At 40.4% G+C, this 288,358-nt stretch overlaps 8 protein-coding genes across 14 annotated transcripts; 5 read left to right on the top strand and 3 right to left on the bottom strand.

Moving 5' to 3' along the window:
• The first annotated feature begins 8,639 nt into the window (after nucleotides 1-8,639).
• On the top strand, nucleotides 8,640-41,635 carry LOC124113526 (ribitol-5-phosphate transferase FKTN-like). Its single transcript, XM_048402093.1, has 8 exons — nucleotides 8,640-8,901; nucleotides 14,800-14,874; nucleotides 21,608-21,784; nucleotides 24,720-25,000; nucleotides 26,727-26,977; nucleotides 29,511-29,644; nucleotides 33,378-33,502; nucleotides 41,194-41,635. The coding sequence occupies exons 1-8, from the start codon at nucleotides 8,791-8,793 to the stop codon at nucleotides 41,408-41,410; spliced, it is 1,371 nt and encodes a 456-aa protein (XP_048258050.1). The 5' UTR covers nucleotides 8,640-8,790; the 3' UTR covers nucleotides 41,411-41,635.
• A 6,039-nt stretch (nucleotides 41,636-47,674) lies between these two features.
• LOC124113548 (ribitol-5-phosphate transferase FKTN-like) lies at nucleotides 47,675-70,556 on the top strand. The gene is made up of 8 exons (XM_046473941.2): nucleotides 47,675-47,938; nucleotides 54,174-54,248; nucleotides 59,333-59,509; nucleotides 62,985-63,265; nucleotides 65,627-65,877; nucleotides 67,590-67,723; nucleotides 68,701-68,825; nucleotides 69,672-70,556. The coding sequence occupies exons 1-8, from the start codon at nucleotides 47,828-47,830 to the stop codon at nucleotides 69,886-69,888; spliced, it is 1,371 nt and encodes a 456-aa protein (XP_046329897.2). The 5' UTR covers nucleotides 47,675-47,827; the 3' UTR covers nucleotides 69,889-70,556.
• Nucleotides 70,557-71,680: 1,124 nt separating this feature from the next.
• On the bottom strand, nucleotides 71,681-84,851 carry LOC124113527 (fibroblast growth factor receptor 2-like). The gene is made up of 4 exons (XM_048401865.1): nucleotides 84,815-84,851; nucleotides 84,319-84,407; nucleotides 82,015-82,229; nucleotides 71,681-71,903 (listed from the first exon to the last, which is right to left on the bottom strand). Exons 1-4 carry the CDS (start codon nucleotides 84,849-84,851, stop codon nucleotides 71,681-71,683), a joined length of 564 nt encoding a protein of 187 aa, XP_048257822.1.
• A 3,630-nt stretch (nucleotides 84,852-88,481) lies between these two features.
• LOC124113549 (ribitol-5-phosphate transferase FKTN-like) lies at nucleotides 88,482-117,973 on the top strand. Of its 4 annotated transcripts, none has more exons than XM_048402092.1 (7): nucleotides 88,482-88,712; nucleotides 102,472-102,648; nucleotides 107,097-107,377; nucleotides 109,723-109,973; nucleotides 112,052-112,193; nucleotides 113,194-113,318; nucleotides 117,488-117,973. In XM_048402092.1, exons 1-6 carry the CDS (start codon nucleotides 88,602-88,604, stop codon nucleotides 113,282-113,284), a joined length of 1,053 nt encoding a protein of 350 aa, XP_048258049.1. In that variant the 5' UTR covers nucleotides 88,482-88,601; the 3' UTR covers nucleotides 113,285-113,318; nucleotides 117,488-117,973. The 4 variants fall into 4 exon arrangements, with proteins under 4 accessions (XP_048258049.1, XP_048258047.1, XP_048258046.1 ...); XM_048402090.1 differs by having other exon boundaries at nucleotides 112,052-112,185; nucleotides 117,488-117,972; XM_048402089.1 differs by lacking the exon at nucleotides 117,488-117,973 and adding an exon at nucleotides 114,162-114,706 and having other exon boundaries at nucleotides 112,052-112,185.
• Nucleotides 117,974-124,984: 7,011 nt separating this feature from the next.
• LOC125383531 (fibroblast growth factor receptor 4-like) lies at nucleotides 124,985-145,620 on the bottom strand. Its single transcript, XM_048401864.1, has 3 exons — nucleotides 145,608-145,620; nucleotides 144,883-145,076; nucleotides 124,985-125,167 (listed from the first exon to the last, which is right to left on the bottom strand). Exons 1-3 carry the CDS (start codon nucleotides 145,618-145,620, stop codon nucleotides 124,985-124,987), a joined length of 390 nt encoding a protein of 129 aa, XP_048257821.1.
• Nucleotides 145,621-148,657: 3,037 nt separating this feature from the next.
• On the top strand, nucleotides 148,658-178,058 carry LOC124113550 (ribitol-5-phosphate transferase FKTN-like). Of its 2 annotated transcripts, XM_048402087.1 has the most exons (8): nucleotides 148,658-148,912; nucleotides 159,709-159,783; nucleotides 164,647-164,823; nucleotides 169,270-169,550; nucleotides 171,900-172,150; nucleotides 174,227-174,360; nucleotides 176,520-176,644; nucleotides 177,488-178,058. In XM_048402087.1, exons 1-8 carry the CDS (start codon nucleotides 148,802-148,804, stop codon nucleotides 177,702-177,704), a joined length of 1,371 nt encoding a protein of 456 aa, XP_048258044.1. In that variant the 5' UTR covers nucleotides 148,658-148,801; the 3' UTR covers nucleotides 177,705-178,058. The 2 variants fall into 2 exon arrangements, with proteins under 2 accessions (XP_048258044.1, XP_048258045.1); XM_048402088.1 differs by lacking the exon at nucleotides 159,709-159,783.
• Nucleotides 178,059-182,097: 4,039 nt separating this feature from the next.
• On the bottom strand, nucleotides 182,098-230,642 carry LOC124113551 (fibroblast growth factor receptor 3-like). The gene is made up of 21 exons (XM_046473948.2): nucleotides 230,541-230,642; nucleotides 230,190-230,406; nucleotides 228,579-228,772; nucleotides 210,619-210,770; nucleotides 207,442-207,585; nucleotides 206,396-206,507; nucleotides 205,282-205,432; nucleotides 203,975-204,114; nucleotides 201,156-201,259; nucleotides 200,153-200,372; nucleotides 199,011-199,161; nucleotides 197,928-198,061; nucleotides 195,992-196,111; nucleotides 193,628-193,755; nucleotides 192,153-192,218; nucleotides 191,550-191,727; nucleotides 188,732-188,842; nucleotides 187,745-187,977; nucleotides 186,318-186,552; nucleotides 184,833-184,929; nucleotides 182,098-183,709 (listed from the first exon to the last, which is right to left on the bottom strand). The coding sequence occupies exons 3-21, from the start codon at nucleotides 228,604-228,606 to the stop codon at nucleotides 183,532-183,534; spliced, it is 2,682 nt and encodes an 893-aa protein (XP_046329904.2). The 5' UTR covers nucleotides 228,607-228,772; nucleotides 230,190-230,406; nucleotides 230,541-230,642; the 3' UTR covers nucleotides 182,098-183,531.
• A 12,551-nt stretch (nucleotides 230,643-243,193) lies between these two features.
• Nucleotides 243,194-283,672, top strand: LOC124113552 (fibroblast growth factor receptor 3-like). 3 transcript variants are annotated; one of them, XM_048402086.1, is made up of 20 exons: nucleotides 243,199-243,415; nucleotides 253,906-254,063; nucleotides 255,233-255,446; nucleotides 256,101-256,257; nucleotides 256,588-256,736; nucleotides 258,100-258,209; nucleotides 259,502-259,691; nucleotides 260,773-260,914; nucleotides 261,842-261,996; nucleotides 262,740-262,868; nucleotides 266,287-266,448; nucleotides 268,854-269,002; nucleotides 269,708-269,788; nucleotides 272,606-272,774; nucleotides 274,004-274,114; nucleotides 275,240-275,418; nucleotides 279,115-279,237; nucleotides 279,861-279,972; nucleotides 281,261-281,357; nucleotides 282,701-283,672. In XM_048402086.1, exons 1-20 carry the CDS (start codon nucleotides 243,373-243,375, stop codon nucleotides 282,876-282,878), a joined length of 2,808 nt encoding a protein of 935 aa, XP_048258043.1. In that variant the 5' UTR covers nucleotides 243,199-243,372; the 3' UTR covers nucleotides 282,879-283,672. The 3 variants fall into 3 exon arrangements, with proteins under 3 accessions (XP_048258041.1, XP_048258042.1, XP_048258043.1); XM_048402084.1 differs by lacking the exons at nucleotides 279,115-279,237; nucleotides 279,861-279,972; nucleotides 281,261-281,357; nucleotides 282,701-283,672 and adding an exon at nucleotides 278,229-279,108 and having other exon boundaries at nucleotides 243,194-243,415; XM_048402085.1 differs by lacking the exons at nucleotides 266,287-266,448; nucleotides 279,115-279,237; nucleotides 279,861-279,972; nucleotides 281,261-281,357; nucleotides 282,701-283,672 and adding an exon at nucleotides 278,229-279,108 and having other exon boundaries at nucleotides 243,194-243,415.
• Nucleotides 283,673-288,358: the final 4,686 nt, after the last annotated feature.

The following is a 288,358-nucleotide window of genomic DNA, read 5'->3' as shown; positions in this document are numbered from 1 at the left end:
AAGTACATCAAGATGAGACATCATATACATTCATATATATCTGTTGAGCACGAAACCTTGAAGTGTAGCCAGGACATTTCCTCGAAACTATGTAGCTTCAATATCTTAATAAATTATATCACTGAACATTGGTCAAGGTGTATTCAGTAAACAAAGATCTGAAGGGCTGTATTTCCTTCATCGAACACACCATGCGTTCATCACAGTTTGTGACGGATTACGGATACGAACGAACTAGCACTTGTTTGGCAGGTAGGTTTTGTTAAGATTTGTTATCTTGTTCTCTCTCTACCCTCTACTTCCTTTATCACAATTTAAATTCTAAATAGACTTTCGGGCCTAACGCAGGAAGATTGTAAAATATTGTGAGAGAGGAAAGAAAATGTACATTGTGTAAAAAATTGATATGTGATGAAATGCACTTTTTATTAGAATGTCCAAAACTCTCAGAAATTAGAAACAAGTTTTTGCCTCAATACTACTGTATGTATCCTTCTGCCGTAAAATTCTCTCATTTGATGTCCATTACTTATAAGCCAATTCTATTAAAACTGGCGAGTTATATAAGATCATGTATGGAAACGTTCCACTGACATGTTTTCTCCTATTGTATCTAATTCCTGTATCCAATTACATCTCTGTATCACTGCCGTGATTTACGAGAATAAACATCATTCATTCATTCATTCATTCATTCATTCATTCATTCATTCATTCATTCATTCATAAAGGCAAACATGCATTACCTACCCCCCGGGGCTGCCCCTCCCAACCCAGTCCTATCCTCAGGTCAACCGTTACAAATACTACCGCCCGGTTCTGCTTCTTTTCTACCCCCGGGGCAGCACCGTTATTACCCCCTCCAAGCCAATATCAGCCCTACCCTGGACCTCCGTATAACATCCCTCCACAATATTGGCGCGGGTACCCCCAATCAGCTGGATCGCCCTCACATGGACAAAATACCCCGACAAACCCCAACCCAATACCACCACTGAAGGGGAACATGGTACTCCCAATCAACTGGCAGCTGCTCAACTCCCCAGCCAATCAGGTCCAAGCACGGCCTACAGTCGCGTACCACCCCACAGGTCCCAACCTCCCCCCTCGTCCTCCTGGGTAGACGGAGCAGCTTCAGCGGTCCGCCCTTCTTCTCCCTAATCCCCAGCAGACCCTCGAGGTTCATGGTCCTTCTGGACTTCCTGTGGAGACTCCGAGCAGCGAAGGAGATGGATTGTAAGACCGTCGCAGAGCGTCTCAACCTGCCCCGGTACCACCCAATAAGCTGTGATGACAAGTGCCTTCTTTCCACCTTCTGTAGAAAACATCGGCCCGATTGGGTTCTGCTGCCCTCTCTAGGTCAGTGTTTGTAAAGATGACCCACGTGGGGGTTCCAGGTTAGAATAGGGCCCCAGCAATACTGGCTGGTCGAAAGAGGCGACCAAATCAATCGGTTGGTCAGGCTCGGTGACTGGGTTGAAAGCGTGTCATCGTACCCTGACGGTGTGGATCTCTGTTCAAAATATTAATCACAGGATTGTCTGCTCTGGATTCTTTGTAATACTAACAAGTATATAGCTGAGTACGGCTTTAAACAACAAACCAACTATAAAGTCGTAACGACGAGACATACAAGTTGTTTTTGTCCTTTGTCGCCCAAAGACGCGGCCGACACTCACTGAGCAGATTAAGAGTTGCGGCAATAACTGCAATTATCATGAGCATCGCCATAGGCAATTGGGATGCGAGACCGCCTCTGTGGTCTAGTGGTAGAGCGTCCGCCGGGGATCCCCGGCCGCGTCATACCACAAGACGTTAAAAGATTGTACTTGTTGTTACCCTGTCTGTTGACATTAAGGGGCTAAAACAAGGACTTGTCGGCTCGGAGTCAGTATTCTGTGTCTGAGTGAGGTATTCATGTTTAACTGCAGCATGGTATCACAGTAAGCTAGCACTATAAGTCGGTATCAGTCCGGACTAGTACAAGCAGCCACACACACGTGCATATATGTCGCTATATTAGTGCAATGATCTTGAACGCGACGTTAAACCCCATTTCACTTCACCTCACCTTGGGATACCATAGGAGTGAGTGAGTGAGTGAGTATGGCAATATCACGGCGGGGGACACCAGAAATGGGCTTCACACATTGTACCCATGTCGGGAATCGAACCCGGGTCTTCGGCGTGACGAGAGAACGCTTTAACCACTAGGCTACCCGACCGCCCCGATACCTGTAGGAACCAAGTCAGCGAGTTTGGCCACCGTCAGTCGCCTCTTACAACAAGCAGGGACTGTTGGAGACCTTAAGCTGACATGCCGTGATATAGTGAGTGAGTGAGTTGGGTTTAACGCCGCTTTTGACAGTCATATCACGGCGTGTCAGCTTAATGTGGAAGGAAAGCCCGAAGTGATGCAGGTATCAGACGTTTACCACTTCGGTGAAACCCACGAGCACGGGTATGGTGCTGACAAACTTAGAAACATAATCGGGGCGAACCCGGATTCGAACCCACAATCATAGGTTTCTGGCATGCCCAAGGGACGCAACTCTGCACAGCGAAGACGACTGGGCCACCCGTGCCCCCTGCCGCGATATAACTGTAATACTGTTAAAAGCGGCGTTAAACACAACTTACTCACTCCTTGGTGTGGGGTTCGCCCAGTAATAGTGACATCCATAACCGATCCAGCGACAAATCTGTCATGGTTGACGTTTGCTTGCCGTTCATTTCGACGTCACCAGACACGACCAGGGCGACTCCTATCAAGTTTGAACTCGATTCCGTCGAGCCTGGTTTCAGATCAATCGATCTTGCAGTCTTGTCGTTGACCTAAGACGCCCTGAATAGGGTCAATCATCAACATGGTGGGTCTATATTGACGGTGGTCTGTAAGTAATCGAGTCTGGACCAGAAAATCCAGTGATTGACATCATTAGCATCGATCCACGCAATTAGGATACGATGACATTCATCAACCAAGTCAGCGAGCCTGACCAACCGATCCCGTTAGTCGCCTCTTACGACAAGTATGGTCGCCTTTTGAAGTAAATCACAACTGTACGATATTTCTTGACCCCCTACTTTTTTTAAGAGTATAGTATTTTCGCGGGGACGGAGAGTAGTGCGCGAGGTATTACGCTTCACTCAATTATATCTCTGCCGCATCACATTTCCCTTTAATTGGTGCCAATAGTTGATAGCATGATGAAGTTCCATGCAGGCACATTGTGGCCAACTGATCATCAGTTTAGTCAGCTTCCAGTCGGGACTGGTAATTCCCTGGCGTTGAAATTGTATACTTACTTGAACTGGGTCGATGTTTTTGCCATAAAATCAGAAACATTAATCTATGTTTGGACGAAAGGTCGAGACTGGTTATTTGCTGGCGTTGAAGGTATATAATTGACAAAAACACTTGGGACGTACACGTATTTGTTCGCAATCCCCGCCGACGAAAAGGGGCAAAATTCGTTTCAGACTGTGCGCTTGGCATAAAGCTGAAGCACATTTTTTTTTAATCTTTTTTTTTTAAATTGCTATTTTCACAAACAAGGAAATGGATGAAAAAAGCAAAAATCGATTATCGTTGAAACAATTTCATTCAAGTATGATATAAACAAGAATAAAAAGCATGAGCATTGTGCGTACTATTGTCCATTGTAAAAAGAAATATACATTTCAAGTAAATAAAACGTACATACAGGTATATATCATAAGAACAATATCTCGAACCAGTACCGAAAAATTAATGAATTCATTAAATGGAATAATGTCACTTACTGAATAAAATGAAGAAATAATTAAAAGCTTTAGCGCCATAAACAGTACCGTATGACACTCGGTAATGACAGAAAAGGTATAGGCAATCGACGTGACGATTGTGAGAATATGCAGGGAATATCCACCTGTGCATAAAAAGGACTTGTCCGACAATGCCGAGGTCGGATTCTATTGAGTCATCATTATTAAGACACAGGTAAATATTTTTAATTTTTTTTTTATTTTATTTGTGTGTACATTTTATCATCATCCTTAAGGATGTGTAGATAATGTCAATCCTATATAAGAAATAAACGACGATTGAGAGTCCGAGGTCCGAAGTCCGAGATCTTGCACACACAGTTGCAGCTAAACAGCACGTTTCTAGCAGCGACGTCACGATGCACAATCTGGAACGACATGGTCACAGACATCAAATCACTGTCAAACTACGGTATGAGGGAGGGTTATTTTACGCCTAAGTCAGCAATAAAGAAGAAGAAGGAGAAGAGGAAGAAGAAGGAGAAGAGGAAGAAGAAGAAGAACGAGTAGGAGGAGTTATTTTGCGCCGCAGTCAGCAAGAAAGAAGAAGAAGAAGGAGAAGAAGAAGAAGGAGAAGAAGAAGAAAAAGGAGAAGAAGAAGGAGTAGGAGGAAGAGGAGAAGAGGAAATCTCACGGCGGTCCGGGCCACCATAACTAGTGATTGATATAATGAGCAACGATCTACACCGTTGCGGAGACGATAACACACAGTCAACCATGTTAATGAGAGTGACAAGCCAATCTAATTTAGAGGCCTATTTCCACTAGCAACAGTGAGTTTGGGGCCCACTCTCGCCCTGGAGAGGTAGTCATTAAAAATAAGTCTACGTTTTTCAACTTAGATTTTGAAAATTTACCAAAGTCATATTCATAAAGAGACTTAAGGTTGCGCCTAAACATTTTCTACTGGGCAAGGATAGACTTAACTGCAAGATGTTTAACTGCAAGAATTAAGACAAATCCAAGAGTCTTTATGACTACGGTCCCTGGTCGCCATGGGATGATCCCGAGATATCACTGCAATCACGTTACGATCACTTGGGATTATGTATATTCTGGGATTATATATATTCTCTGCACATTTCATATAACATATTTCCTGATTAGACATATTATTCCCTGATTACACATATTCCCTAGTTATACAAATTTCCTGATTATACATATTCCCTAGTTAGACATATTTCCTGATCATACATATTTCCTAGTAAGACATATTTCCTGATCATACATATTTCCTAGTAAGACATATTTCCTGATCATACATATTCCCTAGTAAGACATATTCAATGATTAGGCACATTCCTTGGTTAGACATATTCCCTAGTCATATATGTTCCCTGGTTATAAATATTCCCTAGTTATGCATATTCACTAGTTATACATATTCCCTGATAGTACATATTCCCTAGTTAGACACATTTCTTAGTAAGAAATATTCCCTGATTATACATATTCCCTAGTAATACATATTGTCTGATAATATATATTCCCTGATTATGCATACTCCCTAGTTATACATATTTCCTAGTTATACATATTCCCTAGTTGTACATATTTCCTGATTGTACATAATTCCTGATTAGATTTCTTCGCTGATCATACATAAACACTTATTATACATATTCCTTAGTTACACATACTCCCTGATCATACATATTCACTCGTTACCCATGCTCCCTGATTATACATATTCACTAGTTGTGCATATTCCCTGATTGTACATATTCCCTAGTTAGACATATTCCCTAGTCATACATATTCCCTAAAATACATATTCCTTGAGTATACATATTCTCTAGTTTTATATATTCTCTAGTTTTACATATTCCCTAGTTATACATATTCCCTGATTAGACATATTCCCTGATTATACTTTTCCCTAGTTATACATATTCCCTGTTTATACATATTCCCTGATTATACTTTTCCCTAGTTATACATATTCCCTGATTATAATATTCCCTAGTTATACACATTCCCTGATTATACATATTCCCTAGTTATACATATTCCCTAGTTATACATATTCCCTAGTTAGACATATTCTCTAAAATACATATTCCTTGAGTATACATATTCTCTAGTTTTTACATATTCCCTAGTTATACATATTCCCTGATTAGACATATTCCCTAGATATACATATTCCCTGATTACACATATTCCCTGATTATACTTTTCCATAGTTATACATATTCCCTGTTTATACATATTCTCTAGTTAAAGATATTCCCTAGTTATACATATCCCCTAAGTTATACATAATCCCTGATTACACATATTCCCTGATTATACTTTTCCCTAGTTATACATATTCCCTGATTATAATATTCCCTAGTTATACACTTCCCCTGATTATACATATTCCCTAGTTATACATATTCCCTAGTTATACATATTCCTTGATGAGATTTATTCCCCTGTTATACATATTCCCTGGTTAGACAATTATTCGGTAAGGTAACACTATAACAAACCTACACAGTTAGCGTCCAGGTGCTGCATTCCTCGAGCTGTCTGCAAAGGAAAGGACAGTAGATCCTTGGCGGTCAGCTCCCCGTCTTCTTCACCTTTGACCATTTCCTCTACCGCTAGGGGGCTCCCCTGCACACTGAGGGGACTCTACAAGGTCTTGTCGTAGGCAGGGTGGTGTCTGCGCAGGTAGTTGCGCAGATCTCCGCCGGGAATATACTCCAAGATCAGAAGGAGAGGCTCGTAACGCCAGAGAATTGTCAAGTTGATATTGACTCGTTATACTAGCATAAACATCACCTCCACAAACAAAACAATGGCGATGATTGATGCTCATGATGTCAATCACTGGATTGTCTGGTCCAGACTCGATTATTTGCAGATCTCCGTCATATAGCTGAATATTGCTGAACGCAGCGTTAAACAACAAACAAACAAGCGTTGAAAAAAAATATTAATTTATCAACAGAATCCAATGGGCGATAAAGGTAAGCATGTCCTGATCTACCTGTAGCACCTGCATGAACACGTAGGTCTTTGTCTCTTGCCTATGGCCGCAAAACAGTTCCCCTGCCATGTCGCGGCCTTCAAACGATCGAGTCTTGACCAGACAATATTGCAACATGACGGCGCGCTTCTACTGTGACTGATTTAACGAGGTAGTTGTTACCAGACCTTTTTTAGCCCTGATGATGATGATGATGATGTTATTACAAAAGATGTTACTGTAGAGCTACTTGACCATACATGCAAGCGCTTTTGTTGCCTGTACCCCCTGGGCGCTCCGATCTCACATAAACTATTGCACAGTACAGGCAAGTACGGAAGCTTTTGGCAGCGTCAGAAATTGTTATAAGTCATGTAGTCCTTGCCAAAATGCCCAATAGTTGAGGTATCAGGGTTTGGTCATTTGTTATCATTATGAGGACCAGTGGACTAAAACTATAAGTTTCTAGCCCTGTTTTTAGGGCCATTTGTTTTCTTCTTCTTTTCTTGAAATTTCAAGTTTATTTAGTTTCACGTTTATTTCAAGATAATAAGTTGAAATTTCAAGATACATACTAAGTTGAAATTTCAAGATTGTCAATTGAAATTTCAAGTTGCTTCGTTGAAATTTTAAGATGCTACGTTGAAATTTCAAGATACTAACTTGAATTTTCAAGATACATACTAAGTTGAAATTTCAAGATACTCAATTGAAATTTCAAGTTGCTACGTTGAAATTTTAAGATGCTACGTTGAAATTTCAAGATACTAACTTGAATTTTCAAGATACATACTTAGTTTAAATTTCAATATAATCACTTAGTATCTTGAAATTTCAACTTGGTATCTTGAAATTTCAAGATCGAATCGAAACAAATAAAGAGCAAATGGCCCTAAAAGGCTTCCGTAGGCAAAAATAAAATCGAAATTAAATATATCTCGGTATCATCTCTTGATATTGTCAAGATATTTATTTTTATTTTGAGATTAGGTTTGTCTGCATTGAGGGCTATGTGATATCAGTCAACTGAAATTAATTTCTATTAGTCAAGTGAACGGCCTGTGTTGACATCAAATGTGGATGCTGTTTCTGGCAGACCAGGAAGCTGTATGCTCTAAGCTGCTATCTAGACTTAACTTAAATATATATGTTTCGCTACGTAATGAAAAAGAACACAGACTCTGGCTGCTTGCACTTGAACGTCCTGAACAGTTCCCAAACCTGTCTCATATTGTACCACTGGGATGCCTAAATATAGAATCTAGGGAATGTCGGTTTAGAATTGTAGCTAATGATATTATCAAGCATGTCTTTTTGTATTGTACATTGAATATGAATGACAGAAATTAACTATTTGAAATCATTTGTGATGTAATAGATGTCTCAACATTTGCAAGACTATGTAGTGAGGACGATGATATAATCCTGTCTGTACTACTTGGCGGTATGCCTGAGTGTGTTAGCTCTTTATCTCAAAGTCTATGGGGTGAACTTATGGTTATCGTGTCAAGATAGGAAATGGCTGTATCTGTTACAAAACAGTTATAAGAATACTTGATTGTCCTGCATTTTGTAGTTATCATTTCTCATAATATTGTTAAATTGTACTACTGTACAGCTCTGTAATTATACATAATATCATATATGATATGTATCTTCAATATCTGGAGGAAATAAAGAATAAAGAATATCTATCTAACAGAATGTAATATATAGAGCGACAGCAGTCGCCTCTGGATAGACAACAATTTGTTTCAACTAATAGATCGTACTATCTGCAACAGCTGTACCCCGTATCATTGATTTAATTTCCGTATAGGGTAAGGGTTAGAGATACGCGAGACTGATTATTCTCTGCAGCTGACGTTGTAAGTTTACACGACTGATGATTTCTTCATCCAGTTTGTGTTGCTTTCCTCATACACGAAGAACCGAACAGCTTTATTGGAGTCATATACCCATTCAACATTACATTATAAGAAGAACTTTTTGTCTTAAGGGTGCGTTTTGGAAATTTTAGAATGCGTTGGTTTAGCGGATGCTACCAGAATCGTAAATCATGCATCAGCATTACTGTGCTGTTCCTTGGCTGTGTCTGTTTTTACTTCACGTCTAGAAAGCATCACATACAGGTAAGACATACCATGGGCTCATTGTCGACCTTGTAATGTTTTTTTTATTATTATTAAAAACATGTATTTGTTCCTAATCTCAAGAGCACTGGGAGAGTGAACACTTACTTTCAATACCTGTTTCACAAAATAAACCCTAATAACTCATGTCTTTTGCTACGTACGGATATTTAGTTTTTTAATGTGAAGTTTACTCTTTATCCGGCTTTTGCATTGGGCGAGAGGTGGGTCACGTGAAATCGAAATTGAAGTTAATACATATATTGACGACACAATTTGGCGTTCATACGTTTTTCACGAGACAGCGGTAAATGACTTAAACACTGACACACTACTTACACATTCATGGGGAACCCCTAGGAATTCCATTCCACGAACAGATTCAGAAACGTTGTTTCTGATCATTTCGACCCTATAATATTGAATTCAGAGTATTCTTAAATCAGTTCACGATTTCATTGTCAAAAGCAAAAGATTCGAGTAGCTTCATTTTATGTATGTAGTAATGGAAAACTGCATTATCTTATTTCACAGACACCACTGGTATTGGCTTCATATATTTCATTTGTGCATTTAGTATGTTTATGTTTAGCACTATCTTACATATAATCCTATATGTAACCAGCTGTTGTAAAGTTATTACCTGGAGAGATATTTACATAAGCAAGTTTTGCTTGTTTACCGAACCAGATTTCTTTTGAAATAAAAATATGTTTAAACCAACTCAGGGTGAGAGCCATTGTATTTATGTCGTCGCAAGTTCCGACTTCCATAGCTGGACCATCTCTCTATAAAGGTTCTTATTCCAATGATCTCACACAAAGTGAAAATCAATTCTTAAAGCTATTTGACAGATCATTATACTCCCCTTTCAAAGATGGATCCATTGATCAACGATGACTGATAAAGTTTACCGCCATAGGTCCACAAACAACGTCGGGGATCTCTCCCGTCATGAGTCGGCCATTTTAACGTCTTGTGCTTCATGTACACATACGCGATCAATCGAAATAAACAATCAAGATCAAAGTGTGGTTTATTTCCCGATAAAATTGTTCTATCAGGACATTATCTTTGGCGAAAATTGATGACGTCGTAAATTGGATGACGTTAGTTTTGAGTGGGAAATGTCTTATGAGTTGTTCTCCATAGACGCACGTAAACGAGGAAGATATACGAGAATCGGTATTTGGAGAAATGGTACAGAAAATCGACGCGAGGATTGTGAAAATATGCGGAAAATACCGACCTTTACCCTCCTGTTGATTTTATTCAGGGAGTCATCTTTTTTTAAAATTAGGGTAAATATTTTTTTTTTTTATAGCTTGTGCATTTTATCAACGTCCTTAGAGAGGCTTACATTATGTTGACATCTCATATAAGAAATAAACGACTCGTGGTCGTGTTTATCGTACAATAAAACACTGCAGGGACAATAAACTAATCAGGGCTGGGTTGGGGGTCTTCCCAGTTAGCTCAAAACTGAAATTCGGGAGAATTGAGGGGATTAGGGCTATTGGATTATAGTCAGTTCCTGACGGATGAACGCTAGTCAGTTTTTAAGTTTAGAAGCTGAAGACAGCATTTGACAGTTGCATTTTGAGTGAACACCTGTCACCGAGAAAAGTTTTGATTACAAATCGAGTATTGTGTTGTTATTAGTGCACCTGACACTTGAATTTTGAGTGAACACCCGTCACCGAGAAAAGTTTTGATTACCAATCGAATATTGTGTTGTTATTAGAGCACATGACACTTGAATTTTGAGTGAACACTCATCACCTAGTTGTGTTGTGGTTAGTATCAACTTACTTAAAGTGACTAGGTATATCAACATGAAGTTAAAGTAAACACATGAAAATTCGCGGATGATGGAGCTCTCTGGATCCGCACTAAAAGCATTAAAATGGCACAACATTTACTCCAAAAATCTCTTAATAAAATACAACAATGGGCTGACAAATGGGGGTCCTCCCTTAACTCAGAAAAAACAACAGGAATAGTATTCAAACATAAAAACATGAAACCCGCCTCCCCAATCCTCCAGCTCAACAACCAAACAATCAAATTTCAAAAACAAACCAAATTATTAGGACTTATTTTCGATGAACATCTCACCTGGGATGCTCACATCCAAAACCTAACAACTAAATGCAGTAAAGACCTAAACACCCTAAGATGCCTTACTGGCTCTAACTGGGGAGCCTCCAAAGATACCCTCCTCTCACTCTACATATCACTAATTAGATCAAAATTAGACTACGGCTGTGCCATATACAACACCCTAAACAACTCTCTATCTAAAAAACTTGACACAATACAATATCAGGCTCTCAAGCTAATTACACTCACCAAACATGGCACCTCCTACACCTCACTTCAGGAAGGAACAGGAGAAATGCCACTAAGTCAACGCAGGGAACAGCTCAGCATAAATTTCTAGGCCGCGTCCCAATCAAACCCTCTCATCCAAAACTTAATAAACCAAAATATCAGCCCCAAAAACAAAGCTCTAGCTCGTAAACACCCCTTACTTACCCCCATATCCCAAAGAATAACAAACTACCTAAATGAACACCAAATTAAAAATCTTAAACAAAACTGCAAACAATCAAATATATTCACCCCTAAACTCAAAATACCCAAAATAGACACAACACTAGCTAGCCAAATAAATAAACAAACCGATGCAAACATAGCTAAAACCACCACACTAGCATACATACACGAAAGTTGGCCAAATTGGTGTCACATTTACACGGACGGATCTTCAGATCCGAACTCCAAACACACAGGTTTCGGAGTCCATACCACACAACCAACTAAAACCACACAATCCTTCCGACTCCCAAACAACCAATCAATATTCACGGCAGAACTAATGGGCATGGCCTCAGCCCTCCATAATCAAGAATCCAAAAACCACCAAAAAAATCCTAATACTTACCGACTCCCTAAGTGGACTGCAAGCCATCCAAAACAAAAATACCCAAAACCGACCTAAATTAATAAATCTAATACTTAAAAGCTCCAACGACCTAACTAAGACAGGCAAACAAATAACCTTCTTGTGGATACCCGCCCACGTAGGAATATACGGTAATGAAAACGCCGATAAGGCAGCCAAACTATCCCTCAAAATCCCAGAAATAAGCTTAAACTTACCCATCTCAAAATCAGAAATTAAAAGCGTAAACAAGCAAAAAATCACCAAAAAATGGCATAACCTATATCTAAACTCAAATAGCCAAATCAAAAAAGTACTCAGCAAACCACTAACCAAACCAAAAATTCTCCATCCATCCAAAAAATTGACAGAGTAATCACTAAACTCCAAACAGGACACACCAACCTAAATAACCACCTAAAAAAAATAAAAAAACACACTACAGATAACTGCCCACACTGCAAACAACTAGAAACCCCAGAACACGCACTCATTCACTGCACACATTACCTAACACATCGAACTGTATTACAAACCACCCTCAATCTAAACAAGGCTCTCACTCTAGAAGCTATACTAAACCCACAAAATAAACTAGAAAACTTCAAGGCCTTAGGCATATTCTTAATAAAAACGGAACTAATAAAACGCATCTAAAAACACTATAATCTACCAAATCAAAATCACATAAACAAACAAACATCCACCATACTCAGCTCCCTTAGTTCTACTCCCCAACCCCCTCGGCATCTATTCCAAATCTCAAAATTCCCAAATTCTATATAAGCAACCCCCAAAGCCCTCTCTTGGGAATCACACACCACTTTCGCCCCTTTCGGAAACACATTAAATGGCCTGGTCGGGCCCGTGTGCGAAATACGCATCAGTCGGAAAGCGCACGTTAAATCTCCAAAGTAAGTAAGTAAGTAAGTGTAGGTCCGAACCATTATGGCAAACGCTCGAGTGAAAGTCCAGTATATTCCTAACACTAAGGGTGGTAGGATATTGGCTCATGCTGACTATCAATACAAAAGAAATCAGCCACAAAGACACGACATATTGGAGATGTGTACATCATACCACTGGATGTCCAGCCACGCTGGACCCGAAGAATGACGTTGCAGATATACTAGATAAGTTTAAAAACCTCTACAACCGTTATGCAGACCGGTCAAAAGTAGACATTAAGGCCTTCATAAGCAACATGAAGAAGCGTGCCAGAGAAGAAGTGATTCCAGTTATATACTGTACAAGAATATACCAAGTGTTATCTAGAAGCTGCTTCCCACGGAGTTCCTGACCTTTAATGTGTCATTTGTTTTTATGTGTCTTTATACATTTTGTAACAGACATTTATCATTTTTTCATACAAACTATGTCTTCTGTCAGGAGATGGAACAGACTATATTACAACCCCCCATTTTTCAGCCAATTAACACCTGCGTGACAGCTGAATGCATTTGAGCTGAAAAATGATATTTTGAGCTAGCTGGGAACTAACCCATGGTTTATTCTCCCTCAAGTGTTATATTATATGATAAATAACTCCCATTCGTTGTCTGTTTCTTAGGTGATGTGAGATGAAATTGAGTTTATTGCACTTTATATATAGCAACGTGCATGCACCATTTGCGTGTGTGGCTGCTTGTACTCGTCCGAAATGATGCCGATTTATAGTGCTAGCATACTGAGATACAATGCCGTAGTTTAACATGAATACTCTGACACAGTATACTGACTCCGACCTGACCGGTCCCTGTTTTAGCCCCTTAGTGCCGAGCGCCAGACAGGGTAACAACAAGCACCATCTTTCAATGTCTGTTGGTATGACGCGGCCGGGGATCGAACCCCGGATCTTCCGTTCTTCAAAGTTAGATTTTCCAAATGAACATACGATCTAAATCGTTCGTATATGTTATTTATGCATGGAACTGCAATTGTAAGACAATACATGGTTCGTTATTTACAAGTGTGTTTGTACAACTTGTTATTGTGTCAACAGACACATGAAATATTCACCATTTTGTTTCTGTTTTCATTTATTGGTGGTAACGAAAATAATATAATCAATAATAGAGCAACAGATTTTGATAACAACACCTTGAGACCGCTTTTGCCCATTGGTAGCATCGGCAGACAAACTATAATATCTGCTTATGATTGAAAATTAATGATGATTGGTTATAGACGTGGCACCACTGGTCATTGTCAGAATCATTAATGCAGTAAACAAGGAGTGTACCATGAGAGTTAAAATGAGATGTGTCAATATTTGTTTGTATAACACGGATTCATTTATACTTGATGTATAGACCCGTGAAGATCCGGGTAGAATAGGTCTTCAGCAACCAATGCTTGTCATACACGGTGACTATGCTTGTCGTAAGAGGAAACTAACGGGATCAGGCGGTCAGGCTTGCTGACTTGGTTGATGCATGTCATCGTGTCCAAATCAATCAGTGCTTATGGTATCATTATTATTTTTATGTTTTTTAGTTTAGCATCATAGACCGCTTGAACGCTTCTTTTTTCTCATTCTGTGAGTCACAATATTGGTATGAGTGTGCCATCCATACAAGCAAGCACTTGAGAGAATCTACCAACATCTGTATACGAGTCTTTGGTGTATGGAATGGAAATGATCAACTGCACTCGCCTTTGACCACTGCACGGCAAAAGCTCAATATCATACAATTTCAGAAGCTGCCACTCCGAGCTTTTTACATAAAGCTTTGTTACAATAACAATGAAATAATAATATATGTATCATATCCCACTGACCTCTAGTCTTGGCTGAAGCTGACCTGATTTGGTCCTCGCTTGGAGACTTAAAAAAATGTCTCAAGCTTTATCTCCATGTTGTAGTTACACATTCCACAATAACCCCTTCCAATGATATGAAGATACACTGAACACTGACAAATTTCCAACTGAAAATGTTTTCTTTTCAGCAATTTGAGTTCAAATCCCGGACGAGTCCCCGGTTGCCATTTCGTGCTGATTCCCAAGGTGACACGCAGAAATTGGTACGTATAGAACTACATTGTCTAATCAGTAAAAAAACACACAAGATCAATGAACAATACACAAATTATACTGAATAGACATGATTAGCCTTACAATCACAAAAGGCAACACAATGGCTCAAATATGTGGCAACAGCGATAAATACATTAGCACTCAAGGATTTCCAGTATTTGTCACAGTTTTGTGAATTGCGTTAACATAAAAACTAAATAATAACAATACATTCATATTATACTGACGTCTGAGATCAATAGGATAAATTACAAAGACAATTTACAGCCAGGATCTTCTCACTTAATGAAACTTGGCAAAGCTGATCATCAAGGTTGAAATTAAAGTGTCAAATATTCTTAAAGTGAAACACAACACTAGTCTCTGAGTAAATGGCATCACAAGTCAGTATCTCGTGTGTCTGCCATGAATGACTGCCGTGTAACTTCGATACATGGAATGGATGAGGCGGTTGATGAAGGCCTAAAGGCACTTGAGCCACCACTCTGAGGAACGCCTGACGCAGTTCAGCTGCAGGTGTCGGCCTTGGTCGGACATCATTCAGCCGTCTTTGAATCTCGTCCCACATGTGCTCAATTGGTTTTAATGGGGACTGAGGGCATGCCAATGCATGGTTCCGTTACTATCTGCTGGAGGGAGACTCTTGCTACTCTCGCAGTGTGCGCACGGGCGTTATCATGCTGGTACGGCGTGTCGTCTCAAGACTTGATCAATGTATAGAGCTGCTGTGACACCATTGCCTCTCCCTGGAGCGATGTTCTGAAAGACCACAGGGTCGACCCTCTGCTCGTCAATCGTCGGCGCACTAATGTGGCGCTGGTATGTCCCCATGGTCTGTCGAACAGTTTCCACAGCAGTAACAAAGAGATCTTGAAGATGCTGTCGCACAATCTGACGATAATGACGTCGGTTAGTGACCCTAGGTCTACCACTACGTGGTCTGTCATCTGTAGTGTTGGTGGTCTGGTACCGTTGCTGGGCAAATGCATGTGCATTTCAATTTGCACGGAACTCACGTGTGTCGGGTTACCATGGCTGTTGCCGTGATGCATTTGGGCGATCGGTTGTATTGTCATCTACTTTGTTTTTTATCATCAAATTTCATTTCTCCAGACAAGGTAATGTTAACCTTTAGAGGCTTTGACATAACCCAGATATTTAAATGACAACTTTTCATGCAATGTTACATGGGGTGACGTTTCTTTTGCGGTTCAGTATATGATATTCAGCTCAATTTAATAGTGCTTTGCTGCTTTTTAAAAATACTCACTTGGTTAGGTTAGCCTTACACTAAGCTAGGTAACGTTGCTCACTGAAAGTGTTTGATATAAAGGGCTTATATAATTATATATGCCTTGTTTAGCAAACGCTATTGACGAATGGGTACATCACCCAAACACAAATATTAAATTAAGTTCATTATTACAAACTTTTACTCATACATCGAAGGGGATCACATATTCTCACGATATTACGACAGTGTGCTGTGTAGAAATTATTCAAATGTGTCAAGAGTCTCAAAGAAACAAGCACTTAGGTTGATGCATGTTATCGTATCCCAATTGCGTAGACCGATGCTCATGGACGTCAATGATTTCGTGCTGAAAACCCCACCATCATGATAAGAGACACCATTTGGCGGAGCCTCAGACGAGTGCTTGTGTTACCCAGCGCCACCAGAAGGATTAAGACATCAGGCAAACAGTTTCTCAAAATATTGGAATGAAGACATCGTTTTCGTAACTGTGTTGATAAAGGCAGCTTCACAAAGAATTAAAAAAATGGTACAATTTGCGAGTACTGGCCAGTCAATACGATTGAGTAATTTCAGCAATAGTCATGTCCCTGGGCAGTATATAGTTTTTATCTCACATTAGATTCATTAAATGTAAGTGCGAGACTGTGTGAGCAGCAACACCCTTATAACGTTGACACTGGTAACCAGCTTTCAAGATGGCGTAAGACCCGCAGATTGTGCAGGGTCTGAAAACAGGGCGCGCCACGGGCCGGTAATATAAGTTCAAAACTAAGCCAAATAATGGGGGAGCACAGCCACAAACTACGTGATCCCCCTGGTAATCAGACCAGTACTCCGAAAAAAACTGATGAACAGAGACAACTGGAACTATAAAAGAGGACAAGCATGACCCAGACACTAGCTCTGACAATATTACACTGAAAACAAGGGTCCTGGACATACAGAAAAACAGAAAATTGATGTCCCACGAGTACAACGAATAATGCCATAACTGAAATCAGAACACAGGTCCGCCTCGAACAGGCGTCAACTCTAGATCTACTGAAGAAAAACTTGCAGCAATAGAAAATCGATTAACCAGACAAGAAAATGAGGTTCTGGAGAATCAGCTCGGATTTAATCTACTCTTCCATTGTCTTAACCAAAAAACGAGGCAGAGACCGATTATTAAAATTTAATAATTTCGCCCTTTTTGAAGTTACAACAACCTTTGTTTGGGTAAACATGATATAGTGGAAGCAGAGTTATTCTCCTTGTTCCAGATTGGGAATGGATAATGTATAAAATAATGCCAATTTCAATGACTTATTCTGAAGAGAAAATAAAAGCTAGACATTGGAAGGGAAGAGAAGTGACTAAACAACTGTCAGTTCTTGACACCGAACTGGTGTGAGTAAAGATGAAACACTACAGCAGCAATATTTATATGTGAAAGCCTAAAATGAATCGAAAGATATATTTATAAAAAGGCAAAAGGTTCTTTTATTAGAACCAGAAGTAATTGATTTGAGGAAGGTGAAAAGAGTAAAAATAATATATAAAAGATGACACAAATTAAAACTCAAAAGTTGATGAAATTGAAGGCTCCACGAACTTCATATATTCTATAAAAATCAATATTCACAACAGAAACTGAATTTGAAACTGACTGAGGTGCAAAAGGAAATCTCACAGAAAATGATTTAAGACATTCATTGTGTAACATTAAAAGTAACAAGACCACAGGATGTCACGGCGCGTCTGTAGCGCTTTCTCAATATTTTGTGGAAATCTCTAAAAGCCATTCTTGAATTATGTCAACCATTTCTTTCAAACATGTAAGTTAACAATATCTCAAAAAGAGGAATTATTGCACTTTTAGATAAACACGGAAAAGACACTTCAATGATTGAAAGCAAGCGACCAATTACATTGTTACATGTATATTATACAATAATTGCAAAGCTGTTACAAATAGACTAAAGTATCTCTTGCCAGTTCATCCTCTCAAATTGGGTTTATTAAAGGCAGATATATCAGGGAGGCTATTAGATGTTTGTCAGATCTGTTGGAAATGCATGATGATTCAGATGAAGGTTTTATTGTGTCTTCAGATTTTCCAAAGGCTTTTTCATTTCAGGGAAAAATGTTTTGAAAAGTTCAATTTTGGACCAAAGATGTGTAATTTGGTTTTCTATTTGTTATAATTCCCCAGGAAGTTGTGTTATTAATAAAGGTAGATCTACACAATGGATTATTTCATTTGTAGGAGTTAGGCAAGGCTGTCCCTTAAGCCGATATATTTTTATTACATGATTAGAAGCCTTCAATATAAAATTATCGAACAGTAATGATATACGAGGAATTTGTATAGGTAATAAAGAAATAAAAGGATCTATTTTGCTGACGATACCAACTTAACTCTTTGATATATCAAATCAGTGGAAAAAGCTTTTGAATATTATAATCAAACTCAAAAGGTAACTGGTTTCAAAATCAATCCCCCGAAAAGTAGTACCATGCTAATTCAGAATCTCCCACAAGGAACATGTATTAGTGGAAGTAGTATTTAAAGGAGTTAAGTGTCTCAGTATTTAACTGTTTCGAAATAATAATATCTTGGCTGCAGAAAATGTAAGACCACAAATTTAGAAATCTAACAATATATCCAGGACTTTACTTTCTAAAGGAAAAGGCTGCTCTTGATTAATATATCGAAGTAGTAGGATGCAAGTACTATACTCAATAAGACAGGAAATTAATGCTGATTCACTTAAGTCTATTTGGAATTATAAACGAGAAAAGGTTAAAGTAACTACTTTAATAAACTCAAGTGATAATGGAGAAGCATCAGTATTTAGATTTGATAATATGTGTAAATCCCTTTGTCTTGCATGGATTCCAAGATCTTTTTCCACAAAAGGTTGTTTGAAAATTATTCTTGATTTGCCTTTCAATCGAGAAGGGGGATTAAACTTCAGGTATTGGTTCCATCATTTCATGAATATTTGTTGAATTCATGGAAGAATACTGTTGACAAAGATTATAAATTAAGCCAAATTTTATGGAATGATAATTTGGTTATTGTGAATGGAAAAACTTTTTATAATGAAAGCTGGGTTAAAACAGGTGTTATTTTCGTCAGAAATATATATTATGATGGTGGTAATGTAATGAGTAAACACGAACTGCAAGTTCTACAATAAGATCTATCCAAAGGGCAGTTGGTTGTAATATGTTATATCCATAGACCAAGAAGACCTGACTTAGATCTTGATAGCTGACAGAAATTGAGGGGAAATGATACAAAGAAATTAGGTCTAGAATGTGTTATCAGGCTTTGAATAACAGTAAAGTTACTTTGCCATATACATTTCACAACACTCCTAATTTTACGGCTATGTTTGCTGATATGTGTAAGTTACCTGTGCAAAACAAGATGAAAGAATTGGCGTTCACGAATTTTGATAATATTGTACTTTGCAGAAAATGGTTATTCCAAATTAGTTTCGCAGATAGCCCCATCTGTGGAGTCTGTTTGGATGGTCTTTAGAGACTTTTATGTACATGTATGGATCATCAGATAATGTGTATGACTTTTTTAACTTAAATGTGAAATGGTTCATTTCCAAATCATATGATAAGATCAACTAAGAATGTTAGATTGAGATAGTTCTTGTTAACATTGAAATTGAAAGTCTTATGAAGGATATTATTTAGTATGCTCTCGTGTGAAAAATACATTCAAAATTAGAAGTCCTTGACCACGTGCACATGGATGGTTTGTTGTAAAAGTGAGGTTAGTATCCATGAAAATTGTACAGAAATAGAAAGTATCCATGTACTTGCTTGTAAACGTCTGCTAGGTGTTAAAACGTCTACTCCAAATCATGTTGTGCGAGGAGAGTGTGGAAGATACCCACTGTACATTTCTGCGTATAAACGCTGTATAAAATATTGGTATAAACTCATGTCCTTCCCAATTTACGATATCCTAAGAAAAGTTATGATATGTTATTTCAGCTAGCCAAAAATGGTAAAACTAATTGGGCTACAAAAGTCAAAACTCTTTTATACAGCCTTGGATTTGGATATATATGGGAGAACCAACATGTTATTTGCCCCGAATCCTTTATTTCCGAATGTGAAGATCGGTTAAAATTTGCTTACGAACAGGATTGGCATTGGTCTTTAGCAAATAGTTCTAAAGTGTTCCATTATACACTTTTCAAAAATTCATTTAGTCTAGAATTGTATTTGTCTGTTATCACTATCAACAAATTTCGTGTTGCACTAGCCCAGTTTCACTGTAGCTCCCACAATCTCCACATTGAGACTGGTAGATACGTTAATAATCCACGAGAGCAGAGATTGTGCAATAGTTGCAACCAAAGATATGTCGAGAATGAATATCATTTTTTATTAATTTGTAACGCTTATCATGAACTTCGTCTTCAGTATTTACCACAGAAGTATTTTGTACATCCTACTCTTGCTAAATTCAATATGCTTATGTCGGTAAGCAATGAAACTGTTATTAGAAATGTTGCAACTTTTATATACCATGCTATGAATGTTAGACTCCAAACACTAAGCCTATAAATGTTAATGATGCACCAAATATTGTACCATGGGCTGCTGGCCTACACATGTGCATGAATAAAGAATTGAATTGAATGGAAAAAACTTTTTATAATGAAAGCTGGGTTAAAGTGGGTGTTATTTTCGTCAGGAATATATATTATGATGGTGGTAATGTAATGAGTAAACACGAACTGCAAGTTCTACAATAAGATCTATCCAAAGGGCAGTTGGTTGTAATATGTTATATCCATAGACCAAGAAGACCTGACTTAGATCTTGATAGCTGACGGAAATTGAGGGGAAATGATACAAAGAAATTAGGTCTAGAATGTTTTATCAGGTTTTGAATAACAGTAAAGTTACTTTGCCATATACATTTCACAACACTCCTAATTTTACGGCTATGTTTGCTGATATGTGTAAGTTACCTGTGCAAAACAAGATGAAAGAATTGGCGTTCATGAATTTTGATAATATTGTACTTTGCAGAAAATGGTTATTCCAAATTAGTTGTGCAGATAGCCCCATCTGTGGAGTCTGTTTGGATGGTCTTTAGAAACTTTAGTTTTAGTTCTTGTTAAGATTGAAATTGAAAGTCTTATGAAGGATATTATTTAGTATGCTCTTATGTGAAAAATACATTCAAAATCAGAAGTCCTTGACCACGTGCACATGGATGGTTTGTTGTAAAAGTGAGGTTAGTATCCATGGTAATAAAAGCAAACAAAAACAAACAAAAGAAAAAAAGCCTTCAAGATGGCCATATTACACTATTAAAGCAAAGAAGAAAGTCAATGATTCTATTGCTTTAGTTTGCAACAAGTTGACATACAGAGACAAAGTTTGTAACGTCGTTTTTTCTTACTCTATGATTGAGTTTCATCAATTTATTAAAACAGGAACTACTCAACACATTCGCCAGGAAGTGCTTACATCATGGTATTCCTATATTTGTCATCGAACCATCCGTACTGCATCACCTGTTGTCTGCCAATGAGTCGGAACCTCCCTGTATCCTGTGCTCGGCCGGAGATGTCATCTCACTGGGGGTGTTCGGAGCAGACTGGGACAAAGGGGTATGTTAAAACCATAACACACTGCAAAATTAACTCAGGGCAAAGACACTTTTCTCCATCAATATTACCTGCCCATGTAAATTGTCAAATTGGACACCAGAGCCTTCGTAGCTCATCAAAATGGTTCAAGCCAAGAGGGTAATTGGCTATCATGTCGTCTGGTATATCTACGTTGAAGTATCTTGCCGAATTTACTATTCCCCCTGTCATAAATTACGGGCATACCTTCTCATACTCAGGTGATCTTTCAATACCAATCTTGATCACATAATAATGTATTCATGATAAATTGAGTGAGGGAGTAAAACGTTAACGTCACATCAATATTTCAGTCATATCGTGATGAGAACTATATATATATATATATATGTATCGTCGTTGGGCAAGGCAATAACAATCACAGTTTCGATTTAAAAGTAGTTGAGAGCATTTAAAAAAGAAGTTATTGTTCAACACAAAATAAAAAAAGGGTTATAGATCGCCAGCAACCAAAGTCAGGCCACCATACTAGGGACCGTGGGGACTTACGAAACTTCCGCGTCCTGCTCGGTTCCGCAGCAGGATTTATGCCGTTCCTTCAGCTGCTGGTGATGTATCAATTCCATCAATGTAAAATGACAAATATACTACTTTAATAAGTATGGCATGCATAAAAATACTTTGAATGACGTGAAACTTATATACCCACTTAGGGGGACACTAACCATCTAAGTTACTATTTAGCAGCTCCAATTAATATAATAACACATTTTGTACATCAACATTTATGAATCAATTCTATTTCTCTTAAAAAGCACACTATAAATGAGAAATAACATTACTAGAAAGGTTCGTGGCCGTTTTATAGTGAAATATGTATCCCTTGTGATGGAACAAAAATCAGTAGAGTCAAGCAGGACATGCTTGACAGTGAATGAGGGCTATATCTTGAAGATCAATATGTGCAAATGAAATGGCTTTTTTATTCTGATTCCGAGTAGTGGGATAAGAGATGATTTCTTGTAAATATCTTCATGAAGAGGATTAAAAACGCAGTCAAAAGCTGAATATGCCTGTTTTGAATATAATTTAGTGTTGTATTGTAAGGGTGATTTCAGACGGCGTTGGTCAATGGGTAGTTCCTCCGCTTCCTATGAATGGGAGAAGTTCTGAAGGCTCCAAGGCAAAGCCTGAGGCCTTGATGATGAAGAGTATCTAAATTACATTTACATGCTTCACTTTAGACGATTGAGCCGTAATCAAGTTCTGAACGAATCAGTGACCTGTACAAGCGTAAGAGGGTTAGGTCTTTGAAAGGCATTTAGAATTTATACACATAAGGAAGAGAATATATGGATGGCAACTTCTGTATTACGAGGAACATAATATAGAAGTTGATATCCATATATTCTCTTCCTAATGTAAGAGGGTTGTCTGATCCCCTACCCACTCTGAATTAGAAACTTCTTTCAACAAATCACCTTTAGGCATTGGCTTTGAGGTATTTAATATTAGGAGGTTAAATGGCTGTCAAAGTCCCAATAACTTGGCCTCCTTTACAACTGTGATAGGGGTGCAATTCAAAAATAGTTCAGGGTCCTTATGCGACTTACATTTTCTGCAGAAAAGCATACAATAAGTTTTTAAATTTCGAAAATCTGTTCTCAAGAAACCACTTGTGAATTTTTAGACAGATTTGCAACTGCCTCTCTATTGTAAGCATATTTTTACCCCGACAAGAAATATTAAGATCATCCACGAACAGCGATCCATATACTGAATCAGTTAAAGCCTTTAAAAGACAATATATTTAAATTCGAAAAAATCTGACAGACAGAATTGTGGGACGCCCTGATACTGATAATAATGGCCAGACAAGGTTGAACCCTCTCGGACTTGTAAGTGTCTATCTGTAAAACTGTGATTTAAAATGACCTCAATAATATAAAATCCTTTAAAGTGCCATGCTTCGAGGTAGTATACCATACTTTCGCAAGATCAAAGGAAACTTATATTGATACTACTTGTTTATTTACTACAGCATGTTTACAAAGGATTCTAATCGTACGAAATGATCAGTTTTGTACTTCTATTTTTAGCTCATGTAATGAACATACTTCACGGCAATCTTCACCGTTTGAATCAAAATTATTATTTTTATTTTCCTGCTGTTTCTGTTATCTCTCAAACTCAGGGACGTAAGTTTATTTGCAATGTCAGATTTATCAGTTGTTAATTTGTCACCTTCTTTAATATGTTGCACAGATGATTTTTTAACCTTTGCCTTAAATTTTTCAACCTTGTTTCACACCTTGTACGTAGTTGTGCGTTAATTAATTTGGAGACATAGTTACTGCAAGAATGCCGCTTATTGTGGTTACATGCACGTCATGCTTTTGCACCAGTAATAATCTTAACTACATCTAAGATCTTGCTTGTTTGGATTCATTATTAAACCATGGTTTACGAATATAAGGATTTGCAGAGGACTTAGGAATTTGAGGTCAGTAATTTCATTCAGTTCAGCCGAAAACAACTGTATGAGATTTTTCAAATTGTCAGGTTTTACTTTTTCAGTACATGCTATTTCGTACACGGACGGATATACAATGAGCACAAAGTAAATACAGCGTGCAAGGCGGATAGCAACAGCTTGAAGATTAGTTTTTAAATAAATAGCACTAGGAATGATGTCCTAACTTATAAAATAGTGGAGCCTCCAGTCTCTTATCACCCGGAATTCACATCATTGGAAACTGATAACAGCGTTTCAATATTTCTGAAAGTCAGGATTCTTTAGCATTGTGGTTGCTCATGTTACAGGTACAGCTTCAACACTATATAAACTGTGGTCAAGGTTGTATCACTGCGAACATTCTGTTTTATGAAGCAATTACATGTGTGTATCGATTATCAAGCTACACATTTTAGGCTGAAGATATATTTTTCGTCACAGGAATCTCTCCTTCTAGAATTCAATGACCTTGATATTGTACTGAATGAAGTGACCGCTCCTGATCCCCGCCTGTTGTCCTTGGAGCGGATCACTGTCCCCAGTGTCCCTACACATTACCTCATCCGCCAGTCGGGAAGCCTTCCTCTGCATCTGGTGGTATTCTACGAACGGGACGACAACTACTGGTGGCACAGTTCGCTTGAACCCTCGACTACCTCGAAAAGTCAGACCTTTCAAGGATTCAACACTACGTTTGGAAACAGCGCAGGAGCATATGACAGGTACAAGACGTGTCTTTTACCACCTGGGCACATTGCATCAGTCAACTCATGTGTTGTATTTATAGTATGACTCGTGCTACAAACAAATTTCAAAATCAAGTATTACATTTTGAGTGAGTGTGTGAGTTGTGTTTAACGCCGCTTTGAACCGTGTCATTTTGCTGTATTTTGCTGCGGGAATATTGCTCGACATAAGGGGGAAGACGTTGCACATAATGGCTGTTCGATTGATTTGTAAACAACACATGTTCTAACATTTATCTTTATAATATTTGGCATTTGCGATTTATTTGTCGTTGAATATTTCATAAAAATAATGCCCTGAAACATTTAATATTTATTGTCCTCCAATGGAGAGGCAGAATCAAAGCGCAAAACTGGCATTTAGAAGAGATACACATAAGGAAGAGAATATATAGATCAACTTCTTTATTATGAGGAACACAACGTTTCGGAGTATATGCTTACGCCTTTATCAGATAGGACAGGAACTATGTCCCCTTATGCTTCTTGCTGTATATACTCTGTGTTTGCTTCATATTAAAATTGTTTTGTTATAGAAAACCGAATCATGTAACTATACTGAACAACAAAATTTCCTCTGACATTGAATAAGATTTAACGCAAAGTTCTGTTTTTCACCAAATCTGAAACAAGTTCGGTTTGCTACAGATAAAAGACTCCTGTAAGTGTTCAAATGGTTTAATTTGCCGTACTGACTTCAGAAAATGCGTGATTTCATAAAAAAAACATGAACATGCCAAAATGTCAATTTACAAATCAATAGCGTGTGTGTCCACCTCTGTTTGCGATGCAAGCAATACATCTTCGTCTCATGGAATGGACCAGGCGTCGCACAAAGTCCTGTGTGATATCTGTCCATATCTGCTTGAGCATGTGTCGAAGTTCCTGGAGTATCTGTGGAACACGTGGTTGACGTCGAAGGCGCTGATCCATCTCATCCCAAATGTGCTCGATTGGTGAGAGATCAGGGGAGCGAGCCTGCCAGGGGATGACGTTCATGGTGTCTTGTTGAAGGGATTCCTGAACAAGTCGAGCAATATGAGGCCGGGCGTTGTCATGTTGAAATGTAATGCCTGGGCCATGACGACCCAAAAACGATAGAACAACAGAGCCGATGATCTCGTCGCGGTAGCGCTGTCCATTGAGATTTCCCTCTACCACTATCAAACGGGTCCTCTGTCTTGCTGTAATCCCACCCCATACCATAACGCTGCCGCCCCCGAAATGGTGTTTCTGTGGACGTTAAATTGTCTTGCAACATCACGTTGACTCGATCCTGCTTCAAGCATACCAATGGCTCGCAGACGCTCATTTTCGGACAGGCGTGGCATTTCGTAATGTTGAATAATTGCGTAATTTTGTTGTTTTTCTGAGTGGTTGTTGTCAGCACGCTGCTAAACAGTGCATAAACAATCCCGCTAACGCACATGTTTTTATACCCATTCTTGGGTAGTGAAATGAGTGGGGCTTGCATAAAAGTCAACTTTTGCATGAAATGCATGCTTTTCTGTAGCAGTTGCGTCTTTGTGACTTGATTCCATACATGTACTACAATATTGAAAACCAAACTTTACTTGTTTGAAAAATACACATCACAGGAACTTTTGTTGTTGAGTATATTTTAGGAGAGGGCTATCTAAGTTGTGAAAACTTGTCCCCAATCCTTTTCCTTGTGATTAAAATATATTTAAATCATAACTAGATTCGATGTCCGACTGACGACGGTGGACGGCATGTGGCTCTACCTCCCGCACCCAGTAGGGGAGTTCCTGGCCCAGATGCCGAGGTCCAAGTTCATTGAGTGTGACTATCAAGGGGCGCAGACATATCTCAGTAAAAACCCTCCAGAAAGAAGTCTACTAACATTACATGGGCCAGAGGTCCTGTACCAAGCGAAGAAGGCTCTGGATCACCTTGGCATTCCTTTCTGGCTCAGTGCTGGCACGTGTCTTGGTGAGAGCACCTGTCTGGCATCATGTTATGTGTGTGTGTGTGTGTGTGTGTGTGTGTGTGTGTGTGTGTGTGTGTGTGTGTGTGTGTGTGTGTGTGTGTGTGTGTGTGTGTGTGTGTGTGTGTGTGTGTGTGTGTGTGTGTGTGTGTGTGTGTGCAAACAAACAAATCAACCACTGGGGTCTGGTCACTTTCACCAAAATATACAGCTATACAGACGAAAGTCTAATAACAAAGCTTCTGGATGCTTACATAGGAACTCGATAAAAGTATCAATATCTTGTGTGACATTCTCCGGTGGTCAGACAGGCCTGGGCCCTGTTCCAAAAAGCGATCGGAGCTCCCATACTTTTACATAGACTTACGGTAGTCTTAGCGCTAAGATAACTTTGTGGAATGGGGCCCTTGGCACGAAGCTTTATGGATAATGTAAGCCGCCCGATGGCGTCATTGGAAATGCGATCGCACACCGCCATTAACGCACGTTCCAACTGTGGACCTTGTCTTATCTGTGTCCCAAGATGATCCCAAATATATTCTATCGGTGAGAGGTCTCATGACAGCCAGCGTCACTAGGGTACATTATTTATGTTAAGAAAGCCCTGGATTATTCGAGCAGTGTGGGTCTGACATTGTAATTTTGAAACATTGTCGCCTGTGGTTATCTTCTGACATAGGGAGTTAGTAAGTGAGTGAGTTGGGTTTAACGCCTCTTTTAACAGCATTCCAGTGTGGGAGGAAACCAGAAGTGATGCAGGTCTCAGACGTTTACCACCTCGGTGAAACCCACGAGCACGGGTATGGTGCTGACAAACCTAGAAACATAATCGAGCGAACCGGGATTCGAACCCAAAATCATAGGTTTCTGGCGTGCCCAAGGGGTGAATCGCGGTGCCTTAGACGACGTGGCCACCCGTGCCCCCCTGACACATGGAAAAGCTATTCTGTGGTAGGGTCTGCGAATTCCTGAGCACTGCAAGTTATCGCCTTGATATTTGTGTCTTATAGTGCGGCGTCTCAATCCCGTCAACGCCAATGACGTCACCGTCAGGAAGCGGTTGAGCAGTCATCGCACGCCACACTGTACGGTCACACGCGGTCTACGGCAATGTGGCCTGCCCCACGTTTTCGGATCCACCTGGTTGCACTTTATACCTTTAAATCATCTCATCTCGCGCTAGACCCTTGAAGATCCGGGTTAGAACAGGTCTTCAGCAACCCATGCTTACCGTAAAAGGTGACTATGCTTGTCGTAAGAGGCGGCTAATGTGATCGGGTGGTCGGGCTCGTTGATTTGGTTGATGCATGTCATCGATCCCAATTGCGCGGATCGTTGCTCATGATATCAATCCCTTGATTGTCTGGTCCAGACTCGACTATTTACAGACCGCTGTCATATAGCTGGAATATTGCCGAGTGCGGCGTTAAAAAACAAACTAACAACCAACCATCTCGCACTATCATAAAAAAAACTTTTAACAGTCAAAAGATGTTTGTACAAATGTTTTCAGCCTGCTTTACCCAAGGTTTTAACCCTATTCACAATCTAACATTACGTGGATCGATGATATGATATCAGTGTTCGAAATACCTGCCTGCCCGACCGTCCGAGACGGGTTGATTTCAACTCGGGCTGCCAGATTTTCAAATCCCCCTGCCCGACGGTCGGGTTATATTTCATATGTGAAAATATTCTAAATATTTCCCGATGATAAGCATTAATTCACATGTAAAGATGAATGATAAAATGTAACCCAAAAGAAACCCCCTTAGCTTATCCTGAGAAACATATGATTATAGTGGGCAGGCAGGTTTTGGTCAGGGCTGGCAAGTATTTCAGCTGGCCAGTCCTGTGGTCTGGCTGAAATTTTTGGGAGTTTCATACCCTGATGATATCAATCACTGGATTGTCTGGTCCTGATTGATTATTTACAGACCGCCGTCGTGTAGCTGGAATATTGCTGAACGTAATCATCCACCATGTATAAATGAGGAAGAGCCATACCCAGAAAGCCCAACCTTCATGTGAATGATTATGCTTGTAGGTAATTTCAATGCATCATTTATACAATCATTACCTTCCACAATGGATATCGTGCGAATGCAGTAAAAATGTGTTACTTTAGTTCTTAGAAACAGATGGACCAAATAAATGTTCCAGGATTTTTTCTGGTCCAGACTCGATTATTTACAGACCGCTGTCATATAGCTGGAATAGTGCTGAGTGCGGCGTTAAACAACAAACAGTAACAACAACAATATAACTATGTATACTGTCCTTTTATCGGCTCTTTGTTTCTTATATATAATCAAGATGTGACCAGGCTCCTCTTATACGAAACATACAAATAATGAGTTTTAAACTTAATTACACAGCTTTATGGTTTTCCTTTCAAAAAAGCTACTCAGTTGAAACAGCACCAATCTAATATAACAAATTGTATCTTACTGGACTTCTGTTATGCATAAGAGATTGACAGTGAACCGGACGTGAACATTGTGCCAAACTATATTCTCGAAACAATGTGTTTATCAGGTTGGTATCGACAGTGTGGTTTCATTCCCTATGCCGGTGATATAGACATAGAGATTCCCATTCAGCGCTACAGTACAGGCATCCTGCCGGCGTTTTTGAAAGTCGGGTTTCAACTCCTGCATGTCAAGGGGAAGGTGAGCCTGTTTGTTCTTTTTTTAAACTCTTCTTTATGGGTTTTAAATGTTCTTTACTGTATTTCATGGTATTAGGGGTTCAACTCGTTCTTTGCCTTATTTTACGCCATTCGGATTTTAACTCTTTTTCACGGTGTTTTATGGTATTCGGGGTTCAACTCTTCCTTACGGTGCCTTTGCATGTGTTTGTGGCGGGTGCCACCGGTGGGGCAGGATACGCTGACCATTTCGGGAATACCTGGTATCATTACTATTTGATAGTGATTCATAAACACATGCTCGTGATATAGTCGGGATTGTATAATCGATTATACAATTCTATTGTATATGGAAAGGGTTTTGTCGCTGTTTTACGGTGTACGCGTTTCAACTCTTTCTTTACGCTACCTTATGGTGTTCGATTGTTAACTCTTCTTTACAATATTTGAGTTTTTTAGTCTTCTTTACGGTATTTTACGGTATTCTTTATGCTATTTTATTGGTTTTCCATTTCTGACTCTTCTTTATGGTATTTTAAGGTATTCAACTTAGAGCACTTCTTTAAAGTATTTGGGGTTTAACTCTTCTTTATGAAAGTATTCAAAATTTAGATCGTCTCTACGGTAGGTGGGATTATAACTCTAACGCATGTATATGTATACGGGGTTCAACTCCTTTATTGTATCTGGGTTTCAACTGTTCTTTGCGGTATTTTATTGTATTCAGGTTTCCACTCTTCATTGCGGTATTTTGTGGTATTTCGGTTTCAACTCTTGTTTACGGTATTTTATGGTATTCTGATTTCAACTCATCTTTGCGGTATTTAATGGTTTTCGGGTTTCAAATCTTGTTTGCGGTATTTTGTGGTATTCGGGTCTCAACTCTTCTTTAAAGTATTTTATGGTATTTGGGTCTCAACTCCTCTTTACGGTATTTTATGGTATTCGGGTCTCAACTCTTCTTTAAGGTATTTTATGGTATGTGGATTTCAACTCATCTTTGCGGTATTTTATGGTTTTCGGATTTCAACTCTTCTTTGCGGTATTTTATGGTTGTCGGGTTTCAACTCTTCTTTAATATATTTTATGGTATTCGGGTTTTAACTCTTCTCTGTGGTATTTTGTGGTATACGGATTTCAACTCTTCTTTGCGGTAGTAGTTTATCGTATTCGGGTTTCATCTCTTTCTTTTTGGTATTTATGGTATTCTGGTTTCAACTCTTTCTTTGCGGTATTTTATGGTATTCTGGTTTCAACTCTTTCTTTGCAGTAGTTTATCGTATTCGGGTTTCATCTCTTTCTTTTTGGTATTTACAGTATTTTGGTCTCAACTCTTCTTTATGGCATTTAATGGTATTCGGGTCTCAACTCTTCTTTAAGGTATTTTATGGTATGTGGATTTCACCTCATCTTTGCGGTATTTTATAGTTTTCGGGTTTCAACCCTTCTTTGGGGTATTTTATGGAATGTGGATTTCAACCCATCTTTGCGGTATTTTATGGTTTTCAGGTTTCAACTCTTCTTTAAGGTATTTTATGGTATGTGGATTTCAACTGATCTTTGCAGTAGTTTATCGTATTCGGGTTTCATCTCTTTCTTTTTGGTATTTTATGGTATGTGGATTTCAACTGATCTTTGCGGTATTTTATGGTTTTCGGGTTTCAACTCTTCTTTGCGGTATTTTATGGTATTTGGGTTTTAACTCTTTCTTTGTGGTATTTTATGGTATTCTGGTTCAACTCCTTCTTTGCAGTATTTTATGGTATTCGGGTTTCAACTCATCTTTGCGGTATTTTATGGTTTTCGGGTTTCAACTCTTCTTTGCGGTATTTTGTGGTATTCGGGTCTCAACTCTTCTTTAAGGTATTTTATGGTATTTGGGTCTCAACTCCTCTTTACGGTATTTTATGGTATTCGGGTCTCAACTCTTCTTTAAGGTATTTTATGGTATGTGGATTTCAACTCATCTTTGCGGTATTTTATGGTTTTTGGATTTCAACTCTTCTTTGCGGTATTTTATGGTTGTCAGGTTTCAACTCTTCTTTAAGATATTTTATGGTATTCGGGTTTTAACTCTTCTCTGTGGTATTTTGTGGTATACGGATTTCAACTCTTCTTTGCGGTAGTAGATTATCGTATTTGGGTTTCATCTCTTTCTTTTTGGTATTTATGGTATTCTGGTTTCAACTCTTTCTTTGCGGTATTTTATGGTATTCTGGTTTCAACTCTTCTTTACGGCATTTAATGGTATTCTGGTCTCAACTCTTCTTTAAGGTATTTTATGGTATGTGGATTTCACCTCATCTTTGCGGTATTTTATGGTTTTCGGGTTTCAACTCTTCTTTAAGGTATTTTATGGTATGTGGATTTCAACTGATCTTTGCGGTATTTTATGGTTTTCGGGTTTCAACTCTTCTTTGCGGTATTTTGTGGTATTCGGGTCTCAACTCTTCTTTAAGGTATTTTATGGTATTTGGGTCTCAACTCCTCTTTACGGTATTTTATGGTATTCGGGTCTCAACTCTTCTTTAAGGTATTTTATGGTATGTGGATTTCAACTCATCTTTGCGGTATTTGATGGTTTCGGGTTTCAACTCTTCTTTACGGCATTTAATGGTATTCGGGTCTCAACTCTTCTTTAAGGCATTTCATGGTATGTGGATTTCACCTCATCTTTGCAGTAGTTTATTGTATTCGGGTTTCATCTCTTTCTTTTTGGTATTTACGGTATTTTGGCCTCAACTCTTCTTTACGGCATTTAATGGTATTCGGGTCTCAACTCTTCTTTAAGGTATTTTATGGTATGTGGATTTCACCTCATCTTTGCGGTATTTTATGGTTTTCGGGTTTCAACTCTTTTTTAAGGTATTTTATGGTATGTGGATTTCAACTGATCTTTGCGGTATTTTATGGTTTTCGGGTTTCAACTCTTTCTTTTTGGTATTTACGGTATTTTGGTCTCAACTCTTCTTTAAGGCATTTTATTGTATTCGGATTTCAACTCTTCTTTGCGGTATTGTATTATCTTTATGTTTCAACTCTTCTTTAAGGTATTTTATGGTATTTGGGTTTCAACTCTTCTTTGCGGTATTTTGTGGTATTCGGGTTTCAACTCTTGTTTTCAGTATTTTATGGTATTTGGCTCTCAACTCTATCTTTGCGGTATTTTTTGGTATTCCGGTCTCTTCTGTAAGGTGCTTTATGGCATTCAGCTTTTATCTCTTCTTTGCGGTATTTGGGTTTGAATTCTTCTTTAGGTCTTGCAAAATAATATTATGATGGTAGCCAGATGACTAGAATGCGTTTTTTTTATAGTAAATATTCACCGTTGTATTTGCGTGTCTGTTATTTATACATGTGTTCAATGTAAACGCAGTACGTATCGCCAGAAAAGTTCACTACACAATACACGGGATAGGAGCATCCAAACACCGCCTACCTAGAAATAAACATAAAAAACATGTTGACACTACAAAATCTCTGAACTGTGAATGAACCTACTCTGTCTTAGCCAGCTGCCTTCCAAAGTCTGGCTGTCCTACATTAAATGTGTATAGAAGAAGAAGTCTTTTATTTGTACCAAGGCCACTGGCCCATATACAATACATACGTTTGAATATAGTGTGGTGCATGAAAAAAATGTAAAGTCAGGTACAGATTTACGTAATATAAGTGAAATATTATTCAATTAGTAAGGAGTATTAACATTTGAAATATCCGTGCAAGTAATAGATTCTTTTCTCACTCCATTTTAGATGTCTGATAGTTTCGAAATGGCTTTTAAAACTCATGGCATCAAGATCGATGTGTGCTTCGTGTATGAGGAGAAGACCTATCTATGGCAAGGAGGAACCGACGCCAACGATGGCAAGAAGTATAAGTGAGTGTTAATAATACGAATCTCTTACCCCATCCTACATAATCCCATTTGTGCTTTTTCAAAACGTGTTTCCTTCGCAGTAGGATTATCTTCTAGACTAACTATTTAAGAACTGACTTCAGTATGTTTTGGTTGTGTATTGTACTGTGTTAACCCGCGTGTGCACATCTGGGTTTGTGTTCATACACGAACGCAAAATGATAATATTAATATAATATGCAGTACAAGCCCCACCCACTCTATTATCATCCACTCATGAAACGTTAGTCTTCTAGTTGGCGTGGCCTATTTTTCAGGTTTATGAATACATAAAGCACAAACAATGCTTGGTAAACCAATCAAATGCCATGGAATCACTTCCAATTATATGTATGTGTACATGATGCTTTGCTCTGTGGTTCACTGGCCTTCATTTGTAGCTTCTTAAAGATTACAGGGGCGGTCGGGTAGCCTAGTGGTTAAAGCGTTCGCTTGTCATGCCGAAGACCTATGTTCGATTCCCGACATGGGTACAATGTGTGAAGCCCATTTCTCGTGTCCCCCGCCGTGATATTGCTGGAACATTGCTAAAAGCGTCGAAAACCATACTCACTCACTCTGAAAGATGACAGTTTGCAGGCAACACTTCGAGGGGTTAGTGCCAGAACACATTATCTTGTAAAATATTAAAATTGACTTTATGACTTTCAAAACATTGTATGACCATATATAATCCTACGCCAAAATATCTATGTACTACATTGTATATTTTAAAAGATATTCAACAAGACATAAACAACTTATCACCTAACTCTGTTCTCGTGTTGCGCCAGGATGTTCTATACTAAAATACTACATGCTGGTATACACAACATTAAAGTTTTCACTCAATTCTATTAAGCCAGAAAAACGTATCGAGAATTAACACATTCTAGCACTCTGATATAGGCTTAAGACTCCTTTAATTGGAGAGCCGTAACAACTGATAAGCATTTGAGATGTGCTGGCTTTTTGTGTTTACGATTAGAGATAAGCGCTCCCCCGCACCAGATGATGTTAACTGGTGCTAGCCTTCTATGGCCCAGGATGTTTATATCTGATTCCCGGGCTAAATTCCAGTCAGCTTATACTAATGGTCATTACTTGGTCCTGGCGTCGAAGATAAACCCCACTACACAAACGTCTTACAACGGAAATATCATAGTCCAAATTATTTTCATCAACATAAATACGTTTAAGGTAAGTAAAACTGTAAATTGAATTAAATTATCTGTTATTTTACTAATTTTTTAAAATTGATCTCTTATATTGTTATAAAGTTACGACGCAACAACACGTCTGATGATTTATATAACGGATTTTTATGTTTAAGTCATTATCAAATCAGTGTTCGTTAACTTTTAGTGTGTTCTTGGTTGTTTTCAGATAATCGCAGGGATTTTTTGTTAATTTTGCTATAAAATAGTATGTAAATGACATGGGTGAGACTTGTGGTTTTAACATAAACATCTTTCATAAACACAAGTAAAGTTTACATAAGAGTAAATATATGATACATGAAGTTAGATTGTAAATTGAGAAATAATGTCACATACACAAATATTTCAAGACCAGTGCTATGTATTGTTTTCTTTTGTTTTTTGTTTTCTTTCTATAGGCATTGGAAAATGAGTGAGTTTGATTCTGACTTCGAAGATCAAGACATTTTGGAAGCTTGCAATATTATCGAGAACAATCAGATATTACACCTTATTGTGCCACAACCACCCACCAACATGGAACCGAATCCGCTACCAACCACTGACAACCCAGTTCCATTGACGGCAACCAACATGGAACCGAATCCGCTACCAACCACTGACAACCAAATTCCATTGACGGCAACCAACATGGAACCGAATCCGCTACCAACCACTGACAACCCAGTTCCATTGACGGCAACCAACATGGAACTGAATCCGCTACCAACCACTGACAACCAAATTCCATTGACGGCAACCAACATGGATGCTACTCAGCTACCAACCACTGACAACCCAGTTCCATTGACGGCAACCAACATGGAACCGAATCCGCTACCAACCACTGACAACCCAGATCCATTGACGGCAACGAGCATGGATGCTAATCAGCTACCAACCACTGACAACCCAGTTCCATTGACGGCAACCAACATGGAACCGAATCCGCTACCAACCAGTGACAACGCAGAACCATTGACGGCAACCAACATGGATGCTAATCAGCTACCAACCACTGACAACGCAGATCCATTGCCGGCAACCAACATGGAACCGAATCCGCTACCAACCACTGACAACCCAGATCCATTGACGGCAACGAGCATGGATGCTAATCAGCTACCAACAACTGACAACGCAGATCCATTGCCGGCAACCAACATGGAACCGAATCCGCTACCAACCACTGACAACGCAGATCCATTGACGGCAACGAGCATGGATGCTAATCAGCTACCAACCACTGACAACGCAGATCCATTGACGGCAACCAACATGGAACCGAATCCGCTACCAACCACTGACAACCCAGATCCATTGACGGCAACGAGCATGGATGCTAATCAGCTACCAACAACTGACAACACAGATCCATTGACGGCAACGAGCATGGAACCAAATCCGCAACCAACCACTGACAACCCAGATCCATTGGCGGCAACCAACATGGAAGCTAATCAGTTACCAACCACTGACAACCCAGATCCATTGGCGGCAACCAGCATGGAAGCGAATCAATTACCAACCACTGACAACCCAGATCCATTGGCGGCAACCAGCATGGAAGCTAATCAATTACCAACCACTGACAACGCAGATCCATTGACGGCAACCAACATGGAAACTGATCAGCTACCAACCACTGACGGCGCAGATCCATTGACGGCAACCAACATGGATGCTAATCAGGTACAAACTACTGACAACACAGATCCTTTGTCGGCAACGCATATGAAAGCCCCTCAAGACTACATAGAGCCACGTCCCAGTAATACCAGTGAGGGAGGAAATGAAAATGAATTTGACAGCTCTGATGACGAACCTTTAATTTATTTGGGGAAATATAGACATACACATGTTGAAAGTAGCATCGAAACATCATCAGAAGAGTACCTTCCGAATGAAGAAGATTTATGCTCGTCTGACACCACTGAATCGGAAACAGAATTGACAATACCAAATCAGAAGAATATTGTTCATAGCAAATTTCATGAAAGGTCAAGTGGGGAATTGGAGGAAACTGTTGTTCTGAAGACATTACATGAAAGTCATACCAACTACATGTATGAATCTAAAATGAAAAAGTTTCACACGGAGAGATTAGAACAACTTCTGCATTGTAATGGATACAAGTTACTGAAGGTACCGGCTGATGGAAATTGCTTTTTTAAGGCTTCTGCACTTCAACTTAATGTGAGTGAATGTGAACTGAGGAAACAACTGTGTGATCATCTTGATGATAATATCATCACTTATTCCGATTTCTATGCTGAAGTGGAGGAAAACAACCTGGAAACATGGCAAAGTTATTCACTGGAAGTGGAACATCTTCGCAGGAATGGATATTTCACCAATAAGGTTGCTGATTTCCTGCCATTAGCACTTGCTAACTGGTCAGGTCGTGGTGTCCGTATTTTCTCCAGCAAGGCATCAACTCCTGTAATTGATGTCCAACCTACAATTCGTCAACAATGCACTGAGAGAAGAATAATCCTCGCATTTACATCCATAAAAGGTATTGAAGATCATTATGATGCATGCACACCACTGGCTAACCATTTGTCAAACACAATGATAGAAAATAACATCACAAAATCTTCTCAGTACTCAAGTACTCAACATGAAACAACAGAAGCATGTGCTTCTGGAGCTACCTGTCCTGGAACGTCCACATCAGCTGCAAGTTGTCTCCAGTCCATCAGCATCTCTGATGTTTCTTGTACTGCTGTAAATGAACGCAACCATGTAATGCCAGAAGACCCTGTGATCAGTTCAAATACTTCAAGTCCAGTTCCAGTATCTTCACAGCATGGTGCCGACACAGTGTCATCAGGTAATACAGCATCAACCCCAAACAAACAGAACCCATCTCGATCTGCAACTCCAAGAAAGTCGTCAGCCTTCCATACACCTCCTAGAAAGGTGCTGTTTAGAAAGAGACGTGCGACGCCCGAGACATGGTTAAAAAATCAAAGGAAACACCTGAGATTAGGTGGAATGGAATATGTGAACCAGCAAGGGAAGACCATGAAAGGAAAATCGGTTAAAGCAGTCGACTGCTCAAAATGTAGATATAAGTGCACCCAGAAGATCCCCGAAGAAGCTCGACACAGTATATTTAAAGCATTTAGAAGCTTGTCATCATATGAAAGGCAAAAGGATTTTGTTTGTTCCAACACTGATGAAAAGAAAACCCGTACATACCTGGATGACAGTGAAAGAAAGGTGGAAAAGAAACGCCAAGTCTATCGGGCATTTAATCTACAGTGGGAAGGAACAAGACATCTTGTTTGCAAGAAGTTTTTCATGAAGACTCTTGACATTGGGGAGTCATACATCAGCCATGCCTTACAGCACAAGAGCCAGGGAACCTTTGGGAGCACAGAACGTCGCGGTAGACATAAGCCACACAATAAAACTGCCAGTGATCGCTTGACAAAAGTAAGGGAACACATTGAGTCATTTCCTAAGATGGATGCCCACTACACAAGAAAAGATACAAACAGGCAATTTTTAGGACCAGAATTGAATATTAAAAAGATGTATGAACTTTATAAGGAAAGGTGTGCTGCAGACAACAAAGAACCAGTGTCCTCATCACTCTACAGAAACGTCTTCAATAAAGAATATAATTTTTCTTTCCATGTACCAAAGAAGGACCAGTGTTCGCTTTGTCAGCAATATTACAGAGAAAGAGACACTGGTTGCCTGACAGAACAATTAACAAAGGATTTCAATGAACACCAAGCCAGAAAAATCAGAGCTCGAGAGGCAAAGATTAAGGACAAAGCACTTGCCTTGACAGAATCCTCTGTCTTTGTTGGAACATTTGACCTTGAGGCAGTATTGTACACGCCATGTTCGCTAGTTAGCGAAATTTTCTATATGAGAAAACTGAATTGTTATAATTTCACAGTGCATGATGCTGTTCACAAGAGCGGTACATGTTTTCTGTGGTCAGAGGTTGATGCCCAGAGAGGTTCATGCGAAATTGCATCATGTTTACAAATACAGTTGAAAGCAATGCCTCCTAACATCAACCATGTTATCCTGTATTCAGATACATGCACAGGGCAGAATAGGAACCAATATGTTGCTGCTTCCCTACTTCATGCTGTCACTACCACTGACCACATTGATGTCATTGACCATAAATTCTTGGAGCCAGGACACACCCAAATGGAGTGCGATGCAATTCACTCCAGTATTGAATTCGCCAAAAAGAAGACAAGTATTTTTGTTCCCAGCCAGTGGGATACTGTTATCAGAATGGCAAGAAGGAAGGACCCCTATCTCGTTATTCCAATCAAACACACGGATGTAATGGACTTCAAGAAATTGGCACATCAAAGACTGAAAAATACTAAAGTGGACACGGATGGTGGTAGAGTTAACTGGCTAAATGTTCGCTGGCTGCGGTTTATGAAGACTAGCCCTGACAGCATTTACTTCAAAACTGAACACAATGATGAGCAGTTCAGAGAAATCAAGGTTACAGCAGGCAGTAGACGAGGTAGACCTCTGAACACAACCAACTCCCTTACTTGTAGATACACTGGGAAGCAAGAAATATCACATGCGAAGAAGAAAGACTTGTTATCTCTTTGTAGATCTGGTATTATTCCAAGCGAATATCATGAGTACTACAAAGCTCTCCCAACTGGTAACAGACCTGATTGTCTACCGGTACCAGATGCTATGGAGGAAGACTATGACACAGACATTGCATAATATGATGTGTGACTGTGGTGCTGTGTTCATTATCGCACTAATATAGCTATGTGTGCGTACGCGCGTACGCGCGTGCGTAAGTGCGTGTGATTGCACTAGTCCGGACTAATGCCAATATTATTGTGCCAGCCCGCTGAGATACTATGCCGCAGTTAAACATGAATACCCGACTCAGATTTGTGGAAGTCTGACAGTGCTGAAATGCTGATCCTGGCTATATTATATCTGACAAGTTCCTGCATTACTTCCTTATTTATTTCCTTTTTAGTGAGCCACAACAATCGCGTGAATGTTCAAGCTAAGAATTCCATTTACTGTTAGGAACGTAAAATGATTGTAACCACATTAAAATGTCTTATGACAGCTAGGTTGGATATCCGAATACAATCTGAGATAACTGATCTTAAGAACTGCAGTATTTGTATGTTCATAAATTGACTTTGAATGAAGCTCAGCTGGAAAAAGTATTATATTTTTTGTGAATACTGCGAGTTATGTCACCATTTTGAAAATTGAACGTTGGGTACAGATCTGTCTATCTATTTATCTATCACTTTTTACATATTATATACTGGTTTATAGATAATAAGCTAAATATGTACCCACTGTTTTATAAAAGAATATATATTTACATAAACAAAGGTTTTAAAAGGATCTTCTATTCATCTATAATTTATAGAATAACGTTTCTCCGTTAACTTTGTGTGACACATTTCCACTCATTAGCATTACAGCCTAACATTAACTTAATTTTGCAGACTAATTAGCTTTTTAGTTTTGAAACAAACAATGCAATGTAAATGTAAATGTACAGCATTTAATAAAATGAACAATGTTTGGTAAAGGCAACACTGACATTACTTTAGTTCTTTTAGGCAATGCCAGATAATCGTTAAAGCTGGTAAGTGATTATAACCACGTGTTTGTAGCAAGCGATGCTTTAGAGTGTCAGCTTACACCAGGATAATGGTATCAGCCTGTGTGTCACGCAGACTCTGTGGTTGAGCCGTTACCAGCTGTCGGGAGATAAGCTGTTATTGCTATTAATTGGCTTGCTCATTGAGAAAGTTTCTGAAGCATAAACGTATGTCCTGTGTTTGGGGTAATTTGACGCAAGCAGGAATGTTATCATTTATCAGGGCCACAATGTATCACTTCTGTTTACAAGGATCTGGGCCTCACATTTCCCCTTTCCTGTATAATGTTTATGCTGCCAGATGGAGTTGCCTTTATTTACTTCGCTTTGGCTGAAAGTCTAGCTGAATTTCTTTGGGGAAGAGATATGCCAGAACATCGTATATATTTCAGGTTATCTTTATTACATGTTAATATCAATGTTATGTTGAAAAAACAAGATATACTGTTTGGCACACTTAATGACAATGGCTGGAAACAATATTGCTAATAAAACTTCAAGTGGTGCTTTTTAGCACCATTTCAAACTTTTGAAGTGGGATTTCTCACATCTAGGGAAAATGGAGATAAGTGGTTCTGGCACTAACCCCTCGACTTATGGCTGAGATGAGGCTGATGTCATGTCGACCTTTTTACCTCACTAACTCACACATGATGCTCATCACTGCATGCTACTTGAGCCTCATGCCTATTGAGCGGCCCTGCTTTGGTTGCTAGTGGTCTTTAGTCCGTTCCGCTGGTAATTAATGTTGATAGTATTTAACTACGTTTTACTTCTAATAAATATACTCGGGTAGAAGGATATAAGCATGAATATTATTCCAGATACACTTTTCCAAAGTTTGACACTTGCTGGACTGACTTCATGGCTTGCCGACTGCGCGTCCCCTGTCCCACTCTGCCCTACATCACTGCCGCCTATGGCAAGAACTGGAACACTTCAGTGAAGCGGTGGGACTGGAAGGGAAGCGCGGGTAACGTGCAGAAGAACGGGGTCTGGCCAAAGGAGGAATGGCAAACTGTGATACAGATCACATACTAGTGGGTCAATATCAGTAAATCAGAGCTACTGTACTGGATGTCAGCTCATCATTAAAAAGGGCAAACGTGTCGGCATGCCTTCATGAATATATCTTACACATGTACCGTGTCTTCAATTCAATCTGGAAACACGACAGACCGACGGAGTTCCCTTATTTAGATATTACACGCCAAGGCAGGAAAATAACAAATGACACAGGTTCGGAACAGACAAGTACATACGATGAATAGGTATTCGTTTCCTGACACCGCACAGTAGTACTCCTGCCTGGCGATGGAGGCAACAAGGGATATCACAAGCTTATTTGTCATTTTATTTTTTTTCAATATTCATTAATGAGTTTCAGATATTAAAATTGCTGAAAATCAGTTACTTGTTTCAAAATTGTTAATTTGTGCAGGAAGCGTATGAAACAAAATTATTTTTGGCTATATTTTATGCTTGCAAATAAAGTACTCTGACACTTTATAATGTTGAAACAAATCGCAGACTTTTCTCATGTTAATGAAAAAAAAACTTGAACATTTATTTGGTCCATCTGGTTCTTAAAAATTGCACGTCAGTTTGGATGGGTTCATTGAAGTGTGAACGATTTAAAAGCGCTCGTTAAACTGCGCTGGTGAACTTTTTTGTCCGTTCACAGGTGTGTGAACTCCAAATATCAGATCAAGTGACTACCCCTTCCGCCAATCGGCATGAAAGAAACAGTGTAAACTTCAAAGTAAGAAATTATTAATGAATAAAGTAACACATGTTTACTGCATTCGCTCGATATCCATTGAGGGAGGTAATGATTGTGTAAATGATGCATCGAAATTACCCACAAGCATAATCATTAACATGAAGGTTGGGCTTTCTGGGTATGGCACTTCCTCATTTATACATGGTGGATGATTACGTTCAGCAATAATCGTCGAATCAGGACCAGACAATTCAGTGATTGATATCATGAACATCGATCCACACAATTCGGATACGATGACATGCATCAACCAAGTGAGCGAGCCTGACCGCCCGAACTCGTCAGTCCTCTCACAACAAGCATATTCGTCTTTATACGACAAGCTGAATACCTATTCTAACACGCATCTTCACGGGTGGTTGGCTGATAGCTGTCATTTCGTATCTTCGTATCATCGAGTGATTTTGTTCAATCCTCATCCTCCATCCTACATAACTTAATGAGGGCGAGAGTACGAAGGCACGATACGATGAGAAGAAGGCAAACCAACTCACTCACTCGAAAACAAGGGTAAATATGTTTGACGTTACGTAACTATGAACTTATACAGAGAAATAATAGCAATCCTTTGTCACTGACTGAGTGAGTGGCTTGGATTTGACGCCGCTTTAAACGGTATTCCTGTTATGTCAAGGCGTGTCAGCTTGATGTGGGAGGAAAACCCGAAGTGATGCAGTGAGCAAGGGTATGGTGCTGATAAACCTATAAGTATAATCGGGGCGAACCGTGACTCGAACCCACAATCATAGTTTTCTGGCGTGCACAAGGGAAGCAACTCTGCAAAGAGAATTGCGGCGCCTTAGACGACGGCGCAAACCGCGACATCACATTGTTCTAAGGTAATTCACAGTTACCAACATGAATAAAACAGTTCTTGGTGCCCCTGCCACGATATGACTTGAATATTGGCAAAAGCAGTGGCAAACCTCACTCACTCATAATTTAATTCAAACTTAAATGTTCGAAAGAAGGACATGGCGTTTTCTTGTGGATAATGTAAGTGATTATTTCATTATTACATGACCGTATGCATTTAGTTCCACATGTGTTCGACATGGCTAAGGTCTGATGGCCAGACTGTCCACTCCATGCGGACAATGGTCTCCTGCTCTATGTAGACATCAACGACCCTGGGTGAGGTCGATGAGGTCGTGTGTTATCGTCCATGAGGATCAAGTCCGGTCCGATTGCACCAGTATACGGTCTAACGTACACATCCCCAATGTGATCCCTGTAGAACACACCTGTCATCGTGCCCCACTGTAGGACATAGACACCAGATCTGCTGATCCCACCAAGAAATCATGATAGATCCACCCCCAGAGCGGCCATGTTCGGTTACGTTGGAGTCCTGAAATCACACTTGGGCACGACGATCTGTGAAGTATTGACACTACCTCCATTCATTAGTGAAAGGTCCTGGAGCCCAGTCCTGATGTAATCTTCAGCTTAATCAAAACGTGTCTGCCTGTGATATCGGGTCAGTGGAATTCGAATGCATGCCCTTCGTGATCAGCCTCACGGAGGCGACTATGCACTCTCTGAGTAGGAACGTTAACGCCACATGCGTTACACAGGTCTTTTCTGAGTGTGGTGACAGTCACGAAGTGATGACGTTTTGCTGCAATCAGGAGAAACCCGTCTCCCCCCTGTCTGGTGGGGCGCTGTCAACCACCTGCATGTCGCTGGATGGCTGATCCAAACATATGGTGTTCATTCCATTCCCTGATTTCACTTTGGATGAAGCCAAAGACGTTTCCAACGTGACGTTTTGTTGACCAAGTTTCAAGTATGCCAAGTTTCATCTGCTTAAATATTCGGTCATTGAGGGGGCACACGTGCATTCGGTTCTTGCCGTCCTCAGTAGCAAGTGTTACTGTGCTCTCTGATATTGATGTGCCACATCTGTCACCATACATCCAAACAGTCATGTTTACAAGCACCTCGTGCATATCGTGCCCATGACCGCATGCCTCTGTCCATTCGATCTGAAACTGAGGTCCTATAGGTGTTACCAATCATTTTGTACCAGCATATTCCAATATTTATGTATTGGGGGCGGTCGGGTAGCCTAGTGGTTAAAGCGTTCGCTCGTCACGCCGAAGACCCGGGTTCGATTCCCGACATGGGTACAATGTGTGAAGCCCATTTCTGGTGTCCCCCGCCGTGATATTGCTGGAATATTGCCAACAGCGGCATAATACCATTGCCGAGGTCGGATTCTATTGAGTCATCATTATTAAGATACGGGTAAATATTTTAAAAGCTTGTACATTTTATCATCATCCTTCTAGTTATACATATCCCCTAGTTATACATATTCCCTGATTATAATATTCCCTTGTTATACACATTCTCTGATTATACATATTCCCTAGTTATACACATTCCCTAGTTATACATATTCCCTAGTTATATACATATTCCCTAAATTTTACATATTCCCTGGTAATACACATTCCCTAATTATACATATTCCCTGTTTGTACATATTCCCTGATTATACATATTCCCGAGTTATACATATTTCCTAGTAATACATATTCCCTGATTATACATGTTCCCTATTTATACATTTTCTCTGATTAGAGATATTCCCTGGTAATACATATTCCCTGATTATACATATTCCCTATTTATACATTTTCTCTGATTAGAGATATTCCCTAGTTATACATATTTCCTGATTATACATATTCCCTGATTATACTCTTCCCTAATTATACATATTCCCTCATTATACATATTATCTAGTTACAGACATTCCCTAGTGATGCATATTCCCTAGTTATATACATATTCCCTAAATTATACATATTCCCTGATTATACACAATCCCTAATTATACATATTCCCTGTTTGTACATATTCCCTAGTGACACACATTCCCGAGTTATACATATTCCCTGATTATACATATTCCCTAGTTATACATATTTCTTAGTTATACATATTCACTGATTATACATATTCGCTATTTATACATTTATTCTGATTAGACATATTCCCTGGTTATACATATTTCCTGATTATACATAATCCCTGATTATACTTTTCCCTAGTTATACATATTCACTGATTATACTTATTCCCTAGTTATACATATTTCCTAGTTATACATATTCCCTGATTATACATATTCGCTATTTATACATACTTCCTGACTATACATATTGCCTGATTATACTTTTCCCTAGTTATACATATTCCCTGATTATACATATTATCTATTATCTATTATCCTTGGCGGTCAGCTCCCCGTCATCTTCACCTTTGACCATTTCCTCTACCACTAGAGGGCTCTCCTACACACTGAGGGGACTCTCCGATGTCTTGTCATGGGCAGGGCGGCGTCTGCGCAGGTAGTTGCGCAGATCCCCGCCGGGAATATACTCCAAGATCAGAAAGAGGCTCTGTAACGCCAGAGAACGTTCACGTTTATATTGACTTGTTATGACACCATACACATCACCTCCACAAATAAAACAATGGCGAAGATTGATGCTCATGATTTCAATCACTGGATTGTCTGGTCCAGACTCGATTATTTGCACATCTCCGTCATATAGCTGAAATATTGATGAGCGCGGCGTTGAGCGACGTTAAACAACAAACAAACAAACGTTCACAAAGATATTAATTAATTAACAGAATCCAATGGGCTTAAAAGACAAACTTATATGAACAGATCACTTAAATTCAGCGATGACATCAGGACAGTGGTGATGGCAAAAAAGGGTGTCCTGATCTACCAGTAGCACCTGCATGAACACGTAAGTCTTTGTTTGTTGCCTATGGCCGCACAACAGTCCCCCTGCCATGTCGCGGCCTTCAAACGATCGAGTCTTGACCAGACAATATAGCAACATGACGGCGCGCTTTCACTGTGACTGACTTAACGAGGCAGTTGTTACCAGACCTTTCTCAGCCATGATGATGATGATGTTATTACAAAAGATGTTACTGTAGAGCTACTTGACCATACATGCGAGCACTTTGTTGCCTGTACCCCCTGGGCGCTCCGATCTCACATAAATTATTGCACAATACAGGCAAGTACGGAAGCTTTTGGCAGCGTTAGAAATTGTTATAAGTCATGTAGTCCTTGCCAAAATGCCCAATAGTTGAGGTATCAGGGTTTGGCCATTTGTTATCATTATGAGGACCAGTGGACTAAAACTGTAAGTTTCTAGCCCTGTTTTTAGGGCCATTTGTTTTCTTCTTTTTTTCTTGAAATTTCAAGTTTATTTAGTTTCACGTTTATTTCAAGATAATAAGTTGAAATTTCAAGATACATACTTATTTGAAATTTCAAGATAGTCAATTGAAATTTCAAGTTGCTTCGTTGAAATTTTAAGATGCTACGTTGAAATTTCAAGATACTCAATTGAAATTTCAAGTTGCTACGCTGAAATTTTAAGAAGCTACGAATTTTCAAGATACATACTTAGTTGAAATTTCAATATAATCACTTAGTATCTTGAAATTTCAACTTGGTATCATGAAATTTCAAGATCGTATCGAAACAAATAAAGAGCAAATGGCCCTAAAAGGCTTCCGTAGGCAAAAATAAAATCGAAATTAAATATATCCCGGTATCATCTCTTGATGTTGTCAAGATATTTATTTTTATTTTGAGATTAGGTTTGTCTGCATTGAGGGCTATGTGATATCAGTCAACTGAAATTAATTTCTATTAGTCAAGTGAACGGCCTGTGTTGACATTAAATGTGGATGCTGTTTCTGGCAGACCAGGAAGCTGTATGCTCTAAGCTGCTATCTAGACTTAACTTAAATATATATGTTTCGCTACGTAATAATAAAGAACACAGACTCTGGCTGCTTGCACTTGAACGTCCTGAACAGTTCCCAAACCTGTCTCATCTTGTACCACTGGGATGCCTAAATATAGAATCTAGGGAATGTCGGTTTAGAATTGTAGCTCAGGATATTATCAAGCATGTCTTTTTGTATTGTACATTGAATATGAATGACAGAAATGAACTATTTGAAATCATTTGTGATGTGATAGATGTCTCAACATTTGCAAGACTATGTAGTGAGGACGATGATATAATCCTGTCTGTACTACTTGGCGGTATGCCTGAGTGTGTTAGCTCTTTATCTCAAAGTCTATGGGGTGAACCTTTGGTTATCGTGTCAAGATAGGAAATGGCTGTATCTGTTACAAAACAGTTATAAGAATACTTGATTGTCATGCATTTTGTAGTAATCATTTCTCATAATATTGTTAAATTGTACTACTGTACAGCTCTGTAATTATACATAATATCATATATGAAATGTATCTTCAATATCTGGAGGAAATAAAGAATAAAGAATATCTATCTAACAGAATGTAATATATAGAGCGACAGCAGTCGCCTCTGGATAGACAACAATTTGTTTCAACTAATAGATCGTACTATCTGCAACAGCTGTACCCCGTATCATTGATTTAATTTCTGTTTAGGGTAAGGGTTAGAGATACGCGAGACTGATTATTCTCTGCAGCTGACGTTGTAAGTTTACACGACTTATGATTTCTTCATCCAGTTTGTGTTGCTTTCCTCATACACGAAGAACCGAACAGCTTTATTGGAGTCATATACCCATTCAACATTACATTATTAGAAGAACTTTGTGTCTTAAGGGTGCGTTTTGGAAATTTTAGAATGCGTTGGTTCAGCGGATGCTACCAGAATCGTAAATCTTGCATCAGCATTACTGTGCTGTTCCTTGGCTGCGTCTGTTTTTACTTCACGTCTAGAAAGCATCACATACAGGTAAGACATAACATGGGCTCACTGTCGACCTTGTACTGTTTTTTATTATTATTAAAAACATGTATTTGTTCCTAATCTTAAGAGCACTTGGAGAGTGAACACTTACTTTCAATACTTGTTTCACAAAATAAACCCTAATAACTCATGTCTTTTGCTATGTACGGATATTTAGTTTTTTAATGTGAAGTTTACTCTATATCCGGCTTTTGCATTGGGCGAGAGGTGGGTCACGTGAAATCGAAATTGAAGTTAATACGTATATTGACGACACAATTTGGCGTTCATACGTTTTTCACGAGACAGCGGTAAATGACTTAAACACTGACACACTACTTACACATTCATGGGGAACCCCTAGGAATTCCATTCCACGAACCGATTCAGAAACGTTGTTTCTGATCATTTCGACCCTATAATATTGAATTCAGAGTATTCTTAAATCAGTTCACGATTTCATTGTCAAAAGCAAAAGATTCGAGTAGCTTAATTTTATGCATGTAGTAATGGAAAACTGCATTATCTTATTTCACAGACACCACTGGTATTGGCTTCATATATTTCATTTGTGCATTTAGTATGTTTATGTTTAGCACTATCTTACATATAATCCTATATATAACCAGCTGTTGTAAAGTTATTACCTGGAGAGGTATTTACATAAGCAAGTTTTGCTTGTTTACCGATCAAGATTTCTTTTGAAATAAAAATATGTTTAAACCAACTCAGGGTGAGAGCCATTGTATTAACGTCGTCGCAAGTTCCGACTTCCATAGATGGACCATCTCTCTATGAAGGTTCATATTCAAATGAACTCACACCAAGTGAAAATGAATTCTTAAATCTATTTGACAGATCATTATACTCCCCTTTCAAAGATGGATCCATTGATCAACGATGACTGATAAATGTTACCGCCATAGGTCCACAAACAACGTCGGGGATCGCTCCCGGCATGAGTCGGCCATTTTAACGTCTTGTGCTTCATGTGCACATGCGCGATCAATCAAAATGAACAATCAAGGTCCAAAAGAGTGGTTTATTTCACGATAAAATTGTTTTATCACGACATCATCTTTGGAGATTCAAACATGCGCTCGAAAATTGATGACGTCGTAAATTGGACGACGTTAGTTATGAGCGGAAAATGTCTTATGAGTTGTTCCCCATAGACGTAGCTGGGCTACGCACCTAAACGAGGAAGATATACGAGAATCGGTATTTGGAGAAACGGTACAGATAATCGACGCGAGGATTGTGAAAATATGCGGAAAATACCAATCTTAACCCTCCTGTTGATTCTATTCAAGGAAGTCATGCTTTTTAAAATTAGGGTAAATATTTTTTATAGCTTGTGCATTTTATCAACATACTTAGAGAGACTTACATTATGTTGACATCTCATATAAGAAATAAACGAGTCGTGGTCGTGTTTATCGCACAATAAAACACTGCAGGGACAATAAACTAATCAGGGCTAGGTTTGGGGTCTTCCCAGTTAGCTCAAAACTGAAATTCGGGAGAATTGAGGGGATTAGGGCTATTGGATTATAGCCAGTTCCTGACGGATGAACGCTAGTCAGTTTTAAAGTTTAGAAGCTGAAGACAGCATTTGACAGTTGCATTTTGAGTGAACACCTGTCACCGAGAAAAGTTTTGATTACAAATCGAGTATTGTGTTGTTATTAGTGCACCTGACACTTGAATTTTGAGTGAACACCTGTCACCGAGAAAAGTTTTGATTACCAATCGAATTTTGTGTTGTTATTAGAACACATGACACATGAATTTTCAGTGAACACTCATCACCTAGTTGTGTTGTGGTTAGTATCAACTTACTTAAAGTGACTAGGTATATCAACATGAAGTTACGAAGTGTAGGTCAGGACAACAGGACAACTAAATAAACAATATACCACATGCATCTTCTTAGACTTCTCGAAAGCTTTCGACATGGTATGGCACGATGGGCTAATACAAAAACTTCAAAAAATAGGACTCAAAGGTCAGATAATAAACTACATCCAGGACTTCCTAAACAATCGTAAAATAACCGTGGGTATAGACCAAACACTATCGGACCAATGTCCCCTAGAAAATGGCACTCCCCAGGGCAGTATCCTCAGCCCCAACCTCTTCTATATAATGATAAACGATCTATTCGAGGGCCTATCCCCTAAAGTAAACACATCAAAATTCGCGGATGATGGAGCCCTCTGGATCCGCACTAAAAGCATTAAAATGGCCCAAAATCTACTAAAAAAATCTCTTAAGAAAATACAACAATGGGCTGACAAATGGGGCTTCTCCCTTAACTCAGAAAAAACAACAGGAATAGTATTCAAACATAAAAACATGGAACCCGCCTCCCCAATCCTCCAGCTAAACAACCAAATAATCAAATTTCAAAAACAAACCAAATTCTTAGGACTTATTTTCGATGAACATCTCACCTGGGATGCTCACATCCAAAACCTAACAACTAAATGCAGTAAAGACCTAAACACCATAAGATGCCTCACTGACTCTAATTGGGGAGCCTCCAAGGATACCCTCCTCTCTCTTTACATATCACTAATAAGATCAAAACTAGACTACGGCTGCGCCATATACAACACCCTAAACAACTCTCTATCTAAAAAAACTTGACTCAATACAATATCAGGCTCTCAAGCTAATTACACGCACCCAACATGGCACCTCCTACACTTCACTTCAGGCCTTAACAGGAGAAATGCCACTAAGTCTACGCAGGAAACAGCTAAGCTTAAATTTCTGGGCCGCGTCCCAATCAAACCCTCTCATCCAAAACTTAATAAACCAAAATATCAGCCCCAAAAACCAGGCTCTAGCTCGTAAACACCCCTTACTTACCCCAATATCCCAAAGAATAACAAACTACCTAAATGAACACCAAATTAAAAATCTTAAACAAAACTGCAAGCAATCAAATATCTTCACCCCTAAACTTAAAATACCCAAAATAGACACAACACTAGCTAGCCAAAGAAATAAACAAACCGATGCAAACATAGCTAAAACCACCACACCAGCATACACACACGAACATTGGCCAAATTGGTGTCACATTTACACGGACGGATCTTCAGATCCGACCTCCAAACACACAGGTTTCGGAGTCCATACCACACAACCAACTAAAACCACACAATCCTTCCGACTCCCAAACAACCAATCAATATTCACGGCAGAACTAATGGGCATGGCCTCAACCTTCCATAATCAAGAATCCAAAAACCACAAAAAAATCCTAACACTTACCGACTCCCTAAATGGACTGCAAGCCCTCCAAAACAAAAATACCAAAAACCGACCTAAATTAATAAATCAAATACTTAAAAGCTCCAATGACCTTACTAAGGCAGGCAAACAAATAACCTTCTTGTGGATACCCGCCCACGTAGGAATATACGGTAATGAAAACGCCGATAAGGCAGCCAAACTATCCCTCAAAATCCCAGAAATAAGCTTAAACTTACCAATCTCAAAATCAGAAATTAAAAGTGTAAACAAGCAAAAAATCACAAAAAAATGGCATAACCTATATCTAAACTCAAATAGCCAAATCAAAAAAGGACTCAGCAAACCTTCCGACCAAAAATTATCCATCCATCAAAAACATTCGACAGAGTAATCACTAAACTCCAAACAGGACACATCAACCTAAATAACCACCTAAAAAAAATTTAAAAAATACACTACAGGTAACTGCCCACACTGCAAACAACTAGAAACCCCAGAACACGCACTCATCCACTGCACACAATACCTAACACATCGAACCGCATTACAAACCACCCTCAATCTAAACAAGGCTCTCACTCCAGAAGCAATACTAAACCCACAAAATAAACTAGAAAACTTCAAAGCCTTTTGGCGTATTCTTAATCAAAACGGAACTAATCAAACGCATCTAAAAACACTATAATCGACCAAATCAAAATCACATAAACAAACAAACATCCACCATACCCAGCTCCCTTAGTTCTACTCCCCAACCCCCTCGGCATCTATTCCAAATCTCAAAATTCCCAAATTCTATATAAGCAACACCTAAAGCCCCCTCTTGCGTTGCACACACCACTTTCGCCCCTTTCGGAAACACATTAAATGGCCTGGTCGGTCCAGTGTGCGAAATACGCATCAGTCGGAAAGCGCACGTTAAATCTCCAAAGTAAGTAAGTAAGTAAGTGTAGGTCCGAACCATTATGGCAAACGCTCGAGTGAAAGTCCAGTATATTCCTAACACTAAGGGTGGTAGGATATTGGCTCATGCTGACTATCAATACAAAAGAAATCAGCCACAAAGACACGACATATTGGAGATGTGTACATCATACCACTGGATGTCCAGCCACGCTGGACCCGAAGAATGACGTTGCAGATATACTAGATAAGTTTAAAAACCTCTACAACCGTTATGCAGACCGGTCAAAAGTAGACATTAGGGCCTACTTAAGCAACATGAAGAAGCGTGCTGGTGAAGAAGTGATTCCAGTTACATACTGTAAAAGAATATACCAAGTGTTTTCTCGAAGCTGCCTCGCATGGAGTTCCTGACCTTTAATGTGTCATTTCTTTTTATGTGTTTTTTATAAATTTTGTACAGACATTTATTATTTTTCATACAAACTGTCTTCTGTCAGGAAATGGACAGACTAAACTATAAGCCCCATTGTTCAGCCAATGAACACCTGCGTGACAGCTGACTGCATTTGAGCTGAAAAATGATATTTTGAGCTGGCTGGGAACTAACCCATGGTTTATTCTCCCTCAAGTGTTATATTATATGATAAACAACTCCCATTCGTTGTCTGTTTCTTAGGTGATGTGAGATGAAATTGAGTTTATTGCACTTTATATATAGCAACGTGAAAGCATCATTTGCGTGTGTGGCTGCTTGTACTCGTCCGAAATGATGCCGATTTATAGTGCTAGCATACTGAGATACAATGCCGTAGTTCAACATGAATACTCTGACACAGTATACTGACTCCGACCTGACCGGTCCCTGTTTTAGCCCCTTAGTGCCGAGCGCCAGACAGGGTAACAACAAGCACCATCTTTCAATGTCTGTTGGTATGACGCGGCCGGGGATCGAACCCGGATCTTCCGTTCTTCCAAGTTAGATTTTCCAAATGAACATACGATCTAAATAGTTCGTATATGTTATTTATGCATGGAACTGCAATTGTAAGACAATACATGGTTCGTTGTTTACAAGTGCGTTTGTACAACTTGTTATTGTGTCAACAGACACATGAAATATTCACCATTTTGTTTCTGTTTTCATTAATCGTTCGTAACGAAAGTAATATAATCAATAATAGAGCAACAGTTTTTGATAACAACACCTTGAGACCGCTTTTGGCCCATTGGTAGCATCGGCAGACAAACTATAATATCTGCTTATGATGGAAAATTAATGATGATTGGTTATAGACGTGGCACCACTGGTCATTGTCAGAATCATTAATGCAGTAAACAAGGAGTGTACCCCGAGAGTTAAAATGAGATGTGTCAATATTTGTTTGTATAACACGGATTCATATATACTTGATCTATAGACCCGTGAAGATCAGGGTAGAATAGGTCTTCAGCAACCAATGCTTGTCGTACACGGTGACTATGCTTGTCGTAAGAGGAAACTAACGGGATCAGGCGGTCAGGCTTGCTGACTTGGTTGATGCATGTCATCGTGTCCAAATCAATCAGTGCTTATGATATCATTATTATTTTTATGTTTTTTAGTTTTGCATCATAGACTGCTTGAACACTTCTTTTTTCTCATTCTGTGAGTCACAATATTGGTATGCGTGTGCCATCCATACAAGCAAACACTTGAGAGAATCTACCAACATCTGTATACGAGTCTTTGGTGTATGGAATGGAAATGATCAACTGCACTCGCCTTTGACCACTGCACGGCAAACTTTCAAAAGCTGAATATCATACAATTTCAGAAATTGCCACTCCGAGCTTTTTACATAAAGCTTTGTTACAATAACAATGAAATAATGATATATGTACATTCATATCCCACGAACCTCTAGTCTTTGGCTGTAGCTAACCTGATTTAGTCCTCACTTCGAGACTTAAAAAATGTCTCAAGCTTTATCTCCATGTTATAGTTACTGATTCCACAATAACCCCTTCCAATGATATGAAGATACACTGAACACTGACAAATTTCCCACTGAAAATGTTTTCTTTTCAGCAAATTGAGTTCAGATCCCGGACGAGTCCCCGGTTGCCTTTGTATGCTGATTCCCAAGGTGACACGCAGAAATTGGTACGTATAGAACTACATTGTCTAATAAGTAAAAAAACAAAACAAGATCAATGAACAATACACAAATTATACTGAATAGACATGATTAGCGTTAGAATCACAAAAGGCAACACAATGGCTCAAATATGTGGCAACAGCGATAAATACATAAGCACTCCAGAATTTCCAGTATTTGTCACAGTTTTGTGAATTGCGTTAACATAAAAACTAAATAATAACAATACATTCATATTATACTGACGTCTGAGATCAATAGGATAAATTACAAAGACAATTTACAGCCGGGATCTTCTCACTTAATGAAACTTGGCAAAGCTGATCATCAAGGTTGAAATTAAAGTGTCAAATATTCTTAAAGTGAAACACAACACTAGTCTCTGAGTAAATGGCATCACAAGTCAGTATCTCGTGTGTCTGCCATGAATGACTGCCGTGTAACTTCGATACATGGAATGGATGAGGCGGTTGATGAAGGCCTATAGGCACTTGAGCCCCCACTCTGAGGAACGCCTGACGCAGTTCAGCTGCAGGTGTCGGCCTTGGTCGGACATCATTCAGCCGTCTTTGAATCTCGTCCCACATGTGCTCAATTGGTTTTAATGGGGACTGAGGGCATGCCAATGCATGGTTCCGTTACTATCTGCTGGAGGGAGACTCTTGCTACTCTCGCAGTGTGCGCACGGGCGTTATCATGCTGGTACGGCGTGTGGTCTCAAGACTTGATCAATGTATAGAGCTGCTGTGACACCATTGCCTCTCCCTGGAGAGATGTTCTGAAAGACCACAGGGCCGACCCTCTGCTCGTCAATCGTCGGCGCACTAATGTGTCGCTGGTATGTCCCCATGGTCTGTCGAACAGTTTCCACAGCAGTAACAAAGAGATCTTGAAGATGCTGTCGCACAATCTGACGATAATGACGTCGGGTAGTGACCCTAGGTCTACCACTACGTGGTCTGTCATCTGTAGTGTTGGTGGTCTGGTGCCGTTGCTGGGCAAATGCATGTGCATTTCAATTTGCACGGAACTCACGTGTGTCGGGTTATCATGGCTGTTGCCGTGATGCATTTGAGCGATCGGTTGTATTGTCATCTGCTTTGTTTTTGATCATCAAATTTTATTTCTCCAGACAAGGTATTGTTAACCTTTAGAGGCTTTGACATAACCAAGATATTTAAATGACAACTTTTCATGCAATGTGACTTGGGGTGACGTTTCTTTTGCGGTTCAGTATATGATATTCAGCTCAATTTAATAGTGCTTTGCTGCTTTTTAAAAATAGTTTGACACTTGTTAAAGTTATAATTAGCCTTACACTAAGCGAGGTAACGTTGCTCACTGATAGTGTTTGATATAAAGGGCTTATATAATTGTATATGCCTTGTTTAGCAAACGCTATTGACGAATGGGTAGATCACCCAAACACAAATATTAAATTAAGTTCATTATTACAAACTTTTACTCATACATCGAAGGGGATCACATATTCTCACGATATTACGACAGTGTGCTGTGCAGAAATTACTCAACTGTATCCAGATGCTCAAAGAAACAAGCACTTAGGTTAATGCCTGTCATCGTCACTTGATTGCTGCCTGTGTTACCAAGCACCACCAGAAGGATTAAGACATCAGGCAAACAGTTTCACAAAATATTGGAATGAAGACATCGTTTTCGTAACTGTGTTGATAAAGGCTGCTTCACAAAGAATAAAAAAAAAGTGGTACAATTTGCGAGCACTGGCCAATCAATACGATTAAGTAATTTCAGCAATATTCATGTCCCTGAGCAGTATATAGTTTCTATCTCACATTAGATTCATTAAATGTTAGTGCGAGACTGTGTGAGCAGCAACACCCTTATAACGTTGACACTGGTAACCAGCTTTCAAGATGGCGTAAGACCCGCAGATTGTGCAGGGTCTGAAAACAGGGCGCGCCACGGGCCGGTAATATAAGTTCAAAACTAAGCCAAATAATGGGGGAGCACAGACACAAACTACGTGATCCCCTGGTAATCAGACTAGTACTCCGTTAAAAAAACTGATGAACAGAGACAACTGGAATCATAAAAGAGAAAGATCGATTCAACCAACATGGCGGACGAGGACAAGCATCAACCAGACACTAGCTCTGACAATATTACACTGAAAACAAGGGTCCTGGAGATACAGAAAAACAGAAAATTGATGTCTCGCGAGTACAACGAATAATGCCATAACTGAAATCAGAACACAGGTCCGCCTCGAAGAGGCGTCAACTCTAGATCTACTGAAGAAAAACTTGAAGCAATAGAAACTCGATTAACCAGACAAGAAAATGAGGTTCTGGAGAATCAGCTCGGATTTAATCTACTCTTCCATTGTCTTAACAAAAAACGAGGCAGAGACCGATTATTAAAATTTAATAATTTAGCACTTTTTGAAGTTACAATAACCTTGGTTTGGGTAAACAGGATATAGTGGAAACAGAGTTATTCTCCTTGTTCCTGATTGGGAATGGATAATGTATAAAATAATGCCAATTTCAATGACTTATTCTGAAGAGAAAATAAAAGCTAGACATTGGAAGGGAAGAGAAGTGACTAAACAATTATCAGTTCTTGACACCGAACTGGTGTGAAGTAAAGATGAAACACTACAGCAGCAATATTTATATGTGAAAGCCTCAAAATGAATCAGAAGACATATTTATTAAAAGGCAAAACGAGAAGTAAGTGATTTGAGGAAGGTGAAAAGAGTAAAAATATATAGAAAAGATAACACAAATTAAAACTCAAAAGTTGATGAAATTGAAATGCTCCACGAACTTCATATGTTCTATAAATATCAATATTCACAACAGAAACTGAATTTGAAACTGACTAAGGTGCAAAAGGAAATCTCACAGAAAATGATTTAAGACATTCATTGTGTAACATTAAAAGCAACAAGACCCCAGGATGTCACAGCGCGTCTGTAGAGCTTTCTCAATATTTTGTGGAAATCTCTAAAAGCCATTCTTCAATTATGTCAACCATTTCTTCCAAACATGTAAGTTAACAATATCTCAAAAAGAGGAATTATTAGACTTTTAGATAAACACGGAAAAGACACGTCAATGATTGAAAGCAAGAGACCAATTACATTGTTAAATGTATATTATAAAATAATTGCAAAGCTGTTACAAATAGACTAAAGTCTCTCCTGCCAGTTCCTCCTCTTAAATTGGGTTCATTAAAGGCAGATATATTAGGGAGGCTATTAGATGTTTGTCAGATCTGTTGGAAATGTACGATGATTCTGATGAAGGAATTATTGTGTCTTCAGATTTTCAAAAGGCTTTTGATTTTAGGGAAAAATGTTTTGAAAAGTTCAATTTTGGACCAAAGATGTGTTATTTGGTTTTCTATTTGTTATAACTCCCCAGAAAGTTGTGTTATTAATAAAGGTAGATCTACACAATGGATTCTTTCATTTGTAGGAGTAAGGTAAGGCTGTCCCTTAAGCCCATATATATTTATTACATGATTAGAAGCCTTCAATATAAAATTATGTAATGATATAATGATATGTGAGGAATTTCTATAGGTAATAAAGAATGATCTATTTAGCTGACGATACCAACTTAACTCTTAAATATATGAAATCAGTTGAAAAAGCTTTTGAATATTATAATCAAACTCGAAAGGTAACTGGTTTCAAAATAGATCCCCCTGAAAAGTAGTACCATGCTAATTCAGAATCTCTCACAAGGAACATGTATTAGTGGAAGTAGTATTTAATGGAGTTAAGTGTCTCAGTATTTAACTGTTTCGAAATAATAATATCTTGGCTGCAGAAAATGTAAGACCACAAATTTAGAAATCTAACAATATATGGAGGACTTTACTTTCTAAAGGAAAAGGCTGCTCTTGATTAATATATCGAAGTAGTAGGATGCAAGTACAGCATTAAGAAAGTAAATTAATGCTGATTCACTTAAGTTTATTTGGAATTATAAACGAGAAAAGGTTAAAGTAACTACTGTAATAAACACGAGTGATAATGGAGAAGCATCAATATTTAAATTGGATAATATGTGTAAATCCCTATGTCTTGCATGGATTCCAAGATCTTTTGCAACAAAAGCTTGTTGGAAAATTATTCTTGATTTGCCTTTCAATAGAGTAGGGGGTTAAACTTCAGGTATTGGTTCCATCATTTCATGAATATTTGTTGAATTCATGGAAGAATACTGTTGACAAAGATACTATATTTAACCTAATTTTATTGAATGATAATTTGGTTATTGTGAATGGAAAAACTTTTTATAATGAAAGCTGGGTTAAAGCGGGTGTTATTTTCGTTAGGAATATATATTATGATGGTGGTCATGTAACAAGTAAACACGAACTGCAAGTTCTACAATAAGATCTATCCAAAGGGCAGTTGGTTGTAATATGTTATATCCATAGACCAAGATGACCTGACTGAGATCCTGATAGCTCACAGAAATTGAGGGGAAATGATACAAAGAAATTAGGTCTAGAATGTTTTATCAGGTTTTGAATAACAGTAAAGTTACTTTGCCATATACAATTCATAACACTCCTTATTTTAAGGTTATGTTTGCTGATATGTGTAAGTTACCTGTGCAAAACAAGATGAAAGAATTGGCGTTCACGAATTTTGATAATATTGTACTTTGCAGAAAATGGTTATTCCAAATTCGTTGTGCAGATGGCCCCATCTGTGGAGTTTGTGAGGATGGTCTTATGAAATTTTAGTTTTAGTTCTTGTTAACATTGAAATTGAAGGATGAAGTCTTATGAAGGATATTATTTAGTATGCTCTTATGTGAAAAATACATTCAAAATCAGAAGTCCTTGACCACGTGCACATGGATGGTTTGTTGTAAAAGTGAGGTTAGTATCCATGGTAATAAAAGCAAACAAAAACAAACAAAAGAAAAAAAGCCTTTAAGATGGCCATAATACACTATAAAAGCAAAGAAGAAAGTCAATAATTCTATTGCTTTAGTTTGCAACAAGTTGACATACAGAGACAAAGTTTGTAACGTCGTTTTTTCTTACTCTATGATTGAGTTTCATCAATTTATTAAAACAGGAACTACTCAACACATTCGCCAGCAAGTGCTTACATCATGGTATTCCTATATTTGTCATCGAACCATCCGTACTGCATCACCTGTTGTCTGCCAATGAGTCGGAACCTCCCTGTATCCTGTGCTCGGCCGGAGATGTCATCTCACTGGGGGTGTTCGGAGCAGACTGGGACAAAGGGGTATGTTAAAACCATAACACACTGCAAAATTAACTCAGGGCAAAGACACTTTTCTCCATCAATATTACCGGCCCATGTAAATTGTCAAGTTGGACACCAGAGCCTTCGTAGCTCATCCAAAATGGTTCAAGCCAAGAGGGTAATTGGCTATCATGTCGTCTGGTATATCTACGTTGAAGTATCTTGCCGAATTTACTATTCCCCCTGTCATAAATTACGGGCATACCTTCTCATACTCAGGTGATCTTTCAATACCAATCTTGATCACATAATAATGTATTCATGATAAATTGAGTGAGGGAGTTAAACGTTAACGTCACATTAATATTTCAGTCATATCGTGACGAGAACTATATATATATGTATCGTCGTTGAGCAAGGCAATAACAATCACAGTTTCGATTTAAAAGTAGTCGAGAGCATTTAAAAGAAGAAGTTATTGTTCAACAACACAAAATAAAAAAGGGTTATAGACCGCCAGCAACCAAAGTCAGGCCACCATACTAGGGACCGTGGGGACTTTCGAAATTCCGCGGTTCCACAGTAGGATTTATACCCTTCCTTCAGCTGCTGGAGATGTATGCAATTTGAGCCATCAATGTAAAATGGCAAATGTACTACTTTTATAAGTATGGCATGCATAAAAATACTTTGAATGACGTGAAACTTATATACCCACTTAGGAGGACACTAACAATCTACGTTACTATTTAGCAGCTCCAATTAATATAATAACACACTTTGTACATCAAGATTTATGAATCAATTCTATTTCTCTTAAAAAGCACAATATAAATGAGAAATAACATTACTAGAAAAGTTCGTGGACGTTTGAAAGTTAAATATGTATCCCTTGTGATGGAACAAAAATCAGTAGAGTCAAGCAGGACATGCTTGACCGTGAATGAGGGCTATATCTTGAAGGTCAATATTTGCAAATGAAATGGCTTTTTTATTCTGATTCCGAATAATGGGATAAGAGATGATTTCTTGTTGTAAATATCTTCATCAAGAGGATTAAAAACGCAATCAAAAGCTGAATATGCCTGTTTTGAATATAATTTAGTGTTGTATTGTAAGGGTGATTTCAGACGGCGTTGGTCAATGGGTAATTCCTCCGCTTCCTATGAATGGGAGAAGTTCTGAAGGCTCCAAGGCAAAGCCTGAGGCCTTGATGATGAAGAGTATCTAGTTTTTTTGTAAATTACATTTACATGCTCCACCATAGACGATGGAGCCGTAATCAAGTTCTGAACGAATTAGTGACCTGTACAAGCGTAAGAGGGTTAGGTCTTTGAAAGGCATTTAGAATTTATACACATAAGGAAGAGAATATATGGATGGCAACTTCTTTATTATGAGGAACATAACATAGAAGTTGATATCCATATATTATCTTCCTTATGTAAGAGGGTTGTCTTATCCCCTACCCACTCTGAATTAGAAACTTCTTTCAACAAATCACCTTTAGGTATTGGCTTTGAGGTATTTAATATTAGGAGGTTAAATGGCTGTCAAAGTCCCAATAACTTGGCCTCCTTTACAACTGTGATAGGGGAGAATTCAAAAATAGTTCAGGGTCCTTATGCGACTTACATTTTCTGCAGAAAAGCATACAATAAGTTTTTAAAATTCGAAAATCTGTTCTCAAGAAACCACTTGTGAATTTTTAGACAGATTTGTAACTGCCTCTTTATTGTAGACATATTTTTACCCCGACAAGAAATATTAAGATCATCCACGAACAGTGATCCATATACTGAATCAGTTAAAACCTTTGAAAGACTATATATTTTAATACTAAACAATCTGACAGACAGAATTGAGGGACGCCCTGATACTGATAATAATGGTCAGACAAGGTTGAACCCTCTCGGACTTGTAACTGTCTATCTGTAAAACTGTGATATAAGATGACCTCAATAATATAAAATCTTCTAAATTGCCATGCTTCCAGGCAGTAGAGCATACTTTCGCAACATCAAAGAAAATTTATATTGATACTACTTGTTTATTTACTACAGCATTTTAACAAAGGATTCCAATCGTACGAAATGATCAGTTTTGTACTTCTATTTGTAGCTCATGTAATGAACATACTTCACTGCAATCTTCACCGTTTGAATCAAAATTAACATTTTTATTTTCCTGCTGTTTCTGTTATCTCTCAAACGCAGGGACGTAAGTTTATTTGCAATGTCAGATTTATCAGTTGTTAATTTGTCACCTTCTTTAATATGGTGCACAGATGACTTTTTAACCTTTGCCTTAAAGCTTTCAACCTTGTTCCACACCTTGTACGTAGTTGTGCATAAATTAATTTGGAGATATAGTTCCTGCAAGAATGCTGCTTATTGTGGTTATACGCACGTCGTCCTTTGGCACCAGTAGTAATCTTAACTTCATCTAAGTTCTTGCTTGATTGGATTCATTATTAAACCATGGTTTACGAATTTAAGGATTTGCAGAGGACTTAGGAATTGTGAGGTCAGTAATTTCATTCAGTTCAGCCGAAAACAACTGTATGAGATTTTTTAAATTGTCAGGTTTTACTTTTTCAGCACATGCTATTTTGTACACTGACAAATTCGCCTTTGCAAAATTCCACCATCCATGATGAAGGGGGTTATCATCCGGTTTTACAGTTTTGAGGACAATAGGGAAGTGAATCTTCAATGGCTTTGCCCTTATTGCTTGTATTTGCACTTCCAAATAGAGGGGACCCTTGAAGATCCGGGGTAGAACAGGTCTTCAGAACCCATGCTGACCCGTGAAGATCCGGGGTAGAATAGGTCTTCAGCAACCATGCTTGCCGTAAAAGGCCACTTTGCTTGTCGTAAAAAGAGACTAACGGGATCGGGTGGTCAGGCTGATGCATGTCATCTATCCCAATTGCCTGGATCGATGTTCATGATGAAAATCACTGGATTGTCTGGTCAAGACTCGATTATTTACACACCGCCGTCATATAGCTGGAATATTGCTGAATGCGGCGTTAAACAACAAACCAAACCAAACCAAACCCAATAGAGGGTTGTGCCCATTTAAATCTCCCTTGATGACGCAGGGCTGATCATATCGATTCTGAAGAACAGAATGTCGAAGAGCAGATGACGGGGGGATATACAATGAGCACAAAGTAAATACAGTGTGCAAGGCGGATAGCAACAGCTTGAAGATTAGTTTTTAAATAAATAGCACTATGAATGATGTCCTAACTTATAAAATAGTGGAGCCTCCAGTCTCTAATCACCCGGAATTCACATCGTTGGAAACTGATAACAGCTTTTCAATATTTCTGAAAGTCAGGATTCTTTAGCATTGTGGTTGCTCATGTTACAGGTACAGCTTCAACATTATATGAACTGTAGTCATGGTTGTATCACTGCGAACATTCTATTTTATGAAGCAATTACATGTGTGTATCGATTATTAAGCTACACATTTTAGGCTTAAGATATATTTTTCGTCACAGGAATCTCTCCTTCTAGAATTCAATGACCTTGATATTGTACTGAATGAAGTGACCGCTCCTGATCCCCGCCTGTTGTCCTTGGAGCGGATCACTGTCCCCAGTGTTCCTACACATTACCTCATCCGCCAGTCGGGAAGCCTTCCTCTGCATCTGGTGGTATTCTACGAACGGGACGATAACTACTGGTGGCACAGTTCGCTTGAACCCTCGACTACCTCGAACAGTCAGATCTTTCAAGGATTGAACACTACGTTTGGAAACAGCGCCGGAGCATATGACAGGTACAAGACGTGTCTTTTACCACCTGGGCACATTGCATCGGTCAACTCATGTGTTGTATTTATAGTATGACTCGTGCTACAAACACATTTCAAAATCAAGTATTACATTTTGAGTGAGTGTGTGAGTTGGTTTAACACCGCTTTGAACCGTGTCATTTTGCTGTATTTTTCTACGGGAATATTGCTCGTCATTAGGGGGAAGACGTTGCACACAAGGGCTGTTTGATTGATTTGTACTAATGTACTAATGTACTAACATTTATCTTTATAATGTTTGGCATTTGCGATTATTTGTCGTTGAATATTTCATAAAAATAATGCCCTGAAACATTTAATATTTATTGTCCTCCAATGGAGAGGCAGAATCAAAGCCCAAAACTGCCATTTAGAAGTGATACACATAAGGAGTGAGTGAGTGAGTGAGTATGGTTTTACGCCGCTTTTAGCAATATTCCAGCAATATCGCGGCGGGGGACACCAGAAATGGGCTTCACACATTGTACCCATGTCGGGAATCGAACCCGGGTCTTCGACGTGACGAGCGAACGCTTTAACCACTAGGCTACCCGACCGTCCCATACACATAAGGAAGAGAATATATGGATGTCAACTTCTTTATTATGAGGAACACAACGTTTCGGAGTATATGCTTACTCCTTCATCAGCTAGGACAGGAACAATGTTCCCTTATGCTTCTTGCTGTATATACTCTGTGTTTGCTTCATATTAAAATTGTTTTGTTATAGAAAACCGAATCATGTAACTATACTGAACAACAAAAAATCCTGTGACATTGAATAAGATTTAATGCAAAGTTCTGTTTTTTACCAAATCTGAAACAAGTTCGGTTTGCTACAGATAAAAGACTCCTGTAAGTGTTCAAATGGTTTAATTTGCCGTACTGACTTCAGAAAATGCCTGATTTCATAAAAAAAACATGAACATGCCAAAATGTCAATTTACAAATCAATAGCGTGTGTGTCCACCTCTGTTTGCGATGCAAGCAACACATCTTCCTCTCATGGAATGGACCTAGGCGTCACACAAAGTCCTGTGGGATATCTGTCCATATCTGCTGGAGCATGTTTCGAAGTTCCAGGAGTATCTGTGGAACACGTGTTTGACGTCGAAGGCGCTGATCCATCTCATACCACGTGTGCTCGATTGGTGAGAGATCAGGGGAGCGAGCCGGCCAGGGGATGACATTCACGTTGATTTGTTGAAGGGAATCCTGAACAAGTCCAGCAATATGAGGCCGGGCGTTGTCATGTTGAAAGATAATGCCTGGGCCATGACGACGCAAAAACGGTAGAACAACAGGGCCGATGATCTCGTCGCCCGAGCGCTGTCCATTGAGATTTCCCTCTACCACTATCAAACGGGTCCTCTGTCTTGCTGTAATCCCACCCCATACTATAACGCTGCCGCCCCCGAACCGATCTTCTTCCATGACACAATGATTGACGTAGCGTTCACCTCGACGTCGGTACACTCGAATCCGTCCATCGCTGTGGCTGAGGTGAAAACGAGGCTCGTCAGTGAAGAGAACTTGTCCCCAGTGCATGGCCGTCCAGCGTAGACGCTGTCGGCACCACTGTAGACGTGCTTGACGGTAATTTCCTGCCAAAATGGGACGTCTGGCGGGTCTTCTGGCGACAATCCCTTCACATCTTAGTCGGCGACGTACGGTTTGTGAAGATATTCGTCGAAGGCCAGGGATGCTTCTTGCAGTCACTGTTGCTGGCTGGAATCGATTTTGTAGGTGTGTTGTTCCAATCCAGTTATCTTGTCGATTATTAGTTCCGCGTGGCCTGCCACTCCGAGAATGGTCTCTGACTGCAATCGTCTGTTGCCAACGTTGCCATAAACACCAAATGGTGTTTCCGTGGACGTTAAATTGTCTTGCATAATCACGTTGACTCGATCCTGCTTCACGCATACCAATGGCTCGCAGACGCTCATTTTCGGACAGGCGTGGCATTTCATAATGTTGAATAATTGCGTAATTTGTTGTTTTTCTGAGTGGTTGTTGTCAGCACGTTGCTAAACGGTGCATATACAATCCCGCTAACGCACATGTTTTTATACCCATTCTTGGGTAGTGAAATGAGTGGGGCCTGCATAAAAGTCAACTTTTGCATGGAATGCATGCTTTTCTGTAGCAGTTGCGTTTTTGTGACTTGATTCCATACATGTACTACAATATTGAAAACCAAACTTTACTTGTTTGAAAAATACACTTAAATATTGGTGTCACAGGAACTTTTGTTGTTGAGTATATTTGGGAGAGACTATCTAAGTTGTGAAAACTTGTGCCAAATCCTTTTCCTTGTGATTAAAATATATTTAAATCATAACTAGATTCGATGTCCGACTGACGACGGTGGACGGCATGTGGCTCTACCTCCCGCACCCAGTAGGGGAGTTCCTGGCCCAGATGCCGAGGTCCAAGTTCATTGAGTGTGACTACCAAGGGGCGCAGACATATCTCAGTAAAAACTCTGCAGAAAGAAGTGGACTAACATTACATGGAGCAAAAGTCCTGTACCAAGCGAAGAGGGCTCTGGATCCTCTTGGCGTTCCTTTCTGGCTCAGTTTTGGCACGTGTCTTGGTGAGAGCACCTGTATGGCATTATGTTACGTCACCAACCACCATTGGTGGAACGAGGCCCTTGGCACGAAGCTTTATGGATAGTGTAAGCCGCCCGATGGCGTCATTGGAAATGCGATCGCACTCCGCCAAGAACGCACGTTATTGGCTGTGGACCTTTTGGACCTTGTCTTATCTGTCTACCAAGACGATCCCTAATATATTCTATCGGTGAGAGGTCTCATGACAGCTAATGTCACTAGGGTACATTATTTATGTTAAGAAAGCCCTGGATTATTCGAGCAGTGTGGATCTGACATTGTAATTTTGAAACATTGTCGCCTGTGGTTATCTTCTGACATAGGGAGTTAGTAAGTGAGTGAGTTGGGTTTAACACCGCTTTTAACAGCATTCCAGTGTGGGAGGAAGCCAGAAGTGATGCAGGTCTCAGACGTTTACCACTTCGGTGAAACCCACGAGCACGGGTATGGTGCTGACCAACCTAGAAACATAATCGAGCGAACCGGGATTCGAACCATCAATCATAGGTTTCTGGCGTGCCAAAGGGGTGAATCGCGGCGCGTTAGACGACGGGGCCACCCGTGCCCCCCTGACACATGGAAGGACACCTTGAAGGACACAGTTCGGAACCAATGCTATTTATTATGCAGATGTTGACGGGTCAAAGCTATTCTGCGGTAGGGTCTGCGAATTCCTGAGCACTGCAACTTATTGCCTTGATATTTGTGTCCTATAGTGCGGCGTCTCAATCCCGTCAATGACGTCACCGTCAGGAAGCGGTTGAGCAGTCGCACGCCACACTGTCCGGTCACACGTGGTCTACGGCACTGTGGCCTGCCCCACGTTTTCGGATCCACCTGTTTGGACTTTATACCTTTAAAACATCTCATCTCGCGTTAGACCCGTGAAGATCCGGGTAAGAACAGGTCTTCAGCAACCCATGCTTACCGTAAAAGGCGACTATGCTTGTCGTAAGAGGCGGCTTACGTGATCGGGTGGTCAGGCTCGTTGATTTGGTTGATGCATGTCATCGATCCCAATTGCGCGGATCGTTGCTCATTATATCAATCCCTGGATTGTCTGGTCCTGATTCGATTATTTACAGACCGCCGTCGTGTAGCTGGAATATTGCTGAACGTAATCATCCACCATGTATAAATGAGGAAGGGCCATACCCAGAAAGCCCAACCTTCATGTGAATGATTATGCTTGTGCGTAATTTCAATGCATCATTTATACAATCATTACCTTCCACAATGGATATTTTGCGAATGCAGTAAACATGTGTTACTTTATTTCTTAGAAACAGATTGACCAAATAAATGTTCCAGGGTTTTTTTCTTGTCCAGACTCGATTATTTACAGACCGCCGTCGTATAGCTGGAATAGTGCTGAGTGCAGCGTAAAACAACAAACAATAACAACAACAATATAACTATGTATACTTTCCTTTTATCGGCTGTTTATTTCTTATATATAATCAAGATGTGACCAGGTTCCTTTTATATGAAACATACAAATAACGAGTTTTAAACTTAATTTCTAATACACAGCTTTATGTTTTTCCTTTCCGAAAATGTAAACAGTTGAAACAGCACCAATCTAATACAACAAATTGTATCTTACTGGACGTCTGTTATGCATACGAGATTGACAGTGAACCGGACGTTGACATTGTGCCAAAATACATACTCCAAACGTTGTGTTTATCAGGTTGGTATCGACAGTGTGGTTTCATTCCCTATACCAGTGATATAGACATAGAGATTCCCATTCAGCGCTACAGTACAGGCATCCTGCCGGCGTTTTTGAAAGCCGGGTTTAAACTCCTGCATGTCAAGGGGAAGGTGAGTCTGTATGTTCTTTTTTTAAACTCTTCTTTATGGAATTCGAGTTTTAAATGTTCTTTACTGTATTTTATGGTATTAGGGTTTCAACTCGTTCTTTGCCTTATTTTACGCTATTCGGATTTAAACTCTTTTTCACGGTATTTTACGGTATTCGGGGTTCAACTCTTCCTTACGGCGCCTTTGCATGTGTGCGGCAGGATACGCTGACCATTTCGGGAATACCTGGTATCATTACTATTTCATAGTGATTCATAAACACATGCTCATGATATAGTCGGGATTGTATAATCGATTATACAATCTTTTGTATATGGAAAGGGTTTTGTCCCTGTTTTATGGTATTTGGGTTTCAACTCTTTCTTTGCGGTATTTTATGGTATTTGGGTTTCAACTCTTTCTTTGCGGTATTTTATGGTATTTAGGTTTTAAGGCTTTCTTTGCGGTATTTTATGGTGTTCCGGTCTCAACTCTTCTGTAAGGTGTTTTATGGTATTCAGCTTTTATCTGTTCTTTGCGGTATTTGGGTTTGAATTCTTCTTTAGGTCTTGCAAAATGATATTATGATAGTAGCCAGATGACTACGCATGCAGGTTTTTTTTAGTAAATATTCACCGTTGTATTTGCGTATTTGTTATTTATACATGTGTTCAATGTAAACGCAGGACAAATCGCCAGAAAAGTTGTTGAAACTACGAAATCTCTGAACTGTGAATAAACCTATTCTGTCTAAGCCAGCTGTCATCCAAAGTCTAGCTGTCCTACATTAAATGTGTGTAGAAGAAGAAGTCTTTTATTTGTACCAAGGCCACTGACCCATATACAATACATACATTTGAAATAGTGTGGTGCATGAAAAAAATGTAAAGTCAGGTACAGATTTACGTAATATAAGTGAAATATTATTCAATTAGTAAGGAATGTTAACATTTGAAATATCCGTGCAAGTAGTAGATTCTTTTCTCACTGCATTGTAGATGTCTGATAGTTTCGAAATGGCTATTAAAGCTCATGGCATCAAGATCGATGTGTCCTTCGTGTATGAGGAGAAGACCTATCTATGGCAAGGAGGAACCGACGCCCACGATGGCAAGAAGTATAAGTGAGTGTTAAAAATACAAATCTCCTACCCCATCCTACATAATCCCATTTGTGCTTTTTCAAAACGTGTTACCTTCGCAGTAGTATTAGCTTCTAGCCTAACTATTTAAGAACTGACTTCAGTATGTTTTGCTTGTGTATTGTTCTGTGTTAATCTGCGTGTGCACATCTGGGTTTGTATTCATACACGAACGCAAAATAATAATATTAATAGAATATGCAGTACAAGCCCCACCCACGCTATTATCAGCCACTCATAAAACATTAGTCTTCTTGTGGGCGTGGCCTATTTCTCAGGTTTATGAATACATAAAGCACAAACAATGCTTGGTTAACCAATCAAATGCCATGGAATCACTTCCAATTATATGTATGTGTACATGATGCTTTGCTCTGTGGTTCACTGGCCTTCATTGGTAGCTTCTTAAAGATTACAGGGGCGTTCGGGTAGCCTTGTGGTTAAAGCGTTCGCTTGTCACGTCGAAGAACTATGTTCGATTCCCGACATGGGTACAATGTGTGAAGCCCATTTCTGGTGTCCCCCGCCGTGATATTGCTGGAATATTGCTAACAGCAGCGTAAAACGATACTCACTCTCTCTGAAAGATTACAGTTTGCAGGCAACACTTATGGCTGAGATGAGGCTGATGTCATGTTGACATTTGTACCTCACTAACTCACACATGATGCTCATCACTGCATGCTACTGGGGCCTCATGCCTATTGAGCGGCCCTGCTTTGGTTGCTAGTGGTTTCTGCTGGTAATTAATGTTGATAGTATTTAAATACGTTTTACTTCTAATAATAAAACTCGGGTAGAAGGATATAAGCATGAATATTATTCCAGATACACTTTTCCAAAGTTTGACACTTGCTGGACTGACTTCATGGGTTGCCGACTGCGCGTCCCCTGTCCTACTCTACCCTACATCACTGCCGCATATGGCAAGAACTGGAACACTTCAGTGAAGCAGTGGGACTGGAGGGGAAGCGGTAGTAACGCGCAGAAGAACGGGGTCTGGCCAAAGGAGGAATGGCAAACAGTGATACAGGGGACACACTAGTGGGTCAATATCAGTAAATCAGAGCTACTGTACTGGCGGTCAGCTCATCATTAAAATGGGCAAACGTGTCGGCATGCCTTCATGAATATATCTTACACATGTACCGTGTCTTCAATTCAATCTGGAAACACGACAGACCGACGGAGTTCCCTTATTTAGATATAACACGCCAAGGCAGGAAAATAACAAATGACACAGGTTCGGAACAGACAAGTAAATGAGATGAATAAGTATTCGTTTCCTGACGTCGCACAGTAGTACTCCCGCCTGGCGATGGAGGCCACAAGGGATATCACAAGCTTATTTGTCATTTTATTTTTTTAATATTCATTAATGAGTTTAAGATATTAAAATTGCTGAAAATCAGTTACTTGTTTCATAATTATCAATTTGTGTATGAAACAAAATTGTTTTTGGCTATATTTTTGCTTGCAGATAAAGTACTCTGACACTTTAAAATGTTGAAACAAATTGCAGACTTTTCTCATGTTGATGAAAAAAACAACTTGAACATTTATTTGGTCCATCTGGTTCTTAAAAATTGAACGTCAGTTTGGATGGGTTCATTGAAGTGTGAACGATTTAAAAGCGCTCGTTAAACTGTGCTGGTGATTTTTTTTGTCCGTTCACAGGTGTGTGAACTCAAAATATCAGATCACGTGATTACCCCTTCCGCCAATCAGCATGAAAGAAACAGTGTAAACTTCAAAGAAAGAAATTATTAATAAATAAAGTAACACATGTTTACAACATTCGCACGATATCCATTGTGGACTTTCAGGTAGAGATTGTGTAAATGATGCATTGAAATTACCTACAAGCATAATCATTCACATGAAGGTTGGGCTTTCTGGGTATGGCCCTTCCTCATTTATACATGGTGGATGATTACGTTCAGCAATAATCGTCGAATCAGGACCAGACAATTCAGTGATTGATATCATGAACATCGATCCACGCAATTGGCATACGATGACATGCATGAACCAAGTGAGCGAGCCTGATCGCCCGATCCCGTTAGTCGCCTCTTACGACAAGCAAAAGATCTATTCCACCCCCGATCTTCACGGGTCGAGATGATAAATGAATATATTACAACACATATTGCAACATATATTACAACATATATTAGAACATGCATTAACGATTGCTACACACAGTGATGAATGATGGACATTCTGTATGGTCTCCCGTTGTGTCATACGGACCAATCACTCGGAAATGTAACATGTTATGTGTAAGTTACATAGATTACAAACTTGCTTAATACATATGGCCCACTACAACATCTGAGCAAAGCCAAAGATTCTGATGAGAACATGTAAAAGCTGAAGGAGCGATCAAAAAGCGCAGAAGGATGGCAGAACCTCCATTTCTCAGGAATCTGTAAGTAACCAGTTTGGCACGACTTGTGATAATTTGCTTCACAGGCAAATAGTTCCTTCCCTCTGATCCGCAGCAGGAGAGGCTCATCGTTTTGACGTTCAGCTACTTCAATGACATGCTGCCATCCATCCCGACTGAAGTTTGTGAGCCCTTCTGTTGTCCAGCTTCCTTTTGACTTGAATGTTTTCATGAATACGAAGTACAAAAGATGCAGTTAGGTTGGAAGATGATGGGCTCATAGGATAGACGCCGAATTGGGCGGCAAGCTAGTTCCTAAGTTTCAATTTCAGGTTGTTACAAACTATCAAGGTTCATTGTAAAACGCTGATAATATTCTCTGTGATAGCCATGGGTTTCTTCCAAAACTGCCGGCAAGCTTGTACATGACACTTCATTTGATTTGGCGTTACTGGAGGTTCTGCCATCCTTCTCGGCTTTTTGATCGCTCCTTCAGCTTTTCCATCTTCTCTTCAGGATCTTTGGCTTTGCTCAGATGTTGTAGTGGGCCATACTTCAAGCCAGGTACACGTATGATGCACACTGGCTCTGGATCACTGGGAATACGTTTCCGTTTTGGTTGAGATGTCAAAGCTGTCTTCGAGTTGTTCCCGGTTGTATAAGATGTTGGTCTCAGTCACAACAGTTCAACCTCAAAAGACACATAATCATGGTGATGACATTGTTACAAGGTGGGACATTTCCCTATATATTAACTTGGGTATTCTGTAAGAGAATCTTAAGTATGTAATTGGAATATAATTTATTTCTGTGAATGCATGGTCCCTGTTCATTTCAAGCCATTCATATACGATTTGGACGATTCGCATTTTGACATTTTCTGTAAACTGGAAACTTAAGTAGCTAAGTGATGTATGAATTAAATGTTAGTAAGTGAATTCGTCTTTTACCTTCGGTGGTGCCCCCTGCAAATTCACCTTAACTAGTAGCTGTACTAAAACATCTGAAACTCAACTTGAAATGGCAAAATTTGTCAAAATATCAAGCCTGCGTCCAAGAAATTGATTTGTATATTTGCTGAAATAAATAACATTTACATTATGATCAGCTTTTGCACAGCTTTATGGTTGCCATCTTGAATATGTAACACATAGGCCCATTTCATTCAAAATTCTGAAATCGACTCGAGCATTATGCTGTGAACCTCTTATATACATACAAAAGTGATTGATATCAGATTTGTCAAGAAGTATTCTATACGATTGTCCAAAAGTAGATCAATAATCAGCCTACATCAAATTATGGTGTTTATATATGGTTTCCCATAGCATATAACACATCAAGGTCGGTGTATAACACACAAGATGACAAGCCAAATCCTGAGCATACATCCAAGCGTTGTTCCGATGTAGCTAAGCCGAGAATGCAATATTAGGTATCCTACTCTGACATTATAAGAGTAAATGTACTGGAACATGTGTTAGAAGATTATAGTGGAATCAGGCACACGTACCTAGAACATATACCGGATTAAAGGTTTCTGCGAGAAGAATTTAGTTTCGTCGGGATGTATGACGTTCGATTTGCTATGGATTGGTCAATATTCACTCCATACCGATTATTGATACCTCATTGGAGAGGTATTTATATATGGATTCCAGTGGTATATCACACGTGACGATCAGTGGATCACTAGTGAGATGACAACCCAAAACGTAATCATACCCCCAAGTGATATACGGCAAAACCGGTCGAAAAAGCGATTTAGGGTACCATACTTTGAAAGGCTGTAACAACAAGTTCGTCCCAACTTTTTTCTTGTTAACATTCAAAATCATGTTTAGTATGTTTATGGGCTTTAAAAAAATTAAGTGGGGTTTGGATGTGTGGGGGGTGCTCGTGGGTCATACCTAGCCCACGGCCTATATGGATATTTGGATGAATATAGATATACCTCCTTATAGATAGTGATCGTAGATGATTGTAGAAAGTGCATGAAGAAAATGGAATAATTATGTGAGTAATCGGGTAAATACCACGTGTAGCAATATTCAGCCATATTACGATATTGGTTTCCAACATACAAGACGGACCATGAAATTATAACTTGAATTTGGACCTGGCTTTCTGGTGTGATGAAACACCCCATAATCTCCTGTAAAAAAAGAGCTAAACACACGAATATAGATCACGAGATGAAACTGATGTATACATCTGGACATATATTTGCGTAGTATTACAACGTTAATTCATCAGTATACATGTATTTTGCGCAAAAGGATATTGTAGGATCGACGCTGACATGCGCATTTAACCTATTCACCAGTGCTGTAATATTTAATTTATTTGTCTTTTGATACATATCGATAGGAACATGGAGAGTCTGTCTGAAGAAATATAGACATGCTTTGGATCTTTTGGATTGTTGTACTTCACGGTTAGACCAACGCTTAGTCTCTGAAAATATATTATTTTGGTTAAAACGAGAAACTATATTTAAATTTAAAAGGAGCCCAAGTGAGATGGAAATTTCAGCCTGAACCTGTTGAACATCTAGGCTTGTTTCATTTGGGGCTATAGCATTGCAGTAAGGCCTCGGCGGAAGGGAAAATAATATGGTTCAGGGACTGTGAGACAAACTACTTTACGATCTGTATTGCCGTCGTGATCTTTAGAGCTAATAAATTAGAGCCATCTGAGACAGTGACTCGACACCTGTTTGCACCCATCAGATACCAGTCACTCCTGTCACTACTTCTCTCTCCAAACGAAAAAAATACGAAAAATGTCGGAAGTGTATAATTTTAATCTTTCTAACTTACTATTTAGATACATGATTTAACTTTAAAGTAATTATATGTATCTCATGTTCAAAAATGTATTATAGGTATCTGTGATGCTGGTACCGTTTTGTCGCCATTGTGTAGCTTTTGTGGAGTTATTATGAATATCAAATGCATGTCTGCGACTTGAAATATAGACTTGTAAAAGAGTTCATCAATGAACCATATGCAGTCTAACCCATTTAATTGGCGTGTATGGATATATTATCCATTTACTTATACACACTTATTTTGGACATATACAGAATTTCATTGTACCTTATTATTTAAAATAATACCCGTGAAGATCCGGGTTAGAACAGGCCTTCAACAACCCATGCCTGTACGAAGGCGACTAACGTAATCAGGTGGTCAGACTCGCTGACTTGGTTGATGATGTCATCGTATCCCAATTGCGTAGATCGGTGCTCTTGATGTCAATAACTGGATTGTCTCGCCCAGACTGGATTATTTACAAACTGCCGTCACAACAAACAATCAAACAAAAACTATTATTAAACACCTTCCAACAATGAGAAATTAAACTTTTAATTTCTTTATAGTTAGTTTTATTTATAAAATAATTTGATTCATAATTTAATCATTGTGTTGCTTTCTTGTCTGTCATTCAATGCACATGTTCAAACCCCTTAACTTTAAAATATATTTGATTTTTCACAAATGGTTACGTCAGTGAGTTGCCTCGATCTTTTGTTTCCTACTCACACTAACAGATTAAAATAATTTGTTTGTACTATCATATTTCAATTTATTTAACTCTTAATACGAAATTAATAATTCATTTATCACAGTATAGATCATAATTGTATATATGACTATCTGATGTTAAGGTTTTATTGCAGAAATTATAATGAATTCAAAATGTAGAAAGATACACAATTTGCCATGATTTGAAATGCAATATTTTTAAACTATACAAAGCATAATATAATGATTAGAATGCCTGTAACGGACAGTGTTTAAGAAAGAAATATTAGTCGATTAGTCCCATTTTTCAGATATGCCCTTCAGTTGTATTATTGTATATCTCCAGATAGACGTTCACATTGTAGTTCTCATTATTTGTGGATAATTCAAAAAGCAACATAGAAATTATATATTCTACCATGACGAAAGAATATAGAGTATACAATAACTCGCAATTGTTCAAAAGATATTTCAAATCACAATAACATATCTGATCTAAACAGAGGTGGTGATGCTTAAATCTCTACATTGTGCCCTCGTTTGTGGGCCATTGTTCTATTCAGCAAACAGCCCAAACCCCGAAACTCCACAATATATCCGATTACACTGACCCAGGCTGGACCCAAACGTCAATTCTCAATGCGATACTGACATCCTTGTATGTCTCCCAAACCACAGAGAATACATTTAAAAGGAATCCAGCTCAAGTCTAGAACGATTTGGCAAGCCCAGATTGCCTCAATTCTATCCATGGAAGTAAGCATTAATAAAACAGTATTGTTTTTGGCTCCTTTAGATTATATTTTGTAGATACATATTTTTAACTACGAAAATTTTACTGACACCGGTACTGTCCTTGTTGAAGCTATTTATAGCTCAAATAAGAATTTCGAATTATCGTCCATTGTTCGATGCCAATACATCGATGACAAGTGAGGATATCATATAGTAATCGTTGATGCCGCGCTGCGCTATAATAAACATTATAATCAAGTTGACTAGTATGTACATTACTACAGTGAACATGTACCTGATCATGCTCTTCGTAATATCAAATACTAATATGTTATTGTGTGATGAATTTAACTGCATCATTGGTGACATGTGATATTAATATTCCATCAATTTCTTTCCTGGTTGTTCTATCCATATCTACAAAATAAAATTAAAAAATTAAAAAGGAGGATAGAACAATTCTTAATTTCAGGCTAGAGCTGTGGAACTCTAGACTTTCCCAATGATTGTAGATTTGCGCCGGTCTCATGTTTTACTTTATTCTCTCGGGTCTACGTCACAGCTCATACCACACAATAACCAAACCAGTTTGCCCCCCGCCGGAGCTCCTGGATTTTGGTTATATCATCTAACATGGCCAACTCTGCTCTTAAGTAAACAAAAACCTAATCAGTGAGGGGTCCTTTATCATCCATATTTGACTGCTTATACAAATCTTATATCTCTCCTCACAGCTGGTTAAAATATAGTTTTGCTGCTGAATATTCGAAACAGAGTGATTGAGTTGGTACTACGCATGTATACGGTTCCATTTTAAATTACTGCAGCGCTCCATTATGAAAACAAATCGTTTTAACGCCGCTCTCAGAAATAAATGCAAATTGAATCTTGAATCTTGAAAGTTGTAGATTTTCCGCAAATCAGTATCACTTGCAGTATACAGTATATCAACTGCAATATACTGTATACAACATGTAGTATACAATGTGTCGCGAGCAGGAGCACACATTTCCTGCCCCTCTCCCTTCGGCAAACACCTCATGGGGGGTGTAACGAGGTCACAGGTCAGGCGTGCACTCGTCAGTTGTCTGATACGGTTAAGAGTAAGATCTTCCGGACGATCACTGCACTAGAGGAATGTGGATTGTTGATGAGGTACAACGTGTTTGGAACTGGGAGTTGAACACTAAGCACTTATAGAGAAGAGCTCACCATAAAACGTTCGACAGATATAACTTGGTTACCGCTCCCTAACAGTAACATTAACTGAACTTTACGCCTTTTGTACATATTTGTGATGGGGCGACAATGCAACAACGAGACATATTTTGACATTGAAAAATCTCGCGTTAAGGCATTGTCGCCCTTTTGTAAAATATAGAAAAAGATTATTCAAAGAGCGACAATGCGACAACGCGACAATGCGACAAATGGCCAAAATGTTGCGTTGTCGAATTGTTGTGCTTTGGTTAATTTTGACACGTTTTGCTTGTTATTGCACGGGCGTCAATGCGACAATACGACAACGCGACAATGTCCCTTCCAAAATTCCATAGTGATCCGTGCAAATAAAACTGAGTTATGAAATAGAAGTCTAACATGCCAATTAATAGATAAAGTGTAAAAATGCGCTGATGAGTTCATCTGCATACCGAGTCTATACGCTGTGATTAACAATAATGCTCTGAGTCAATACATTTTGTCAAATGTATGACATATATTACCTATGGAATACTGTAAGAGACATTCTCGCGATCTCGCATTCTCGCGATCTCGACCATTGGAAACGAACTAAAAATGCCAAAAATACGAGAATGCGAAATCGCGAGTACGCGAGATTTTTTGATACATAGCACTTTTTGTCAAAAGTCGACAACGCGAGAATGCGACATTTGGACATGATGCAAAATCGCACAATCTCACAATCTCGACTTGTCAAATTAGGCCACAAAAACACAAAATCGCGAGAACGCAAGAATGGGACATTTCATTTTCTCGCGATCTCGCGTTCTCGTGTTCTCGTTTTTTAGACGCTGTCCGTGCGCATGCGTAATATCACAAGGTCAAAGCGCATGCGCACGTTAGGAGTCCGGTGGTCATGCTTCTTTCATGCTCTTCATTCTCCAAGCAGCCTTTAGCAAACTTATGACTTGAGCTTGAAAATGCTATCATGTAATTTACAAACACAAAGTCCCATGTATCGTAGAGTCCTTTCCCTTTGGTTCAGTTTCCAATGTACTTTAAATTAAAACCCTCAACGTGCTCATTATAATTTAACAAAAGAAATTGTGTACATGAATGTCCAGTGATAGTGAAAACATTAAAGTGTGAGGAAGCTGGAAACAATATATATCACTGTCAGTGAGAGAGTAAATATTGCTTAAAGCCACATCAGCAGTATTGCAGCTATTCGCGTCTGCACTGTCAATTACAGGAATAATCACAGGCCAGTGAGGCAATATTATACACGGCTAGCATATTCATCTAAACAAAATTCTCAAAGACCAATTTGTAGCATTCTGCTAAAATGAGATTGTCCGATGTTTTTACACGACACCATAGTCGCTATTTTAAGGCAATACAAAATTAATTAATAGATTATCATCGTCTCCCACCTTACTACAAAACATCCCGCCTTACATTATTCTATTGCCACAAAGTTCCTAGAAATAAAAAATATCGCTAATATGTGTGTTCCTACTCCGTACACGTAGCCCTACTGAATACGCATGATGCATCTGAATCGCATTCTTCGACAGCAATTGTACACAGATGCCTTAAATAGTTCGACAAGAAAACAATAACATCTTTATACTAAGTAAGTACCCCCAATATCCAGCCTGAGGGACCGGCATGGCTCTGAATAAGTGAGTGAGTTTGGCTCAACACTGCTTTGAACAGTATTTATATTTCAGTTATTCCCTGGCTTGTCAGCTTTAAATGGGACGAAACCCACCATCATAGGTTCTGGCACGCCCAAGGGACGCAACTTTACGTACACAGCGAATTGCGACGCCTCAGAGGACTGAGCCACTAGGTCACTGTCCAGGTAATTGGCAGAAAAACCGTTAAGCAATATTAACGTGCACGGAGTAGGAACACACATATTAGCGATATTTCTATTTCTAGGAACTTTGAGGCAATAGAATAATGTAAGGCGGGATGTTTTGTAGTCAGGTGGGAAAGGATGATAATATATTAATTAATTTTGTATGGCCTAAAGTAGCGACTATGGTGTCGTGTAAAAACATCGGACAATCTCATTTTAGCAGAATGCTACAAATTGGTCTTGGAGAAGTTTGTTTTAATGAATAATAATGTGATTATTTCTGTAACTGATACAGCAATACTGCTGATGTGGCTTTAAGCAATATTTACTCTCTCACTGACAGTGATATATATTGTTTCCAGCTTCCTCACACTTTAATGTTTTCACTATCCATGAACATTCATGTACACAATTTCTTTTGTTAAATTATGTTTAGCATGTTGAGAGTTTTAAATTAAAGTACATAGAAAACAGCACCAAAGGGAGAGGAGTCTACTCTATTCTACATGGGTCTTTGTGTATGTAAATTACATGATAGCATTTTCAAGCTCAAGTCATACATTTTCTAAATGCTACTTGGAGAATGAAGAGCATGATAGAAGCATGACCACTGTGCAGGACTACTAATGTGCGCATGCGCCTTGACCTTATGATATCACGCATGCGCACGGACAGCGTCTAAAAAACTAGAACACGAGAACGCGAGAAAATAAATTGTTCATCATGTCGCATTCTCGCGTTGTCGATTTTTGACAAAAAGTGTTATGTATCAAAAACACGCATTCTCGTGTTTTGGGCATATTTAGCTCGTTTCCAAAGGTCGAGATCGCGAGAATGCGAGATCGCGAGAATGTCCCTGTCAGTATTACATAACTACCTGTAGGAACATATTGTTTATACTCGTCCATGTTTAATATATATAATTTACATGCTCGGTAATAGTGAGGACGGGCATCATTGTGTGTTTCTGTGCTTTGTTCAGGTGAACAATTGACTTGTCCTTGCATGTGTTTGTGATGGATGCCACCCGTCTGGCAGAATACGCTCACCTTTTCGCGCACACCCGTTGGATGGCCTGAACCACTTCGGATTTTTATCCCACATCAGTCTGATACACCGTGATATAACTGAAATACTTTTCAAAGCTAAGTGGTGTTTAATGCGATCACCGTAGTGTGTTACTGCAACTTTCCAAATTTTGTGTAGTGATGTTATGTAATATGTAAAATAAAGCATATTCAGTTATCCAATTGATTAGAATATACTTGCGTCAGTGTATTTTATGAACTCCCAAAACCGTATTTGTTAAACACATATAATAACAGATCATATACGCACATGGTGCCTTGATCTACTATTAGCTTTAATAGGCCATTCCGGAATAAAATAGTTCCCCCAAAAGCGAGGAACATCTGTTTTAGTTTGTTTACAAAAAATATATTCCAAAAAATATCCTCATTAGATGAGAAGGTCTGTTAAGAACTACCTCAGTAAGTCAATCACAATGACAGAGCGTCGTAATACATTATATTCACATCAAGTACAAGACGTCAAAATGGCCGACACGATAACCATGACGGGAGATATTTCCGAAGTTGTTAATTAGCCTGTGGCGATTTCAAGCCTTTGTGATCACTGATCAATTGGCCAATCATTGAAAGGTGATTGTAAAGATGTGTCAAATAGATACTAAGGTAATTTCATAGATTGCTGTAGATTGTCACTACGATAGTTTGGATTTTTGGGTTTTATTTCTCTAGGATGGGTTGTAGCGAGGGTATCCTTGAAAGGGCATGCAACCAAACTCTATGAATAATCTCAGAGTATGCTAAGACGCTACGTTCAAAATTAAAGGGTCTAAATGATGAGAAACAACGCTTCTGTATGAATTCGTACTAGGGAATTCCCAGGGCTTTCCCCAGGAATTGGGAAGTAGTCAGTGCTTACGTAATTTCAAGAATACAGTCACGTGAAAAACGTCATGTGACCCACCTCTCGTCCTATGGAAAAGCCGTATATCGTGTAAACTTCACATTACAAAATTAGTTACTGTTATAACCAAATAAAACACAACCCATTATCCGATAGAGGTAACTGGGCATAGCGGAGGGATATGTTATCTCAATAAACTTGGTACATGGTTTGGTTTGTCTTCTTGGCGCGTGTCTGAATTCCATTAACATGTTACATATCCTAAAACTGACTAATCAGCAAATCTCGCTGCGCGCGACAGGTACTACAGCAAGGCATGCCAGAAATACGAAACCTAATGCTTCCGAAAGGAAGTCTTCTGCATCACGTGCGTCGGGGGACCAGCAACAACAGCGTCAATAACCCCTCGCAGAGTCATCGTGGAATAGGTACTGGCTCCTGGGGAGAGAGACATCAGTGAGTGAGCGAGACATTTTTGCCAAGGATATTATTGTCACAACCAGTATCTTAATAACACTGGTATCATTTCCTATACGAATATTATTTTCTCCGGAAACTTTCTGACCCTGGAAACATTAATCGTTTACATAATAACCAGAAGTGCGTGCGTGCGTGCATGAGTGAGTGAGTGTTTTAAGCAACATAAATCATATCACAATAACATACAGCTTTGATAACCAATAAGGTTGAGGTCAAGAGGGGTCTGACGTCGCGTTCAAGAGTATGGCACTTATATAGCGAAGTATGGTGGTTAGTAATATCCGGGACAGATGACAAATTAAAAGGCGGCTAGCCCACTAAGATAGCACACAGCAGATACCCTACTCAGGAACAGTAAACTGACTCCGACACGACCAGTCCTTGTTGTATCACTTTATGACGAGCGCCAGCCAGGGCAACATCAAGGCATTCGTTCGGTTAAACAAATTTCCGGATAAACGAAGTAGTGATTGTATATGTTGACATAGGCCCCGGATTATAGAAGCTATGGATAGGATCCTCTGGATCTTTGTACACGTAAAAAAATATCTCTGGAGGTACTCCTTAATGTGAGGTTTCCAGATTAAAGGGGTCCGGAATAAAGGATTAAAAGGACCAGGGATGTTATTGACAATGTTAAAATTTTCTTGGTATCTGTCAGAAATATCTGAAATCATTAAATGAGTAACATGTAATATCGAGTTTTATGCAATCAAGTGAGTGATTGAGTCGGGTTTAACGCTGCTTTTAAAATTATTCCAGTTATATCGCGGCGTGTCAGCTTAATGTGGGGGGAAATCCCGAAGTGATGAAAGTCTCCGACGTTTACTACTTCGGTGAAACCAACGAGCACGGGTATGGTGCTGACAAACCAAGAAACATAATCGGGATTCGAACCAAGTGGAATCATAGGTTTCTGGCGTGCCCAAGGGACGCAACTCTGCACGGCGAATACCGGCGCCTAAGACGACTTGGCCATCCATGCCTCCCTGTATGCAATCAAGCATTTATGGATTAAATTAATATTTTAAGCTACCTGGTATGACTATCTCCCACAGGAGCACCCCGAAGGCCCAGACGTCTGCCTTGTGACTGTGAAACCCCTCGATCAAGGCTTTTGGGGACATCCATCGGTCAGGGAGCGGCCCTTTAGACGTCCTCTCGTACACGTCCACACCCTCCACATCTCTCGCGAGACCGAAGTCCGAGATCTTGCACACACAGTTGTAGCCAACCAGCACAATTCTTGCAGCGACGTCACGATGCACAATCTGGAACGACGTGGTCACAGACATCAAATCACTGTCAAATTACGGTGTGAGGAGGGTTATTTTACGCCGTAGTCAGCAATAAAGAATAAAGAATAAAGAAGACGAAGAAGAACGAGGAGGAGAAGTTATTTTACGCCGCAGTCAGCAAGAAAGAAGAAGGAGGAGAAGAAGAAGAAGAAGAAGAAGAACAACAACAACAACAACAACGAGGAGGAGGAGGAGGAGGAGGAGAGGAAATCTCACGGCGGTCCAGTGATTTATATAATGAGCAACGACCTACCGGAACGATAACACGCAATCAACGACGTTAATGAGAGTGACAAGCCGATTTAGAGGCCTATTTCCAAAAGCAACAGAGAGTTTGGGGCCCACTCTAGCCCTGGAGAGGTAGTCATTAAAATAAGTCCTTGAAACAACTACCTTTTTCAACTTAGATTTTGATATTTTACTTAAGTCATATTCATAAAGAGAGTTCAGGTTTCGCCTAAGGAATTTCTACTGGGCAAGGATAGACTTAACTGCAAAATGTTAACTGCAAGAGTTAAGACAAATCCAAGAGTCTTTATGACTACGGTCCCTGGTCGCCATGGGATGATCCCGAGATATCACTGCATTCACTCTACGATCACTTGGGATTATGTATATTCATACATTATATATATTCTCTTCACATTTCAGGGATTATACATATTCCATGATTAGACATATTATTCCCTGATTACACATATTCCCTAGTTATACAAATTTCCTGATTATACATATTCCCTAGTTAGACATATTTCCTGATCATACATATTCCCTAGTTTGACATATTCCATGATTAGGCACATTCCTTGGTAAGACATTTCCCTAGTCATATATATTCCCTAGTTATACATATTCCCTGATTGTACATATTCCCTAGTTATGCATATTCCCTAGTTATACATATTTCCTAGTTATACAGAATAGGTCTTCAGCAACCAATACTTGCCGTAAAAGGCGACTATGCTTGTCGTAAAAGGCGACTAACGGGATCGGGTGGTCAGGCTCGCTGACTTGGTTGATACATGTCATTTATCCCAACTGCGTGGATCGATGCTCATGCTGTCAATCACTGGATTGACTGGTCCAGGCTCGATTATTTACAGACCGCCGTCATATAGCTGGAATATTGCTGAGTGCGGCGTTAAACAACAAACAGACAAACATATTCCCTAGTTGACCATATTTGCTGATCATACATACACCCTGATTATACATATTCCTTAGTTAGACATACTCCCTGATTATACATATTCCCTAGTTATATATATTCCCTGATTAAACACATTCCCTAGTTAAACTCATTCCCTAGTTGTACATATTCCCTGATTATACACATTCCCTGATTATACATATTCCCTAGTTATACATATTCCCTTGTTATACACATTCCCTAGTTATACATATTCCCTAGTTATATACATATTCCCTAAATTATACATATTCCCTGATTATACACATTCCCTAAATACACACATTCGCTAGTTATACACATTCCCTAAAATACATATTCCCTGATTAAACATATTCCCTAGAAATACATATTCCCTGATTATACATATTCCCTGGTTAGACATATTGCCTAGTCATACATATTCCCTGTTTGTACATATTCCCTGTTTTTACATATTCCCTAGTTACACACATTCCGAGTTATACATATGCCCTGATTATACATATTCCCTAGTTATACATATTCCCTGATTATACATATTCCCTAGTTATACATATTCCCTAGTTATACATTTTCTCTGATTAGACATATTCCCTAGTAATAGATATTTCCTGATTAGACATATTTCCTGATTAGACATATTCCCTGATTATACTTTTCCCTAGTTTTACATATTCCCTGATTATACTTTTCCCTAGTTATACATATTCCCTGATTATAATATTCCCTTGTTATAAACATTCTCTGATTATACATATTCCCTAGTTATACATATTTCCTAGTTATACATATTCCTTGATGACATTTAATCCCTTGTTATACATATTCCCTGGTTAGACACATTCCCTGGTTGGACAATTATTCTGTAAGGTAACACTATAACAAACCTACACTGTTAGCTTCCAGGTGCTGCATTCCCCGAGCTGTATGCAAAGCAAAGGACAGTAGATCCTTGGCTGTCAGCTCCCCGTCATCTTCACCTTTGAAGGCGAAGATTGATGCTCATGATGTCAGTCACTGGATTGTCTGGTCCAGACTCGATTATTTGCAGATCTCCGTCATATGGCTGAAATATTGCCGAGAGCGACGTTAAACAACAAACTAAAAACGTTCACAAAGATATTAATTTATTAACACAATCCAATGGGCGTAAAAGGCCGATTGATATGAACAGATCACTTAAATTCAACGATGACATCAGGACAGTGGTGTTGGCAAAAAAGGGTAAGCATGTCTTGATCTACCAGTAGCACCTGCTTGAACACTTAAGTCTTTGTTTGTTGCCTATTGCCGCACAACAGTCCCCCTGCCATGTCGCGGCCTTCAAACGATCGAGCCTTGACCAGACAATATAGCAACATGACGGCGCGCTTCCACTGTGACTGACTTAACGAGGTAGTTGTTACCAGACCTTTCTTAGCCATGATGATGATGATGATTTTCTTACAAAAGATGTTACTGGAGAGCTACTTGACCATACAGAAATTGGCACAAGTCATGTAGTCCTTGCCAAACTGCCCAATAGTTGAGGTATCAGGGTTTTGCCATAAGGGCCAGTGGACTAAAACTGTAAGTTTCTAGCCCTGTTTTTAGGGCCATTTGTTTTTTTTTCGTTTTTTTTCTTGAAATTTCAAGATAATAAGTTGAAATTTCAAGATACATACTAAGTTGAAATTTCAAGATACTAAGTGGGAATTTCAAGCTGCTAGGTTGAAATTTCAAGATGCTCCTTTGAAATTTCAAGATAATAGCTTGAATTTTCAAGATACATACTTAGTTGAAATTTCAATATAATCACTTAGTATCTTGAAATTTCAACTTAGTATCTCGAAATTTCAACTTAGTATCATCGGTATCATCACTTGTTTTCCCATTAACGCGTGGAACACAGGGCTATGTGATATCAGTCAACTGATTATAATTTCTATTAGTCAGGTGAACGCCTGTGTTGACATCAAATGAGAATGTTGTTTCTAGCCTGATGAATATGGCGGGTCTTCAAACAAGCTTCAGAATAACTACTATCAATTGCGCTTACAACTTCTAACTTCCACCAGTTAGAATATGTAACATGCACAGTGATTTATAATTATACTACACATTGCAGTCTACAGTGCTGGGGAGGCTTTTCATACGAACAACGCACCGCCCACGCACGTTTGATATACCTCGAGTAGAATACTGTAAAAGTGTAAGGATTGATTTTGTAACATGAAACGATTGACGTTCGCTCACATTTTGCCACTACCTGACAATGTGAACATGTTTTTTTCCAGACGATTTGCACATGTCTGCCTGTTTCTGTGTCGAAGGTACAGATATACTTGTTTGGTAAATGGCAGTGCTTTCTTCTTAAAGCGCTATCGTGTCACTGCGTTGTCTGGTCCGTAACGTGATTGTGTGGGTTGTTAACAGGCCACCGTCGCATGGCAGGGGCGCTACTGTGCGGCGTCAGGCCACTAACAAACACTTACTTCGAATTCTATATTCAAACTGTGAGTGAGTCAGTATGGTTTTACGCCACTTTTAGCAATATTCCAGCAATATCACGGCGGGGAACACCAGAAATGGGCTTCTCACATTGTACCCATGTCGGGAATCGAACCCGGGTCTTCGGCGTGACGAGCGAATGCTTTAACCACTAGGCTACCCGACCGCCCCTCAAACTGTGTGAGTGGTCAGTTTTACCGGTGGGTAGGACAAGCTGGCCCTCTTTGCTAACACCTGATGTCATCACTAATGTCATCATCTGCATGTGCAGATTATAGGCCTTTCGTCATCACAAATCTCATGCAGTCATCGACACTTTTGTGTGGTATCCGTCAAAACACACCTACATAAATGACGTATCACTTGAAACAAAAATAATGTCAGATTAATGTTTTGTTTGTTGTTTAACACCGCACTCAGCAATATTTTAGCTATATGACGGCCTGTAAATAATCGAGTTTGGACCAGACAATCTAGTGATTGACATCATCAGCATCGGTCTACACAATTGGTATGCGATGACATGCATCAACCAAGTCAGCGAGCCTGACCACCCGATGTTGTTAGTCGCCTCTTACGACAAGCATAGTCGCCTTTTACAACAAGCATAGGTTGCAAAAGACCTATTCTACCCCGGATCTCACTTGAAAATATAAACGTCAACACCAAAGTGACATTAGTATCGATGTTTATTTACTGAATCCAATGGGCGTAAAAGGCCGACTTATATGAACAGATCACTTAAAGGGCAAGTTCACACGGAAATGAACCAATTTTTCTTGTACTTTTTCCACATTAAAAGTGTTAACATAGAAGTGTCATAGACAAAAATATAAAAACATCAAATTTAATTAACATATTTTTTGCATTAAAACGATTTATATTTTTCACATTTACCAAGTGTTCTATTTCCATAACAAAAACACCATGGCTTATGCCCCTTGCAATATGACGTCATTGGTGCCAATTGATAAACATTATGACGTCATCATGCTTTGTTAGAGCCGCTTCACGTGGTGTAGGTACAGTTTTGTGATTCTAGCGTCTCAGATGCCAGCCAGGATTGTGTTATGCTGAGTCACCACTGCGCCGAGTGTGTCGTAGACCATGTTGTTTTACCGCAAACTGGTCCTTGATATCTTTTGCGTTGAGGACAGGGACCCAGTTGAATTGGCACCAATTACGTCATAATCTAAGGGGGATAACTCAGGCCTATTTCGCTCGTAAAACGAAGGCTTCATAACGGCATATCATTTTAACACTATTGTGAGCTTCCTACTTTCACTGTGAAAAAAATGAGTGTATAATTTCAAACACAGATACTAACTAATTCTAAAATTGCGTTTTGTTTAGAAAAAGAAAGAAAGTGATTTTTGCGTGTACACTTCCCCTTTAAATTCAGCGATGACAACAGGTGTACTTTTTTTTAAAAAAGTTTAAAGATAATAAGTTGAAATTTCAAGATACATACTAAGTTAAAATTTCAAGATGCTTAATTGCAATTTCAAGTTGCTACGTTGAAATCTCAAGATACTAACTTGAAATTTCAAGATAATAACTTGAATTTTCAAGATACATACTCTATTTGGAATTTCAATTTAATCACTTAGTATCTTAAAATTTCAACTTAGTATCTTGAAATTTCAACTTAGTATCTTGAAATTTCAAGATAGTATCGAAAAATAGAAAAAGAAAATGGCCCTAAAAGGCTTCCGTAGGCAAAAATAAAATCGAAATTAAATCTATTTCGGTATGATCTTTTGATGTTGTCTAGATATTCTTTTTATTTCGAGAATAGGTTTGACACGCAAACACACGCACAAACAAGCAGACGCACGCACACGCACATACATCCACTCACAGATTTCACATCAGTCTTGGCAACTAATAATTGTCCAAGTACAATGGACCGCCTCCATGGTCTAGTGGTAGAGCGTCCGAGTGGAAGGTCCGGGGTTCGAACCCCGGCCACGTCATACCAAAAGTCGTTAAAAGATGGTACTTGTTGTTACCCTGTCTGTCGCTCGTCATCAAGGGGCTAAAACAAGGACTGGTCGGCTCGGAGTCAGTATACTGTATCTGAGTGGGGTATTCATGTTAAACTGCGGCATGGTATCTTAGTGAGCTAGCACTATAAATCGGCATCAGTCCGGACTAGTACAAGCAGACGCACAAACACACACACGTACATGCACGTCGCTATATAAGTGCAATAATCTTGGACGCGACGTTAAACCCCCATTTCACCTCAACTCACCAAGTGCAATGCAATGAACTTCTACTGACTTTCAACAGAAACAATTTAATACAGTTACAATGATGTTAACAATACATTATACTGCCCTATAACATAATATAACATATAGAGTGACAGCAGTCACCTCGAGATAGACAAAGAATCGCGTCTACTAAAAGATCGTTTTCCTTGTCCTCGTCCGCCGTGTTGGTTAAATCGATCTTTCTCCTTTATGGTTCAAGTTGTCTCTGTTCAACAGCTGTAGCCTGTGTCATTGATTTTAGTGATAGCTGACGTTGTAAGTTTACACGACTGATAATTTCTTCATCCAGTTTGTTTTGCTTTCCTCATACACGAAGAACCGAACAGCTTTATCGGAGTCATATACCCTTTCAACATTGAACATTAAGAACTTTGTGTCTTAAGGGTGCGTTTTGGAATTTTTAGAATGCGTTGGTTCAGCGGATGCTACGGGAATCGTAAAGCATGCATCACCAGAACTGTGCTGTTCCTTGGCTGTGCGTGTCTTTACTTCACGTTTGGAAAGCATCACATACAGGTAAGACATACCATGGGCTCATTGTGGACCTTTTAAAAAAATTGTATTATTAAAAAAATGTATTTGTTCATAATCGTAAGATCACTTGGAGAGTGATCACTTACTGTCTATGCTTCTTTCACAAAAGAAACCTAAATAACTTATGTCTTTTGCTACTTAAGGATATTTAGGTTTTTTAACGTGAAGTTGACTCGATATTCGGCTTTTGCATTGGACGAGAGGTGGGTCACATGAAAGCGAGATTGAAGTTAATACGTATATTGACAACACAATTTGGCGTTCATACGTTTATCACGAGACCGTGGTAAATGACTTAAACACTGACACACTACTTACACATTCCTGGAGGGATGCCTAGGAATTCCCCAGCACGAATAGATATAAACACGTTGTTTCTGATCATTTCGACTCTTTAATATTGAACTCAGAGTGAGATTGTATTAACGTCGTCGCAAGTTCCGATTTCCATAGTTGGACCATCTATTTATGAAGGTTCATATTCCAATGAACTCAAACAAAGTGAAAATCAATTCTTAAATCTCTTTGACACATCAGTATACTCCCCTTTCCAAGATGGTCCAATTCATCAACGATGACTGATAAATGTTACCGCCATAGGTCCACAAACAACGTCACGTGTCGGCCATTTTAACGCCTCGCACTTCATGTACACATACGTCATAAATCACAAAGAACAATCAAGATCGAAGTGTGGTTTATTTCACGATAACACATTGTTCTGTCACGACATCATTTTTGGAGGTTTAAACATGCGCTCGAAAAATGATGACGTCGTATATTGGACGACGTTAGTTTTGAGCGGGAAATGTCTCATGAGTTGTTCCCATAGATGTAGCTGGGCTACGCACATAAACGAGAATCGGTATTTGGAGAAATGGTACAGATAATCGACGCGAGGATTGTGAAAATATGCGGAAAATACAAATCTTAACCCTCCTGTTGATTCTAATTCAGGGAGTCATCCTTTTTAAAATTACCATAAATATTTTTTTATAGCTTGTGCATTTTAATTTAACGCACACACAGTGAAAGTCAATTCTTAAGTCATATTTACTACTTTTTAGCGGCTTTCCGTGTCCAACTGTCCGTCTGTCCTCGCATTCGCCCTCGTCTCGCCTCGACCTTATATACACTACTGCCTAGAAGTTCATTCCCCTTACACGCATGGGCACCGCGTTACGCAACCCGTATCCGACCCGTTGGTCACTCGTGCGGAACCCGTCCGACACGCGTGTGATACCCGTGTGCAACGCGTTGAACACGGGTTTTCGCCCCGTTCGTCACTCGTGTGCAACGCCTGACACACTCATTAGAGGGGGAACAAACTTTTGACCAACGGAGGACCCATGTTAAGCTGAACTTGGTGGTGGTAACAAGGAGAGACATTTTTTTATATCCTGACGAAAAATGCTAATATACATGTTATTTTTTGTACTTGCTGATGTCTCATTTTTATATGTGTGATTTTGTAGGAAAACATGAGTACTGGTGTGGCTTCTACATGATGTTTTGCGATCTGACATTAAATGTCTGTAGTACGCCTTTCAGTGATTATGTTTATGAGGCTTGGCGGGGCATTGTTTTTATTGGACCCTAATTACTTTATGACGGTTGGGTCTCTTTGTCTCAGCTCCATAGCTGTGATGCTGGAAAAGAGCAGCATTTAATTAATGAGAGTAGGTTATATCATGGAAGATAAACTTGAAGCAGACGGTTCTACTAATTACCGTGCCACAGGAAGAGACCTGTAGACGTGAGCGCGAGGTTGTGTATAAGATGGCCGTTGCATAATGGCCGGCAGGAGAGATAAACATTGAGCTTAAGCACTTTTGTTTCCACGGGTGTGTTGAATAGTTTCCCAGCGCTACTGTCAATATATCTTCTACTTGATCCTTGATACGTCATTTTGGCATTGAGAATATATTATTTTCAACGTACATTATTAGTTTACTAGTCATTTGTTTTTGAGTATTTGTCAATTGTGTTCAGCTAACAAGCAATAATGGTAATATATGGTGACATGTAAATATAAAACGTCTCACGTAAAACGTAGTAAGAACAATAGTAAATATAAATGTTCAAATCGCATAAAAATACAATTATAACAAGATTCATATGTAATTCTAAAACCTGTGTTCCACATTCAGAGCCAGACGGAAAACTGATTTAATAAAGGGAAGAAGCTTGCCCTTACACATATGTAGATACATCGACTGAATATGACTATATATGTAAATGTTAACATACTGTACCTATCTACACGAACTATAAAAAATGGGCACAGAGACGAAGGCTATAAATATCATACCTTATTCGATTTTTTCGATGATAAAGTACATTATTTCATAAATTCTGTTATTGATATCTAAAATCGATTTGCGATATCAATAAACATTTCATGGTATAATAAAATCATATTTTTGATATAAAATCATTCTTTGGTACCCATAAATGAATTATTGATATAAAATATGGAATAAATAGTAAAAAGGCGCCCTATATATTGTTTTTGTGGATTGTATTGATTAACGCGATTGCATTATGGTTATAGTGTTAATTGCTTGCTTAGCACAACGGTACTTTGATTCTGTAGCACAAAAAACATCACCCCGAATTACTGTGTAACGGTTAACCCGTTGTTTTCAGACGTTCCATTCAGACAAATAAATCAGGTGTGACAGTTACTGACGTCCTACCTATTCAGTATGTTTACGTATGATTACATGGCTGTGTGTGTGTGCATGTGTGTGTGTGGGTGTGTGTGGGTGTGTCGTATGTTAAGTCGACGTAAAAGCTATAATTGATGATGATAATATATGAATGTTATTGTAACAACCGCAGCGTGTGGAGATAGATTTAAATACGTTGGACACAGTAATATGTTTCAACACCTTTTGAAACGGTAAAATTAGATACATTTAAACGTTAGAGGCATATACACACTTGAATTGAAAGGTGTACAAAAAGTTATATTTCTTATAATAGAAGGTCCACAAGGGTATTCAGAAAAGAACCGTATCTCGTTTCGACAAAAATAGTTCTCTTGACATTCAATACTGGACATTTCCCCACACACAGGTTTTTGTTGTTGCCCAAATGATACTGTGAGTATTGGAGCTTGCCAAAGGTAACATTTAATTATTAGAGGAAATTGATAGTAAATACTTAATACCATGTATACAGGATATATTCAGGAGTTTTATCCATTTTTTTCCCCTGTGTGTAATCCTGATGGAAAGAAGTCACTCATGCATTCTATGTAATAGAAGATCAGACTTGGTTAGAATCTGTGATTATCTGTAACAACTTCCAACTGGGGACATTTGAGTGAACTTGGCAAGTGGTGGTGAATTTTGATATTGTCAAATTGTACATAAATTTGTGTTTAAATCATAAATATTCAAAGGGACTGTTCCCTACACCCGTCCATATCTTAATTAATAAACATTATTTATCATATAATGGTAGGTTTCTCGGCAGGATAAAGCCAACGGATAAAAACGATATCCGTTGGGGTCATATGCGGATAGAGATGCTAATATCAAAGGTCAAGTAGGGACTACTTTCACTGTTTATAAACAAACATGGCGTCGCACTTGTCATTCGGCGATCGAGTCAGAATTAACCATCGGGAATCTGGATAAACTACAGGCATAATTGCTATCATTATCAAAAGAACAGTCTAATATACTGAAAATCTGTGTCTAACTGTGACGCAGCTAAGGCATTTTATAAGTTTTGGCAACTTTGGAGAAGCGGGATCAGTAGCCATATCTGTGCTTGTAGACCTCTGCGGCTTGAAACCTTCTCCACAAATTAAAATAGTTGGATTTGACGGAAATAAGTTTGAATTGTTACCTTGTTTCGTTTTGTCGCTGTGTGTACATCTGAGTACATTTCTTATCGCTATGACAGGACAGACCGACTGCCAACAACGTCTGACCGTGCCCGTGACGTCTCATAGACTAGGATTAGAGTAGCTTCCCTTTGACAAAGGGCAGTTACTCTAGCGGACAGACCGATGGATTGCCGCAAAAGGCAATTAAAAACAATTGTTGTTTTGCGTATATGTTGCTTCGCCGCTGTATAAGAAACAGATTTCAGTTGGAACTATATTGGTTTCTGTCACTGTCCGACTGACACATCACTTACCCTGTGACGTAATAAATATTAATGCGCGCATTCAAGGGAAACTCGCAATGTTTCGGTAATGTTTGTGAGAGAGGGAAAGCGATTTTGAAGCACAGAATTAAAGAATGACATTATATGATAAAGATGTTATCACGCTTGTGTGTTTGGGGATGGTAAATATCCTGTATTAGGAATAAACACTATGTATTTAGCTCGCCAAGGCTCGCTAAATACAATGTTTATTCCTAATGCAGGATATTTACCATCCCCAAACACACTCGCGTGATAACCTCTATTTATTGTATGGATTATATAAAGATTTTATCTAAGTATATGTTTGACATTTTGCGTGCATGAAAGATAGGATTAAGGGAGAAAGGAAGTATTTTCCTAAAAGTTTCCAATAACTAATGGAGGAAATTGGAAATGGCTGAACCTGTAGAAAGCATCACATCCGTGACAGATGTGACAGATATCACAGGGTGACATTCAACAGGCCTATTACCTTGTGATCACGTTAGCGTTTTTCTTAAGAGCTTAGAAAAAAGATAAAAACAAATTGAAGTGAACTACATTTGAAAATGGGAGAAGAAATTGAAAGTCAATGTTTTTTTATCATAAACAACTCTCTGTTCAGTAAACAACAGTTGTTATTTTAGTACTTTCAAGAGGAATCCCAAACCTTCTCTTAGTCTGTTATGATATATTATGTCAAAGTGAAAACAAAAAAACATTAACATGCAACAAATAATTTTAATTGGACTTGTTAATTTGCTTATTGTTCATATGCATGTGTTCAGATTAATGAAAACATATACTATATCAACTATAATATGCTTCCGCGTATGAATGCGTGTAGTACTTGCATACTGGCTCCCCAGTTCTCAAAAAAATTTATATGAAAGCAAAGTTTTGTGTTTAATTAACCTAATCTCTCATGTCAGAGACTGATTTCAAACCGCATGTCTTGGTGTTACACAGCCAGTGTCCCAACTCTCGTGTATCTACTTTAATTGTTCGCCCTCTCGATCTAACGTTCTAACATTTCAGGGCATAGACATCGTCTTATACACAACATATGCGTTCTGGACATATAATCTTTCGGTTCCATAGCCTGTACTGTCTTAAAATTCACTTTATTAGCCTTTGAATGTTACGTCTAGTACACACAAACAGGACCGTTTAGCCTATATAAGGAATGTAGCAGTCAGTGGATCTTTCAGTTTGCTGACTCACTGTTGGTTATATCCGTTTTCTTTTAGCAAATAAGGGGATAGTTAGTAACACAAAAATACGATATACAAAGATTTCTTTTCACAACTATCATAAAATCATTCGACACTGACACTGCATCAAACCCCGCGGTAGACTGGACACAGTTATGTGCGCACCGATTATATAATCCCTACCGACGGGGTTGGGTGGTGGTTTGGTCTGTTGTCTAATAAATGCTGGGCGGCGCCTTTGATCTCGCCTCCAACCATGCATGTAGTAGAAGTAAAAGATGATCAGGATGGCCTGGAAATAAACAAGATTATTTCTTGTTGCATATCAAGGCACCAATTCATCTGTCATTGGGGTTTTGTTATGTATGTGTAGCCCAGTGTATCGACAATTAAACCGGAATGTTTCATATCTACACGCCAGGTATTTGCCCACACCAAATATGTTTTTGCTTAATTGCGTCAGTGTGGTTTATCAACACTTGTATAACGCTTGCGTCAGTGTGGTATATCAACACTTGTATAAGGCTTATTCACACTTGGTGTGGCAGACTGAAATTGAACATTATCATAGCTTCAGCAGGGATAACAGATGTCATAAGACACAACTTTATTGTTTTTTCAGGCCACAGACTGTGACATATGAAGATCATACATATATATGTTAAAGTTACTTCTTTGATAGGCATGTAGAAGTTGCAGTACTAAGTAAGGATAAGATTAATGGATGAACAACTTCTTTAAAACAATTAAGAGCGACGTTTCGGTGTTGGTAAACATGCTTGATAATGGTGTTAGAACCTACACTGAAACGTCGCTCTTAATTGTAATAAAGAAGTTTTTCATCCATAAATCTTATCCTTACTTATTTTTAAGTTACATGGGCAGCAGGCTAGATTATGTACATCAATACAGTGCAAATATTGTGTTCAATAAAAGAAAACGTTGATAGCTTTTTAACACCCCTTTTTTGTACTATTAAACAAACTGTCGACATATTCGCTTTTTGTTATAACATCTAGGTAACAAATAATATCTATTTCCGAAATCCACGAGCATAAGTGTTGTCAAACCTAAATACATAATCAGGGCGGCCAGTTTTGACCTGCCAAGTGCCTTAAAGTGAGTTTATTCTTAAACATGCCAAAAGCGATTGACCTTACAATATAGCTGGGAATTGTCTCTCCCACGGTTATGGGTAATGACGTATTGTATAATATTACTGGGGAATGTTCAAATTAGTTGCTGTCATTTACTCCAACGTCAAGCGTTTTAACAGGATCATAACTTTGGTTATATATTAACTCCCTGCCTCTATGTCTTAAGTTGTTAATAGGTAATTGCAGTCCAAATTTATCAACTTATTAATCTATTGTTGCAAACGTGACTGATTTGTTTACACAATAAGCAAGGTAATTCATCATGAACCTGTGAATGGCGTGATGGCCATAGCCTTGTGTATCAAAGTTTGAAATACCGAGTGAAACACAGACGAGGTCCCTGCATACACTGGAAATTATGTATGCTGCATGTCCAGCCACCATGAATATATCTAGTGATCTTTTCGCGATTCCGAGCCTTGCGCAAAACCATTGTCACCACCTGGTTGAGTGGCTTCCTTCCATCAACGTGAAAGGATTACACACAACCAATTCCCTCTAATAATTAACTGTTACCTTTGGTATCCCTTGCAATACTCATTATGTTAACATCGCAAACCCTAACGAGATTCTGTGTACATGGTCAAACCAGGTGATTGTGAAGATCTCAAATTCTATCAAAGTCACACAACATGGCTGTTCATATTCATTACCAATCTTCGCTTAGAATTAGTGATACATATTAGAATCCAACAAAAAACTTTCTCTTATTAATTCTTACAATTGCACACAGACTACTGCAGAATGACATGGTATCCATTTGCTAGTTTAGTTTAGTTTAAACATATTTTATTCACAGAACAAAATGAGAATTGTATTGGGGATAAGTTCTTGCAACTTAGTAAACCCCTCTCCGCTTAAAATATGTACAAATATACAGATGCAAGATAAATAAATTTGCTTCAGTCAGTAAAAGTCAGACTTTCAACATTTACACATCAATATATTTGTGTAAGTGTGTTACGTTATAATTATTCCATTGTGTATATTACTACCTACTTTACCAATTGAAATATGATTCCATTAGGTTAAATATGAACAAATTATGATGAAAATCGTCAATAGGATATATTACAATTAAGTACAAAACAAATAAATAAGAAAACTAAGTTCATTCTAGTAATTAATCCTCTTCTGGACAACCATAGAAATGAAATTCCAATGCGTTTATATATACATATAATTATACTACAACGTACGATAACGACCTCAATCCTCCCCCACACCCATACTTTAATGACGACAAGGATAGGTTCTAGTCATTTAACGCCTTTGACACTAAACTTATAAGGTTATTACAATTTACGTAAAAAGTTATTATATTTTACCGCAAGTAGAGATTATTACAATTTACGTCAATTTTTATTCAATTTGCGTATTTCAATTTGCGTCAAATATTATTACAATTTACGTTGTTATTACAATTTACGTCAAAATTATTACAATTTGCTGCAAGTATTACAATTTACCTTTTTATTACAATTTACGTTGTAACAGGCTCGTTTATTTACCGCAAGTAGAGATAATTTCAATTTACGTCAATTTTTATTACAATTTGCGTATTACAATTTGCGTCAAATATTATTACAATTTACGTTGTTATTACAATTTACGTCAAAATTATTTCAATTTGCTGCAAGAATTACAATTTACCTTTTTATTACAATTTACGTTGTAACAGGCTCGTTTATTTACAAATCGCCGTCATATAGCTGGACTATTGTTGAGTGTGGCGTTAAACAACAAACAGACAAAACTTGATCTGTAGTTTCTAAATGAAGAAGGCGTTGTTTACTTGTGTGTAGCGGGTTACTATTTTGGGGGGTTTGGAACATAGTCCGCTTGAATGCATATTTATTCTGATTCTGTGGGTCACAATATTGGTATGAGTGTGCCATCCATACAAGCAAGCACTTGAGTGAATCTACCAACATCACTATACGAATCTTTGGGGTACTGAATGGAACCGAATCATCACCTGCACTCTCCTTTTACCTCTGCAATTTGCAAAAGCTCAATATCGTACATTTCAGAAGCTGCTTCTCAGAACGAAGTAATACATTTCATAAAGCTGTGTAACAATAATAATGAAAAAATAATATATGTACATTCATATCCTACTGACCTCTAGTCTTGGCTGTAGCTAACCTAATTTGGTCTCACTTGGAGACTTCAAATATGTGTCAAGCTTTATGTTATGGTTACTGATTCCACAATAACCCCTTCGAATGATATTAAAATACTCTGAACACTGACAAATTCCCCACTGAAATTGTTTTGTTTTCAGCAAATTGTGTTCAGATCTCAAAAGAGCCCCCGGTTTCTGTTGCGTTCTGATTCCCAAAATGAAACGCAGAAATTGGTACGTATACAACTACATTGTCAAATCAGTAAAAAAAACACACAAGATCAATGAACAAGACACAAATTGTACTGAATAGACAGGATTAGCGTTACCATCACAAAAGGCAACACAATGGCTCAAATATGTGGCAAAAGCGATAAATACATAAGCATTCAGGAATTTCCAGTATTTGTCACAGTTTTGTGAATTGCGTTAACATAAAAACTAAATAATAACAATACATTCATATTATACTGATTTCTGAGATCAATAGGATAAATTACAAAGCCAATTTACAGCCAGGCTCTTCTCACTTGATGAAACTTTGCAAAGCTGATCATCAAGGTTAAAATTAAAGTGTCATATATTCTTAAAGTGAAACACAACACCAGTCTCTGAGAAATTGGCATCACAAGTCAGTATCTCGTGTGTCCGCCATGTGCATTGATGACTGCCGTGTAACTTCGATACATGGAATGGATGAGGCGGTTGATGAAGTCCTATAGACACTTGTGCCCACATTCTGAGGAACGCATGACGCAGTTCAGCTGCAGTTGTCGGCCTTGGTCGGACGTCATTCAGCCGTCTTTGAATCTCGTCCCACATGTGCTCAATGGGATTTAAATTGGGACTGAGGGCAGCCCAATGCATGGTTCTGATACCAATCTGCTGGAGGATGTCTCTTGTTGCTCTCGCAGTGTGGGCACAGGCGTTATCACGCTGAAACTCGTGTTTGCGGCCACGTGCCAAATTAGGTATGGCGTGTGGTCTCAAGACTTGATCAATGTATCGAGCTGCTGTGACACCATTGCCTCTCACTGGACTGATGTTCTGGAAGATCAGAGGGCCGACCCTCTGTGCAAGGCCGATTCACCCCCACACCATGATGCTCAAACCACCCAACGAGTCTCTCTCAACACCACAAGCATCCGAATAACGTTCCCCACGGCGTCGCCAGACTCTTTCTCTCTCTCTGCCATCTGCTGATGAGCTACAGTAACGGCTCTCGTCTGATAAGAGGACTCTTCTCCACTGCTAGTGGCGCCAATGCTGGTGCTGTGTTGCCCACTGAAGACGGTCCCTGTGATGACGTGGTGTCAGAATGGGTCGTCGGTGTTGCCTGTGACAGTGGAGGTGTCTGCTCGTCAATCGTCGGCCCACTAATGTGTCGCTGGTGTGTCCCCCTGGTCTGTCGAGCAGTTTCCGCAGCAGTAACAAAGCGATCTTGAAGATGCTGTCGCACAATCTGACGATCCTGACGTCGGGTGGTGACCCTTGGTCTTCCACTACGTGGTCAGCCATCTGTAGTGTTGTTGGTCTGGTACCGTTGCTGGAGCCTGTATATGGTCCTTACGTGGACTTCAAATGCACTGGCTACTTGCCCAGCTTGCAATCGTCTAAGGGCTTGGTATCGCTGATTTCTTGTCAATCTTAAAATGTGGTAGCACTTCAATAACGAATGAATGTTATCCGATCTGGGTATTAGATTCATTAAATGTAAGTGCGAGACTGTGTGAACGACAACACCCTTATAACGTTGACACACGTAACCAGCTTTCAAGATTGCGTAAGACCCGTATATTGTGCAGTGTCTGAAAACAGGGCGCGCGACGGGCCCGTAAAAAAAAGTTCAAAACTAAGCAAAATAATGGGGGAGCACATACACAAACTACGTGATCCCCCTGGTAATCAGACCAGTACTCCGAAAAAACTGATGAACAGAGACAACTGGAACCATAAAGGAGAAAGATCGATTTAACCAACATGGCGGACGAGGACAAGCATGGCCCAGACACTCGCTCTGACGATATTACGCTAAAAGCAAGGGTCCTGGAGATAAGGAAAAACGGAAAATTGATGTCCCGTGAGTACAACGAAATGAAAAAAATCTATTGAGTTTATTCATAATGCCATAGCTAAAATAAGAACACAGGTACGCCTCGAAAAGGCGTCAAATGCAATGAAGAAAAACTTGCAGCAATGGAAACTTGATTAACCAGACTAGAAAATGAGGTTCTTGAGAATCAGTTCTGATTCAATCTACTCTTCTATTGTCTTAACAAAACACGAGGCAGAGATCGATTATTAAAATAATTTAGCAATTTTTTTAAGATACAACAACCTCGGTTTGGATAAACAGGATATAGTGGAAACAGGGTTATTCTCCTTGTTCCTTAATGGGAATGGATAAAGTATAAAATATTGCAAATTTCAATAAAAGCTAGACATTGGAAGGGAAGAGAAGTGAAGCAGCAATACGTGAAAGCACTCAATGAATCGGAAGCTACTATCCAAAAAAGCCAAAAGTTTTTTTATTAAAACGAGAAGTAATTGATTTAAGGAAGGTGAAAAGAGTAAACATAATATAGGAAAGATAACACAAATTAAAACTCAAAAGTGGATGAAATTGAAATGCTCCACCAACTTCATATATTCTATAAAGATCAATATTCACAACAGAAACTGATTTGAAACTGACTGAGGTGCAAAAGGAAATATCACAGAAAATGATTTAAGACATTCATTGTGTAGCATTAAAAGTAACAAGTCCCCAGGATGTCACGGCGTGTCTGCAGAGTTTCCTCAATATTTGGTGGAAATCTCAAAAAGTCATTCTTGAATTATGTCAACCATTTCTTCCAAACTTGTTAACAATATCTCAAAAAGAGAAATTATTACACTTTTAGATAAACACGGAAAAGACACGTCAATGATTGAAAACAAGAGACCAATTACATTGTTAGATGTATATTTTAAATAATTGCAAAGCTGTTACAAATAGACTAAAGTCTCTCTTGCCAGTTCATCCTCTCAAATTGGGTTCATTAAAGGCAGATATATCAGGGAGGCTATTAGATGTTTGTCAGATCTGTTGGAAATGTATGATGATTCTGATGAAGGTTTTATTGTGTCTTCAGATTTTCAAAAGGCTTTTGATTTTAGGGAAAAATGTTTTTGGACTGAAGATGTATAATTTGGTTTTCTATTTGTTATCATTCCCCAGGAATTTGTGTTATTAATAAAGGTAGATCTACACAATCGATTCTTTCATTTGTAGGAGTGAGGCAAGGCTGTCCCTTAAGCCCATATATTTGTATTACATGATTAGAAGCCTTCAATATAAAATTATCAAACAGTAATGATATACGAGGAATTTGTATAGGTCATAAAGAAAGAAAAGGATCTGTTTTGCTGACGATATCAACTTAACTCTTACATATGTGAAATCAGTTGAAAAAGCTTTTAAATATTATAATCAAACTCGAAAGGTAACTGGTTTCAAAATCAATCCCCTCAAAAGTAGTACCATGCTAATTAAGAATCTCCCACAATGAACATGTATAAGTGGCAGTAGTATATAATGGAGTTAAGTGTCTCAGTATTTAACTGTTTCGAAATAATAATATCTTGGCTGCAGAAAATCTAAGACCACAAATCTAGAAATCTAACAATATATGGAGGGCTTTACTTTCTAAAGGAAAAGGCTGCTCTTGATTAATATATCGAAGTAGTAGGATGCAAGTACTATACTTAACAAGAAAGGAAATTAACGCTGAATCACTTAAGATTACTTGGAATTATAAACGAGAAAAGGGTAAAATAACTGCTTAAATAAACTCGAGTGATAATGGAGAAGCATCAGTATTTAAATTTGATAATATGTGTAAATTCCTATATCTTGCGTGGATTCCAAGATCTTTTTCAACAAAAGGTTGTTGGAAACTTATTCTTGATTTGCCTTTCAATGGAGTAGGGGGATTAAACTTGAGGTATTGGTTCCATCATTTCATGAATATTTGTTGAATTCATGGAAGAATACTGTTAACAAAGATAATATATTTAACCAATTTTTTTGGAATGATAATTTGGTTACTGTGAATGGAAAATCTTTTTATAATGAAAGCTGGTTAAAGCGGGTGTTATTTTTGTTAGGAATATATATTATGACGATGGTAATGTAATGAGTAAACCTGAACTGCAAGTCGAGTGCAACTTTAAAGTTTTGCAATAAGATCTATCCAAAGGGCAGTTGGTTGTAATATGTTATATCCATTAAGACCAAGAAGACCTGACTGAGATCTTGATAGCTGATAGAAATTGAGGGGAATGATAATAAGAAATTAGGTCTAGAATGTATTATCAGGTTTTGCATAACAGTAGAGTTACTTTGCCATATACAATTCACAACACTCCTAATATTAAGGTTATGACTGCTGATATGTGTAAGTTACCTGTGCAAAACAAGATGAAAGAATTGTAGTTCACGAATTTTGATAACATAATACTTTGCAGAAAATGGTTATTCCAAATTAATTGTGTAGATGTGGAACATGACACTCATTTTTGTTCTTTTTTTAATATAAGAACGTTTCTGCTTTGCTAAAGGAATATAAACACTTTCGTAGAACATATACTTCACAACAGTGGTCTTTAGAAACTTATATGTACATGTATGGATCTTAAATTTGAAATGTTTCATTTCCAAATCACACGATTCAAATGTGATAAGATCAACTAAGAATGCTAAATTGAGATAGGTCTTGTTAACATTCAAATTGAAAGTCTTATGAAGGATATTATTTAGTATGCTCTTATGTGAAAAATACATTCAAAATCAGAAGTCCTTGACCACGCGCACATGGATGGTTTGTTGTAAAAGCGAGGTGAGTGTCCATGGTAATAAAAGCAAACAAAAAACAAACAAAAGAAAAAAAAAAAAAAGCCTTCAAGATGGCCATACTACACTATTAAAGCTGGATAAAGAAAGAAGGTCAATAATTCTATTGCTTTAGTATGCAACAAGTTGACAGACTGAGACAAAGTTTGTACCGTTGTTTCTTCTTACCCTGTGATTGAGTTTCATCAATTTATTAAAACAGGAACTGCTCAACACATTCGCCAGCAAGTGCTTGCATCATGGTATTCCTATATTTGTCATCGAACCATCCGTACTGCAGCACCTGTTGTCTGCCAATGAGTCGGAACCTCCCTGTATCCTGTGCTCGGCCGGAGATGTCATCTCACTGGGGGTGTTCGGAGCAGACTGGGACAAAGGGGTATGTTAAAACCATAACACATTGCAAAATTTATTGAGGGCAAAGACACTTTTCTCCATCAATATTACCGGCCCATGTAAATTGTCAAGTTGGACACCAGAGCCTTCGGTGGTCATCCAAAATGGTTCAAGCCAAGAGGGTAATTGGCTATCATGTCGTCTGGTACATCTACATTGAAGTATCTTGCCGAATTTACTAATCTCCCTATCATACCTTCTCATTCTCAGGTGATCTTTCAATACCAAACTTGATCACATAATAATGTATTTATGATAAATTGCGTGAGTGAGTTAAACGTCAACGTCACATCAATATTTCAGTCATATCGTGACGAGAACTATATATATATGTATCGTCGTTGGACAAGGCAATAACTAGATTATCACAGTTTCGATTTAAAAGTAGTTGAGAGCATTTAAAAGAAGTTATTGTTCAACAACACAAAATAAAAAGGGTTATAGATCGCCAGCAACCAAAGTCAGGCCACCATACTAGGGACCCTGGGGACTTTCGAAATTCCGCGGTTCCACAGTAGGATTTATACCGTTCCTTCAGCTGCTGGTGATGGGGGGGGGGGGGGGTGGGGTGGGGGGGGGGGGGGGGGTGGGGGGGGACACTTACAATCTAATAAAAGAGCCGTGAAGATCCTTGGTAGAATAGGTCTTCAGCATCCCATGCTTGCGGTAAAAGGTGACTATGCTTGTCGTAAAAGGCGACTAATGGGATCGGGTGGTCAGGCTCGCTGACTTGGTTGATGCATGTCATTGATCCCAATTGCGTGGATCGATGCTCATGATATTAATCACTGAATTGTCTGGTCCAGGCTCGATTATTTACAGACCGCCGTCATACATCTGGAATATTGTTGAGTGCGGCGTTAAACAACAAACCAACCAATTAATAACATAACACACTTTGTACTTCAAAATTTATGAATCAGTTCTATTTCTCTTAAGAAACACAATATAAATGAGAATTAACGTTACTAGAAAGGTTTTTTGCCGTTTTATAGTGAAATATGTCTTCCTCGTGATGGAAAACAAACCAGTACAGTCAAGCAGGACATGCTTGACCGTGATTCTTTCATCACAAGGGATACACAACGGAGGATCCCCATCCTTCAATAAATATTCATGTTTATATCTGCTATGAACATTATCGCATTATGTCCTCTTGAACTCTTGACTGACAGCAAACGTAGGTGTAGCCTAGTAGTGGGTTTAATTCCATGTAAATTCTTGATATCTACGTGGGTGCCCCACTTCTTTTGCATTAGATTTCTCATGTAAACATCTGATTTATGGTATCAGAAGTGATGTCACAGATTTGTTGAGTGCTGCTTTTGCAGCAGCATCAGCCATTGTGTTACCAATAATTCCAACATGACTAGGTAACCAACAAAAGACGATGTCATATTAGCCAGTAACAAGATCATTAAATAATTTTAAAAATCAACTAAAAGAGGATGTTTACATGACATATTTTTAATAGCATAAGGCACGAAAGAGAATATGAAAATATTATGAACTGTTTATGTTTTGATTGGTTATTGATATATTTTAGAGCTCTTAAAAATAGCATTTGCTTCTGCTGTGAATATGGAGCTATTATCTGATAATCTTGAAGATATTATTCCGGACCCGATGACACTGGCACTAGCAACTGCGCCCACCATCCTTGGATTCAGCTGTAAATTCAGTGTCACATGTGTTTCTTAATTGATTGTCTTCTTGTTGGTAAATTAGTTGTTTGGTTTCTGATTTTTGAGGTTTAGTTATTTTCAGACTTACGTTTGACTTAACCAAACTGCAAAGGAGCCGATGACAAAGATGAATAAGGGCTACATCTAAAAGGTCAATATGCGCAAATGAAATGGGGTTTTTTTTCTGATTCCGAGTAGTGGGATAAGAGATGATTTCTTATTGTAAATATATTCGTAAAGAGGATTAAAAACGCAATCAAAAGCTAGGATATGACTGGTTTGAATATAATTTAGTGTTGTATTGTAAGGGTAATTTCAGACCGCGTTGGTCAATGGGTAGTTCCTCCGCTTCCTATGAATGGGAGAAGTTCTGAAGGCTCCAAGGCAAAGCCCGAGGCCTTGATGATGAAGAGTATCTAGTTTTTTTGTAAATTACTTTTACATGTTCCACCATAGACGATTGAGCCGTAAGCAAGTTCTGAACGAATCAGTGACCTGTACAAGCGTAAGAGGGTTAGGTCTTTGAAAGGCATTTAGAATTTATACACATACGGAAGAGAATATGGATGTCCCCCTCTTTATAATGTTCCTCATAATAAAGAAGTTATTCCTCATAATAAAGAAGTTGATATCCATATATTCTGTTTCTTATGTAAGAGGGTTGTCTGATCCCTACCCACTCTGAATTAGAAACTTCTTTCAACTAATCACCTTTGGGCATTGGCTTTGAGGTATTTAATATAAGGAGGTTAAATGGATGTCCAAGTCCCAATAACTTGGCCTCCTTTACAACTTTGATAGGGGTGCCATTCAAAAATAGTTCAGGGTCTTTATGCGACTTACATTTTCTGCAGAAAACAATTAGTTTTATATTTCGAAAACCTGTTCTCAAGAAACCACTTGTGAATTTTTAGACTGCCTCTCTATTGTATGCATATTTTTACCCAGACAAGAAATATTAAGATCATCCACGAACAGTGATCCATATACTGAATCAGTTAAAACCTTTGAAAGACTATATATTTTAATACTAAACAATCTGACAGACAGAATTGTGGGACGCCCTGATACTGACAATAATGGCCAGACAAGGTTGAACCCTCTCGGACTTGTAATTGCCTATCTGTAAAACTGTGATATGAGATGAGGTAAACGACCACAATAATATAAAATCCTTTAAATTGCCATGCTTCCAGGTAGTATAGCAAGATCAAAGAAAATTTATATTGATATTACTTGTTTATTTACTACAGCATTTTAACAAATTATTCCAATCGTACGAAATGATCAGTTTTGTACTTCTATGTGTAGCTCATGTAATGAACATACTTCACTGCAATCTTCACCGTTTGAATCAAAACTAATTTATTTATTTTCCTGCTGTTTCTGATATCTCTCAAACTCAAACGTAATTTATTTCCAATGTCAGATTAATCAGTTGTTAATATTTGTCAACTTCTTTAATATGGTGGACAGATGATTTTTTAACCTTTGCCTTGTATGTTTCAACCTTGTTCCACACCTTGGACGTAGTTGTGCGTAAATTATTTTGGAGACATAGTTCCTGCAAGAATGCCGCTTATTGTGTTTATATGCACTTATTGGTTTGGCACCAGTAATAATCTTAACTTCATCTAAGTTGTTGCTTGTTTGGATTCATTATTAAACCATGGTTTACGAATATAAGGATTTGCAGAGAACTTAGGAATTGTGATGTCAGTAATTTCAATCAGTTCAGCCGAAAACAACTGTATGGGATTTGATACATTTTTGAAATTGTCAGGTTTTTCTTTTTCAGCACATACTATTTCGTACACGGAAAAATACACCTCTGTAAAATTACACCGTGATGAAGGGGGTTTATCATCCGGTTTTACAGTTTTGAGGACACTAGGGAAGTGATCTCTTCCTCAAAGGTCATCAGGCGCAGACCAAATCTTCAATGACTTATCCCTTATGGCTTGTACTTGCACTTCCAAATAGAGGGGACCCGTGAAGATCCGGGGTAGAATAGCTCTTCAGCAACCCATGCTTTCCCGTGAAGATCCGGGGTAGAATAGGTCTTCAGCAACCCATGCTTGCCGTAAAAGGCCACTTTGCTTGTTGTAAAAGGAGACAAACGGGATCGTGTGGTCAGGCTGATGCATGTCATCTATCCCAATTGCCTTGATCGATGTTCATGATGTAAATCACTCGAATGTCTGGTCAATACTCGATTATTTACAGACCGCCGTCATATAGCTTGAATATTGCTGAGTGCGGCGTTAAACAACAAACCAAACAAAACAAAACCCAATAGAGGGTTATGCCCATTTAAATCCCCCTTGATGATGCAGGGCTGATCATATAGATGCTGAAGATCAGAATGTCAAAGAGCAGATGAGGGGGGGGCGTATACAATGAGCACAAGGTAAATACAGTGTGCAAGGCGGATAGCAACAGCTTGAAGATTAGTATTTAAATAAATAGCACTATGAATAATGTCCTAACTTATAAAAGAGTGGAGTCTCCAGTCTCTTATCACCCGGAATTCACATCGTTGAAAACTGATAACAGCGTTTCAATATTTCTGAAAGGCAGGATTCTTTAACATTGTGGTTGCTCATGTTACAGGAACAGCTTCACCACTATATCAACCGTAGTCATGGTTGTATCACTGGGAACATTCTATTTTATGAAGCAATTACATGTGTGTATCGATTATCAAGCTAACCATTTTAGGCTGAAGATATATCTTTCGTCACAGGAATCGCTCCTTCTAGAATTCAATGACCTTGGTATTGTACTGAATGAAGTGACCGCTCCTGATCCCCGCCTGTTGTCCTTGGAGCGGATCACTGTCCCCAGTGTTCCTACACATTACCTCATCCGCCAGTCGGGAAGCCTTCCTCTGCATCTGGTGGTATTCTACGAACGGGACGATAACTACTGGTGGCACAGTTCGCTTGAACCCTCGACTACCTCGAACAGTTCGATCTTTCACGGATTCAACACTACGTTTGGAAACAGCGCAGGAGCATATGACAGGTACAAGACGTGTCTTTTACCACCTGGGCACATTGCATCAGTCAACTCATGTGTTGTATTATAGTATGACTCGTGCTACAAACACATTTCAAAATCAAGTATTACATTTTGAGTGAGTGTGTGAGTTGGGATTAACGCCACTTTGAACGATGTCACGTCGTGTCAGATTGATGGGAGAGAATCGTGAAGCGCCGAAAAGACAGTATGTGTAAGATACCCATCAGCAGTTTTGTATCGTGCAGATTCTTTGTATTGATAAAATGTTTCAAATGAAATTATATGTTAATAAATAGAAGCTCGTAGAAGTATTCTTTGAGTGCTGATTAAGCCCATGTATAGTTAAATGTGTTACATGATATCAATAACTCAAGATATTTTCCTTTGAAAATCAAACATATAACGAAATTAACTGGGAGTTGTAGTTCCTTCAGCTCCCCAGTTTATAAAAAACAAATATCTACCAGCAGCTCATTTATTTCACCAGAGAGGAAGGTTTACTTTGCTGCGGGAATATGAAGGGGAAGACGTTGCACGTGTGGGCTGCTTGACTGATTTGTAAACAACACATGTACTAACATTTATCTTTATAATGTTTGGCATTTCCGATTTATTTGTCGAATATTTCATAAAAATAATGCCCTGAAATATTTAATATTTATTGTCCTCCAATGGAGAGGCAGAATCAAAGCCCAAAACTTGCATTTAGAAGTGATACACATAAGGAAGAGACTATATCGATGTCAACTTCTTTATTATGAGGAACACAACGTTTCGGAGTTTGCAAAGTTCTGTTTTTTACCAAATCTGAAACAAATTCGGTTTGCAACAGATAAAAGACTCCTGTAAGTGTTCAAATGGTTTTATTTGCCAAACTGACTTTAGAAAATGCGTGATTTCATAAACAAAAACATGAACATGCCAAAATGTCAATTTACAAATCAATAGCGTGTGTTTCCACCTCTGGTTGCGACGAGGCAACACATCTTCGTCTCATGGAATGGACCAGGCGTCGCACAAAGTCCTGTGTGATATCTGTCCATATCTGCTGGAGCATGTTTCGAAGTTCTTAGAGTGTCTGTGGAACACGTGGTTGACGTCGAAGGCGCCGATCCATCTCATCCCACATGTGCTAAATTGGTGAGAGATCAGGGGAGCGTGCCGGCCAGGGGATGACATTCACGTTGTTTTGTTGAAGGGAATCCTGAACAAGTCCAGCAATATGAGGCCGGGCGTTGTCATGTTGAAAGGTAATGCTTGGGCAATGACGACGCAAAATCGGTAGAACAACAGGGCCGATGATCTCGTCGCCCGAGCGCTGTCCATTGAGATTTCCCTCTACCACTATCAAACGGGTCCTCTGTCTTGCTGTAATCCCACCCCATACCATAACGCTGCCGCCCCCGAACCGATCTTCTTCCATGACACAATGATTGACGAAGCGTTCCCTCGACGTCGGTACACTCGAATCCGTCCATCGCTGTGGCTGAGGTGAAAACGAGACTCGTCAGTGAATAGAACTTGTCCCCACTGCATGGCCGTCCAGCGTAGACGCTGTCTGCACCACTCTATACGTGCTTGACGGTGGTTTCCTGTCGAAATGGGACGTCTGGCGGGTCTTCTGGCGGATCTTCTGGCGACAATCTTTGCACAACTGAGGCGGCGAAGTACGGTTTGTGAAGATATTCGTCGAAGGCCAGGGATGCTTCTTGCAGTCACTGTTGCTGGCTGGAATCGATTTCGTAGGTGTGTTGTTCGAATCCAGTTGTCTTGTTGATTATTAGTTACGCGTGGCCTGCCACTCCGAGGACGGTCTCTGACTGCATTCGTCTGTTGCCAACTTTGCCATAAACACCAAATGGTGTTTCTGTGGACGTTAAATTGTCTTGCAACATCACGTTCACTCGATCCTCCTTCAAGCATACGAATGGCTCGCAGACGCTCATTTTCGGACAGGCATGGCATTTCGTAATGTTGAATAATTGCGTAATTTTGTTGTTTTTCTGAGTGGTTGTTGTCAGCACGTTGCTAAACAGACCATATGGAATCCCGTTAACGCACATGTTTTTATACCCATTCTTGGGTACTGAAATGCAAGGGGCTTGCATAAAAGTCATCTTTTGCATGGAATGCATGCTTTTCTGTAGCAGTTGCGTTTTTGTGACTTGATTCCATACATGTACTACAATATTGAAAACCAAACTTTACTTATTTGAAAAATACACTAAAATATTGGTGTCACAGGAACTTTTGTTGTTGAGTATATTTTGGGAGAGGGCTATCTACGTTGTGAAAACTTGTGCCCAATCCTTTTCCTTGTGAATAAAATATATTTAAATCATTACTAGATTCGATGTCCGACTGACGACGGTGGACGGCATGTGGCTCTACCTCCCGCACCCAATAGGGGAGTTCCTGGCCCAGATGCCGAGGTCCAAGTTCATTGAGTGTGACTATCAAGGGGCGCAGACATATCTCAGTAAAAACCCTCCAAAAAGAAGTCTACTAACATTTCATGGAGCAAAAGTCCTGTACAAAGCGAAGAGGGCTCTGGATCACCTTGGCATTCCTTTCTGGCTCAGTTCTGGCACGTGTCTTGGTGAGAGCACCTGTATGGCATTATGTTACGTCACCAACCACCATTAAGGGTCCCGTCGTTTCTTAAAATGATCCTCTGTGTGTGTGTGTGTGTGTGTGTGTGTGTGTGTGTGTGTGTGTGTGTGTGTGTGTGTGTGTGTGTGTGTGCAAGCAAGCAAGCAAGCAAATCAAACACTGGGGTTTGGTCACTTTCACAACAATGTCAAGCTTAACAGATGAAAGTCAAATAAGAAATCTTCTGGACGCTTACATAGGAACTCGATAAAAGTATCAATATCTTGTGTGACATTCTCCGGTGGTCAGACAGGCCTGGGCCCCGTTCCACAAAGCGATCGGAGCTCCCATACTTCAACATAGACTTACGGCAGTCTCAGCGCTAAGATCGCTTTGTGGAACGGGGCCCTTGGCACGAAGCTTTATGGATAATGTAAGCCGCCCGATGGCGTCATTGGAAATGCGATCGCACTCCGCCAAGAACGCACGTTATTGGCTGTGGACCTTGTGGACCTTGTCTTATCTGTCTACCAAGACGATCCCTAATATATTCTATCGGTGAGAGGTCTCATGACAGCCAGCGTCACTAGGGTACATTATTTATGTTAAGAAAGCCCTGGATTATTCGAGCAGTGTGGGTCTGGCATTGTAATTTTGAAACATTATCGCCTGTGGTTATCTTCTGACATAGGGAGTAAGTAAGTAAGTGAGTTGGGTTTAACGCCACTTTTAACAGTATTCCAGTTATATCACAGCGTGTCAGCTTAATGTGGGAGAAAGCCAGAAGTGATGCAGGTCTCAGACGTTTACCACTTCGGTGAAACCCACGAGCACGGGTATGGTGCTGACAAACCTAGAAACATAATCGGGCGAACCGGGATTCGAACCCACAATCATAGGGGTGAATCGCGGCGCCTTAGACGACGGGGCCACCTGTGTCCCCTGACACATGGAAGGACACCTCGAAGGACACAGTTCGAAACCGATGATGTTTATTATGCAGATGTTGATGGGTCAAAGCTATTCTGCGGTGGGGTCTGCGAATTCCTGAGCACTGCAAGTTATCGCCTTGATATTTGTGTCTTATTGCGTCAACGCAAATGACCGTCAGGAAGCAGTTGAGCAGTCGTCGCACGCCACACTGTGCGGTCACACGTTGTCTACGGCAATGTGGCCTGCCCCACGTTTTCGGATCCACCTGTTTGCAATTTATACCTTCTAAACATTTCATCTCGCGCTAGACCCGTGAAGATCCGGGTTAGAACAGGTCTTCAGCAACCCATGCTTACCGTAAAGGGCGACTATGCTTGTCGTAAGAGGCGTCTAACGGGATCGGGTGGTCAGGCTCGGTGATTTGGTTGATGCATGTCATCGATCCCAATTGCGCGGATCGATGCTCATGACATCAATCCCTTGATTGTCTGGACCAAACTCGATTATTTACAGACCGCCGTTATATAGCTCGAATATTGATGAGTGCAGCGTTAAAAAACAAACTAACAACCAACCATCTCGCGCTATCATAAAAAAAACTTTTAACCGTCAAAAGATGTTTGTACAAACGGTTTAAGCCTGCTTTACCCAAGGTTTTAACCCTATTCACAATCTAACATTACGTGGATCGATGATATGATATCAATCACTGGATTGTCTGGTCCTGATTCGATTATTTACAGACCGCCGTCGTGTAACTTGAATAATGATGAACGTAATCATCCACCATGTATAAATGAGGAGGGGCCATACCCAGAAAGCCCAACCTTCATGTGAATGATTATGCTTGTAGGTACTTTCAATCCATCATTTACACAATCATTACCTTCAACAATGGATATCGTGCGAATGCAGTAAACATGTGTTACTTTATATCTTAGAAACAGATGGACCAAATAAATGTTCCAGTTTTTTTCTGGTCCAGACTCGATTATTTACAGACCGCCGTCATATAGCTGGAATAGTGCTGAGTGCGGCGTAAAATAACAAACAATAACAACAACAATATAAATATGTATACTTTCCTTTTATCGGGTGTTTATTTCTCTTACATTGTGCCAAACTGTATACTCGAAACATTGTGTTTATCAGGTTGGTATCGACAGTGTGGTTTCATTCCCTATGCCGGTGACATAGACATAGAGATTCCCATTCAGAACTACAGTACAGGCATCCTGCCGGCGTTTTTGAAAGTCGGGTTTCAATTCGTGCATGTCAAGGGGAAGGTGAGCCTGTATGTTTTTTTGTTATTTTTAACTTTTTTATGTATTTTCAGCCATTCGGATTTTAACTCTTTTTCACGGTATTTTACGGTATTCGGGGTTAAACTCGTCCTTACGGTGCCTTTGCATGTGTTTGTGGCGGGTGCCACCGGTGGGGCAGGATACGCTCACCATTTCGGGAATACCTGGTATCGTTACTATTTGATAGTGATTCATAAACACATGCTCATGATATAGTCGGGATTGTACAATCGATTATACAATTCCTTTGGAAATGGAACGGGGTTTGTTCCTTTTTTACGGTATTCGATTTTTAACTCTTCTTTACAATATTTGAGTTTTTAAGTCTTCTTTACAGTATGTTATGGTATTCAGGTTTCAACTCTTTCTTTGCGTATTTTATGGTATTCAGGTTTCAATTGTTCTTTGCAGTATTTTATGGTATTCGGGTTTCAACTCTTTCTTTGGGTTATTTTATGGTATCCGGGTTTTATCTCTTTTTTGCAGTATTTGGGTTTGAATTCTTCTTTAGGTCTTGAAAAATGATATTATGATGGTAGCCAGATGACTACGCATGCGGTTATTTTTAGTAAATATTCACCGTTGTATTGGCGTATCTGATATTTATACATGTGTTCAATGTAAACGCAGTACAAATTGCCAGAAATGTTCACTACACAATACACGGGATCTCTAAGCCTGCTGTCATCCAAAGTCTGGCTGTTCTACATTAAATGTGTGTAGTTCTTCCCACTGACAAGCTCTATAAACATTATGGCCAGGCACGACTTAAAGAAGAAGAAGAAGAAGAAGAAGTCTTTTATTTGTACCAAGGTCACTGGCCCATATACAATACATACATTTGAAATAGTGTGGTGCATGAAAAAAGGTAAAGTCAGGTACAAATTTACAGATTTACGTAATATACGTAAAATATTATTCAATTAATAAGGAATGTTCACATTTGAAATATCCGTGCAAGTAGTAGATTCTTTTCTCACTCCATTGTAGATGTCTGATAGTTTCGGAATGGCTTTTAAAGCTCATCACATCAAGGTCGATGTGTACTTCGTGTATGAGGAGAAGACCTATCTATGGCTAGGAGTAACCGACGCCAAAAATGGCGAGAAGTATAAGTGAGTGTTACTAATACGAATCTCCTACCCCATCCTACATTATTCCATTTGTGATTTTTCAATACGTGTAGTATTACTAGCTTCTAGCCTAACTATTTAAGGACTGACTTCAGTATGTTTTGCTTGTGTATTGTACTGTGTTAATCTGCGTGTGCAAGTCTGGTTTTGTGTTCATACATGAACGCAAAATAATAATATAATATGCAGTACAAGCCCCACCCACTCTATTATCAGCCACTCATGAAACAGTTGTCTTCTAGTGGGCGTGGCCTATTTTTCAGGTTCATGAATACATAAAGCACAAAGAATGCTTGGTTAACCAATCAAATGCCATGGAATCACTTCCAATTATATGTATGTGTACATGACGCTTTGCTCTGTGGTTCAGTGGCCTTCATTTGTAGCTTCTCAAAGATTACGGGGGCGGTCGGGTAGCCTAGTGGTTAAAGCGTTCGCTTGTCACGCCGAAAGACCTATGTTCGATTCCCGACATGGGTACAATGTGTGAAACCCATGTCTGGTGTCCCTCGCCGTGATATTGCTGGAATATTGTTAACAGCGGCGTAAAACCATACTCACTCACTCTTAAAGATTACAGTTTGCAGGCAACTCTTATGGCTGAGATGAGGCTGATGTCATGTTGACCTTTTTTCCCTCACTAACTCACACATGATGCTCATCACTGCATGCTACTGGGGCCTCATGCCTATTGAGCGGCCCTGCCTTGGTTGCTAGTGGTCTTTAGTCCGTTCTGCTGGTAATCAATATAGATAGTATTTAAATACATTTTACTTCTAATAATAACACCCAGGTAGAAGGATATATGCATGACTATTATTCCAGATACATTTATCCAAAGTTTGACACTTGCTGGACTGACTTCATGGCTTGCCGACTGCGCGTCCCCTGTCCTACGCTGCCCTACATCACTGCCGCATATGGCAAGAACTGGAACACTTCAGTGAAGCAGTGGGACTGGAGGGGAAGCGGTAGTAACGCGCAGAAGAACGGGGTCTGGCCAAAGGAGGAATCGCAAACAGTGATATAGGAGACATACTAGTGGGTCAATATCAGTAAATCAGAGCTACTGTACTGGAGGTCAGCTCATCATTAAAATGGGCAAACGTGTCGGCATGCCTTCATGAATATATCCTACACATGTACCGTGTCTTCAATTCAATCTGGAAACACGACAGACCGACGATGTTCACTTATTTAGATATACCACGCCAAGGCAGGAAAATATCAAATGACACAGGTTCGGAACAGACAAGTACATAAGATGAATAAGTATTCGTTTCCTGACGTCGCACAGTAGTACTCCCGTCTGGCGATGGAGGCCACAAGGGATATCACAAGCTTATTTGTCTTTTTATTTTTTTAATATTCATTAATGAATTTAAGAGATTAAAATTGCTGAAAATCAGTTACTTGTTTCATAATTGTCAATTTGTGCAGAAAGCTTATGAAACAAAACTGTTTTTGTCTATATTTCATGCTTGCAGATAAAGTACTGTGACACTTTAAAATGTTTAAACAAATCGCAGACTTTTCACGTTGATGAAAAAAATATTTGAACATTTATTTGGTCCATCTGGTTCTAAAACATAAAGTAACACATGTTTACTGCATTCGCACGATATCCATTGTAGAAGGTAATGATTGTGTAAATGATGCATTGAAATTATCTACAAGCATAATCATTCACACGAAGGTCTGTAAATAATCTTCGAATCAGGACCAGACAATTCAGTGATTGATTTCATGAACATCGATCCACGCAATTGGGATACGATGACATGCATCAACCAAGTGAGCGAGCCTGACGGCAAGAACCCGTCAGTCCTCTCAAAACAAGCATATTCGTCTTTATACGACAAGCTGAAGACCTATTCTAACACGCATCTTCACGGGTGGGTGGCCGATAGCTGTCATTTCGTGTCTTCGTATCATCGAGTGATTTTGTTCCATCCTCATCCTCCATCCTACATAACTGAATGAGGGCGAGAGTACGAAGGCACGATACAATGACACGAAGGCAGACCAACTCACTGACTAGAAAACAAGGGTAAATATATTTTACGTTACCTAACTATGAACTCATACAGGGAAATAATAGCAATACTTTATGACTGAGTGAGTGAGTGGCTTGGATTTGACGCCGCTTTAAACGGTATTCCTGTTATGTCAAGGCGAGTCAGATGGTGTGGGAGGAAAACCTGAAGTGATGCAGGTTTTAGACGTTTAGCCATGAGCAAGGGTATGGTGCTGATAAACCTAAAAGTATAATTTGGGCGAACCGTGACTCGAACCCACAATCATAGGTTTCTGGCGTGCACAAGGGACGCAACTCTGCAAAGAGAATTGCGGCGCCTTAGACGACTGGGCCAACCGCGACATCACATTGTTCTAAGGTAATTCGCAGTTACCAACATGAATAAAACAGTTCTTGGTGCCCACGCCACGATATGGCTTGAATATTGACAAAAGCAGTGAAAAACCTCACTCACTCATAATTTAATTCAATCTTAAATGTTCGAAAGAAGGACATGGCGTTTTTTTGTGGATAATGTAAGTGATTATTTCATTATTTCATGACCGTATGCATTTAGTTCCACATGTGTTCGACAGGGCTAAGGTCTGGTGGCCAGACTGTCCACTTCCAGATCTGCTGATCCCACAAAGAAATCATGATTGAGCCACACCCAAGAGCGGCCATATCCGGCTACGTTGGACGACTTGGGCACGAAGATCTGTGAAGTATTGACACTACCTCGATTCATTAGTGAATGGTACTGGAGCCCTGTCCTTGTATGTCCAACTGACGTAATCTTCAGCCCAATCAAAAAGGAGACGACTATGCACTCTCTGAGTAGAAACGTTAACGCCACGTGCGTTCCACAGGTCGTTTCTGAGTGTGGTGGCAGACGTATTGCTGCAATCATGAGAAACCCGTCTTCCCCCTGTCTGGTGGGGCGTTGTCATCCACGTGCATGTCGCTGGATGGCGGATCCAAACGTCTGGTATTGATTCCATTCCCTGATTACACTTTGGATAAAGCAAAAGACGTTTGCAACGTGACGTTTTGTTGACCAAGTTTCAAGTATGCATATGCATCTGCTTAAATATTCGGTCATAGAGGGGGCACACGTGCATTCAGTTCTTTCTGTACAGCTTTACAGTGCAACTGTGAAATGTTTGGTCTTAAAAAAAGACTTTATGTTGGTTTGAATAATATTTAGTGAGGCAGTTTTCCAGAATTTCACAGATATGTACACGCGTTTCCATATAACCAAGGGTAAATGTATGTCTTAAGCGATGTTTATTCTTTGCTTGTTGTTTAACGCCGCACTCAGCAGTATTCGAACTGCATGACCGCGGTCTGGACCAGACAATCAAGTGATTGATGTCATGAGCATCGATCCACACAATTGGGATACGAAGACATGCATCAACCAAGTGAGCGAGCCTGACTACCCGATCCCGTTAGTCGCCTCTTATGACAAGTATAGTCACCTTTTACGGCAAGCATGGGTTGCTGAAGACCTATTCTGCCCCGGATGTTCATTGGTCAGCATGGGTTGCTGAAGACCTATTCTACCCCGGATCTTCACGGGTCAGCTTGCATGAATCAAGTCAGCGAGTCTTGCCACCGTCAGTCGCCTCTTATAACAAGCATGGATTGTTGGAGACCGATTCTAACCCTGATCTTCACGGGTATATATACATACGAGAAAGACATTGGAACTGGTATAGAAACTTTCGTTAAAAGTAAGAATTTTGTTTCATAATGGACGGCATCTGTGGTCTGTTTAACAGAGCATCTGCCCATAGAGCGGACAATACTGTGATTCCATTCCCGGCCACATCAAACCTCCAGTTCCTGGCGCTCCGCATTAAGAGGATAAAACAAGGACTGGTCGACATGGGTCGTTTAGGGAAGAGGGAACCAACTACAGTCCTTTTCTACCGATAAGTTTCTGACGAGCTGATATTAATTACTTAAACAGCAATGGAACTAATCATGTCATGTTGTGTAATGTATTAGTGTCACGTGATGTATCTAGATCTGGAAGCCATCATGTATCAATCGATGACACCCTTTTTGTTGACTGTATGCATACACGAATGACTCTTTCTGAAATGATTACGTTTCGTCTTGTTCACAGATAGAGATCAGCTGATCCGGATAAACGGAATAGCGGAGAGGTTCAAGGTTTTCTCTGCTGAGCTGTAGACGTCTGATTGGAAATTGAACTGAACTTCACGTTTTCACGTTGTGTTCACTGCCTTACTGATCACGTTCACCGACATCGAACACGGATCGATTCCACTCAATACTCATCGAACGCCCGACTCGTTCTGTGGACAAGTCCACCTGAAGCGTTGACTGAAGCGTTGACACACACACACTCTACTGTAAACATACACTCTACTGTAAACAGACACGCTACTGTAAACAGACACGGATGAACGTACTAAGAAAAGTGTGTTTGTCATGTATGTCCACAGCGTATGCACATTACATAAGACACAAACACAAAGAAAACGAATAAACAACTGATATACATCAAATATTATAATACTCATCTGTGTGTCAAAAAAATAGTATGTGATACTCATCTTTCTTGCATCTCTGTATTAAAGCATTGACTTTCACTTTGTGTGAGTTCATTGGAGTGTGAACCAACCCATGCTTGTCGTATGAGGCGACTAACGGGATCAGGTGGTCAGGTTCGCTGACTTTGTTGATACATGTCATGATGTCAATCACTAGATTGTCTGGTTCAGACTCATTTATTTACAGACCGCCACCTATTTCTATGGAATATTGCTAAGTGCGGCGTTATGTGATGCTCATCTTTCTTGCATCTCTCTATTTTAGAATTGACTTTTACTTGGTATGAGTTCATTGAAGTGTGAACCTTCATCGGGTGAGGGCCAAACTGTAGGAACTTGCGACGACGTTCATACAATGTTTGGCCCTCAATTTATGAAGGTTCATACTCCAATAGCTGACACCAAGTAAAAGTCAATTTAAAAAAATAATTATTACAATATTTTTTACCTCTCAGGGTGTAGACCTAGATCTATACAAATAATATTTAGTACGTGTGACTTCATGTTTACACTGACAGCCATACAACAGCCTGCTGTATCGCGGAATAAAATAGGTCCTCAAAACGAGAGGTGACATGAGGGTATGTATGCTCAACATGCTCTGCCGGAAGAACTTTTGTAGTTTCTTTACATCAAATGTATTTAAATAATATCAACATTAAATAAGAAAGGTCTGTTAAGAACTACCTCAGAAAGTCAGTCACAACGACGGCGTGTCGTAATACATTTACGTAAATAGAGGTTATCACGCGAGTGTGTTTGGGGATGGTAAATATCCTGCATTAGGAATAAACATTGTATTTAGCGAGCCTTGGCGAGCTAAATACATAGTGTTTATTCCTAATACAGGATATTTACCATCCCCAAACACACAAGCGTGATAACCTCTTTATCATATAATGTCATGCTTTAATTCTGTGCTTTAAAATCGCTATCCCTCTCTCACAAACATTACCGAAACATTGCGAGTTTTCCTGGAATGCGCGCATTAATATTTATTACGTCACAGGGTAAGTGATGTGTCAGTCGGACAGTGACAGTAGCCAATATAGTTCCAACTGAAATCTGTTTCTTATACAGTGGCGAAGCAACATATACGCAAAACAACAGTTGTTTTTAATTGCCTTTCGCGGCAATCCATCGGTCTGTCCGCTAGAGTAACTGCCCTTTGTCAAAGGGAAGCTACTCTAACCCTAGTCTATGCGACGTCACGGGCACGGTCAGACGTTGTTGACAGTCGGTCTGTCCTGTCATAACGTTAAGAAGTGTAGTCAGATGTACACACAGCGACAAAACCAAACAAGGTAACAATTCAAACATATTTCGGACAAATCCAACTATTTTAATTTGTGGAGAAGGTTTCAAGTCGCAGAGGTCAACAAGCACAGATATTGCTACTGATCCCGCTTGGCTAGGCCTCGCGCCCTCGCCAAATTGTTTCGAAATTTATACCTCCAAAGTAGCCAAAACTTATAAAATGCCTTAGCTACGTCACAGTTAGACACTGATTTTCAGTATATTAGACTGTTCTTTTGATAATGAAAGCAATTATCCCTGTTGTTTATCCAGATTCCCGATGGTTAATTTTGACTCGATCGCCGAATGACGAGGACGACGCCATGTTTGTTTATAAACAGTGAAAGTAGTCCTACTTGACCTTTGATATTTGCATCTCTATCCGCATATGACCCCAACGGATATCGTTTTTATCCGTTGGCTTTATCCTGCCGAGAAACCTGCCCATTATATGATAAAGGGTAAGGCGTCACAATGGCCGACACGACAACATAACGGGAGAAATTTCCGAAGTTGTTCATGAACCTGCGACTGTTACGCATCACTGATCAATTGGCCGATCATTGAATGGTGATTGTAAAGATGTGTCCAATAGATACTAAGGTAAATGCATAGATTGCCTTAGACTGTCACTGTAGTCTAGACACGGATCGAGTCGATACTACGATAGTTTGGATGTGCATTTCTTCGTTTTGTTCTCTAGGATGGGTTTTAGCGAGGATAACGTGAACGGTCATGCAATCAAACTCAAGATGTTCAAGATTAAAGGGTCTAAATGTTCAAAACGAACGCTTCTGTATGTATTCGTGCCAGGGAATTCCCAGGGGTTTCCCCAGGAATGTGGATGTAGTCAGTCAGTGTTTACGTCATTTCAAGAACATCGTCTCGTGAAAATCGTATGAATATGATATATACGCAAAATTATGAGATATATGCTGATATTAGTTTTGAGTTATAGCTGTATGATAATAATGAACGAATAGGGAACGCATTAATTTACAATCTTAAAGGACTATATGTATAAGATGAGAAATTTCAATGTTAACGTTTTTGGATCACTAGCGCGTAATATCTCACTCGTCGAGGCATACTGCGTATGAGTCTCCCAATGGTGATTTGAGGGAGTCTGGGTACAATGTGTGAAGCCCATTTCTGGTGTCCCCCGTCGTGATATTGCTGGAATATTGCTAAAAGCGACGTTAAACAATACTCACTCACTCACTCACTTTGAGGGAGTCTGTCCCTCACCTCTTGCAGCGTCTTGCCAACTTTAGCCAACGTGGTCGACGACCTATGACGTTGAGGCTCCCGACTCCGTATCATGTCTCAGACGTGTTCAACGGGGGAAAGGTCAGGGCCGCTCATTGGATGTTGTGGGGCTTGAGGTGAACGTTGACGATTCGTGTACGGTGAACACAGGCGTTGTCGTCCTGAAAGACAAACCCTCGGCCTACACGCCTTGCAAACAGAATAAACAAAGGGTGTCAGTGTGTTGTCCCGATAGTACCGTCTGTGACACTTCCTTGCACATTAGGGGGCACGGGGGGCCCAGTCGTCTAAGGCGCCCCGATTCGCTGTGCAGAGTTGCGTCCCTTGGGCGAGCCAGAAACCTATGATTGTAGGTTCGAATCCCGGTTCGCCCCGAATATGTTTCTAGGTTTGTCAGCACCATACCCGTACTCGTGGGTTTCACTGAAGTGGTAAACGTCTGAGACCTGCATCACTTGGGGCTTTCCTCCCACATTAAGCTGACACGCCGTGATATAACTGGAATACTGTTAAAAGCGGCGTTAAACACAACTCACTCACTCCTTGGTGTGGGGTTCGCCCAGTTATAGTGATATTCATAACCGATCCACCGACAATTCTGTCATGGTTGACGTTTGCTTGACGTTCATTTCGACGTCACCAGACACTACAAGGACAACTCCTATCAAGTTTGAACTCGATTTCGTCGAGCCTGGTTTCAGATCAATCGATCTTGCACTCTTGTCGTTGACCTAAGACGCCCTAAATAGGGTCAATCATCAACATGGTGGGTCTATATTGACGGCGGTCTGTAAGTAATCTAGTCTTGACCAGACAATCCAGTGACTGACATCATGAGCATCGATCTCCGCAATTGGGATACGATGACATGCATCAACCAAGTAAGCGAGTCTGACCACCCAATCCCGTTAGTCGCCTCGACAAGTATAGTCACCTTTTATAGTAAATCACAACTGTACAATTTTTTTTAAGAGTATAATATTTCGCGGGGACGGAGAATAGTGTTCGAGGTCTTATGCTTCACTTAATAATATATCTGCTGCATCACATTTCCCTTTAATTGGTGCCAATAGTTGATGGCATGATGAAGTTCCATGCAGGCACATTCTGGCCAACTGATCATCAGTTTAGTCAGCTTCCAGTCGGGACTGGTCATTCCCAGGCGTTGAAATTTTATACTTACTTGAACTGGGTAGATGTTTCTGCCATAAAATCAAAAACATTAATCTATGTTTCGACGAAAGGTCGAGACTGGTTATTTGCTGGCCGTGAAGGTATATATTTGACAAAGACTCTTGGGACATACTCGTATTTGTTCGCAATCCCCGCAGACGAAAAGGGGAAAAATTCGTTTCAGACTGTGTGCTTGTCATAAAGCTTAAATAAATTCATATTTTTTTATAAAGTTTTCAATTTTCACAAACAAGGAAATGGATGAAAAAAACATAATTCGATTATCGTTGAAACATTTTTATTCAAGTATGACATAAACAAGAAATGACAAACAAGAACATTATGCGTACTAACGTCCATTGTAAAAAGAAATAAACATTTCTCGTAAATATATCGTACATAAAAGTATATATTATGAGAACAATATCTCGAACTAGTACCGAAAAATTCATGAATTCATTAAATGGAATAATGTAACTTACTGAATAAAAGGAAGAAATAATAAAAAAGCCCCATAAACAGTACCGTATGATGACACTCGGTAATGACAGAAAAGGTACAGGTGATCGACGTGATGATTGTGTGAATATGCAGGAAATATCCACCTGTGCATAAAATGGACCTGTCCGACATTGCCGAGGTCGGATTCTATTGAGTCATCATTATTAAGATACGGGTAAATATTTTTAAAGCTTGTACATTTTATCATCGTCATTAACAAGGCGTAGATAATGTTAATCTCATATAAGAAATAAAAGACGATTGAGAGTTGTTAATCGTTCAATAAAACACTGAAAATAGAATAAACCACACGGGGCCACTCCACGGGCAGACGTTGTATCCACTAGACCAGGGAGGCGGTCTCAAGACAGACGTTCAATCAACTAAGCCACGGAGGCGGTCTTCGGACAGACGTTGTATCCATTAGACCACGGAGGCGGTCTCCGGACAGACATTCTATCCACTAAGCCACGGAGGCGGTCTCTGGACAGACGTTGTATCCTATAGACCACGGAGACGGTCTCCGGGCAGACGTTCTATCCACAAAGCCAAGGGGGCGGTCTCTGGACAGACGTTGTATCCACTAGACCACGGAGTCGGTCTCCGGACAGACGTTGTATCTACTAGACCACGGAGTCGGTCTCCGGACAGACGTTGTATTTACTAGACCACGGATGCGGTCTCCGGACAGACGTTGTATCCACAAGACCAAGGATATGGTCTCCCGAAAGACGTTCTGTCCACTAGACCACGGAGGCGGTCTCAGGACAGACGTTGTATCCACTAGACCACGGAGGTGGTCTCTGAGCAGACGTTATATCCACTAGACCACGGAGTCGGTCTCCGGACAGACGTTGTATCCACTAGACCACGAAGGTGGTCTCATGACAAACGTTCCATCCACTAGACCACGAAGGTGGTCTCAGGACAGACGTTGTATCCACTAGACCACGGAGGTGGTCTCTGGGCAGACGTTCTATCCGGTAGACCACAGAGGCGGTCTCCGGACAGACGTTGTATCCACTAGTCTATGGAGGCGGTCTCCGGACAGACGTTGTATCCATATAGACCACGAAGACGGTCTCCGGACAGACGTTGTATCCACTAGAGCCCGAAGACGGTCTCCGGACAGACGTTATATCCACTAGACCACGGAGGCGGTATTCTACCTTTATGACGGTGGTATGTAAATAATCGAGTATGGACCAGACAATCCAGTGATTAACATCATGAGCATCGATCCACGCAATTGGGATACGATGACATGCATCAACCAAGGCAGCGAGCCTGACCACCCGATCCCGTTAGTTGCCTCTTACGACAAGCAAAAGACCTATTCTACCCGGGATCTTCACGGGTCGAGATGATAAATGAATTTATCATATAATGGGTAGGTTTCTCGGCAGGATAAAGCCAACGGATAAAAACGATATCCGTTGGGATCATATGCGGATAGAGATGCAAATCCAAAAGGTCAAGTAGGGACTACTTTCACTGTTTATAAACAACGGCGATCGAGTCAGAATCAACCATCGGGGAACCTGAATAAATTACAGGGATAATTGCTATCATTATCAAAAGAACAGTCTAATATACTGAAAATCAGTCTCTAACTGTGACGTAGCTAAGGCATTTTATAAGTTTGGGACACTTTAGAGATAAAAAATTCGAAACAATTTTGCGAGGGCACGAGGCCTAGCCAAGCGGGATCAGTAGCCATATCTGTGCGTGTAGACCTCTGCGGCTTGAAACCGTCTCCACAAATTAAAATAGTTGGATTTGTCCGAAATATGTTTGAATTGTTACCTTGTTTGGTTTTGTCGATGTGTGTACATCTGACTACACTTCGTAACGTTATGACATCACAGACCGACTGTCAACAACGACTGACCGTGGCCGTGACGTCTCATTGACAAAGGGCAGTTACTCTAGCGGAGAGACAGATGGATTGCCGCGAAAGGTAATTAAAAACAATTGTTGTTTTGCGTATATGTTGCTTCGCCACTGTATAAGAAACAGATTTCAGTTGGAACTATATTGGCTAATGTCACTGTCCGACTGACACATTACTTACCCTGTGACGTACTAAATATTAATGCGCGGATTCCAGAAAATCTCGCAATGTTTTGTTATGTATGTGAGAGAGGGAAAGCGATTTTGAAGCACAGAATTAAAGAATGACTTTATATGATAAAGAGGTTATCACGCTTGTGTGTTTGGGGATGGTATTAAACAAATTTCCGGATAAAACGAAGTAGTGATTGTATATGTTGACATAGGCCCCGGATTATAGGATATGATCCTCTGGATCTTTGTACACGTGAAAATATCTCTGGAGGTACTCCTTAAGTTGAGGTTTCCGGATTAAAGGAGTCCGGAATAAAGGATTAAAAGGACCAGGGATGTTATTGACAATGTTAACATTTTCTTGGTATCTGTCAGAAATATCTGAAATCATTAAATGAGTAACATGTAATATCGAGTTTTATGCAATCAAGTGAGTGGGTGAGTCGGGTTTAACGCTGCTTTTAAAATTGTTCCAGTTATATCGCGGCGTGTCAGCTTAATGTGGGGGGAAATCCCGAAGTGATGAAAGTTTCCGACGTTTACTACTTCGGTGAAACCAACGAGCACGGGTATGGTGCTGACAAACCAAGAAACATAATCGGGATTCGAACCCAGTGGAATCATAGATTTCTGGCGTGCCCAAGGGACACAACTCTGCACGGCGAATACCGGCGCCTTAGACGACTGGGCCACCCGTGCCCCCTATATGCAATCAAGCATTTATCGATTAAATTAATATTTTAGCTACCTAGTGTGACTATCTCCCACAGGAGCACCCCGAAGGCCCAGACGTCTGCCTTGTGACTGTGAAACCCCTCCATCAAGGCATCAGGGGACATCCACCGGACAGGGAGAGGCCCCTTAGACGTCCTCTCGTACACATCCACACCCTCTACATCTCTCGCTAGACCGAAGTCCGAGATCTGTCACACACAGTTGTAGCCAACCAGCACGTTTCTAGCAGCGACGTCACGATGCACAATCTGGAACGACATGGTCACAGACATCAAATCACTGTCAAACTACGGTGTGAGGGAGGGTTATTTTACGCCGTAGTCAGCAATAAAGAATAAAGAAGAAAGAAGAAGAAATACAACGAGTAGGAGAAGTTATTTTACGCTGAAGTCAGCAAGAAAGAAGAAGGAGGAGAAGAAGAAGATGAAGAAGAAGGAGAAGAAGAAGAAGAACAACAACAACAACAACAACAACAACAAGGAGGAGGAGAGGAAATCTCACGGCGGTCCGGGCCACCCTAACCAGTGATTGGTATAATGAGCAACGACCTACCGGAACGATAACACGCAATCAACGACATTAATGAGAGTGACAAGCCGATTTAGAGGCCTATTTCCAAAAGCAACAGAGAGTTTGGGGCCCACTCTAGCCCTGGAGAGGTAGTCATTAAAATAAGTCCTTGAAACAACTACCTTTTTCAACCTAGATTTTGATATTTTACTAAAGTCATATTCATAAAGAGACTTCAGGTTTCGCCTAAGGAATTTCTACTGGGCAAGGATAGACTTAACTGCAAAATGTTAACTGTGTCATAGCGACTGATTTATGACTACCATTGTCTGCAGTACATTTGACTTCAAAGATTACAAAGATCACTTTTAAACTGGCACTTAATCAAATTGGCTAGATGATCACTTTCATACCGTCATTGCATAGGTATATTTGTTGCACAAGAATTTCAACGATATCATGAATTCATCTAACTGATTTTGTTCACATTTTGCACTATTGTTTCCGTTGGTGAAAAAGTTCACACATATCAATTAGTACTTGTCAAAGCTTGGGGTCCAAGCTTCACGGAACAGAGGGAAGTTGTCATAGCGACTGATTTATGACTACCATTGTCTGCAGTACATTTGACTTCAAGGGCAAATTACCCTCTAGCCATGTCTCCATAACTTAATTGTCATTACGTTTTAGGCGCTAATCCCCGTTGTTAATCCTCACCAACATTTAATTGTATTTTGACTGTCAGTTAGCCTGGACTACAATATTGCTTCCCTTTAACTTCTGCTTTTATAGTATGGCATTTATTGCCCTAATTGATCATCCCATGAACTGTGTTTGTTAATCACGCCCACATGTCCAATGTCCAAAGCAACGTCGTTGTCTCTTTGTCTGTCCATTGTTGTCCATTACTATATATGTGCTACAATTACACAGTTACTACGGTGTTAGTCAGGCTTGGTATTCTGAGTGCTGGCATAGGGACGACCTCGAGCAGGATATGCTGCTCGTAGGAAACGCCCTGAGGTGAGCTGGAGCTCCGCTCACCTCTTGTACGCCTGAGCTGGAAAGTCCCCTCATCGCTGTGTTTGTGTTGTCATAGCAGGTATTCCGCTCATTGTGCAATTGTTGTTTATTGTTTACATGTTGTGCATAAGCGTTCCGGGACAGTGATGTCGATTTTGTCCTTTATTCCCCCAAGAGCTAATTCCCCGTCAACATACACGTTGACAACTGGTGTTAGAATCCGGCTGGAGAAACTCTTGAGTTTACTCCCGATCCAGTTACCTCTCTATATGCCTACCATCCTAAAGAACAATCATCGACTCAAGCTAGGAAGAGCAAAGAAACAAGATTGAAGAAAACAACAAGAATCTCTCTGATGCCAACTTTCCTGTGAATTCCCCACTCAAGATTTCGTTCATACACAGGACCGAAGAAGTATACACGGCTATCCCAGAGATATCCTGACCACAGCCATCATCATGCAGATCCTGCACCATATAGAAACCGCCTCACGGGCAACTGCAAGATCGACACTGTGTACAAGATATCTCATTGGGGACTTACTAATTTGTGCTTACTTACATGGACTCAATCAAGGATATATACTGTGTGACTGTTGAATAGTGCAACCAGGTATGTTTAATCAAAGCCAGTATATTAATGCCAAAATGTGTCTTTCCAAAATTCAGTTTTGTATACGTGCAATATATTCAAAATTACATTTTTAGTCAAGCTAGATCTTTGAAGTTATTGTGTAGGGAATCTTTGAAATGTCTCCAGGCAACGCCAGACATATAGATACAGCTAGGGCCCAGACAAACCTAAGCTGTAGGGTTACCGAGTCACACCTTAAAGCTCGACTCGTAATTTCAAAAATCTAAACGACAAAATTTGTAATTTGTTCCAAGTTATTAATGTGCACAGTTTTGTACAAAATTGAATGTATTGTCTAGGACTTTGAATTCAGATTAGGGATATTCTTGGGTGAGCCACCCCCACACATATGTTTATTGTATGTCAGTAATTAGTAATTAACAGCACAGCAGTATTTAGCATTTCAGAGTTTTGATGTCGGAATTAAGGATATTTATTTCTTGGGTATCGCACCGGCAATATCTGGGCAAGCTCCGTCAAAGACACGGGAAGAGCACCCATTGTACTTAAAAGGGAAATAGTACCCACAAGTACCGTTTGAGTGGCGCGGTAAAGTTAGACTCCTGGTTTCAAATTTCTTTACGTGAAATATTTGCTGAGATGTTTAATTTGTACTTTTTATGACATTACTCATTATCATTATTCGGTACTGAGTCGCACCGCCAAACCAGACTCCTGAGTTCAAAGAACCTCAATAATATATTTATTGAATCTGTCCAAAGCGGTAATTAACTCGTAGTTAATTTGCACATTACAAAGATCACTTTCAAACTGGCACTTAATCAAATTGGCTAGATGATCACTTTCATACCGTCATTGCATAGGTATATTTGTTGCACAAGAATTTCAACGATATCATGAATTCATCTAACTGATTTTGTTCACATTTTGCACTATTGTTTCCGTTGGTGAAAAAGTTCACACATATCAATTTGGACTTGTCAAAGCTTGGGGTCCAAGCTTCACGGAACAGAGGGAAGTTGTCATAGCGACTGATTTATGACTACCGTTGTCTGCAGTACATTTGACTTCAAGGGCAAATTACCCTCTAGCCATGTCTCCATAACTTAATTGTCATTACGTTTTAGGCGCTAATCCTCGTTGTTAATCCTCACCAACATTTAATTGTATTTTGACTGTCAGTTAGCCTGGACTACCATATCGCTTCCGAGAGAGAGATTTAAGGGATTTTACGACCGCTTCAGCCGTCGGCTATTTCGCAGTCGGGGCCAGGCGGGGTTTAGATAAACAAACAATATTGAGAAATAAAGGTATAATCGACTGGCCCAAAAAACTATAATTAAAAGGAGAAAAGAGCGAAAAGAAAACAGTAAAGTTGGTGAATGGGATAAGAGAGTTTAGCGGAGAGATATGGAGCTGTGAGAAACCTAAACTACTTGGAGATATAGTGGGAGAGACAAGTACTGGTAAAGATCAGTTAGGCTGATATGCTAATATAGTAATATAACTATTTAATAATATAGTTAAAAAGAAGGGGAAGGGAAAAAAACTAATCTACCAGTAAAAATAAAAATAAAAGGGACTCTTTGTTATTTACGGGGGAGGGGGGAGGGGGGGGGGGGGGGTCAGGCGAGAGTGGAGGGGGTGGATGTCGGGAGCGAGTTGGCTGGGCTTGGGTATGTGCCTGGTTAAATGAACATGGTAATGTGTGGCTGGATATGGGAGAATTTGTCGCGCGGACGTCGGAGAAGGCAATCCGCTAGGAATTTGGATCCCGATCCTAAATTGAAGAAATGGTGATTTTGTAGATAGCTATTGTTGACTGGGATTTGTTTGGGATGGTTCTGAAGTCTGTTAATTAGGTTGGTTGATTTTAGGAATTTAGCTATATGGGTATATTTAGAGGGATTATTAGTCGGGTTCAGTAGTAGGCTAATATTGTTTCTGTAATGGGAGGGGGGAGGGGGGAGGGGGGGGGGGGGGGGGGGGGAGAGTTGTATAGTTGGTCTTGTTGGTGTTTGTGTTGTTTGCAATGGTTGAATATGTGGTCAAGATTTTCGGGTATATTGCAATGTGTGCAGTTTGGGTGTGGATGTCTGTTTTGTTTGTGGAGTGTTTCATTTGTATTAATTTGGCCACTGAACATTCTGTTAATAATTTTATCCGTGATGATTGACTTAGTAAAGTTACGACATTTGATGACAGGTTTAGTGAAAAGTGATTTAATCCAGTAAGACTTTGAATTTTGAATATTAATTTGGAAATTTTGACTATTTATGTTTTTTCTAATTATTGATTGGACTTCGGCCTTACTTGTATTGAAATTGATGCAGGGGGATGGGTGTGTGGTGGCTTATTTTGCTGCTGTGTCTGCTAGATGGTTGCCTTGTATTCCTGTGTGTGCAGGTGCCCAGAGTAGTGAAATTGTTTTGTTTGTTGCTGTGATGTTATTGTGGATGTGTATGATATTGTTAATGATGTCTTGACGTGTTTTTGATGTTCTGTTTTGAATTTGGGATAGAGAGCCTAATGAGTCAGAAATAATTAGAAAGTTAGTATCCTTTGATTGTTTAATATAATGGTATGCACATTGAATGGCGAGTAATTCTGCAGTAATAGTGTGTGAGTAATTAGTGTAATGGAAGTTTGTGGTGAAGGGGGCTGGTTGGATGACTTGCATTCCTAGACCTGTAATATTGTTGTTGTTTTGGGAGGCGTCAGTGTAGATATGTGAGTGATTAGGCCAGTTTTGATGTATATATTGGTTTGTTATTTGTAGTTTGTCTTGTTTTGTTAAGTCGGTTTGGGTGGTAAAGAGTTTGTGGAGTGAACAATCAGTGTTAGGAGCCGGTTTGTCATTGATGTAGGTGTGGTTGTGGGGTGAGTGTTTGATATGTTCAAGATTGTGGGTCTTGATAAGTTTGTGCAGATGAGTGATGAATGGTGCTAGGTTATTGTTGTTCTTGAACTTTTTGAGTGTTGCAGGTCTGAGATTTGTGTATTTATCTGTTATTTGTTTGAATATGGGGTTATGTTGGGCCCCAGCCCAGTAATTTAGTGTAGTTTGATCTCGCCTGAGCTTAATTGACGTAGTGCCTGAGATTAATAAAAGTGATATGAGGGAGGCCCCGGTTCTGGTGCCCTGGGCTGTTTTTAGGGCCTTGTACTGGATGGATATTAGTTTTTGGTTAAGTTTATCAGTGATTGAGTGGAGGACCGGAGCGGCGTAGTCAATTTTGGGTAATATGAGTGATTTATATATGTTGAGTAGAGTTTGTTTGTCAGCACCCCAGTCAGAGCCGCTGATGGCTCTCATTAGATTTAGATCTTTTTGACAGGATGTGACCAAGTTATGAATATGGGGAGCCCATGTTAGTTGTTGGTCAAACGTGACTCCTAAAAATTTTGCTTGATTTTTTAATAAGATGGGTTCATTATTAAGTGTTAGTTTGGGTGTATAATTTTGCATACGTTTCTTTTTTAAAAGTAAGCCGATGGTTTTTGGTGTGTTAATTTTGAATCCCCACTGGGAGGCCCATTTTTGAATATGATTTAGTATAGGTTGAATCCTTTTTTGGATTTGTTTTATAGATGTAGACGACGTCCAGAAAGATATATCGTCGGCGAATTTAGCAGTGGTGGTGTTGTTGGGGTTCGGGGGAAATATGTCGTCTATCATGAAGTTGAACAAGGTTGGGGAGATAATACTTCCCTGTGGGGTGCCATTTTCTAAAGGATGTAGATCAGAGAGTGAGTTGTTGGTTTTAATTGTGATATTTCTGTCAGTTAGGAAGGAGTGGATGAAATTTAAAATTCTACCATCTATGGCTTTTTCTTTAAGTTTTTGAATCAGGCCATTATGCCAAACCATATCGAAAGCTTTACTAAAGTCTATAAAGATAGGCAGAGTGTATTGTTTCTGGGCGAGTGCAGTTTTAACGTCATGTTCCAGATGTAAAATATGGTCTGGTGTTTGGCGGTTTGATCTAAAGCCGCTCTGGTCCTCCTGTAAGAGGTTGTGGGTTGAAATTTGGAATTTTAGTCTGTTATTAATGATGGATTCCATAATTTTACAAATATGGGACGTAAGAGAGATAGGCCTATAGGAATCCGGGTCTTTTGGGGGTTTCCCTGGTTTGAGAACCGGTACCACCTGTGCTGTTTTCCAGGATTTGGGGATGGAGCCAGAAGTCCAAATTTGATTGTAGAGTTGTAGTAATAGTTTTTGAAATTTAATGGGGAGATGGTTAAGGATGATATAGCTAATATTGTCTGGGCCTGGGGCTGGGGCGGTGTTTTTGCTGTGTATGGCTGTTTGTAGTTCATGTATGTTGATTATTTTGTTGAATGCCTTGTGGGTGAGGGGGGGACTTGGGGTGTAGGTGGGGTGGTTTTTGATTGTGTTTTGCATGCTTGGGGTGTGGTTGGTGGAGCTACTAGTTGCCGAGAAGTGAGCGGCCATGGCGTTAGCCTTTTCTTTCTCTGTATTTAAGTTTGGAAAGGTGGGGAAAGAGTGAGATTTTGAGTTACCTTTCATTGCTTTAAGTTTTTTCCATAAAATTTTGGTGTTTTGTTTCCCCATTTTCAAGGTTCTTGTAAATTGTTCCCAATGGTTTCTTTTGGCCGCTCTTATTAGTTGCTTAGTAGAATTTCTGAGGGCTTTGGCTAAGGGGATTTTAGTTTTATCCCGCTTTGCCTTGTTGAGTGCTTTTTTTCTTAACCTTCTAGAATTTTGAATCTCAGAGCTCCACCATGGGACAGGTGTGTGGTTGGGAGATGTATTTATAGTGGGTATGCATTGGATTGCTATTTTGTGTACTGTGTTTGTAAAGTTGGTGTTGAATGTGTCATTGTCATGATTGTGAATGTTTTGGATGTCTATTTGGTTGCACAGAGTGTTGAATTTAGTCCAGTCTGCTTTTTTAAAGTTAAATTTGAGTTGCTGGGGGGGGGGGGGGGGGGGGGGTCTGAAGGGGGGGGGGGGGGTGAAATAGTGCTGGGGGAGGTTATGGTTGAAGAGATTTTGATGGGGAGGTGATCGGTACCCCAGGTGTCTGTGTGGACCTCCCAATTTAATTTAGATTGGAGGTGTGCTGTGCTTATAAAAAGGTCAATGGTCAATGGCGGTGGGAGATTGGAGGGGGTTGAGTGGGACTATAGTTGGTTGATTATTGTTAAGAGAGATAAGGTTGTTAGTGTCAATCCAGTTGTTTATAAAAGTACCATATTTATCAGTGTATTCTTTTGTGCCCCACAGTGGGTGGTGGGCGTTGAAATCACCAAGAAAGAGTGTATTTTGATCAATAAATTTTGTTAATACGTCTAGATCCTCAACTGCTAGGGGCTTTGTTCTAGAATGATAAACGTTTATAATAGTAATATTAGTTTTGTTGATGGTAGTTTTAATAGCCAGGCATTCAAGGTTTGGGGTGGGGATTTCAATTATATCGTAGTTGAGGTCTTCTTTGATGAAGATGCCCAGCCCTCCATGAGGTGGGCCTGGGAGATTTAATGGACGTGGTCTATCCTTCCGAATGAAAACATAGCCTGGAATTTTGAAGGCTTTTTTGAGTGAGATTTTCTTGGATTGCAATTACTAATGGTTTAATTTTGCCAAGGGCTATGAGTGCCTTGAGCTCATGCCCATTGGAGGTGATTCCATTACTATTCCACTGTAAGAACACCATTATCGGGTTTTAGAATGGGGGGGCATTTGTGTCTGAATAAAATGGTGTTCTGGGGCTAATTTTGAAGAAGTGAGTGGAGACTGGGTTTATTTGAGAGCTCTGATAGCTGATTGAAAATTTTGGAAGGTTTTTTGGTAAAGGGTGGAAAGGAGGGCCAGGGAGTGGAGTTTCTTGGGGGTAGGGTTTTTGAGTAGGATGGCTGCAGATAGGAATTCAATAAGTTTGTTAATGTTGTGGTGAAGATTTTTGGGTGTGACTGCTTGTATAGGGGTTGTCTTGAGTAGTTGAAGTTTGTGATTGAGTAGCTGTTTTCTTGTGGTGTTTATTTTGTAGTTTATATGTCTGTTTTTGGCTTGTTGGTTGGAGGGGACAGGGATGGCTAATTTGGCTGGTTGGGGGTCTTGTGGTTGGGGGGAGGGGGGTTGGGGTGGGAGGGGGAGAGAGAGTAGGGGGGTGGGTACGGTAAGGTAGGGGTGGGGGTTGGCTGGATTTGGGCGGGTAGGAAGGTGGGAGGAGGGGGGTGAGTAGCAGGGGTGGGTAACAGAGCCCTAGTAGGGAATTGGTCCATGGGGGGCCTGGGTGGGGGGTTTGGGAGGGTGGGGGTGGGCAGAGACATTTGGATGGGGGTGGGAAGTAGTGGGGCCGACGGGTAGGGGTAGACGGGGTTGGGGGTGGAGAAGAGTTGTTTACGTTTGGTTTTGGGTTGGGCAGGTTGGGGAGGGGGGGGGGGGGGTTGGGATAGGGAGCTGGCCATGGAATCTGACGAGGTGTTTAGGTCAAAGTAGTCGGGGATGTTGTTTTGGGGGATGGCTGCAGGTTTGGGTAAGTGTTCTTTGGTGATATGTTTGTTGAGTTTCAGTATGTGGGTTTGTTTGATATGGATGTAGTCTTGTATGTCTTGTTGTGTGTCTCTGTAATCTATGTGTATGACTCCTTGTATTTCTGTAAACTACTTGGGCACCTGCCATGTAATGTTGAGTCCGTCGAAGCTGGGGTTTTTGCTTGCGTGTATGAGTGTTTCTTGTGTTGGGAATGTAAGTTTGAAACCTCTGCCACATCTGTTTATGTATTTATAGGTGATGTTAGCTTTGTGTAAGCAGAGGGCGAATTTGTTTGTTGAGTATGTGTCGTTGAGGGGTGTGGATGTGGTTGAGAATGCTAGGAGGATATGTTTTGGGGGGGTGGATGATTCCGGAGGTGTTTGTTGTGAGCAGGTTTTCTTTTGGGTAGTTTGAGACTCCAGGGGTGAGTGGGAGGGGCGCTTTGTTTGTTTTGGGGATGATGGTTTTTTAGCAGTTGTGTTGTGTGGGGGGACGATTGGATGGGGGTGATGCTGGATGACTATGTGTGGTTCGATATGGGTTGGAGTTGGAGTTGGAGGCCAAAATCAAGGGGAATTGGGTTGGAGATGTTGGTGGGTGTTAGACCTGGGAAGTGTTTGTTGCTATGGATGGGAGTGGTGAAGAGCGAGGTGGATTGTGGTGATGTTTGTGTCGGGGAGGACATGGTGTTGTTTGGTGAGGGGATGGGGGGGTGGGAGTGGAATGTAGTACAATATGGGTAACACAAATGTACAAGCAAACAATAAACAAGAAAACTTTGGGGGTAAATAAGCATGCAAGTAAGAGGGTGAAGGGAAAAGGATTGAATACTTAGCAGCGATTAGGAGAGATGGATAAACGTGGCTAGTAGACTTGTAGTCTCTTGGCCATACGGCCGATGGGCCGTGTATCGGTGTCTGAGCAGAGGTGGATGTCCTCTTAGTTCGATATCCCACAGAGTATGGATGAATTGTTCGTAATCCCAGATTAGGTTTAGTTTAACTTGGTAAGATTGACCGAGCGAAAATGGCGACCGGTCATACCGGAAGTAAACAAAGCTATGACGACGACGACGATATCGCTTCACTTTAACTACTGCTTTTTATAGTATGGCATTTATTGCCCTAATTGATCATCCCATGAACTGTGTTTGTTAATCACGCCCACATGTCCAATGTCCAAAGCAACGTCGTTGTCTCTTTGTCTGTCCATTGTTGTCCATTACTATATATGTGCTACAATTACACAGTTACTACGGTGTTAGTCAGGCTTGGTATTCTGAGTGCTGGCATAGGGACGACCTCGAGCAGGATATGCTGCTCGTAGGAAACGCCCTGAGGTGAGCTGGAGCTCCGCTCACCTCTTGTACGCCTGAGCTGGAAAGTCCCCTCATCGCTGTGTTTGTGTTGTCATAGCAGGTATTCCGCTCATTGTGCAATTGTTGTTTTTTGTTTACATGTTGTGCATAAGCGTTCCGAGACAGTGATGTCGATTTTGTCCTTTATTCCCCCAAGAGCTAATTCCCCGTCAACATACACGTTGACAACTGGTGTTAGTATCCGGCTGGAGAAACTCTTGAGTTTACTCCCGATCCAGTAACCTCTCTATATGCCTACCATCCTGAAGAACAATCATCGACTCAAGCTAGGAAGAGCAAAGAAACAAGATTGAAGAAAACAACAAGAATCTCTCTGATGCCAACTTTCCTGTGAATTCCCCACTCAAGATTTCGTTCATACACAGGACCGAAGAAGTATACACGGCTATCCCAGAGATATCCTGACCACAGCTATCATCATGCAGATCCTGCACCATATAGAAACCGCCTCACGGGCAACTGCAAGATCGACACTGTGTACAAGATATCTCATTGGGGACTTACTAATTTGTGCTTACTTACATGGACTCAATCAAGGATATATACTGTGTGACTGTTGAATAGTGCAACCAGGTATGTTTAATCAAAGCCAGTATATTAATGCCAAAATGTGTCTTTCCAAAATTCAGTTTTGTATACGTGCAATATATTCAAAATTACATTTTTAGTCAAGCTAGATCTTTGAAGTTATTGTGTAGGGAATCTTTGAAATGTCTCCAGGCAACGCCAGACATATAGATACAGCTAGGGCCCAGACAAACCTAAGCTGTAGGGTTACCGAGTCACACCTTAAAGCTCGACTCGTAATTTCAAAAATCTAAACGACAAAATTTGTAATTTGTTCCAAGTTATTAATGTGCACAGTTTTGTACAAAATTGAATGTATTGTCTAGGACTTTGAATTCAGATTAGGGATATTCTTGGGTGAGCCACCCCCACACATATGTTTATTGTATGTCAGTAATTAGTAATTAACAGCACAGCAGTATTTAGCATTTCAGAGTTTTGATGTCGGAATTAAGGATATTTATTTCTTGGGTATCGCACCGGCAATATCTGGGCAAGCTCCGTCAAAGACACGGGAAGAGCACCCATTGTACTTAAAAGGGAAATAGTACCCACAAGTACCGTTTGAGTGGCGCGGTAAAGTTAGACTCCTGGTTTCAAATTTCTTTACGTGAAATATTTGCTGAGATGTTTAATTTGTACTTTTTATGACATTACTCATTATCATTATTCGGTACTGAGTCGCACCGCCAAACCAGACTCCTGAATTCAAAGAACCTCAATAATATATTTATTGAATCTGTCCAAAGCGGTAATTAACTCGTAGTGAATTTGCACATTACAAAGATCACTTTCAAACTGGCACTTAATCAAATTGGCTAGATGATCACTTTCATACCGTCATTGCATAGGTATATTTGTTGCACAAGAATTTCAACGATATCATGAATTCATCTAACTGATTTTGTTCACATTTTGCACTATTGTTTCCGTTGGTGAAAAAGTTCACACATATCAATTTGGACTTGTCAAAGCTTGGGGTCCAAGCTTCACGGAACAGAGGGAAGTTGTCATAGCGACTGATTTATGACTACCGTTGTCTGCAGTACATTTGACTTCAAGGGCAAATTACCCTCTAGCCATGTCTCCATAACTTAATTGTCATTACGTTTTAGGCGCTAATCCTCGTTGTTAATCCTCACCAACATTTAATTGTATTTTGACTGTCAGTTAGCCTGGACTACCATTTCGCTTCCGAGAGAGAGATTTAAGGGATTTTACGACCGCTTCAGCCGTCGGCTATTTCGCAGTCGGGGCCAGGCGGGGTTTAGATAAACAAACAATATTGAGAAATAAAGGTATAATCGACTGGCCCAAAAAACTATAATTAAAAGGAGAAAAGAGCGAAAAGAAAACAGTAAAGTTGGTGAATGGGATAAGAGAGTTTAGCGGAGAGATATGGAGCTGTGAGAAACCTAAACTACTTGGAGATATAGTGGGAGAGACAAGTACTGGTAAAGATCAGTTAGGCTGATATGCTAATATAGTAATATAACTATTTAATAATATAGTTAAAAAGAAGGGGAAGGGAAAAAACCTAATCTACCAGTAAAAATAAAAATAAAAGGGACTCTTGGTTATTTACGGGGGAGGGGGGAAGGGGGGGGGGTCAGGCGAGAGTGGAGGGGGTGGATGTCGGGAGCGAGTTGGCTGGGCTTGGGTATGTGGCTGGTTAAATGAACATGGTAATGTGTGGCTGGATATGGGAGAATTTGTCGCGCGGACGTCGGAGAAGGCAATCCGCTAGGAATTTGGATCCCGATCCTAAATTGAAGAAATGGTGATTTTGTAGATAGCTATTGTTGACTGGGATTTGTTTGGGATGGTTCTAAAGTCTGTTAATTAGGTTGGTTGATTTTAGGAATTTAGCTATATGGTTATATTTAGAGGGATTATTAGTCGGGTTCAGTAGTAGGCTAATATTGTTTCTGTAATGGGAGGGGGGGAGGGGGAGGGGGGAGGGGGGAGGTGGGAGGGGGGGGGGGGGGAGAGTTGTATAGTTGGTCTTGTTGGTGTTTGTGTTGTTTGCAATGGTTGAATATGTGGTCAAGATTTTCTGGTATATTGCAATGTGTGCAGTTTGGGTGTGGATGTCTGTTTTGTTTGTGGAGTGTTTCATTTGTATTAATTTGGCCACTGAACATTCTGTTAATAATTTTATCCGTGATGATTGACTTAGTAAAGTTACGACATTTGATGACAGGTTTAGTGAAAAGTGATTTAATCCAGTTAGACTTTGAATTTTGAATATTAATTTGGAAATTTTGACTATTTATGTTTTTTCTAATTATTGATTGGACTTCGGCCTTACTTGTATTGAAATTGATGCAGGGGGATGGGTGTGTGGTGGCTTATTTTGCTGCTGTGTCTGCTAGATGGTTGCCTTGTATTCCTGTGTGTGCAGGTGCCCAGAGTAGTGATATTGTTTTGTTTGTTGCTGTGATGTTATTGTGGATGTGTATGATGTTGTTAATGATGTCTTGACGTGTTTTTGATGTTCTGTTTTGAATTTGGGATAGAGAGCCTGATGAGTCAGAAATAATTAGAAAGTTAGTATCCTTTGATTGCTTAATATAATGGTATGCACATTGAATGGCGAGTAATTCTGCAGTAATAGTGTGTGAGTAATTAGTGTAATGGAAGTTTGTGGTGATGGGGGCTGGTTGGGTGACTTGCATTCCTAGACCTGTAATATTGTTGTTGTTTTGGGAGGCGTCAGTGTAGATATGTGAGTGATTAGGCCAGTTTTGATGAATATATTGGTTTGTTATTTGTAGTTTGTCTTGTTTTGTTAAGTCGGTTTGGGTTGTAAAGAGTTTGTGGAGTGAACAATCAGTGTCAGGAGCCGGTTTGTCATTGATGTAGGTGTGGTTGTGGGGTGAGTGTTTGATATGTTCAAGATTGTGGGTCTTTATAAGTTTGTGCAGATGAGTGATGAATGGTGCTAGGTTATTGTTGTTCTTGAACTTTTTGAGTGTTGCAGGTCTGAGATTTGTGTATTTATCTGTTATTTGTTTGAATATGGGGTTATGTTGGGCCCCAGCCCAGTAATTTAGTGTAGTTTGATCTCGCCTGAGCTTAATTGACGTAGTGCCTGAGATTAATAAAAGTGATATAAGGGAGGCACCGGTTCTGGTGCCCAGGGCTGTTTTTAGGGCCTTGTACTGGATGGATATTAGTTTTTGGTTAAGTTTATCAGTGATTGAGTGGAGGACCGGAGCGGCGTAGTCAATTTTGGGTAATATGAGTGATTTATATATGTTGAGTAGAGTTTGTTTGTCAGCACCCCAGTCAGAGCCGCTGATGGCTCTCATTAGATTTAGATCTTTTTGACAGGATGTGACCAAGTTATGAATATGGGGAGCCCATGTTAGTTGTTGGTCAAACGTGACTCCTAAAAATTTTGCTTGATTTTTTAATAAGATGGGTTCATTATTAAGTGTTAGTTTGGGTGTATAATTTTGCATACGTTTCTTTTTGAAAAGTAAGCCGATGGTTTTTGGTGTGTTAATTTTGAATCCCCACTGGGAGGCCCATTTTTGAATATGATTTAGTATAGGTTGAATCCTTTTTTGGATTTGTTTTATAGATGTAGACGACGTCCAGAAAGATATATCGTCGGCGAATTTAGCAGTGGTGGTGTTGTTGGGGTTGGGGGGAAATATGTCGTCTATCATGAAGTTGAACAAGGATGGGGAGATAATACTTCCCTGTGGGGTGCCATTTTCTAAAGGATGTAGATCAGACAGTGAGTTGTTGGTTTTAATTGTGATATTTCTGTCAGTTAGGAAGGAGTGGATGAAATTTAAAATTCTACCATCTATGGCTTTTTCTTTAAGTTTTTGAATCAGGCCATTATGCCAAACCATATCGAAAGCTTTACTAAAGTCTATAAAGATAGCCAGAGTGTATTGTTTCTGGGCGAGTGCAGTTTTAACGTCATGTTCCAGATGTAAAATATGGTCTGGTGTTTGATCTAAAGCCGCTCTGGTCCTCCTGTAAGAGGTTGTGGGTTGAAATTTGGAATTTTAGTCTGTTATTAATGATGGATTCCATAATTTTACAAATATGGGACGTAAGAGAGATAGGCCTATAGGAATCTGGGTCTTTTGCGGGTTTCCCTGGTTTGAGAACCGGTACCACCTGTTCTGTTTTCCAGGATTTGGGGATGGAGCCAGAAGTCCAAATTTGATTGTAGAGTTGTAGTAATAGTTTTTGAAATTTAATGGGGAGATGGTTAAGGATGATATAGCTAATATTGTCTGGGCCTGGGGCTGGGGCGGTGTTTTTGCTGTGTATGGCTGTTTGTAGTTCATGTATGTTGATTATTTTGTTGAATGCCTTGTGGGTGAGGGGGGGACTTGGGGTGTAGGTGGGGTGGTTTTTGATTGTGTTTTGCATGCTTGGGGTGTGGTTGGTGGAGCTCCTAGTTGCCGAGAAGTGAGCGGCCATGGCGTTAGCCTTTTCTTTCTCTGTATTTAAGTTTGGAAAGGTGGGGAAAGAGTGAGATTTTGAGTTACCTTTTATTGCTTTAAGTTTTTTCCATAAAATTTTGGTGTTTTGTTTCCCCATTTTCAAGGTACTTGTAAATTGTTCCCAATGGTTTCTTTTGGCCGCTCTTATTAGTTGCTTAGTAGAATTTCTGAGGGCTTTGGCTAAGGGGATTTTAGTTTTATCCCGCTTTGCCTTGTTGAGTGCTTTTTTTCTTAACCTTCTAGAATTTTGAATCTCAGAGCTCCACCATGGGACAGGTGTGTGGTTGGGAGATGTATTTATAGTGGGTATGCATTGGATTGCTATTTTGTGTACTGTGTTTGTAAAGTTGGTGTTGAATGTGTCATTGTCACGATTGTGAATGTTTTGGATGTCTATTTGGTTGCACAGAGTGTTGAATTTAGTCCAGTCTGCTTTTTTTAAGTTAAATTTGAGTTGCTGGGGGGGGGGGGGGGTCTGAAGGGGGGGGTCTGAAGGGGGGTGGGGGGGTGAAATAGTGCTGGGGGAGGTTATGGTTGAAGAGATTTTGATGGGGAGGTGATCGGTACCCCAGGTGTCTGTGTGGACCTCCCAATTTAATTTAGATTGGAGGTGTGCTGTGCTTATAGAAAGGTCAATGGTCAATGGCGGTGGGAGATTGGAGGGGGTTGAGTGGGATTATAGTTGGTTGATTATTGTTAAGAGAGATTTATCAGTGTATTCTTTTGTGCCCCACAGTGGGTGGTGGGCGTTGAAATCACCAAGAAAGAGTGTATTTTGATCAATAAATTTTGTTAATACGTCTAGATCCTCAACTGCTAGGGGCTTTGTTCTAGAATGATAAACGTTTATAATAGTAATATTAGTTTTGTTGATGGTAGTTTTAATAGCCAGGCATTCAAGGTTTGGGGTGGGGATTTCAATTATATCGTAGTTGAGGTCTTCTTTGATGAAGATGCCCAGCCCTCCATGAGGTGGGCCTGGGAGATTTAATGGACGTGGTCTATCCTTCCAAATGAAAACATAGCCTGGAATTTTGAAGGCTTTTTTGAGTGAGATTTTCTTGGATTGCAATTACTAATGGTTTAATTTTGCCAAGGGCTATGAGTGCCTTGAGCTCATGCCCATTGGAGGTGATTCCATTACTATTCCACTGTAAGAACACCATTATCGGGTTTTAGAATGGGGGGGCATTTGTGTCTGAATAAAATGGTGTTCTGGGGCTAATTTTGAAGAAGTGAGTGGAGACTGGGTTTATTTGAGAGCTCTGATAGCTGATTGAAAATTTTGGAAGGTTTTTTGGTAAAGGGTGGAAAGGAGGGCCAGGGAGTGGAGTTTCTTGGGGGTAGGGTTTTTGAGTAGGATGGCTGCAGATAGGAATTCAATAAGTTTGTTAATGTTGTGGTGAAGATTTTTGGGTGTGACTGCTTGTATAGGGGTTGTCTTGAGTAGTTGAAGTTTGTGATTGAGTAGCTGTTTTCTTGTGGTGTTTATTTTGTAGTTTATATGTCTGTTTTTGGCTTGTTGGTTGGAGGGGACAGGGATGGCTGATTTGGCTGGTTGGGGGTCTTGTGGTTGGGGGGAGGAGGGTTGGGATGGGAGGGGGAGAGAGAGTAGGGGGGTGGGTACGGGTAAGGTAGGGGTGGGGGTGGGCTGGATTTGGGCGGGTAGGAAGGTGGGAGGAGGGGGGTGAGTAGCAGGGGTGGGTAACAGAGCCCTAGTAGGGAATTGGTCCATGGGGGGCCTGGGTGGGGGGTTTTGGAGGGTAGGGGTGGGCAGAGACATTTGGATGGGGTGGGAAGTAGTGGGGCCGACGGGTAGGGGTAGACCGGGGTGGGGGTGGAGAAGAGTTGTTTACGTTTGGTTTTGGGTTGGGCAGGTTGGGGGGGGGGGGGGGGGGGGAGGGGGTTGGGATAGGGAGCTGGCCATGGAATCTGACGAGGTGTTTAGGTCAAAGTAGTCGGGGATGTTGTTTTGGGGGATGGCTGCAGGTTTGGGTAAGTGTTCTTTGGTGATATGTTTGTTGAGTTTCAGTATGTGGGTTTGTTTGATAGGACAGGTGTTTTGTGTTGCTGTGTGGCCTTCCACCTTGCATTGGATGCAGTATGGGGCCCATGTGCATTCTGTGGCTTCGTGGCGGTACGAGCCACATTTTTGGCACATGGGTGGCTCACGACAGGTGGATGTGGGGTGGTTGAAAGAATGGCATATGTTGCATTGTTGTGGGTTTTTCCTAACAGGGTGAACTTTGTATGTAAGTGTGCCAAAGATAATGTGGGTGGGTAGGTTGGTAGTTTTGAAGGTGATAAAGACTGTTTGTGTGGTTGTCCTGCCCGGTATAGGTGTGCGATTGTTGATATTCTTGAAGTTGACAATTTTTGGTTGTGTGTGAATTTTGTTTGCCATATGGATGTAGTCTTGTATGTCTTGTTGTGTGTCTCTGTGATCTATGTGTATGACTCCTTGTATTTCTGTAAACTACTTGGGCACCTGCCATGTAATGTTGAGTCCGTCGATGCTGGGGTTTTAACTTGCGTGTATGAGTGATTCTTGTGTTGGGAGTGTAAGTTTGAAACCTCTGCCACATCTGTTTATGTATTTATAGGTGATGTCAGCTTTGTGTAAGCAGAGGGCGAATTTGTTTGTGGAGTATGTGTCGTTGAGGGGTGTGGATGTGGTTGAGAATGCTAGGAGGATATGTTTTGGGGGGTGGATGATTCCGGAGGTGTTTGTTGTGAGCAGGTTTTCTTTTGGGTAGTTTGAGACTCCAGGGGTGAGTGGGAGGGGCGCTTTGTTTGTTTTGGGGATGGTGGTTTTTTAGCAGTTGTGTTGTGTGGGGGGACGATTGGATGGGGGTGATGCTGGATGACTATGTGTGGTTCGATATGGGTTGGAGTTGGAGATTGGATTGTGTGGTTTGGATGGGGGGTGGGGGGTGGGGTGGGGTGGGGGGGGGGGGGGGGGGGTAGGGGGGGGGAAGAATGAGCTCCTCCAGGTCTAGGCCAAAATCAAGGGGAATTGGGTTGGAGATGTTGGTGGGTGTTAGACCTGTGTTTGTTGCTATGGATGGGAGTGGTGAAAAGCGAGGTGGATTGTGGTGATGTTTGTGTCGGGGAGGACATGGTGTTGTTTGGTGAGGGGATGGGGGGAAGGGAGTGGAATGTAGTACAATATTGGTAACACAAATGTACAAGCAAACAATAAACAAGAAAACTTTGGGGGTAAATAAGCATGCAAGTAAGAGGGTGAAGGGGAAAGGATTGAATACTTAGCAGCGATTAGGAGAGATGGATAGACGTGGCTAGTAGACTTGTAGTCTCTTGGCCATACGGCCGATGGGCCGTGTATCGGTGTCTGAGCAGAGGTGGATGTCCTCTGAGTTCGATATCCCACAGAGTATGGATGATCTGTTCGTAATCCCAGATTAGGTTTAGTTTAACTTGGTTAGATTGACCGAGCGAAAATGGCGACCGGTCATACCGGAAGTAAACAAAGCTATGACGACGACGACGATATCGCTTCACTTTAACTACTGCTTTTTATAGTATGGCATTTATTGCCCTAATTGATCATCCCATGAACTGTGTTTGTTAATCACGCCCACATGTCCAATGTCCAAAGCAACGTCGTTGTCTCTTTGTCTGTCCATTGTTGTCCATTACTATATATGTGCTACCATTACACAGTTACTACGGTGTTAGTTAGGCTTGGTATTCCGAGTGCTGGCATAGGGACGACCTCGAGCAGGATGTGCTGCTCGTAGGAAACGCCCTGAGGTGAGCTGGAGCTCCGCTCACCTCTTGTACGCCTGAGCTGGAAAGTCCGCTCATGGCTGTGTTTGTGTTGTCAGAGCAGGTATTCCGCTCATTGTGCAATTGTTGTTTATTGTTTACATGTTGTGCATAAAGCGTTCCGGGACAGTGATGTCGATTTTGTCCTTTATTCTCTCAAGAGCTAATTCCCTGTCAACATACACGTTGACAACTGCAAGAGTTAAGACAAATCCAAGAGTCTTTATGACTACGGTCCCTGGTCGCCATGGGATGATCCCGAGATATCACTGCATTCACTCTACGATCACTTGGGATTATGTATATTCATACATTATATATATTCTCTTCACATTTCAGGCATTATACATATTCCATGATTAGACATATTATTCCCTGATTACACATATTCCCTAGTTATACAAATTTCATGATTATACATGTTCCCTAGTTAGACATATTTCCTGATCATACATATACCCTAGTTTGACATATTCCATGATTAGGCACATTCCTTGGTAAGACATATTCCCTAGTCATATATATTCCCTAGTTATACATATTCCCTGATTGTACATATTCCCTAGTTAGGCATATTCCCAAGTTATACATATTTCCTAGTTATACAGAATAGGTCTTCAGCAACCAACACTTGCCGTAAAAGGCGACTATGCTTGTCGTAAAAGGCGACTAACGGGATCGGGTGGTCAGGCTCGCTGACTTTGTTGATACATGTCATTTATCCCAACTGCGTGGATCGATGCTCATGCTGTCAATCACTGGATTGTCTAGTCCAGACTCTATTATTTACAGACCGCCGTCACATAGCTGGAATATTGCTGAGTGCGGCGTTAAACAACAAACAAACAAACAAACATATCCCCTAGTTATACATATTCCCTGATTATAATATTCCCTTGTTATACACATTCTCTGATTATACATATTCCCTAGTTATACATATTTCCTAGTTATACATATTCCTTGATGACATTTAGAGCCTTGTTATACATATTCCCTGGTTAGACACATTCCCTGGTTGGACAATTATTCTGTAAGGTAACACTATAACAAACCTACACTGTTAGCTTCCAGGTGCTGCATTCCCCGAGCTGTATGCAAAGCAAAGGACAGTAGATCCTTGGCGGTCAGCTCCTCGTCATCTTCACCTTTGACCATTTCCGCTACCGCTAGGGGGCTCTCCTGCACACTGAGGGGACTCTCCGATGTCTTGTCATGGGCAGGGCGGCGTCTGCGCAGGTAGCAGGAATATACTGCAAGATCAGAAAGAGGCTCTGTAACGCCAGAGAACGTTCACGTTTATATTGACTTGTTATACCACCATACACACACCCTCCACAAATAAAACAGTGGCGAAGATTGATGCTCATGATGTCAATCACTGGATTGTCTGGTCCAGACTCGATTATTTGCACATCTCCGTCATATAGCTGAAATATTGCTGAGCGCGGCGTTAAACAACAAACAAACAAACAAACAAACGTTCACAAAGATATTAATTTATTAACAGAATCCAATGGACGTAAAAGACCAACTTATATGAACAGATCACTTAAATTCAGCGATGACATAAGGACAGTGGTGTTGGCAAAAAAGGGTAAGCATGTCTTGATCTACCAGTAGCACCTGCTTGAACACTTAAGTCTTTGTTTGTTGCCTATGGCCGCACAACAGTCCCCCTGCCATGTCGCGGCCTTCAAACGATCGATTCTTGACCAGACAATATAGCAACATGACGGCGCGCTTTCACTGTGACTGACTTTACGAGGTAGTTGTTACCAGACCTTTCTTAGCCATGATGATGATGATGATTTTATTACAAAAGATGTTACTGTAGAGCTACTTGACCATACATGCGAGCACTTTGTTGCCTGTACCCCCTGGGCGCTCTAATCTCACATAAATTATTGCACAATACAGGCAAGTACGGAACCTTTTAGCAGCGTTAGAAATTGGCACAAGTCATGTAGTCCTTGCCAAAATGCCCAATAGTTGAGGTATCAGGGTTTTGCCATAAGGGCCAGTGGACTAAAACTGTAAGTTTCTAGCCCTGTTTTTAGGGCCATTTGTTGTTTTTTTCGTTTTTTCTTGAAATTTCAAGATAATAAGTTGAAATTTCAAGATAAATAATAAGTTGAAATTTCAAGATACTAAGTTGGAATTTCAAGCTGCTACGTTAAAATTTCAAGATGCTCCTTTGAAATTTCAAGATAATAACTTGAATTTTCAAGATACATACTCAGTTGAAATTTCAATATAATCACTTAGTATCTTGAAATTTCAACTTAGTATGTTGAAATTTTACGATAGTATCGAAACAAATAAAAAGCAAATTGCCCTAAAAGGCTTCCGTAGGCAAAAATAAAGTCGAAATTAAATCTATCTCGGTATCATCTCTTGTTTTCCCATTAACGCGTGGAACACAGGGCTATGTGATATCAGTCAACTGATTATAATTTCTATTAGTCAAGTGAACGGCCTGTGTTGACATCAAATGAGAATGTTGTTTCTGGCCTGATGAATATGGCGGGTCTTCAAACAAGCTTCAGAATAACTACTATCAATTGCGCTTACAACTTCTAACTTCCACCAGTTAGAATATCTAACATGCACAGTGATTTATACTACACATTGCAGTCTACAGTGCTGGGGAGGCTTTTCATACGTACAACGCACCGCCCACGCACATTTGATATACCTCGAGTAGAATACAGTAAAAGTGTAAGGATTGATTTTGTAACATGAAACGATTGACGTTCGCTCACATTTTGCCACTACCTGACAATGTGAACATGTTTTTTCCAGACGATTTGCATATGTCTGACTGTTTCTGTGTCGAAGGTATAGATATACTTGTTTGGTAAATGGCAGTGCTTTCTTCTTAAAGCGCTATTGTGTCACTGCGTTGTCTGGTCCGTAACGTGATTGTGTGGGTTGTTAACAGGCCACCGTCGCATGGCAGGGGCGCTACTGTGCGGCGTCAGGCCACTAACAAACACTTACTTCGAATTCTATATTCAAACTGTGAGTGAGTGAGTATGGTTTTACGCCACTTTTAGCAATATTCCAGCAATATCACGGCGGGGAACACCAGAAATGTGCTTCTCACATTGTACCCATGTCGGGAATCGAACCCTGGTCTTCGGCGTGACGAGCGAACGCTTTAACCACTAGGCTACCCGACCGCCCCTCAAACTGTGTGAGTGGTGGGTTTTACCGGGGGGTAGGACAAGCTAACACCTGATTATGGGTCTTTCGTCTCATGCAGTCATCGACACCTTTGTGTGGTATCCGTCAAAACACACCTACATAAATGACGTATCACTTGAAACAAGAAAAATGTTAGATTAATGTTTGTTTGTTGTTTAACACCGTACTCAGCAATATTTTAGCTATATGAAGGCCTGTAAATAATCGAATCTGGACCAGACAATCTAGTGATTGACATCATCAGCATCGGTCTACGCAATTGGTATACGATGACATGCATCAACCAAGTCAGCGAGCCTGACCACCCGATGCTGTTAGTCGCCTCTTACGACAAGCATAGTCGCCTTTTACAACAAGCATAGGTTGCAAAAGACCTATTCTAACCCGGATCTCACTTGAAAATATAAACGTCAACACCAAAGTGACATTAGTATCGATGTTTATTTACTGAATCCAATGGGCGTAAAAGGCCGACTTATATGAACAGATCACTCAAATTCAGCTATGACACCAGATGTACTTTTTTCTAAAAAATTTAAAGATAATAAGTTGAAATTTCAAGATACATACTAAGTTGAAATTTCAAGATACTTAATTGCAATTTCAAGTTGCTACGTTGAAATCTCAAGATACTAACTTGAAATTTCAAGATAATAACTTGAATTTTCAAGATACCTACTCTATTTGAATTTTCAATATAATCACTTAGTATCTTAAAATTTCAACTTAGTATCTTGAAATTTCAACTTAGTATCTTGAAATTTCAAGATAGTATCGAAAAATAGAAAAAGAAAATGGCCCTAAAAGGCTTCCGTAGGCAAAAATAAAATCGAAATTAAATCTATTTCGGTATGATCTTTTGACGTTGTCTAGATATTCTTTTTATTTCGAGAATAGGTTTGACACGCAAACACACGCACAAACAAGCAGACGCACGCACACGCACATACATCCACTCACAGATTTCACATCAGTCTTGGCAACTAATAATTGTCGAAGTACAATGGACCGCCTCCATGGTCTAGTGGTAGAGCGTCCGAGCGGAAGGTCCGGGGTTCGAACCCCGGCCACGTCATACCAAAAGTCGTTAAAAGATGGTACTTGTTGTTACCCTGTCAGTCGCTCGTCATTTAGGGGCTTAAACAAGGACTGGTCGGCTCGGAGTCAGTATACTGTGTCTGAGTGGGGTATTCCTGTTAAACTGCGGCATGGTATCTCAGTGTGCTAGCACTATAAATCGGCATCAAGCAGACACACAAACACACACACGTACATGCACGTCGCTATATAAGTGCAATAATCTTGGACGCGACGTTAAACCCCCATTTCACCTCACCTCACCAAGTGCAATGCAATGAACTTCTACTGACTTTCAACAGAAACAATTTAATACAGTTACAATGATGTTAACAATACATTATACTGCCCTATAACGTAATGTAGCATATAGAGCGACAGCAGTCACCTCGAGATAGACAAAGAATCGCGTCAACTAAAAGATCGTGTTCCTTGTCCTCGTCCGCCGTGTTGGTTAAATCGATCTTTCTCCTTTATGGTTCAAGTTGTCTCTGTTCAACAGCTGTGACCCGTGTCATTGATTTAAGTGATAGCTGACGTTGTAAGTTTACACGACTGATAATTTCTTCATCCAGTTTGTGTTGCTTTCCTCATACACGAAGAACCGAACAGCTTTATCGGAGTCATATACCCTTTCAACATTGAACATTAAGAACTTTGTGTCTTAAGGGTGCGTTTTGGAATTTTTAGAATGCGTTGGTTCAGCGGATGCTACGGGAATCGTAAAGCATGCATCACCAGAACTGTGCTGTTCCTTGGCTGTGCGTGTCTTTACTTCACGTTTGGAAAGCATCACATACAGGTAAGACATACCATGGGCTCATTGTGGACCTTTTATAAAAATTGTATTATTAAAAAAAAGTATTTGTTCATAATCGTAAGATCACTTGGAGAGTGATCACTTACTGTCTATGCTTCTTTCACAAAATAAACCTAAATAACTTATGTCTTTTGCTACTTAAGGATATTTAGGTTTTTTAACGTGAAGTTGACTCGATATTCGGCTTTTGCATTGGACGAGAGTTGGTCACATGAAAGCGAGATTGAAGTTAATACGTATATTGACAACACAATTTGGCGTTCATACGTTTATCACGAGACCGTGGTAAATGACTTAAACACTGACACACTACTTACACATTCCTGAAGGGATGCCTAGGAATTCCCCAGCACGAATAGATATAAACACGTTGTTTCTGATCATTTCGACTCTATAATATTGAACTCAGAGTGAGATTGTATTAACGTCGTCGCAAGTTCCGATTTCCATAGTTGGACCATCTCTTTATGAAGGTTCATATTCCAATGAACTCAAACAAAGTGAAAATCAATTCTTAAATCTCTTTGACACATCAGTATACTCCCCTTTCCAAGATGGTCCAATTCATCAACGATGACTGATAAATGTTACCGCCATAGGTCCACAAAGAACGTCACGTGTCGGCCATTTTAACGCCTCGCACTTCATGTACACATACGTCATAAATCACAAAGAACAATCAAGATCGAAGTGTGGTTTATTTCACGATAACACATTGTTCTGTCACGACATCATTTTTGGAGGTTTAAACATGCGCTCGAAAAATGATGACGTCGTATATTGGACGACGTTAGTTTTGAGCGGGAAATGTCTCATGAGTTGTTCCCATAGATGTAGCTGGGCTACGCACATAAACGAGAATCGGTATTTGGAGAAATGGTACAGATAATCGACGTGAAAATATGCGGAAAATATAAATCTTAACCCTCCTGTTGATTCTAATTCAGGGAGTCATCCTTTTTAAAATTACCATAAATATTTTTTTATAGCTTGTGCATTTTAATTTAACGCACACACAGTGAAAGTCAATTCTTAAGTCATATTTACTACTTTTTAGCGGCTTTCCATGTCCAACTGTCCGTCTGTCCTCGCATTCGCCCTCGTCTCGCCTCGACCTTATATACACTACTGCCTAGAAGTTCATTCCCCTTACACGCATGGGCACCGCGTTACGCAACCCGTATCCGACTCGTTGGTCACTCGTGCGGAACCCGTCCGCCACGCGTGTGATACCCGTGTGCAACGCGTTGAACACGGGTTTTCGCCCCGTTCGTCACTCGTGTGCAACGCCTGACACACTTATTAGAGGGGGAACTAACTTTTGACCAACGGAGGACCCATGTTAAGCTGAACTTGGTGGTGGTAACAAGGAGAGACATTTTTTTATATCCTGACGAAAAATGCTAATATACATGTTATTTTTTGTACTTGCTGATGTCTCATTTTTATATGTGTGATTTTGTAGGAAAACATGAGTACTGGTGTGGCTTCTACATGATGTTTTGCGATGGTGTCAAGAGAATACACGATCCTAGTAAATGTTATTGCCATTCAAACGGTTTTTTTCTGATCTGACATTAAATGTCTGTAGTACGCCTTTCAGTGATTATGTTTATGAGGCTTGGCGGGGCATTGTTTTTATTGGACCCTAATTACTTTATGACGGTTGGGTCTCTTTGTCTCAGCTCCATAGCTGTGATGCTGGAAAAGAGCAGCATTTAATTAATGAGAGTAGGTTATATCATGGAAGATAAACTTGAAGCAGACGGTTCTACTAATTACCGTGCCACAGGAAGAGACCTGTAGACGTGAGCGCGAGGTTGTGTATAAGATGGCCGTTGCATAATGGCCGGCAGGAGAGATAAACATTGAGCTTAAGCACTTTTGTTTCCACGGGTGTGTTGAATAGTTTCCCAGCGCTACTGTCAATATATCTTCTACTTGATCCTTGATACGTCATTTTGGCATTGAGAATATATTATTTTCAACGTACATTATTAGTTTACTAGTCATTTGTTTTTGAGTATTTGTCAATTGTGTTCAGCTAACAAGCAATAATGGTAATATATGGTGACATGTAAATATAAAACGTCTCACGTAAAACGTTGTAAGAACAATAGTAAATATAAATGTTCAAATCGCATAAAAATACAATTATAACAAGATTCATATGTAATTCTAAAACCTGTGTTCCACATTCAGAGCCAGACGGAAAACTGATTTAAGAAAGGGAAGAAGCTTGCCCTTACACATATGTAGATACATCGACTGAATATGACTATATATGTAAATGTTAACATACTGTACCTATCTACACGAACTATACAAAATGGGCACAGAGACGAAGGCTATAAATATCATACCTTATTCGATTTTTTCGATGATAAAGTACATTATTTGATAAATTCTGTTATTGATATCTAAAATCGATTTGCGGTATCAATAAACATTTCATGATATAATAAAATCATATTTTTGATATAAAATCATTCTTTGGTACCCATAAATGAGTTATTGATATAAAATATGGAATAAATAGTAAAAAGGCGCCCTATATATTGTTTTTGTGGATTGTATTGATTAACGCGATTGCATCACGGTTATAGTGTTAATTGCTTGTCTTTTTTCTGCTCCATCATTTCTTTCATCTTTTCAAAAACTGTTTACAAAATCGCAACTTATAATTAACCAATGAAATTAGTGAGTGAGTGAGTGAGTATGGTTTTACGCCGCTTTTAGCAATATTCCAGCAATATCACGGCGGGGGACACCAGAAATGGGCTTCACACATTGTACCCATGTCGGGATTCGAACCCGGGTCTTCGGCGTGACGAGCGAACGCTTTAACCACTAGGCTACCCGACCGCCCCTAATGAAATTAGACTGACCCGACCTGCGTTTATTCATCTCTCTGTCATTATTATCATTAAGATGTGTCTAGTTTTAAGTGTATATACTTATGCTATACATCGAACTGATTAAGGAAAGACACATCATCGTAACATCTAATATATACATGTAGCCTTATGTTTATGAGGCTTGGCGGGGCATTGTTTTTATTGGACCCTAATTACTTTATGACGGTTGGGTCTCTTTGTCTCAGCTCCATAGCTGTGATGCTGGAAAAGAGCAGCATTTAATTAATGAGAGTAGGTTATATCATGGAAGATAAACTTGAAGCAGACGGTTCTACTAATTACCGTGCCACAGGAGGAGACCTGTAGACGTGAGCGCGAGGTTGTGTATAAGATGGCCGTTGCATAATGGCCGGCAGGAGAGATAAACATTGAGCTTAAGCACTTTTGTTTCCACGGGTGTGTTGAATAGTTTCCCAGCGCTACTGTCAATATATCTTCTACTTGATCCTTGATACGTCATTTTGGCATTGAGAATATATTATTTTCAACGTACATTATTAGTTTACTAGTCATTTGTTTTTGAGTATTTGTCAATTGTGTTCAGCTAACAAGCAATAATGGTAATATATGGTGACATGTAAATATAAAACGTCTCACGTAAAACGTAGTAAGAACAATAGTAAATATAAATGTTCAAATCGCATAAAAATACAATTATAACAAGATTCATATGTAATTCTAAAACCTGTGTTCCACATTCAGAGCCAGACGGAAAACTGATTTAAGAAAGGGAAGAAGCTTGCCCTTACACATATGTAGATACATCGACTGAATATGACTATATATGTAAATGTTAACATACTGTACCTATCTACACGAACTATACAAAATGGGCACAGAGACGAAGGCTATAAATATCATACCTTATTCGATTTTTTCGATGATAAAGTACATTATTTGATAAATTCTGTTATTGATATCTAAAATCGATTTGCGGTATCAATAAACATTTCATGGTATAATAAAATCATATTTTTGATATAAAATCATTCTTTGGTACCCATAAATGAATTATTGATATAAAATATGGAATAAATAGTAAAAAGGCGCCCTATATATTGTTTTTGTGGATTGTATTGATTAACGCGATTGCATCACGGTTATAGTGTTAATTGCTTGTCTTTTTTCTGCTCCATCATTTCTTTCATCTTTTCAAAAACTGTTTACAAAATCGCAACTTATAATTAACCAATGAAATTATACTGACCCGATCTGCGTTTATTCATCTCTCTGTCATTATTATCATTAAGATGTGTCTAGTTTTAAGTGTATATACTTATGCTATACATCGAACTGATTAAGGAAAGACACATCATCGTAACATCAAATATATACATGTAGCACAACGGTACTTTGATTCTGTAGCACAAAAAACATCACCCCGAATTACTGTGTAACTGTTAACCCGTTGTTTTCAGACGTTCCATTCAGACAAATAAATCAGGTGTGACAGTTACTGACGTCCTACCTATTCAGTATGTTTACGTATGATTACATGGCTGTGTGTGTGTGTGCATGTGTGTGTGTGGGTGTGGGTGGTTGTGTCGTATGTTAAGTCGACGTAAAAGCTATAATTGATGATGATAATATATGAATGTTATTGTAACAACCGCAGCTTGTGGAGATAGATTTAAATACGTTGGACACAGTAATATGTTTCAACACCTTTTGAAACGGTAAAATTAGATACATTTAAACGTTAGAGGCATATACACACTTGAATTGAAAGGTGTACAAAAAGATATATTTCTTATAATAGAAGGTCCACAAGGGTATTCAGAAAAAAACTGTATCTCGTTTCGACAAAAATAGTTCTCTTGACATTCAATACTGGACATTTCCCCACACACAGGTTTTTGTTGTTGCCCAAATGATACTGTGAGTATTGGAGCTTGCCAAAGGTAACATTTAATTATAGTAAAAAATTGATAGTAAATACTTAATACCATGTATACAGGATATATTCAGGAGTTTTATCCATTTTTTTCCCCTGTGTGTAATCCTGATGGAAAGAATTCACTCATGCATTCTATGTAATAGAAGATCAGACTTGGTTAGAATCTGTGATTATCTGTAACAACTTCCAACTGGGGACATTTGAGTGAACTTGGCAAGTGGTGGTGAATTTTGATATTGTCAAATTGTACATAAATTTGTGTTTAAATCATAAATATTCAAAGGGACTGTTCCCTACACCCGTCCATATCTTAATTAATAAACATTATTTATCATATAATGGTAGGTTTCTCGGCAGGATAAAGCCAACAGATAAAAACGATATCCGTTGGGGTCATATGCGGATAGAGATGTTAATATCAAAGGTCAAGTAGGGACTACTTTCACTGTTTATAAACAAACATGGCGTCGCACTCGTCATTCGGCGATCGAGTCAGAATTAACCATCGGGAATCTGGATAAACTACAGGCATAATTGCTATCATTATCAAAAGAACAGTCTAATATACTGAAAATCTGTGTCTAACTGTGACGCAGCTAAGGCATTTTATAAGTTTTGGCAACTTTGGAGAAGAGGGATCAGTAGCCATATCTGTGCTTGTAGACCTCTGCGGCTTGAAACCTTCTCCACAAATTAAAATAGTTGGATTTGACGGAAATATGTTTGAATTGTTACCTTGTTTCGTTTTGTCGCTGTGTGTACATCTGAGTACATTTCTTATCGTTATGACAGGACAGACCGACTGTCAACAACGTCTGACCGTGGCCGTGACGTCTCATAGACTAGGATTAGAGTAGCTTCCCTTTGACAAAGGGCAGTTACTCTAGCGGACAGACCGATGGATTGCCGCAAAAGGCAATTAAAAACAATTGTTGTTTTGCGTATATGTTGCTTCGCCGCTGTATAAGAAACAGATTTCAGTTGGAACTATATTGGCTACTGTCACTGTCCGACTGACACATCACTTACCCTGTGACGTAATAAATATTAATGCACGCATTCCAGGAAAACTCGCAATGTTTCGGTAATGTTTGTGAGAGAGGGAAAGCGATTTTGAAGCACAGAATTAAAGAATGACATTATATGATAAAGATGTTATCACGCTTGTGTGTTTGGGGATGGTAAATATCCTGTATTAGGAATAAACACTATGTATTTAGCTCGCCAAGGCTCGCTAAATACAATGTTTATTCCTAATGCAGGATATTTACCATCCCCAAACACACTCGCGTGATAACCTCTATTTATTGTATGGATTATATAAAGATTTTATCTAAGTATATGTTTGACATTTTGCGTGCATGAAAGATAGGATTAAGGGAGAAAGGAAGTATTTTCCTAAAAGTTTCCAATAACTAATGGAGGAAATTGGAAATGGCTGAACCTGTAGAAAGCATCACATCCGTGACAGATGTGACAGATATCACAGGGTGACATTCAACATGCCTATTACCTTGTGATCACGTTAGCGTTTTTCTTAACAGCTTAGAAAAAAGATAAAAACAAATTGAAGTGAACTACTTTTGAAAATGAGAGAAGAAATTGATAGTCAATGTTTTTTTTATCATAAACAACTCTCTGTTCAGTAAACAACAGTTGTTATTTTAGTACTTTCAAGAGGAATCCCAAACCATCTCTTAGTCTGTTATGATATATTATGTCAAAGTGAAAACAAAAAAACATTAACATGCAACAAATAATTTTTATTGGACTTGTTAATTTGCTTATTGTTCATATGCATGTGTTCAGATTAATGAAAACATATACTATATCAACTATAATATGCTTCCGCGTATGAATGCGTGTAGTACTTGCATATTGGCTCCCCAGTTCTCAAAAAAATTTATATGAAAGCAAAGTTTTGTGTTTAATTAACCTAATCTCTCATGTCAGAGACTGATTTTAAACCGCATGTCTTGGTGTTACACAGCCAGTGTCCCAACTCTCGTGTATCTACTTTAATTGTTCGCCCTCTCGATCTAACGTTCTAACATTTCAGGGCATAGACATCGTCTTATACACAACATATGCGTTCTGGACATATAATCTTTCGGTTCCATAGCCTGTACTGTCTTAAAATTCACTTTATTAGCCTTTGAATGTTACGTCTAGTACACACAAACAGGACCGTTTAGCCTATATAAGGAATGTAGCAGTCAGTGGATCTTTCAGTTTGCTGACTCACTGTTGGTTATATCCGTTTTCTTTTAGCAAATAAGGGGATAGTTAGTAACACAAAAATACGATATACAAAGATTTCTTTTCACAACTATCATAAAATCATTCGACACTGACACTGCATCAAACCCCGCGGTAGACTGGACACAGTTATGTGCGCACCGATTATATAATCCCTACCGACGGGGTTGGGTGGTGGTTTGGTCTGTTGTCTAATAAATGCTGGGCGGCGCCTTTGATCTCGCCTCCAACCATGCATGTAGTAGAAGTAAAAGATGATCAGGATGGCCTGGAAATAAACAAGATTATTTCTTGTTGCATATCAAGGCACCAATTCATCTGTCATTGGGGTTTTGTTATGTATGTGTAGCCCAGTGTATCGACAATTAAACCGGAATGTTTCATATCTACACGCCAGGTATTTGCCCACACCAAATATGTTTTTGCTTAATTGCGTCAGTGTGGTTTATCAACACTTGTATAACGCTTGCGTCAGTGTGGTATATCAACACTTGTATAAGGCTTATTCACACTTGGTGTGGCAGACTGAAATTGAACATTATGATAGCGTCAGCAGGGATAACAGATGTCATAAGACACAACTTTATTGTTTTTCAGGCCACAGACTGTGACATATGAAGATCATACATATATATGTTAAAGTTACTTCTTTGATAGGCATGTAGAAGTTGCAGTACTAAGTAAGGATAAGATTAATGGATGAACAACTTCTTTAAAACAATTAAGAGCGACGTTTCGGTGTTGGTAAACATGCTTGATAATGGTGTTAGAACCTACACTGAAACGTCGCTCTTAATTGTAATACAGAAGTTTTTCATCCATAAATCTTATCCTTACTTATTTTTAAGTTACATGGGCAGCAGGCTAGATTATGTACATCAATACAGTGCAAATATTGTGTTCAATAAAAGAAAACGTTGATAGCTTTTTAACACCCCTTTTTTGTACTATTAAACAAACTGTCGACATATTCGCTTTTTGTTATAACATCTAGGTAACAAATAATATCTATTTCCGAAATCCACGAGCATAAGTGTTGTCAAACCTAAATACATAATCAGGGCGGCCAGTTTTGACTTGCCAAGTGCCTTAAAGTGAGTTTATTCTTAAACATGCCAAAAGCGATTGACCTTACAATATAGCTGGGAATTGTCTCTCCCACGGTTATGGGTAATGACGTATTGTATAATATTACTGGGGAATGTTCAAATTAGTTGCTGTCATTTACTCCAACGTCAAGCGTTTTAACAGGATCATAACTTTGGTTATATATTAACTCCCTGCCTCTATGTCTTAAGTTGTTAATAGGTAATTGCAGTCCAAATTTATCAACTTATTAATCTATTGTTGCAAACGTGACTGATTTGTTTACACAATAAGCAAGGTAATTCATCATGAACTACTGAGGCAGTCAAGCACCTGTATAAGAAATGTAAAAGCAGCCATGTTACATGTTGTCCAAAAGTATTAAACTTCATCTATCACTAAAATGTCACCAGTTGGAAAACCAGTTCACAGATAAACAAGGATTCTATCTAAGCTTGAATCTATGAAAGCTAGAATGTGAATAAACTCAGTTCACTGAAATTTAAATAATTAAAGCACTTTCAGTGACCAGTTAACAAGTAATCAGTGAGATGGTATATAAATACTAGGAACGCCAAACAACTTCATTGTAAATAGACATATGCACCTGTGAATGGCGTGATGGCCATAGCCTTGTGTATCAAAGTTTGAAATACCGAGTGAAACACAGACGAGGTCCCTGCATACACTGGAAATTATGTATGTCCAGCCACCATGAATATATCTAGTGATCTTTTCGCGATTCCGAGCCTTGCGCAAAACCATTGTCACCACCTGGTTGAGTGGCTTCCTTCCATCAACGTGAAAGGATTACACACAACCAATTCCCTCTAATAATTAACTGTTACCTTTGGTATCCCTTGCAATACTCATTATGTTAACATCGCAAACCCTAACGAGATTCTGTGTACATGGTCAAACCAGGTGATTGTGAAGATCTCAAATTCTATCAAAGTCACACAACATGGCTGTTCATATTCATTACCAATCTTCGCTTAGAATTAGTGATACATATTAGAATCCAACAAAAAACTTTCTCTTATTAATTCTTACAATTGCACACAGACTACTGCAGAATGACATGGTATCCATTTGCTAGTTTAGTTTAGTTTAAACATATTTTATTCACAGAACAAAATGAGAATTGTATTGGGGATAAGTTCTTGCAACTTAGTAAACCCCTCTCCGCTTAAAATATGTACAAATATACAGATGCAAGATAAATAAATTTGCTTCAGTCAGTAAAAGTCAGACTTTCAACATTTACACATCAATATATTTGTGTAAGTGTGTTACGTTATAATTATTCCATTGTGTATATTACTACCTACTTTACCAATTGAAATATGATTCCATTAGGTTAAATATGAACAATTATGATGAAAATCGTCAATAGGATATATTACAATTAAGTACAAAACAAATAAATAAGAAAACTAAGTTCATTCTAGTAATTAATCCTCTTCTGGACAACCATAGAAATGAAATTCCAATGCGTTTATATATACATATAATTATACTACAACGTACGATAACGACCTCAATCCTCCCCCACACCCATACTTTAATGACGACAAGGATAGGTTCTAGTCATTTAACGCCTTTGACACTAAACTTATAAGGTTATTACAATTTACGTAAAAAGTTATTACATTTTACCGCAAGTAGAGATTATTACAATTTACGTCAATTTTTATTCAATTTGCGTATTTCAATTTGCGTCAAATATTATTACAATTTACTTTGTTATTACAATTTACGTCAAAATTATTACAATTTGCTGCAAGTATTACAATTTACCTTTTTATTACAATTTACGTTGTAACAGGCTCGTTTATTTACCGCAACTAGAGATAATTACAATTTACGTCAATTTTTATTACAATTTGCGTATTACAATTTGCGTCAAATATTATTACAATTTACGTTGTTATTACAATTTACGTCAAAATTATTACAATTTGCTGCAAGAATTACAATTTACCTTTTTATTACAATTTACGTTGTAAGAGGCTCGTTTATTTACAAATCGCCGTCATATAGCTGGACTATTGTTGAGTGTGGCGTTAAACAACAAACAGACAAAACTTGATCTGTAGTTTCTAAATGAAGAAGGCGTTGTTTACTTGTGTGTAGCAGGTTACTATTTTGGGGGGTTTGGAACATAGTCCGCTTGAATGCGTATTTATTCTGATTCTGTGGGTCACAATATTGGTATGAGTGTGCCATCCATACAAGCAAGCACTTGAGTGAATCTACCAACATCACTATACGAATCTTTGGGGTACTGAATGGAACCGAATCATCACCTGCACTCTCCTTTTACCTCTGCAATTTGCAAAAGCTCAATATCGTACATTTCAGAAGCTGCTTCTCAGAACGAAGTAATACATTTCATAAAGCTGTGTAACAATAATAATGAAAAAATAATATATGTACATTCATATCCTACTGACCTCTAGTCTTGGCTGTAGCTAACCTAATTTGGTCTCACTTGGAGACTTCAAATATGTGTCAAGCTTTATGTTATGGTTACTGATTCCACAATGACCCCTTCGAATGATATTAAAATACTCTGAACACTGACAAATTCCCCACTGAAATTGTTTTGTTTTCAGCAAATTGTGTTCAGATCTCGAAAGAGCCCCCGGTTTCTGTTGCGTTCTGATTCCCAAAATGAAACGCAGAAATTGGTACGTATACAACTACATTGTCAAATCAGTAAAAAAAACACACAAGATCAATGAACAAGACACAAATTGTACTGAATAGACAGGATTAGCGTTACAATCACAAAAGGCAACACAATGGCTCAAATATGTGGCAAAAGCGATAAATACATAAGCATTCAGGAATTTCCAGTATTTGTCACAGTTTTGTGAATTGCGTTAACATAAAAATTAAATAATAACAATACATTCATATTATACTGATGTCTGAGATCAATAGGATAAATTACAAAGCCAATTTACAGCCAGGCTCTTCTCACTTGATGAAACTTTGCAAAGCTGATCATCAAGGTTAAAATTAAAGTGTCATATATTCTTAAAGTGAAACACAACACCAGTCTCTGAGAAATTGGCATCACAAGTCAGTATCTCGTGTGTCCGCCATGTGCATTGATGACTGCCGTGTAACTTCGATACATGGAATGGATGAGGCGGTTGATGAAGTCCTATAGACACTTGTGCCCACATTCTGAGGAACCCATGACGCAGTTCAGCTGCAGTTGTCGGCCTTGGTCGGACGTCATTCAGCCGTCTTTAAATCTCGTCCCACATGTGCTCAATGGGATTTAAATTGGGACTGAGGGCAGCCCAATGCATGGTTCTGATACCAATCTGCTGGAGGATGTCTCTTGTTGCTCTCGCAGTGTGGGCACGGGCGTTATCACGCTGAAACTCGTGTTTGCGGCCACGTGCCAAATTAGGTATGGCGTGTGGTCTCAAGACTTGATCAATGTATCGAGCTGCTGTGACACCATTGCCTCTCCCTGGACTGATGTTCTGGAAGATCACAGGGCCGACCCTCTGTGCAAGGCCGATTCACCCCCACACCATGATGCTCAAACCACCCAACGAGTCTCTCTCAACACCACAAGCATCCGAATAACGTTCCCCACGGCGTCGCCAGACTCTTTCTCTCTCTCTGCCATCTGCTGATGAGCTACAGTAACGGCTCTCGTCTGATAAGAGGACTCTTCTCCACTGCTAGTGGCGCCAATGCTGGTGCTGTGTTGCCCACTGAAGACGGTCCCTGTGATGACGTGGTGTCAGAATGGGTCGTCGGTGTTGCCTGTGACAGTGGAGGCGTCTGCTCGTCAATCGTCGGCCCACTAATGTGTCGCTGGTGTGTCCCCCTGGTCTGTCGAACAGTTTCCGCAGCAGTAACAAAGCGATCTTGAAGATGCTGTCGCACAATCTGACGATCCTGACGTCGGGTGGTGACCCTTGGTCTTCCACTACGTGGTCAGCCATCTGTAGTGTTGGTGGTCTGGTACCGTTGCTGGAGCCTGTATATGGTCCTTACGTGGACTTCAAATGCACTGGCTACTTGCCCAGCTTGCAATCGTCTAAGGGCTTGGTATCGCTGATTTCTTGTCAATCTTAAAATGTGGTAGCACTTCAATAACGAATGAATGTTATCCGATCTGGGTATTAGATTCATTAAATGTAAGTGCGAGACTGTGTGAACGACAACACCCTTATAACGTTGACACACGTAACCAGCTTTCAAGATTGCGTAAGACCCGTATATTGTGCAGTGTCTGAAAACAGGGCGCGCGACGGGCCCGTAAAAAAAAGTTCAAAACTAAGCCAAATAATGGGGGAGCACATACACAAACTACGTGATCCCCCTGGTAATCAGACCAGTACTCCGAAAAACTGGTGAACAGAGACAACTGGAACCATAAAGGAGAAAGATCGATTTAACCAACATGGCGGACGAGGACAAGCATGGCCCAGACACTCGCTCTGACGATATTACGCTAAAAGCAAGGGTCCTGGAGATAAGGAAACACGGAAAATTGATGTCCCGTGAGTACAACGAAATGAAAAAAATCTATTGAGTTTATTCATAATGCCATAGCTAAAATAAGAACACAGGTACGCCTCGAAAAGGCGTCAACTCCAATGAAGAAAAACTTGCAGCAATGGAAACTTGATTAACCAGACTAGAAAATGAGGTTCTTGAGAATCAGTTCTGATTCAATCTACTCTTCTATTGTCTTAACAAAACACGAGGCAGAGATCGATTATTAAAATAATTTAGCAATTTTTTTAAGATACAACAACCTCGGTTTGGATAAACAGGATAAAGTGGAAACAGGGTTATTCTCCTTGTTCCTTAATGGGAATGGATAAAGTATAAAATATTGCAAATTTCAATAAAAGCTAGACATTGGAAGGGAAGAGAAGTGAAGCAGCAATACGTGAAAGCACTCAATGAATCGGAAGCTACTATCCAAAAAAGCCAAAAGTTTTTTTATTAAAACGAGAAGTAATTGATTTAAGGAAGGTGAAAAGAGTAAACATAATATAGGAAAGATAACACAAATTAAAACTCAAAAGTGGATGAAATTGAAATGCTCCACCAACTTCATATATTCTATAAAGATCAATATTCACAACAGAAACTGATTTGAAACTGACTGAGGTGCAAAAGGAAATATCACAGAAAATGATTTAAGACATTCATTGTGTAGCATTAAAAGTAACAAGTCCCCAGGATGTCACGGCGTGTCTGCAGAGTTTTCTCAATATTTGGTGGAAATCTCAAAAAGTCATTCTTGAATTATGTCAACCATTTCTTCCAAACTTGTTAACAATATCTCAAAAAGAGAATTTATTACACTTTTAGATAAACACGGAAAAGACACGTCAATGATTGAAAACAAGAGACCAATTACATTGTTAGATGTATATTTTAAATAATTGCAAAGCTGTTACAAATAGACTAAAGTCTCTCTTGCCAGTTCATCCTCTCAAATTGGGTTCATTAAAGGCAGATATATCAGGGAGGCTATTAGATGTTTGTCAGATCTGTTGGAAATGTATGATGATTCTGATGAAGGTTTTATTGTGTCTTCAGATTTTCAAAAGGCTTTTGATTTTAGGGAAAAATGTTTTTGGACTGAAGATGTATAATTTGGTTTTCTATTTGTTATCATTCCCCAGGAATTTGTGTTATTAATAAAGGTAGATCTACACAATCGATTCTTTCATTTGTAGGAGTGAGGCAAGGCTGTCCCTTAAGCCCATATATTTGTATTACATGATTAGAAGCCTTCAATATAAAATTATCAAACAGTAATGATATACGAGGAATTTGTATAGGTCATAAAGAAAGAAAAGGATCTGTTTTGCTGACGATATCAACTTAACTCTTACATATGTGAAATCAGTTGAAAAAGCTTTTAAATATTATAATCAAACTCGAAAGGTAACTGGTTTCAAAATCAATCCCCTCAAAAGTAGTACCATGCTAATTAAGAATCTCCCACAATGAACATGTATAAGTGGAAGTAGTATATAATGGAGTTAAGTGTCTCAGTATTTAACTGTTTCGAAATAATAATATCTTGGCTGCAGAAAATCTAAGACCACAAATCTAGAAATCTAACAATATATGGAGGGCTTTACTTTCTAAAGGAAAAGGCTGATCTTGATTAATATATCGAAGTAGTAGGATGCAAGTACTATACTTAACAAGAAAGGAAATTAACGCTGAATCACTTAAGATTACTTGGAATTATAAACGAGAAAAGGGTAAAATAACTGCTTAAATAAACTCGAGTGATAATGGAGAAGCATCAGTATTTAAATTTCATAATATGTGTAAATTCCTATATCTTGCGTGGATTCCAAGATCTTTTTCAACAAAAGGTTGTTGGAAACTTATTCTTGATTTGCCTTTCAATGGAGTAGGGGGATTAAACTTCAGGTATTGGTTCCATCATTTCATGAATATTTGTTGAATTCATGGAAGAATACTGTTAACAAAGATAATATATTTAACCAATTTTTTTGGAATGATAATTTGGTTACTGTGAATGGAAAATCTTTTTACAATGAAAGCTGGGTTAAAGCGGGTGTTATTTTTGTTAGGAATATATATTATGACGATGGTAATGTAATGAGTAAACCTGAACTGCAAGTCGAGTGCAACTTTAAAGTTTTGCAATAAGATCTATCCAAAGGGCAGTTGGTTGTAATATGTTATATCCATTTAGACCAAGAAGACCTGACTGAGATCTTGATAGCTGATAGAAATTGAGGGGAATGATAATAAGAAATTAGGTCTAGAATGTATTATCAGGTTTTGCATAACAGTAGAGTTACTTTGCCATATACAATTCACAACACTCCTAATATTAAGGTTATGACTGCTGATATGTGTAAGTTACCTGTGCAAAACAAGATGAAAGAATTGTAGTTCACGAATTTTGATAACATAATACTTTGCAGAAAATGGTTATTCCAAATTAATTGTGTAGATGTGGAACATGACACTCATTTTTGTTCTTTTTTTAATATAAGAACGTTTCTGCTTTGCTAAAGGAATATAAACACTTTCGTAGAACATATACTTCACAACAGTGGTCTTTAGAAACTTATATGTACATGTATGGATCTTAAATTTGAAATGTTTCATTTCCAAATCACACGATTCAAATGTGATAAGATCAACTAAGAATGCTAAATTGAGATAGGTCTTGTTAACATTCAAATTGAAAGTCTTATGAAGGATATTATTTAGTATGCTCTTATGTGAAAAATACATTCAAAATCAGAAGTCCTTGACCACGCGCACATGGATGGTTTGTTGTAAAAGCGAGGTGAGTGTCCATGGTAATAAAAGCAAACAAAAAACAAACAAAAGAAAAAAAAAAAAAAAGCCTTCAAGATGGCCATACTACACTATTAAAGCTGGATAAAGAAAGAAGGTCAATAATTCTATTGCTTTAGTATGCAACAAGTTGACAGACTGAGACAAAGTTTGTACCGTTGTTTCTTCTTACCCTGTGATTGAGTTTCACCAATTTATTAAAACAGGAACTGCTCAACACATTCGCCAGCAAGTGCTTGCATCATGGTATTCCTATATTTGTCATCGAACCATCCGTACTGCAGCACCTGTTGTCTGCCAATGAGTCGGAACCTCCCTGTATCCTGTGCTCGGCCGGAGATGTCATCTCACTGGGGGTGCTTGGAGCAGACTGGGACAAAGGGGTATGTTAAAACCATAACACATTGCAAAATTTATTGAGGGCAAAGACACTTTTCTCCATCAATATTACCTGCCCATGTAAATTGTCAAGTTGGACACCAGAGCCTTCGGTGGTCATCCAAAATGGTTCAAGCCAAGAGGGTAATTGGCTATCATGTCGTCTGGTACATCTACATTGAAGTATCTTGCCGAATTTACTAATCTCCCTATCATACCTTCTCATTCTCAGGTGATCTTTCAATACCAAACTTGATCACATAATAATGTATTTATGATAAATTGCGTGAGTGAGTTAAACGTCAACGTCACATCAATATTTCAGTCATATCGTGACGAGAACTATATATATATGTATCGTCGTTGGACAAGGCAATAACTAGATTATCACAGTTTCGATTTAAAAGTAGTTGAGAGCATTTAAAAGAAGTTATTGTTCAACAATACAAAATAAAAAGGGTTATAGATCGCCAGCAACCAAAGTCAGGCCACCATACTAGGGACCGTGGGGACTTTCGAAATTCCGCGGTTCCACAGTAGGATTTATACCGTTCCTTCAGCTGCTGGTGATGGGGGGGCGGGGGGGGGGGGGGGGACACTAACAATCTAAGTTACTATTTAGCAGCTCCAATTAATAAAAGAGCCGTGAAGATCCTGGGTAGAATAGGTCTTCAGCATCCCATGCTTGCGGTAAAAGGTGACTATGCTTGTCGTAAAAGGCGACTAATGGGATCGGGTGGTCAGGCTCGCTGACTTGGTTGATGCATGTCATTGATCCCAATTGCGTGGATCGATGCTCATGATATTAATCACTGAATTGTCTGGTCCAGGCTCGATTATTTACAGACCGCCGTCATACATCTGGAATATTGCTGAGTGCGGCGTTAAACAACAAACCAACCAATTAATAAAATAACACACTTTGTACTTCCAAATTTATGAATCAGTTCTATTTCTCTTAAGAAACACAATATAAATGAGAATTAACGTTACTAGAAAGGTTTTTGGCCGTTTTATAGTGAAATATGTCTTCCTCGTGATGGAAAACAAACCAGTACAGTCAAGCAGGACATGCTTGACCGTGATTCTTTCATCACAAGGGATACACAACGGAGGATCCCCATCCTTCAATAAATATTCATGTTTATATCTGCTATGAACATTATCGCATTATGTCCTCTTGAACTCTTGACTGACAGCAAACGTAGGTGTAGCCCAGTAGTGGGTTTAATTCCATGTAAATTCTTGATATCTACGTGGGTGCCCCACTTCTTTTGCATTAGATATCTCATGTAAACATCTGATTTATGGTATCAGAAGTGATGTCACAGATTTGTTGAGTGCTGCTTTTGCAGCAGCATCAGCCATTGTGTTACCAATAATTCCAACATGACTAGGTAACCAACAAAAGACGATGTCATATTAGCCAGTAACAAGATCATTAAATAATTTTAAAAATCAACTAAAAGAGGATGTTTACATGACATATTTTTAATAGCATAAGGCACGAAAGAGAATCTGAAAATATTATGAACTGTTTATGTTTTGATTGGTTATTGATATATTTTAGAGCTCTTAAAAATAGCATTTGCTTCTGCTGTGAATATGGAGCTATTATCTGATAATCTTGAAGATATTATTCCGGACCCGATGACACTGGCACTAGCAACTGCGCCCACCATCCTTGGATTCAGCTGTAAATTCAGTGTCACATGTGTGTCTTAATTGATTGTATTCTTGTTGGTAAATTAGTTGTTTGGTTTCTGATTTTTGAGGTTTAGTTATTTTCAGACTTACGTTTGACTTTACCAAATTGCAAAGGAGCCGATGACAAAGATGAATAAGGGCTACATCTAAAAGGTCAATATGCGCAAATGAAATGGGTTTTTTTTTCTGATTCCGAGTAGTGGGATAAGAGATGATTTCTTATTGTAAATATATTCGTAAAGAGGATTAAAAACGCAATCAAAAGCTAGGATATGACTGGTTTGAATATAATTTAGTGTTGTATTGTAAGGGTAATTTCAGACCGGGTTGGTCAATGGGTAGTTCCTCCGCTTCCTATGAATGGGAGAAGTTCTGAAGGCTCCAAGGCAAAGCCTGAGGCCTTGATGATGAAGAGTATCTAGTTTTTTTGTAAATTACTTTTACATGTTCCACCATAGACGATTGAGCCGTAAGCAAGTTCTGAACGAATCAGTGACCTGTACAAGCGTAAGAGGGTTAGGTCTTTGAAAGGCATTTAGAATTTATACACATAAGGAAGAGAATATGGATGTCCCCCTCTTTATAATGTTCCTCATAATAAAGAAGTTGTTCCTCATAATAAAGAAGTTGATATCCATATATTCTGTTTCTTATGTAAGAGGGTTGTCTGATCCCTACCCACTCTGAATTAGAAACTTCTTTCAACTAATCACCTTTGGGCATTGGCTTTGAGGTATTTAATATAAGGAGGTTAAATGGATGTCAAAGTCCCAATAACTTGGCCTCCTTTACAACTTTGATAGGGGTGCCATTCAAAAATAGTTCAGGGTCTTTATGCGACTTACATTTTCTGCAGAAAACAATTAGTTTTATATTTCGAAAACCTGTTCTCAAGAAACCACTTGTGAATTTTTAGACTGCCTCTCTATTGTATGCATATTTTTACCCAGACAAGAAATATTAAGATCATCCACGAACAGTGATCCATATACTGAATCAGTTAAAACCTTTGAAAGACTATATATTTTAATACTAAACAATCTGACAGACAGAATTGTGGGACGCCCTGATACTGACAATAATGGCCAGACAAGGTTGAACCCTCTCGGACTTGTAATTGCCTATCTGTAAAACTGTGATATGAGATGAGGTAAACGACCACAATAATATAAAATCCTTTAAATTGCCATGCTTCCAGGTAGTATAGCAAGATCAAAGAAAATTTATATTGATATTACTTGTTTATTTACTACAGCATTTTAACAAATTATTCCAATCGTACGAAATGATCAGTTTTGTACTTCTATGTGTAGCTCATGTAATGAACATACTTCACTGCAATCTTCACCGTTTGAATCAAAACTAATTTATTTATTTTCCTGCTGTTTCTGATATCTCTCAAACTCAAACGTAATTTATTTCCAATGTCAGATTTATCAGTTGTTAATATTTGTCAACTTCTTTAATATGGTGGACAGATGATTTTTTAACAATTGCCTTGTATGTTTCAACCTTGTTCCACACCTTGGACGTAGTTGTGCGTAAATTATTTTGGAGACATAGTTCCTGCAAGAATGCCGCTTATTGTGTTTATATGCACTTATTGGTTTGGCACCAGTAATAATCTTAACTTCATCTAAGTTGTTGCTTGTTTGGATTCATTATTAAACCATGGTTTACGAATATAAGGATTTGCAGAGAACTTAGGAATTGTGATGTCAGTAATTTCAATCAGTTCAGCCGAAAACAACTGTATGGGATTTGATACATTTTTGAAATTGTCAGGTTTTTCTTTTTCAGCACATACTATTTCGTACACGGAAAAATACGCCTCTGTAAAATTACACCGTGATGAAGGGGGTTTATCATCCGGTTTTACAGTTTTGAGGACACTAGGGAAGTGATCTCTTCCTCAAAGGTCATCAGGCGCAGACCAAATCTTCAATGACTTATCCCTTATGGCTTGTACTTGCACTTCCAAATAGAGGGGACCCGTGAAGATCCGGGGTAGAATAGCTCTTCAGCAACCCATGCTTTCCCGTGAAGATCCGGGGTAGAATAGGTCTTCAGCAACCCATGCTTGCCGTAAAAGGCCACTTTGCTTGTTGTAAAAGGAGACAAACGGGATCGTGTGGTCAGGCTGATGCATGTCATCTATCCCAATTGCCTTGATCGATGTTCATGATGTAAATCACTCGAATGTCTGGTCAAGACTCGATTATTTACAGACCGCCGTCATATAGCTTGAATATTGCTGAGTGCGGCGTTAAACAACAAACCAAACAAAACAAAACCCAATAGAGGGTTATGCCCATTTAAATCCCCCTTGATGATGCAGGGCTGATCATATAGATGCTGAAGATCAGAATGTCGAAGAACAGATGAGGGGGGGGCGTATACAATGAGCACAAGGTGCAGTGTGCAAGGCGGATAGCAACAGCTTGAAGATTAGTATTTAAATAAATAGCACTATGAATAATGTCCTAACTTATAAAAGAGTGGAGTCTCCAGTCTCTTATCACCCGGAATTCACATCGTTGAAAACTGATAACAGCGTTTCAATATTTCTGAAAGGCAGGATTCTTTAACATTGTGGTTGCTCATGTTACAGGAACAGCTTCACCACTATATCAACCGTAGTCATGGTTGTATCACTGGGAACATTCTATTTTATGAAGCAATTACATGTGTGTATCGATTATCAAGCTAACCATTTTAGGCTGAAGATATATCTTTCGTCACAGGAATCGCTCCTTCTAGAATTCAATGACCTTGGTATTGTACTGAATGAAGTGACCGCTCCTGATCCCCGCCTGTTGTCCTTGGAGCGGATCACTGTCCCCAGTGTTCCTACACATTACCTCATCCGCCAGTCGGGAAGCCTTCCTCTGCATCTGGTGGTATTCTACGAACGGGACGATAACTACTGGTGGCACAGTTCGCTTGAACCCTCGACTACCTCGAACAGTTCGATCTTTCACGGATTCAACACTACGTTTGGAAACAGCGCAGGAGCATATGACAGGTACAAGACGTGTCTTTTACCACCTGGGCACATTGCATCAGTCAACTCATGTGTTGTATTATAGTATGACTCGTGCTACAAACACATTTCAAAATCAAGTATTACATTTTGAGTGAGTGTGTGAGTTGGGATTAACGCCACTTTGAACGATGTCACGTCGTGTCAGATTGATGGGAGGGAATCGTGAAGCGCCGAAAAGACAGTATGTGTAAGATACCCATCAGCAGTTTTGTATCGTGCAGATTCTTTGTATTGATAAAATGTTTCAAATGAAATTATATGTTAATAAATAGAAGCTTGTAGAAGTATTCTTTGAGTGCTGATTAAGCCCATGTATAGTTAAATGTGTTACATGATATCAATAACTCAAGATATTTTCCTTTGAAAATCAAATATATCACGAAATTAACTGGGAGTTGTAGTTCCTTCAGCTCCCCAGTTTATAAAAAACAAATATCTACCAGCAGCTCATTCATTTATTTCACCCGAGAGGAAGGTTTACTTTGCTGCGGGAATATGAAGGGGAAGACGTTGCACGTGTGGGCTGCTTGACTGATTTGTAAACAACACATGTACTAACATTTATCTTTATAATGTTTGGCATTTCCGATTTATTTGTCGAATATTTCATAAAAATAATGCCCTGAAATATTTAATATTTATTGTCCTCCAATGGAGAAGCAGAATCAAAGCCCAAAACTTGCATTTAGAAGTGATACACATAAGGAAGAGACTATATCGATGTCAACTTCTTTATTATGAGGAACACAACGTTTCGGAGTTTGCAAAGTTCTGTTTTTTACCAAATCTGAAACAAATTCGGTTTGCAACAGATAAAAGACTCCTGTAAGTGTTCAAATGGTTTTATTTGCCAAACTGACTTTAGAAAATGCGTGATTTCATAAACAAAAACATGAACATGCCAAAATGTCAATTTACAAATCAATAGCGTGTGTTTCCACCTCTGGTTGCGACGAGGCAACACATCTTCGTCTCATGGAATGGGCCAGGCGTCGCACAAAGTCCTGTGTGATATCTGTCCATATCTGCTGGAGCATGTTTCGAAGTTCTTAGAGTGTCTGTGGAACACGTGGTTGACGTCGAAGGCGCCGATCCATCTCATCCCACATGTGCTAAATTGGTGACAGATCAGGGGAGCGTGCCGGCCAGGGGATGACATTCACGTTGTTTTGTTGAAGGGAATCCTGAACAAGTCCAGCAATATGAGGCCGGGCGTTGTCATGTTGAAAGGTAATGCTTGGGCAATGACGACGCAAAATCGGTAGAACAACAGGGCCGATGATCTCGTCGCCCGAGCGCTGTCCATTGAGATTTCCCTCTACCACTATCAAACGGGTCCTCTGTCTTGCTGTAATCCCACCCCATACCATAACGCTGCCGCCCCCGAACCGATCTTCTTCCATGACACAATGATTGACGAAGCGTTCCCTCGACGTCGGTACACTCGAATCCGTCCATCGCTGTGGCTGAGGTGAAAACGAGACTCGTCAGTGAATAGAACTTGTCCCCACTGCATGGCCGTCCAGCGTAGACGCTGTCTGCACCACTCTATACGTGCTTGACGGTGGTTTCCTGTCGAAATGGGACGTCTGGCGGGTCTTCTGGCGGATCTTCTGGCGACAATCTTTGCACAACTGAGGCGGCGAAGTACGGTTTGTGAAGATATTCGTCGAAGGCCAGGGATGCTTCTTGCAGTCACTGTTGCTGGCTGGAATCGATTTCGTAGGTGTGTTGTTCGAATCCAGTTGTCTTGTTGATTATTAGTTACGCGTGGCCTGCCACTCCGAGGACGGTCTCTGACTGCATTCGTCTGTTGCCAACTTTGCCATAAACACCAAATGGTGTTTCTGTGGACGTTAAATTGTCTTGCAACATCACGTTGACTCGATCCTCCTTCAAGCATACGAATGGCTCGCAGACGCTCATTTTCGGACAGGCATGGCATTTCGTAATGTTGAATAATTGCGTAATTTTGTTGTTTTTCTGAGTGGTTGTTGTCAGCACGTTGCTAAACAGACCATATGGAATCCCGTTAACGCACATGTTTTTATACCCATTCTTGGGTACTGAAATGCATGGGGCTTGCATAAAAGTCATCTTTTGCATGGAATGCATGCTTTTCTGTAGCAGTTGCGTTTTTGTGACTTGATTCCATACATGTACTACAATATTGAAAACCAAACTTTACTTATTTGAAAAATACACTAAAATATTGGTGTCACAGGAACTTTTGTTGTTGAGTATATTTTGGGAGAGGGCTATCTAAGTTGTGAAAACTTGTGCCCAATCCTTTTCCTTGTGAATAAAATATATTTAAATCATTACTAGATTCGATGTCCGACTGACGACGGTGGACGGCATGTGGCTCTACCTCCCGCACCCAATAGGGGAGTTCCTGGCCCAGATGCCGAGGTCCAAGTTCATTGAGTGTGACTATCAAGGGGCGCAGACATATCTCAGTAAAAACCCTCCAAAAAGAAGTCTACTAACATTTCATGGAGCAAAAGTCCTGTACAAAGCGAAGAGGGCTCTGGATCACCTTGGCATTCCTTTCTGGCTCAGTTCTGGCACGTGTCTTGGTGAGAGCACCTGTATGGCATTATGTTACGTCACCAACCACCATTAAGGGTCCCGTCGTTTCTTAAAATGATCCTCTGTGTGTGTGTGTGTGTGTGTGTGTGTGTGTGTGTGTGTGTGTGTGTGTGTGTGTGTGTGTGTGCAAGCAAGCAAGCAAGCAAGCAAATCAAACACTGGGGTTTGATCACTTTCACAACAATGTCAAGCTTAACAGATGAAAGTCAAATAAGAAATCTTCTGGACGCTTACATAGGAACTCGATAAAAGTATCAATATCTTGTGTGACATTCTCCGGTGGTCAGACAGGCCTGGGCCCCGTTCCACAAAGCGATCGGAGCTCCCATACTTTAACATAGACTTACGGCAGTCTCAGCGCTAAGATCGCTTTGTGGAACGGGGCCCTTGGCACGAAGCTTTATGGATAATGTAAGCCGCCCGATGGCGTCATTGGAAATGCGATCGCACTCCGCCAAGAACGCACATTATTGGCTGTGGACCTTGTGGACCTTGTCTTATCTGTCTACCAAGACGATCCCTAATATATTCTATCGGTGAGAGGTGTCATGACAGCCAGCGTCACTAGGGTACATTATTTACGTTAAGAAAGCCCTGGATTATTCGAGCAGTGTGGGTCTGGCATTGTAATTTTGAAACATTATCGCCTGTGGTTATCTTCTGACATAGGGAGTAAGTAAGTAAGTGAGTTGGGTTTAACGCCACTTTTAACAGTATTCCAGTTATATCACAGCGTGTCAGCTTAATGTGGGAGAAAGCCAGAAGTGATGCAGGTCTCAGACGTTTACCACTTCGGTGAAACCCACGAGCACGGGTATGGTGCTGACAAACCTAGAAACATAATCGGGCGAACCGGGATTCGAACCAACAATCATAGGGGTGAATCGCGGCGCCTTAGACGACGGGGCCACCTGTGTCCCCTGACACATGGAAGGACACCTCAAAGGACACAGTTCGAAACCAATGATGTTTATTATGCAGATGTTGATGGGTCAAAGCTATTCTGCGGTGGGGTCTGCGAATTCCTGAGCACTGCAAGTTATCGCCTTGATATTTGTGTCTTATTGTGTCAACGCAAATGACCGTCAGGAAGCAGTTGAGCAGTCGTCGCACGCCACACTGTGCGGTCACACGTTGTCTACGGCACCGTGGCCTGCCCCACGTTTTCGGATCCACCTGTTTGCAATTTATACCTTCTAAACATTTCATCTCGCGCTAGACCCGTGAAGATCCGGGTTAGAACAGGTCTTCAGCAACCCATGCTTACCGTAAAGGGCGACTATGCTTGTCGTAAGAGGCGACTAACGGGATCGGGTGGTCAGGCTCGGTGATTTGGTTGATGCATGTCATCGATCCCAATTGCGCGCATCGATGCTCATGACATCAATCCCTTGATTGTCTGGACCAAACTCGATTATTTACAGACCGCCGTTATATAGCTCGAATATTGATGAGTGCAGCGTTAAAAAACAAACTAACAACCAACCATCTCGCGCTATCATAAAAAAAACTATTAACCGTCAAAAGATGTTTGTACAAACGTTTTAAGCCTGCTTTACCCAAGGTTTTAACCCTATTCACAATCTAACATTACGTGGATCGATGATATGATATCAATCACTGGATTGTCTGGTCCTGATTCGATTATTTACAGACCGCCGTCGTGTAACTTGAATAATGATGAACGTAATCATCCACCATGTATAAATGAGGAAGGGCCATACCCAGAAAGCCGAACCTTCATGTGAATGATTATGCTTGTAGGTACTTTCAATGCATCATTTACACAATCATTACCTTCCACAATGGATATCGTGCGAATGCAGTAAACATGTGTTACTTTATATCTTAGAAACAGATGGACCAAATAAATGTTCTAGTTTTTTTCTGGTCCAGACTCGATTATTTACAGACCGCCGACATATAGCTGGAATAGTGCTGAGTGCGGCGTAAAACAACAAACACTAACAACAACAATATAACTATGTATACTTTCCTTTTATCGGGTGTTTATTTCTGTTACATTGTGCCAAACTGTATACTCGAAACATTGTGTTTATCAGGTTGGTATCGACAGTGTGGTTTCATTCCCTATGCCGGTGACATAGACATAGAGATTGCCATTCAGAACTTCGGTACAGGCATCCTGCAGGCGTTTATGAAAGTCGGGTTTCAATTCCTGCATGTCAAGGGGAAGGTGAGCCTGTATGTTTTTTTGTTATTTTTTAACTTCTTAATGTATTTTCAGCCATTCGGATTTTAACTCTTTTTCACGGTATTTTACGGTATTCGGGGTTAAACTCGTCCTTACGGTGCCTTTGCATGTGTTTGTGGCGGGTGCCACCGGTGGGGCAGGATACGCTCACCATTTCGGGAATACCTGGTATCGTTACTATTTGATAGTGATTCATAAACACATGCTCATGATATAGTCGGGATTGTACAATCGATTATACAATTCTATTGGAAATGGAACGGGGTTTGTTCCTTTTTTACGGTATTCGATTTTTAACTCTTCTTTACAATATTTGAGTTTTTAAGTCTTCTTTACAGTATGTTATGGTATTCAGGTTTCAACTCTTTCTTTGCGTATTTTATGGTATTCAGGTTTCAATTGTTCTTTGCAGTATTTTATGGTATTTGGGTTTCAACTCTTTCTTTGGGTTATTTTATGGTATCCGGGTTTCAACTCTTTCTTTGCGGTATTTTATGATATTCGGGTCTCAACTCTTTCTTTGCGGTATGTTATGGTATTTGGGTTTCAACTCTTTCTTTGCGGTATTTTATATATTCAGGTTTCAACTCTTTCTTTAGGGTATTTTATGAAATTCCAGTTTCAACACTTTCTTTGGGGTATTTTATGGTAATTTAGGTTTTAACTCTTTCTTTGCGGTATTTTATGGTACTCGGGTTTCAACTCTTTCTTTGCGGTATTTTATGGTATTCGTGTTTCAAATCTTTCTTTGCGGTATTTTATGGTATTCGGGTCTGAACTCTTTCTTTGCGGTATTTTATGGTATTCGGGTCTCAAGCCTTCTTGAAGGTGGTTTATGGTATTCACGTTTTAAGTCTTTCTTTGTGGTATTTTATGGTACTCGGGTTTCAATTCGTTCTTTGGGGTATTTGATGGTATTCAGGTTTCAAATTTTCTTTGGGGTATTTTATGATAATCAGGTTTCAACTCTTTCTTTGGGGTATTTTATGGTATTCCGGTTTCAACTCTTTCTTTGGGGTATTTTATGGTATTCAGGTTTCAACTCTTTCTTTGCTTTATTTGATGGTATTTTGGTTTCTACTCTTTCTTTGGGGTATTTTATGGTATTCAGGTTTCAAATCTTTCTTTGGGGTATTTTATCATATTCAGGTTTCAACTCTTTCTTTGGGGTATTTTATGAAATTCGGATTTCAACACTTTCTTTGGGGTATTTTATGGTGTTCAGGTTTTAACTCTTTCTTTGGGGTATTTTATGGTACTCGGGTTTCAACTCTTTCTTTGCGGTATTTTATGATATTCGGGTTTCAACTCTTTCTTTGGGGTATTTTATGATAATCAGGTTTCAACTCTTTCTTTGGGTTATTTTATGGTATCCGGGTTTCAACTCTTTCTTTGGGGTATTTTATGGTATTCAGGTTTCAACTCTTTCTTTGCGTTATTTGATGGTATTTGGGTTTCAACTCTTTCTTTGGGGTATTTTATGGTATTCGGGTTTCAAAACTTTCTTTGCGATATTTTATGGTATTCGGGATTCAAATCTTTCTTTGCGGTATTTTATGGTATTCGGATTTCAAGTCTTCTTGAAGGTGTTGACTGGTATTCAGGTTTTATCTCTTTTTTGCAGTATTTGGGTTTGAATTCTTCTTTAGGTCTTGAAAAATGATATTATGATGGTAGCCAGATGACTACGCATGCGGTTATTTTTAGTAAATATTCACCGTTGTATTGGCGTATCTGATATTTATACATGTGTTCAATGTAAACGGAGTACAAATCGCCAGAAATGTTCACTACACAATACGCAGGATCTCTAAGCCAGCTGTCATCCAAAGTCTGGCTGTTCTACATTAAATGTGTGTAGTTCTTCCAACTGACAAGCTCTATAAACATTATGGCCAGGCACGACTTAAAGAAGAAGAAGAAGAAGAAGAAGAAGAAGAAGAAGTCTTTTATTTGTACCAAGGCCACTGGCCCATATACAATGCATACATTTGAAATAGTGTGGTGCATGAAAAAAGCCAAAGTCAGGTACAAATTTACAGATTTACGTAATATACGTAAAATATTATTCAATTAATAAGGAATGTTCACATTTGAAATATCCGTGCAAGTAGTATATTCTTTTTCACACTCCATTGTAGATGTCTGATAGTTTCGAAATGGCTTTTAAAGCTCATCACATCAAGGTCGATGTGTACTTCGTGTATGAGGAGAAGACCTATCAATGGCTAGGAGGAACCGACGCCAAAAATGGCGAGAAGTATAAGTGAGTGTTACTAATACGAATCTCCTACCCCATCCTACATTATTCCATTTGTGATTTTTCAATACGTGTAGTATTACTAGCTTCTAGCCTAACTATTTAAGGACTGACTTCAGTATGTTTTGCTTGTGTATTGTACTGTGTTAATCTGCGTGTGCAAGTCTGGTTTTGTGTTCATACATGAACACAAAATAATAATATAATATGCAGTACAAGCCCCACCCACTCTATTATCAGCCACTCATGAAACAGTTGTCTTCTAGTGGGCGTGGCCTATTTTTCAGGTTCATGAATACATAAAGCACAAAGAATGATTGGTTAACCAATCAAATGCCATGGAATCACTTCCAATTATATGTATGTGTACATGACGCTTTGCTTTGTGGTTCAGTGGCCTTCATTTGTAGCTTCTCAAAGATTACGGGGGCGGTCGGGTAGCCTGGTGGTTAAAGCGTTCGCTTGTCACGCCGAAAGACCTATGTTCGATTCCCGACATGGGTACAATGTGTGAAACCCATGTCTGGTGTCCCTCGCCGTGATATTGCTGGAATATTGTTAACAGCGGCGTAAAACCATACTCACTCACTCTTAAAGATTACAGTTTGCAGGCAACTCTTATGGCTGAGATGAGGCTGATGTCATGTTGACCTTTTTTCCCTCACTAACTCACACATGATGCTCATCACTGCATGCTACTGGGGCCTCATGCCTATTGAGCGGCCCTGCCTTGGTTGCTAGTGGTCTTTAGTCCGTTCTGCTGGTAATCAATATAGATAGTATTTAAATACGTTTTACTTCTAATAATAACACCCAGGTAGAAGGATATATGCATGACTATTATTCCAGATACATTTATCCAAAGTTTGACACTTGCTGGACTGACTTCATGGCTTGCCGACTGCGCGTCCCCTGTCCTACTCTGCCCTACATCACTGCTGCCTATGGCAAGAACTGGAACACTTCAGTGAAGCAGTGGGACTGGAGGGGAAGCGGTACTAACGCGCAGAAGAACGGGGTCTGGCCAAAGGAGGAATCGCAAACAGTGATACAGGGGACATACTAGTGGGTCAATATCAGTAAGTCAGAGCTACTGTACTGGAGGTCAGCTCATCATTAAAATGGGCAAACGTGTCGGCATGCCTTCATGAATATATCCTACACATGTACCGTGTCTTCAATTCAGTCTGGAAACACGACAGACCGACGATGTTCACTTATTTAGATATTACACGCCAAGGCAGGAAAATATCAAATGACACAGGTTCGGAACAGACAAGTACATAAGATGAATAAGTATTCGTTTCCTGACGTCGCACAGTAGTACTCCCGCCTGGCGATGGAGGCCACAAGGGATATCACAAGCTTATTTGTCTTTTTATTTTTTTAATATTCATTATTGAATTTAAGAGATTAAAATTGCTGAAAATCAGTTACTTGTTTCATAATTGTCAATTTCTATATTTCATGCTTGCAGATAAAGTACTGTGACACTTTAAAATGTTGAAACAAATCTCAGACTTTTCACGATGATGAAAACAATATTTGAACATTTATTTGGTCCATCTGGTTATAATAAATAAAGTAGCACATGTTTACTGCAATCGCACGGTATCCATTGTGGAAGGTAATGATTGTGTAAATGATGCATTGAAATTACCTACAAGCATAATCATTCACATGAAGGTTGGGCTTTCTGGGTATGGCCCTTCCTCATTTATACATGATGGATGATTACGTTTAGCAATAATCGTCGAATCAGGACCAGAAAATTCAGTGACTGATATCATGAACATCGATCCACGCAATTGGGATACGATGACATGCAACAACCAAGTGAGCGAGTCTGACGGCAAGAACCCGTCAGTCCTCTCACAACAAGCATACTCGTCTTTATGCGACAAGTTGAAGACCTATTCTAACACGCATCTTCACGGGTGGGTGGCTGATAGCTGTCATTGCGTATCTTCGTATTATCGAGTGATTTTGTTCCATCCTCATCCTCCATCCTACATAACTTAATGAGGGCGAGAGTACGAAGGCACGATGCGATGACACGAAGGCAAACCAACTCACTCACTCGAAAACAAGGGTAAATATATTTGACGTTACTTAACTATGAACTCATACAGGGAAATAATAGCAATCCTTTATGACTGAGTGAGTGAGTGGCTTGGATTTGACGCCGCTTTAAACGGTATTCATGTTATGTCAAGGCGTGTCAGATGGTGTGGGAGGAAAACCTGAAGTGATGCAGGTTTTAGACGTTTAGCCACGAGCAAGGGTATGGTGCTGATAAATCTACAAGTATAATTGGGGCGAACCGTGACTCGAACCCACAATCATAGGTTTCTGGCGTGCACAAGGGACGCAACTCTGCAAAGAGAACTGCGGCGACTTAGACGACGGGGCTAACCGCGACATCACATTGTTCTAAGGTAATTCGCAGTTACCAACATGAATAAAACAGTTCTTGGTGCCCATGCCACGATATGGCTTGAATATTGACAAAAGCAGTGAAAAACCTCACTCACTCATAATTTAATTCAAACTTAAATGTTCGAAAGAAGGACATGTCGTTTTCTTTTGGATAATGTAAGTGATTATTTCATTATTACATGCCCGTTTGCATTTAGTTCCACATGTGTTCGACAGGGCTAAGGTCTGGTGGCCAGACTGTTCACTTCCAGATCTGCTGATCCCACCAAGAAATCATGATTGAGCCACCCCCAGAGCGGCCATGTTCGGCTACGTTGGACGACTTGGGCACGACGATCTGTAAGTATTGACACTAACTCGATTCATTAGTGAATGGTTCTGAAGCCCTGTCCTGGTATGTCCAACTGACGTAATCTTCAGCCCAATCAAAACGGAGACGTCTATGCACTCTCTGAGTAGAAACGTTAACGCCACATGCGTTCCACAGGTCGTTTCTGAGTCTGGTGGCAGACGTGTTGCTGCAATCAGGGGAAACCCGTCTTCCCCCTGTCTGGTGGGGCTCTGTCAACCGCGTGCATGTCGCTGGATGGCTGATCCAAACGTCTGGTATTGATTCCATTCCCTGATTACACTTTGGATGAAGCAAAGGACGTTTGCAACGTGACGTTTTGTTGACCAAGTTTCAAGTATGCATATGCATCTGCTTACATATTCGGTCATTGAGGGGGCACACGTGCATTCAGTTCTTGCTGTACAGCTTCACAGTACAACTGTGAAATGTTTGGTCTTAAAAAAAGACTTCATGTTGGTTTTGATTAATATTTAGTGAGGCAGTTTTCCAGAATTCCACGGATATGTACAAGCATTTCAATATAACCAAGGGTAAATGTATGTCTCAAGCGATGTTTATTCTTTGCTTGTTGTTTAACGCCGCACTCAGCAGTATTCGAACAGCATGACCGCGGTCTGGACTAGACAATCAAGTGATTGATGTCATGATCATCGATCCACACAATTGATATATTTGACAAAGACTCTTGGGACGTACACGTATTTGTTCGCAATCCCCGCCGACGAAAAGGGGAAAAATTCGTTTCAGACTGTGTGCTTGTCATAAAGCTAAAATAAATTTATATTTGTTTATAAAGTTTGCAATTTTCACAAAGGAAATGGATGAAAAAAACATAATTCGATTATCGTTGAAACATTTTTATTCAAGTATGATATAAACAAGAAATAACAAACAAGAACATTATGCGTACTAACGTCCATTGTAAAAAGAAATAAACATTTCTAGTAAATAAATCGTACATAAAAGTATATATTATAAGAAGAATATCTCGAACTAGTACCGAAAAATTCATGAATTCATTAAATGGAATAATGTAACTTACTGAATAAAAGGAAGAAATAATAACAAAAGCGCCATAAACAGTACCGTATGATGGCACTCGGTAATGACAGAAAAGGTACAGGTGATCGACGCGATGATTGTGAGAATATGCAGGAAATATCCACCTGTGCATAAAATGGACCTGTCCGACATTGCCGAGGTCGGATTCTATTGAGTCATCATTATTAAGATACGGGTAAATATTTTTAAAGCTTGTACATTTTATCATCGTCATTAACAAGGCGTAGATAATGTTAATCTCATATAAGAAATAAACGACGATTGAGAGTTGTTTATCGTTCAATAAAACACTGAAAAGAGAATAAACCACACGGGGCCACTCCACGGGCAGACGTTGTATCCATTAGACCACGGAGGCGGTCTCAAGACAGACGTTCAATCAACTAAGCCACGGAGGCGGTCTTCGGACAGACGTTGTATCCATTAGACCACGGAGGCGGCCTCCGAAACAGACGTTGTATCCACTAGACCACGGAGACGGTCTCCGGGCAGACGTTCTATCCACAAAGCCAAGGGGGCGGTCTCTGAACAGACGTTGTATCCACTAGACCACGGAGTCTGTCTCCTGACAGACGTTGTATCCACTAGACCACGGAGTCGGTCTCCGGACAGACGTTGTATCCACTAGACCACGGATGCGGTCTCCGGACAGACGTTGTATCCACAAGACCAAGGAGGTGGTCTCCCGAAGGACGTTCTGTCCACTAGACCACGGAGGCGGTCTCAGGACAGACGTTGTATCCTCTAGACCACGGAAGTGGTCTCTGAGCAGACGTTTTCTCCACTAGACCACGGAGTCGGTCTCTGGCGGACGTTGTATCCACTAGACCACGGAATCGGTCTCCGGACAGACGTTGTATCCACTAGACCACGAAGACGGTCTCAGGACAGACGTTGTATCCACTAGACCACGGAGGTGGTCTCTGAGCAGACGTTGTATCCACTAGACGACGGAGGTGGTCTCTCGGCAGACGTTGTATCCACTAGACGACGGAGGTGGTCTCTCGGCAGACGTTGTATCCGGTAGACCACGGAGGCGGTCTCCGGACAGACGTTGTATCCACTAGTCTATGGAGGCGGTCTCCGGACAGACGTTGTATCCATATAGACCACGAAGACGGTCTCCGGACAGACGTTGTATCCACTAGACCCCGAAGACGGTCTCCGGACAGACGTTGTATCCACTAGACCATGGAGTCGGTCTCCGGACATACGTTGTATCCACTAGACCACGGAGGCGGTGGAATATCTGTAAGCTAGTGGATGAACACCGCAGTCAGTAATATCACAGGTATATCATATCTGCCTGGACATCTTCAGGTCAGGCCCAGGAAACCAGTGGTTGATAACATGAACAACGATTCATCGGACCACACAATGATCCGCGAAGTATTATGATGCAATTTCAATGTGGTGATACTGCCTAGGACTTATCGCTTGATTTCACCGAAACGACATATCCTGTAGAAGCCATTTTGGGATGAAAAATGTTTGTTTGTTGTTTAACGCCTCACTCAGCAATATTCCAGCTATATGACGGCGGTATGTAAAAAATCGAGTATGGACCAGACAATCAAGTGATTGACATCATGAGCATCGATCCACAATAGTGGGATACGATGACATGCATCAACCAAGTCAGCAAGCCTGACCACCCGATCCAGTTAGTCGCCTCTTACGACAAGTATGGGTTGCTAAAGATCTATTCTACCCCGGATCTTCACGGGTCGGGATGATAAATGAATATATTACAACATATATTACAACAATTATAACAACATATATTACAACATCTATTACAACATATATTACAACATGCATTAACGATTGTTTCACACAGTGATGAATGATGGACATTCTGTATGGTTTCCCGTTGTGTGATACTGCAATCATGCGGAAATGTAACATGTCCTGTGTAGGTTACATAGATTACAGACATGAACGTATGGAGGACTGTCTTCTACGCCAGCTGGAGAAGTGGGTCACTCCTTTCGGCCATGACTGACAGTGCAGTCTGCAACACGCACACATCACCACATACACTCGGTGTCATTAGTGTGTGGTGTCAAACATGAACACATGCCAACAAGCGTCAAGAGGTCTGAGTATGTTGACAATGTGATTAACAGTTGCAGAACACGGTGTTTATACCTATATCACACCGACTGATCTTTTTCTAAAAAATGAAAAATGGACAGTGACTATTTAAAACAACGAAAAATGCAAGATTGAAAGTTTGAAAAAACACACGCCTGAACGCAACACCAGTGGCTTAGCCATGAACGTGCAATACATGACAAGTAATAGTCAATGTGGGTTTAAAATGGATCATTCCAGATGCAAATGAACTACACTTTTAGAAACTGAACATAAACCGGTTTATCCCTTATTAACCTCAATGATAAGGCAGAGTATATATATGAGTCAAACAGATGATGGTTATCCAAATTCTTCAGAGACGATGTCGTCGACGTTTTACACACGGCACCCGTGATTCCAATGTGTGAAAACGGTTTAAGATCGTGGTGCAAAGTCCATCTTACCGACACTTGATCTCAAAAATAATTTACATAAATTGTCTTCCTCTTTTCTTTCCTGTTCTTCCTCCGTGAACCCCCGCAGTACATCCACATAGAGAGCCGTGCTAAACATGAGCCGGGTAAGTTTCAAGTGACAAAACCTGTCAACGGCATCACTCCCGACATTGGGTTCTGAGCTGAGTTTAACTTGTGACCTCTTGACCTCAATACAACTTTGAAGTTGCCATTTGTAGTTGTGATGTATATCAATTACTATAATTGATAATTGTACACGATAACATATCTCAATTACGAGACTATAATATCATAAGTAGAACGATGGGTTATTATCCAAGAACGACAACTGCTGCAGGTTCTTCTAAACTAAGCAACCCTCATTGTTCAGGCTTACACGTCATTTAGCAATGCTTTTCACAATCAGTCACTTCGCACACGCACCGTTCCTCCTCAATCAAGTTCGACTCGTATGGCGATCCCATCGTATCCAAGAACGATAACTCTCATAGCTTCTCGTCGTGGGAGTCTGGCTCCAGCACCATGTACACGGCCTCCTGAAACTGGTCGAGCTGTATGTAGTCCGCCTCCTTCTCAAGCAGGTATTCCACGTGCTGCACGAGCTCCTTGAAGCTGGGTCGGTCTTGAGGCTGTAATTCCCAGCACTTGCTCATCAACGAGTACCTGGGGAACAAGCATCGCATGAATGTGCATGATTGGGTTAGTCTATTTACGTTTCAGGGGTGATGGGTATTGATCAGCACTGATAATGCAAAAGAGGCCGCCATCACGCATCTCAGTTTTGTTCCGTGTCTATGGACGAACGTGCATTATAATTGCAACCTCATCTCACACAAAGGAACACAACCTACACTTCAGGCTCATTCATATTCCCATCTTCCAGGGCGGGTACATGTCAGGTTTAGGAGCCACGGTAGTGAGTGACTGTTGTAACATGCCGCAATGCAGCTGCCCCGTGTACAAACAAGCGCCAGAAAGGATAGGCAACCATTTAATTCGACGAGGTATAATGACATATTATCCTTTGAAAAAGGAGTTGAAATCCATAAAATATTTCGTTTGTTTTTTAACCCGCACGTAGCAGTATTCCAGCTTTATGACGTCGCCTTATAAATAATCGAGTCTTGACCAGACAATATTATGAGCAGCGATCCACGCTGTCGGGTTCGATGACACGCAATTAAGCATCTTACCGAGTCCCGATCCATTTAGCTGCCTCTCTCGGACGGCCTAGATTGTGGGGACCCATTCTAACGCGGAGTCCCCTCCGTAAAATAAATTGGATGTCTTCATCTTCTTCCAAGTGCCTTTCTTATTAAGACTTTAATTATATTCAGTCAAGTCACATGTTTGAAACACCATGTCCCCTTTTCAGTTGGTATGTGACCCGTGAAGATCCGGGTTAGAATTGGTCTTCAGCAATCGATGCTTGTTGTAAGAGACGACTAACGGGATCGGGTGGACAGGCTCTCTGACTTGGTTGATGCATGTCATCGTGTCCCAATTGCGTGGATCGATGATCATGATGTCAATCACTGGATTGTCTGGTCCATACTCTATTATTGACATACCGCCGTGATATAGCTGGAGAATTGCTGAGTGCGGCGTTAAACAACAAACAAAGAAACACAACAGACAGTCGGTATATAGAAATACATGGCTTCCTGGGACTACACCGGCCCATATCCTGATGGGATCACCTTTGTACTGACGTGGTACATGTTTATCCCTGCAGTTCCAAGCTAACAGCAAACACATAGACACACGGTACTGACATCACACTTACAGTTCGTCCATACAGTACTGGGGTCGCTCCAGGCGTTTCCCAGCAACAACAGCGTCAATAACCCCTCGCAGCGTCATCGTGGAGTAGGGACTCGCTCCTGGGGAGAGAGACATCAGTCAGTGAGTGAGTGAGTGAGTGGGTTGGTGCGTGCGTGCGTGCGTGCGTGCATGCGTGCGTACGTGCGTGCGTTTTTTTGGCGTTAAGCTCCGATGTGTGGCCTAGTAACTGTAACAGGATATTGATTCACCCTGGAGATTCTTTCAAGGAGAAAGTATATCCTAGGTAAAAACGTCCGCATGGAAATTTTTGCCAAGGATATTATTTCCACAGCCAGTATCTTAATAACACTGGAGTAATTTCCTTTATGAAAATTATTTCCTCCAGACACTGGAAACTAATCGTTTACATAATAACGTGCGGGCGTGTATGAGTGAGTGAGTGCTTTTAGCAAAATAAATCATATCACAATAACACACTACCGTACACGATATCAGTTTCACTTTTGATAAATGATAAGGATGCGGTCAAATGGGGTTTAACGTCGCGTTCAAGAGTAAGGCACTTAAATAGCGACGTCTGGCGGCTTGTTATAGCCGGGACAGATGCCAGATTGAAAGGCGGCTAGACCTCTCAGGAACAATAAACTGACGACCAGTCCTTATCACTTAATGCCGGGCGCCAGCCAGGGCAACAACAAGACATTCGTTCGGTTTAACGAACTAGTGACTTTATGAGGTAACATAGGCCTCGGAGTGAGTGAGTATGGTTTAAAGCCGCTTTTAGCAATATTCCAGCAATATCACGGCGGGGAACACCACAAATTGGCTTCACACATTGTACCCATATCGGCAATCGAACCCGGGTCTTCGGCGTGACGATCGAACGCTTTAACCACTAGGCTACCCGACCGCCCCCATAGGCCCCGGATTATTGAAGCTATGTATATGGTCCTCTGGCCCTTTGTACATGTGAAAATATCCCTGGAGGTGCTCGTTTAGTTGAGGTTTCCGGATTAAAGGGGTCCGGAATATAGGAGTAAAGGGACCAGGGGTGATATTAACAATTTGGCCGGCATTTTCTTGGTATCTGTCAGTTGTAAACAAACACTGAATTGAAATCATTAAATAAGCAACATGTAATATCGAGTTATATGCAATCAAGTGAGTGAGTGAGTTGGGTTTAACGCCGATTTTAACAGTATCCTAATTATATCACGGCGTGCCAGCTTAATGTGGGGGGAAATCCCGAAGTGATGCAGGTCTCAGACGTTTACCAATTCGGTAAAACCCACGAGCACGGGTATGGTGCTGACAAACCTAGAAACATAATTGGGGTGAACCGGGATTCGAAACCACAATCATAGGTTGCTGGCGTGCCCAAGGGACACAACTCTGCACAGCGAATACCGGCGCCTCAGACGACTTGGCCATCCGTGCCCCCTATATGCAATCAAGCATTTATGGATTAAATTAATATTTTAGCTACCTAGTGTGACTATCTCCCACAGCAACACTCCGAAGGCCCAGACGTCCGCCTTGTGACTGTGGAACCCCTCCATCAAGGCTTCAGGGGACATCCACCGGACAGGGAGAGGCCCCTTAGACGTCCTCTCGTACACGTCCACACCCTCCACATCTCTCGCGAGACCGAAGTCCGAGATCTTGCACACACAGTTGTAGCCAACCAGCACGTTTCTTGCAGCGACGTCACGATGCACAATCTGGAACGACATGGTCACAGACATCAAATCCCTGTCAAACTACGGTTTATTTTACGCCGCAGTCAGCAAGAAAGAAGATAGAGAAGAAGCAGAAGGAGAAGAAGAAGGAGGAGGAGAAGCAGAAGGAGGAGGAGAAGGAGAAGAAGAAGCAGGAGGAGGAGGAGAAGAAGCAGGAGGAGAGGAGGAGAAGTTATTTTACGCTACAGTCAGCAAGAAAGAAGAAGAAAGAGAAGAATGAGAAGAAGAAGGCGAAGGAGGAGGAGGAGGAGGAGAAGAAGCAGAATGAGAAGAAGTAGGAGGAGGAGAAGAAGCAGGAGAAGAAACGGCGGGGATTGATATAATGAGCATGACCTACACCGGTGCGGGTACGATAACACGCAATCAACCGCGTTAATGACAGTGACAAGCCGATCTATATTAGAGGCATATTTCCACAAGCAACAGAGAGTTTGGGGCCCACTCTAGCCCTGGAGAGTTGGTCCTCAAAAATAAGGCCTTGAAAACACTACGTTTTTCAACTTAAATTTTGATAGTTTACTAAAGTCATATTCATAAAGAGAATTTTCTACTGGGCAAGGGCAGACTTAACTGCAAGATGTTTAACTGCAAGAATTAAGACAATTCCAAAAGTCTTTATGACTACGGTCCCTGGTCGCCATGGGATGATCCCGAGATATCACTGTACGATCATATCGGATTATGTATATTCAGACACTATATATATTCTCTGCACTTTTCAGGGATTATACATATTCCCTGATTAGACATTTTATTCCCTGATTACACATATTCCCTAGTTAGACATATTTCCTGATTATAAATATTCCCTAGTTATACATATTTCCTGATTATAATATTCCCCAGTTATACATATTTCCTGATTATACATATTCCCTAGTTATACATATTCCCTGATTATAATATTCCCTAGTTATACATATTTCCTGATTATGCATATTCCCTAGTTATACATATTTCCTGATTATAATATTCCCCAGTTATACATATTTCCTGATTATACATATTCTCTAGTTATACACATTCCCCAGTTATACACATTCCCTGATCATACATATTCTCTAGTTACACATATTCCCTGGTTATACATATTCCTTGATGAGATGTATTCCCTTGTTATGCACATTCCCTGGTTAGTCATATATGCTGTAAGGTAACACAACAACAAACCTACACTGTTAGCTTCCAGGTGCTGCATTCCTCGAGCTGTCTGTACAGCAAAGGACAGTAGATCCTTGGCGGTCAGCTCTCCGTCTTCTTCACCTTTGACCATTTCCTCTACCGCTAGGGGGCTCTCCTGCACGCTGAGAGGACTCTCCCAGGTCTTGTCATAGGCAGGGCGGCGTCTGCGCAGGTAGTTGCGCAGATCCCCGCCGGGAATATACTCCAAGATTAGAAGGAGAGGCTCTGTAACGCCAGAGAATTTACACGTTTATGTTGCCTCGTTATACCACCATACACACACCCTCCACAAACAAAAACATGGCTAAGATTGATGCTCATGATATCAATCACTGGATTATCTGGTCGAGACTCGATTATTAGCAGATCTCAGTCAAATAGCTAGAATACTGCTGAGAGCGGCGTTAAACAACAAACAAAAATAAACCTTCACAAAAATACTAATTTGTGTCTTAATAAAAGCAATTCAGATCACCAAACATGCTGAAAGTTTCCCAGTGCCTAGGTGGAAATCTGACTTAAACACACTCGCAAACACCCGAGGATATTCATTGTAGGATAACACTTTCGTTAAAAAAATGGACAATCTTTGCTTTCCTCGAACTAAATTCTATGTAAATATCAAATTATTACTGAACAAACAATCATTTTTTATCACAATAAAATAGTGATGCACGTTAAGGCTCCACGATAATGATAATTACTATTTTTACTTTAATTTTATGTACAGTAAACTACGGTTATAACGAACACGCTTATAACGAACTAACGGATATAACGAACTAACTTTTTGGTCCCGACTATATGTTGTAGTTATGCTGTATATATGCTTATAACGAATTACGGTAATAACGAACTAAAATTAGTAGTCCCTTTGAGTTCGTTTTAACCGTAGTTTACTGTACATAGTATCTAGAGCCATACCGACACATTCTAACCTACACAAACTTAACACGATGGACACACACGGCTGACGTACCTCCGTATGTGCAGGCGCCGTAGAAGCTGACGACGTTGATGTGTTTGGGGATCTTCCTGATGATGATGAGCTCATTGTACAGATCCTCCTTGTCCAGATCTGTCGCGGACTCTGGGAACAGTGAGAAGAAACAACGTGAGGGTCAATACGTGGCTCGGTTATCAATACATGTCCACAACACGAGAACCTGTCAGCATTCGAAAGTTATGCCTAATCTCCCGCTTGCTATGACAGATAATCATGTCTTACATGACCTCAAATCATAAAATTTAAGCATGTTCAAAAGAAAGTTTTAAAAATATTTTCAAGAGGTTTCTATTTTATTCGTAACACACAAGCGGAACGAAGAATTTATATTAAAAAGTTCGTATTAGAAACAGGGTCTGCCTTCTGTCAACGTCAAGTATTTACACAGCATAACTGCTATCCTGAGCAACTAATATAACAGACGATAAAGACCATCACCAAGAAATCCCAGAAATCCCCACGTCCACACTCTGCACCCTTTGTGATCAGCCTACCCTACTTTGGAACAGTTAGCCACAAAATCCAGGGACTCTTAAAGAAACAGGCCAACATTGATGTAGTCTTCAAAAGAAGTCATACTATTCAGAACACAATTAAAGCCACAGGGAAACCACCATCCAGCCACAAGCCAGAACCATCAGGAGCAGTGTATCACATTCCGTGCAATTGTGGACAACCTTACATAGGAGAAACATCTAGGCCCCTCAAAACCCGAATTAAAGAACATCAAAGCTCAGTCTCCAAAGACGACTCTAAATCAGCTCTATCAGACCACATCCGTGACAACCCAAGCCACAGCATCCAGTGGGAGAGAGTCACAACCCTCGCCACCAACCTCAAAGACTTCAAGATCAGGAAACTACAAGAAGCCATCAACATCAAAAGACTTCAGCCCTCAATCAACCGTGACCAAGGCTATTACATACCCCTGGCGTACCATCAACTCATCAAAGACCCCAAAAGACCACAATCAGCCATAATCCCGTTGTTTACATTACTGGCTTCATCCTTTGGTTTCATGGCACTGACTTCACCGATGGTTATCATCACTGCCCTTGTGTATACACAACAGGCTTCTCTACTCCAGTATAACAATATCTACTCTACTGTATAAACATTGCCTCCTACTTGTATATATACTTGCTTACTGCACTCTGTATAATCACTTGCTTGATAACGGTGTTAGAACCTACACCGAAACGTCGCTCTTAATTGTAATAAAGAAGTTGTTCATCCATAAATTTCTTATCCTTACTTCTGTCAACGTTGTTGGTCAGTAATTAATTGGGAACGTGTGTGCCTACTGTCTACGTTATACATGGTAGGTAATAATTTAGACCGTGTGTTTCTACAATCTGGTAATGCTGAAGGGGAAAGGAAAAATGACGATATATCTTCATCATAAAATGCACGGAAAGTCAAAAATTAACATCAACGTATTGTTGTTAGTGACATACGTTTTCTACAAAAATATATACGTTTAAAGAGCTGTCCGTCCGTGAAGAATGAAATGGGTGTCACATTTTACGTTACAGCCATATAACGACTGAAGATTGGAGACATTCCGCCATACAACAGTTACCATGCTTTTCAGTACGAAAATATCCAATGTGTTTATATGTGTCATCCTTTATGTTCTCGTTTTAATTATTCTTCACCAGGCATCATACTTTCATAAAAGAGGTTCAAAACAAAAAGCGAAACAAATCTACACATTATCAGACTTCATTGTGAAAATGAAAGCTAAGCATGTTTCGAGCGTACATCAAATGCATAAAACTCCGATGTTGGACTCCGGTACCAGCAATCTCCCCTTGACGAGGTGACCGCCTCCGTGGTCTAGTGGTAGAGCGTCCGCCCGGAGAGCGGAAGGGGTTCGATCCCCAACCGCGTCATACCAAAAGACGCAACAAGATAGTACTTGTTGTTACCCTGTCAAGGACTGGTCGGCTCGGAGTCCGTATACTGTGTCTGAGTTGGGTATTCATGTTCAACTGCGGCATGGTATCTCAGTGAGCTAGCACTTAAAATCGGCATCAGTCCGGACTAGGACAAGCAGCCACACAAACACACACACGTACATGCACGTCGCTATATAAGTGCAATAATCTTCTACGCGACGTATAACCCCATTTCACCTCACCTCACCTCCTTGACGAGGTGACAACACCATCCAAACTACAGGATTTGTTGGTTTGTTGTTTAACTCCGCACTCAGCAATATTCCAGCTATATGACAGCGGTTCCTAAATAATCGGGTCTGGACCAGACAATCCAGTGATTGACATCATGAGCATCAATCCACGCAGTTGGGATACGATGACATGCATCAACCAAATCAACGAGCCTGACCACCCGATCCCGTTAATCGAATCTTACGACAAGCATAGTCGCCTTTTTACGGCAAGCATGGGTTCCTGGCGACCTATTCTAACCTGGATCTTCACGGGTCCCAAATTATGAAGTATGCTTAGAGTGTTGCGCCAATCCATAGGCAGCTTTATGTTATTCCTTCACCAGATGGATTCCAAAGTTTTTATCTCAACAATAGAAAGTAGGACAGTAGTAAGCCTTAGATAGTACATGCTTTTGACCTTTATTATTTCCATTCGGATGCCCGTTTGTGTTAGTTTTCGAGATAATGACATTATATACGCCGCTGTGAATGCTTCGCTCGTCCGTACCGAGCATTTAAAAGTCTCTGTGCTGACTGGCGACATATGTGTGTCAGATGTTCACAGACAGATATGAGGTGGTATCAGATCTGTCTGTGATGACTGTTGTAACTGACCTTGACACATTTTGACCGCAACGTCTTCCCATGATCCTGTGCGGTTGATGCTAAGAGCTTCCGCTTTCATCACTCGGCCAAACTTGCCAACTCCAAGTGCATGGAGGAATCTCAAGCGTTCTCGCGGGAACTCGTCACTGGGTCTCGTGATAATCTCGTAGATGTTGGACGTGGCATACTACGCAGCAAAATGAAAGTAAATATTAACGATGTTGAAAATGGAAAAACAAACGATAAATTGTTTGTCAAAAGAACATATACTAGGGTGGCTTACATTCTCATAAAGACTTTCACATAAATTGTTTTACTGTTCTCCTGGCCCTAGGTGCGCATGCGTAGCATCTGATTAGTTCCCATTACCTAAAGCCTGAAGACATATCTACATACCAAAAGTTCATTTTCAACCTTAAACGTTACAAAAAAACACTGCTTCGGTTATGTTAATAAAAAAAAATCATGTAGTCCTATATTTTTTGTCATTCGATATTGATGACCAATGGATGCTATGTTAAGTGTTGTCCAATCGCAGCCAACGTGACTTCGGCCACCACTAGTCTACTCGTTAAGCTAGACAGAACTCAGTCAAAAGCTAATTGCGCCAACCTGAGCGTGCGAGTATGCAGCATTTGTCCGTGCAAGTATATCCGCCCTGTCTTGTTTCCGCTTCACCTGGAAACGGAAGAGAACTGCCACGTTTAGGTTTGTGCCTTGAAAATAGTGACAAACGTTGACGAAAACTAAGAAAGAATCCCGATTTCTAAAAACCTATTTCTAGAAATTTTTGACCACTCGTGCCATTCCGTGTTTAGCAAAACGGATGTCAGCACAAGGAATGGTAATACTTGCGCCATGTGTAGGTAGCAATACAAGTGTGAGTGAGTGAGTTGGGTTTAACGCCGCTTTTAACGGTATTCCAGCTATAATGTGGGAGGAAAGCCCGAAGTGATGCAGGTCTCAGACGTTTACCACTTCGGTGAAACCCACGAGCACGAGTATTGTACTGACAAACCTAGAAAAATAATCGGGGCGAACCGGGATTTGAACCAACAATCATAGGTTGCTGGGAAGCCAAAGGGACGCTATTCTGCACAGCGAATTGCGGGGGCTTAGACGCCTAGGCCATCTGTGCCCCCGCAACCATACCAGAAAGGGATAGGAGCTAATATAGAAACATTTGTTTCAAGTTAGAACCTTTTTTCAAAAAAATCGACCGCTTCCATTGCCTCGTGGATAGAGCTTGCTTCGATCCCCGGCCGCGTCATACCAATAAACGTTTATAGATGGTACTCGTTCATACCTTCCTGGCGCTTAGCTTTAAGGGGACAAAATCACGAGTTGTGTCAACCTTTTTGTGTCAGGACAGTATCCTACCTCTTCTGATAAAACAAGTGAGTTGGGTTTAACGCCGCTTTTAACAGTATTCCAGATATATCGCGGCGTGTCAGCTTAATGTGGGAGGAAAGCCCGAAGTGATGCAGGTCTCAGACGTTTACCACTTCGGTGAAACCCACGAGCACGAGTATTGTACTGACAAACCTAGAAACATAATCGGGATTCGAACCCACAATCATAGGTTTCTGGCGTCCCAAGGGACGCAACTCTGCACAGCGAATCGCGGCGCCTTAGACGACTGGGCCACCCGTGTCCCCCTGATAAAATAAGGACTGGTCGGCTCGGGGTCAGTATACTGTGTCTGAGGGGGGTATTCATGTTTAACTGTGACATGGTATCTCAGTGGGCTAGCACTATAAATCGACATCAGTCCGGTCAAGTACAAGCAGCCACACACTCGAGGATGCATGTCGCTCTGAAAGTACAATCATCTGGAACGAGACGTCAAACCCCATGTCACCTCACTTCGACACATAGAGACTAACATTTAGTCTCTGAAATCTTATATTACACAATATCCTTCTTGACTCTATGCTGATAGAGCTAGCTTGAGCTGGCTAAACTTGCTTTTGTAGGCATGCATTTCTAGGTTATTTTTTTTCTTCATAAAATAAATATATTCCACGGTCATGGTGCAGGACTATTCGCCACACAACGTGGTACTTGTAAATGGTCAATGCACTGACCAGGCCTGTCCGTCTCTTCCAGCACACGTACAGGACGATGCCCATGGCCAAAGTGACGACGAGGACGCTGCTGGCACCGACAACCCCCCAGACGTATGTCTCCACGGCCTGTTTTTGTGGCGCGGACTCTGGAATACAAAGCAGTGACATCATGAACCATTGTCCCTTGACGACAAACTTCCTGTGAGTGAGAGAGTATGGTGTTACGCCGCTTTTAGCTATATTCCAGAAATATCACGGCGGGGGACACCACAAATGGGCTTCACACCTTGTACCCATGTCGGGAATCGAACCCGGGTCTTCGGCGTGACGAGCTAACGCTTTAACCACTAGGCTACCGACCGCCCTTATAAGTGAGTGAGTGAGAGAGTATGGTTTTACGCCGCTTTTAGCAATATTCCAGCAATATCAGGGCGGGGGACACCACAAACGGGCTTCACACATTGTACCCATGTCGGGAATCGAACCCGGAACTTCCTATGACAAATGATGTATGTCAACTTTTTGGCACGAATTTATTTTTAGTGGTAATATAACATGTATCGTAACCCTCATAGAATGACGTTACCTTGACAGGGATTAACTGTATATTAACCTTAAGGCTTCTGATTGGCAGCTGCACAGTCGCAGCTTCTGATTGGCCACCATTGAATTGGGAGATTTCTACCAGTGTTTTAACATAAGGCTGCCTCAACAGAGCTTGGGTTCGAAGGGTGGCATCACGCAGTGTACCCGTGTTGGGTAGGGTATGAAACACGGCCCTGCGAACCATTTTAATGAGGCCACGCCTTCGGCACCATGGTCAACCCATATTGACATACACCAAGTGCATGAGGTAATGGCCAGTCAGGACTGTAATGTATAACTATATACGATATCTACGCGATAAATCGCAAAGAACCATGAAGAACGAAGCGTGGTTTGTTTCAAGATTAAACATTGTTCTATCATGACGTCATTTCTGAAGATGGGGCGGTCGGGTAGCCTAGTGGTTAAAGCGTTCGCTCGTCACGCTGAAGACCCGGGTTCGATTCCCGACATGGGTACAATGTGTGAAGCCCATTTCTGGTGTCCCCCGCCGTGATATTGCTAGAATATTGCTAAAAGCGGCGTTAATCCATACTCACTCACTCACTCATTTCTGAAGATTCGAACAGGCGCTCTCAACGTCAAACATATATGATGACGTTATTTTTTTTAGAGGGAAGTGTCAAATGTTCCCCATGGATGTAGCTGGGCTTCGCAGATAAACGCATTGGCCGAATGACTGCATCCAAAAGTGGGAGAGATATGACATTAGGTATTGGGAGAAAAGGTACAGATAATCGACGTGATTATTGTGAGTATATGCGGAAAACATATCCCACCTGTTCGTTAAATGGACTTGTCCGACATTTCCGAGGTCGGATTCTATTTAGGGAGCCATCATTATTAGGATACGGATACATATTTTTTAAAGCTTGTACATTTTAGTAACATCCTTAAACATTCTGTACATAATGTTGATATCTCATATAAGAAATAATCGACCCGAGGTCGTTGTTTACAGTACATTATAAATCTCCGGTGACGTCATCCTATTGTTCTCCAGTCGGGTTAAATCTTATAAACAGGGAAGTTGTAATGTCCCTGGGATTTTATACAATATCCCCGGGCTTTTTTTAGGATATTCACGTCATATTTGCTATATAATGTGTTATAATATCCCAGGGATTTTATCAATATAACTTCCGTTCAGATTGTAACATGTATTGAAATGTAAAATCAAATGATAAATGTTTTCTTTATATTCCCAAGGATCGAACTCGCAACCTTCATAACTGTAGCCCAGTGAGTGTACCTCAAGAGGTGTTGATAAGCCTCGCTGCTTTTTAGAATGTCCTTTTCAAGATCCGTCGCCAGCAACATATATTTTACGCCCGTTTCCTAAAGTTCATGGAAAGTATGTTCGAAACATAACAATGTAGATAAATGTTGTTTTAAGGTTCAAAATCGGTTTATAAGTAAGATAAAACACTTCCCATCGGGTCGTTATGGTATTTAAAACCCTTTCCCTCGGAAAATCGCGGGTTTTAAATATCATAGCAACCCTCGGACGTGTTTTATCCTATACACAAAACACTGCAGGGAGAATAAACCAATGGGGACTGTGTCGCGCATGGTTTATTCTCCCTGCAATGTTTTATGGTACGATAAACAACGACCTCGAGTCGTTTATTTCTTAAATATCCCGACAGTTCACTTCCAACATGTGGACACACCATCGGGACAAAGTGACCACCATCAGCTATAGAGGCTGACCACCTGATCTCAATTCTTGACCCATGATCTCCACGGGGCGTCTATACTGTAGCAAATAACAACCTTTACAGACGCCGTCCTTGTTCTCGGCGTGTCCTTGTGGGCAGACGCAGGCCGCGCTGTCCTCGTCACACAGCTTGTCCTTGGGGCACCATTTGAACTTGCACCAACTGTACATGTCCCCTGCAACATCAACAACACACGGGCCGTGAGCAGCTACATCCACGACGTCTGCACATATATACAGGATGTCAGCCCAGACCTACACTATGTCAGCCCCCTTCTACACACGATGTCAGCATCCCCTACACACTGTGTCAACACCCGTACATACTATGTCAGCACACCTACACACGATGTCAGCACACCTACACACGATGTCAGCACACCTACACACGATGTCAGCACACCTACACACGATGTCAGCATCCCCTACACACGATGTCAGCATCCCCTACACACGATGTCAGCATCCCCTACACACGATGTCAGCATCCCCTACACATAATGACAGCATCCCCTACACATGATGTCAGCACCCCCTACACATGATGTCAGTATCCCCTACACATGATGTCGGCATCCCCTACACATGATATCAGCATCCCCTACTCACGATGTCGGCATCCCCTACACACGATGTCAGCATCCCCTACACATGATGTCAGCATCCCCTACACATAATGTCAGCATCCCCTACACATGATGTCAGCATCCCCTACACACGATGTCAGCACCCCTATACACGATGTCAGCACCCCCTACACATGATGTCAGTATCCCCTACACATGATGTCAGCATCCCCTACACATGATATCAGCATCCCCTACTCACGATGTCAGCATCCCCTACACACGATGTCAGCATCCCCTACACATAATGTCAGCATCCCCTACACATGATGTCAGCACCCCCTACACACGATGTCAGCACCCCCTACACACGATGTCAGCACGCCCTACACACTGTGTCAGCACCCCCTACACATGAAGTCAGCACCCCCTACACACTATGTCAGCACCCCCTACACACGATGTCAGCACGCCCTACACACTGTGTCAGCACCCCCTACACACGATGTCAGCACCCCCTACACACTGTGTCAGCACCCCTACACACGATGTCAGTACCCCCTACACACTGTGTCAGCACCCCTACACTCGATGTCAGCACCCCTACACACGATGTCAGCACCCCCTACACACGATGTCAGCAGCCCCTACACACGATGTCAGCAGCCCGTACACATGATGTCAGCTACCCCTACACATGGTCGTCAATGATGTGACCTTTTTTTTCTCTCCGTTGAACCTGGTCACAGAGGGAAGGAGTGGGTTTAACGCCCGTTGCATTTCAGTGATACCACGGCGTGACAGCTTCATGTGATGAGGCTTATTAACAGCGATGTCGGTGTAAGGTAACACACACTGGGTCAGACGAAACAGTTACAAAGCAACGTGTACAGTAATTTACAGAAATATGTGATCAGGGGTTCAACGTTGTGTTCTAGATGATGGCACTTTCATGGCGACGTGATTGTACGTGTGGGCGCGTGCGTGCGTGCATGCAATAGCATTTGTGCGCGTGCGTGCGTGCGTGCGTGCGTGGGTGGGTGGTCTGCCTGACTAGTCCGGACCTATGACGGTGTTATGGTGCTAGCCCCGTGAGAAACCATATCACAGTTTAACATGGATACCAAAGTCAGACACAGTATACTCCGACCAGTCCTTGTATTTACCCCTTATGCCGAGTGAGTGAGTGAGTATGGTTTTACGCCGCTTTTAGCAATATTCCAGCAATATCACGGCGGGGGACACCAGAAATGGGCTTCACACCTTGTACCCATGTCGGGTTTCGAACCCGGACCCCTAATGCCGAGCGTTAGGCAGTGCAACAACAAGTACATTAAACATTTTTTTTTATATGACGCGGACGGGGATCGAACCCAAACCTTTCGAGCTATGGAGTGAACTACATGTAGATACTGGGTGTTCTCACCGATGAGGTGAATGCTGTAGCCGTTGGTGCCGTACATGTTGGTCACCTGACACATATAGATGCCGAAGTCGTTTATTGTCGTGACCTCAACCACGTGACGCATCTGCATAGTTACGTCTCGTGCAGTCCAATTCCTGAAAAATAAATTTACCATGTTAAGGATACTGGTTAATACTCCCATCCTATAAGTCATTGCATACTTGCCTAATATCTTTGTCTTTTAATAACGAGCTTTATGCCATGACAAAATAGCCAGGTACCGAGATGTATGTTCGGTTTTTAAAAGTATGCAGAAAACTTTAGTTTTTTTTAAAGCAAGGGCAGGTAACTCTTCATGTGACATCCCGTCAATCTTTTTTTACGTGGATCTTTATAACATTATTACCGGACAAAACTAAAGTTCAGTGAAAGCCCTCAAACTGCAGCGCGTTGTGAAGCACATGCAGCTGCCCGAGTGAGCCTTCAGTTAAATTTGTGACATCTTCCTGAGGCAAGGGAGTTAACTTAGTCCAGTTTCCACCCTTGCCGAACAAGGCAGGAATTCCGGGGTTACATTCTGGCTGAACTAACTAATCTATGCATAGTCCAATCAAAAGCGCGCAAAGAACTAAACATCCGGTTCGTAAACAACGTGGATTTCAAAGTGCAGATTTCGATTGACTGCAAGATTTGCTAGGCATGTCAACCGTCAACTAGGCGTCGACAGATATTTTACAAATCTTTTAATGTTTTTAAAAAAGGTGCTCAGGTGATTTGATGCACTTCGCGAGGTAAGACCCGTTTTATTACAATATAGATCTTGATTATTGATTAGATCGTCTTGACTGGGCGCGGCCATTTTGTTTGAAACAAATGCAAGTGATATGCGAGGTGGTATCTGATAAGTCAGTCGGAGGGACAAAGAAGGGAGATAACTCGTAAAAGCCGGTGGAACGACCCAGCCAGGAAATTCCAGCGAAGTTCGGCAAGGTTGGAAACCGGACTTTTGTAGTCTATTAACACCCTTGACTCGGGAAGATGAATCTATGATTGCCTTAATGTACAAACAAAGTTGAGAATATACACAGCTACAAGAGTACGCACGTCGCAAACCGCTGGAATTTGATAGTGTTGCTGTTGAACAGCCATTGCAGCTGCGTCGGGGGCGGGTTGGACGACACGTTACACTGCAACTCCACCGTCTCCCCCAACATCGCCCCCACGGACCTCATACTGGACTGGATCACCGGCGACCCTGGGCAAGAGACATGGCGAGTGATGACAGTCACACCAGACACTGCGACAACTTGATTATTTCAAATGAGGTGAGGTGAAATTGGGTTTAACGTCGCGTCCTAAATTATTGCACTTATATAGCGACGTGCATGTACGTGTGTGTGTGTGGCTGCTTGTACTAGTCCGGACTGATGCCGATTCAGGGTGCTAGCTCATTGAGATACCATGCCGCAGTTTAACATGAATACCCCACTCAGACACAGTATTCTGACTCCGAGCCGACCAGTCCTTGTTTTAGCCCCTTAATGCCGAGCGCCAGACAGGGTAACAACAAGTACCATCTTTTAACGTCTATTTGTATGGCGCGGCCGGGGATCGAACCCCGGACCTTCCGCTCTCCGGGCGGACGCTCTACCACTTGACCACGGAGGCGGTTGATTATTTCAAAGGAATATGGTATGTTTGTTTCTGTTTTGTTGTTGTTGATATTAAACGCCGCAATCAGCAATTTTCCAGATGTATGACAGTGGTGTGAACATAATACAATTTGGACCAGACAATCTAATGATTGATATTATGAGCATCAATCCACGCAATTGGGACACGATGACGTGCATCAACCAAGTTAGCGTGCCTGATCACCCGATCCCGTTAGTCGCCTCTTACGACACGTATATGTTGCTGGGAACCTCAATTCTTAAAAAGAACCCACACGGTTGACATACGTGGCGTATTCGCGTGCAACATTTCAAGCACTGGTTTGAGAAAATATATTTAGTCCCAAAACTTCGTTACGGCAGTTTTTCAGCAATGACGTCGGGGAAAGACCAACCCCTTTTTGAAAGATATTTATGGAACAAAATAAACCCAAAAAAACTCATGGTGTGAATCGAACCACACCCACTACAGCCTCACACCCGCCCCCTCATACCAACATTCTAGATCCGAGGCATTGACAATGTGATTCTTCAGTCTTATTTTGTAAGCTCTACAACAACATGGACGCCTACCAATCACGTTGATGGTGTTACTGTCGACGTACACTTCGTCGAGCTCGGACGCTGAACACTCAAGGACGCCGATGAAGTTGAAGTTGATGCCTCGGATCGTCGCCGTCGACATCCACGTGGTAACGTTGCTGGTCTGGATCATCTCTGTTCTCATGGTTACACTTCTTGTGGCAGGCACCATCGACAGGACCGTCTTCGACCATCCATGGTGCCACACGAACTGATGAAATATACAACAAAGTGATGTTTCTTTCTTTCTTTGTTGTTTAACGCCGCAATCAGCACTATTCCAGCTATATGACGGCGGTCTGTAAATACTCAAGACAATCCAGTGATTGACGTCATGAGCATCGATCCACACAATTCGGATACGATGACATGCATCAACCAAGTCAGCGAGCCTGACCACCCGATCCTCTTACAGCAAGCATGGGTTTACCTGACACGTGTCACACATGTTTAATGACACAATAAATATAAACCATATAGAAACAATAAGTGATTTTTGTATGGCTCAGAATTTCAGAGCAAAGCGGTTGTATTTCTGTTTGGGCCGTCACGATATGGCTAAATATTGGCAGGCTTATCCCACCATTAAGCGGATTAGGAAGGAAAGCTTCAGATTATTGCTCCTGGGTCGCGTTGTACAAAGCGATCTTAGCGCTAAGGTTAGTTGGGTTTAACACCGCTATATTACAGTTATATCACGGAGTGTCAGCTTAATGTGGGAGGAAAGCCCCAAGTGATGCAGGTCTCAGACGTTTACCACTTCGGTGAAAGCCAACAGCACGGGTATGGTGCTGACAAACCTAGAAACATAATCGGGGTGAACCGGGATTCGAACCCACAATCATAGGTTTCTGGCGTGTCCAATGGACGCAACTCCGCACGGCGTACCTTGGCGCCTTAGACGACTGGGCCACCAGTGCCCGCTCTCTATATTACTATATTACTGGTGGTACAGATGCACAACAGTTAGTTGCTATGGTGTCAGTGCTCCCACCATTGGCTGGCTCCTGAAGTTGGTGGCGCGGCAGATGAAGACGGCGGTAGAGCCGTAGGGTAGGGTGGTAGCGTTGGGGGTCACAACCTGCAGGAAGGGGTCCGCTGCAACACACCACGTCCACATTGAACATTACTATTTGACATTACGCAATACCAAAGTATTAATATTAATATTCAGTTTGTATATGTGTTTATTATACCTCTGTGTGTCGTTTTTTCTCCAGCGTTGTAAGAGTAGAGGTTGCAATTAAAATGTGACCTGTAATTGGCACATATTCCACACCTTCAACATATTCCACACATTCCACTTATTCCTCATATTCCACATATTCCACGCCTTCAACACATTCAACATATTACACATATTACACATATTCCATACATTACACACATTCCATATATTCCACATATTCCAAGCCTTCAACATATTCCACATATTCCATACATTACACACATTCCATATATTCCACACATTCCGCACATTCCACACATTCCACATATTCCATATATTACACTAATTACACACATTCCATATATTCCACACATTCCACACATTCCACATATTCCATATATTACACACATTCCATATATTCCACACATTCCTCATATTACACATATTACACACATTACACACATTCCATATATTCCACATATTCTACATATTCCACATATTCCATACATTACACACATTCCATATATCCCACATATTCCACACATTCCGCACATTCCACACATTCCAAATATTCCATATATTACACTAATTACACACATTCCATATATTCCACACATTCCACACATTCCACACATTCCACATATTCCATATATTACACACATTACACACATTCCATATATTCCACACATTCCACACATTCCACACATTCCATATATTCCATATATTACACTAATTACACACATTCCATACATTCCACATATTCCACACATTACACACATTCCATATATTCCATATATTACACTAATTACACACATTCCACACATTCCACACATTACACACATTCCATATATTCCATATATTACACTAATTACACACATTCCATATATTCCACACATTCCACACATTCCACACATTCCACATATTCCATATATTACACTAATTACACACATTCCATATATTCCACACATTCCACACATTCCACACATTCCACATATTCCATATATTACACACATTCCATATATTCCACACATTCCACATATTCCACACATTCCACATATTCCACACATTACACACATTCCATATATTACACACATTACACACATTCCACACATTCCATATATTACACTAATTACACACATTCCATATATTCCACATATTCCACACATTCCACACATTCCACATATTCCATATATTACACACATTCCATATATTCCACATATTCCATATATTACACTAATTACACACATTCTATATATTCCACACATTCCACATATTACACACATTCCACACATTCCACATATTCCACACATTACACATATTACACACATTCCATATATTCCACACATTCCACATATTCCACACATTCCACATATTCCACACATTCCACATATTACACACATTCCATATATTCCACACATTCCATACATTCCACACCTTCCACACCTTCCACATATTCCATACATTCCACACATTCCATATATTCCATATATTCCACATATTCCATACATTCCACACATTCCATACATTCCACACCTTCCACACATTCCACACCTTCCACATATTCCACACCTTCCACACATTCCACACATTCCACATATTCCACACCTTCCACACATTCCATACATTCCACACATTCCACACATTCCACACCTTCCACATATTCCATACATTCCACACATTCCATATATTCCACACCTTCCACATATTCCATACATTCCACACATTCCATACATTCCACACATTCCACATATTCCACACCTTCAACATATTCCACATATTCCACACATTCCACACATTCCACATATTCCATATATTCCACACATTCCACATATTCCACACCTTCAACATATTACACACATTCCACACATTCCACATATTCCATATATTCCACACTTTCAACATATTACACACATTAAACATATTCCACATATTACACACGTCATATATTCCAAACATTCCACATATTCCACACATTCCACACATTCCACATATTACACACATTAAACATATTCCGCATATTCAACACATTCAACACATTCAACACATTCCACATATTCAATGTAGAGTGACACCATATATTGGAGTTAACGTCGCGTCCAAGATTATTGCACTTATAGCGACGTGCATGTACGTGTGTGTGTTTGTGTGGCTGCTTGTACTAGTCCGGACTGATGCCGATTTATAGTGCTAGCTCACTGAGATACCATGCCGCAGTTTAACATGAATACCCCTCTCAGACACAGTATACTGACTCCGAGCCGACCAGTCCTTGTTTTAGCCCCTTAATGCCGAGCGCCAGACAGAGTAACAACAAGTACCATCTTTTAACGTCTTTTGGTATGATGCGGCCGGGGATCGAACCCCGGACCTTCCGCTCTCCGGGCGGACGCTCTACCACTAGACCACGGAGGCGGTCTTGAGGTTAAGTGATGTTGGGTTTAACGACGCTTTTAAGATTATTGCCATTTTACCATGGCGCAGTTTTACGTGGATACCCCACTTAGAAACATTATACAGACTCCGAACAGTCCAGTTCTTGTTTCTAGGGGTCGAATAACCGACCTTCAGATCTACCGGGAGAAGCTATGTCCACTAGACCACGGGGGAGGTACGTCAGTCCAGAGGATGCAGTGATGCCAGCTTACCCTTGAATTCAAATTCCACCCGGTCTTCGCCGCGGTCGTTGTTGAGAACCACGCTGTACGTCCCTTTGTCGTCACGGGAGAAGTTGGTGATGTGCAGGACTATCGCCCCCTTCAATCTTCCCGACTCCGTGACATACACCCTGGCACAAACAGACCATACATTAGGAATAGAACTGTCTGCGCTAAGATATGCTGGGCCAAGATTCACACCGATTATGACCCTTGTGAATCACCGACGAAGAATGTTTGCCAGAGAATTGTTTCCATTGGACATTTGGCATTGAATGTTTGACATAGATCTTTTTACGGCGAATGTTTGATATTGAATATTTGACAAAGTGTTTGACAGAGAATGTATGACAGAGATTGACCGACAGAGAGTATTTGACAGAGAATATCGGACAGAGACTGTTTGACAGATAGTGGTTGACAGAAAATGGTCGACAGAGAATTACGGACAGATAGTGTTTGACAGAGAGTGTTTGTCGGAGAATGGTGGCCAGAGAATTAAGGATAGATTGTGTTTGACAGAGAGTGTTTGTCGGAGAATGGTTGACAGAGAATTAAGGATAGATTGTGTTTGACAGAGGGTGTTTGTCGGAGAATGGTGGCCAGAGAATTAAGGATAGATTGTGTTTGACAGAGGGTGTTTGTCGGAGAATGGTGGCCAGAGAATTAAGGATAGATTGTGTTTGACAGAGAGTGTTTGTCGGAGAATGGTGGCCAGAGAATTAAGGATAGATTGTGTTTGACAGATAGTGTTTGTCGGAGAATGGTTGACAGAGAATTAAGGACAGAGAGTGTTTGACAGAGAGTGTTTGTCGGAGAATGGTGGCCAGAGAATTAAGGATAGATAGTGTTTGACAGAGAGTGTTTGTCGGAGAATGGTGGCCAGAGAATTAAGGATAGATTGTGTTTGACAGAGAGTGTTTGTCGGAGAATGGTTGACAGAGAATTACGGATAGATAGTGTTTGACAGAGAGTGTTTGTCGGAGAATGGTGGCCAGAGAATTAAGGATAGATTGTGTTTGACAGAGGGTGTTTGTCGGAGAATGGTTGACAGAGAATTAAGGATAGATTGTGTTTGGCAGAGAGTGTTTGTCTGAGAATGGTGGACAGAGAATTAAGGATAGATTGTGTTTGACAGAGAGTGTTTGTCGGAGATGGTGGCCAGAGAATTAAGGATAGATTGTATTTGACAGAGAGTGTTTGTCGGAGAATGGTGGACAGAGAATTAAGGACAGAGAGTGTTTGACAGAGAATGTTCGACAGATGATGTTTGACAGAAAACAGTGACGGCGGCTGACCTGGATGTATTGGTGTCGAGGATGTCACCGGAGGGGCCGTACCACGTGACGTTGTCGAGACGGGGTCGGGTGATATACTCCACCGTGATCAACTCGTGGTACCCCACGATGCCATTCCTCTCCATCACCATTGGAGAAATATCGGGTCGACCTAAAACAACCGACACACAGCTTCAGCTTCACGTTACAGAGTGTTGCGTCCCTCAGACGTGTTCGAAAACAACGTCCGTGGTTCGAATCCCGGTTCGCCCTGATGATAGTTCTACGATTGCCAGCACCATGCATGTGCTTGTGGGTAGCACCAAACTGGTAACCATCCACGTAGTGTCTCATCTACAAAGTCTCTACATTCTGCGACCTTTTGGCCAGCCACTTGGTCTTGTAGGCCCTGTTGTAAAATCGTGGCACCTAACGTAAATTATTTTTTTTCTTTAAATTCTAACAATTACATTTCGTAAGTCCAAGATAAAGCTGACATTCCGTAATATGACCGAACGGATGTCCAAAGCGCCGACCACCTGGTGTCATCACTGATTTCCAGTAATCCATTCAAATAATTTTCATCGGTATTTTGCGTCTTACGTTCAATGGAATCCTTTTCGGTGGATAATCGAGACTAGTGATTCTCTGGCATTGTCCACACTCACTCACTGTTGTGTGTGTACAACAGAAGGGGAGGGGGTGGGGGTGGGGTGGGATTGGGGACACTGGAGGGAGGGGGCGGGCACACACAGGTAACGTCGGGACACTACTACATCCCACCCACCTTCCACAGCCATCATGTAACTGTGTGGGTGGGGGTGGGGGACACTGGAGGGAGGGGGCGGGCACACACAGGTAACGACGGGACACTAGTACATCCCACCCATCTTCCACAGCCATCATGTAACTGTGTGGGTGGGGGTGGGGGACACTGGAGGGAGGGGTCGGGCACACACAGTTTACGACGGGACACTACTACATCCCACCCATCTTCCACAGCCATCCTGTAACTGTGTTGGTGGGGGTGGGGGTGGGGGACACTGGAGGGAGGGGGCGGGTGGGGTTGGGGGACACTGGAGGGAGGGGGCGGGCACACATAGGTAAGGTCGGGACATTACTACATCCCACCCACCTTCCACAGCCATCCTGTAACTGTCCGTCAAGTTGAAGCTGCCCCAGAAAATGCCGCAGACGTAGTCGCCGTCGTCGTTGTACGTCAGAGATTGAATGGTGAGGACAAATACCTTAAATGTAACAAAGCAAACCATTAATGTATGCACGGGATCTCTCTGTTACTATATTTATCATCCAGAACTGGCTCCCACAGGAGATATCGTTTGGGTGAGATCAAGCGTTCTACATTGTAGATATCGTTGCAATGAAATTACATCACAATGCTTTGCAGACCATTGTGACGTCATTGTTACATGACGCCACAATCAAATTACACCACTAATGGCTCTGCTACTAAAGCTGTTAGCAGTACTTTTTACACTTACGACACTGCATATTACTGTCTAAAAACTGAAAAAGTTGGAAGAATGATGTTGGATGATGAATAAAATCTCGCCATCGTATCTTTTGATATAAAATATATCAACACTCGTTGATAAAAGGGTCAAGCCCCCGAGTTTTCCCACTTTTATCAACTCGTGTTGGTATACTTGTATTTGATATGAAAAGACACTCAGGTGAGATTCTCTACATACTGCACAAAAGGAAAAAGGGTGGGTATTGTTTAACACACCATTTTAATTTTTCGTGTTTTGAGTAATGTGTTATAAGTAGTGAAAGATATTTCATTTTGTTTTGTTTTTTTGTCTCATGGGAATACGGTTATTCAGTCAATATCTACGCTTTACTGACATTTTTCGAACGAAAAATGTTGGTACAAGTTCATCGATATAGACAAAAAAATATTTTCCTGTGAAACATAAATTAAAAGGCATATATCAACTTAGAATTTACAGCCCTATCGTTACAATCGTCATATATAAACATCACCCTTCATTTCCGTCATCAACATGAAGAAATTAGCTATGCATACTCACTATATATCAAGTGCAATAAATGAACCATTATGCCGTAATTTTCATATTTGCATTGCAACAACAATTAACATAGGTCCTCATCCTGTTTGTGTTTTGTTTAGATAATGGACAGTGAAACATAGCTCACCTGGTACCTCGTGTCACGGGTGTCTTCCTGCCAGCTGTATTTAGGAGCTGGGGTCGTCCGTTGGGTGGTACTGTCGGGGAGGCTATGCGGGAAGATGTGCTCCAGCTTCCCCATCCCCCGGGCAGGTCTCCTCGACCAGAATGCCTGTGACAGAAATACACATGAGTGGGTGAGTGAGTGAGTATGATTTTACGCCGCTTTTAGCAATATTCCAGCAATATCACGGCGGGGGGACACCAGAAATGGGCTTCACACATTGTACCCATGTCGGGAATCGAACCCGGGTCTTCGGCGTGACGAGCGAACGCTTTAACCACTAGTTAGTGAGTGAGTGAGTGAGTAAGGTTTTACGCCGCTTTTAGCAATATTCCAGCAATATCACGGCGGGGGGACACCAGAAATGGGCTTCACACATTGTACCCATGTCGGGAATCGAACCCGGGTCTTCGGCGTGACGAGCGAACGCTTTAACCACTAGTTAGTGAGTGAGTGAGTGAGTAAGGTTTTACGCCGCTTTTAGCAATATTCCAGCAATATCACGGCGGGGGGACACCAGAAATGGGCTTCACACATTGTACCCATGTCGGGAATCGAACCCGGGTTTTCGGCATGACGAGTGAACGCTTTAACCACTAGTGGGTGAGTGAGTGAGTATGGTTTTACGCCGCTTTTAGCAATATTCCAGCAATATCACGGCGGGGAACACCAGAAATGGGCTTCACAATTTGTACCCATGTCGGGAATCGAGCCCGGGTCTTCGGCGTGACGAGCAAACGCTTTAACCACTAGGCTCCCCGACTGCCCCAGAAATACACATGATAGATAGGACATAACCTCGAAGGTTTTGTCATCGTATCCCAATTGCGTAGATCGATGCTCATCATGACCAGGGGTGGGTATGGTCTAGTGGTTCGATTCCACTCAGGGGTACAACGTGTGAAGCTCATTTTGGTGTGCCCGCCTTGATATTGCTGGAATTTTGCAAAAACGGCGTAAAACAATACTCACTCAGTCGTGATTATTTACAGGCCGCCGTGATATAGCTTGTTGCGGCGTAAAACAACAACCAAATACAAATGGGGACCTTCTCTGACCCCACGGCGCCACTTGTAGCCACAAACTACCCGCTGTCTGACTTTGTAGAGGGCGGTCGGGTAGCCTAGTGGTTAAAGCGTTCGCTCGTCACGCCGAAGACCCGGGTTCGATTCCCGACATGGGTACAATGTGTGAAGCCCACTTCTGGTGTCCTCCGCTGTGACATTGCTGGAATATTGCTAAAAGCGGCGTAAAATAAAACTCACTCACTAACTCACTGGCTTCGGAGACATGGAGCGAAGATAATGACGTATTGGGAGCTAATACATGAACAACGGATCGTCCACGTGTGTACGGATCGTCGACGTGTGTACGGATCGTCCACGTGTGTACGGATCTCCCACGTGTGTACGGATTCTGTACATGTAATAGTCAATTTGCTAACTGACAATTTTAGTAATTTTACAAAATGACTGAAATATGAAGCAGAATATTTGACACGTCGGCTGAATAGTAGATTAGAATAGTATAGATCCCCTCAGGAAGTATAGATCTAACCTCAGCAAGTATAGATCTCACCTCAGCTAGTATAGATCTCACCTCAGTATGTATAGATCTCACTTCAGTATAGATATAGATCTCACCGCAGCATGTATGGATCTCACCTCAGTATAAATCTCACTTCAGTAAGTATAGATCTCACCTCAGCAAGTATAGATCTCACCTGACTATATATAGATCTCACCTCAGCAAGTATGGATCTCACCTCAGTATAAATATCATTTCAGCAAGTATAGATCTTACTTCAATAGTTATAGATCTCACCTCAGTTAGTATAGATCTCACCTCAATAAATATAGATCTCACTTTAGTATAGATCTCACATCAGTAAGTATAGATCTCACGTCAGTAGATATAGATCTCACCTCAGTAAGTATAAATCTCACTTTAGTTAGTATAGATATCACCTCATACGTCTAGATCTCACCTCAGCAAGTATAGATATCACCTCAGCAAGTATAGATCTCACGTCAGTAGATATAGATCTCACCTCAGTAAGTATAAATCTCACATAAGTAAGTATAAATCTCACCTCAGTTAGTATAGATCTCACCTAAGTATGTATAGGTCTCACTTCAGTATAGATCTCACTTCAGCAAGTATAGATCTCACTTTAGTTAGTATAGATCTCACCTCAGCAAGTATAGATCTCACCTGAGTAGATATAGATCTCACCGAAGCATGTATGGATCTTACCTCAGTATAAATCTCACTTCATTAAGTATAGATCTCAGCAAGTATAGATCTTACTTCAATAGTTATAGATCTCACCTCAGTTAGTATAGATCTCACCTCAATAAATATGGATCTCACTTTAGTATAGATCTCACCTCAATAAGTAAAGATCTCACCTCAGTATGTATAGATCTCACTTCAGTATAGATCTTACCTCAGTAAGAATAAATCTCACCTCGGTAAGTATAGATCTTACCTCAGTAGGTATAGATCTCACCTCGGTAAGTGTAGATCTCTCTTCAGTATGTATAGATCTCACCACAGCAAGTGTAGATCTCACCTCAGTAAGTATAGATCTCACCTCAGCAAGTATAGATCTTACCTCAGTAGTTATAGATCTCACTTCAGTAACTATAGATCTCACCTCAGCAAGTATAGATCTCACTTCAGTAGATATAGATCTCACCTCAGTAAGTATAGATCTTACCTCAGTTGGTATAGATCTCACCTCAGTAAATATAGATATCACCTCATATGTCTAGATCTCACCTCAGCAAGTATAGATATCACCTCAGCAAGTATAGATCTCACGTTAGTAGATATAGATCTCACCCCAGTAAGTATAAATCTCACATAAGTAAGTATAGATCTCACCTCAGTAAGTATAAATCTCACCTCGGTAAGTATAGATCTCACCTCAGTAGGTATAGATCTCACCTCAGTAAGTATAAATCTCACCTCAGTATGTATAGATCTCACCTCAGTAAATATAAATCTCACCTCGGTAAGTATAGATCTTACCTCAGTAAGTATAGATCTTACCTCAGTAAGTATAGATCTTACCTCAGTAAGTATAGATCTCACCTCGGTAAGATTAGATCTCACCTCAGTAAGTAAAAGCCTTACCTCAAGGATCGAAGGAAAACCTTGGACGGTACACTTGATTTCGAAATCCTGCCCGAGCGATGGTGTCGTGTTGGAGTCGTAGGGGATGGTGGTGACGGTTGCGGAGGGGGGCATTCCGGCTGAACCGACGCTGACAACGCTGAACAGACATGCTGAAAGAGATTCGTTATTGTTGATGAAGGAAGTCATAGAGCAGCACACAAAGGCTGGAAGACCTAAATTACCGCGTGACCTCAGCACGTCACGGCATGCAGTGTGTGACTATAGAAGAAAGGAAAATCATTTCAGACATCGGCACCCGTCCTGTCTCCAACTCCGGATAACTCGAAACTCTGTCATTTCTGTGAGATATGTTCACACTATTAGGCTGCGTGCTCCAGTGCACTCGCGAAGTATGCATGGTTAAAATTCAAATTACTGTGTGAAGTTAAATAGTCATTGTCGGGGAGAGAAGGGGGATAATGAGATGCGACATCTTCACCAGCAGATGAAGTTAACAAGACCCCTTTGTCACTCTTTGTATCGCGGAAACACTGGCTTTTCGGCTAGGTGTGGAAGGAAGGTCCTGGGAGATTCATGTGTCAGACTTTGGTGAAATCTATGAGGTGAGGTGAGGTGAAATTGGGTTTAACGTCGCGTTCAAAATTATTGCGCTTATAAAGCGATGTGCCTGCACGTGTATGCACGTGTGTGGCTGCTTGTACTAGTCCAGACTGATGCCGATTTATAGTGCTAGCACAATGAGATATCATGCCGCAGTTTAATATGGATACCCCACTCAGACACAGTATACTGACTCCGAGCCGACCATTCCTTGTTTTAGCCCCTTAATGCCGAGCGACAGACAGGGTAACAACAAGTACCATCGTTTAACGTCTTTTGGTATGACGCGGCCGGGGATCGAACCCCAGACCTTCCGCTCTCCGGGCGGACGCTCTACCACTAGACCACGGAAGCGGTCTCTGAAATATATGACCAGGAGCACGGGTACAGGGCTTAAAAACCAAGACTCATACAAAGGGCGAATCTGGGATTCGAACCCACAACAACAGGATCCGGCACGCCGAGGGACCATCCCTGCAATGCTACAAGCCGCGCCTTAGACAACTCACCCACCAGTGCCGCTCAGAAATTCCAATCATTCCCCAACGCTTATGTCCAGGAGCATCTTTGCACAATTATCTTACTTGCCATAGAATCTCTAACTACAATGACACGCTATTCTGGTCAGATTGCTGACATAGGTTTATAATACTTATTTGAAACTACATTCTCTTTGCACACACGCTGATTCAATATCCGTACAAATCCTACATGTTCTTTCTCAAGGCACCGTCTGGACTAACATCTAGTTTAAATGAAAATATTTATACAGAAAACAGTTGTTAAATTATCTTGATAAAATATACCCAAAGGAGCCAGAGACTCTTTATTTTCATCTGCAGTAATCTAGACTTGCCAACTAGTATAGACTTGAATGGGCTGCATCGGATGTATTCGTGTCAGGGTCTGTGTGGCAGACAAGGCCGTCGTCCCCACACAGCTGACGCACAGTAAACAGTCTGTGTAAATACAAGACCGTCAATGCTCATGCATGTGGACAGAAGGCCTAACCATGAATACTCAGGCTCGCCGAGTATCTTAAGCTTTTGACAAAGGCAAGCGAGGGTCGATTCGTCCTATGCGTGTATGCAAGTTTCGATACATCTCGGTGTACTCACGGTAAAGTCGTTCTTCATTTGCGCGTTTCCACATTAGTAAACCACGGTTATAACAAACTCAAAGGGACCACTAATTTTAGTTTGTTATAACCGTAGTTCGTTATAAGCATATATACAGCAAATGTACAGCACATGGCAAGGACAAAAATAAGTTCGTTATATCCGTCAGTTTGTTATAAGCGTGTTCGTTATAAACGTAGTTTACTATATATTCGTGGTAATTAAACAGAATCGACAAGATCCCAGGGCCAGTTCATATGTGGACATAGTAATATTGATAAAATCAAAATTGTTAACTGTTTAAACACCCCTGTCACGTTACTTAGCTACTAATAGACTACCGATGTCACAACACACAGTTGTACGGACACAGAGAGTTGTTCCAATATTGTTGTAGACGTGTTATCAACCCGTGCTGCCACGCCTTCGTTTTCATCGTATCTCATTCAGATCCTGTATCTCAGGTTCTGGGTAAAACGATTTATTAATTGTTGTTTCTTGAAAGACTCGTTAAGAATACGATAGTATAACAAGTGTCGGGGTCAGATCAACGTGATCATAATTTTTATTCCATTGGAATTATGTAAAGCTTTCTTTTTGTCATCACTTATTTTCAGTGATCCAGTAGAAAGAAGGGTGTGTGTGTCTAATAGATACAGCGTCTAGCCGGAGACCGCCTCCATGGTCTAGAGGACAGAGCATCAGCCCGGAGACCGCCTCCAAGGTCTAACAGACAGAGCGTCTGCCTGGGGACCGCCTCCGTGGTGAAATGGATAGAGCGTCTGCCTGAGACCGCCTCCGTGGTGTAGTGGATAGAGCGTCTGTCTGGAGACCGCCTCCGTGATGTTGTGGATAGAGTGTCTGCCTGGAGACTGCCTCCGTGATCTAGTGGATAGAGCGTCTGTCTGGAGATCGCCTCCTTGGTGCAGTTGATAGAGTGTCTGTCTGGAGACTGCCTCCGTGGTCTAGTGGATAGAGCGTCTGTCCGGAGACCGCCTCCCTGGTCTAGTGGATAGAGTGTCTGTGTCCGCTTCAGTGGTCTAGTGGATAGAGCTTCTGCCTGGAGACCGCCTCCGTGGTGTAGTGGATAGAGCGTCTGTCCAGATACCGCATCCGTGGTCTAGTGGATAGAACGTGAGCGTGTGTCCGGAGACCGCCTTCGTGGTCTTGTGGATAGAGCGTCTGTCTGGAGATCGCCCCCGTGGTGTAGTGGATAAAGCGTCTGTCTGGAGACCGCCTCCGTGGTCTAGTGGACAGAGCGTCTGCCGGGAAACCGCCTCCGTGGTGTAGTGGATAGAGCGTCTGTGAGAGGAACCGCCTCCGTGGTGTAGTGGATAGAGCGTCTGTGAGAGGAACCGCCTTCGTGGCCTAGTGGATAGAGTGTCTGCCTGGAGACCGCCTCCGTGGTGTAGTGGATAGAGCGTCTGCCCGGAGACGGCCTCCGTCGTCTAGAGGATAGAGCGTCTGTCCGGAGACCACCTCCCTGGTCTAGTGGATAGAGTGTCTGTGTCCGCTTCAGTGGTCTAGTGGAGAAGAGCTTCTGCCTGGAGACCGCCTCCGTGGTGTAGTGGATAGAGCGTCTGCCCGGAGACCGCCTCCGTGGTCCAGAGGATAGAGCGTCTGTCCAGATACCGCATCCGTGGTCTAGTGGATAGAACGTGAGCGTGTGTCCGGAGACCGCCTTCGTGGTCTTGTGGATAGAGCGTCTGTCTGGAGATCGCCCCCGTGGTGTAGTGGATAGAGCGTCTGTCTGGAGACCGCCTCCGTGGTCTAGTGGACAGAGCGTCTGCCGGGAGACCGCCTCCCTGGTCTAGTGGATAGAGCGTCTGTCTGGAGGCCGCCTCCGTGGTGTAGTGGATAGAGCGTCTGTGAGAGGAACCGCCTCCGTGTTGTAGTGGATAGAGCGTCTGTGAGAGGAACCGCCTTCGTGGCCTAGTGGATAGAGTGTCTGCCTGGAGACCGCCTCCGTGGTGTAGTGGATAGAGCGTCCGCCCGGAGACGGCCTCCGTCGTCTAGAGGATAGAGCGTCTGTCCGGAGACCACCTCCCTGGTCTAGTGGATAGAGTGTCTGTGTCCGCTTCAGTGGTCTAGTGGAGAAGAGCTTCTGCCTGGAGACCGCCTCCGTGGTGTAGTGGATAGAGCGTCTGCCCGGAGACCGCCTCCGTGGTCCAGAGGATAGAGCGTCTGTCCAGATACCGCATCCGTGGTCTAGTGGATAGAACGTGAGCGTGTGTCCGGAGACCGCCTTCGTGGTCTTGTGGATAGAGCGTCTGTCTGGAGATCGCCCCCGTGGTGTAGTGGATAGAGCGTCTGTCTGGAGACCGCCTCCGTGGTCTAGTGGACAGAGCGTCTGCCGGGAGACCGCCTCCCTGGTCTAGTGGATAGAGCGTCTGTCTGGAGACCGCCTCCGTGGTGTAGTGGATAGAGCGTCTGTGAGAGGAACCGCCTCCGTGTTGTAGTGGATAGAGCGTCTGTGAGAGGAACCGCCTTCGTGGCCTAGTGGATAGAGTGTCTGCCTGGAGACCGCCTCCGTGGTGTAGTGGATAGAGCGTCTGCCCGGAGACGGCCTCCGTCGTCTAGAGGATAGAGCGTCTGTCTGGAGACCGCCTCCGTGGTGTAGTGGATAGAGCGTCTGCCCGGAGATCCGGAGTGCGGAAGGCCGGTGGATCAATCCCCGTCCGCGTCATAGTAAAAGATGGTACCTGTTGTTACCTATCCTGGCCCGTTTTCAGACACACGGAACAACACGTAGCCTTCCCAGATCCGGTCGACCACGTATCACTACCAGTGCACAGGACAGATTGATACGGCTACGTTACTTATGTGAAAGAACCATCACGGCCACCTCTACAACTACGGCCATACCAGGATCGCGAAGGATATCACCCGAGACAGCGAAAAACCGTTTACGCGCTGACGGTATTCGCGCAAGCCGATAAGTTCGAGATGTCATTTTGACGGACCTGCATCATCAACTGTGACGTCAATGGTGTCGAGGTCACGGAGTTCTGGGGAATATAACGGCACAACGTTACACTGGTGCGACTCTTCGGCCACACGTGCTTCCTGTTATGCAACAAGCGAACGTCATTTTCCACGCCCGACCTCAAACGGTAAAACTGACAACATAAATCACGACACCCAGGCCCTGTCATGGCCCTCCATGTCTCCAGATTAAAAACACAATCGAACATTTATGGGATGCAATTAGCAACGACTGCAAGTACGTCAGCAAGAACCACAGAACCTCCGACAGTTGCTCAAGTACTGCAGGCAGAGTCAATAAACATTCCCCAGGCCACAATTCGGGATCTGATTGATTTTGGACTCCAATGGTGGCCATACGAGATATTAAGAATGGATGACCCTCGCCCTGAAAATCTACTGTTCCATGTGTGCCATATGGAACCTGGGTCAATGACAATTATGTGTGCCAATTTTGAAAGATCGATTCCCATATGTTGATTACACACACACACACATATATATATAATATACATCTAAAATCACTTTTGAGTTTCTTTTTTTGTAGACTATACTATGTATTAGAGGACGACAAATGTTCTCTCACTGCTTGGTAGAAATGAACAACAAATCAAAAAATGATATTGATCCAGCCATTGATGACACACAAGTGGAGTGAGTGAGGGAGTGAGTTGAATTTTACATCGCATCGGCAATATTTCAGCCATATAGCGAGGGGAACTAGGTATTAGATTTAAAAAATCTGTCGACAAACGACAGTTAAATGGTAACGTATTTCACAGTTTTTAATAAAACAAACCAGATCATATTTTTTTAAAAACCATATAGCTATAATAGATTAAGTCCTATCAATTAAAACAAGGCTATAGACCACCAATAACCAAAGTAAGATCACCTTACTGGAGATCATGGGGACGTACAGAACCTATGCTTCCTGCATGACTCCCAAGCAGGATTTATGTCATCACTCTGACTCCAAGTGGCTGTACCTTATGCTAGCCAATATTAAAAAAAGACAATACAATCTAAGTTCTAAAACACAAGTCAATATCACTTACCTTTATCGAGAATGGATTTACGTGTCACTAGCAGGAAGACAATATTTCTACGCTACTTTAAAGGGCAAGTTCACACGGAAATTAACCTATTTTTCTTGTACTTTTTCCACATTAAAGGTGTTAACCTAGAAGTGTCATAGACAAAAATATAAAAATATCACAATTAATTAACATATTTTTCGCATTAAAACGATTTATATATTTCACATTTACCAAGTGTTCTATTTCCACAACAAAAACACCATGGCTTATGCCCCTTGCAATATGACGTCATTGGTGCCAATTGATAAACATTATGACGCCATCATGCTTTGTTAGAGCCGCTTCACGTGTTGTAGGTCTAGGTGTGTGATTCTAGCGTCTCAGATGCCAGCCAGCATAGTGTTATGCTGAGTCACCACTGCGCCGGAGTGTGTCGTAGGCCATGTTGTTTTACCGCAAACTGGTACTTGATATCTTTTGCGTTGAGAATAGACAGGGACCCAGTTGAATTGGCACCAATTACGTCATAATCTAAGGGGGATAACTCAGGCCTGTTTAGCTCGAAAAACGAAGGCCTCATAACGGCATATCATTTTCACACTATTGTGAGCTTCCTACTTTCACTGTGAAAAAAATGAGTGTATATTTTCAAACACAGATACTAATTAATTCTAAAATTGCGTTTTGTTTAGAAAAAGAAAGAAAGTGATTTTTGCGTGTACACTTCCCCTTTAACCCCCCGAGTGGCACTACCATCAATAATCTCAGTTGATACTTATATGTAGCTAATTTAAATGCATATCATCTATTCAAAATACAAAGTGGAGGTGCACATCAAGGCAAGACCGGCTCAACACACATATGTTCCGTTCTTCGCGATAATATTAATTTGGACCTTTTTAACATTTGCACTACATATCATGAGCATGAGCCTGAATTCTCTCCAAATTCATTTCCGCGCACTACAAAATTAAACCATCTCCAAGGAGGTGAGGTGAAATGGGGTTTAACGTCGCGTCCAAGATTATTGCACTTATATAGCGACGTGCATGCACGTGTGTGTGTGGCTGCTTGTACTAGTCCGGACTGATGCCAATTTATAGTGCTAGCACACTGAGATACCATGCCGCAGTTTAACATGAATACCCCACTCAGACACAGTATACTGACTCCGAGCCGACCAATCCTTGTTTTAGCCCCTTAATGCCGAGCGCCAGACAGGATAACAACAAGTACCACCTTTGAACGTCTTTTGGTATGACGGGATCTTCCGCTCTCCGGGCGGACGCTCTACCACTAGACCACGGAGGTGGTCCATCTCCTAGGAAACCACAGGACCAACAAACTGAAACTTCACCTGCCTGTTCCCTGAGTGTATTCAGGAGGTTCGGACCTGACTTTCAATATTTTAATGCGACTTTTACAGCCGCATTGAAAAAGTTATGTAAGGCCATTACACAGTAAAATTATTGTTTATGGAATAATTTATATAAATAGTGGTGTTTAACACGTGTTTTCGCGATATTTTCAATTTGGACCTTTTGTATGCTTGCACGTTAGACCCTGCTCCTAAATTCTCTCCTAGTTAATTTTCTCGAACTATAAAAATCTTCTCAACACCACTGGATCAATAAAGTGGAAACTTGACATGGCTTGTTGACATCAGAATCTGTACAAGGGGTACGAATCCGATTTTCAATATGGCCGCCACGACAGCAACGTGCTATTTATAGCCATTGCTCGGTCAGATTAGCTCAAATTGTAATTAAATGCTCTTAAATTCTCCGAAATACATTTTCGACTTTTCAAACATCTTCTATTCATTGGCAGATTTGATGGCATATTTTTTTTTCAAATCATTAGGATGTTAGAAGAATTATTCTCCTTAGAAGCTAAATATTATACCTGAGTCAGTTGCTGAAGGGACACTACGCAATGGAGTTAGGTCGCCAATCCTATTTGGGGTGAAACATGTTAATTGTAATGTGTAGATAATTATACACACCTAGGTATATATCTTTAACGAAAATAGAAAATGAATGTTTTGTACAGAATCATTAACAGCAAACGCGCCAAAATCAATGCACTGTCTAATAAGAAGAGTACGGAAAGTTAGTCTGCCATTAGATTTTTTGTTAAATGTTTTTGATGTGACGCTAGTTTCTGTACCAACTTTTCTCTACTCTTCCGAAATATGTGAATTTAAAAAAATTAAAATAGCAGAAAAACTGGTCTACAGAATTCAACATTCAACTTATGGTGAATGAGGAACTTGGTATGGAACCCCTCAAAATTAAGGACGTGGTATTTAAACTGCTGATCTCAATCTGGGCTAAAGTAACTAATTCTAACGGTTTAACTCTCATATTTTATAAAATTATATGATACTAGCTTACTATGTAAATGAAACACCGTATAATGGAGAGGAACAGTACCACAAATACTAAATTCAGAAGTATTCATAAACCCATCTATTTCTTCAATGCCATGGCTGGTGTCAAAGAGCTAAAGAATCCTTAAAGATTAAAGTTAATAGTTTGTATTACCAACACTTTAAATAATTACCAAACTTTAAAACTTTCCTATTAGTTCAAAAATATATACATTTACCATTTACCGCTAAGGTAACAGTACATGGGAAATTCAATAATTGAAATTTGGTGAAAAACAGATGTAACTAAGTCCTAGTTCGTCACTTTTCAATTTGATCCATTTGAGATTTTATATCGAGATAAAATATTTTCAGCTGAGCTGCAAAACCAGATATAAGCCTGAATATTTGTGTTAAGGAAAACGTCTTGCAACAATGTAAGATTTGTGGTAGGCAATTTAATTTTTTTAACAGTCTGAAGCATAATTCTTTTTTTCAAGTATATTCGTGGACGATTTAATTTTTCGATATTTTTGCTTTGTTATTGTAACTTTTGACAATTTTTAAAGGTATCGCTAAGGTGATTATTGGATTCAAGTTGGTTCCGTAACATTATGGACAATTTTGAAATTATTTTTATAATCATATGTTATTTTGTCATTATACAAATACATTATTTTGTGATAGTTTTTAAGTTTTTTTCCAAATGTCCTGACCGCTTAACTGTACCAATTTTTTTAAATGCACAAAAAACATTTCTTTCTTCACCCTGATTATTTATTCTCTCTTATTTTTTAAGATTGGTTTGATAACACCTACTAATTATTTTCTTCTGGGAACGTACCAGTATCAATAACCACGTTAAAACGTTTGATATATATAGAATACTAAACGAGCTTCCGTGTAATACCAATTTTATGAAACGAGTGAATAGTTGTGGTATCTGACGAGCGAAAACGAGTTTCATAAAATTGGTTTTACACGGGAGCGAGTTTAGTATTTTATTTATTACTTGCCATTCATAACGTTTTTAGAATTATCCTGACACCTACACGATCCACGGCATAATCCAATTGAGTTGGATTGAGTTGAGTAATACTTCAAACACGTCAAAAGTTGAAACGTATGAAATTAATACCATACAACGGTCCACCTTTAGAATTCAGGCGTCCGTTCCACAAAATTATCGTAGCGTTAAGGTTATCGCAGCTCACATAATTTAACTTAGACCAACGACTGTCGTTGCGCTACAGTACGATCGCCGAGAGTATATAAGCACGCGTTTTGGTATTACACGATGTGTAATACAGCTGTATGTTTATTAAACGGGTGATCTCTTCACGGGCAAATAATAAACATATCTATAGAGTCATCAAAGGTGGTTGAAATATATTCCTAAATTATACCATTAAGACCAGCAGCTTTTGTTATTTTTCGAATTCTGAACACAATTTATGATTTCACCAAGTAATTAATGTGCTTTCTTCCATGTTTACATCGCATAGATGATCTTTTTCAAAGTCACCTGCCGAAACTTCATTTAAAGTATAAAACGTTGACTACAGATTCAACCAATGAGAGTAAGGATAAGCTGAGAAGGAATATACCGAGGTTAAACACCTTATTATCTGTTGGATATAATCAAAGACATTTATGCTAAATTTATGAACTTAACCAATAACATGTTTGGTGAATAAACTGTGTTATCTATTTTGTCAACGATGTACCTCTTTACATTATCATCTTCTTTCATCTTGGTGCGTTTAATAAAGAAGGCAACAGACAGGGGATAGGCTGTATACTCAACTGTAAAAACTACTCTGGATTTAGGAAAAATGCAGGTGCTGAAACGGTGGCTCTCACTCTTCTAGAAAGTATTTCATACTTTAACGAAATAAACTCACCAGTTTATTGCGCCTTTCTCGATAACGAGAAAGCTTTCGATCGTGTTTGATTTGACGGTCTCTTTTATAAATTACATACATTTGGTATCAATGGTAAATTATGGAGAATTCTACGTCTTTGTTACAGTTCTATGTACTCATATGTTAGCTTTGCTGGCTTCAAATCTGATGTTTTCCCTGTTAAACAGGGTGTAGGTCAGGGTCGTGTCATATCAGCATGGCTGTTTATTCTTTATATCAACGATTAAATTTTTTTTTTACTTCATGCACTAAGCAATTCCGGTTTTGGACTATGTCTGCCATGTGGACAATGCCAGGAATACTGTTAGCAGATGACACGACCTTGATCAGCTGTAACACAACAGGTCTTCAAATGCTCCAAAATGTTGCAGAAAATTATGCTAACAAGCTGTACATTGGTAATATAAATTTACATGTTCAAAAGGCAATTGTCTATGTGGGAGTGTACATCAGTACTGTTAAAACTTCGGTAGAAAGAACGAGGTTAGTATGTGAAAAACTGAGAAAATTGATAAATGTAAACCATGAGTCTGGCCTGTACTTTGGTGGACTTAATCCAATAGATACTGTGCGCATCTCATCACTCAACGCTATTTCTGTAAGAAAATCCAGCGTTTTAATACGCGTATGCCTAAAGAAATAGAGAGAGACACAATTGGTGTAATATCCATACAAGGATACATTGATCAACAAAAGCTGTTGCCCCTTGGTAAGCTATGTAATTCAAACCTAATGTATATCTTCAAACAAATGTTTACAGTCCGACATGGACAGTTTAGATATAAAGCAACACTAGTTAATAAGAACAAGTGGGCCACGAAATCACCAATCTTTAGCATGCTACGTCTTGTCTCCAAATATAATTTGTCTGACGAGGTTAATGGTTATGTAATGTGTTCAAATTTCATCAAGAAACGATTATGGACATAGCATAGCATTTCGATTTCACTAAATTCAATTCAACTTTTTGTTCCACAAAACGCGTGTTAATTATATTCTGTGCCAGGTCACAGGGTATACACAAGTAGGTCAGCAGGGCATATAGGAAGTCTTCAATCCCCACCCCCGGGGCAGGTGTCAATCGGTAGGTGGTGTGTCCCTAGCAGCGATATGTCTCACATCCGCAGTGTGGGAAACGTGAACTCCATTGGATATGGCGCAATCACGTCGTTATGGATAACCGCTTTAATGATTTCATGTACAGACTGACGAGCAGTTAAATGGTGTTGTGATTTATACATGGATGGGGGCTATGTTTACACTGATTCGTGCAGACATGTGTTGAAATCACTGAACAGATCTACGGCGAACATGCATGGCGGTTTTATGCTTAATACTATTTAGTAATACCATGTGATAGAGCAAATATACATTTCCTTAATAATGATGTTGTTTTATGCAACAATACTCAAGATATATCACGACAGGCTGGTCTGGCCATAGGGGTTGTTCGCAAGATCAACGTACTACTCTGTTTTTTTATACTTTTTTTTTTCTTTTTTTTTTTTGGGGGGGGGCACACATGTGACGGGGCCACCTAATATATCCCCGATCTTCAATATATATTCGGTCTTAATAACAGGCCCTGTGTGGGTCATATCACTCAAGTGCTTGTCGTAAGAGGCGATCGGGGGATCAGGTTTGGTGGCTTGGTGGATTGGTTGTCATCATACCAAGTTGGCGTGGAACATTGTTCATTATATCAACCCTTGGTTTGTCTTGGACCGAATCTGTTATTTACAGGCCGTTGTCACATAGTTGGAACATTGCTGACTGCGGCGTAAAATAACAGCCAACCAAACAACGCTCAAACTGTTCGGATATAGTACGTAACAATTCCACAACGGTTTTAATTTTAACTTTCTGAACAAAGGGATTTGCGACGCCAGATGACAGTTAAAACAAGAGTGAGTTTACAAAGAAATGTGAAAGGTATTAATGTGCATATACATCCAGCTTATTATTTCTCCAATGAATTGTGTCATTATGCTTATGTGATCAGTGAAGATTCTGGGGTAGAATAGGTCTTCAGCAACCCATGCTTGCCGTAAAAGGCGACTATGCTTGTCGTAAGAGGCGACTAACGGGATCGGGTGGTCAGGCTCGCTGACTTGGTTGATGTATGTCATCGATCCCAATCGCGTGGATCGATGCTCATGATGTCAATCACTGGATTGTCTGGTCCAGACTCGATTATTTTCAGACCGCCGTCATATAACTGGAATATTGCTGAGTGCGGCGTTAAACAACAAATTAAACAAACAAACATCACTTTTTTTGTAAAACAATGGCCGGGCAAACGAAAATATACGATGGTGGTTGAAAATGAAATAGACAAACAATATTTATTCTATGGGGATGTATGGGATACAGATATGATAGGCGATGTTCCAAGCATCACATAAATATATAATACTAAACGAGCTCCCGTGTAATACCAATTTTATGAAACGAGTGAATAGTTGTGGTATCTGACGAGCGAAAGCGAGTCAGATACCACAACTTTTCACGAGTTTCATAAAATTGGTTTAACACGGGAGCGAGTTTAGTATTTTATTTATTACTTGCCATTTATAACGTTTTTTTTAATTATACTGTTGAGTATGAATAGGCTGACACCTACACGATCCACGGCATAGTCCAATTGAGTTTAACAGAATAATACTTCAAACACGTCAAAAGTTGAAACGTATGAATTTATTACCATACAACGGTCCACCTTTAGAATTCACAAAATTATCGTAGGGCTAAGACTATCGCAACTCACATACTTTAACTTAGACTAACGACTGTCGTTGCGCTACAATACGATCGCCTTGTGGAACGGGCCTTGCACCTCAAAGTTTACAATCACGTCACAATACCCGATGACGTAATTTGTGGAATTTTGTTGCAAGATCCATCGGCGAAACAATGCCATGTGACGTCAGCCTAACAACAAGGTTGCTGGGGTCATCGAGTGTGCATAAGCTCCTCTCAGTGATCTATCAACTCCATCGCAATGTCGTTGAATAAGCCAAGGGATGTTGAGAGCTTTCAATATTTGTTCCTGAAACGTGTTCCGAGAGTACATAAGCACACGTTTTGGTATTACACAATGTGTAATACAGCTGTATGTTTATTAAACGGGGGATCTCTTCACGGGCAAGTAATAAATGAGTATATCACAACAGGTGACGTGCATATGACGTCTCAAGGAACGTGGGGGTCGAAATGTCACGGTACACAGTAATAAGCACAGATTTTACAATCCTGTGCAATGTCACGCCGACAGGCCTATCAGGGGACATTGTAAATAAAATAAAACTGTTTATTAAATGACAGGTTTTAGTTTGGATACAATAGGTCCCTTGGTACACTCCAGCATACTTGATATACTCCAGCATACTTGCTATACTACTGTGTAGCGTAACAACAAATCTTTTCGGAATATGTTAACATTACAATCATTTCCCGCGTCTTTACATATGTACATCACACATGTAGCTAACAAAGATAAATAATTCATAACTCATAACTTTTCTTCACTGACACCATACAAAACAATATTCCGATAAGGAGGAGAATTTATGGATGTCAACTTCTATATTATGAGGAACATAACGTTTCCGAGTATATACTTACTCCTTCATCAGGTGAATGAATACCACTTTACCAATCACTGGTTTCCAATTGTCAATCATAATCATCTTTCAGCGCTAATTGCAGTAAAGTGTCGGTTTCCATTGTCTATTGCTAATCACCTATCAGCGATATTATCTGTTGTCTTCCCTTGTTAAGTTTCCACCTTTGTTATCTTATTACTTTTGTTGTCCTTACATGTACATATATATATTCTCTGCCTCATGGCATTCATTCACCCGATGAAGGAGTAAGCATATACTCCGAAACGTTGTGTTCCTCATAATAAAGAAGTTGACATCAATATATTCTCTTCCTTATGTGTATCACTTCTAAATGCCATTAAATATATTCCTATTATTATTATTATTATCATCATATGTTTAGTTATGGATATCAACTCTAGAACACCTGGAAAATACAACCAAAAGGGCAAAAAACTTGGCAATGAAACAAAACATATATTGTGGTCTTCCCACCACCACAACATTCTCTCAAATAACTATCAACTGATGTAGTTATTACACGTAATAATTGAATAATTGAACGTATTATCTTAAACTGGAGTTGTTTGTATTTTTTCCTGAAGATGCTTTGAAAAGAACGGATAATAAGTAATGAGAGTAAAGCAGGTATTTTCAAGTGTATACCTTTTATTTAGCAGGGCAGTTTCTGCTGTTTTATTCTATATGTGTGCTGTAGGTCGGTGAGGTTCAACTATAGGCACGTATAACACAACTGACGTGTAATATTTCACTTCTATAGGTATGTATGGCACAACTGACGTTTAATATCTCACATCTATAGATACGTATAGCACGACTGACGTATAATATCTCACATCTATAGGTATGTATGGCACAACTGACGTTTAATATCTCACATCTATAGATACGTATAGCACGACTGACGTATAATATCTCACATCTATAGATATGTATAGCACGACTGACGTATAATATCTCACATCTATAGGTATGTAGAGCACAACTGACGTAAAATATCTCACATCTATAGGTATGTATGGCACAACTGACGTTTAATATCTCACATCTATAGATACGTATAGCACGACTGACGTATAATATCTCACATCTATAGATATGTATAGCACGACTGACGTATAATATCTCACATCTATAGGTATGTATAGCACGACTGACGTAAAATATCTCACATCTATAGGTATGTATGGCACAACTGACGTTTAATATCTCACATCTATAGATACGTATAGCACGACTGACGTATAATATCTCACATCTATAGGTATGTATGGCACAACTGACGTTTAATATCTCACATCTATAGATACGTATAGCACGACTGACGTATAATATCTCACATCTATAGATATGTATAGCACGACTGACGTATAATATCTCACATCTATAGGTATGTATAGCACAACTGACGTATAATATCTCACATCTATAGGTATGTATAGCACGACTGACGTATAATATCTCACATCTATAGGTACGTATAACACGACTGACGTATAATATCTCACATCTATAGGTTCGTATAGCACGACTGACGTATAATATCTCACATCTATAGGTTCGTATAGCACGACTGACGTATAATATCTCACTTCTATAGGTATGTATGGCACAACTGACGTCTACTATCTCACATCTATAGGTATGTATAACACGACTGACGTATAATATCTCACTTCTATAGGTATGTATAGCACAACTGACGTATAATATCTCACATCTATAAGTACGTATATCACGACTGACGTATAATATCTCACATCTATAAGTACGTATAGCACAACTGACGTATATCTCACATCTATAGGTACGTATAGCACAACTGACGTATAATATCTCACATCTTTAGGTGTGTATAGCACAACTGATGTATAATATCTCACATCTATAGGTACGTATAGCACAACTGACGTATATCTCACATCTATAGGTGTGTATAGCACAACTGACGTATAATATCTCACATCTATAGGTGTGTATAGCACAACTGACGTATAATATCTCACATCTATACGTGTGTGTAGCACAACTGACGTATAATATCTCACATCTATAGGTGTGTATAGCACAACTGACGTATAATATCTCACATCTATAGGTACGTATAGCACAACTGACGTATAATATATCACATCTTTAGGTGTGTATAGCACAACTGACGTATAATATCTCATATCTATAGGTACGTATAGCAAAACTGACGTATAATATCTCACATCTATAGGTTATATAGCAAAACTGACGTATAATATCTCACATCTATGGGTACGTATAGCACAACTGACGTATAATATCTCACATCTATAGGTACGTATAGCACGACTGACGTATAATATCTCACATCTATAGGTACGTATAGCAAAACTGACGTATAATATCTCACATCTATAGGTTATATAGCAAAACTGACGTATAATATCTCACATCTATGGGTACGTATAGCACAACTGACGTATAATATCTCACATCTATAGGTACGTATAGCACAACTGACGTATAATATCTCACATCTATAGGTACGTATAGCACAACTGACGTATAATATCTCACATCTATAGGTACGTATAGCACAACTGACGTATAATATCTCACATCTATAGGTACGTATAGCACAACTGACGTATAATATCTCACAGTTATAGGTACGTATAGCACAACTGACGTATAATATCACCCATCTATAGGTACGTATAGCAAAACTGACGTATAATATCTCACATCTATAGGTTATATAGCAAAACTGACGTATAATATCTCACATCTATAGGTACGTATAGCACAACTGACGTATAATATCTCACATCTATAGGTACGTATGGCACAACTGACTAATAATATCTCACACCTATAGGTACGTATAGCACAACTGACGTATAATATCTCACAGTTATAGGTACGTATAGCACAACTGACGTATAATATCTCACATCTATAGATACGTATAGCGCGACTGACGTATAATACCACAACTGACGTATAATATCTCACATCTGTAGGTATGCAGAGCACAACTGACGTATAACATCTCACATCTATAGGTATGTATAGCACAACTAACGTATAATATCTTATATCTATAGGTATGTATAGCACGACTGACGTATAATATCTCACATCTATAGGTATATATAGCACAACTGACGTATAATATATCACATCTATAGGTATGTATAGCACGACTGACGTATAATATCTCACATCTATAGGTACGTATAGCACAACTTACGTATAATATCTCACATCTATAGGTATGTATAGCACAACTGACGTATAATATCTCACATCTAAAGGCATGTACAGCACAACTGACGTATAATATCTCACATCTATAGGTACGTATAGCACAACTGACGTATAATATCTCACATCTAGGCATCGCTTTCACCGCGGCACCAACATAATTTAAATTATTTCTCGTAACGATGACAACGAGTCCTGATTCCCGAGATCAAACTTTCTTCATTAATATGTTTGCCGAGAGGCCTATAAACCACGTCCTTGACAAATATCATGTGTCACGTTCCTTAAGCATTTGTGGTGAAATATAATCATACAATCAAAGAAAAGCACATGTGTGTTCAAATTCATGTTATTAGTCAAACGAGCGCATCACCTAGGAGCGTTAGAACGACCGCTGCGCGCCGCCAGTTTATTGTTTGTTGTAAAAATAGACATTGACTCACAGACACCGGGTTATTATCACTTACCGGGAAGGGGTAGTGGGGGTTGGAAATTTGAGGGGGGAGGGGGGGGGGGCACTGTGATGCAATACTGCAGTACTGTTGTTTATGACTTTAGGGGTACCTAAACAATTGACCTGCGGAACATGGTAAAGACTCCACGTGAGTGGACGTGTCTCCGCTCAGCCGCGTACGTTGTTGGTATAAGTATGTAGGATCACATTACAAACCAAACCGAATTTGAATACCAAGCCAACATATTTGCCTCGTTTCTTGTACAAAGTGACATGGATAGACCCATTGGAGGACGAAATCAACCACATATAATATCACATATCCCATGAGAAAAAGATGGTTTGTAAGATTAGACAGTGGCGCTGTGTATGACTCTATATCGCCATTATGCGACATTAACTCATAAATGAAACATTTTGTAACGTTATAAATAGACCAACTGAGATTCCTGGAAGTTATGGAATAAAAAGGCTTTTTTCCAGAAGGAAATACTATATGTATTAATAACGAACGGTAAATTAAATCATCAAGGTACACATGTTTTCAATGAATGTATTTAACGAATTTAACTCTCATATCAAATCTGAGCGGACTCACCTAACACAAGTACTGTCCTTCCTTCCATCGCTCTGTGCTCTACCCCCGGGCGATGTCACGTGACGAGCAGTTTCGTGGAGTCAGTGCCCCACCCAGCACAGCGGTAATATGCGTGTTGGCGAGACCCTCGGATTACACAGAGCTGTGCGCCAGGCGGATTGACGGGTCGCGTTACAAGGCCATGTATTCGAGCACTGTCAACACAGAGCAGTGTGATATACGGGTAGAGCCCCGGGTGGAGTTACCCGAACATCTCAAATCGTCCTTATTCAAGGGTACACTCCTTGACCCATTTCAGATAGTTTGTGCAATTACATTGACCAAAAATAGGTGAGGTGAAATGAGGTTTATTGTCGCGTCGAAGATTATTGCACTTATATAGCGACATGCATGTACGTGTGTGTGTGTGTGTGTGTGTGTGTGTGTGTGTGTGTGTGTGTGTGTGTGTGTGTTTTTTTTTTTGCTTGTACTAGCCTACAAAAGCAAGTTTAGCCAGCTCAAGCTAGCTCTATCAGCATAGAGTCAAGAAGGATATTGTGTAATATAAGATTTCAGAGACTAAATGTTAGTCTCTATGAGTCGAAGTGAGGTGACATGGGGTTTGACGTCTCGTTCCAGATGATTGTACTTTCAGAGCGACATGCATCCTCGAGTGTGTGGCTGCTTGTACTTGACCGGACTGATGTCGATTTATAGTGCTAGCTCACTGAGGTTCTTTGCCACAGTTTAACATGAATACCCCACTCACAGTATACTGACTCCGAGCCGACCAGTCCTTGTTTTAGCCCCTCAATGCCGAGCGCCAGACAGGGTAACAACAAGTATCATCTTTTAACGTCTTTTGGTATGACACGGCCGGGAATCGAACCCGGCGGACGCCCATCCAATACACAAAGTAGAAAACATACTTCATAGAACTACACTGTCATTTATGAAAAAAAAGAAATTGGTAGTAGCATAGGTCTTCAGCAACCCATTCTTGCCGTAAAAGGTGACCATGTTTGTCGTAAGACGCGACTAACGGGATCGGGTGGTCATGCTTGCTGACTTGGTTGATGCATGTCATCGTATCTCAATTGCAGGGATCGAAGTTCATGATATCAATCACTGGAGTGGCTGGTCCAGACTCGATTATTGACAGACCGCCGCCATATGGCTTGAGTATTGCTGAGAGCGGCGTTAAACAACAAACAAACAAACAAATATAAAAAAAATATGAAGAAGAAGCGTGTATTCACTTTTGATAGGAAAACTCAAATATGTCATTCAATTAAAACATACAGTTGACATATGAGAATCAGTTTTTTTGTATAAAAGAAAAACACAAAATATCCCTATCAAAATTAAAGTGGTATAAATCAACACTTTAAGGTTTTCAACGTAAACACAAATAAGGGCCACCCTATCCACAATAAATTTGACTGTGTTGATCGTGAGGATGCACGCGCATTTCGAAACAAATGTTTCGATGGAACAGTCCATATCATGAAAGGGGGGTTGGTATGTTTAGTGTCAATGAAAAATGGTAAACCGAAAGAACCAAATGATGACGTCACAAGACCTGTTTAGAACAAAAGCTGAAGCGGGTTTGTGCTTCTATTGATGTCTCACCTGTTTTTCCTGAACCCTTCTAGATATACACACTGTTGCCGATTCCCGTCAATGTCGATGTCATTACAGACGGCAAGGACCATCAGATGGCCTTACAGGCTGCGTGGGAACCGCTCAGCCATTGTTCTATGCCCGAGATGAAAAACGAGGACACGTTCCGGATGAGACCTATTATTACAACGTCCTTGGAAATCGTCCTCCTCAAGGTTCAAAGTTTCTGAAACGGCGTAAAACAATAATCACTCATTCACTGACCATGGTTCCTTGATAACCAAGGTTATCGTGACCTTCAAATGTTGTAAGAGACAGATGTAGCAATGGCAGCGCACACTGTCGTCGGCTGTTGCTTACCTTCGACAACCTACATTAGTAGTCATGTGCAGCGAGTGTGTGGACATCGTTTTAGCAAACACGGCCTGGGGCTTTCAATGTAAATACTCCGTCTGTAGCCCGGTAGTTAACTGTGCCAGTCTGCCAACAGGTTCAGTATCAAATATCATGCAGCGACTGTGCTTATTGTCAAAACAGTGGACACCAAATCAAGAATGTCACATTCCTGTACAGTGTAGACGCCACCTTCACAGTGTCATATTCCTGTACAGTGTAGACGCCGCCATCACAGTGTCATATTCCTATAGTGTAGACACCCCCTTCACAGTGTCATATTCCTGTACAGTGTAGACACTGCCATCACAGTGTCATATTCCTGTTAGTGTAGACACTGCCATCACAGTGTCATATTCCTGTACAGTGTAGGCGCCACCTTCACAGCGTCATATTCCTGTACAGTGTAGACGCCACCTTCACAGTGTCATATTCCTGTACAGTGTAGACGCCACCTTCACTGTGTCATATTCCTGTACAGTGTAGACACCGCCATCACAGTGTCATATTCCTATACAGTGTAGACACCGCCATCACAGTGTTATATTCCTGTACAGTGTAGACGCCACCTTCACAGTGTCATATTCCTGTCAATGTAGACACCACCTTCACAGTGTCATATTCCTGTACAGTGTAGACACTGCCATCACAGTGTCATATTCTTGTACAGTGTAGACGCCACCTTCACAGTGTCATATTCCTGTACAGTGTAGACGCCCCCTTCACAGTGTTATATTCCTGTACAGTGTAGACACCGCCATCACAGCGTCATATTCCTGTTAGTGTAGACGCCCCCTTCACAGCGTCATATTCCTGTACAGTGTAGACACTGCCATCACAGTGTCATATTCCTATAGTGTAGACGCCCCCTTTACAGTGTCATATTCCTGTACAGTGTAGACACTGCCATCACAGTGTCATATTCCTATAGTGTAGACGCCCCCTTTACAGTGTCATATTCCTGTACAGTGTAGACACTGCCATCACAGTGTCATATTCCTATAGTGTAGACGCCCCCTTTACAGTGTCATATTCCTGTACTGTGTAGACACCACCTTCACAGTGTCATATTCCTATACAGTGTAGACGCCCCCTTCACAGTGTCACATTCCTGTACAGTGTAGACGCCACCATCACAGTGTCATATTCCTGTACAGTGTAGACACCGCCATCACAGTGTCATATTCCTGTACAGTGTAGACACCGCCATCACAGTGTCATATTCCTGTACTGTGTAGACACCCCCTTCACAGTGTTATATTCCTGTACAGTGTAGACACCACCTTCACAGTGTCATATTCCTGTACAGTGTAGACGCCCCCTTCACAGCGTCATATTCCTGTTAGTGTAGACACTGCCATCACAGTGTCATATTCCTGTACAGTGTAGGCGCCACCTTCACAGTGTCATATTCCTATACAGTGTAGACGCCCCCTTCACAGTGTCACATTCCTGTACAGTGTAGACGCCACCATCACAGTGTCATATTCCTGTACAGTGTAGACACCGCCATCACAGTGTCATATTCCTGTACAGTGTAGACACCGCCATCACAGTGTCATATTCCTGTACTGTGTAGACACCCCCTTCACAGTGTTATATTCCTGTACAGTGTAGACACCACCTTCACAGTGTCATATTCCTGTACAGTGTAGACGCCCCCTTCACAGTGTCATATTCCTATACAGTGTAGACACTGCCTTCACAGTGTCATATTCCTGTTAGTGTAGACGCCCCCCTTCACAGTGTCATATTCCTGTCAATGTAAACACCACCTTCACAGTGTCACATTCCTGTGCAGTGTAGACGCCCCCATCACAGTGTCATATTCCTGTACAGTGTAGACGCCCCTTTCACAGTGTCACATTCCTATACAGTATAAACATAACATTTACAGTGTCATATTCCTTCACGATGTAAACAAGGTGGAATCCATTATTATTTCCACCTGCTGCCTTGCTGGTCAATGGATAATGCTAAAAGCGGCGTAAAGTCATATTCTCTCACTCAGTGATGTGAGCAGCAAGCATGTCCTTGAGACAGTACAGCGACGGAAACACACATACGAACCACACATATATGAATACATTTTCTATCATTTTTGTTCATTTATATTTTCTATTATTTATATTCTATGGTGTCACCTGCCCCACTATAACGCACACTGTGTAATAACGAGGGTTATACAACGTATCCCTGGTGGCGACCACCGATGATCGGGTCAGTAGGCCTGGGTTTGTCCTGCAGGTAAAGAGCGAGTGACGTCAACATGACTTGTAATGTCGTCATGTCTCAAGGCGATTCTCATTTCCAACACTGGAAGCTGCACCGTGATTTCACACACGCATACGGTGGTTATACGATGTTTGAACGTGTATTGATGTATATGAAGGTCCAAGATATGCTTGAGAGATGAAAATGGAAATACTTTATTAAATATTAATACTGTAGTTAATCAATTTTTCTGTTTACTCTGTTCCCAGCGCTGATTAACGTAATTATTTTGATCCACAAGGAAGCCTTTGTAAACGTGAAGTGATTGGTGGGAATCTTTCGCATCTGGGACTTGCCATTTCGTCCAGTAATTCAAAAAGATCAATGTTGTTGCTAGGAGTGTGCGTGTACTGTTCAAGCTGTCACAATCAATACTGTGTCAATAGTTGTAGTAGTAGGTTCGAGGGCAGTATACTGTGTCTGAGTGGGGTATTCATGTTAAACTGCGGCATGGTATCTCAGTGAGCTAGCACTACAAACCGGTGTCAGTCCGGATTAGAACAAGCAGCCACACACACAGACACACACACGCATGCACACACAAATTTTCAAATTTTAATCTTAGTTTCTGTGGTCACTATACCTCTCTTTGTGACCTATCCATAAAGCTTCTTTGATGTAGTGTAAAGGGCTTGGGAAAGGGCGACCACACGCACCATGAACGTCACCTTTCGTTATGTCACGGAGAGTAAGTTTGTTGTGGGAAGAAATCCCGAAGTAAAGCAGCACACACACACACACACACACACACACACACACACACACACACACACACACACACACACACAAACAAACACACACACACACACACACAAACACACACACACACACAAACACACACACACACACACAAACACACACACACACACAAACACACACACACACAGAGTCTTTATTTCTCCATAAAGGCCACCACAAGAGCAAATAACAAAATAGAACATTGTTATTAATTTGAATAATATAAGAATGGCTAAAATAATTTGTGAGTTTGTAATTTATTGAATATTTTGCTGATAAATTTTGACAAACATTTTATGTCTTTAAAATTAAAAGTACAAATTAGTCGTTTAAATATAAATATGTTTGGGAATTTAAAATATGTTTTTGGTATATACAAAAATCTTTAATCATGAAATGCTTCACAGCGAAAAATATAATGAAACAAGTTTAAGAAACTTTTAGCAGACCCGTTCTATTGCATGTGTATCGAGATGTTCGTAATTCCATATATAAGTGCAATGATCTTCAGGGCGACGATAAGCCCCATTTCACATAACCCGGTGTTAGTTTGGACACGTCAAGAAATCTAAAAGTAAGTGTTTGTTTAGACGAAATATTCTACACAATATGTCACAATCGGACTTAAGATTTATGTACGGTTCAAACAGAAATCCTATTCTAGCAAGAGTTACCTCCCTTCGTATAACAGCGGAGACACATTTACGTGTACAACATTTATAAGTGAGTGAGTGAGTGAGTATGGTTTTACGCCGCTTTTAGCACTATTCCAGCAATATCACGGCGGGGGACACCAGAAATGGGCTTCACACATTGTACCCATGTCGGGAATCGAACCCGGGTCTTCGGCGTGACGAGCGAACGCTTTAACCACTAGGCTACCCGACCGCCCCTTATAAGTGAGTGAGTTGGGTTTAACGCCGCTTTTAACAGCATTCCAGTTACATCACGGCGTGTCAGCTTAATGTGTAAGGAAAACCCGAAGTCGTTTATACCACGAGCACGGGTATGGTGCTGACAAACCTAGAAACATAATCGGGGCGAACCGGAATTCGAACCCACAATCATAGGTTTCTGGCTCGCCCAAGGGACGCAACTCTGCACAGCGAATGGCGGCGCCTTAGACGACTTGGCCACCAGTGCCCCTACAACACTAAGTCTTTGAAAGGCATTTAGAAGTGATACACATAAGAAAAAGAGAATTTATGGATGTCAACTTCTTTATCATGACGAAACACAACGTTTCGGAGTGTATACTCACTGCCTTCATCAGGTGAAGGAGTAAGCATATACTCCGAAACGTTGTGTTCCTCACTGTGTTCAAGGGACGGAACTCTGCACAGCGAATCGCGGCGCCTTAGACGACTGGGCCACCCGTGCCCCCAACTCCAGTTAAGACATATCTGACAAGTGGGAGTTGTTTATAGTACATTATAAACCTCCAATGACGTTTTCTTTATATTCCCTAGCATCGAACACGCAACATTCGTATCTGTAGTCCAGTGGGTGTACCACTAAAGTACTCATGGAAAGGAAAAAAAACCTGTTTTGCTGGATTTAATAATCGACACAAAGCATTACGTAGATGTAAATACGAAATAACAAAAACAACTGGAAAAGTACTAGTCTGGATTTGCTAGTTGTATCTCAGTGCTCAATACAAAATGTACTTTACAGGAGGTAATTTGTAGGCACTTTCAACATTCAAAAATAAAACTAAGTCCAAATTGATATGGCAGAAACAGGCTATAAGCATTATGCAAATTAGCCTGGAAAAATGTTATCAAAACAACAACTAAAATGTTGTTGACATGTAAGTTGTTATTTGAGAAGGGAATATGTTACTTTTACGTTCTGATATTTTGACGATGATTCACTATCCCACAATGCAACTCACAAATCACTAACCACTGACAAATCACATGCACGTGGGTTTCAAGCACCTGTGTTCACCTGTCGTCAAGGTGTCATAGGTCATGGACATTCACCTTGATCTACTAACACCTGGTTATGCTCAGTTTCACAATAGTCTGTTTTGTTCATATTTGTACACACCTTTACATGCAAAAAGACATAAAAACCTTTGATACGCTGTATTTGTGCCAAGGCCCAATTAGTACTAATTGAGTTGTTTGAATATTTATATATTTTGTATATTAACTGCATTTATTTAAAATCTGAGATCGAAAAAACAGGTTAATTCATTTCCGTGAGTACTTTAGGCTACACAGGCGCTGATAAATCGGCCCTAACCCGCGGATGCGGGATTTAAATGTCATACAAACCCTCGAACGTGCTTTATCTTACATATAAAACACTGCAGTGTTTTATTATACCATAAACCACAACCACGAGTCGTTTATTTCTTATATTAGATATCGACCTTATGTACAGCCTCTTTAAGGATGTTAATAACATTACAAGATTTGAAAATACTTACCCGTATAATAAAAGTGCCTTACGTATTCAAGTATGACCTGAATGTAGGATCGGTAGCGGCGAATCTGGCACTTAATGACGTGCTTAGACATCCATTAATCCGCTCAATGGATCAGTATGCACTCAACACTCATGCACAGCTCCCTGGGGAGTATACAACTCAAGCTGCCTGATAGGCGCTAGAAGGCGAACAACCACATTGCCTTCTCTTCCTACCGGGTACCCACTCACTGCTGGGTGAACAGAGGCACATTTCGAACAAAGTCAAATGCCCAGGGAGACACCACGTGTTTTACATGTGCTTCGGAGTGGGGCATAAATGTGTATATAACATTGATATATTTGATGTAGATTCTACGTTTTAGCATGTATATCCTCACACAGTGTTCTCAGTGTGAGTGAGTTGGGTTTAACGCCGCTTTTAACAGTATTACAGTTATATCACGGCGTGTCAGCTTAATGTGGGAGGAAAGCCCGAAGTGATGCAGGTCTCAGACGTTTACCACTTCGGTGAAACCGACGAGCACGGGTATGGTGCTGACAAACCTTAGACGACTGGGCCACCCCCCACCCTTTGATATTTGCATCTCTATCCACAAAAGACACCAAAGGATATCGTTTTTATCCGTTGGCTTTATCCTGCAGAGAAGCCTAGCTGTTATATGATAAATAAACATTATCTGCGAATTAATAAGTGAGTGAGTGAGTGAGTGTGGTTTTACGCCGCTTTTAGCAATATTCCAGCAATATCACGGCGGGGGACACCAGAAATGGGCTTCACACATTGTACCCATGTCGGGAATCGAACCCGGGTCTTCGGCACGACGAGTGAACGCTTTAACCACTAGGCTACCCGACCGCCCCGCGAATTAATAAGATCAGAGCAATCTGAGCTGGTAGGGTAGCCTAGTGGTTAAAGCGTTCGCTCGTCATGCCGAAGACCCGGGTTTGACTCCCGACATGGGTACAATGTGTGAAGCCAATTTCTGATGTCCCCCGCCGTGATACTGCAGGAATATTGCTAAAAGCGGCGTAAAACCATACCCACTCACTCGGAGCAATCCGTCACGTGAGTCTCTGAGTGCGCCCATTATTTCAAACATGACACATCGACTACATCTGCTCTAGGTCATATGTACTTAGCCAATATGTTTACAATACATAAGTTCGGTGAATCAATACAAGTAGAAGTGTAAATTACATCCATTACGTACGAGCTGACAAAGGCTGACAATGACATAATGACTGTATGTCACTCGGTACACAGTGTGACAATGCAGTGCTGACGTCACGTGGTACAGCCTTCAGAGACAAAGTGCCTACTACCTTCTGCATATTCAGGCACGACGTTGTCAGTATCCTCGTCGACGATGACGTACTCCTCTTGTATGTTTTCCGATTTGTTTGTTGTTTGACGCCGCACTCAGCAGTATCGCGGCTATATGACGGCGGTTCTTGTTGTATGTTTTCCGATTTGTTTGTTGTTTGACGCCGCACTCAGCAATATCGCGGTTATATGACGGCGGTTCTTATTGTATGTGTGAGGTGAGGTGAAGTGATGTTTACGTCAGGGTCAAGATTCCAATCAATCTATTTATTTCAGTACAAACTGAGGCCTTTGTGTACAAACGTTATGGTACGGGCCGAATTGTAGTTAATTTATTTCCATATATACGTGGTATAAATATTTTGCTAGATTTGTAAGGATGTTAGAGTTTGGCGATGACATCAAAATGCTAAATTTATGGATGTTAGGAATTTGCTTTGTGTTATGAGGTTCAAGCAGTTTATAGAAACTTTAAATGTTGCATAATAGGACACGTTCATGATCATTGTACTTATATAGGGACGTACATGTATGTGTGTGTGTGTGTGCGTGTGTGTGTGTGTGTGTGTGTGTGTGTGTGTGTGCGTGCGTGCGTGCGTGCGTGCGTGCGTGCGTGCGTGCGTGCGTGTGTCTGTTTGTGTGCGTATATGTCTGTGTGGTGTGTGTATGTGTCTGTGAATGTGTGTGCGTGCGTGTGTAGGTGTGTGTGCGTGCCTGCGTGCGTGTGTGTAATGTGTGTGTGCATGTGTGTCTGTAGGTATGTGTGCATGTGAGTGCGTGTGCGTGTGTTTAGGTGTATGTGCGTGTGTCTGTTTGTGTGCGTATATGTCTGTGTGGTGTGTGTATGTGTCTGTGAATGTGTGTGCGTGTGTGTGTTTAGGTGTGTGTGCGTGCGTGTGTAGGTGTGTGTGTGTGTGTGTGTGTGCGTGCGTGCTTGCGTGCGTGTGTGTATGTGTGTAATGTGTGTGTGTGTGCATGTGTGTCTGTAGGTATGTGTGCATGTGAGTGCGTGTGCGTGTGTTTAGGTGTATGTGCGTGCGTGCGTGTGTATTTAGGTGTGTGTACGTGTGAGTGTGTGTGCGTGTGCGTGTGATTAGGTGTCTGTGCGTGCGTGCGTATGTATTTAGGTATGTGTGCATGTGAGTGTGTGTGCTTGTGCATGTGTTTAGGTGCCTCGGCGTGCGTGCGTGCGTGCGTGTGGATTTAGGTGTGTGTACGTGTGTGTAGGTGTGTGTGCGTGGATGTGGGTAACTCGTGTGTGTGTGCATGTGTTTGTGTGTGTGCATGTGTATGTTGGTGTTGGTGTGGGTGTGGATGTGTGCATGTGTGTGTAGTTGTCCATTACAATAAAGTCAACATAAAAAACAAATACTATAAATTAAAATTGCAAAAAAACATTTCTCGAAAAGGATGTATTCCCAGAGTTTTCAGTTTTGTGAGGATATTAAGCTCTAACATGTCTCAGACTTTGCCCTCTTTACACCTTGTACACAGCAAGTTTGGTGACTACGCTGATCATTAGTTCTTTGTGTGAGACGTGAGGTATATTATTCGTCAGCGTCACAAGTGATGGGCCAACCGTGGCGGTCAACCACAAAGATTACAATGTCCATCGGCAGCATGTGTCCAGTCATTTATTGTCCATCAGAACCAATACACGCTAGCATCCTTGAGACAAGCATGGGTACAACATGATGGCCCGGCCACCCGTGAAGTGACCAACGTCCGCATGTCTGAATAATGAGGTGGTCGGGAAAGTGAGGTGATGGTTTTCTGTGCGCCCCGAAGATAAAACAAGGACTGGTCGGCTCGGAGTCAGTATACTGTGTCTGAGTGGGGTATTCATGTTAAACTGTGGCATGGTATCTCAGTGGGCTGGCACTATAACATCGGCATCAGTCCGGACTAGTTCAAGCACCACACACATACACACACGTGCATGGATGCGCCTTTAAACCCAATTTCACCTCACCATACCTGAACCGATCTTGTATTTACGCTCAGGCCGCTATCAACAACATGATACATATACATATAAAAATAGAATAGATACAAAAGCACCTTTGCCGAGCTTGCATGTATATTTATACAGATTCACTAGGGTAGCAATATATATATGTGCAATATATGTTACTTGATAGGTTTAAACAAATACATGATGATTTTACAGAATTTGGATAATTTTCTCAATGTTCCTAGACGTGAATTATGGAAAAAGTAAATTCATTTTATACATAATAGGCTCGATGTAGTAGAATATGTGTAAACATTGTTTTCTTTCGGTTTCTAAAGATGGACAAATAATGGAATTCATCACCTTTGATAGGTGGATATTTTCTTTCGGTTAAAGCTATTTTTCTCCATCTCCCAGTTTCAATAGGTAGATTATCAAGTCTATGAGTGAGTGAGTATGGTTTTACGCCGCTTTTAGCAATATTCCAGCAATATCGCGGCGGGGGACACCAGAAATGGGCTTCACACATTTTACACATGTCAGGAATCGAACCCGGGTCTTCGGCGCGACGAGCGAACGCTTTAACCACCAGGCTACCCGACCGCCCCCTCAAGTCTATGAAAGGTATAACTAAACATATGATAATAATAATAATAATAATAATAATAATAATAATAATAATAATAATAATAATAATAATAATAATAATAATAATATATTTAATGGCATTCAGTAGTGATACACAAAAGGAAGAGAATATATGGATGTCAACCTCTTTATTATGAGGAACACAACGTTTCGGAGAATATGCTTACTCCTTCATCAGGTGTATGAATGCTATGAGGCAAAGAACATATATATATATATATATATATATATATATATATATATATATATATATATATACATGTAAGACAACAAAAGTAATATATATATATATATATATACATGTAAGACAACAAAAGTAATATATATATATATATATACATGTAAGACAACAAAAGTAATATATATATATACATGTAAGACAACAAAAGTAATATATATATATATATATATACATGTAAGACAACAAAAGTAATATATATATATATATATATACATGTAAGACAACAAAAGTAATATATATATATATATATATATATATATATACATGTAAGACAACAAAAGTAATATATATATATATATATATACATGTAAGACAACAAAAGTAATATATATATATATATACATGTAAGACAACAAAAGTAATATATATATATATATATATACATGTAAGACAACAAAAGTAATATATATATATATATATACATGTAAGACAACAAAAGTAATATATATATATATATATACATGTAAGACAACAAAAGTAATATATATATATATATATACATGTAAGACAACAAAAGTAATATATATATATATATATATACATGTAAGACAACAAAAGTAATATATATATATATACATGTAAGACAACAAAAGTAATATATATATATATATATATATATATACATGTAAGACAACAAAAGTAATATATATATATATACATGTAAGACAACAAAAGTAATATATATATATATATATATACATGTAAGACAACAAAAGTAATATATATATATATATACATGTAAGACAACAAAAGTAATATATATATATATATATATATACATGTAAGACAACAAAAGTAATATATATATATATATATATATACATGTAAGACAACAAAAGTAATATATATATATATATATACATGTAAGACAACAAAAGTAATATATATATATATATATACATGTAAGACAACAAAAGTAATATATATATATATACATGTAAGACAACAAAAGTAATATATATATATATATATATATACATGTAAGACAACAAAAGTAATATATATATATATATATACATGTAAGACAACAAAAGTAATATATACATATATATACATGTAAGACAACAAAAGTAATATATATATATATATATATACATGTAAGACAACAAAAGTAATATATATATATATATATATATACATGTAAGACAACAAAAGTAATATATATATATATATATACATGTAAGACAACAAAAGTAATATATATATATATATATACATGTAAGACAACAAAAGTAATATATATATATATATATATATATATACATGTAAGACAACAAAAGTAATATATATATATATATATATACATGTAAGACAACAAAAGTAATATATATATATATATACATGTAAGACAACAAAAGTAATATATATATATATATATATATACATGTAAGACAACAAAAGTAATATATATATATATATATATACATGTAAGACAACAAAAGTAATATATATATATATATATACATGTAAGACAACAAAAGTAATATATATATATATATACATGTAAGACAACAAAAGTAATATATATATATATATATATACATGTAAGACAACAAAAGTAATATATATATATATATATATACATGTAAGACAACAAAAGTAATATATATATATATATATACATGTAAGACAACAAAAGTAATATATATATATATATATATATACATGTAAGACAACAAAAGTAATATATATATATATATACATGTAAGACAACAAAAGTAATATATATATATATATATATATATATACATGTAAGACAACAAAAGTAATATATATATATATATATACATGTAAGACAACAAAAGTAATATATATATATATATATATATATACATGTAAGACAACAAAAGTAATATATATATATATATACATGTAAGACAACAAAAGTAATATATATATATATATACATGTAAGACAACAAAAGTAATATATATATATATATACATGTAAGACAACAAAAGTAATATATATATATATATATATATATACATGTAAGACAACAAAAGTAATATATATATATATATATATACATGTAAGACAACAAAAGTAATATATATATATATATACATGTAAGACAACAAAAGTAATATATATTTATATACACATGTAAGACAACAAAAGTAATATATATATATATATATATACATGTAAGACAACAAAAGTAATATATATATATATATACATGTAAGACAACAAAAGTAATATATATATATATACATGTAAGACAACAAAAGTAATATATATATATATATACATGTAAGACAACAAAAGTAATATATATATATATATATACATGTAAGACAACAAAAGTAATATATATATATATATACATGTAAGACAACAAAAGTAATATATATATATATATATATACATGTAAGACAACAAAAGTAATATATATATATATACATGTAAGACAACAAAAGTAATATATATATATATATACATGTAAGACAACAAAAGTAATATATATATATATACATGTAAGACAACAAAAGTAATATATATATATATATATATATATATATATATATATATATACATGTAAGACAACAAAAGTAATAACAAAAGGTGGTAGATTATGGTTACAGATTATGGTTACAGAACAAAACACTTCTTATTACACAAAAACGATCTGTGTGTACCAACACGACATCCCTAATCTGCCTTCTGTCTACTGTCAGACAAACATCACTTGTAGGCACAGCAGAGAGGCTTGTCGAAATTATGCTTCAGCCTAAAAAATATCAGGCATTATCGTATTAACATGACCGCTGTCGAATTTAAAGCAAAACACTTCTAATTACATTCAGACGATGTGTTTGTATCAACACGTCACTAATCCGCTTTGTGTATACCGTCAGACCAACATCACTTGTTGACACAAGAGAGTGACACACCGGTAATTGAGTCACAAAATGTGCTACCAAAACCTGTTTGTACAACTCCGGTAGCGCCCGCGGGCCTTGATAAAATGCGCCCAGGCCTTCCTTTGTTATCGACAGGGCAGTCTTACAGTATAGTTATGGTTCGCTGATCTGAGCTAACCGGTTCTCGCCTTTCGAGTTCAGGGGTACCCGTGTCCATCATTCTCAGTATCTACATGAACCACACACGGTCGTCAGGCGGGTGTGTCGGGAGGGTAAAGGAGAGTACCCGTGTCGGAATATTCTTTTAAACCATGTTCCTTAGCGTCATCAAGATGCACCCGGATCTTCTTCTAGGTAAGTTGTAGCGTATCGTAGTTTCCTTTCGTTTCTATTTTTGTGTGCAGAAAAACTGGCCAGCTTGACAATTGTCCTTGCTCGTTAAAAAGTAGGTCACGTCACAGAAAGCGATAAAGCAACGATTTTCGTATATTTTTTCCAACATTCCGTTTTAAAAAAATATGATTGATTTATATAAACCATGTAGGTCATAACATTTGTTGAACATGTCATTGTCGTGATCACGTGGTCGTGTTATGTTTATTACTTATTTATAACTAGAATATCAATATGGCTTTTTCTATTTCAACCGTTGGTAGAAGCTCACGCGGATATTCGTTGACAAACGCATTGACTGACCCGTTCACTTTAAGTGTTTAAACCGTACGCAAACAATTCGACTGGTATAACGTACATATGTTTCGTTGGCTGATCCGTACACACGCTAATTTGTAACACAAACCAAAAATCTAACACTTAGTACTTTCAAAAAACATATAAAGAGGACTTAAAAAAATATGATAAGTTTTGATCTAAATTACGGGTCCAGATTTTGTCAAATTGTGCACGCCCGCCTTCGACTTGGATGCAGTGATCTTAATGCAGACCGGGTCGCACGATATTTATCAGCTAATCACGCATGTAGCTGTGGCCATCACACTGAAAATGCTCTTCACTTCTTTCTCATATGCCCAAATTACAATGGTTTAAGACAGAATATGTACTATTATGTTAAGGGATATGATCTAAATTCAATTCTATTAGGTAATCCTGAGAGGACGTCAAAAATAAACTTAGAAATTCTTAAATCAGTACAAGACTACATTCAGCTATCCAATAGGTTTTGTGATTTTACATAGCATCTTAAATTTATAATACTATTCCTTGCGTATATTGCAGTACACTATTACTACTAAAAGTGAGACCTGACAGCGCCGACAACGTAGTTTATACAATTGTATTCCTTGACTGTACTTTTGTCATATCATATTGTATTCTAATTCTGGAGTGGTATTCAAATAAGTTTTTGCTTGTTTACCAATCCAGTTCACAAGTTGTGAAATAAATATGTTTAACACATAATCTAACACATTTCTTTCGTATTTGGACTCAACATGAATCTATAGCAGCGAATAAGTCCAGATTATCATTCATATCAAAGAATTATATGCACTGCCAGATCATGGTTACTGTTGCGTTGAGTCCATGACAGGTACGAGAAAGGGCAATGGTTACGCGTTCTAACTTCGGACATAAATAAACAACATCACAATCGCGTCTCCCGGTACCCCCGTTCTTGTGTCAAATATATGTATGGCTCTTTTATGTTGGCGAATGTTCCGGAGAGAGTAATGACCTTATGGCAGGTCAACCTACTGATGCATGATGAATTTGGTTTAAACATTTATATTACAAAAGAAATCTGGATCGGTAAACAAGCAAAACTTGCTTATGTAAATACCTCTCCAGGTAATAACTTAACAGCTGTTATATATAAGATAATGTTAAACATAAATATACAAAATGCACAAATGAAATACATGAAGCCAATACATTGAAGCAAGTGGTGTCTGTGAAATAAGATAATGCAGTTGTCCATTACTACATGCATAAAATAAAACTACTCAAATCTTTTGCTTTTGACAATGAAATCGTGAACTGTTTTAAGAATAGTCATGTTTGTAGAACTGCTGACTGAACCACCGCCATGTTTTTAAATCATACCCATGTGTGTAGAAATACATAGTGCTTCTGATATTATCGTATATTTGACAGATATAGATAATGTGAATTGCATCTTCAAAGTGATATCCACAAGTGCAGTCTGGTATGTCTGATACATGTCGTCTAAACTTATCAGCGTTAAGTCACTGCAGCCGAGAATAAGGCGACAGTGGACAATTTGGCATGATCCATGACCGCATTTTAAGTCAAATTTATTAATAATTGTATCAGAAGGATGATGAATGTGTCTCATGATGGCGAACCGCACCTCTCACCGAAGCACAGATGATTTATATAAAATTCATATTTTTCTTGACATAAAAAACCAACATACTTTAAATAATAAAACTCGCAACGGGAGACACAGTTTTGAAAATATAATGTTAAATATTTATAGTGGGTTTATATTAAGGATTATACTTCCGAGTTTGTGATGAGATGACAACTTAACATGTTCTGTTATTTTGTGGTTTTAGTCCATTTGAAAGTTATGGGCGCCCCAGTGGTGTGAACCTGTAGCGTGTTGTTACTGTAACTGGTGCGCGACGACCTCCACGCACTGACCCCGAGTTTTAAAATGACTTTTGATTCGTGATCCGATTTCATTCAGAGCAATATAAACACCCCATATACTTGTCAGAGGGGTACACAAAGTACGTGATCTGGACCACCAGTTTTTGGACTTTCATTTTTGTGGAAGCCTCGGTGGCTGAGTGGGTTAGATCGCTGACTTTGTGTGCTGGCGATTAGGTGCCCGACTCTGGCAGTGTGGGTTCGAATCCCGGACGGGACTCAACCCCAAACAGTACGTGAATCTGTACATTACTCAGTGTTATCCCAAATATAACATTTGTTACGGGTTAGAATAGTTCTTCAGCAACCCATGCTTGTGTAAAGAGGCGACTATGCTTGTCGTAAGAGGCGACTATGCTTGTCGTAAGAGGCTAGGCGACTAACGAGATCGGGTGGTCAGGTTTGCTGACTTGGTTGATGCATGTCATCGTATCTCAACTGATGTCAATCACTGGAATGTCTGGTCCAGACTCGATTATTTACAGACCGCCGTCATACAGCTGGTATATTGCTGAGTGCGGCGTTAAACAACAAACAAGCACGAGGAAGCACACGTGGCAGCATCGAACCTGCCGTACAGGAATTTGTAGCTTACAAAGGTGTTATGACTTGGACTGGAAATGTCTCCGCGTAAGCCTACCTTCCTGACACTCCCACAACCGACCACCACCTCCATCTCTGACGACCTAATGGAGATCAACATCATCGAGAAACCGTTGATTGAGGATCAAGACGACGACGCAGACTCATATTCTATTAGGCCCAAGAACACTCCATAGTTGACCCCGTCCCCAAAATCGTGGTACCCCGACGCGCTGACCCCACCCATTTCAAGATCATCGAAAATTCCAGCAAAGGGGCTGGGGGGAACTGGACATCGATTGACCCGAGTGGTTATACGTACCCGGTGAAGAAAAAACACCATATTCCTTGGCCGTTACGTGCATTGTCTTCACCTGACTGAGGAGCGCTACGTCATCACGCCGTCATGACATAGCCCCTTTGTTTCAGGTTAATCAAAGCATTGTACTGCATATTCGCAATTCCCTGACACGCAAATAAATGTGCCCGTGATCCACACGTTGTCAATCCATCACCGCAATATGTCTCCCGGGGCTTATATTTGCCCCCAACGGCGCATCAACCAACACGTCCCTTTGTTTCTGTCAGTGGACGAGTATTTATATTTGAAAGGGACTGTTTTTAATCATACATAAATCAGTATGCTATAAACTGTTGGACTAAAAAATGGAAGTATTTTCTATTCCTTGATCCTTGAGTGAGTGAGTTGACCAGTATTTCAGAGACCCTGCATATCGTGACGGCAGCTTTGTACTGGAGGTTAATAAGCTAAGATTCGAACCACCTACCTGCGGATCCTGCACAATTAAGGGACATAACTCTCAACAGCGAGATGCAACGTGTACGAAACGCATTGACCCAAACATATTTGGTTTCTGAGAAGTAGTTTCCGTGCACCTCAAATCTAGCGTCAAATCACATGCAAGCGAGTCCTACCCGAACTTCAAAACAGTACGTAGTTTGTCTCTTGATACATGCATGCGAGTCCTACCCGAAATTCAAAACAGTACGTAGTTTTTCTCTTAACACATGCATGCGAGTCCTACCTGAACTTCAAAACAGTACGTAGTTTGTCTCTTAATACATGCATGCGAGTTCTACCCGAAATTCAAAACAGTGCGTAGTTTGTATCTTAACACATGCATGCGAGTCCTACCTGAACTTCAAAACAGTACGTAGTTTGTCTCTTAATACATGCATGCGAGTTCTACCCGAAATTCAAAACAGTGCGTAGTTTGTCTCTTAACACATGCATGCGAGTCCTACCCGAAATTCAAAACAGTGCGTAGTTTGTCTCTTAATACATGCATGCGAGTCCTACCCGAACTTCAAAACAGTACGTAGTTTGTCTCTTAATACATGCATGCGAGTTCTACCCGAAATTTAAAACAGTACGTAGTTTGTCTCTTAACACATGCATGCGAGTTCTATAACCTGCTATAACCGTAGTTTACTGTAATACACATTTCAGTTGTGACACTTAGACGCAAGACAAAATATTGTATTGTCAGCTATTCACAGAATCCCGGACGGGACTCAACCCAAAAAGGTACTAGAATCTGTACTTTACTAAGAAAGTGTTATCCAAATATAACATTAGTTATATTCCCAGTTTATCATATTTTAAATACCGTAATATACCGAGACCATAGGTAAACGCGTCACTCTCGCGGTTGGTGGTGCACTTTATGCACCTTTGATGGCCAACAGCCACATCCTGACACGCCCACCCCCCCCCCCCCCCCCCCCCCCCCCCCCCGCGGGATTACCGCCTGTGTCCTGCTACCCCATCCCGCGGGCCTGCTGTGTGAGTGAGGGAGCAGTAGGTTTATGTTTGCACTGCACGGCCCGGTGTGGTGTCTGTCGTCAAGTTATGTGTAAAATGCGGAATATTTTTCTTCATGTTTGAAATCATTTTCCAAACAAACTTGGGGATCATCTCACCTAGATACCCCACTATCATGATGCGGGGAGGCAAATTGGAGTTCTAGATTGAAAGTGTGGGTGGTTGATGATGTCGGAAGATGGGTATAAAGGGGGATGCGTTTAAAGGGTGCATGGTTGATGATGTCGAGACATGGATTTACGGGTTTACGGGGACGGGAGGGTGAAAGTAAGTTTGCATTTGAAGGATGGATGGTTGACGACGTCTAAGATGTGTTTGAAGAGAGGGGGTGAGGGGGGGATGTGCGTTTGACTGGTGTATGGTTGATGATGTCGGAAGTTTGAGAAACTGGGGGATGGTTTTGTATGCATGTTGCACGTATCTCAGAGACGTCAGAGAGCTCATGATCAAATAATGCAACTACCATGTTAAGCTTTCACTCATGTGAAATTCTTGGGACTATAAATTGAGTTACATTACATATGCGATGATATTAATCATATTTTAATCAAACATATTTGTTACAGATTATGTGATTTTCCTTCTAAACGCTGTGGTTTAGATATAGACATGAACGAGGACATATTGTATTGGATGTGAGAATGGATGTGGTTGTGTGTATATAGGATGAATGTTATTGTCGTGATTATTATTAAATGTGGTGTGTGTATATATAAAACATTGTATTTATGAGTATTTTAGTGTCTCGTAGGCCATTTGGGCCGGCCGCTGAATGTTTACATTCTTGCCTTGTCAATTATAATGTACAACGGGTGACACTATAATAAAAGTTTCTCCTTCTGCTGCATTTCTGCCGCATTCCGCAATTATTCCGCAATTATTCCGCCATTATCCCAAGGTCGTGACCTGCGGAGTCTCAAGACTCCGTCTGGGTTTAATGTACTAAGGCTTTGTTGTGTGTGGGTATCAGAGCGTTGTGTACCCGGGGTTTTAGTGTCGGGGTCTTATCTGAAGCAGTCAACCGTAGGCTGTGATTATCTGGTTATAATGCACATGTGAGTGGAGGGTAACAAGTATGACGATGTATCTGTCTCTGAGTGTGCGTCAGTAGGGGGGTGTGTGTGTGTTATATCATGTCCTAGCAAACGCTGTGTGCCTGCTTTTATAAACCTCCAGTGAGGTCATCCTTTTGTTCTCAAGTCGGGTTAAATATCATAAACAGGGATGTTGTAATGTCCCGAGGATTTTTTATGTAATGTGTAATTATGTAATGTGTAATATTATATAAAACACGTCCCATTAGGCTACAGGGGCGCTGATAAACCGAAAAAAGAAACTGAAAACAACATTTATCAACATTTTTATGTTTCAAACATACTCCATGAACCTTAGGAAACGGGAACAAAATATCTGTTGCTTGCGTACGGTTCTTTCAAACGACATTCTACAAAATATTGCGTTTATCATAATCTCATGACAATCAGATCTTAGTTCTCGCTGCCGCTAAACAAAGATCTGGGGACATCCCATTGCGGGTCACGTCAGAACGACCTTTCGCGAACTTTGACCAACCACTGAAATGACTAACAAGAAGTCGACATAAGCCAATTAGAAAGCAGCTTTCTGGAGCTTTACGGCAATCGTTTCAACCAGGCGACTTTCATTTCAGACTACGCTTGAAGGATATGTTGACACAGTTCTCGATTAAAATTTTGAAAACTGAACAAACGAACATCCTTGAATGCCTTATACATGATTGTGATTGCATGGCTGTACTTCCCATGTACTGTGCAAGGCCTCCTCCGTTCAAATGTTTATCCCACGGAATGGAGAGATAGACGATAATTTTGACGGAATCAGTCTACGGATCTTATCTGTCGTTCGGAATACCCCGTGTTAACATTTTCGATCAGAAAACACATTTCGACTGTCACGTTCATGATCTGGTAAGCGAGGCTCTGATTGGTCGGATGAAAGGTCGTTCTGACGTGACCCGTAATGGGATGTCCTCAGATCTTTGTTCAGCGATGGCGAGAACTAAGATCTGATTTTAATGAGATTTTGATAAAACGCAATGTTTTTTAGAATGTCGTTTTCAAGAATCGTACGCCAGCAACAAATATTTTATGCCCGTTTCCTACGGTTCATGGGAAGTTTGTTTGAAACATAAAAATGTTGATAAATGTTGTTTTAAGTTTCTTTTTTTCGGTTTATAAATTAGATAAAACACTTACCCTGTTTTTTTATGACATTTTCTTTGGGATAAAATCTCGGGCGGATTTTAAATATCATAAAGACCCAGGACGTGCTTTATCCGTCACATAATGACATCTCTTACTACGAGTCATTTCGGCTAAATAGGTCCAATGGAGCGTTTAACTTGCACAAATCGGTATATCTGTAAACATATGACACTATAAAAAATTATATGACAAAGGCGGACACGAAGGGAAAGATTGAATGACCATTTTTGTGTACAAACCTGTGGTCATTCCGAATCAAGGGTCTCCGTTATCCACGCTTGTCCAAGAGCTGGGTGGACATCGAGGGGTTATACCTTACACATGAATGTCGGATTCTGATTGGCTGAGACCCTTATTATTATTTTCAATGTACCCCGCTAACATGTAAGGTACATTTCTTAGTTTACCCGCTCCAATTGCCGAATTGGTGGCTGCATTTGCTGCATGCGTACCGCAATTTTGAGATTCCATTTATTCTGTTCTTGTTTGTTTGTTTGTTTGTTTGTTTGTTTAACGCCGCACTCAGCAATATTCAAGTTGTGACGGCGGTCTGTAAAATAATCGAGCCTGGATCAGGCAGTCCGATGATTGACATCATGAGCATCGATCCACGCAACTGAGATGGATGACATGCATCAACCACGTCAACCAGCCTGACCACCCGATCCCGTTAGTCGCCTCTTACGACAAGAATGGGTTGCTGAAGACCTATTCTACCCCGGATCTTCACAGGTCAATTAACTATGTAAGACGCCACTATCCTTATATTACGATATAAGTTTATTGATGCCGGAACCCCTGGGTTGATATACTCTCCATGTAAGTTTATGTTCCCTGAGCCCTTGGGTCGATGTACTCTCCATGTTAGTTTATGTTCCCTGAGCCCTTGGGTTGATGTACTCTCCATGTTAGTTAATGTTCCCTGAGCCCTTGGGTTGATATACTCTCCATGTTAGTTGATGTTCCCTGAGCCCTTGGGTTGATGTACCTCCATGTTAGTTAATGTTCCCTGACCCCTTGGGTCGATGTTCTCTCCATGTTAGTTAATGTTCCCTGAGCCCCTGGGTTGATGTACTCTCCATGTTAGTTAATGTTCCCTGACCCCTTGGGTCGATGTACTCTCCATGTTAGTTAATGTTCCCTGAGCCCTGGTGTCGATGTACTCTCCATGTTAGTTAATGTTCCCTGAGCCCTGGTGTCGATGTACTCTCCATTTTAGTTAATGTTTCCTGAGCCTTGGTGTCGATGTTCTCTCCATGTTAGTTGATGTTCCCTGAGCCCTTGGGTTGATGTACTCTCCATGTTAGTTAATGTTCCCAGAGCCCTTGGGTTGATGTACCTCCATGTTAGTTAATGTTCCCTGAGCCCTTGGGTCGATGTACTCTCATGTTTGTTTATGTTCCCTGAGCCCTTGGATCGATGTACTCTCCATGTTAGTTAATGTTCCCTGAGCCCTTGGGTCGATGTACTCTCCATGTAAGTTAATGTTCCCAGAGCCCTTGAATCGATATACTCTCCATGTTAGTTAATGTTCCCTGAGCCCTTGGGTCGATGTACTCTCCATGTTAGTTAATGTTCCCTGAGCCCTTGGGTCGATGTACTCTCCATGTTATTAAATGTTCCCTGAGCCCCTGGGTTGATGTACTCTCCATGTTAGTTAATGTTCCCTGAGCCCTTGGGTCGATGTACTCTCCATGTAAGTTAATGTTGTACTCGTCATGTTATTTTATATTGAGATGGAGTAATACACACGTCATGGACAACAACACTTTCAATATTTGTGACCAATCATGGAACAAGAGACATCATGGGTGAAAATTCGCATTTTTTACTTCTCATTATATTTTAGAACTACAGCATCGTGGGACCACAGCAGTACAATTCATAAGCTTCAATTCATATTTATTATAGGGATATATGACATCAAATATTTGGACTCATTTTTCGACACATAACTATTGATGTAATATTTGCAGTTTTTCGATATAATGTTGATTAATTGAAAGTAGACATGCATGCTGGCTGCTTGCCTATGGTGGCTGTGGCTGAGAAGTGCGAGGCGGTATAAGGTTAAGTAGATTTATTGACACGCTAATGCTTCACGAATGTCAGAATTTATTCTGTGTCACATACGTCAGCTGTTTCACAGCGAGTTCAACACAAATGACGCCGTTCTCTACTTTCATCCCAATTCCTGTGAATAAAGTTTCTTTTTAAATGCACAACGCCAGAGAGTAACCAGGCTCGCTTATCCACCGAAACCGTTTCCAAAGGTGCAAAAGGCAAATTAGCGAGGAAAATTATATGAATGGATCATTGAAAATCAGTGATGACACCAGGTGTTCGCGAAACGTAAAGTCAGGTCGACCTGTGTTCACATCATATATGAAATCACGCCGTCGAGGTAACACGACAGGCAGTCACCACGTAAAGTGGGCGAGTTCATAGTCACGTTGACAGTTTTTCAAGCACATCGTCCCTAGTACAAGTTAAACACAATGACATATACAGCCCTGTCGACGACGGACCTTAAAATAAGTAGATTACCACATGTGTTATATAACTTTTATGGGGGGGGCACGGGTGGCCCAGTCGTCTAAAGCGCCGCGATTCGCTGTGCAGAGTTGCGTCCCTTGGGCACGCCAGAAACCTATGATTGTGGGTTCGAATCCCGGTTCGCCCCGATTATGTTTCTAGGTTTGTCAGCACCATACCCCTGCTCGTTGGTTTCACCGAAGTGGTAAACGTCTGAGACCTGCATCACTTCGGGTTTTCCTCCCACATTAAGCTAACACGTCGTGATATAACTGCAATACTGTTAAAAGCGGCGTTAAACCCAACTCATTCACTCACTCACTATAACTTTTATGAGAGCATTAAACACTTTACACCATTCAGGGTACAACTCCCTCATCAAGGGTACAACTCCCATCGAGGGTACATACGCCCCATCGTTTCAATTCTCTCAAATTGAAGTAAGCGCCATCGCGATGTCGTTGCGATCGGGTCGCGAATCCAACTGCTAGCAGAGAAACCTTCTGTCGCGATCCGATCGCGGCGAGATAGCGGCATGTTTTGGATCAGAACCTTGTGCTGTAAACAGGAAGGGCCAGTTACACTTCTTACGGGGATATTGCAGGCACATCGTTACGTGGGTCTCCTTATGTACACGACACCGTAGTCAGCTACAAGGGTCACACAGGGCGTCCGCCCGGAGAGTGGAAGGTCCGGGGGTCGATCGCGGAACGCGTCTTACCAAAAGACGTTAAAAGATGGTACTTGTTGTAACCCTCTCTGGCGCTCGGCATTTATGGGCTGAAACACGGACTGGTCGGCTCGGAGTCAGTATACTGTGTCTGAGTGGGGTATTCATGTTAAACTGCGGCATGGTATCTCAGTGAGCCAGCACTATAAATCGGCATCAGTCCGGACTAGTACAAGCAACCACACAAACACACACACGTACATGCACTTCGCTATATAAGTGCAATAATCTTGGACGGGAAGTTAAACCCCATTTCACCTCATCTGTGTTTCAGGGATGCTGATGGTGTCCTCGGGGGTCCTGCTGCTCGTGGAGGGGGATCCAACTGTTCGCATCAATAAGACAAATGGCACGCTTCTAGTAGCATCCGCTGGGAAGTCCGTGAAACTGGACTGTGTTGTCACCGGGATAAACACGGCCAAGTCTATACAGGTAATATCACACCTTATGCTATGTGGTTATAAACTAAGTTAAGGGAAAGATATGTTCGGGCTGAATCCATAATTCCTTAGTTTCAAAACCTAGGCGCTCTTGTAAAAAAATCATGAGATAAGCAGTATTTTTGGTTATTTTCTGGAAGAAGTTTTCTTTTTTAAACTGAATTTCCGGGCCTGCAGAATATCAAACATTGTTATTGAGTTTAGTTTGGACGGATACATTGGACGGATACAATGGACGATACACTGGACGATACAATGGACGGATACAATAGACGGATACATTGGACGATACAATAGACCGATACAATAGACGGATACAATGGACGGACAAAATGGACGGATACAATGGACGGATACAAAGGAAGGATACAGTATACAGATACAGTAAACATATACAATGGACGGATACAATAGCCGGATACAATGGACGGATACAATAGACGGATACATGGACATATACAATGGACGAAATAATGGACGAAATAATGGACGATATAATGGACGAATACAATAGACGATACAACAGACTGGTACAATGGACGAGTGCAATGGACGGATACAATGGACGGATACAATGGACGATACCGTGGACGATAAAATGGACGGATAAAATGGACGATACAGTGGACAATACAATGGACGGATACAATGGACGGATACTATGGACGATACAGTGGACGACACAATAGACAGATACAATGAACTAATACAACACACGGATACAATGGACGATACAATGGACGGACACAATGGACGATACAATGGACGATACAATAGACGATACAATGGACGATACAATGGACGATACAATGGACGATACAGTGGACGATACAATGGACGGATACAATAGACGGATACAATAGACGGATACATGGACGATACCATGGACGGATACAATGGACGATACACAGGACGTACAATAGACGATACAATGGACGGACACAATAGACGATACAATAGACGATACAATGGACGATACAATGGACGATACAATGGACGATACAATGGACGGACACAATAGACGATACAATGGACGATACAATGGACGGACACAATAGACGATACAATGGACGATACAATGTACGGATACAATGGACGATACAATGGACGGATACAATGGACGGATACAATGACGTTGATTACTACGGCCTGTCTGTGCAGTTGGGGTGGCAGTTTGTGGTGGACGGCAGCATCAGCCCAATCAGCCTCAACTCCACCGGGGGCTACAGCATCACCGAGGTGAGTCAGAGTGCGAACAGGAGGGTGATCGGGCTACGGATGTCGGCGGTGACGTACGACCACGAAGGATACTACTACTGCCATCTGCGGACGACGCAAGACAGCTACACCGACTACGTGGAACTAAGAGTGGAAGGTATAGTAGAGTGAGTGAGTTAGTGAGTGGTTGAGTGAGTGGTTGAGTGAGTGGTTGAGTGAGTGAGTTGTTGAGTGAGTTGTTGAGTGAGTGGTTGAGTGAGTGATTTAGTGAGTGGTTGAGTGAGTGGTTGAGTGAGTGGTTGAGTGAGTGGTTGAGTGAGTGAGTGGTTGAGTGAGTGGTTGAGTGAGTGGTTGAGTGAGTGGTTTAGTGAAGGGTTGAGTGAGTGGTTGAGTGAAGGGTTGAGTGAGTGGTTGAGTGAAGGGTTGAGTGAGTGGTTGAGTGAGTGAGTGGTTGAGTGAGTGGTTGAGTGAGTGGGTGAGTTGGTGAGTTGGTGAGTTGGTGAGTTGGTGAGTGAGTGAGTGAGTGAGGCACAAATACAGAATTATTGTGAGAATGAGCACATTCTGTACTTATGTTGAGAATCGAACTCGGGTATTGGGCGTCAAGAACGAACGCTTTAACAACTGGGCGACCCCACCGCCAATATGTGTATGTTATATGTACGAAATGTAACAGAAGGGCACAGACTCGGAAACAGGATCCGATGCTCGTGGATTTGAACCAAGCTTCATCGTATGTCTGGGTTATGTGGTAAATGTACAATCGTAATGGACGACGACAGGACTAACTTTTGTAACTCGTCCTCGACAGGTGCGCCCACCATTAACCTGACTGAGACGACGTCACCAGGGGAACTGGCGTCCACATTGCAGAACGCCTTGAATATCATGTGTGTCGTCAGGTCAAGGCCCCAGGCTGAAATAAAGTGGTTCAAGGACGGGACGGAGCTGTACAGTTCACCCTTTGGGTAGGTTCACCCCTAAACATGCATACCAAAAGATGTTAAATGACGCACACCGCACCGCACCGCCCAGCCACGCCACGCCACGCCACGCCACGCCCCTGAATGAGCAACTGTGGGACAACACCAGAAATCGGCCATGGAAGAAATCAAACCCGGGCCTTCTATTAACCATTAGACTACCCCACCGCTCGAACACTTTTGTGAACAACAAAATTAAAAAAACGTATTGTCATTAATTTCATTAATCCGGACATTTGTCAATCCGACTCGTTTATAGGTACATAGCGACAACGTTGAGCCCCAACTCCGTTTAATCATTTCTTTTCAATACAGGTACACCATCACCACCACGGAGCCCCTACTCGGTATAGACGCCGGCAGTACCCTGTCCGTTTTCACATTGACCAGGGACCAGCTGGGGACCTACGTGTGTCAGGCCAAAAACACCAGGGGCCAGGCCAGGGCGGAGTGGCGGGTCACAGGTGGGTGGAACCCCATTCATTGTGTAGTAGTTCCTTTGTTTGTTTGTTGTTTAACGCCGCACTCAGCAATATTCCAGCTATATGACGGCGGTCTGTTAAAAATCGAGTCTGGACCAGACAACCAAGTGGTTGACATCATGAACATCGATCCACGCAACTGGGATCGATGACATGCATCAACCAAGTCAACGAGCCTGATCACCCGATCCCGTTAGTCGCCTCTTACGACAACCATAGTCGCCTTTTACGACAGCATGGGCTGCTGAAGACCTATTATAACCCGGATCTTCACGAAAATCAATGTTTATTAAAGGGGGCGGTCGGGTAGCCTAGTGGTTAAAGCGTTCGCTCGTCACGCCGAAGACCCGGGTTCGATTCCCGACATGGGTACAGTGTGTGAAGCCCATTTCTGGTGTCCCCCGCCGTGATATTGCTGGAATGTACAGAGCTGGAATGTAGAGAGACCTTTTAGCTGGAGGGGATTCCCCCCCCCCACACACACACACACACACACACACACACACACAACTCATGCTTGTCACAAGAGGCGACTAAACGGATCAGGTGGTCAGGCTCGGAGATCGATGCTCATTATGTCAATCACTGGGTTGTCTGGTACAAACGAACCAAACATAAACATGGTCTCTGTTTTACAATGGACACACGGGATGATCCCGAGTTAGAACAGGTTGGTATTAATGGATGGGGCGGTCAGGCTCGGCGATTTTTTTAATATAAAACATTGGTTTGTCGATTGTTTACAGGCTGACGTCATAGAGCTGGAGTATTACTGACGGTGGCGTTAAACAATATTCACACTCCCACACACTGGTTACAAGGTCAAAAGTTCATCAATAATTAACGAGGAATTAAATTTGATAGAATTCAGTCCAGGGCCCCGTTCAAAAAGCGACCGTAGTGGTACGACAGTCGTAAGTCTATGTTAAAGTATGGGACTTGCGCTCACCTTAGCGCTATGATTGCTTTGTGGAACAGGTCCCTGGGGAATGGTAAACAGATGAAATAAGACAAAACAACCATGTAAAACACAATATATGTTGGGGGCACGGGTGATCCAGTCGTCTAAGGCGCCGCGATTCGCTGTGCAGAGTTGCGTCCCTTGGGCACTCCAGAAACCTATGATTGTGGGTTCGAATCCCGTTTCGCCCCGATTATGTTTTTAGGTTTGTCAGTTTGTCGTGGGTTTCACCGAAGTGGTAAACGTCTGAGACCTGCATCACTTCGGGCTTTCCTCCCACATTACGCTGACTCCCCGTGATATAACTGTAATACTGTTAAAAGCGGCGTTAAACACAAAACACTCACTCACAATGTATGTATTAATTCTGTTGATTGTTTCCAGCCAACCCGCTTCTGATATTGTTGAACCCCTCGATTAATGGGTCACGTGTTTACTTGGGTGATGAGCTGAATATACAGTGTCAGGGCAGGAACCTTGGAAACGCCAGCAAGGTAAGAAAACCACCACCGATTGACGAGTAACCCGTCTTACTCCTATTGTTATAACCGCAAAAAATATGCTTGAGTTGCATTGTATCTTTCATTGTGAGACTGACTTGTATGCCAAGACATAGAAACAACCCAAATTGTTATACCGTAACTTTCGAACGAAGTGCTTATTCTAAGAAGTAATTATCCGTGGTCTTGTGGTAGAGCGTCCGCCCGGAGAGCGGAAGGTCCAGGGTTCGATCCCGGGCCGCGTCATACAAAAAGACGTTAAAAGATTGTACTTGTTGTTACCCTGTCTGGCGCTCGGCATTAAGGGGCTAAAACAAGGACTGGTCGGCTCGGAGTCAGTATACTGTGTCTGAGTGGGGTATTCATGTTAAACTGCGGCATGGTATCTCAGTGGGCTAGCACTATAAATCGGCATCAGTCCGGACTAGTACAAGCAGCCACACACACACACACATACACGTGCATGCACGTCGCTATATAAGTGCAATAATCTTGGACGCGACGTTAAACCCAATTTCACCTCACCTCACCTCCTGTTGTAATTATGTTAATCCACACATAATCCGCTTTTATATTTAAAGAGAGCACAGGTGGTCCAATATAAAACGTAAACGTTATATATAAAGAACATAGAGGATGACGTCATTTCCTGTTGTAATTATGTTAATTCACACATAATCCGTAAACGTTAGATCACCACCAGGCTCGATTATCCGAAAAGTGTAAGTCGTTAAATTCGCTGAGTGACTGTACTTGCCGTAAAAGGTGACTATGCTTGTCGTTAAAGGCGACTAACAGGATCGGGTGGTCAGGCACGCCTACTTGGTTGATGCATGTCATCGATTCCAATTGCGTGGATCGATGCTCATGATATTAATCACTGGATTGTCTGGTCCAGACTCGATTATTTACAGACCGCCGTCATATAGATGGAATATTGCTGAGTGCGGCGTTATACAACAAACCAACCAACCAACCAACCAACCAAAATTCGCTGCACCGCGTCGCGTCGCTTAAGCATGCCAGAGACCAATGATCATGGGTTCGAATCCTAGGCTCGCCCTGATTTTGAGTCTAGGTTTGTCAGACAACATCCATGGTAAACGTCTTGAATTTGTATGGTTCTGCAATTTTTCTCACATCAACAGGGAACGCAGTCTCGCATAAACTTCTGTGATTTAGACATTTGCAAGATCTAATGCTATTTGGCCATTTGGTCGGATCTTGTCCACAAGGAATAAGGTAATAATGTGTGATGTACCTAGTAACAATGTGTGTGTTGCCAGATCACGTGGTCCTTCAGCTCTAACGGCGCGGCATGGACGACGCTGACCGGCGGCAACATCATCACGTGGCCAGATACGTCAGGCGCCGTCAACTCCGAGTGGTCCGTGATCTTCAGCCACTACAGCAATCAGGGCATCTACCGGTGTTCCTGGAAAACACTGTCTCAGTCTGTGTTCGTTCGTGTTGTCGGTGAGTGAGTGTTGTTTTACGGCAGGTTCCATAAAGGCTTCTACCGGTGTTCCTGGAAAACACTGTCCCAGTCTGTGTTCGTCCGTTTTGAAGTGTCGCGATTGGCTGTGCAGAGTTGCGTCCCTTGGGCACGCCAGAAACCTATGATTGTGGGTTCGAATCCCTGTTCGCCCCGATTATGTTTCTAGGTTTGTCAGCACCATACCCGTGCTCGTGGGTTTCACCGAAGTGGTAAACGTCTTAGACCTGCATCACTCCGGGCTTTCCTCCCACATTCAGCTGACACGCCGTGATATAACTGGAATACTGTTAAAAGCGGCGTTAAACCCAACTCACTCACTCACTCCGTTTTGAAGTTGGACCGCCTCCGTGGTCTAGTGGTACAGCGTCCGTCTGGAGGTTCGGGGCTCGAACCCCGGCCCCGTCATACCAAAAGACGTTAAAAGATGGTACTTGTTGTTACCATGTCTGGAGCTCGGCTATGATAGGCTAAAATAAGGACTGGTCGGCTCGAAGTCAGTATACTGTGTCTGAGTGGGGTATTCATGTTATACTGCGGCATGGTATCTCAGTGAGCTAGCACTATAAATCGGCATCAGCCCGGACTAGTACAAGCAGCCACACACACACATACACGTACATGCACGTCGCTATATAAGTGCAAAAATCTTGGACGCGACGTTAAACCCCATTTCATCTTACCTATGACCTTAAACTATTGTCAGCAATATTCCAATTATTTCACTGCGAACGTGCACATCGTTGTTGATGGCACGGTTCAGTGGTATGATGGTATATTTGAGCTAAGCTAGCTATTGGATTAAGAATTATTGAATTTATTGATTATTGATCAGTTGTGAGGTTAATACTGTAAACAGGGAATTTTTTGCGACCGTTTTATTATTGCGAGTTTTGCGAACGAGACTCAATCGCAAAAATTACAAAAATATATATGTCACTCCGTTTCTGTTTTTGAGAAGTTAAGCTGTTTCAAACATTGAGTTCTCAGTGCTATTTCTTTTTCTTATGGCTACCAGTAACAAATCCCTAACTTTCTGTGTATGTGTTGTTTGTTCTCTAGGACCGCCGGTCGTGACGTTAAGCACGACGAGTGTGACCGCTCTCCTTGGAGACGCCGTGACCTTGACCTGTCGGGTCAACGCTAACCCAGTACCCAATGTACTAGGATGGTATTACAATAACATGGACATCCGCAACTCCACGTAAGCGAAGGCCTTTTTCTTTTGATGCAAATTAAATCATTATATTATCGCTTGAATAAACAGAATACGTTGACCGCTTCCGTGGTCTAGTGGTAGAGCGTCCGCCCGGAGAGCGGAAGGTCCGGGGTTCGATCCCCGGCCGCGTCATACCAAAAGACGTTAAAAGATGGTACTTGTTGTTACCCTGTCTGGCGCTCGGCATTAAGGGGCTAAAACAAGGACTGGTCGGCTCGGAGTCAGTATACTGTGTCTGAGTGGGGTATTCATGTTAAACTGCGGCATGGTATCTCAGTGATCTAGCACTATAAATCGGCATCAGTCCGGACTAGTACAAGCAGCCACACACACGTGCATGCACGTCGCTTTTTAAGTGCAATAATCTTGCTCGCGACGTTAAGCCCCATTTCACCTCAACTCACATCTTAGGATATGTTATAGGACTCAACTCTTGACACTTGACACATGGGAATCAGTTTTATGTATAATTGAAAGATACAAAAGTCACCAAAAGTGGACTAGTATACATATATAACTTAGATTTATAACATAACGAAACGTTATCAGCCCTTACTTTCGTTTTTTCCTATTGAAAGTACATGTTTGTTGTTTAACGTCGCACTCAGCAGTATTCCGACTGACGGTCTGTGAATAATCGATTCTGGACAAGACAATCCAGTGATTGACACCATGAGTATCGATCTACAAATTGAGATGACACGCATCAACCAAGTCAGCGAGCCTGACCACTCGATCCCGTTAGTCGCCTCTTATGACAAGCCAAGTCGCATGAGTTGCTGGAGACGAGCACCGTTAAAAGTACATGTGTAGGACGCGTGAGCCTGTACGAACCTATAACTGTGTCAAATAATCTATATAAACATTATTAGGCGTGTAATGCCACATTTTCTCAATGTTCATTTTTTGCAGCAAATACACGGTGTACCGTACTTATATCAGAGGCGACCTCTACAGCCAGACGACGTTGACGATCAACCCCGTGGAGGTGTCTGACTACGGCAGCAAGTACAGATGTGTAGCCGACAACGACGAGGGCAGCGACTCCGTGAACGTCACGCTGAGAGGTGAGTCAGACCGACCCCTGACACTTCCAAAGACAAGGTGTGCGTGTGTGTGTGTGTGTGTGCGTGTGCGTGTGCGTGTGTGTTACGATATGTCATAACGAACGTTTTATGCCAGCTTATAATGAGTGTGTGTGTCTGTGTGGTGTGTATATGTGTGGTGTGTATATGGGTGTGTGTCTGTGTGTGTAGTGTGTGTGTGTGTGTGTCTGTGTCTGTGTGTGTGTGTCTGTCTGTCAGTGTGTGTGTCTGTGTGTGAATGTGGTGTGCATGTGTGTGTGTGTCTCGAGTCGACTGTGTGTTATTATGCCATAACGAACGTTACATGCTTGCTTTTGTGTGTGTGTGTGTGTGTGTGTGTGTGTGTGTGTGTGTGTGTGTGTGTGTGTGTGTGTGTGTGTGTGTGTGTGTGTGTGTGTGTGTGTGTGTGTGTGTGTGTGCATGTGGTGTCTGTGTGGTGTCTTGCTTTCTGTTTGTGTCTTTTAAGTTATTAGATGATTAAAATTTAAATAAAAAAGCCCTCAGATTCCATGTTTTTTTAGTAATCAGAGATTTAAAATTAAGATAACAAAAGACCTCATATTCAACAAATGGGTGCAGTTGGTTGAGAAGGAAACCTGCAGCCAGATGTGATACCTTAGGTATCATATCCAAACCAACCAACAAGTTACTATTTTACGTCCGCTTCGGTCAATTATCCACTACAGCATGTGGTCGAGCTTCAGGTGGGCGTGTCTGTGTTCCAGATGTCAACGAGTGCGTGACGGGCGAGGCCACGTGTCAGTGGGACCAGAACGAGAACTGTGTCGACACCCTAGGGTCCTATGAGTGCCACTGTGCCACTGGCTTTGACAGGAGGGGTGGGGTTTGCACGGGTAAGTTCAGTACAAACGTTCACCAACAACAATAAGATCCCTTGTTCCTCTGAATGGGGGAAATTGTGTTGCTCTTTTGACCAAACACACACAACTTCAACCTCATTCAAAGTAGATATTTTACCCCGATTGTATCGGAATAAAAGGTCTGATTTTTATTAGGTTGCTTTAGGTTTCCGGAGTGTGTCCTTCCAGACAGGTATATGTTTATGTAAAGTAATATCCCCGATCTTTGGCAAATGATATTTATTCCAATACCCTGGGTCACAAGAGGTTCATGGGTTCGCTATTGCATTCTCAATCTTTTTGTCAAAGAATTAATCTTAATTTTAAAAAATTAAATATATTTTTCCAGGTTATTTATATAAATTGATGTGTTTATATACCCGAAGAGCAAGGAATTGGTTTATTGTTAATGTCTTTCATAAACGTGAGCCTCGTTAAATCGAACTCCATTAAATCGACATAAACGTTCCCGACAAAATCCGGACGGAACTCCGCCGAACGATCTATGACTTCGAGTTAACGAGGATTTATGACATATGTGTTATATAATTTTACTGTATGTGTTATATAACTTTACTGTATGTGTTATTTATAATGCCCTATAACGTAACTGTTTCATTCAAGCACAATGTTGCACAATAACGGTGTTGGTGGAAGCGGGGCGGTGTTTCACAAATCGGGCAGTGACTACCGGTATTATAAGGCTTCACGGCAATGACCTCGGGTAATTTGGCAGCCCTATCAAAATGGATTCAACACTCCTTTGTCTGTCAACATTTATTTATTACCTTTATTACTGTGTGTGTCAACATCACACATGATGCTGATAACACGGTCTCGATCTAAGCAGAAACTGGGCTCCAAGATTGTGTATCATGGCCCCTTTTGTATAAGCGAGTTGAGGTGAAATGGGGTATAACGTCGCGTCCAAGATTATGCACTTATATAGCGACGTCCTTTTGACTAGACTGTCCACAGTTGCTACAGCTGTTTTATAAAGCGGGTCGTGTCTCTGTTATTGATTAATTATATCCAAAATAATACTAAATTCCATTTTAACATGCATTTGTTCAATATCTTTTTCCGGAATGGGTTAGCCTAGTGGTTAAAGCGTTCGCTCGTCACGCCGAAAACCCAGGTTCGATTCCCACATGGGTACAATGTGTGAAGCCCATTTCTGGTGTCCCCCGCCGTGGTTTTGCTGGAATATTGCTAAAAGCGGAGTAAAACTATATTCATTCACTCACTCATATTTGCCTCCTTCTTAATGATGTAATTTGTGTAAGATATGCCATGTCACGTTCTTCTCACCATACTGTCACGTATACCAGCACTTGTCACGCTTCATGTTGTACTATGTAACATCCTAACATTAGACTAGTCCACCCGTGGACAGCCGGGGTAGAATAGGTCTTCACCAACCCATGCATGTCCTAAAAGGCAACTGTACTTGTCGTAAGAGGCGACTAACGGGATCGGGTGGTCAGGCTCGCTGTCTTGGTTAATGATGCATGTCATCGTATCCCGATTGCCAGGATCGATGCTCATGATATTAATTAGTGGATTGTCCGCCGTCATAAACCTGGAGGGGCGGTCGGGTAGCCTAGTGGTTAAAGCGTTCGCTCGTCACGCCGAAGACCCGGGTTCGATTCCCGACATGGGTACAATATGTGAAGCCCATTTCTGGTGTCCCCCGCCGTGATATTGCTGGAATATTGCTAAAAGCGGCGTAAAACCATACTCACTCACTCACTCATATACCTGGAATATTGGAGTGCGACGAAGTACACTGGTGACCAGATCACTTGAAACAAGAGGCACGGGTGGTCAAGTCGCTTATGGCGCCGCAATTCGCTGTGCAGAGTTGCGTCCCTTGGACACGCCAGAAACGTCAGATCGTTGTTTCGCCCCGATTATGTTTCTAGGTTTGTTAGCACCATACCCCTGCTCGTGGGTTTCACCGAACGGGAAACGTCTGAGACCTGACATTTCGGGCTTTCCTCCCACATCAAGCTGACACGCGGTGATATAACCGGAAAAAATGTTAACAGCCCTGTTAAACCCAACTCACTCAGTCATTATTTAGAGCACTTTAACATAGCGTAGCAACACTGTAATGTACTACCAGTAGCTCTATGCAAATAGTTGCATGGCATGTAAACACAGCAGGGAATGTGAGATGCATAGCATTATATATACAACAACAGATCGTTAATAAGACTATACTGTTCACTGCCAAATCCTCCAGACTAAGAGAAACTCTGGATGAATTAAATCTGGTGTACAGACACCGCTTTACACATCAACACTGTCGCCTTAATACGCCGGATATCGGGAATCCATAAATAGATAGTTTAAGCCATATTAAATATTAGGCATACAAAATCTTTATAACGTTCTCACTCAAATCGTCTGGATTAACACATATCCACATTTACGATCATTGTTAACGCAATATACAATTGTAGTCATGTACCGATTCTAACCGATAAAATATAGCAGGGTCCAGACTACAGAGGTTTCACTGTAAAAATATTTCACACAAATATTTTAACTTGAACACATGAACGGTATATGTGAGATAGCTGTTACACCACTTCGGATTTTCCTCCCACGTCAAACAGACACGCTACAACAGATGACAAATCACTCACCCTCACTCATGCTGTCACACACACATTTGCTACAGACGATGTACATGCATGCTGATGTACTGACACAACATCATACATCCAACCCTTATAGCACGAGGAGTACCCTCATAACACATAGCTCAATCGTAACACAAACAATATTTCCATGTTCAATCAATCTGGTACCTCAGGATGAACTCGTATCCTACGCCAACACAGACAGGGGGTAAGGGAGTTATTAAAGTCAGTTAACTCTCTTGCCTCGGGGAGATGCAGAGTGGGTGATTGGGGGGCGTGAAAAACAAATGTGGTATGTTGTAGGCGGTAAAAGTGACTGAGAGAGAAATTTGAATTTATTGGAACCCTCCATTTTTAAAATGATGGATCCGCCCTTGATTCGCAAATCAGCTCGAAGAATAAGTGAATCACTGCTCTATTAGGTTGCATCTTAATGCAAAATCTTATTGCAAAGTCATGGTAGTCTAACAATCCAACGTCTGGAAACATGCGAGTAAGAATTCTGCCCCCCCCCCCCCCAAAAAAAATGCAGAACGCTACAAGCACATGGGATTTGGCCTCCGGTCAATTGACAGTCCCTGTCGGTCAAAAACAACTTGGTTTGTAAGCGATGTTACGCTTATGTTATGTTACTTGTACCAGTCTACCGGTAATTGATTATCCTAATTACACAAAGACAATGTGTAAGTAGTGCTGTGGAAGTAGGCGGTGAGGGCCAGGGAAGGGTCATCCAGTGACACCAGGGTACCAATTTACTCTAGCGACCGCTGCCACCCCAGTAGATGTGAACGAATGCGAGATTGACCCCCAGGTGTGCGATCAGGCATGCGTCAACTTTTTGGGCTCCTTCCGGTGTGAATGCATGGCGGATTATCTACTGCAGGCAGACAAGGTCACGTGTCTTCCGGTTTCAAGTTTTATGGGTAAGAAACCGAAACGTTGCGGTTATGAATCACCTCCACCGCGACACACATACACTAACTAATGAAGACATGTGTATGACAGTACAGTAAACTACGGTTATAACGAACTCAAATGGACCACTAATTTAAGTTCGTTATAACCGTAGTTCGTTATAAGCATACATACAACATCTATACAGCAAATGGCGGAGACCGAAAATTAAGTTCGTAATATCCGTCAGTTCGTTATAAGCGTGTTCGGTACAAACGTATTTTTCTGTATTTGTTACATGTAACACTGTTGGTATGTGCACGCAACATACACTACGTAAACGTAAGCACTCTCAAGTTAGTTATTTTAATGTCATAATATATACTCTTAAACATAAGTAGGGGATCATGAAATATTATTGTCATGATTGGTCGTCAAAAAGATATCAGCTTTGAAAAATGATTGGCAGTGTCAGAACGGTTTCGGATCCACATCTTAATGCCTCAACACACTGGTATATATATCCTTGAATTATTATGAGTTCCAGACAAGACATAAGTACAATATTTTAATGTCATCCACCAACCCATTTACTGTTAAGAAACTAGCCATGTATATTCTAAAAGCTATGAATCTAAGGCAACGTCTGTTGGGATCTACAGCTCCCATCACCACACTGTAACCATTGTATCATGGGCCTATGGCCTACAATACATCTGAATAAAGTGTATATATTCTCCCAAAACACACTGATAAAGTTTTGCACGTGGACCATGCGAATCCTCCGTGCGCCTTGGTGAGGGTCATTCTTGATTTTGATACTTCAGTGAAAGGTCGTCAAACCGCTTGAGCCGTTATCATTGTAGACTTTTTTAACCACAGTAACAGTCAAGGTCTTAACTCTTGTTTTAATACAGCCTAAGGGCAAGCGGCATGCTTCAAACTGGTAGAACTCAGAGAGGTAGCCAATATGTTCAATGTGTCTCGGTCTGCGATATGCAGACTTTGGAACAGGTTTCTGCAGACGCCCCGCACGGGGACCCCAGGTCAACAAGACCAGATCAGGCTGGTTTAATCAGATACCAGGCTTGTAGACATCAAACCCAAACTACCAATCAAAAAGCTGTGCACTTGCGCCAGACCACCGGAGTTCAAGTTTCGGACCCGACTATAAGAATTCAGCTAATCTGCATTCCGGGACCCCCTGCTACGCGAAACGAACTGAGGAAGACGCTGCAGGAGGAGTGGGACAGACTCCCTCACATTGTCATTGGGAGGTGGACTCGGACCATACCATATGAACGAATGTTTGATCAATGGTGGGCGCATGACCCTTATTGATAAAGTCATCTCAAACCTTGATTTTCTTACAACACCCCCTGTCGTCTTTCTAGGTTGCTTGCACCCTTACAAAACACCGCTAACGTATTCTGTTGATTGTCATGATTTACAAGTCTTTCTATTTCATTATTAATCCATTACCACGACTCAATACCTCCATCTGATCCCCTACTTTATTTGTAGAGTATGTATGATATTGTCGTTCAGTTGAAATTGCAAATGCCCACGTCTCAGCCTTGAAAAACGTGTGTTCATCTGACATACACTTTTTCTGGAAAAATATTATTGCACAGGTATTTTTATACTTTTTGTTAAACCTGAGGAAAAGACCCAAGACCTATTATCATTACCACAGTGGATCTTATAGACAGTATAAACCTCGTTATGGACTCTGCATTATATTATCATAGTCCACGTACGCCCTTGTTTAATAAATACACCCTGTACTGCTTTTAGAGCTACATGGTGGCAAGATAATAGCGTCCAGCTGTCTGCGCAAACCGGTTCCCTGTGTGGGTTGCGTATACACCATGGCGTAGCGTAATCGCATCCTACACAGGAAACCAGGCTGGCTGTCCGCGAAGCACTATAGTCATCTGAAATATGTACACCATGTACTTATTGTATGAATATTTAGTTTCTCTGGTAGCACTAAATGTTACATTCTGGCAAGTGAGTGAGTGAGTGAGTTGGGTTTAACACCTTTTGTTTCATTTATAAATCAGCATGTCAACATGGGTGGGCAGATTTAGGTTCATATGGGTGGAGTGAGTGAGTGAGCTTTTAGCCATATTCTAGCAATATCATGGCGGGGGACACCAGAAATGGGCTTCAGGCATTGTACCCATGTGGGGAATCAAACATGGGTCTTCGACGAGCCGAGCGAACACTTTAACCAATAGGCTACTCATCCGCGTAATGTATGTTTGGTCTTCCAGAAACCAACGAGTACAATGAGGGTTCCTATAAAGCAATAGTCATTGTCCAGACCCGGGATTCGAACCCTCTGGACAGGGCCTTGTCTTTTGTTGTTGTAGAGCAAGTGGTTACATTTTCTGTCCATCTTCAGTTAGAGTTATCTCCCTTGTTGCAGATTCCGCAACCAGACCTCCAGCCTCCTCAAACACCGGAGTCGACAACAATGTTGCTATAGGACTTGGAGTAGGCATCACCGTTATCGCCATTGCTATCATCGTTGTCATCGTCGTCATCGTGTGTAGACGTCGGGGCAACAGAGAGAGGGTAGGACCATACTGTGTAGTATTTGGATTGAATTCTGCATTTTGCAGAATTGTTGTAAGATTGTTACCGTGTTTGAAGTGGCAACACCAATACGGATCCGATTTATTGAGGTAGTCGCGGTATATGTCCTTGACGCCGAAATTATGACGATATAGTACAATATAAGATTAAAACGTTATTGGTTCGGAGTGAGTGAGTTTGATTTTACGCTGCTTTTAGCAATATTCCAGAAATACGGCGGGGAACACCAAAAATGGGCTTCCATCATTGTTGCCATATCGGGATTCGAACCCGGGTCTTCGGCGTGACGAGCGAACGCTTAAACCACAAAGCTACCCGACCACCCCTTATTGGTTTAGAGGATTTGCAACGTATCGACTTATTCACTATCGAGTGAGTGAGTTGGGTTTTACGTCGGTATGACCAATTTGCTATATCGTGACGTGTCATCTTTACTTTGGAAACTTTTACGACTTTTTTAATCCATGACTCAATGTATGGAGCTAACAAACCATGGATCTTAGGTCGAATCTGGGATTCGAACGACCAGCGTATCCTGGCATCCTCAAAGGGACACAACTCTTCTGTTATTGTAAAGATGCCGAGTCACAGACACGACCAAGCTACATAATAATATATCGATTTATTATTTTTAATATTTTTTTTATAATGACATTAAAGAAAATACATAATGTTTTCATCAAGGAACTGATCGATGTCCCCAAACCGAAACCACCACCCACATCCGGGTTCTACAACTCTGCATACAGCGTCAACGACGATGAGGTGAGTGCGACGTGGCGCAATATCATTGTAGCGACATCCATAGATATCGCTTGGTCACACGCCAGCAATACCCGTGGTTCAAGCCAGTTTAGGATAGGATAGCTTCAATATAGACACAATTTTATGGATAACAACTTCTTTAATACTGTGAAAAGCCACGTTTCGGTATAGATCCTTATACCGTTGTCAAACGGTCTTACAGTGGTGCTGTATGGCCTTAATCTTGCGATGATGGCGGATTGGTTCCGTGATGAGGCGTTGGGAGGCGGTGCGAAGGATGGCTCTGACAACGGTATAAGGATCTATACCGAAACGTCGCTTTTCACAGTATTAACGAAGTTGTTATCCATAAAATTGTGTCTTACTTGTCATCCCTCAACTTCTAAGTAATGCCCATCAAACCATTTAGGATAGCTTCAATTAAGTATTGATTGTGTATTGCTTTCGGTTCAGAGAGGTATGAATTGAAAAACCGATGTGCAACCTTTTGTAAGCATCCGTACGCTTATAATTGAATTCTACAACGAAAACATGTTATATCTGCTTTAGTTTAACCATTTATATACCAAAGCAGACAAAAATGACGAGATACATAGGAATACACACTGTGGCGTGACATGAATCAGGTGATTGTTTAATTTATGCACATAACTTGACGCGCCTACAAAATCAGTAGCCAATCAACGGAGAGTAGGATGAAAACAATGTTCATAGGCCCTGTCAATCAAGGCAAAATGGGGAGGAACTGCAACAACCAGACTGTAAGGAACCAGAACAAATATGTCCGGGAGAAGGCGGTTGTTTCAAAAGACATGGTCAGTTACTCGAACGTTAGTTCCCTGAAAAAGGGAAGACACAGTTGGAAAAATGCTAGGAACCCGAAGACATGAAAGTTGTGGAACCTTGGCGAGCGGGGAAAAGAAAAAAAACAGGCGAGCGAGCCTGCACGTTTGTACGTGTAATTACAGGTTTGAAAAGGTGTAATTACGACTTATAAAAAGTTGTAGTTACATGTTTTTAAGGTGTAATTTAAAGTTTAAAAGATGAAAATACAAGTTTTTAAAGGTGTAATAACTAGATTTAAAGGCGTAATTACAAGTTTAGAAATGGAAATAACAAGTTTTGAAAGGTGTAATTTCAGGTTTGAAAAGGTGTAATTACGACTTATAAAAAGTTGTAGTTACACGTTTTTAAGGTGTAATTTAAAGTTTAAAAGATGAAAATACAAGTTTTTGAGGTGTAATAACTAGATTTATAGGCTTAATTGCAAGTTTAGAAATGGAAATAACAAGTTTTGAAAGGTGTAATTACAGGTTTGAAAAGGTGTAATTATGAGTTAGAAATGTGAAATTTCACTGAATGATCGAAACATTTGAAGTTCTGTATTGCCTAAAGGACAGACGTAGAAGTATGGACGAGGACAATCAATGTTGGATGTTTTTAGATCAACTGGGCATTGAAAAGTGTAACTGACAAAATGAAACCAGAAAGCACAATATTTCTGTTGGTGCAAGCCCCAAATCAAAGTACAACTTCACTTTTCTATTTATGTTTCTTGATGCCATTTGGGGCAGACGTCCTCCCTCCAAGATATGTTCATTTGCCCCTTATATTATTCTGAATTTATAAGCAGTTCAATAGTTAAACTTGTAATTACAACTTTTTTAAACTTGTAATTACACCTTTAAAGTTGTAATTACACCTTTAGAAACTTGTAATAACACCTTTATAACTTGTAAATACACCTTTACAACTTGTAATTAGACCTTTACAACTTGTAATTACACCTTTACAACTTGTAATTACAACTTTTAAATAAAAAAATGTTATCAATGAATTTGGCCCTAATAGGCTTTCGTACGTTTGGTCCATTCCTTCTCGGCCTTCGGCCTCAATGGGTTGTTTGGACAATAAATGTATGCATGAATTTCGCTAAATGTCATGTGTATAACGATACTCGTGAGCAGAGAGGGAATTCCCTCGACTGTAATATTGGGATTCCCCGAGTTTCCGTAGTAATGAAAGTAGTCCGCTTCGGTGGGCGTGGCTTCATTTTTTTACATTCATTGGGAAATGGATGCAATAACACATGGCCAATTCAGCTAATCAGAATGCAGCAATTTCCACGAATTCAACGAAACTTTAATTATTACGTTAGTAATGTGTTGACACGTGTCTGTAAACAAACAACGACAGAACATCGACACCCATCTTCCCGAGGCAAGGGCGTTAACTGCACTGGACTTAACAGTCAGTTACCTACCCTGCCTCGCAAAGATGATCAACACTAGGGGACTGTTGCACCTTACGATTCGCCTTACAACGGGGCGCTAACATTCAGTCCCTTGCAATGGCATCAATCCCTGGCGGAGGTCGCTTCGTCTGCTCCACATCTTCAAAGTCGTCATAAATTAATCTGGTCGTCATCGGTCTTCATAAGGGCAAGACCCGTGAAGATTCCGGGGTAGAATAGGTCTTCAGCAACCCATGCTTGTCGTAAAAAGCGACTAACGGGGTCGGGTGGTCAGGCTCGCTGACTTGGTTGATGCATGTCATCGATCCCAATTGCGTGGATCGATGCTCATGATATCAATCACTGGATTGTCTGGTCCAGACTCGTTTATTTACAGACCGCCGTCATATAGCTGGAATATTGCTGAGTGCGGCGTTAAACAAAAAAAACAATAAAATCATAAGGACAAAGCAACCAAGCGGTAGTTGCGCCGCCATTTTGGAAGAGTGCGCATGCGCTTCGAGCAGTTGCAGACCCCGGGATGACTGATAGATAGTTAATAACTACAGCTCCCTTCCCGACAGGCCCACATCTACACGGAGTTGTCCCCCACAGGCGACGAGTTCCCCCGGAGCAGGCTGAGGTTCCTCAACTCCTTGGGGGAAGGGAAGTTCGGACGCGTGGTGATGGCTGAAGCCCTCAGCATCAACAGCACTGGCAAGTGGGAGGAGGTTGCAGTCAAGATGGTCAAAGGTGAGATAACAGGTTAATAATAAACTAGTCATAAGGTTTACTGGATAGGTGAATTTGAACGTTATGTCTGTTCTGAGAAGATCAGGGGTTGAATAGGTCTTCAGCAACCCAGGCTTGCCGTAAAATGGGAAAAGTGTAAAGTGGTCAAACGAAAGCAGATCCTGTCTGGCACACAGAGCGTCTTCCCGGAGAGGGGAACGTCGATGTGGTGGATTATGCCGATGTGACGTTTAATTTTAACTCGCTCACGTTAAGAAATGGTACATATTGTTGCCCGGCCTGGCGCTGGGGATTGAGGTGGAAAACAAGGATTGGTCGGCATGGAGTTAGTATACTGATTCTGAGTGGGATATTCATGTTAAACTGCGTCTAGTTAAGTGCAATAATTTTGAACGCGGCGTTAAACTTCTTGCCACCTCGCCTCACAGCTATTCTAAATATTTATTGAGGATCCGTGTACCGCTGAGGACATCCCATCACAGGTTACGTCAGAAAGACCTTTCGCGAACTTTGACCGACCGACTAACATGAAGTCGACATTAACCACTTGGAAAACTCTGTGGCTCAAGTTTCAAATTGGCGACTTCCATTCCAGACTCTGCTTTATAAAGTACAGTAAACTACGCTTATAACGAACACGCTTATAACGAACTGACGGATATAACGAACTTATTTTTTAGTCCCGGCCATTTGATGTATATATGCTTATAACGAACTACGGTTAGTACGAACTAAAATTAGTGGTCCCTTTGACTTCGTTATAACCGTAGTTTACTGTATTTTGAATCAGTCATACAGCCCGTAACAGTTGTGTTGAGCTTTAGAGGTTGCTTGATTAGAAAACATTCCGCTAACAATGTAACATAACATTATGAATATTTCAGTTTTCATTGTTCATTTTTTTTATTACGTTTTGGTATTGTTAGTAATCGTGTAGTTGTCCGATTTTCGATCGCGAACATTGGTACTACTTAATTTCGTTTATCCGACATACTCGTTAATCCGACATAATCATATGCTTTTGTTTGTTTGTTTGTTGTTTAACGCCGTACTATTCCAGCGATATGACGGCGGTCTGTAAATAATCCAATCCAGTGACTGACATCATGAGCATCGATCCACGCAATTGGGATACGATGACATGCATCAACCACGTCAGCGAGCCTGACCATCCGATCCCGTAATGTCGAATGTCGAAAAAACGGGACTTGACTTGACTGTTGTTACAGAAACCGCCACTGATGCTATGAAGGAAGACTTCTACCACGAGCTGGTCATCGTCCGGAAGCTGCCCACTCACGTCAACGTCGTGGCCTACCTGGGCTGTGTCACCGCTTCAGGTAAGTTCCTTCAACAGATGCACCTGACCAGCTTGGCGTATGGTAGACCACTTAGACAAAGTCCCAGTAGATAGATATCTCTATACTTCCTAGTGCCCAGTATCAACAATGTTAACAGACTAGTATACAATTACACTGTGCCATGCTCTGATAGTGTCATCTACCCTGCAATAACACAAAAGAACGTCATCGTATAGACATGCTTTCTGATATTCCTCTGTCCGCATCAAACGACCTTAACCCCCCACCTTCAATGACCTGTCTTTAGGCCCAAGAAGAATGTTAACCCCACAACTCCTACCACCGACCACCAACGATAGCCATTTAACCCCGAATGACCCACCTATAGACTTAACCCCGACCTCTTATTGTCCACCTATAGACTTAACCCAGACCTCTAATGACCCACCTATAGACTTGACCCCGACCTCTAATGACCCACCTATAGTCTTGACCCCGACCTCCAATGACCCACCTATAGACTTGACCCCGACCTCTAATGACCCACCTATAGACTTAACCACGACTTCAAATGACCTACCTATAGACTTGACCCCGACCTCTAATGACCCACGTATAGACTTAACTCCGACCTCTAATGACCCACCTATAGACTTAACCCAGACCTCTAATGACCCACCTATAGACTTGACCCCGACCTCTAATGACCCACCTATAGACTTGACCCCGACCTCTAATGATCTACCTATAGACTTGACCCCGACCTCCAATGACCCACCTAGAGACTTAACCCCGACCTCTAATGACCCACCTATAGACGTCACCCAGACCTCTAATGACCCACCTATAGACTTGTCCCCGACCTCTAATGACCCACCTATAGACTTGACCCCGACCTCTAATGACCTACCTATAGACTTGACCCCGACCTCCAATGACCCACCTAGAGACTTAACCCCGACCTCTAATGACCCATCTATAGACTTAACCCCCGGCTTGAAATTACCCGTCTAGAGATTAAGTTCCCGACCACTAATGGTCCGTCTAACGCGTTGACCGCATATAAGCCATGTACAGTGTCACCCACTATCCTCCAATTGACTGTCTACAAAGTTAACCTCCGACCTGCAGTGACCCGCCTCTACCATGACCTCTACCTTGCAGACCCAGCTCTCATGATCATGGAGTACGTCAATGGCGGTGACCTTCTGACCTACTTAAGAAAACGTCGACCAGCTAAAGCTAGCGAGCAAACGTCAAGCGTGGAGGCCTTGACCCCTAAAGATATGCTGTCCTTTGCCCTTCAGATAGCTCGGGGAATGGCACACATAGCTGCACAGAAGGTAAATGTCATTCATCACTGTGAACCTGTAGACAAGCACGTTCAAATAAATGTCACATGAGTTACGTCCCTTGCCTCGCCGATAAAGGCAACAAATCGTTGTTGCCTCGTTAACGGTTTACCGAGGGTGTGCCTGTGTGTCTTTTCGTATGTCCATACTACACAACGATTGAGAGGGATAATCAGATTTTTTGTTAGTTTGTTTGTTGTTTAACGCCGCACTCAGCAATAGTCCAGCAATATGACGGCGGTCTGTAATTAATCGAGTCTGGACCAGACAATCTAGTGATTAACATCATGAACTCGGACAACGCTGTTTGGATAGCTTGAGATGCATTAACCATGTCATCGAGCCTGACCACCCGATCCCGTTAGTCGCCTCTTACGACTAGCATGTTCGCCTTTTACGACAAGCATGGGTTGCTGAAGACCTATTCTACCCTGGATCTTCAAAGGTCCGGATAGACAGATATGTCATTCTTTCATATACACGTGACATATGTGAATAATGTACACGTGACATATGTGAATCATACACACGTGACATATGTGAATCATACACACGTGACATATGTGAATCATACACACGTGACATATGTGAATCATTTACACGTGACATGTGAATCATACACACGTGACATATGTGAATCATATACGTGTGACATATGTGAATCAGTTTTGAGTAGCATGGAAAGATAAACAATATCCTATCAAAAGTGGGGTAGTATATATAATCTGATAAGAACTGGTATCAAGTTGGTTCGTCGGAAGCCAAGAGCTCCATGCTTTCATTCTGTTACTGAATTCTTGTCAATATTAAAGTGAGTCATTGTCACCTGCTTATGTTAGATACTCCTTAAATAATGCACTGATATGCATTATTTTATTCAAAACCCATTGTTTCAGGGCTAAAATAAAGTGGAAAGATGTGTCGCATCATTACTATATTGTTGACATGAGATGTGTCGTATCATTACTATATTGTTGACATGAGATGTGTCGTATCATTACTATATTGTTGACATGAGATGTGTCGTATCATTACTATATAGTTGACATGAGATGTGTCGTATCATTACTATATACGTTGACATGAGATGTGTCGTATCATTCCTATATTGTTGACATGAGATGTGTCGTATCATTTCTATATTGTTGACATGAGATGTGTCGTATCATTACTATATACGTTGACATGAGATGTGTCGTATCATTACTATATTGTTGACATGAGATGTGTCGTATCATTACTATATTGTTGACATGAGATGTGTCGTATCATTACTATATAGTTGACATGAGATGTGTCGTATCATTACTATATACGTTGACATGAGATGTGTCGTATCATTCCTATATTGTTGACATGAGATGTGTCGTATCATTTCTATATTGTTGACATGAGATGTGTCGTATCATTACTATATACGTTGACATGAGATGTGTCGTATCATTACTATATTGTTGACATGAGATGTGTCGTATCATTTCTATATTGTTGACATGAGATGTGTCGTATCATTCCTATATTGTTGACATGAGATGTGTCGTATCATTTCTATATTGTTGACATGAGATGTGTCGTATCATTTCTATATTGTTGACATGAGATGTGTCGTATCATTACTATATAGTTGACATGAGATATGTCGTATCATTCCTATATTGTTGACATGAGATGTGTCGCATCATTACTATATTGTTGAAATGAGATGTGTCGTATCATTACCATATAGTTGACATGAGATGTGTCGTATCATTTCTATATTGTTGACATGAGATGTGTCGTATCATTACTATATTGTTGACATGAGATGTGTCGTATCATTACTATCTTGTTGACATGAGATGTGTCGTATCATTTCTATATTGTTGACATGAGATGTGTCGTATCATTCCTATATTGTTGACATGAGATGTGTCGTATCATTTCTATATTGTTGACATGAGATGTGTCGTATCATTTCTATATTGTTGACATGAGATGTGTCGTATCATTCCTATATTGTTGACATGAGATATGTCGTATCATTCCTATATTGTTGACATGAGATGTGTCATATCATTACTATATTGTTGACATGAGATGTGTCGTATCATTACTATATTGTTGACATGAGATGTGTCGTATCATTACTATATTGTTGACATGAGATGTGTCGTATCATTACTATATTGTTGACATGAGATGTGTCGTATCATTACTATATTGTTGACATGAGATGTGTCGTATCATTTCTATATTGTTGACATGAGATGTGTCGTATCATTCCTATATTGTTGACATGAGATATGTCGTATCATTTCTATATTGTTGACATGAGATGTGTCGTATCATTACTATATTGTTGACATGAGATGTGTCGCATCATTACTATATTGTTGACATGAGATATGTCGTATCATTACTATATTGTTGACATGAGATGTGTCGTATCATTACTATATTGTTGACATGAGATGTGTCGTATCATTACTATATTGTTGACATGAGATGTGTCATATCATTTCTATATTGTTGACATGAGATGTGTCGTATCATTACTATATAGTTGACATGAGATGTGTCGTATCATTACTATATTGTTGACATGAGATGTGTCGTATCATTACTATATTGTTGACATGAGATGTGTCGTATCATTACTATATTGTTGACATGAGATGTGTCGTATCATTACTATATTGTTGACATGAGATGTGTCGTATCATTACTATATACGTTGACATGAGATGTTGTCGTATCATTACTATATTGTTGACATAAGATGTGCATTGTCAATACTGTTTTGTTGGTTATTTTCCGCACAGATTATACACCGAGATGTGCATTGTCAATACTGTTTTGTTGGTTATTTTCCGCACAGATTATACACCGAGATGTGTATTGTCAATACTGTTTTGTTGGGTATTTTCCGCACAGATTATACACCGAGATGTGTATTGTCAAGACTGTTTTGTTGTATTTTCCGCACAGATTATACACCGAGATGTGCATTGTCAATACTGTTTTGTTGGTTATTTTCCGCACAGATTATACACCGAGATGTGCATTGTCAATACTGTTTTGTTGGTTATTTTCCGCACAGATTATACACCGAGATGTGTATTGTCAATACTGTTTTGTTGGGTATTTTCCGCACAGATTATACACCGAGATGTGTATTGTCAAGACTGTTTTGTTGTATTTTCCGCACAGATTATACACCGAGATGTGCATTGTCAATACTGTTTTGTTGTATTTTCCGCACAGATTATACACCGAGATGTGTATTGTCAATACTGTTTTGTTGGGTATTTTCCGCACAGATTATACACCGAGATGTGTATTGTCAAGACTGTTTTGTTTTATTTTCCGCACAGATTTTACACCGAGATGTGTATTGTCAATACTGTTTTTTTGGTTATTTTCCGCACAGATTATACACCGAGATGTGTATTGTCATGACTGTTTTGTTGGGTATTTTCCGCACAGATTTTACACCGAGATGTGTATTGTCAATACTGTTTTGTTGGTTATTTTCCGCACAGATTATACACCGAGATGTGTATTGTCATGACTGTTTTGTTGGGTATTTTCCGCACAGATTTTACACCGAGATGTGTATTGTCAATACTGTTTTGTTGGGTATTTTCCGCACAGATTATACACCGAGATGTGTATTGTCATGACTGTTTTGTTGTATTTTCCGCACAGATTATACACCGAGATGTTGCGGCGAGGAACGTGCTGATAGACCGGAAGCGCGTGTGTAAAGTCTCGGACTTCGGTCTCGCGAGAGACGTTGAGGGAGCTGATATATACGAGAGAACAAATAAGGTTGGTTGGTACTCTATCTCAGCAAGAAGGAAACGGTTTTGGAAGACATGATGCAAAGTTCGAAACTACAATTTTCGTGATCGAGTTCTTTTAAAATGTTCAGATTTCGATGAAATAAATACATAAACTGTTTCTGTTCTCAATTTCGTGTAAAATTCAGTAAACTACGGTTAAAACGAACTCAAAGGGACTGCTAATTTTAGTTCGTTATAACCGTAGTTCGTTATAAGCATATATACAGCAATGGCCGGGACCATTTATAAATTCGCTATATCCGTCAGTTCGTTATAAGCGTGTTCGTTATAACCGTAGTTTACTGTAATTAACATTCACATTCCAATAAATTCGAAAGGTAAACAAAAAAAACCTACCTTCTTTTGTCTGCAGTTTCTGTGTTCCGATGATGGAGATATATATGTCTCGTTCTTTTCATTCCCCATGTATATCTACAAGAGAAGGGGAATTTGTGGAGACTTTGCCCTTGACTCGGTCGAAGTTGCCATCTATAATTCTTTCAAATTTCATTTTGATTGGATAGCACCTATCTTGCTGACAGTGGCGTCAAGGTGACACGAGAACTCACTCACTCACTCATGCTCTGACCCCTATGTGTTTACCCGTAGGGCCCGCTCCCGATCCGATGGATGGCCCCTGAAAGCCTGCGAGATTCTGTCCACACATCCAAGTCTGATGTATGGTCGTTCGGCGTCCTGTTGTGGGAGATTGTCACACTAGGTAGGTACATTATCATTATCATCATTATCTTTATCATTATCATCATTATCATTATCATTATCATCATCATCATCATCATTATCATTGTTATCGTCGTCATCATCATCGTCGTCGTCGTCGTCATCATCATCATTATCATTATTATCATTATCATCAATATCATTATCATTATCATCATAATCATTATTATCATTATCATTATCATTATCATCATTATCATTATCATTATCATTATCATCATTATCATTATCATTATCATCATTATCATTATCATTATCATCATCATCATCATCATTATCATTGTTATCGTCGTCATCATCATCGTCGTCGTCGTCGTCGTCATCATCATCATTATCATTATTATCATTATCATCAATATCATTATCATTATCATCATAATCATTATTATCATTATCATTATCATTATCATCATTATCATTATCATTATCATTATCATCATTATCATTATCATTATCATCATTATCAATATCATTATCATTATCATCATAATCATTATTATCATTATCATTATCATTATCATCATTATCATTATCATTATCATTATCATCATTATCATTATCATTATCATCATTATCATTATCATTATCATTATTATCATTATCATCATTATCATTGTCATTATCATCATTATCATTATCATTGTTATCGTCGTCGTCATCATCATCATCATTAGCATCAGTATCACATATAGGCAATGCATCTATCGTATAGCATGGATCGGGTGGTCAGACCAGGTGACTTGGTGTTGATGGCGTCAATCACTGGATTGTCTGGTCCAAACTGTTATTTACAAGGCACCGCCACATAACTGGAATATAGCAGAGTGCGGTGTTTATCAACAAGCAAACAAACAAACAAACTTTAGCATCTAAACTATGTGGCAAGAATTGACGCGATTATTTTTCGAATCAATGTTAAACAATATGCAATATCGTTTTAATTATTTTCGCATCAGTTCTCATTAGGTTTTGCCTAGGGTAGTATTCACACATTGCATACATGATCTTATACTGGTGATGGTGGAATATTGTTTGATGCCATGGTTAGCAATAGTCCAGCTTTATACAAATATATTAGAACAATCTTGTATTAAACCAGAAAAAAACAGCAACTGAAGCATTGGGTAGCCACAACCACGAGCACAATGTATTTCACTCAGTCGCCACTGAATCTGACGACCCGGTCTCAACGCACTGGCAATTGGTGTATTGGGGAGGGGGGATAAAGGAAGAGCCTCGTGTTGATTTTGTTTATAATATGTCTGCAGGGTCTAGCCCCTACCCGGGCATGTCAGGGCAGCAGGTCATGACGTCAGTCCTCGAGGGCAAGAAGCTGGTGTGTCCGCCCCAGTGCAACAAGGACCTGTGAGTATAAGACGTATAGTGTTGATATGGGCTGTGAGTATAAGACGTTTAGTGTTGATAGACATTGTGAGTATAAGACGTGTAGTGTTGATAGGATCTGTGAGTATAAGGCGTGTAGTGTTGATAGGATCTGTGAGTATAAGACGTATAGTGTTAATAGGGCCTGTGTATATAAGACGTGTAGTGTTGATAGTCCCTGTGAGTAAAAGACGTGTAGTGTTGATAGACCCTGTGAGTATAAGACGTGTAGTGTTGATAGGACCTGTGAGTATAAGACGTGTCGTGTTGATAGACCCTGTGAGTATAAAACGTGTACTGTTGATAGGACCTGGGAGTAAAAGACGCATAGTGTTGATAGACCCTGTGAGTATAAGACGTGTCGTGTTGATAGACCCTGTGAGTATAAGACGTGTAGTGTTGATAGGACCTGTGAGTATAAGACGTATACTGTTGATAGGACCTGTGAGTAAAAGACGCATAGTGTTGATAGACCCTGTGAGTATAAGACGTGTCGTGTTGATAGACCCTGTGAGTATAAGACGTGTAGTGTTGATAGGACCTGTGAGTATAAGACGTGTAGTGTTGATAGGACCTGTGAGTATAAGACGTGTAGTGTTGATGGACCCTGTGAGTATAGACGTGTAGTGTTGATAGGGCCTGTGAGTAAAAGACGTGTAGTGTTGATAGGGCCTGTGAGTATAAGACGTGTAGTGTTGATAGGACTTGTGAGTATAAGGTGTGTAGTGTTGATAGACCCTGTGAGTATAAGACGTATAGTGTTGATAGGACCTGTGAGTATAAGACGTGTAGTGTTGATAGGACCTGTGAGTATAAGACGTGTCGTGTTGATAGACCCTGTGAGTAAAAGACGTGTACTGTTGATAGGACCTGTGAGTATAAGACGTGTAGTGTTGATAGGGCCTGTGAGTATAAGACGTGTAGTGTTGACAGGACCTGTGAGTAAAAGACGTGTAGTGTTGATAGACCCTGTGAGTATAAGACATGTAGTGTTGATAGACCCTGTGAGTATAAGACGTATAGTGTTGATAGACCCTGTGAGTATAAGACGTGTTGTGTTGATAGGACCTGTGAGTATAAGACGTATAGTGTTGATAGACCCTGTGAGTCTCGCGTGATTTCATGTGGAGTAGCTCAGTTTTTATTAAATCATATTTTATTGCATTGGACGTGTATGGCACCCGAGATGAGACTGGAACCTATTGTCTGTCTTCCAAGTGCTAAAAGTTGATTGGCTACATTGGAATGTCGACGCCTGTTTTGTTTCCCTGTCTGACAGGGGTGCACTTTATATCGATATTATTCTATTCTTTATTTTTTTTCAGGTACGCCATCATGTCAAGGTGTTGGAATCATTCAGCCACATCCAGACCGACCTTTGACATTTTATCACGTGACTTTGAGAGGATATTAGAAGAGGAAGGAGACTACATCCAGCTGAGTCAGATGGAGGAGGGAATCTACCAGGTGCTGGAAGGGGTGCGGCCGGAGGAGAAATTGTAGAAGGTGCATGTCCAACAATACATGTGTCGAGTATACCGTATTGTCACCTGCCATCTCGGATTTCATGCTGGGCGGACATTTTCCGGTCATGAAATCGAGGCATGAGCGAGTGAGTGGTTTTAACGCCGCTTTGAAAAGTAATCCGGTTATATCACGTGACAGCTTAATGTGGGAGGAAAGCCCGAAGATTTGCAGGTCTCAGACGTTTACCAGTGCTGAAACCCAAGGGTTTGGCGCTGACATACCTAGAAACACGAACGGGGATCGAACCCATGATCTTAGTTTCGTGACGTGTCCAAGGGACGCAACTCAAGTTGGTTTTAGACGACCAGGCCGCACGTGCACCACCGAGGCAAGAATATGACGGACAACACAGTCACGTTAACATTATTTTCAAGGTTTGTTGACAAATGATGTTGAGATATATCCCACATTATCACGCGGTAAATCAATACTGACATGTGCAGCATATGTCTCTCCCGGTGAATTATTCCAAGATGTATCCCTTGGTCTTATCAACAGAGATTCCAGGAGGGATTTTCGAAGGATTTGTTGTGAAATTCCTGCGACCTCGGACTATATTGTGACTGACGTTTACAGCAGTGATATTCCTCCGCCGGCACATATCGAGGTGAAACAGATTGTATATAAACATCCTTTTGTATAAACATGCATTTATATTGGGCATTTGAACGCTGTTTATTATGATAACTTGACTTTTATTTACTTTGGATCAAGGTCTGTTAATATTGATGTTCCTATTTCTGCATATGAAATATAAAGAAATATTTTTGCATAAACATTTGTACCTCTGTTATCATTTGACGTTGCGAACAAACGTCTTTTACCAGGAGATAAGAGGGTGACTGGTTTATCCAGATTGGCATATTTGCTATCATTATGAGTATTGCTGTGTCAGCACTTTGCTCGTGGTGTCCTCAAGCCACCAAGGTAAACTTTCAGACAGACAGCACAAAGATCAAAAGTATGCCATGTACAAAACAATTATAATAAGTTTCATAAGTTACATCATTTATGTTTGTTTGCTGTTAACATGGCTAACGTCTCACTCAGTAATATTCTAGCCACCTGATGGCAGCCCGTAAATAATCAAGTCCTGACCAGACGATCAACCAAGTCATCGAGACTAACCACACAATGTAGTTACTTTTCCTTCTCTTACCAATCACCACCTTATCCTCCGACACTAGACTACACAACAATTGTCAACATCCAGCATTTTTTTGTCCAAACAAATCAGACTCTGCACAACGTCGATATTAAGGAAACTTACCATCAATTACTGTATCTTTCTGAATAGCTAGTGTCACATGTGATGCATCATCTACTGTTGACAACTACTGGGGAAGAAAAGATTCTTTATAAGATTTCAACTGTCAAGGCAAACATATATTAAGCAGTAATTATTTTTTTAATCAATGTGATTATATATTCATGCAAAGCCAGAGTGAACATATTTGATGTTTGTTGTTTAACGCCGCACTCTGCAATATTCCAGCTATATCACGGCGGTCTGTAAATAATCGAGTCTTGACCAGAAAACTCAGTGGTTGACATCATGAACATCGATCCACGCAATTGGGATCGATGACATGCATCAACCAAGTCAGCGAGCCTGACCACCCTATCATAGTCACCCTTTTCAGCAAGCATTGGTTGCTGAAGACCTATTCTACTCCGTAACAACTCATGAAGGATTTACTGTAGGTCATTGCAACTTGGAATATGTCATCCTTAGGGCTGGATCCAGATTGGAAAAGATCCCGAGTGACCGAAGTGTCAGAAAAGGGAAAGTGAAGGTCCTCCTGCTGGATAAATGACCCGACAGGATGGTGTAGCAAGGCTTCTTGAGTTGGAGGAAGCTTGTCCATCAGTCGACTGTTGTTGCTGAAGCATTCGGAAGTGACCAGAATGTATGTTCAGCACTTGAAATGGATGGTAGGCTAGTTGCAAAAAGGCTTCTGTGACTTCATCTTGAGCCTGCCAAGGTTGACGTTTTACTTTTCCAAGCAAAGCCTGATGTGTCACACCCTGAAAAGGCATGAAACACTGGTAAAGCACGAGTATGATGCTTTCCCAAATGGTTACCCATGTTATTGATGCGATAGTATACTAGTATCAGCTTGGGATTGAAGAGCAATCAGGTCATGAAATTTTGGATGGCCCAAACACCTGTATCCATTTTACAATCGGTAGTAAAGTTTTACCATTTGCCAAAGCATGCAATGATCCTGATATTATATAGTCAACAATTATACAACCGTTGACGTAAGGAACTTAAATAATTCTTCCATATTCTGAGAATCGCGCAGGGAGTCCATCCACTTGACTGGCATCTGATGCTCCTCTTTTCTCTTTTAGACTGTCCGGAATAAATTCCACATGATGTCCAGTCTACGAGCATGCTGTAGTTGACGAATGATATATAGAATGAAAACAATGTCACCAAAAATAATCAAAGTAGTATGCAAAGAATGGACAACAACTGCTCCATCCGCCCTTGTTTTGATGAATGTTGAGCTTAAGTTTCTCCCAACCTAATTGCTATATCAGATTTAGCAATTTATAATGTGTCACCATACTTAAGATGGTGAACACTAGATTTTGAACCTTTAATCCTTTGTATCATATTCCAAGCCTTAGACATAGGTGTTCTGGAATTTATTTTCGAAACATAGTTTCGCCTAAATTGGCGTTTATTCTGTTTAAACGTACGACGAGCTTTTGTATTTAAAATTATGAATTGATTAAAGTTATGGACAGTTCGGTGGTGGCGGAAATATTGTTCTTCCTTTTGTCCTAGGTTTCCTAGCTTGTTTACAGTCAGAGTTGAACCATGGTTTACGAACATGTGCTGGAGCTGTAGTTGGAGACAATCTACTGTCTTCTCACTTATCACCACATCTGTGACAGGTAGCTTCCCGATGACATGATTTTTAGCCATGGCCAGACTTATGACAACTGTAGCATCTCAGGGGATTAGGGAGAAATATACCTTTAAATTGCAGTAGCCTGCCTTGAGCGATTCCGGACGTGATGGAAGACTAAATGTGAATAGATATGTATTTGTCTTTGCGACTTCGTTGTCTTTCCTTGTAGTAAAACGTTTAACATCAGTGACTCTGAAACAATGTCACTCTCAGTCTGTTTCATATTTAGATCTATGCATAAAGATACAGAGTGACAAACACTCTCCACACGCCTCTATGACAAGAGAATGAATTCAACTTTCCAATAGTCAACTTTCCTTTCATGTCGAGCAATATTCCAGCAGCTCCAGCCTTTGGTGTTTACATTTCACAACTTCTGAGGTACAATCGAGCATGCTCTTTCAACCAAGATTTCAAAGATTGTCAACGACTCTTGCTCAGAAGGTGTTTGATCAAGGTTACAACATTCAAGGCCTCAGTAAAACTTTCAAAAAGCTTTTAAGTAGTCGTGTGGAGGACATTTCCAAATTTGACGCATCAGTTACAAAAATGATGTCCGTGCAATTCCCTGTTTTGACTCGGCCATATTGGATTTTGGGGCATAGAACATACAGCAGGCAATACTTTTGATGGCTCCTGTCCTTTAACGTCTAATTGTGACAAAAGGCATTCACTTGCAAAGTTTGGTGCTTTTATCCACTGTGTAACAATGATTGCAAAATCTGGTGCTAAGCACCTCACAAGTAATGACAGACAGACAGACAGACAGTTTATTCAGTAATTTAGGCATCAAGGTCCATAGTACAATGCAGATTGGATATTAACATTTGTCACGTGATGTACATGATTAGATTTTAAATCTAGTTACACATTCCTCATTATAAAGACATGTTTAAAGAAAACAGAAACAGCATGGATCACATCAGGATTTTCAGACTTTAGCAGATTTATCATAAACTGAAAAAATACCTTGCATTACGTGGAGAGATTTATACCTTAAATGTGAATACGTTTCACATACAGCTGTATAAGTAAGACATGGTATTCATCTGCTACTTCTCCGGACGAACAGTTTGTACAAAAAGAGCTCCCAAAATCACTGTCTTTGGACCTGCGACACACATTTACAATAAATTTGTGTCATGAAATTCTAAGTTTACAATAAGCTCTTATTAAACTTTTATCATTTAAACAAGTTAAATATCTTTCAGTTTGAAGCAATGATTTTACTTTGCTGTAATTGATAAGATAAAGTTATTCAGACATATTTTGGTGCCACTGTTGAAAAAATACATCCTTTAGTCTTTGCTTAAATGAATATAAAAATAACTGTGGATCTTCCACATCTTGGAAAATCCATACATATGAAAAGTCACTAACAAATAATAGATTTCTCACATTTGAAATCCAATATTTTTTACCATTATCATCAGGTACCTTTTACGTTTGGTAACACTGATATGGGTATCTACCAATTCAATTCTTTATTTCAGTATAAAGGCCATAGGCCCACGTACAAATACTTATTGAAAAATACAGTATGAGGCAGATGACAGAGGGTCATAAGTGACAGTATTTCGGATTGCAAGTGCTTCCAGTATATACTTAACACAATAAGTTACAATACTAGTGCGGTTACAAGATAATAGAGTATTATATTTAAATAAGGTAGAATTGGAAGAGTAATAAATAGGTAAATACTTATTTCTTAAATATCTGTAACATGGGCAGACAAGCATAAAATGAAACTCATCTTCAATTTCCTGTAAATTACAATATCTGCACTGCCTATTACAGTACTCTATACCGCATCTTCTACCTAAATTTACCATCAATGGCAACTCGCCAATTCTTAACAAACAAAACATACGTCTATAATGACGGCTTGTGATTTCACAGAGATACTTTTCAACTGTTAGCAATGACTTATATTCCTTATACATTGATAATTTACGTATTTCACAAACTTTACAATACCAGTCCTGTTGGTTACAGTCTTTTAACCTTTGAATAAATGCATTAATAAAGAGGTTCTCATTACCAACTTCCTGCGAAATCCACACGTGGCCAAATCCATAACTGAATAATAGTCTTTTGACACAAGTTACCCATGTAGTGCGATAAACTTCATCTAAAGATTTCAGCATTAAATAACATTGCTTAGGGTATCTATAACTGGGTAAAGATAACAATTTCAACCAATATTTAATACATCTCTTGTGATAATCAATAAATAAGCCATATCTACCACATTCGCCAAGGGCAGCAACATTTGTAACATGACTTCCAATTCCAATAGTAAATTTACAGAATTTAATCTGAAATTTTTCAATAGCTGCAATTTTTGAATAGCCCCATATTTCTGAAGTGTATAATAATACAGGCTTAATTTGAATGTCAAATATTTTAAAAGGAAATGTACGGGTATGTTCTTCAAACAATGCTGTAATTTCTTAACGACGAACAGAGCCTTATTTGCCTTCTGAACAAGAGAGTTGATACCAGTCGTCCAACACAGCCGATTTGAAA

This window comes from Haliotis rufescens, unplaced genomic scaffold, assembly GCF_023055435.1.
Source record: "Haliotis rufescens isolate VD_foot unplaced genomic scaffold, xgHalRufe1.0.p SCAF_24, whole genome shotgun sequence".
Classification (NCBI taxonomy): Eukaryota; Metazoa; Mollusca; class Gastropoda; order Lepetellida; family Haliotidae; genus Haliotis; species Haliotis rufescens.
The sequence above is the reverse complement of the archived record's forward strand: the minus strand, read 5'-3'. Positions and strand labels throughout refer to the sequence as shown.

Excerpts from the sequence above, each read along its gene's own strand:
- LOC124113550 (XM_048402087.1), top strand. The coding sequence starts at position 148,802 with ATGCGTTGGTTCAGCGGATGCTACGGGAATCGTAAAGCATGCATCACC. Across the intron at positions 148,913-159,708 it reads TTGGAAAGCATCACATACAG|CAAATTGTGTTCAGATCTCG; the intron begins GTAAGACATACC and ends TTTTGTTTTCAG. Across the intron at positions 159,784-164,646 it reads AAAATGAAACGCAGAAATTG|GAACTGCTCAACACATTCGC; the intron begins GTACGTATACAA and ends TTATTAAAACAG.
- LOC124113548 (XM_046473941.2), top strand. The coding sequence starts at position 47,828 with ATGCGTTGGTTCAGCGGATGCTACCAGAATCGTAAATCTTGCATCAGC. Across the intron at positions 47,939-54,173 it reads CTAGAAAGCATCACATACAG|CAAATTGAGTTCAGATCCCG; the intron begins GTAAGACATAAC and ends TTTTCTTTTCAG. Across the intron at positions 59,510-62,984 it reads GAGCAGACTGGGACAAAGGG|GAATCTCTCCTTCTAGAATT; the intron begins GTATGTTAAAAC and ends TTTTCGTCACAG.
- LOC124113552 (XM_048402084.1), top strand. The coding sequence starts at position 243,373 with ATGTTCCTTAGCGTCATCAAGATGCACCCGGATCTTCTTCTAG. Across the intron at positions 266,449-268,853 it reads TCCGGTTTCAAGTTTTATGG|ATTCCGCAACCAGACCTCCA; the intron begins GTAAGAAACCGA and ends CCCTTGTTGCAG. Across the intron at positions 274,115-275,239 it reads GGGCTGTGTCACCGCTTCAG|ACCCAGCTCTCATGATCATG; the intron begins GTAAGTTCCTTC and ends TCTACCTTGCAG.
- LOC124113526 (XM_048402093.1), top strand. The coding sequence starts at position 8,791 with ATGCGTTGGTTTAGCGGATGCTACCAGAATCGTAAATCATGCATCAGC. Across the intron at positions 8,902-14,799 it reads CTAGAAAGCATCACATACAG|CAATTTGAGTTCAAATCCCG; the intron begins GTAAGACATACC and ends TTTTCTTTTCAG. Across the intron at positions 25,001-26,726 it reads AGCGCAGGAGCATATGACAG|ATTCGATGTCCGACTGACGA; the intron begins GTACAAGACGTG and ends AATCATAACTAG.
- LOC124113549 (XM_048402089.1), top strand. The coding sequence starts at position 88,602 with ATGCGTTGGTTCAGCGGATGCTACGGGAATCGTAAAGCATGCATCACC. Across the intron at positions 88,713-102,471 it reads TTGGAAAGCATCACATACAG|GAACTGCTCAACACATTCGC; the intron begins GTAAGACATACC and ends TTATTAAAACAG. Across the intron at positions 109,974-112,051 it reads CAGTTCTGGCACGTGTCTTG|GTTGGTATCGACAGTGTGGT; the intron begins GTGAGAGCACCT and ends TGTGTTTATCAG.
- LOC124113527 (XM_048401865.1), bottom strand. The coding sequence starts at position 84,851 with ATGGCTAAGAAAGGTCTGGTAACAACTACCTCGTTAA. Across the intron at positions 84,408-84,814 it reads GGTAACAACTACCTCGTTAA|GTGAAGATGACGGGGAGCTG; the intron begins GTCAGTCACAGT and ends TCGCCTTCAAAG. Across the intron at positions 82,230-84,318 it reads AGCACCTGGAAGCTAACAGT|ATTGTGCATCGTGACGTCGC; the intron begins GTAGGTTTGTTA and ends ACGTCGTTCCAG.
- LOC125383531 (XM_048401864.1), bottom strand. Across the intron at positions 125,168-144,882 it reads AGCACCTGGAAGCTAACAGT|ATCTCGGACTTCGGTCTAGC; the intron begins GTAGGTTTGTTA and ends TGTGTGTGACAG.
- LOC124113551 (XM_046473948.2), bottom strand. The coding sequence starts at position 228,606 with ATGGAAGGAAGGACAGTACTTGTGTTAG. Across the intron at positions 186,553-187,744 it reads AGCACCTGGAAGCTAACAGT|ATTGTGCATCGTGACGTCGC; the intron begins GTAGGTTTGTTG and ends ATGTCGTTCCAG. Across the intron at positions 183,710-184,832 it reads CAGTACTGTATGGACGAACT|GTACTCGTTGATGAGCAAGT; the intron begins GTAAGTGTGATG and ends CTTGTTCCCCAG.